This window comes from Cryptomeria japonica, chromosome 7, assembly GCF_030272615.1.
Source record: "Cryptomeria japonica chromosome 7, Sugi_1.0, whole genome shotgun sequence".
In the NCBI taxonomy this organism is placed as follows: Eukaryota; Viridiplantae; Streptophyta; class Pinopsida; order Cupressales; family Cupressaceae; genus Cryptomeria; species Cryptomeria japonica.
In genome coordinates this window covers 491439297-491727654 of record NC_081411.1, presented here as the reverse complement: position 1 = coordinate 491727654, position 288358 = coordinate 491439297, and the positions used below count along the sequence as shown (strand labels likewise).

General features: G+C 37.0%; 1 protein-coding gene across 1 annotated transcript; it reads right to left on the bottom strand.

Moving 5' to 3' along the window:
* Positions 1 to 147795: 147795 nt before the first annotated feature.
* Positions 147796 to 257360, bottom strand: LOC131065769 (cysteine desulfurase 1, chloroplastic). Its single transcript, XM_058000417.2, has 10 exons — positions 257025 to 257360; positions 250102 to 250235; positions 219440 to 219599; positions 191591 to 191777; positions 184912 to 185057; positions 184652 to 184724; positions 183695 to 183758; positions 169797 to 169896; positions 148397 to 148555; positions 147796 to 148266 (listed from the first exon to the last, which is right to left on the bottom strand). Exons 1-10 carry the CDS (start codon positions 257259 to 257261, stop codon positions 148096 to 148098), a joined length of 1431 nt encoding a protein of 476 aa, XP_057856400.1. The 5' UTR covers positions 257262 to 257360; the 3' UTR covers positions 147796 to 148095.
* Positions 257361 to 288358: the final 30998 nt, after the last annotated feature.

Sequence of the window (288358 nt, the reverse complement as noted above, 5' to 3'; positions counted from 1 at the left end):
ATCATCACTAAAGAGGAAACTTTCTGGAAGCAGAGATCAAGATGCATTTGGCTTAAGGAAGGAGATAGCAACACTAGATTCTTTCACATGTCCATGATCAAGCACAAAGCAGCTAATAGGATAACCAAACTTAAGGTGAACAATGGGGAGTTGGTTGAGGAGGAAGGAATTAGGATCGAAGCTTTAAAAGGGATCACAGTCTGGATGCTGAAGCTCAATCCTCTTTTCTTCATAACATCCCTTGTCTCATTGATGATCAAATGAATGTCTCCCTCTCTTCCATCCCCTCGACCTTGGAAATAAAAAATGTTATTTTCTCTTTTGATGGTAATAAAGCGCCTGGCCCAGATGGTTTCCCCATATTCTTCTTTCAAGCTTTCTGGGATATTGTCGGGAAAGATGTCTCCAACAGAGTCAAGGAGTTACTTGGGGCCAAAAAACTTTTGAAAGAAATCAATGGCACTTTCATTTCTCTCATCCCCAAAACCCAAGGTGCTGACTCTATGGACAAATTTAGACCCATCAGTTTATGCAATTCTTTTTATAAGATCATCTCCAAGGTTCTTACTACTAGGCTTCTGTCTATCCTTCCTGCTTTGATTAATCACCAGCAAAATGGTTTTGTCCCTAGAAGACAAATTCTTGACTCTATTATAATTGTCCATGAGAATATCCACTCTCTTGTTAGAGCAAAGAAGCAAGGTCTCATCCTCAAGCTTGATCTCTCCAAAGCTTATGATAGGGTTGACTGACCTTTTTTAGTAAAGGTTCTTATGGCTTTTGGCTTCTCCACTAGAGTTATTGATCTCTTCAGCCAACTTATCACCTCTGCCTCTTTTGTTGTTCTTGTCAATGGTTCACCTTCCCCCTTTTTCCAAGCTTCTAGAGGATTAAGGCAAGTGGATCCCATATCCCCCATCCTCTTCATCATCATGGCAGAATATTTTGGAAGGTCAATGGAAAATATGGTTTTGCAAGGCTCCTTTAAGGGACTCCAACCTTCCTCTGCTAACCTCATTTGCTCCCACCAATAGTTTGTCGATGATACTATCATCATGGGTGATTCGAGCATCTCTAAAGCTAAAATATTGAAGAGTACTCTTTGTAACTTTGCCTCAGCTTCTGGTCAGCTTATTAATTGGGTCAAAAGTGAAGTTTTCTTCATTAATACTCCTGAGAGAAGACAATAGAGAATCAGTAGAATCCTGGATTATAGGACTGCTGATCTTCCAGCGACCTATCTTGGCCTCCCCATGGGCATCGCACCTTCTGATCTTTTTTGGAGCTCTCTAGTGGATAAGTTTCATAAAAAACTAGCTAGTTGGAAAGGAGCCCTTTTAAGTCAAGCTAGAAAGCTCCAACTTCTTAAAGCTTCTCTTCAAAGTATTCTGATCTATGCACTAAGTCTCTTTAGAATTCCAGTAAAGTATGTTGATGCTATCGAGAAAATTCAAAGAAAATTCCTATGGTCTGGGATTGAGGACAAAAAAAGAATGTCTTTGGTGGCTTGGGATCAGGTTTGTAGACCAAAAAGCAGAGGTGGTCTGGGCCTGAGGAAAATCCGAACCTTAAATGAAGCTCTTCTGTCAAAATAGGTTTGAAGAATGTTCCATGCAGATACTGAATGGTGCAAAATATGGCGAAGTAAGTACTCTCTTTTGTCCTCTTCTCTTTCTTGTTTTATAAAGTTGGATCTCAATATTAATGGTTCCCATATATGGAACCATGCCTCTAAGTGTAAAGAAAGCATTGCTAAAGGAGTAATCTCAAAAGTAGGAAATGGCAGGAAAGTCAAATTCTGGGAGGATCCTTGGCTTTTTGATAAACCCTTGACTGAATTCAATGAATGGGCCCCCCTTTCTCCCTCCTATATTAAAACTTTCAGCTCCTCAGTTGTTGATTAATGGACTGGTAACAAATGACAAAACATTGAAAGAATCTATTCTAGCCTTTCTAAGCTCAAGATTCATTTGTCTTCGGTCTGGCTGAATAAAGAGGAAGACTCTCTTATTTGGAAATATGATCCCAAAGGTTCTCTAATTGTTTCTTCTATGTACTGTGTCCTTTCCTCCATCCCTCATGGTAATCCTTATTGGTCTAAATCCTGGATTAAGGGTCTTACTCCCAAAATCAATTTATTTTACTGGACCATCCTTCAAAATAAGATATTGACCCTAGACAACCTTAAGAGCAGAGGTTTTGCCTTCCCTAATAGATGTGCTCTGTGTCACCAAGAGGAAGAGTCTGTGGACCACCTACCATTCCTTGTTCCTATTCTGCCTCTGTCTGGGAAAGATTTCTAAAGAGTTTTAGCATTGACTGGGTGTTTCCTAACACAATCAGTGACCTGTTTTCCTCCTGGAATTTTCATTGGACTAACTCCTTCTTGAGATCTTTGTGGCAGCTATCTCTCCCTCACATCCTATGGGGATTATGGAAAGAAAGAAACAATCGTATCTTTAGAAACCTATCCCTCAATCAAGATATTGTGTTCCAAAAAATTCAATGGGCGATTGTGGAAAATATTGGGATCATGGAGGGCCCTTGTTTCTCGAACAACCCTTTGGAATCTATCATCCTAAGCTCATGGAATTTGATGGTATTTGATAGCCCTGACCCCAAACACAATAAAAGACTTGAAGCTAGATGGAAAACCCCTCCTCATGGTTGGTTCAAAGTTAACTTTGATGGTGTTGCAAAAGGAAACCCGGGCCCAGCTGGTTGTGGAGCTATTTTTAGAGATGACAAGGGAAATTGCAAGGAAATGGTTATTGTCCCTATTGGAAGCCAAACAAATCATAAAGATGAAGCCATGGCAGCTCTCCAAGGCTTAATCCTAGCTAAAAAATGGAACTACCCTTACTTATGGCTTGAAGGGTACTCAAACAATATTATTAAATGTCTAAAGGGGACCTCAAAGCCCTCATGGTCAATCAACAATATTATTGAAGCCGTTAAAGATCTCATCAACACTTTCAAAAAATGCCACATATCCCACATCTACTGAGAGGCCAACGGCTCTACTGACTGGGCAGCTAATGCGGCAGTTAACAAGGATGAAATGACTACATGGATGAGAGAACAAGCACTCCTTGAAAATGTCAAACAAATCATCTTCAAGGACCAATACACAAGCACTCCTAAGATTTTTGATGTACCTAATAATAATTAAAAGGTCTAATCGGAGTACTTCAAGTTATTATAATAATGAGAGCCTCATTTATCATAATAAATTGTCCATCAATTCCCATGCTTTCTGGGTTAATTTGATAGTTCCGAAAAGCTTTCTAGCTAATCCATTCTGCAAGTTTCAAAATCCGGCCCTTAACAAAGAAAAAATGGGTGGTAACAGGAGGCAATATGAGCCAAGTAGCTGCAAAGAATGGAAACAGAAGGAGGAGGTCTGGAGTATTCTACAAAAGGGTGGTCTTTCAAAATTCATGGAAAAACTCCACAGACGGGATGGCATAATTACCAGTTTTTTCTGCAAAAATTGGAGAAAGGGTATGCTAAAAATGGGGGACCAGACTGTAGAAATTGACAAAGACCTCATCGCCCAAGCCACGGGCCTCAGAAGGGAAGGGTGCAACTTCTACAGAGATACGAAAGTCAGTAAGGAGGCCATCAAAAGATACCCGGAAACCGAGAAGGAGAAAAAATGACTGGTTAAGTTAAGTAAAACTTACTACCCACCCAGAGCTTTTGTTAAACCTTGGTGAGATGTCCTCTTTGTTTTAATGCACTACATTACTTTAGATGGTAGGTTTACAAAAGTTTATGGGTACCATTTCATCTTGCTAAATCACTTTAGGCATGACGAGAAGGTTAATTTTCCTTATTTTCTACTATGTTCGATGAATGCAACCATAAAGGCCTATAAAGAAAACCCTATGGGGGATACTGCTGTGCACCAAGGTTTGATGGTCCTCATTTATGACCATCTCAAGGCCAATCAAATTGGCCGCATGCAGCCCTCTATAGAGTCTAAGGAGGATGGGTTTGATTCTGCCTTTTCAGTGGATGAGGAGACTGACACTGACCCATCGAGCGATTCTTAAGAGAGTATGAATGTTTTAGAATATGAAATTGGTAAGAAGAGGAAACACATTAAAACAAGACCTTCTTCCTCCAAAGGAAAAAAACCTAAAGGCAGAATCCAGATTAGCCTTTCCTTGGAGGAGGAGGTCTCTGAAGACTCAGAGAAGGAGAATCCTCAAGGGTCGCTGAAAAATAAATCCAAAGTAGACACCCAGACTAGAAACAAGAAAAAGAGGAAGGAGGAGAATGTCAAGGAGCTGGAGGTTTATAAGTAGGAAAGGACCTTAGAAGCTTAACAAAACTCGGAGAAGGTCACCATGGGAGAGGCTCTTAGGGTCAAAGACACAACTACTATTCAGGACACCCCTAAAAAGGAACAGGAAACCCCTGGTAAGGTTGATCCTCCCCATATCCCTCCTATAGAGGGTATGCAAGGTTTCATGGACACTATGGAATGGCTTATAACTGGTTAAAAGAAAGTTGTGGATGACAACAAAAAACTCAATAACAGAATTCAGATATTGGAAACCATCAACGTCGGGGAAGGGAAGACCATGGCAGATTACATAGAGGACCTAAAAAATACCATTGCAAAGGTTGAAAACATAAGAGACTCCTTCAACCCCAGGTTTGAAAAAATAGAGAAAGATATGTTGGAAAGGAAAAACCTTGCTGACGCTAATGAGAAAACTATCTCAGACACTGCTAATAAAGTCAGTAAAATTGAGGAGTGTCTGAAGAGTATTGCCGAATAGAGCTTAAGTATCCTGAAGATTTTTGCTAACAATACAAACACCCTCATCAGTAAACTGGATGAAGAGAAGGAGATCCTGGATATTGAACCGAACACAGAAGGTATAGGGGAAGCTCAAGGACCTAGAACCCGGACTAGAGGAAAAAAGAAAGAAAAGAAACCCAACAAGGACCTGGATGACCTCAAAGTTGTTGGGGCCACCTATGACTAGTTGGTGAAGGCGGAGAATCTGTTGAAGACTATAGCTGTGTAGCGCTTTCTTTGTTTCCTTGCTATTTTTTTCTTAGCTGTCTTTTTGGTTTGTTGGCCTTTTTGCCAGTCGTTCTGTTAGTGGTTCTTATGCTCTGGACTCTTAATGTTTGATATTACTCTCTTTTGTTAAAGGTTTCGGGTCCTTAAAACCTATTTTTCTCAATTAATCAGAACAATAAATAAATAAATTATTAAATAATAAATAATACAAATCAGTTAAATATTAAATCAAATAAGTCAAATAAATTAAACTCAATTAAATTAATCAAGCCAACTATAAAACCTCAATAATAAATAATCCAAATAATTAAATATCCATACTATATGATAAATTAATTTAAACATTGATAAATTACATTAGTCAAATTAATAATTAAATAATAAGCACACACTCACACCACCTCAAGCAACCCGAAAAAAGGGTCAACATCGACACAAGATTCTAACCACCACTTATGCCACAACACAATTGACAAGGTGAACAACTAAGCCTAGAGTATGAGAGAGAAACAAATGCCATCTCCAACAACTTACCATTGGGATAAAGACACACTCAGACCTTTGAGACCAGGTGGAGTTGATGTCTGGTGCATGCAATCCTACAACCACCAATAACCACGAAGCAACATATACCATAATATATATCATAAATGATCAGGCAAGTGAGAGAGAATCGCAATGTCATATCATGCTCGTAGTGAGTGGTATGCCATCGTCTCTATCATGAATACAGTAGTAAGATAGTTGTAATCAACAAAGCATCATCTTGTCCATTACAATCATAAAGTGGGGTTAGCAATAATAATATGTCATCATATCCTCATAAGTAATATAATCTTGTAGCATCCTAAAATTGCGACACTTGCAATTTTGACTGCATTTGGGTCTTCATGATGGCGACGCAACACTGAACCTGAATGGAGACCCCGAAACTTGTCCACAACATCAAAAACTGCATTTTTCCAGCACCCTGGCCTGATCCTCCTTGCACCCTGCTGTCCCGGGAGGTGGGACCAGAGCGCCCAGCGCCCTGGTCCTTCAGGACCAGGGCACCCAGCACCCTGGTCCCCCAGGACCATGGCGCCCAGCGTCCTAGTCCCTGGCCCTATTTTGGGCCCGGTCTCCTATGGGACTTCGGGCCTTTTTGTTTGCAATTTGGAAAATAACATTTCCTAGTCGGCCTAAGGTCGGGAAAATCAGTCTTTTAACCCTAATTGGCAAGTATATAAACTACTTTTCCTCTCCCATTTTGATGAGGATGGAAAAAGGTGGAAACGATATTCAAACATTCAAGCATTCAAGCATTCAAGCATTCAAACATTCCTTCAAGCAATTGATCATTCTAAGTCTCCATTCAAGGCTAAGTGTTGCATTCAAGACAAGGATTCAACCATTGAAGAGGAGATCACATACTACAATATACAACATACAAAAAACAACAACATCTATACCTTCGCATATAAGGATACAAACATCCTTACAACAAGGTATTAGTACTTGTTTTACATTACATTTACAGCATTTCTCATTTCTTGGTTAATTCCAAAACCGGGGTTTGACCTAAGGGCAAACCCCTAATCCCTAACCCCCCAATCATCTTCGCTTTTCTGTGTGTAGGTTGCAGGTACGCGGCTGAAATTGAAGATCTGGAATCCTTGTGCAGAGACGAACAGATCCCCCTTCGTTTCGCGGATTTTTCGGAGGACCGTGTGCATGCCGGGCGCCATCGTCCCATCAACTTTTGCTCAAATTTGTAGGACAGTGCCATCTCGACATTTTACTGCTAATTCCAGGTCCGCAGCTTCATATCATATCCCTATTTCTATTTATAAGTAAATCTTTCTTGCTTCTACATGCATTCCTAGTTCAATCTTTCTATTTACATTCTTTACAAAAGAGGGTATCCTTGCTATCACAAACCTTGAAACTCATATAGAATCCAATCTTTCATTGCGTGGGATTGGATCTTGTGGGTTTCAACCCCTCTTTTGAATGTAAAGTCCCTCCTAAGTGAAAACCATCAACCCTAGTGACTCTCCCTTCTCTCTCCTCGGAGTTGGGGAGGGGAGAACGACTAGGGTTCGATTTTTCCGCTTTACAAATCTATACATGAATAATGATTGCATCTAGATCACTACACATAAGTCTGATCATCATATTAGTCTGGGACATAATTTCATCCACATAAATCATAATGAATTAACTAATGTCAAAGAGACAATCGGTATAAGAATGAGACAAAGATAATAGAACACACACAAACTTAAAAGTGTTTATCACACCCTCTCAAAAGGATGAGTCAGGGAGGGGAACTACATCCTTGATCATTGAATTTATTTCTCTTGAGCCCTTGCTCAACTTCAGTCATGTTCGAATTAATGCATTTGATATGAACCATTTGAAATTGGTAGTTGTGTTGAAGTTTAAATCTTGACCATAGATCTTGCCACGCATGTGCATTAAACAACCTCAACAATTAACACTGTGTCTATCTCACCTCATCTCTTGATACTCTCTGCACCTATATGGATGCATTTTCCTTTATTCATTACCACTTGTGAAGTTGTGGGTTACATTCATCACTTTGTATTTCTTATTGCTTGTTTCTTGCACCTCCACAAGTCTTCATTTGAACGTTATTTTCTACCTATGGATATGTGGGGTAACACTATTTTCTACAAAACTTGCTTTCCTCCACCCCCACACTTCTACAAGTGCTAAAATATGCTTTAAATTTTACTAGTGGAGGTATGGGGTGTTCCTTGTGTATTACACCCTTCACATCTCCCCACCCCACTTTTGTTGGCATATGTGCAGAGCTTGATGACATGATGATATTGTATGTTGTCATTGATGTCAATATGTTTAAGTATAAACCGATATATTGAAGTAAGCACACTGGCAAGAGAACCGGTATGATATTGTGAACCAGCATATGTGAAAAAGTGAAGCGGTATGTTGGAATGAGAATCAGTATATGGTAATTTTTGTAATAGGGTTTCATTTGACATGACTACCAGTTGGTAGTCTCAGCTTCAAGGTTTCTGGTTGATGCATTCCAAGCCTATATGATTCAACTGATGACATCTTGTGATGAGTTAGCATTGTAATGAAGATTAGATCATGTTGCCACGACAAGCTTGTGCGCGTGAAGGGTTTCCTTGAGGATCTTACATGAAGAAGTTTGATCCTATCTACCTCAGGAATGAGCAAAGTCTCTGTAAATGATGGAGAGTGCGTGATGGGTTATCAACTTCCTGAAGCAGCAAAGAATGAACGGTGGAGAACATCTTGAGATCTATTCAAGACTGATGTATTTAATGCAGTATGATTAACAGTCAGGATTGAACCGACTGAATCGTTAAACCTAAATGTTTAGGGTTTAGGGTTTATGCTACCGACCTGTCTATTTCCTATAAGGTCGATGATGTTTTTCATTTTGAAGTTGTTGGAAAATGTTTCATGTGTATCCAAGTGAAGAGATACTTGATTCTTGTCTGACCAGAGAAGTGTGTTGATACCTACAGAGTGTGATTGCAGAAGAAAAGGAGCTAAAGAGGATCTGCCTTGGCATTGTGTGTTGTTATCAGATCAGTGTATTACCTGTTGACTTCTAACTATTTTAGTAGTTGGAAAATCCCTTAACCGGGTAGCTTTAACAGGCTTTTGTGTAAATCCTTTAACAGGGTGACTCAATTCAATGAGTTCTTCAAATCCTCTTGCGAGGTAACCTTTAATCGGGTGATCCCTAGAAGGATCAGTTCCTAGCAGAACCTATTGTAAAAGTCTTTAACCGGACTAGGCTCCTAACAAAGCAGATTTCAGAAGAGTTCAAAGAACAACTTGTGGATATTCATCCCCACCGTGGTTTTTCCCAAGTTGGGTTTCCACGTGAAAAAACAGTGTGTCATGTGTGATTCTTTTCATGTGATGATTTAATATTTTTTGTCAAGTGGTAAAGCATGTTGAAACAATGGTCATTATATTTCTGATGATATATTACTTGTTTATGCATACAGGTGAAGTGGAAATGAGATATTAGATTGTGTGGAGATCTAAGTGTTACCAGTTTATGTCTTTCACATTCTCACTGTGTTTTACCGATAGTGCCCTGATTTAGATAGGTGATATTGTTTACCAGTTAAGTGCAATCTTTGCAGTCAAACTAGTTCAAGGAAAGTTTTTTTGTCTGTACTAATTCACCCCCCCCCTCTCAGTACCGGTTTGGTACTAACTGTTCATAATTATTCATCAATTGGTATTAGAGCATCCTCTAGGTCCTCTGTGTTGTAAGCTTAACCGCTTGAGGAAAAGATCCTACTCTAATGATGAAGAGGGAAGGTCCAAAGTTCAATAGAGATAACTTTAAGATATGGAAGGACATAATGAAGATCTACATTAGAAGCATGGGTGATCAACACTGGAGCTATGTCGAGAATGCTTATGTTATCCCTACCGGTACTCTCACTGATGATCAAATAAGAGAGATTTGGGAGAATGGGCAAGTCGTGGAAGCCCTAATCAGCAGTCTATCTGACATTGAGTTTATTGATGTTCAGGATAAAGACAATCCCAAAGAAGTATGGGATTCTCTAGAGAATATCTATGGCGGTGATGAGCATGTGAAACAAGCTAAGGAAGAGAGCCTTGGGGAAAAGTTTGAAGACATGTAGATGGTTGCAGGAGAGACCATTCAACAATATGGAATAAGAATCAAAACTGTTGTTGGAGACATCAAGAGTGCAGGAGGTAAAATAGATGATTCCACTGTTGTTAGCAAAGTTTTGAGAATCTTATTACCAGTCTATGCAATAAGGGTTGCCGCTATTCAGGAGTTGAGATTTATTGACAAGACAAAGGTGTCCCTTGATTCTACCATTGCTAAGTTGACCGCTTATGAGCTAAACAGTTATGATGGTAGTGTTCAGAAGGTTGATTTAGCTTTTAAAGCATCTACTACACTATCTAGAAAGGGAAAAGAAGTAAGTACCAGTTGTGAACCTAGACAAAGTAGAGAAATGGATGATGATGAGATCCTGAAGGAATTTGAAGCTCTTCTTGCCAAGAGACTTCCTAAGGGAACTGGTAAATACAGAGGTAAGCTCCCTTTGAAATGCTTTTTTTGCAATAGGATAGGACACATTGCTGTAAACTGTCCCAATGGTGAAAATAAGGACAAACTGGAGAAGTTCAAGAAGTTCAAAGGAGAAAATAAGAGAAACTATTTTGTAGCAGTTGATGAAGGTGTCATCGATGAATAAAGTGAAGACATTGTGTTTGTAGCAATTAAGGAAGATGTGTCAGACAAGAAGGCTCTTGTCTCCCGCTTTGATAATTCCAATGAGTGGATTATTGACAGTGGTTGTTCTCTCCACATGACTAGTGACCGGAGTAAGTTTCTATCTCTGGAAGAGTATGATGGTGGTGTGGTCCGATTTGGTAATGATGCACCATGTATAGTAAAAGGAAGAGGGTCCATCTCTCTAAACGGAAAAAGTAGCACTGATAATGTGTATTGGGTAGAAGGTCTCAAGCACAACCTTTTGAGTGTTGCCCAGCTAAATGATAATGGACTCACTCTAGAATTCAAAGATGGAGTGTGCAAAATAAAAGGAAAGAGTGGTGAACTGATGGCCACCGGTATACAGACCAAAGGTAACTTATTTCAGCTGAATGCAAATATCAGTACATGTCTAATGACTAAGTTTGATGATAGTTGGATATGGTATAGGAGACTCTGCCATGTAAACTTTGATAATATTGTGAAGGCCAGTAAGATCAAGGAAGTTAGAGGATTGCCTGTGCTGAGAAAAGTGGAGAATCCTTTGTGCAGAGAGTGTCAATTGGGGAAAATGTCTTCCTCAACCTTCAAAGGTAAATCTTTCACTGCAAACAATTTACTTGATCTTGTGCATACTGATTTGTGTGGTCCTATGAAAACTAGGAGTGTGCAGGGAGATAGGTACTTTATGATTCTCACTGATAACTTGTCAAGAATGATGTGGGTCACATTCTTGAAAGACAAGTCTGAAGCTTTTGGAAATTTCAAAGCCTTTAGAGCACTAGTTGAAAAAGAAAGTGGTAAGAGAATCAAATGCCTTAGAACTTACCAAGGAGGTGAGTTCACTTCTAGTGAGTTTGATAAGTACTGTGAATAAAATGGTATCAAGAGGCAACTGTCTACCCCTCGGACTCCACAATAGAATGGCCTAGTAGAAAGGAACAATCGGACTATAGTTGAAGCAGCCAAAACCATGCTGATTCAAGGAAAAGTTGCTCACACTTTTTGGAGAGAAGCGGTGAGCACTGCAATCTACATTATGAACCGGGTACTCATCAAGAAAGGTAAGGATAAAACACCTTATGAGTATTGGACTAGTAAGACTCCTGTAGTAAGCTACTTTAGAGTGTTTGGTAGCAAGTTTTATATCAAGAGGAGTGAACACCAGAGCAAGTTTGATGCAAAATGTGATGAGGGAATATTCCTAGGATATTTCACCAAGAGCAAAGCTCTCAAGTGTTTCAACAATAAGACTCAGAGAATTGTTGAAAGTATTAATGTCAGAGTTGATGAAACCTCTAAGAAACCTAAGGAAACCGACAGTGAGCAAGTGGTAGATGAACCGGTTGTAACCTTCTGGGAACCGGTTGCAAAACAGCCTAGTACTAGTAACAATGCTCCTATACCGGTAGATGCTGATGCTGATGAAGATGAGGATGAAGAAGAAAAACAAGAGGAAACAACTAAGATCATTCCTAGGTATGTAAAGCTGAATCATGATCCAAAGCAGATCATGGGAGACAAGGATGCAGGAATTCTTACAATAAAAAAGGTCAAAGAAAACTCTTGCATGATCTCTGGATTTGAGCCTAAAACTTTCAAAGAGGCACATAAAGATGAAGACTGGATCAAGGCAATGGAAGAGGAACTTGACCAAATAGAAAAGAATGGCACATGGTCTTTGGTACCCAGACCTGAGCATAAAAATGTCATTGGCACCAAATGGGTTTTTCAAAAATAAGTTGAATTAAAATGGCACAGTGGTAAGAAACAAAGCCAAACTGGTGTGTAAGGGATATGCTCAAGAAGAAGGAGAAGACTATGGAGAAACCTTTTCTCTAGTAGCTAGATTGGAAGGAGTTTGTATGCTTCTTTCATATGCAGCCTTCAAGGGATTCAAAGTACATCAAATGAATGCAAAATCTGCATTCCTGAATGGAATACTTGAAGAGGAGGTGTATATAGAGCAACCAGATGGGTTTGCCCTATCAGAAGATAGTGAGTTGGTGTGTAGGCTACATAAAGCCTTGTATGGATTGAAGCAGACACCTAGAGCATGGTATGAACGCTTACACTCCCATCCTGTGAAGATTGGATTTGAAAGAACAAGTGAAGATAGCATTATCTATTTGAAGTCAGAAGGAGATTAGATTCTGATATGTGAAGCATTTGTTGATGACATAATTTTTGGTGGAGATGACAAGATGAGTCATGATTTTGCAGATGAGATGAAGAAGGAATTTGAGATGTCACTTATAGGGGAGATTAAGTTCTTCATTGGACTATAGACTCAACAAATGAAAGATGGTATCTTTATCACTCAGTCCAAGTATGTCAAAGAAGTGTTGAAGACCTTTGGCATGGAAGACAACAAACCGGTTGGTACACCGATGGTGACCGGTTGTAAATTGTCAAAAGAGGATGACTTAGTGTTGGTGAATGAGAAGGAATATCGATCAATGAATGTTAAGTTGCACTATGTAGTACAAAGCAGACCGGACATTGTACATGTAGTGGGCATTACTACATGGTTCCAGAAAACTCCAAGAGAATCCCACTTGGTAGCAGTCAAGCGGATTCTTAGATATCTGAAGGGAACTATTGACTATGGATTATGGTATCCATACAATAATGATTTCAACCTCAAAGTGTTTACAGATGTTGATTGGGCCGGTAATGTGGATGATTGGAAGAGCACAACCGGTGGTGCATTATTTCTTGGTGGTAGACTAGTCTCATGGATGAGTAAGAAGCAGAATATGTTGCAGCATTTATGAACTGCACTCAGACAATTTGGATGAAGCATGTATTAAGTGGTTTCAAAGTTTCTTATCTGAACCGGTGAGTATATTCTATGACAACACAAGTGCAATTAATAGTTCCAAGAATCCGGTTTTGCATGCTAGAACCAAGCACTTCGAGCTCAAGTATCATTTCTTGAGGAAGAAGGTTCATAACAAAGAAGTTATATTGGAACATGTTTCCAGTAAGGAGCAATTAGTAGACATATTCACCAAGCCTCTACCGAAGGCTACATTTACCTATTTAAGAGGTGAATTAGGGGTGTTGCCCCTTCAAGAGGTGAACTAAAGGTGTGTGCTCCACATCAGTCAGGTATTGCATTGATAAATCTTTTTCAAGATTGGTGTGTTGAAGGATGCTACTCCTTAGGGGGAGCAGCATAGTGGAACATAGTTGTTTGTGCCTCCACTTTGGCATTGTTGTCAAAGACGGAGAAGATGTGAAGTGGAGAAGATATTTGCAGTATTGGGGAGAAGATGTGAAGCAGAGAGATATCTTTGTATATTGCCATCAATGCCAAAGGGGGAGATTGTTGGCATATGTGCAGAGCTTGATGACATGATGATATTGTATGTTTTCATTGATGTCAATATGCTGAAGTATGAACCAGTATATTGAAGTAAGCAAACTGGTAAGAGAAATAGTATGATATTGTGAACCGGTATATGTGAAAAAGTGAAGCGGTATGTTGGAATGAGAACCGGTATATGGGAAGTTTTGTATCGGGGTTTCATTTGACATGACTATCGGTTGGTAGTCTCAGCTTCAAGGTTTTCGATTGATGCATTCCAAGCCTGTGTGATTCAATCGATGACATCTTGTGATGAGTTAGCATTGTAATGAAGATTAGATCATGTTGACACAACAACCTTGTGCACGTGAAGGGTTTCCTTGAGGATCTTGCATGAAGAAGTTTGATCCTATCTACCTCAGGAATGAGCAAAGTCTCTATAAATGATGGAGAGTGCGTGATGGGTTATCAACTTCCTGAAGCAGCAAAGAATGAACGGTGGAGAACATTTTGAGATCTATTCAAGACTGATGTATTTAATGCAGTATGATTAACAGTCAGGATTGAACCGACTGAATCGTTAAACCTAAATGTTTAGGGTTTAGGGTTTATGCTACCGACCTGTCTATTTCCTATAAGGTCAATGATGTTTTTCATTTTGAAGTTGTTGGAAAATATTTCATGTGTATCCAAGTGAAGAGATACTTGATTCTTGCCAGACCGGAGAAGTGTGTTGATACCTGCAGAGTGTGATTGCAGAAGCAAAGGAGCTAAAGAGGATCTGCCTTGGCATTGTGTGTTATTATCATATCAGTGTATTACCTGTTGACTTCTAACCATTTTAGTAGTTGGAAAATCCCTTAACCGGGTAGCTTTAATAGGATTTTGTGTAAATCCTTTTAACAGGGTGACTCAATTCAATGAGTTCTTCAAATCCTCTTGCGAGGTAACCTTTAACAGGGTTTTAACCTTTAACTGGGTATTTAGCCATCCCTTAACCGGGTGGTCTCTAGCAGAATTGGTTCCTATCAGAACCTATTGTAAAAGTCTTTAACCGGACTAGGCTCCTAACAAAGTGGACTTCAGAAGAGTTCAAAGAACAGCTTGTGGGTATTCATCCCCACCGTGGTTTTTCCCAGTTGGATTTCCACATGAAAAATCAGTGTGTCATGTGTGATGCTTTAATATTTTCTTTCAAGTGGTAAAGCATGTTGAAACAACAATCATTATATTTCTGATGATATATTACTTGTTTATGCATACGGGTGAAGTGGAAATGAGATATTAGATTGTGTGGATATCTAAGTGTTACCGGTTTATGTCTTTCACATTCTCATTGTGTTTTACCAATAGTGCCCTGATTTAGACCTGTGATACTATTTATCAGTTAAGTGCAGTATTTGTAGTCAAACTGGTTCAGGGAAAGTTTTTTTGCCTGTACTAATTCACCCCCCCCTCTCAGTACCGGTTTGGTACTAATTGTTCATCATTATTCATCAACTTTACAAGGTGCATTTTCCTTTACCAATTACTACTTGCGGAGTTGTGGGGTTACATTTGCATCAAACCTTCCCATTCTAAACTTTCACAAGTGCACAAAAACCAACCAACATACAACTACAGGGTCTACGTAACAAGGATCACTTAAGTGACCAAAATTTGTGTTGAGTTGTTGAGGTTGTTGGGAGATTGTTGTAGTTTGTTGGATTTGGTTTTTGGACATGGATATGTTGTTGTCTTTGATGTCAACATATTCTTGTGAGTTTTTCCAATGAGCTTGTAAATATTTCCTGATCTGGTTTGTTGTTCTTTGGTTACTGGTTCCTGGTGTTCTTGTTCGTGTTCCGGTTGATATTCCCTCCGGTATATTCTGAAATGATCAGATCTTATGCTGAGACTTTAGGATGTTGTTTGGGATGATCTTTTTGTTAGGTCTCAGAGACAACTGAGAGAGTGGGGGGGGGGGGGGGGGGGGTGAATCAGTTTTCAAGCAAATTCAAACCAATAAACAATTAAACCAACTTAATGCTTAATACTGGTAAACCAGTCTAATATGTTGGTATACAATTTTAACAGTTAATTGCAATATCGGTAAGGATTAATGCATGAAACAAAAAGACAAAGTCATCCACAACACATAACACCAATATTTGTACATGGAAACCCTATAAGGGGAAAAACCACGGTGGGAAACCTTACCCACAATCAGATGATATGATTGTAGATAGTAAGTGTATACAAATGGGGTCTGCACATGCAGAAAGGCCAAGCACCTAGAGCTCGCTGCTCAATCACCAAATAGGAGTCACATTGACTACAATTGGATGGTTAAATCCAATAAGAATGTACTGCTCAAAATAGCATCTTCATATGCTGGATTCAGTACCGGTGTAGTTCTGATTGTCTTCACAAAAACCCTCCTTCAATCTTCAAATTATTTGTGCATGTATGGCTCTTCTTATTCTCGTATATACCTTCACACAATCCTTTTTCCCATTCCACATTCAATCTTACAAATAAGATCTTACATTTATACCATACCCTAAGACCAATTTTAGTAGGTCAGCTCTAAAGGATAATACAATTAAATTAATTTAGAAATTAATTAATACCTGATGCAATAACCGATTCAACATGTCGGCTTAATGCATTTACAATAATAATAAGTCACCTTCATAGTGTGCCATGCTGATCTGAAAAAGATAAACCTGCCAATGTAACCTGGACCTATTTGTCAGTAACAGCAAATATGCAAATACGAATATACCAATAAACAAAACTCCAAGACAAGGTGTCCACATGATGTCTTCGACATAACCAAGTTTTTTCCATATCATTCCAAGTGTCGGTGATCATTATATCCTACCGGTGTACCAGATACCGGTGAATGTTGTTGATACTCCAAAGTGCCAGAGTTGATAAGTGTTTAGTAGGTGTTGACATCAATGGCAAAACCATACCAAAATACCAACAATCTCCCCCTTTGGCATTGATGGCAACACAAGATGGAAAAACCATCAAAGTGCCAAAACAAAAATGTCAAATATCAAAAACCAACAATCTCCCAAAAAGAGACCATAACCAGAAATCAAAATAAATATAAAGAGAGTAATAGTCTCTCCCAAATAACAATCTCTCCCCCTGGGAGCAACATGTGTTTTCCTTGTGTTTTTCCATACCAATCTCTCCCTGTTTGACATCAAATGCCAAAGTTATTACCAAGCCAAGTTCATATACAAAATACCAATCAATTTAGTATACCAACTACTCCCCCTGAGAAGTAGCTTCCTCATCAAAGCCGGAGTAAAATATTTCTCTGTTAATTTTGTCGGTTGATGACAAACATCAACTTCCTAAGTCTCTACTGGTGGGGGTATGACCCCAAGCTGGTCTCTGAGATATTCAAAAGTCTCCTTAGGCAGAGGTTTAGTAAAGATATCTATAATCTTCTCTTTAGTATTCACATAAACTAGTTTTATTTCCTTTGCTTCAACATTTTCCCTTAGAAAATTCAATTTGATAGAAACATGTTTGGTTTTAAAATGTAATACCGGATTCTTAGATATATCAATTGCTACAGTGTTATCACAATAGATAGTAATAAGTTCCTTGCATTTTACCTTTATGTCTTTCAACATTTTCTTAAGCCATAGTACCTGTGTATAGTTAGTTGCTGCTGCAACATATTCTGATTCTGCTGTTGATAAAGATGTACAACTTTGTTTCTTACTCAACCAAGAAACTAGTTTGCTTCCAAGAAAGAATGCTCTGTCGGTGGTGCTTTTTCTATCATCCACATCTCCTGCCCAATTTGCATCTGTGTATGCACATAATTCAAAGTTTTCATCTCTAGGAAACCATAATCCAATATTTATAGTGCCTTGTAAGTATCGGAAAATCCTTTTTACTGCTGATTCATGATTTTCTCTAAGATTACTCTGAAATCTTGAAACAATACATACTGCATTCATAATATCAGGTCTAGTTTGTGTCAAATACAATAAACCTCCTATCATAGATTTGTATCTAGTTGGATTAACAGGTGTAGATTCATCCCTTAGTGATAGTTTGTCATTTGTAGTCATAAGTGTGCTTACCGGTTTAGAGTTCTTCATCCCAAATTTCTTTAGTAACTCTTTTAAGTACTTGGATTGACTCAAGAATATACCTTTATCAGTCTATGAAATCTACAATCCTAAAAAGAATTTTATTTCTCCAATCATAGACATTTCAAATTCTTGCTGCATTTTAATAGAAAATTCTTTACATAATCCATCTTCTCCTCCAAAGATTATATCATCAACAAAAACTTCTATAACCAAGATGTCATCATTAGTCACTTTATAATATAAATTGCTATCTGCATTACCTTTAGAAAAACCAATCTTCAAAAGATACTTATCCAATCTTGCATACCAAGCTCTTGGAGCTTGCTTCAATCCATACAAAGTTTTTCTTAACTTGCAAACCATATCTTTGTTATCTGTCAAAGAAAATTTATCAGCTTGTTCAATGTAAACTTCTTCTTCAAGATATCCATTCAAAAATGCACATTTAATATCCATTTGATATACTTTGTAGTTCTTATGTGTTGCAAAAGCCAAAAATAATCTGACTGCCTCAATTCTATCTACCGGTGCAAAGGTTTCATTGCAATCAATTCCTTCTTTCTAAGAATATCCCTTACACACTAGTCTTGCTTTATTTTTGATAACCTTACCATCTTCATTAAGTTTGTTTCTGAATACCCATTTGGTTCCAATTACATTTTTATCTTTAGGCCGTGGAACTAATATCCAAGTGTTATTCTTCTCAATTTGTTCTAATTCTTCTTCCATTGCTTTAATCCAATATTTATCTTCACATGCCTCATTAACTGATGATGATTCAATTTGAGAAATAAGACATACCTCTTCATTTGTCAATCTTCCTCTTGTCATAACTCCTTTGTACTTGTTTCCAATTATTTGATCTTCAGAATGATTCAATCTTACATATCGGGGTGTCTTTGTTTGCTATTGTCCTCAGTTACTGTGGAATTTTTAGATGATACCGAGGTAACTAGATCTTCATTCTGTACCGGTGGATTCAGTGTAGGTTCATTTGTCAAAATTTATGTTGCCGGTTCAGAGTCTATATACCTTGAAGTTCCTATGAATTGTTCATCAATCTTTACATTTGTACTTTCAACAATTTTCTGCAATCATTTATTAAAACATCTATATGTCTTGCTCTTAGATGAATAAATATTCCTTCATCATTTCTAGGATCAAATTTTCCAATATACTCATCTCTTCTGATATAACATTTACTTCCAAAAATTCTGAAATATTTAAGAGTAGGAGTAATACCAAACCATAGTTCATGAGGGATCTTACCGGTTTCACCTTTGATGTGAACTTTGTTGAATGTATAGACCGTTGTACTGACTGCCTCTCTCCAATATACATGTGGTAGGTTTTCTTCTGATAACATACTTCTTACTGCATCCAAGATAGTTTTGTTTTTCCTTTCAACAACTCCATTCTGTTGTGGTGTCTGAGGTGCTGATAGTTGTCTTCTGATTCCATTTACTTCACAGAATGTATTAAATTCCTTAGATGTAAATTCTCCTCCTTGATCTGAGCTTAGACATTTGATTTTCTTACTGGTTTCATTTTCTACCATTGCTTTGAACAATTTGAGCTTTCCAAGTGCTTCTGATTTTTCTCTAAGAAAAGTAACCCAACACATTCTAGAATAGTCATCAATGATTAGCATGAAATATCTATCACCTTGTAAGCTTTTAGTTCTAGCTGGACCACATAAATCAATATGAATTAAATCAAGAGCATTATTGGATTTTTCTGGAATACTTTTGAAACTAGCTCTAACTTGTTTTCCAAATTGACATTCCTTACATACTGTATTGTGAGGTTTGACAATTTTAGGTAAATCTCTAATTGCCTTAATAGTACTGATTTTCACCATGCAATCAAAGTTTACATGACAGAGTCTCTTATGCCATAGCCAACTTTCTTCAATATGTGCAATTAAGCATGTCTTTTCACTATTATTCAAATGAAAGATATTACCTCTAGTCTGATTGCCGGTTGCAATTTCCAAACCAGTTCTATTCATGATTTTGCATTTTCCATTTTTGAATTGTAACTGAAATCCTTTCTCAACTAATTGACCAACACTCAAAAGATTATGCTTTAATCCTTCAACATAGTAAACATTGTCAGTGTTATGCTTACCATCAAGAGATATTGTACCCTTACCTTTGATCAAACAAGCTTTATCATCTCCAAATATTACTAAGCCTCCATTGTATTCTTGAAAGTTCAAGAATTTACCTTTATCTCATGTCATATGATGTGAGAATCCTGAATCAATGATCCACTCATCCTTTACTTCAACTTTAGCTGCCAAGGCCTATTCTATCAGTTGAGCAGTAGGTGCCAATTGATCTTCTGTTATAGAAACAAAAACCCATCCATTGTCTGTTGTATCCTCATCAAAATCATTAGTCACTCCTTCATCAGCAATGTAACAAGATTTGTCTTTATTCTTCTTAAATCTGTATCTTTGATATTCAGGGTTAGGCTTGTAAAGTATAAATTTTATTATTTTACCTAAGAAATTTCTAAGTTTTTCATAAATATTGTGCAAAAGCGTTGTCTTATTGTGCAAAATCAATGTCCTGTATTGCATTTGTGTTGCTCTGTGCAACAGAAGTGTTGTCCTTTTAGCAAAAGTGTTGTCCTTTTCGACAGAAGCGCTCTCCTTTTTGGCAAAAGCGTTGTCCTTTTGGCAGAAGAACTGTCCTTTTCGACAGAAGTGCTATCCTTTTTGGCAGAAGCGTTGTCCTTTTTGGCAGAAGCGTTGTCCTTTTCGATAGAAGCATTGTCCTACTGGGCAAAAGTGCTAACCTGCCTGTGTGTTGTATTTTGTGAGTTTTTGGTCATTTCTGAGGTATTTTCCCAAATGGATTTTGTACCAGAGGTTGTTTTTTAGGTCTGTTAATATTTTCCAGATTTGGCTTTTATCAGTCTTGATGTATTTTGATGTTTTATGTATATTTACTTCTCTATACCATTATGGATATTTTAGACTCTCTTCCATGTGGATAGGCCATGGATGATTGAGATGATTTTTATGTCGTTTTGGACCAGCAAGTGAGTAGGCCTTGCTATGATGTTATTCTTTATTTGATGGCAACATTTGATGGCTTGTTATGCCTTTGTTTATTGCTAGCCAAGAGGCTCATTTTGCTATATGGATGTTGTTGTAACCTTTCATATGTTGTGAGAGTATGTGTGGAATTTTTTGGCTACTTTAAGTATTATTTTCATATATTTTTGTGGTAGAGCCTCTTGTGATTTATTGTTGGGCCATGTTAGGAGGAGTTGGCTTCCTTGTGATGACCGGGGTCACGAGAGATAGGCTTGCATGAGGTTCCTTGTAAGGATGCATGAAGTCTAGACCACCAAGGCACATTAGAGTTTTCCATGACTTGTAAATAAGTGATAACCTAATAATTGATGGGTTGGGTAGTTAGATTAATTAATAAGATGATAAATTGATTTTTGCCTCATGACTTAGTCCTAGAGAGGATATTTTAGGATAAGCATGAGAAGGCCATGAAGATGGTAAGCTAATCTCCCTTAGTCTCTCATTGGTTGAGATGGCTCCACATGTCCATCAGGCCTAGTGCCTTGTGTTATTATGTTATTATGTTATGAGGATGGCATGTGATGACACTCCACTCCTACATGTGTTTCCCCTTATTGATTTATGATTATTCTTATTAGATGCATTTGTGTCTTAATGAGTTTTACACCTCTGGGAGTTCATTCTTGTTGTTTGTGTGAGTTCTTGCTTGAGAGTCCTTATGTGGTTAGTCTCTTTGGTTAGAGTGTCAGCTTAGGTTTAGAGTGTGTGTTGGGACCTTGTGTCATCTCCTAGCATGAGGGGTGGTTCCTTTGGTTCCACATGGTTGGGAGGTTGGTGCTTTTTAGCCATTGGGATGTTCTCTTGTATTCTTCTTGCGTGGATGTGGATTCTTCTTCATGATGTACTATGGATGTACCTTGTAGTAGATTTATGTAATGGATAAGATGGAATGCATGTAACGTAATATATTTGTATATAGTAGATGGAATCTTTTAGTAGAAAGAGATATGCTCATGATGTATTTAATGTATTTATATTTGTAAGACGGATTGTAGTTGGAAATTGGAATTTAGGGCATATTGTATTTGTACTATTGTAGAGATCTGATTTTATGAACCATGGAAATAAAGTGGATTATAGTTGAAATAGAATGGAATTGCTTTATGGATTAGTTGTATTTTTTCGTGGAATGTTTAGAGGCTAGTTAGAATGTTAAATAATCTTGAAGGAGGAATATTTGTAGATTAATAAGTGAATATGTTAGAAGATGTTAATTGGATCTAGTAAAAAGGAAAATATGCATATCATAAGGATTAAATAATGTTGTAGGTTGCATATCTTATGGTTAAAGGATTAGAATATGAAGCATTAATGAAGGTGAAATATACCTATCATGTGTGTAGTATGTTATTTTGGAATGAATTAAGTAATGATGTTAAAGTACCCTAGAGAAAGATTATTGATGTTGTGTTATTTCCGCTTGCGTTATTTGATAAAATGAGCAATGATGTATGTTCATATTGATTAATTGGTTAATGAATGTAAATAGATGGAGATGTTATATGTTGCATTAGTTGTTATTAGATGTTAATTAAAAAAAAATTATCTCCAATTGTATATTATTGTTTAGTTTCTTTAGGGTATTTTGGCGGGCATTACAATTTTGCCTTTCCTGCTTTCTGGTCAAAAGCATAACCCAAAAACCTTAAAATTATATCATAAGAGGGAGTTGTACCTCTAAAATTTAGAGGAAATTTGTAGAGATAATTGCAACTTATCCAACTATTGATTGATAGTTTTTTCTCTTGTGTGGGAAAAGAGTGATATTGTTATATTTTTTAAGAGAACAAAATCTGTTAAACAGTAGATTTTTGGCGACTCTACTGGGGAGATAGAAGAAAGGGACAATGCCTTTCCTTAGACTTGTAATAGTGTCCCCCTCAAAGGAAGGTTGGCAACTCTATTTGTTAGAAAAGACCTTACAAGGATGATTCGAGGCCAGACCCAGCCTAGAAATTAATTCAAAAGAGGATTTGTATCAATAATTGAAGAAATAATTGTTGAAGATGATCAAGAACTTCAATTCCTTTAGAATTCTTTCAAGGAAAGTATTTATGAAGCTGAGAAAGAAAATTTGGACCCATTCGAAGATCGCAAATATCCTTTGTTGTCAAAAAATGTGCATCATAGATATTACCAACTCAAGAATGTCAAGCAAGGGGCTTATCAGTCACATGTTGTAGTAAAAAGAGTACAAGAGAAATCAAAAGATAAAGGGTTGATATCTTATAATTTTTCTATTTTCGAAGAATGGAACATGCCAACATTAGTGGAGAAAATGACCCCTTGGAACCAAAATCAGCAACAAGAAAGAAGTCTTCATTGTGTTTTAGATAAGAAACCTGAATCTCTTCTAACATTCATGCATAATAGATTGAGTGAACTGTGTGAAAAATAGATTCAACATGAGGAACACAAGACTTCTTTTATCCCAAATTAGTCTTTAAAAGGCTCAAACAATGACTTTCTATGTGGCATGGTAGGTGAAGATGGTTGTGTTACTGAAATTGATGCAAACACATTTGTTCATAAGTTGGGAGATATTAAAAAGGGTATGAATTTGTCCTTGCTAGAACAATTTGTGAATGTTGAGGAAAATGAACCTTCAGGAAAAGAAATAGATGAATGTATGAACAAGCCTTACTCTCAACCCAGGTCTTCTTGTCATTAGTATTTTGTTTGTACTAAAGAAGAAGTAGTAGTTCCTATTAAATTTGACCCCATGTTTTTAGAATACAACATCCAGAATCCGCAATTTGTTCCAGATGATACGTTAAAGTAAAAACCCTTGATTGTTGATGCTCTTCTTGAAAGACTCGAGAATAAGAATATTTGTGAAAATACTACTTCTCTATATTCACCAACCAAAAATGTAAAGATTTAAGAGTTGGAGACAATTCCCTCTTTGAATTATATGATTTTGAATCAACAAACGATAAAGATGATCTAGAGAGGTGTGTTTGGGGAAGCAACTCTGCAAGCAATGGCATAATTATGCATGAACAAAAAAGGAAATGTCAAATCTTTCCCACTGGTTATCTATTTAAGAATGAAGTTTTTGAAGATGAAGACATGGAGCTAATGCTTAAAGGTGATAAACTGGTTGTATTAGTTATTGGAAGACACAGGAGTATTTCTTTAGTAAGTAACAACCCTATAATCAACCATGTTGATCATTGTCAAGGGGAGACTGATTTAAACCATGAAATACAACTAGTCTTCTTTCAAGTGGATGGTCCCCAGTCATCTGAAATAGATTATGAATGCATGGCTAGTTATGTCCAAGAGGTGTATCTTGAAGAATGGCTGTTTGGGCATGAATGCATATACAATAAACTTTCAGATTCTATTGATCTGAAATTTGGAGCTATCGCAAGGTGGCAGTCATTTTTCATCACATCATATGACAACAATCCTTTTTTCCACATAGGTATCTACTTCTCCCAACCTGTTAATGGCTTTGTATAATTCATTTGGAGTTTTCTTAAGGAAAAAGGGGCATCTTGCCTTTGTATATGTTTTGCAGATAAAATTTTGATGTGTTGTAGGCCTTGGTCAGTTTTTGGCTTCCTGGTTTTGTTATGCCCGTTTTAGTTTTCCCCAATTTCTCCTCTTCTTCTTGTACTCTTTTTCTTTCTAAATCTATTACCCAATGAACACAACACTGGTTTTTTAGAGTTATAGATTCTCTTCATCCTTGAGGTCCTCATCCCCAATCAAATCCAGTTGTTAACCCCAGTTATTTTTCAAACATACTTGCCCCTTTTTAAATGGTCATCCTTATCGGTCTTTGCTTATCGTTTAAAACCTATTCGATCAAACCCTAACATATTGGAACTATGTTTAAAGTCCCCAAGTTCTTCTTTCATCGGATATCGCGATCTCAAGGGGAAGTCAATGTTTGTCGAGTGGTAACCAATAGACCTCGCAATTTCCACTTCTTATCTATTCCTGATACCCAATGCTCCCTCATGGATCGATATCTGAGTATCAAAAATTCCCAAGCTTTCTTTATGTCAGTTTCTAGGTCAGCATATAGCCATGCATAATTTCCAAGAAATGGATCAAAAGGAGATTTGCTAGTACCATCATTAATGACATATTAAATGGCTAAAAGAACGTAAAGGTGGCGGCATGAGTTGCATATTTGATGTTATCTCCTTTTGCAGGCAAAATTTAGTAGACCACCCTTAAGAGCTGGTCAGAATAATGCATGCCATTATGAGTTTTCTTTTTCTAGATGGTTCTTCCTCATGATGCTCAGCTACCATTTGATAATCCAAATCTAAACTAGCCAGCAACCAAGCAAGGGAATATTATCCTAGAATTGCGATCTCTTGCATGGGAACAGAAAAATGACTTTGTCAGATATAGAAGGTTTATCATTCTATTGGAGAAGATTACATAACAAGGAAGAAACCACGAACAATGTCTGGAAGAATAAATTGTTGCAAGAAGAGGTCCTGATAATTAGTTTCCCAAACATGGTTCTTAAAGGGAAGGGACCCATGATTTATCTAGATATGGAGCGCATGCAGGATGATATCCTATTCGACCTGACTGACCTTATAGAGAACTTATAGAAGATGAAGATGAATTTTCAGCAATCCTCTGGGTACTTATAGAAGAGGAAACAAAAGAAGAGATGATCGATAATCAAAATGTTGGACAAAATCTAGTGCTTGAGGAAGAAGAAGTATGAAGTTGATAGTTGTTTATAGTGCTAATTATGAAACCTTTTGGTAATTTTTATTTTTATCTAGAATCATGTTTAAAATGGTCATTTTCAAGACTGTTACTCTAAAAGGAACTATTTCTTGAAAATGGAAAAGGGGGTTTAGGGTATAAATAGATAGGAGATAGAAGGAAATGGGGGGAGAATTTTGGAAAGACAGACTTGGTGTTGTTTTCTAAAAAATAAATATGATGTGGTTTATATTTTGGTTTTACTGAACAATTCATCCAATAGATCAGACTTTGTGCTACTTTAGATAAATTGTATTTCTCTTATGTGAATTATTCATGTTCAGTTTCCATGTTTCAAAGTATTAAATGTGTTCTTCCTCTACCGTTCATTGTGGTATAAGGTTTATCTTTGAATGATATTATGCAATATGAACTAAGTTAATGTTTGAATGGGCAAATGCTTTTTCATTTGTGCATTTTTTTTCTTGTTCCTTAAAGATTTAGGATAAGAAATTTTCCTTTCCTGCTTTCTAATCAAAAGCATACCCCAAAAAACTTAAAATTATATCATAAGAGGGAGTTGTACCTCTAAAATTCAGAGGAAAATTGTAGAGATTATTGCAATTTATCCAATTGTTGATTGATAGTTTGTTCTCTTGTGTGGGAAAAGAGTCATAATCACGCTCTATGGGCTAATAGAACTTCATATAAATGAGTTATAAGAATGTCCCCTTTTTAGTTGGTTTATGGGACAGAAAGTGAATTGTCACTCCCATTGGAAATATCAGCATCAAGACTTCAATAAACAACTGAGGATGGATATTTTTAATCATCCTTAGAAAAGAGGAAAATGTACCTGAACAAGCTAGAAGAAAAAAGGTATGTTGCAGTTGACAAGATAGCGAGGCATCAAGATGGTGAAAAAAGTATTTGATAAAAAAGAAAAAAGGATGGAATTTGTGGTAGGAGATTCTATTTTGCTTTGGGATCATCAAAGAGAACCTAAAGGTGCACATATGAAATTTGATTCTCTATGGATTGGTCCGTTTGTGATTAGGAAAGTAGTTGGAGATAACTCTTTCTATTTAGCATATTCAGATGGAACACAGTTACCCCTTGCCTATAATGGGCAAGACCTGAAACTCTAGTAATTGACTCTTGAAATTTCTTACTCTTGTACTATATTTTTTGTAGTTTTGTTAGTTTAATCTAAATTTTGGTGTGACTCTATATCCCTTTGGAATAAGGCTTTATGTCATGTTAGTCTAGGTTCTCTACATCCCCTTAGTCCTTGTCCCTAGTCAGAGCCAGTTGTCACCTGTCTTAGCAACCAAGCCATTGATAATGCCTAAGATCGTGAACTCCATCTTCATCACCCAAATCCTTTATCTTCCATAGTTCTTGAAACCTCCAATTGGTTGATAAATCCTTAGGGTGTCAAGTCATGTTTGTGTTCAAAATGGACCCCACCATACCTTATCGGTCTGTCACCTCTCGGTGGAAGTTATCCTTTTGTTATTTGGCATTGTCACCTAGTCTCATTTCACTCAATACTCTGACTCTCGATAATACAATGATAATGGGTCTCTCAGGAGTTACATATCAGTCGATCTCACAATAAGGTTCTTGTCACAAACACTTTCTTTTCCATTCTATTTTTATTGAAGGATGTGATCACTCGATGCTTTGATATTGATGGCTCTAAGATCTGTGATATGCATGATGACATCAGCTGAATGCTTTTTCGTAATGGGTAATAAATGGAACAATTAATAAAAAGGTTCATTTCATATCCCAAGATGGTACAACAACCATCAAATTCAAGTGAATAATTACTCGAGGTTTCCATATATCTGTCAACCTTGCTCATGTATTTGGCATTCAAAAAAATTCAAAGAATTAAAGAGCATTCTGGCAAAAGCACGAAACCAGGTTTGGAAATTGAAGCTCTTTGTGTTTAAAATTGTTGAAATTTCTAGTTTTCTTATTGATATCATAAGCAAAGAACGACAACTCAGCATTCATGAGAACCTTCTTTAGTCATGGTTATTTCTTGTTTTATTTCAATTCAAGCTTTCACCCACTTTTAGAAACCCTAGCACTTTTGCACTCAATTTCTATGGCACCCAAAACCCCTCAGCCTATAGAGAATAGATTAGATTCTATCAAAGATATATAGGTTGTCCCATTTGCAATGCATGAAATCAGTAAGAGGCTGCAAAATTCAGAAAAGCCCCTCATTACTCGGAAGGTCATTGAGTTTGCACTATCTTAGGCTGGCGGTTACCCCTTTGCTATTGCATGTCCTAAATTGGTCTTTTCATGTGTACAAAATTATCATCCTAATTCCTAGGAAATATAGGGTGCAAATCAAAAAGTGATAGCTAAGATAGACATAAACAACATTTCCCTTGCTTTGTGAATTCCAGAGAGATAAGGGCAATTGGATTTGTCATTTCAATTAGGATAAGAGCATTTTCACAAATAGGTAGATTGGTGTTTGGATACAATTTCTAGAGGGTGGTTGAAAGCTATTCAACCTAGAAATTCTAAGTTACCATCCTGAATTAAAATAGAACTTTTCAGAGATGATATTTCCAATATCATTGTGTTGTTGTGCCGAGTGGTCGGTCTGCTCAGAGTGGAATTTTTTGAAGAATGGATGTGCCACTTTATCCTTGTTATTTGTGATGATGAAAATCAAATTAATTGGGAAAGTTTAATATGTGATTCTCTTCATGAGCAGTTGGTTAAGTTCAATAATAGTAGGCAATTTCATTTGTGCATCGTGCTTTGTTCTTCTATATGTAATAGCCACTGGAAGAGTCTCTTGGCCAAGTTTGAGACAAGCTGGTAATATTTTAGATGGTGCCTCTATTTATAATTGTTTTCCTTGGTTGTAAAATGGAGAGGGTATGAGAAATTTCTCTCATGTACATGATGCCTTTCTCATCATAGTCATCAGAGAAATTGAAGGAAACCCTGAAAAGAGAATGTCGGAGGAGGCTATGGTCGTAATTCAAATGTATAAAAGTTTCTACATACAATTCAAGAGTTTTTCATACTTAAGAGTTGGAGGTTATGAAAAATCTCCGTCGAAGCTCCCCGAGTATGCCTTAGACTACCTTGTATTTTTGGAGTTGTGCCGCCAAATAGCTTTTGTCAATATCAAGTATGGTCAAATGAGGAAGAAGGGTTATTCTTTACCCCTCATCTTGTCTCACTTTTCTTGTAAAAATAATGAATCTGAAAGGTTCTCTGATAAACTTATAGTTGACCTCAGTCTTCATTCTCTACCCATGAGGACTCACTTTGACAGTAAGGGTTACGTTAGGAATAATTTCTATGGATCTGTTCATTATTCCCATGTCCCTAAGTTGGAAGATTTTTGGGAAGATTGTGTCGATGAGAACAAAGTTTTCATAAGAGGTTTCATGCGGCTCACTTTGAACAAGATGTTGAATTTTAATATCATTTTTGTTGTTCCTAAGGATGTAATAGAGGATAATTCAAACTTGATAGGTATTTCATATCAGAATGCCACTCTACCCTCTTTTCAATGGCCTAAAAATAAAGAAGAGATGAGTATCCAAGACAAAACTTCTCAAGTTGTAGACAGGTCATGTGTTTGACTGAATTGTACAATCAAAAGTAGCTCTAGTTCTTCTTCACAAAAAGGAATGCCTAAGGAAACCAATACCACCTCACAACCTTCTCCTAAGGTGATGGGAAAGGTGACAATTGAAAAAAGTGTATCTTTGGCAGACTCACAGTCTGGTGGAATAATTACCCACCCGAGAAGAACCAGAAGCTGAAGTTTGTTTGTGAAGAAGACACCATAACATCGCCCAAGAAGAAAAGGACAACTCTGTAGATGAGCTCTAGTGAATAGGACACTCAATATCTTCATCAATTTGGAGAACAAAATCCATTAGTTTCCTTGACTGATGATGAAATCTCCCAGAATCCTCTTCCTGATGCCTCTATATAATTGGGAGAACAAAATTCATTAGTTTCCTTAACTGATGATGAAATCTCCTAGAATCCTCTTCTTGATGCCTCTATAATGACACTTGATAACACTACCAATACATTATCTATGAAAAGTCCAGTGAATACCTCATCTACCCCATGGCTTAAGAAGACAATCAAAAAGTAGAAGAAGTAATATTTGCCTGCCACTTAAATCAGGATTGATACAGTAATGTGTCTACTATGAGAGATACCAAAACCTAAAAAGGCAATATGAATGGTTAGGATGATTGTAGACGCCCAGACTGACCACCATGTCTCGGAGATTGCGGACCCTAATGTTGATAAAAATGTACATGAGAATATAGAGGGGGATTTTAATGTAAGGAGGATTGACATGGGAGTTTCAACGATGAAAGGAGACATATATCATGCTAAACATTCTATCACAATTTTGTCTAGAAGAACCAAGGCCGCAGAAAAGAGAAATCAAGAGATGGCATAGTATGTTGATGTTCTTACTTCTTTCATCTGATTTGCCTATCCAACTGAAAGTCTTGCTACTAGTTCATCTTTAGGGTTGTCAATTATAGAACTTATCAACTCAGATAAGTTGGAAATTGTTAAACACTCATAGACCATCACCAGAGCAGTTGACAACTGGGCTAGTCAAGTAATTGCTAAAGGATTGTCATTCATTGAGCATGGTTTGATTAATTACGACACTCTGAATCAAATCATAGATGCCCATTAGGTTGAACTGCAGAGGGTACAGAAAGAAACTCACAGCCTATCCGCATTCTTCCTGGAAATGTGAGAGGTTAGCAAGTTGCCACAAGTTGTTTTGATTTCTGAGCATTTTATTGGAAACTCAGATGCAAGAGACATTGCTACTTGGATGGAAATGTTGGAATAGAAACACCATGTTACAAGTGAGATCCAATCATAACTCACTACTTCAGTAGTCCAAAATACAAATCTTCATCAAGACTCAAATGGTGTCTTTGATACAATTGGTATCATCATACTTGGTAGTGATGGGAAGAGGTTGTTGGAAAAAGAAATAGTGAAGAAGACATTTCGCCAAAAAGTGAAGGATAGTTTCTCTGGAACCAATGCAAGCCCTAAGTCACTAGAATTCTTGAAGGATGCAACGATGGTATTGAATTCCTTTTAAGAGGAAATTCATGATGTCACTGGTAAAGTTGCAAAAGAAAATCAAAAGGTCACTTAGTGGAAAGTTAGAGTCAAAGCTACAACAAATCATGCGATAGAAAGTATATCTCTTGTTCTATCCAGCTATAAATCTTATAGGAAGAAGGTGAATCCACAGGTGGCGTAACAATTACAAGGTATGCAACAAACACAATAGTAGCAGGTCAAGAGGAAAATGATGATGATTAAGAGTTGGAAAATGAAGAGGTGGGTGGGGGCGTTGCTGTTTAATTTCTTCTTTAGTTAGTTGTCTTTTTCTGATCTGGCTCTTGAACTATTGGTCCTGGTGAACCGTTTATTTGATTGTTAAGTTTAAACATTCTTTAATCGGTTGTCTTCAAGAACCCGTTATTTTTTATTAGTTAAGTTAAGCTACTTATAGATGGCAAGAACCACAATTAAGGGTTTGTAATTTTGGAGAAAAGGGGATACATTGAAATAACAGTAATTTTGCATGTTTTAAAAAGAAAAAGGAATTTCTATTTGAAAAAGACTTGGTGTTGTTTCAATTAGAGTTCTAATTTTATTGGATGCTATCATCTTGTCTATATCTCAATGATTAATTGAATGGGTTTCCTATTTCAAACTTTGTGCTATGATGAAGAGTCATTTTATACATTGCTATGTGATGCACTGCAAAAAGGAATGTTAGGAACACAAGATTCAAGTGTTAATGTTGTTAGTATCAATTAAAAATGAAATAGAAATGAAACTACAATCCTAAGCATGCATATCAACAAAGATATTAAACAGATTATAGAAAGCACACAAAAACTAAGGAAAGACACTAAACGCCCCCAAATGCTCTCCAACATGCTCATAGTTTCTCCTCCCTTGTTCCTCTCCTCTCCAAGTTCCACATGAGTGTAGCCCTCAACTTTTTGCACTACTATGGATGTCTTATGGAGATTCAAGATTATGAAAAATGACTAATTATGCAAATGCAAGCTAAATATGAGAAATTATCTAATTAATCTATGTTAATTTTATCCAAAATAACAAAGAAAAGTGCTCCTAGATGCTCTCTCAAATTTGGTATAAGTTTGATGCATACAAGATTTTGGGATTCTTTTGAAGAAGGAATGGGCTCTATTTATAGGAAAAACATGGCAATGGATGGTTGAGATTGAGTAATCTCAACAAGGGTCAGGATTGATGGATTTATGATCCATGTGAGGACTTTCAACCCAATCCCAGGATGACAAATGTCAACATGAGATGTCTTGGGAGGAGAGGGAAAGCATTAAATACTTGAGATGACATGAAGGTTATCTTAGGAGGTAAGGTTAGGCTTGATTTGAATGAATAAATCCTTTATCCAATGAATAATGCTTTTATCCAACAGACAAACTCTTGTGCAAGAGTTAGTGGGGATAACCATGGTCAAAGCAATAAATGCTTGAAGAAACCCATGAGTTAAATGGGGGTTTATTTAGAGGGAAAGCCTATAACCCTGTGGGTGAGTTGAGTTAACCATTAATGGTTATGTAAGAGCCATAAACGGTTATGTAAGAACCATTAATGGTTTGGAAGACTTTAGGGGTTAACTTGTTGAAGGCATAAAGCTTTTAATGCTTTTCAAAGACTTTGAGGCTTTGAGAAGTGACTCCATGTTGACTAGGAATGTGACCATAATTAGGTGATAGGATTAGGCTAATTAAAAATGGTTTAGAAGAATCTAGAATGGGTTAGAAGAGTCTAGTGGGTTTGTTGGGTGAGAGAAAATAGGATTTTAATTAAAATAAAATTCATTTATTTCAACCAAATAGGTGCAACTTGCATTTGAAGGAGAATGCAAGTGGGGGGGTAGTTTAGAGATTAAATAAACATTTTATTTATTTATTTAAATGAGGAAAGGGGGTTAAATTAAATAAATGTGTTTTATTCATTCAATTGATTGTTACAGTGTGGTTTAATGAATTAATTTAAATAAATTGGATAATTTATTTAGTTAATAGAAGAAGAGGTTGAGGATTAAATTAATTAAATATTAATTTAATTAACTGATTATTGATGGTTAAATAATCAAATAAATAGTAGAAATTCTTTTAATTAAGTGGACAGATTAATGTGTCTACATTTGCCCCTCTTTGAGACAATGTGGTTTATCGCGTCGTTCCAAAGAAAGAAAGATAGGTGTGAAGAAATATGCCCCATAAATGTTAATTTAGTGGGTGGTATGCCCCCTCGAGAGATGGGCCAAAAAATTTCAAAAAATTGGGCGATCAATCGAAAAAGAGAAAGAAGTTGGGGGGGGGAAGGTAGAATAGAAGAATTTTAGAAATAATGGTGAAAGAATGGGAGAAAATGGGGTGAATAAGGAGAAACGGCAAGCCAGTGAGTACCCTTACATCAGGCAAGAGATATAGTGCGAATGTAGTGTGTGCTTTTGATTGATACTGTACAATTGATCAAAATTGGTTGGACAATCTGGTGCAATCGGTTTAATTGCCCCGGTTGAGTCAAAGCATGACAATTGATGTTAGTTGTTCGTTGGGACAAGATAAAGTCTGAGTAAGTGAATCAAAGTGACCTGTTGTGACTTAGACAATTGATGTAATTGCCCGATGAAGTCAAGGTATCTGAAGCAAAATACTCATTGAGACTTAGACAATTGATGTAATTATTTGTGTTGATTGTGTTTGATGGGTTTGATCAATTGATAGTGTTTGTGTTGCAGGTTGGTTGTGATGAATCATAACAACCCTGTTGAGACTAGGTCATTGTAATAAATGTCTGTTGTAGTCTAAGTTTTCCATAATCGATTACCTGTTGAGACCCGAAGATACTTGATCAAAAAGTATTTGTTGGTAGTCTAGTGTGTGTGAGTCGATGTACCAGTGTAAAAAAAGTAACTTGATTTTCTTATAAGATGATTGGGGATGGGAAACGCAGCCCCTCCTGTTAGAGATGGACGGTGATGAACGTGACTTGATTGGTTTGATAGGGCTTGATGCAGGGTATGTAGTTATGATGATGACTAAGATAGGGAGGGTGAGGAGGGGATTCGATGTTAGATAGAAGGTATGGAGGACCTAGGACTCATTCCTGTGGAAGAGGAGAAAAATAGAGTATGCATTGTTATGACTATGTATGAATGATATGCAGCTATATGGATTTATGGATGTCTGGAAATGGAACAAAATGCAATATATACAAATGAGATGAAATGATGATTCATAGATTATTCATAGTGCTTAATTTTCATCATCAAGCATGGTAGTATCGTTCTTGGCCGAGGTAGCAGGAACCAAGTTTGAGCATTTTCACCTATAAGCAAGCATTGCAAAGAAGGAAAAGTTACCCTCCATTCGGGTTCATGCTCAAATGGTCGAGGTATATGCTATAGTTAGTAAGCCATAGTGATCCATGACTGTATTTTTGCATATGATCATGTAGCTTAGTGAACTTCCCACGTAGACACCATTAGTACATGCCCAAAAACTTCATTGGAACAATCCGCAGACAACAAACAAAAAGATATTAGGAACCATCCCAGCTACTCTAATCACTTGTGGATATTCTGGAGTAGCATAGGAACCTGATATGAATAAATAAACAAATAACCGACCAAGTGCTTATTAGCTTAAATAGAATTTTCTTGTCAAAGAAAATGTTATCATGTCTTTGTTTCGTGAGGAAGGATGCACCCTTGTGAAGATAGTTGTGTGTAGATGTTTTCATGGGTTGGTTGATTTGATAAGTGGTCTTTGTTTGAGTAGCTTAATATGTTTGTTTGGTTTCTTTGGCGAGGTGTATGTACAAAGAATATTATATGTGTTTGCAATGTTTTTTATTTTTGATGTTTTTGGATTTTGTGAGTGTTTTTGAATGTTTTTGGTATTTTATGAGCTTTTACGAATGTTTTTGGTATTATTTCCAGCCAAATTTTGAATAAGGAACTCAATGAATCACAAGTAATTTAGAGTCCACTTCCATCAATAGGTTAAGAGCATTGCCCCCAGTTTACACATCACTATGAAAGCGGGATGCAGGACACATGAAGTACTAACCCTAATTGCAGATCAATGGAAAGCCATGGTTTGAATAACGGATGAATGGATGCAATGGATGTGATTGCAACAAGTTTGAAAGACAATGGAGCCATAGCCTTTACAAGTGGCACTTGTTTGCCAGGTTTTCACCATCGCACTTACCCAAGGTGCCACTGAAGTGGTTTTCACCGTTTGGATGCATGATTTTTCTTTACTATTTTCTTGATTTTTTTTGTATTTTCTTCAGGACATTTTTTTTAATGTTTTTGATATTTTCTGATATATTGGAGGAGCCTAAGGCTCTGCACAGCTTATGTATGAAACCATTTGAGGTGCATGTTGTTGATCAGATTTGCTAGTGGTTTTCCTTCTGAAGTTGCCAACTGATATGCCCCAAACCCAAATACAGTAGTGATAACATATGGACCCAGCTAGTTGGATTCAAACTTGCCCTAATGTTCTTTTTTTGGTTGCTTAAAAGGATTCTCCCTAAGGACAAGATCACCTACCTAAAATGTAGGAGGTTTAACCCAATGATTGTAGCTTTTTCTCATGCATTGTTGATAGGATTTCAGGTGGTTGTATACATCTTGTCGTTGTTCATCAAGCAGTTCCAAGTCCTAAAGATGGGAGACTCGGTATGATTCATCATCAATTAGATTATGCAAAGAGACCCGTAGAGATGGTATTCCAACCTCAATAGGCAGGATGGCTTCTACTCCATAAACTAGTGAGTAGGGAGTTGTGCATGTGGGAGTTTGAATGCTAGTTCAATACGCCCATAGTGCTGGATTTAATCGAATGTACCAATCATGGCTAGCATCATTGATTGTCTTTTAAGGATCCTCAATATATTCTTATTTGATGCTTCGGCTTGACCATTGCCTTGAGGGTAATATGGAGTGGAAAAATGGTGATGGATGTGAAACTTCTCACAGAGTTCATGAACATCTTGCTTTTTGAAAGGAAGCCTATTATCTGTGATGATGGACATGGGTACACCATACCGGCAGATTATGTAATTAAGGATGAATGAGGTGATCTGCTTGCCGGTGACTTGGGTAAGTGGAATGACTTCGATCCACTTTGTGAAGTATTCAGTGGCGGTAATGATAAATTTAAGGTCGTTGGATGAAGATGGGTGTATTTTACCCATAAGGTCAAGTCCCCATTGAAAAAAGGGCCATGGTGTTGTGATTGGTTGCAATTCCTGTGTTGGTGCATGTATCAGGGCTCCGTGAACTTGGCACTTGCATTTTATGACAAAATAGGAGCCTTTTTCCATGGTGGGCGAAAAGTATCTAGTGTGCATGATTTTATTTGCGAGTGAAGGACCGCTTGAGTGAGCCCCACAAATTCCTTCATGTACCTCTTCCAAGGCCTTTGTTATCTCATCTTGTTCCAAACATTGAAGGAGAGTACCATCAAGACTTCACCTGTATAGGGTGTCAGCAATGATGGTGTATCGAGCGGTTTGGCGGATGAAGGTTTTTCGTTGGTTATTTGATTGGTTGGGAGGAAGTGTGTGATCATGGAGGTAAGTGAAGAACTCATCGTACCATGGGGATTTGAAACCGACAAGGCAACATATCATTTCAGTTTCGGGGATCCAAAGTTGTTTTACCAAGAACTCATAGTGTGTTGAATTTTGTGGAAGATCTAGGAGAGATGAAATTGTAGCCATTGTGTCGGCAACTCGATTCTTATCTCTGGGCACTTGCTCAAATGTGAGTTGTAAATGATTCTTTGTAACTATCCACCATCCTTTTATATGGCATGAGCTTATCATCCTTAGTTTGGTACTCATCAGTGACTTGTCGGATGACTAGCTGAGAATCTCCATATACCTATGGCTCTTTGAGATGCCATTGTATAGCCAGTCTGAGCCTTGTGACCAAGGCCTCATATTCTGCTATATTATTGGTGCATGGGAAACTAAGCTTGTATGATTTCGGGATGTTGTCACCTTGAGGTGTCATAAAAAGAATACCTGCCCCCGAGCCATGTCTAGCGTATGAGCCATCAAAATATAGCTTCCAAGGTTGTGTAGTTGTGATCATGAAGATCTCTTCGTCTGGAAAGTTGGAAACAAGAGGATGGTCACCTATCAGGGGTGCCTCAGCTAACTGATCTGCAATAACTTTCCCCTTGATAGCCTTGCATTCTACATACTCTATATCAAACTCACTCAAGATCATAACCCATTTGGCCATGTTAATGCTACCTTGATGAGTAGGTACTTGAGTGGATTTATTTTGGCAATGAGTTGTACCTTGTGCGTTAACATGTAGTGCCTCAATTTGGTGGTTGCCAAGACAACTGCTAGGCAATCTCGCTCAATAGGTGTGTAATTGAGTTCATAGCCTACCAATGAGAGAGAGATATAGTATAAATCACATTCTTTTCCTTCTGTATTGTGTTGTGCCAAATAATACTCCTAATGCCGTATTTGTAGCTGAAATATATAGCAATAGAGATCTGATTGGATCTGGTGGGATCAGCAACAGTGTATTCATCAGGTAGTCCTTAAGCATTTGGAATGCTTCTTGGAACTTTGTATCCCATTGAAAGCAGATATTCTTGTGTAGAAGATGCGTGAAGGGATGACACTTATTATCCAATTGTGCAATTAATCTTTGAATTGATTGTAGCCGCCCTTGTAGTGTACTTAACTCACTGATGTTCTTTGGAGGTGGCATGTCCATGATTGCTTTGACTTTCATCGGATATACTTCAATGCCTTTGCTTGAGACAATGTATCCTAGGAGCTTCCCTGAGGTTACTCCAAAGACACATTTCTTTGTATTAAGACGGACATGATATTTCTCTAATCTATCAAAGATTTGACCCAATATTGCCAGATGACCCTCTCTTGTTAATGATTTAGCTAGTAAATCATCGACATAATCTTCCATTATGGTGTGCATCGTATCATGAAAGATGGTAGTCATAGCTCTTTGATAGGTTTCCCCTGCATCCTCCAGAACAAATGGCATCACATTCCAACAGTAAGTTCCCCATGAGCATGTGAAAGCAGTTTTATGTTGATCCTCTGGAGCAATATTGATCTAGTTGTACCCTGAAAAGCCATCCATAAGAGAAATAATTGCATGACCCGCTATTAGATCGACAATCATGTCGATGTTTGGTAAGGGGAAGTCATCTTTAGGGCATGCCTTGTTCAAATCTCTGAAGTTTGTACAGATACAGATGCCCCCATTAGGTTTACCAATAAGTACAATATTGGAGATCCAATTTTCATAATCGATTGCTCTGATGAAACCAACATCCAAGAGATTTTTGAGTTCCTCTTTGACAAGAACAATAATATGTGGGTGCATCTTTCTGAGCTTTTGTTTAACAAGTTTAACTCCTTCTACCATAGTTAGGTGATGCATGACTAAATCAAAATCTAAGCCAGGCATGTCTACATAAGACCATGTGAAGTTGATTTGATGCTTCTGAAAGAATTACACAAATTTTGGTTGTTCCTCTAGAGTTAATAGAGATGCCAAATGTATGTGGTGAGGAGTCTCAGGGGTCCCCACATTGAATTCTTTTGTTTCTTTGATTAGGATTGTCAATCTCTCATGATTTGTACTAGAGGGGAGGATGTCAAACCTTTCATCCGCAGGTGCCTTCGAGAGGTTTTCACCTTTGGATAGGCTCTTTATTTTTACTTTTTGGGGATCAACAACTTCCACTGTGTGGTTTTCACTATAAGATCAATGTTTTATTGTGATGTTTTTGCAGCCGAAAGGTTTGGCATCTATCCCAAAGTATGTTGCGCTGTTAATTTTGATGGCAACCCCAGCTTTATGATTCCCTCTTGGTATGTTACCCCGTATTTCTAAAAATTCGATGAGCGCCTCATCGTTTTGGAAATGATCAAGACATGGGGGATTTGGCTGGTTCTAGTCGATGAGTTTGGGGTGGATGATGGGCATGACCTCATTGATTAAGTTGAGTTCAGAGGAGGCGTCAGTGAGGGTTAGTAGACATGAGTGAAGTTCATCAATGGTACTCTCCTTGTCAAATTCTGGTGTAGGATTTGACGTAGGGCTTGTGGAAGTTGCTTCTTGCTCACGAACCCAAAAGGTTTTAGTCCATGCCTCTCCATAAACTGGGATATCTTTACGAGGTGGTGGAGGTGTGTCTTCCTCATCTGAAGGATTTAGATTCATTGAATCCCATTCCCACTCATTCAAATCAGTCTTTGAATCACTCTCTAACAACCGATTACTGTACCATGTTGTGATGTCTTTTGAATTGAAGAGTGTATTGGTCACGAGTTTGTGCATTTTTGGAGGTGGGATTGTTGGTGTTGTTGATGGGGTTATCGGTGTTGTTGATGATATTGTTGGGAGTATCGGTGTTGTTCATATAGTTGGTGCTATAGAAGCTACTGATGGGATTATCAGTTTTGTTGATGATGCTAATAGCTTTGATGCTAGTGATGGGATTATTGGTTTTGTGGGTGCAGTTGGTGTTGTTGATGGCTTTGATGCTACTAATGGGATTATTAATTTTGTGGGTGCAGTTCATGTTGCTAATGGCTTTGATGCTACTGATGGGATTATCAGTTTTGTGGGTGTGATTGGTGCTGTTGATGCCTTTGATGCTATTGATGGGATTATCAGTTTTGTGGGTGTGGTTGGTGTTTTTCGTGCTACATATATAATCAAGGATGGTCTCTTTGGAGTAACTGGCTGATACATAGGCTTGTTGGGTTTCCTTTGAATCTAAGCTTAGGAAGATATTCCTTTTGAAAACCTACTCCAATTTTATCTTTGGATTTCAACTCCAATTATAAGGGCTCGTGTCGTCCTTGTTTGCAATGTCCCAAAGCACTCTGGCCATCATAGCCCATTCTTTCCATGATAGTGAGGCCTTTGCCATATTTATCAATGGGAAGCTTAGCCTTTGGGATTTTTGTTTTGATAGGGCCTTTGTAGATCCATTCTGCTAGGTCCCCATCCATGGTTTTCTCTTCCTGACTTTTACTAGGGATGAATTAAGCCAAAGTGCATGCTTGCTTGGCCAGTGGTGGTTGAAGCAACTTTTGAGGTTTTCCATGAGTTCTAGGGGAGGTGAGTAATTGCCTAGCACAGAAGATTTGGCTAAGATTATATTCCCCGGGACCTTCCTCAGCCATTTTCATTTTCAATTTCTCTTGCTTTGGTATAGGGGTGATTGAGCTGGAAAGAGAGGCCAGATTAACATATGATGTGGAAGGGATAGCTTCTTTGTTGTTAGGTACGTTGATCTCTGGCTGATGGTTGATTTTTTTGCAATACACAAACGGATTTGCATCGCCAAGGATTTTAATTTCTACACTGTTGTGGGGAAACTTGATACACTGATGATAGGTGGATGGGACAGGTTGCATGGCATGTATCCAAGGTCTTCCTAAAAAGACATTTTATGGCAAAGGAAGGTCTAAAACTTGGCAGACAATATGCTTCACCACTGGCCCCACTCTAATAGGTAATACAACAACTCCTTTGTAAGAACGCTCTACATCATCATAGGCCTTAATGGTTATCTTTTTGTTGGGATCCACTTATTCTACCGCATACCCCAATGTTGTGACCAACTGCAAGGTGCATATATTCAAGCTAGCTCCATTGTCAATCAAGACTCGCTTGATTCTGTGTTGGTTTACAAATCCTTGAATGTGAAAGGATGCATTATGTGGTTGTTGGAATGAAGCATTGTCACTTTCAGAAAAAGTGAGGCATGATGATGACTTGAAACTGCCAACCATGGCTTGAAATTGATCTATGTTGAAGTTGGTGGGGACTGACGCTTCTTGGAGAGCTTGATCCAAGATTTTTTTGTGTGAAGGGGATAAGCGCAAAAGCTCTAATATGGATATGAGTGTGGGTGTTTTATCCAATTGTTCCACGAGATTATATTGCTTGGGCAGGGGTGTCGTTCCTTGTGGTGTCGCTCGAATGGTAATCTTGCTACGATGCGTAACAACGTTGCATGCAAGATTTGGATCTTTGATGGTGAGAGTTGCAACTTATTCATCAATGTCATAGAGGTGACTCACAGTATAATTATATGCAGCTTGTGTATAATTATTTGTAGTATCTGTGTTTCGCCCTGAGGTGGAAGGACCCCTTTGATCATGCGATGGAAGTGGATTCTTGAGCATTAGATGATCATCATTGGATGTTTTAGGGTCATGTCCTTCGATTTAAATTTCTCCTCTGTCAATGAGATCTTGAACAAGATCTTTTAGTCGAGGGCAATTGCTTGTTTTATGCCCTTTTCCTTGCTGAAATTCACAATGTTCATTATCGCGCCACCATGGAGGTTTGACTTGAGGTTCATAGTTAGAGGTTTTCAGTAAGGTCACCATATTGGAAGAGACCAATTGACGCAATATTGTTTCGATGGGTTCCCCTAAGGGTGTGTACATTCTTTTTTGCTTGTAGTTTTGTTGCCTTTGTTTTGGTTCCTCTTGTGGCGCATTGCGACCTTGATTTTGTGGATGAGTGATGATGTTGTGTTTAGGAGGGGGATTTTGTCCTGCAAACCTAACCATAGGTTGTACAATTTGTACTGCTCATGCATCCACTATCCCATCATTGACAACGTTCTTGTTCTTGTTCTAGAAATTTAGTTTATCACTATTATAATGTGGACGAGGGCCATCTTTGGGTTCATTGTAGATTTTAATAAGTCCCTTTTTGAGAAGGGCTCATTCACATTTTAGTGCTTGAGTGATCATCTCTTCAAACAACTTTGTACCATTCATGTCTAAATGGAATTCCATCTCATCATTTAAGTTGGAAATGAATATTTCCACTAGTTCTTATTCAAACAAATGAAGAGGAACGTCTGCTAGATAGTTGCCTCCACCATTGCAAGAAAGCTGAGAACAACTCCCCTTGTTTTTGTTTGGTGTTGCATAAATCTACCATGGTAACATCTCATTCTATGTTATGTGCATAATGAGCGATGAATTTTTGAACTAGTTCCTCAAATGTTCTAATGCCACCTGGTAATCGGGAAAACCATTGTGTGGTTGTTCCTCCCAAACTCTGAGGAAAAAGGCGCATTAGATAGGTTTCCTCATAGGCCACCTCTAAACAAGCTGAGTGAAATCCACGTACATGATCTCTAGGGTCTCCTTTGCCCCTATACTTTTCAAACTTGTGTGTTTCAATCCCTCACGAAAAAGGTGGCATAAGCATGTTCCTATAAAAAGGATAGGGAGAAATATCGTTAAGTGAAAATCGAGTAGTCTTCACACTACTATTGAGTTGTTGAGCGAGATTTTCTACTTGTTATCTCAACATGTCTATTTCTGAAGGAGGAGGAGGTGGAGGATTCCCTTGATGATTAATGTCATAGCGGAAGTAATCTCTACCTCTTCCACCATCATTACGGCTATGCTACTTAGATGTTTGTTGTATCTGTGCGGTATGAAAGTTAGAGGGTAGTTTAGCACCCTCTTGAGCAAGTCTCAGAAAATGATCATCTGCTTTGTTTCTAAGGATTTCCTCAAAGAGTCTATTGAACTTGGTGTTGTGCTCTTTCTATATCTTTGGGAGTTGGAGTGCTAGGATCTTCATCATTAGTGCCTCCTCCAATAGCCTCTTGAAAATCGTTGAGGTTTTCTTCCTCCTCGTCTTTGATCTCTAGTTGTCGGTTTCTCATTTATCTTGTTTGAGCCATGTTGTTGAAAGTTTTGAGGTTGGTGAAAGTGATTATGAGGTGGTGATGAAATTTTTCAAAGATGGATCTCTAACACTGAAGGTTGGATGTTACCAAAGTTCTTTGTGAATTGCTCTTGTGTTTTCAACAATTTTGATGTGGTAAGGTATAGAAAGGTTTGAGATGTGTTACAAACCAAGCTACCTAGCAATAAGAGGATGCACTCATAAACTAGGATGATTGATCCTAGATGTAGAGACACTCTAAAAGTGATTTGTTGGTTTGATTTAAGAAATATCTAAAAGAACTTAGGACAAGACCTTTTTGTGTTTTGAGAGTTGAATGGTTTTGTGATGTGTGAAAGTGAAAGGATAGAATATGGACCTCAATAAAAACTTTCAGTCACAAAGGGGGTTTCTACTTCTTCCTCTCTCTTAGGGGTTGGTGGTTCCCCTCGAGCTTCGTTGTATGTGATATAGATTTTTGGAAAGAAAGAAGGGTTGATCTTTCCCCCTTTGTTTTTGTGATAATCCAAGGCTCTATATTGAGTAAAAGCTCTATTTTTCAAAGGCTCCTTGTCAAATTCATTGGATTTGCCTTGAAGATACAAGTGCATATGGCACAAGAAGGCTCTATGTGAGAGAAAAAAATTTCTATTGATATAGAAAAACTTCCTTCTTTTGATAAGAGATTTTGAACTCAATTGTCTCTTTTTCAATGTAGTCTTTTGATGAAGACTCCCTTTTCTCAAAATGTGAGTGATGGTCATACAATTTGATACTTTGTTTCACTTGTTGATGTTTGTTTTGTTTATCAAAGTTGGATGTAAATTTGTTGGATGAATACTTGGTTTAAAATTGTTTTGAATTTCTTTGACAAGAAAACACAACAAGCATACAAGCACAATAACATTGCCTCTTTTCAAAAAATAGGTGTGGATCTAAACCAACCCAATCATGAACTTTTTGACCCTTTTTACAAATGTATTTTATGTTTCCCAAAGCCTGAAGTTGGCCCAAATTGTTACTATTCTGACACAAAATGAAGACAACTCAAACACTTTTTATCCCTAAGGTCATTGGCCAGTTGCAATATTTTCAGCCCACATCTTGATATTTCTTCAACTTTGGTACTACATACCTTATGAATCCTGCCATGGCAGGTAAGGATGTGATATACTAAGTATTGCCTGAACATAACAGATAGATGATCCCTATGATGGGGGAGTCACCACTTTCATCAAGCTACAAGTAGCCTTTCAAAAAGCCCTGTTTTTACTCAAAGAAATATGTATGGTGAGTATCTTGGGAGCAAAACCATCTATTCTCTTGCACTGAACTTTTTAGAAATATCCTCAATCAATAGAATGGATGGGATTCTATAATAAAAGGTGTCTAGTAATGTTTGATGTTTTTCGGACGTAAGTTCTTTCTGCAGTGACTCACTTAAGAGCCTTGTAACTTGTGGTGGGGCTCATATGTCCTTTCGGAAAGTTACACTGTAGGAACAGCTACACCCAGGGCTACAGCTTTCGCTCTCATCTAATTTATATAACGGCTCAAAGGATTTACCACGCAAGGTCATTCCTAAGAGTTGTGTGTCTCTTGGTAGACCTCTCTTAAAAATATAAAATTTCAAGCATTACTAACACTTTTGTCTTGCACCTAGGACCATGAGAGCCAAGGGAGAGGATAGTGTGTGTTAGAAATGGGACCACTCTACAGATTTTTGCACAAGTGTGTCAAACACTGAAACACTTGTTCTTTTTAACTGGTTTATTGCAATGTGATCTATATGCTATTTGGATATTTTGCTCCAAAAATCATGGTGTTCTTTTTAACTTCACCAGGCAATTTGTTTTCTAACTAGGAAATTGAAAATCCTAGTCAACAAAATTGAAAGCATGTTGCTCAAAGTAAAAGTGATTTTGTAAACAAAATGGACAAGTTTCTTGTTCTTTTTAACTTGCAAAATAAAAAGTTGATTGTGAATTTTTATCATTTGCAAGAAATGAAAGTCGTTTTGTTTGCTTTAAACCCAAAATGAAAAGTTTGTACCTAATATTGCAAGAAAACAAAATTGTTTGTTTGATTTTGTGGTTCTTTTTAATTTTGCAAAATGAAATTCTTTTTAAGCCCCAAACTAAAAATTTTGTTGATTTTTAATCCAAAATGAAAGATGAAGTTATTTTTAAACCAAAAGGGAAAGTGAATTATTTTTAAATCTAATTTTAAAAGCAAAGCTTAGAAAGAAATAAAATAAGAAAATAAACTTCCTAACTCCTCGAATCATGCAAAACAAGAAGTTAGAAAACCTGCACAAGAAAAACAAATAGTTAGTGAAAAAGAAGGTTTTTGGTGGGCTTCTACAAGCCTAAAATTTTGATTTATCGGTTACACAATATATTTTTTTCAACTCTTTTTTACAAAAGCGCTACTCTATGTAAACACAGAAGCACTACTTTAATACAAACATGCTAAAAGACTAACAAAGGTGCTAAAAGAACAACAACAACGCTACAAGATGGACAAAAGCGCTAATTAAAACTATCAAACATAATGAAAATTATGTCAGACAGAGAGCGCAAACACTCTAAAAGAGTGACAATAACGCTATTTAACCAACAATAGTGCTATAAGAAGGACAAAGGCACTAATTCTGAACCAAACGTGCTAGAACTCAGACAAAGGCGCTAAATCCTTAGTTGTTGAAGGCACTAAAACACATATCAATAGCGTTAAAGTGCAACCTATGTGTGGCAATTTTGGCAATTTTCACAAAAAAAAGTTAGTACTTTCAATCAGAAGGTTGCATGTTCGATTCACGTCAGATTCACTAAATGATGCACTGCAAAAAGGAATGTTAGGAACACAAGATTCAAATGTTAATGTTGTTAGTATCAATAAAAAATGAAATAGAAATGAAACTAAAATCCTAAGCATGCATATCAAGAGAGATATTAAACAGATTATAGAAAGCACACAAAAACGGAGGAAAGACACTAAACCCTCCCTAATGCTCTCCAACATGCTCATAGTTGCCCCTCCCTTGTTCCTCTCCTCTCCAAGTTCCACATGAGTGTAACCCTCAACTTTTTGCACTACTATGGATGTCTTATGGAGATTCAAGATTATGAAAAATGACTAATTATGCAAATGCAAGCTAAATATGAGAAATTGTCTAATTAATCTATGTTAATTTTATCCAAAATAACAAAGAAAAGTGCTCCTAGATGCTCTCTCAAATTTGGTATAAGTTTGATGTATAAAAGATTTTTGGATCCTTTTGAAGAAGGAATGGGCTTTATTTATATGAAAAACATGGCAATGGATGGTTGAGATTAAGTAATCTCAACAAGGGTCAGGATTGATGGATTTATGATCCATGTGAGGACTTTCAACCCAATCCCAGGATGATAAATGTCAACATGAGATGGCTTGAGAGGAGATGGAAGAAGAATTAAATGCTTGAGATGACATGAAGGTTCCTTAGTAGGTAAGGTTAGGCTTGAGTTGAATGAATAAATCCTTTATCCAATGAATAATGCCTTTATCCAATGGACAAACTCTTGTGCAAGAGTTAGTGGGGATAACCATGGTCAAAGCAATAAATGCTTGAAGAGACCCATGAGTTAAATGGGGGTTGAGTTAGAGGGAAATCCTCTAACCATGTGGGTGAGTTGAGTTAACCATTAATGGTTATGTAAGAGCCATAAATGGTTATGTAAGAACCATTAATGATTTGGAAGACTTTAGGGGTTAACTTGTTGAAGACATAAAGCTTTTAATGCTTTTCAAAGACTTTGAGGCTTTGAGAAGTGAATCTAAGTTGCTTAAGAATGTGACCATAATTAGGGGATAGGATTAGGCTAATTAGAAATGGTTTAGAAGAATCTAGAATGGGTTAGAAGAGTCTAGAATGGGTTCAAAGAGTCTAGTGGGTTTGGTGGGTGAGAGAAAATAGGATTTTAATTAAAATTAAATTCATTTATTTCAACCAAATAGGTGCAACTTGCATTTGTAGGAGAATGCAAGTGGGGGGGTAGTTTAGGGATTAAATAAACATTTTATTTATTTATTTAAATGAGGAAAGGGGGTTAAATTAAATAAATGTGCTTTATTCATTTAATTGATTGTTAGAGTGTGGTTTAATGAATTAATTTAAATAAATTGGATAATTTATTTAGTTAATAGAAGAAGAGGTTGAGGATGAAATTAATTAAATATTAATTTAATTAACTGATTATTGATGGTTAAATAATCAAATAAATAGTAAATATTCATTTAATTAAGTGGACAGACTTATGTGTCTACACTATGAATCCAGATTCGGATATTCTATGAGTTGTTAATGATCTTAATATATAGTGATCATTACTTAGTAGAGATTTTTGTATGAATATTGATGAATGGTTTGAGTTTGAGATATATGGTGATTGATCTTTATAGGTTGTTATGGAGGTAATGAATGTTTAGTTATATACTAATCTTATTTCATTTTATGAAGTTTTCCTTTCCTTCTTTTTGGTCAAAAGCAAACCCCAAAAACCTTAAAATTATATCATAAGAGGGAGTTATACCTCTAAAATTCAGAGGAAAGTTGTAGAGATAATTTCAACTTATCCAACTATTGATTGATAGTTTGTTCTCTTGTGTGGGAAAAGGGTCATTGTTATATTTTTGAAGGGAAAAAAATCTATTAATCAATAACCAGTAAATATGTAAAGTCCTAACACAAAAGGGGCCAGTCAATTAGAGATGTGATAGACTCAAAGATATGACTTAAGGGCTTGAGAAACTAGTGCAATAGGTCAACACAAAATTATAACAAAACCCTTTGATACTTAGGTTTAAACTCCATAACCCTAGCACATGCATAAAGGGAAACTTGAAGTAGATATTTGACTCAAATTTTGCAAAATTTTAACAACCCTAATAGATATAACAATAATCCCTTCGATATTCAATGGTTAACATGTGTCTAGGTCTCCAACTTTAAACCAAGCCAAGTTAGATAGAAACTCTAGTTAATTTAGAACCCATCAATTAATATTAGCACCTTCCACCAAATCTAGAGTTTTGCTTAAAACCCAGCCAAATATTTATCATAACATAAGATAGAAATATAAAGGGGTATGAAAAATATTGTTATCATAACATAACAATATTTGGTGAAAATAGGGGGTTTAAAATTTGAGTTGTGTATTGGGAGGGGGTGATAAGAAAGGAGTTTAGGGAAATTAGTTTTTGAAAATATGAGGATTTTTTAGAATGTCATGAATGCATGTGATATAACCCAGGTTCACTAAGTGAAGCCCTTGTGTGCTTGGATTATAAGGATGATAAGGTCCTACCTTGAAATTTATTCTTTGACCTTGGGATAGGTTGATAAGGAGGCCTATTGGGTTGATATGGTATAGGATTTTGGTCTTGATGTTTCTTAATATTCTCTAATTCATTGCCAAAAGTTTTCAATATACCTTTTATCTCTTAAAGCTCCTAATATTGGGTTAGAAAAACCTCTACTAGGGATGAAACTTGGTAGTTTAATGTCAGAACATGAGGTATAGAAGCTAGAGTAGGTATATGCAATGGTCTAGGTTGCTATACCTGAGGGAAAAATTGGCATTAGGTGATGCAGTCACCAGTTAGGAGGGATCTCAAAGAAATCAATCTAGATCGGGTAGCAAGACTAAACACAACGGAAACAAGAGGATATGATGAAGGCAATGCAAAACTGAATGAATTAGATCATGAAAACTAATTACAAATAACCAATAGCATCTGACATATAAGATTCGGCTCAATACATGCTCAATTATAAAATCGATCAACTCCAAACATCTAAATCCTAAGATATATCTTCTATATTTTCTAGAATGAATTATAATTCTCAATTATAATTATTTAAATGTTTCAGGGAGATCTGGTGGGCCCAAGAGGGAAAAAATGCCAAAGAACAACATCAAACGTGTAAAACACCAGGTTGGCCTTCGCCAAAGAGAACCCTTTGAAATATACAAAGGAAGAAGTGCGGATCTAAGGGAAGGTCAGCCACACACCAAGAAACATTAGAATCAATGAACTGGGGCTCTGTAAGCTATGGAAAGGATCTGCAAGATTCACCAACAACAAATAGGTCCAAGCAATTCTGGTGTTCTAAGCCAGAAAATTGTCTCGGAATCTAGAAACGATAACTTGTTGGAAAAAGATCCAAACGTCCCGTGGATTTGGGAAAAGGAAGATGATCATGTCCACAAGCAAATTCCAGCTCTATAATATCTGGTGAGGAAATGCATTAAAATGCATAAAGAAATGTTGAAACTACAAAACATGAAACAAACTGAAAAGAAATTTTTTTGGTTGATGCAAGATTGCCAAGAACAGGGGATGCTCCTGCATCAGACATCTAGGGTTGTTGAAAAAGTGAGTCCCTCACTTTGTTGGGTTCAAAGGAAAACCAAAGGTGGTCCACCTCTGCCTGAGAAATCCAAGATGATTCTTCAACTGGTATGTTCTTTCATTTCAAAAGATACTCCTTGTACTAACTACTTCGGGTACTACGCCCAATTCTACTGTCCAAAACGTCTTCAATTTGTTCTTGTTCCTTCCAGGGTAACTGTTTCTCAAAGTCTGCAATATCGTCTTCACTAAATTTTGATTCATGATACTGATGTAGGTCTGCAATGTTTAATATGGGTGAAATACTCAAACTATCAGGTAGCTCCACTCCATATGCATTTCTTGAACTAAATTTCCTCAAGATCTTGCAAGGTCCAAAATTCTTCATCTACAACTTGTTATATGTTCCAACTAGAAATCTTTCTTTTCTTAGATACACCATTACTTCATCGCCAACTTCAAATTATTTATGTCTTCTCTTCTCATCTACTTTCTCCTTATAGTTGTTGTTCATATCCTCCAATTGTTGTTTAACCTAAATATGTAAGGCCTTCATGTGATCTGCAAATTATTATGCTTCTGCACTCTGCTTGTCTTCATTACTGATATCTCTCAATTCTGATATGCCTCTAGGGTGTGCTCCCGTAACAATCTCAAAAGGTGTTCTTTCGGTACTCTTGTTTACTAAATTATTGTAGGCAAACTCTGCTTGTGTAGGAATCAAATCCCAACTTTTGGTTTTCTCTCCAACTAAGCATCTCAACAAATTTCTCAAGCTCCTGGTCACTACCTCATTTTTTCCATCAGTCTGTGGGTGAAAAGTAGAACTAAAGTTCAAATCTATTTTCATTTTCTTCCAAAGTGTTCTCCAAAAATAACCAACAAACTTAGTGTCTCTGTCTGAAACTATTCTCTTAGGTAATCCATCTAATCTTACTACCTCTTTGAAAAATAAGTCAGCTATATGCACTCCATCTGATGTCTTCTTACAAGGTATGAAATGAGACATCTTCGAGAATCTATCTACCACCACAAATATAGAATCATTCCCTCTTTGTGTCTTAGGTAATCCAAGTATGGAATCCATTCTTATGTACTCCCAAGGTCTCTCTGGTACTGTCAAAGGTTTGTGCAATCCCACATTCTAACTACTATCCTTTGCAACCTGACAAACTCTACAACTCTATACAAATTTCCTAACATCCTTATGAATCTAGGGCCAAAAGTAATGTTCACTGATCAATGCCACTATTTTGTCAACACCAAAGTGTTTGGCTAATCCTCCACTATGCTTCTCATTTATTAGATTCTCCCTCATAGAACTCTTAGGTATACAAAACTGAACTCCTCTTAACAACATCCCATCCTGAATGAAATAATCCAATCAATGACTTATATCTACCATAACCGGTGCTCTACATGCTTTCCAAGGTTCTGCAAAATCTGGGTCATCATAATACAAGGTCTTAAACTCTTCAAAGCCTAATACTGCTACTCTCATCTCTGTCAGCAAATTCTTCCTTCTTCTTAGTGCATCAACAACTTTGTTTGACTTCCCACTCCTATGTTTCAACATAAAGTGTATCTCTACAAAAACTCTACCCATCTCATATGTCTCTGATTCAACTTACTTTGACTGTTCAAATACTGTAAGGCTTGATGATCAGTATACAAAACAAACTCCTTAGGCAACACGTAATGTCTCCACTTCTTTAATCCTTTAACTATGGCATAAAAGTTTTGATCATACACTAAATATCTCCTTCTTGCATCATTCAACTTCTCATTGAAATAAGCTACTACTCTCCCTTCTGGACTTAACATGGCTCCAATTGCATTCCCACTTGCATCATAGTCCACTTGAAATACTTTGTTGAAATCTGGTAAAGCTAACACATAGTGTTCAGTTACTTTTTGTTTCAATAATTAAAAAATTTTGTTTGCTATGTTTGTCCATTTGAATTCTTTCTTATCTCCTCTCATTGTCTCAATCATAGGGCTACAAACTGAACTGAAATTTTTGATAAACTTCTGGTAGAAACTAGCTAACCCATGAAATGATCTTACCTCTCCAATGCTTTCCAGTGTGGGCCATTCAACGATTGCTCTTACCTTCTAAGGGTCCATCTTCAGTCCATCCGTAGATATCACAAATCCCAAATAGACGAAATCTTCCTTCATTAAAGTACACTTCTGAAGATTTATCAGCAACTTCTCTTCTCTCAACCACTTCAAAACTTGTCTTAAATGCAATAGATGCTCCTTTTTTGTCTTACTGAAAATTAGAATGTCATCCAAATATACAATAACAAACTTACCCAATAATTTCTTCAATACCTCATTCATTAACCTCATGAAAGTACTTGGTGCATTAGTCAATCCAAAAGGCATTACCAACCATTCATACAATCCTTCATTTGTCTTGAATGTTGTCTTCCACTCATCTCCTTCTCTAATTTTGATCTGATGATATCCACTCTTCAAGTCTATCTTTGTGTAGTATTTCTCTCCACTCAAACAATCCATTGTGTCATCCATCCTAGGCAAAGGAAACTGGTACTTCGCTATGATCTTGTTTATTGCTCTGGAACAGGTGTGCATTCTCAATTCTTCTTAGGTTCTAACACTGCTGGTACTGCGCAAGGACTCAAACTTTCTCTGATCAAACCTTTCTTCAACAATTCCTGCACTTGTCTATTCAACTCTGTTGGCATTTCAATAAGTCTGTTGGTATAAGGATATTGAGAAGGTTTTTGATATAACTGATAAAGGATAATTACTATCTTAATAATATTATTTTGTCATTGATGTCAAGAAATTGATTTTATGATTCAATATGATGTTGCCATATCTTAATAAGTATGTTTTGATGAGTATAAAGATGTCGGTAAGTGACACAGAATGAATGTGAAAATGAAAGGGAAAAATATGTTATTCAAATGGGCAACTATTACCGAGTTAGACAATGATGAGATTATGTCGTTTTGATTGTTTTGATATCCTATATATGTGTATTTATTGACTGAACAAGAAGGAGAAAAGATTTCATGAGTAAAGTTTTGATACTATTCTATGTTACCGAGCAAGGAGCTAGTCTGTAAACCCCAAGGTTATTGATATCGGTTAATGAAGGCAGAATGTCTACCGAGTGAAGTTCAGTATTAACCGAGTAACAACCGAGCAGTAACAGAACGCATTGGATGAATAAAAGCATTATTAAATGAAGGATGCCAATGAGCTGGAGATGTATAGATGATTGGTATGTCGTGCAAGAATTTTGTTGAGGATCTTTGACAATGAAAATACAAGAGTCAGATCTACAACGCAGATTAAACGGTCATAACCTAGCACAAGTACCAAGGAAGGAATACAAGTTCCAAGGCGAGATAAAACATTTTTCAGATCGAAGGATTCAATGAACCTAGTCAAGTGTGATGATCTGATGGCTAATATTGATCATGGAAAATGTGATCAAGGAGATTAAGCGGTTAGGAATTGTTTATAAATAAGGAATTGTTGATGAACAATGTATGTGGGCAAATAGAAGAATAGTGATGTTGTTGTAGTGATCATCGAGCACAAAAGATTGAAGATCTGATTGAAGGACAAATTGAGAAGCCCAGCAAGAAGCAAGATAAGTCTTATGACAAGATTATCTTGAGTACATTGAGCACATAGAATCTGTTTTAGCATTTCAGATGTGAAGTTGCAGATATATTTTATTACTGTTATTTATTCTGTAAGTGACAGGAAATCTCTTAACCGAGTGGACCTAACAGTCTTATTTGTAAATCCTCTAGCAAGGTAACATTCTGAATGAGTGCTTGAAATCCTTGGACAAGGTCACTTCTAACAAAGTGCAAGATTCTAACAGATCTGAGGGAAATCCCTTAACCGGGTCACATCTAGCAATGTGTTTTTGTAATCTATAACAGGATTGGCTTTTAAACGAGCATACTCTAGAAGGGTATATTTATTAGTGGGTCTGAAATCCCACAATGGTTTTTCCCTATTTGGGTTTCCACGTTAAATTTGGTGTTAAATGTGTTGTGATGTTTTAAGTTTGTCAGTTTATGAGTTTGAATGATTTACAGTTTAGGTTGCATATTAAAGTAAAGGCTATCAAGGTTGAATATATTGAATGGTGAGTTTAAATGATTCACCCCCCCCCCCTCTCATCTTTCATTTGCACAAGAGATGGAGCTTTCTTTTTGGAGAAAGACTAGTGAGTTGGCTTAGCAAGAAACAAGGATGCATTTCATAGTCAACAGCTCAAGCTGAATATGTCGTTGCAACATTGAATTGCACCAATATAGCATGGATCAAACAACTGTTGGAAGGTATGAATGAGAAAGTTACCGAGCTAGTAACTATATTCTGTGATAATACTAGTGCTATTAATATTTCAAAGAATCTGGTAATGCACTCTAAGACAAAGCATATCTCTATAAAGTATCATTATCTCAGAGAAGAAGTTCAAGAAAAGAGAGTTGTGCTGGAATATATTAGTTCAAAGGAATAAATAGAAAACATCTTCACAAAGCCATTGCCAAGGGACACTTTTGAGTATCTCAGAAGCAAGTTAGGGGTCCTACCCCTATCCTCTACTCACTGACAGAGTTCGGTGAAAGCATCAATTCTATTACTCTACAGAATACTATTTATGAGTTGATGCTAATTTACACACTTTAGGAGGTCGCCTAAAGTTGTGCAGGAAATAGTGATTGAAGACAAGATGCTCTGACCGAGACTGAAATGATACATTTGTATATGTTTTAACTGCAAGGAAATTACTTCACAGGGAAAGTATTCATGCATTAGTTTTCCTTTTTGGCATTGTTGTCAAAGGGGGAGATGACTAATGATAGGGGAGAAATTTTGCAGGAGATGTTTACAGCTCAAGGATTAACAGCAGATAGCTTTACAGCAATCTGAATCCGAATCAATTGAAATAAATCAAGTTGGTATTTCCATCAATGCCAAAGGGGGAGATTGTTGTCATTTCAATAAGTCTATTGGTATAAGGATATTGAGAAGGTTGTTGATATAACTGATAAAGGATAATTACTGTCTTAATAATATTGTTTTGTCATTGATGTCAAGAAATTGATTTTCTGATTCAGTATGATGTTGCCATATCTTAAGAAGTATGTTTTGATGAGTATAAAGATGTTGGTAAGTGACACAGAATGAATGTGAAAATGAAAGGGAAAAATATGTTATTCAAATGGGCAACTATTACCGAGCTAGACAGTGATGAGATTATGTCATTTTGATTGTTTTGATATCCTATATATGTGTATTCATTGACTGAACAAGAAGGAGAAAAGATTTCATGAGTAAAGGTTTGATACTGTTCTATGTTACCAAGCAAGGAGCTAGTCGGTAAACCCCAAGGTTATCGATATCGGTTAATGAAGGTAGAATGTCTACCGAGTGAAGTTCAATATTAACTGAGTAACAACCGAGTAGTAACAGAATTGGATGAATAAAAGCATTATTAAATGAAGGATGCCAATGAGCTAGAGATGTATAGATGATTGGTATGTCGTGCAAGAAGTTTGTTGAGGATCTATGACAATGAAAATACAAGAGTCAGATCTACAGTGCAGATTAAATGGTCATAACCTAGCACAAGTACCAAGGAAGGAATACAAGTTCCAAGGAGAGATAAAATGTTTTTCAGATCGAAGGATTCAATGAACCTAGTCAAGTGTGATGATCTGATGGCTAAGATTGATCATGGGAAATTTGATCAAGGAGATTAAGTGATTAGGAATTGTTTATAAATAAGGAATTGTTGATGAACAATGTATGCGGGCAAATAGAAGAACAGTGATGTTGTTGTAGTGATCACCGAGCACAGAAGATTGAAGATCCGATTGAAGGACAAATTGAGAAGCCCAGCAAGAAGCAAGATAATTCTTATGACAAGATTATCTTGAGTACATTGAGCACATAGAATCTATTTTAGCATTTCAGATGTGAAGTTGCAGATATATTTTATTACTGTTATTTATTCTGTAAGTGACAGGAAATCTCTTAACCGAGTGGACCTAACAGTCTTATTTGTAAATCCTCTAGCAAGGTAACATTCTGAATGAGTGTTTGAAATCCTTTGACAAGGTCACTTCTAACAAAGTGCAAGATTCTAACAGATCTGAGGGAAATCCCTTAACCAGGTCACATCTAGCAATGTGTTTTTATAATCTATAACAGGATTGGCTTTTAACCGACCATACTGTAGAAGGGTATATTTCTTAGTGGGTCCGAAATCCCATAGTGGTTTTTCCCTATTTGGGTTTCCATGTTAAATCTGGTGTTAAATGTGTTGTGATGTTTTAAGTTTGTCAGTTTATGAGTTTGAATGATTTGCAGTCTAGGTTGCATATTAAAGTAAAGGCTACCGAGGTTGAATATATTGAATGGTGAGTTTATATGATTCAGCCCCCCCCCCTCTCATCTTACTAACAAACTCTTCATTCTCTATCGGTGTCATCCGGTGTGCAGCTTTGTTAGGAAAACTAGCTCTAGGAATCAGGTCCATGCAATGGTTGATAATCCTCATGGGTGGTAATCCATTAGGCACATTATTTGAAATGATGTCTTCATACTCTGACAACAATTCTTTTACCTCTTTCAGTTGTTCTTCATTCTCCAAGTTCCCAGTCTTCTTAGGAACTAAGGCAAAACACACATTCTCATATCTCATTCCATCCACCAAACAGATTTTGGAATCCGTACAAACTTCACTCTTCAGGGGCTCCTCCATGGGTAACAAGGTTTCCTTCATCCCATTTTCTACAATAGTGTATATGTTCTTTCTTCCATCATGTATTGACTATCTATCAAACTGCCAAGGTCTACCCAACAAAAGGTGACAAATATCCATAGGCATAATATCACACAAAACTTCATCATGATAATTTCCAATTTTCAATTTTACCAAGCATTGCTCACTCACTAAAAACTTATTATCATCCTAAATACATGCTATCTAATAAGGCTTAGTGTGTTTCAATCTTTCCAACTTCAATTTATTCACCATTTCTTCTAAAACAAGATTATCTGAATTACCACTATCAATAACTACTTTACAACACTTACCGGATACCTTACATCTAGTCTTGAACAAATATCTCCTCTGCAAGGGCTCTTCATCTTCTCCGGTATGACACAAAGCTCTCCTCATCATCAACAGTTCTCCATCTTCTGGTTTGTTAGCTAATCCAGTAGGGCTTTCTTCTACTAATGTTGTTCTCCCATTATTCTTTGTCTTCTTACACTCAAAGGCACAATGTCCTTCTCCTCCACACTTAAAGAAATTTCCTCTAAACACTCTCTTATCTTGTCTTCTGTCATTTTTTACAAAAATTTCATTCCAGTAACCATTAGGTTCTCTTCTCTGATAGAAATTTATGTCATACTTCTGATATGAACTACCATCTTTGCTTACTTCCTTGTCCTTGTTCTGATCTATATAGGTTCCTGTTCCTCCTTGAAATCTTCCTCTAGAAAACCTTCCACCTCTACCTCTTTGTCTCTACTCGTGTCTTTTTTTCAACTTCTCTTTTGCTTTCAAGGCATATTGGTAGGCTTCTTCAACACTTTGCAACTTGATCAAACTGAGTTCATCTTGTATAGACATTTGAAATCCATTCAACTATCTCACAACTTGTTCAGCCTCATCATCTACATGCCTAGATCTGATATTCAACTTGTAGAATGCTTCGATATACTCCTTCACACTACATTATTTCTGCTTCAAGTTTTGTAACTTCTGGAACATATTTGCTTGGTAATCAACTAGAATAAACTTCTATTTTAACTTGGCAACCATTTGCTCCCATGACTTGATCTTCGCTTTACCTCTTCTCTATCTATCAACCTGCAAATGTTCCCACCAAAGAGATGCATGACCTTTCAACTGATTATAGGCATATTTCACCTTTCTTTCTTCTATTGTGGTCTCAAAATCAAAATACTTCTCCATCTTTGAGATCCAATCCATTAATTCATCTGAATCCAACTTACCATCATACTCTAGTTGGGTAAAATGTGGTTTAGTGTTTGCCCTACTCAAAACCCTCAAGAACCTCTCTTCATCTGGATCGATCATCAGTGGGTTTGCTACATGTTTTGTCAGTGCTTCTTCTTCTTCTTCTTCACTCACATCTTCAATATGTCAGCCTCTTCTCTGGGATGTCTCAATGGCTTCTAATCGGGTTGCAATTCCTCTCAACATTTCCATCATAGCAGGGTCTGCATTGCGACGCACTCCACCATTCATATTTCCTCTTCATGTCATCTTCATGCCAGTCCTTTGTAGCTATAGGTCAGATCCATAGTCTGCCACCCTATGACAAAATCTTCAGGACGACACAATCTCTAGAACAAAATATCATTTTGATACCACTTGATGCAGTCACCGGTTAGGAGGGATCTCAAAGATATCAATTCGGACCAGGCAGCAAGAGTAAACACAATGGAAACAAGAGGATATTATGGAGGCAATGAAGAACCAAATGAATTAGATCATGAAAACTAATTACAAATAACCGGTAAAGTCTAGGTTACAAGATTTGGCTCACTGACTTGCTACATACATGCTCAATTACAGATTCGGTCAACTCCAGACCTCTAAATCCTTAGATATATCTTCTATATTTTTTGGAATAAATTCTAATGCTCAATTACAATGATTTATATGATTCATGGAGATCCGATCGGCCCAAGAGGGGGAAAATGTCAAATAACAAGATCAAATAAGTAAAAGACCAGGTCAGCCTCTGCCAAAGAGGATCCTCTAGAAAATCCAAAGGAAGAAGTGTGGATCAAAGGGAAGGTCAGCCACACACCAAGGAATATTGGAATCAATGAATTGTGGCTTCGTAATCTATGGAAAGGATCCACAAGAATCACCAATAGCAAATAGGTCCAAGCGGTTCTGGTGTTCTAATCCAGAATACTATCTCAGAATTCGGAAGCGATAACTTGTTGGAAAAAGATCTAAACATCCCGTAGATTTGGGAAAAGGAAGACGATCATGTCCACAAGAAAAATCCATCTTCGCAAGATTCGGTGAACAAATGCAAGAAAATGCAGAAAGAAATGTTGAAACTACAAAACAAGAAATAAACTGAAAATAAATGTTTTTGGTTAATGCAAGATTGCCAAGAACCAGGGATGCTCCTACATCATTAGGGGTCTTGGTACTAATATTCCATCCTATATAAGGCTATTTTCTACTCTTATGGAAATTTCAAAGGCATTTGGTATTGTTCTACCACGAATAGACTGAATCATCATCATGCATAATCAATCTCATCTAGCTTGCATATTATTATCATTTCAAATCCTCCATCTAGGTGTAGTCAAGTCACTGGGATTTCTTATCAAGATCTGAGAGCAATTTATCAATCAATGTCTGGGGCATCCTATCGAACTAATATCATCATTAAAAGGAGATTATTCTTTGAACGGACGCGTCATCACACCTCACTTCAAAGAGGGGCAAAATGTATACACCTAAGAATGGTTTGGAGATAATTAATTAAATAAGTAATTATTTAATTAATCCCCCTCCCTAATTTAATTGAATTCATTAGCAATTTGATTAAATTCTCCCTTTCATCTACTTATTAATAAATCTAAGGATTTATTTAATAGGTTCATTTCAATCAATTCTTCTAATCCCCTAATTAATTAAAACAAATCAATTTATGAGTTGTTAAAAATTAATTAGTCTTTTCCTATTATTTAAATTTTTTAATTCAAATTACCCACATGCCTCCTAACTTCTAACTACCTAACCTAACCCATTCCATCTAACCTTGGGTTTGCCTAACCCTATCCTATCTTGCACATCCTAACCTCCTTATCCTAACCTCCTATGGTGTGGATATTCTTCCCTTGAGACACATGGCATTTTGGCCACATGTCTCCTCTCTTGGACACTTTCTCTCTTATGAGAAAGGCTCCTTGACACTTGTCACCACAGAGATGACAATTTTCCCTTCTTCCAACCTCCTCCAATTTCACCCTTGATATCTTCAGACTCAATCTTGACTATTGATTCCTGCCACCTCACCCCTGGCCTTGGAAATCCTATAAATATCCCCCATTTTGGAGCACAAAATATCCCATCTCATTATCAATCTAGGCATTGTTACTATAGGCATATCCATTCTAGCATATCCTTTGAGCATTGTTATTATAGGCAATTGCATCTTAGATTTAGCTTAATTTGATCATTTTCTAGCATAATTGTTGAATCATGTAGCTTAATCAATCTCTTTTCTAGCTTAATTGTATCATCATCATAGCTTAATCATGCATATCATTAGCTTAATTAGACTCTTGGATCAATCTATCATAATCAATCTCATCTAGCTTGCATATCATTATCATTTCAAATCCTCTATCTAGGTGTAGTCAAGTCACTGGGATTGCTTATCCAGATCTAAGAGCAAATCCACACTCGCATCTCTTAGGAGGTGATAGGTCGCTTTGTCATGGTTCACCTTTCATTTTCATTTAATTTTCTAACCATGCTTGTAATGATCTATTGAGTGTTTGTGTTGTAGCTGCAGGTATCACACTTCACAGGCTCGACAGAAATATCACTATTAAGAGCCTTAAGATAATATAAAAATACATGATCAACATAAGGCCTTACCATAGCTAGTATTTATAATGGTCTAAAAACTAGGAATTGGGTTTTAAGAGAATAAAACCACTAAATTAACTAAATTAACCCCAATACATTTAAAGAGGAGTGAACCGAATAGATCTAACCACAATCCAAATAAGGAATGGGCTAAAATTTTGATTAGATTCATCGGTTGTTGATGATTATCCTCTTTCTTAGATGAAAATTGGATGATAGCTATGAAATTAGGATAGAAGTATGAATAATTAAAGTAAACTATCAAAAATAGACTGCTACAGAAATCCCACAGAGCCACAAATTGAGATCTAGGCAAAGAATATGTTTAGAACTTGTTGCTTGAAGTTCGGCCTGATTTTTCGGGACCAGGTAGTATAGATTTTCCCTAGTCCTTTGACTTTCCTCCATCGAAAGTTGAACCTATTCATTGTTGTTGACTCTACCAAAATTCCCAAGTAAAACTCCTACACACTTGTTTCCTGCACAGAGGAAGAAAAAAAAAAGATATTGGGGATAGGGGTTTGCCTTAGGTCAAACCCTGATTTTGAAATTAAACTTCAAATTAAGATATGAATTGAAATGAAAATTGTTGCAAAGTACTTTCCTTTTGAGGGAAAGGCCAGATCTGAAACAAAAGTTTTGATAATTAAAATATACCTTGATGAAGTTATGTTTGATCCTCATGCAAGGGATTTCTTATAAAATGCCTTCAAAAATATTGATCATGGATGTCATCTTGAATGCATAGATTTGAGATTACTTCTACTCCAATGCTTGATTAATGACTGATTGCTTGCTTACTGGGATTTTGCTAGATCTTGATTGTGGTTACATTCATTAGGATTAGGTTTTCAAATGAGAGAGGTAGACCTCCTTTTATACTTGACTACCTAAAAATTAGTTGAATTTGTAGAGTAGGATGACATGGGATCAAATTTCCCACTCACTTGAAGTGACCATTATGGGGACTCGAAATGGGTCTTGTTTTGGAGGAGCAAGGTGTACCACACCCTAGTCCTAAGCTAGGACTAGGGCACCCAATGCCTTGGTCTTGACAATCTGGACTCCAAAATGAGGGAGGGATAGTGAAGGTGATAAAAATGGAAGGCTAACATGTGGTGTGAGCAAAATTGGGACATATACCAGACATCAGATGTCAAAGCACTAAAGTGAGGTCTAGGTGAGGGAAAAATTGTATATGGGTACAATTTAGGATGCTACATTTAGCCCCCACTTTAGTGGGAGTATGAGAATAAGTATACTCATGGTAAAGTACAAATTTGCATCGAAAAATTTTTGCCAAGATATCCAAGATACAAGATACACCAAGCCTCCAAGGACTTTATGATCTCACAACTCAAATATCAAGATAAAAGGGACACCACATGAAAGGAAAGAAAAGAGAGAGCATGATTGCACTAGCCTAGTAAGATTTTCTTTTATGAGTCATGAAAAATAAATTTACCTAATTACAAAGAAAAAGGCTCAATTTTCAAAGTAACTTGAGTATCAAAAACATGTTGTGGTGTGTGAAAAAAGTGTAACATTGAGAAGACTATATGCCCCCACATTAAAGCAATTGCAAACGCCTTATTGGGAGAAATTGATTTAAGGTAGCATATATCCAAAAAGACAATCGTGTTACCACAATTAAATGCCAACAAGAAAGGAAAAATCAAAGGATAATGGTCACAAAACACATAGGAAAATATACATAAGGGATCCACTAACTCTGGGGTCAGTATGAATTTATGATAAATAATGTATATCAAGAATACTTGTCTTAAATTTACCTCATCCCACAAAGGTAGTGGAACTAGAAAAAAAAGGAAAAAGAGCACTACTGTCTTTTTAAGTCAACATGGAAGAGACCAAAAAGAGATCTCGACTCTTTGCGTCATCCTCAAGTAGACAACACAAGGCACAACATATAGAAGAATTGAGATACAAATAGAATAATGTCACAAAAGATTTAGTCTCTTTATTACCTTGTACTAATGGAGAAACAAGGGTCATCCAAAGAGAACCTAACATAATACAAAAATATATCAAGCAACACATCATGGGGGAAGCACATTACAAACAAGAAAAAACACAAAAGAGGATCCATGACATGAATGAAGCTAGTCAAGAAAATCATCCAACTCCCAATCTTGCAGAAAATAATTTAGGGATGGTGGACAAGATGCAAGAGGAACCACTTCAATAACGGTAGATGGAACTATTACAAGTTCCAAACAAGGATCGTACTCTAATGATGAGTCACTTTGTTTCTCGCTAGGACCTAGGATTAATTCTTTAAAAAAATATGAAAATAAATTAATGATTAATCTCAACAAGTTCATACATATCATCAGAATTATTAGATTCAACATTCTTATTATGAACAACATTATCATCATCCATATCATCATCTAGATTAACAAAAATAGGATCTCTAATACAAAAAGAAGTTGAACCATTATTTTTCTTAAGCATTTTAAATTTATGTGATTTGATGTGAACTTCTTCCCTAGGATTAGGCAAAGGTTGGATAAATGGGAACAATTCAACATTTGGTGTCTTCAAGGAGGAAATGGTTTGGGAAGCAAGATCACAAGCCTTAGCATTACATCTTTGTCAGTGTTAGCTCGCACAATAATTCCTTTTAGTTTTAATTGAAACTTGCAAAGGTGTAGGATCAATGAGCATAGGCTTCGAATCTTCCCTTGTAAGAGGAGGAACAAAAGAAACTCCAATAGGTTGAGGGAGACTAGATGCCAAGGACTTCCCTTTATAGGAAGGAGGATGCGAGACTGAGGTATATATAGGTGGAATATAATGAGTAGGAATAATACCAGGTCCATTATGAGGAGGAAGCATATTCATGGGTGTAGGGTCTCTAGGTTTACTCAAGGACATGATCATCTCATTTTTCCATTTTTCATAGGATAAGAAAAGGATGTCATTCTGAGGCTTAATAGGTGTAGTGCCCTCCCTGATTCATCCTTGAGAGAGGATGTGATAAATACTTATGGATTTGTTCATTCTCTTGATGTCTCTTGTTTCATTCTTTGTATTGATATTGGCTTTGACATTAGTGGATTCATTATGATTATTATAGCGATGTTGATTCTATGTTTTGGTTTGACTATTCAAGTTAGGACTATGTTGAGCTTTAGGATCATTACACTATTTAGGACACGTGGTTCATGTTTATTTCTTATGATGATTTATCTTGTGTAAGAAAATTATTACAGACAAATGATACATTATAATTTTATGTGGGTGATGATGTACTTTCAACTATTATGATGATTGGACATGCTTAGATATTTAGGAGCACCCATTATATGTGAGGTAGTTTATATTTACTTATGATGTCATCATGTTATGTGTTATCTCTACTTCATGCTTATATTGATTATGTCGAAGTTATTGATGATGTCGTGACTATTGTGATTGTTTTACTACTGCATTCGTGATAATGATGCAGCAATAACCGGTAAAACCCTCAAAAGAGAATTAACCGGCTTATGCAGCAAGAGTAACACAATGAAAACAACAAGAAAATATAGAAGGATTACAAAAATAGATCATTTTATTGCCTTAGAACTTCTGGTAACCAATCGGTTATCATCATACAATCATCTTAGAACATTCGGTAGTTAACCAATTACATGCAGGCTACAAGCCAAATACAATCCAACCAGGATTCTTAGAATCAACCGGATCACTAATAACCAATCTCAATCCTTATTCAGATTTCTACTTCCTATATCCTACAAATGATTACATAGTGCCATATATATACCCTCCGGAACATATCTGGGTCAGCCACAAAAGATTACATTTACCAAAGCAGGAAAATGAAACATGCAACTAGGTCGGCCTAAGAATGAAAGAAATCCTTCCGAAAAATAACAACCAAGAATATTGGATCAGTAGGAAGGTCGGCCACACACCCAATAACATCAGACAAGACCCCAAAAATATCTACATGCCAAGAACCACTTCGGTAATGAAGGAAAGTTAATAGGTAAGCACAAAAACTATCCCAGAACCTAGAAACAGTCAAACCGGGAGCAACAACTAGCAGGAAAAGAATCCAAATGGACTAAAAATATAGAATTATGTACATGAACCAGCCTGGAAATTGAAAATAGGATCTTCAATGAAAAGAAAACAACTACCGGTAGGAACACAAAAAACTGCACACTAAACTGAAAGGAAATATTTTTGGTTGATGCAAGATTGCTCATAGACCGGGGATGCTCTTGCATCAGACACCCCAGGTAGAAAGAGATGTTCCATGAGAGGCAACTCATGAACATCTAAAAGGATCTGGGATAAAGACCCCATGCTCATTTCTGATCCAAACATCTTCCTTATCTACCAATCTCTTTTTTAGCTCCTTTAGGATCTCAACCGGCTTCTCTAACCCCTGACTCTCTTTGTTTCTCTTCCTTTGCTTCAGATCTACACATTGTCTCTATTTACTTCTCCCTTTCTTCTGCAACTCAGGTTTGTTTCTTCCACAAGACTTCATCTAGTTTGTCTCCATAAGCTTTATGTCATTTAGTTATATATGTCCATCAGACTTATTTATCAAGTCATTATGTAAACTCATGCCATCTTCCGGTATAACCTCTGCAACTGGTTTCTTGGTACTTCAACTTTTCTCAAGACTCAGATTCTTCACCTGCTTCTCTTTCTCCTTCAAAGAAGTCAATGTGAAATTTTTCCCATCTTTCTCAATAGTGATTAGGTTTCTTCTACAGTCATAAATAGCTCCTTTATCAAACTGCCAAGGTCTTCCCAACAAGACATGACAAGCACTCATAGATACAACATCACACAAAACCTCATCCCTAAAAGGCCCAATATTGAAATTCACCAAACACTTCTCCTTTAATTCTATCTTTTGATCCTCTTGTAACCAACCTACCTTGTAAGGACAAGGATGCTCAAGCCTCTTCAACCCAAGCTTCACTACCATCTCTTCAGATACCAAATTATCAGTACTTCCACTATCCACAATAATCTTGCAACACTTACCCCCTGATTTGCACACAATCTGGAATAGACACTCTCTCTGAGTAGATCTAATATCCTCATTACTCTTCTCCGTCATGACTCTTCTGAACATAAGGGATTCTCTTTGCTTTGGTGTACAGTCAGTTCCGGTAACTTCACCTTTTGGTTCCTCATTTTCCACATAAATTATTACCATTCCTTTCTTACATTCATAAAATCTATGTCTGGATTCTCCACACTTGAAACATTTGCCAACAAATTCTCTACTAGTACTGCCACTGCCTTTCCTCTGTGTTTTATGTTTCATTTCTTTATTCCACTTAGGTTTTGATTCTTCTTCAACATTCTACTTTGTTGTACTCATATATCCCTTGAATCTCTCCTTCCCTCTAGGGTTATTCGAATGTCTTCTTCTCACCTTCTCCTCAACCTTCAAAGCATACTGGTAAGCTTATTCAACTGTGGAAACCCTCAAAATACTCATCTCATCTTGAATGTTAAATGCAAGTCCATTAATGTACCTCACCACCTTTTCTCTATCCATCTCTCTATGTCCAGGTCTAATCATCAACTTGTAGAATTCCTCAGTATACTCTTTCACAATCATGTTTCTCTATTTCAGGTTCTGCAACTTCTTGAACAATTCCAACTCATAGTTCCCGGTATGAACTTGGCCTTCAATCTTGCAACCATTTGTCTCCACTAGGTGATCTTTATTTCACCATTCTCCACTTTGTCTTTCTGCAATTCTTTCCACCATAAGGCAGCATTCCCTTTCAACTTAGTATGTACCAACCAGACTCTCTATGGGTCCTTGACATCCTCAAACTCAAATTATTCCTCCATCTCTCTAATCCAATCAATCAGATCCTCTAGGTTCAACATTCCAGAAAATTTTGAAACTTCCACTTTATGAACTTTATGAACTTTAATTGCTTGCGCCACTGCTCTCAGGAAGCTTTCCTCTCTTCCATCTTCTGGTCCTTCAGTCTCTTCCTCTTCAAGCTCTTCATTGGCTTCTTCATACTCATCCTCAGATTCAGGGTTCCTCTGCAAACCAGCCAATGTGTTCTAGATTTCCTTCCTCACTTCATTCTTGAAGTCCTCCATCATCTACTCTACCCTCCGGGGGTTTGTCCTTCTAGGCAGCATCTCCTATTTCACTCCGATGAACTGCCTCAACTTAGTGATCTGACTACTGGTTTCAATTTCCTCTCCTCGTCAATGTATTGAACAAACATGTAGCCTGCCTCCAATCAACAATCTGTCCACCCAAAAGAATGCCTCAAGGTTTGCAAATAACTCTTCCACTAACCAGTTCATAACCAGCTCTGATACCAATTGATGCAACCATAACCGGTAAAACCCTCAAAAGTAAATTAAATGGCTAATGCAGCAAGAGTAACACAACGAAAGCAACAAGAAAATATAGCAGGATTATAGAAATAGATCATGTTATTGCCTTAGAACTTACAGCAACCAACCAGTTATCATCATACAATCATCTTAGAACATCTGGTAGTTAACCGGTTACATGTCGGCTACAAGCCAGATACAATCCAAACGGGACTCCCAAAAGCAACCAAATCACTAATAACCAATCTCAATCCTTATTTTGATTTCTACTTCCTTAGTCCTACAAATGATTACATAGTGTCATATATATACCCTCCGGAACATATCTGAGTAGGATCTTCAATGAAAAGCAAACAACTACCAGTACCTATCGATAGGAACATTGAAAACTGCACACTAAACTGAACAAGAACAAAACTGAAAGGAAATATTTTTGGTTGATGCAAGATTGCTCATAGATTGGGGATTCTCCTGCATCGGATAGGGATGATGTCATAGCACTCATTACAAGAATGATATGACGTTGTGATTCTCTTTCACTTGTCTGATTATTTTATGATATATACAATTATATATGTTATTTTGTGTACATTGGTGGTCACAACTTTTGTAGGTACTAGACATTGACTCCACCTGGTTCCACAGGTTTGAGCATGTGTTTATCCCAATGGCAAGTTGATCGGAGATGACATGAGATCATATTCTACACTCTAGGTTTAGTTGGTATCCTATTAGTTTTGGTATCTTGGCTAGAGTTGCTTTGTTTAGCATCATGTGGTATTTCATACTAATCCTATGTTGGGTTGCCTTGAGAATTTGTGGTTATTAATTAAATTATTAATTAGTTAATTGGTTTATATAGTTTATTAATATTAAATTAAATTAATGGATGAGATTGATATTTAAATATAATTGTGTATTTCATTATTATTGAGGGTTGTTATTATTTATTGATGTTATTATGTGGATCATATTATTTGGCATTTATAATTATGTATGTGGGAGATATTATGGTATTGAGTTTAAATTATATTGGTTGGAGCATTTATATTTATTTGTGCATTTAATCGATTTAGCTATTTAAGTATTTATTTATTGTTAGGTTATTTATTGTTTTGATTATTTATTTATTTATTTTCTTTATTGTTTATTTAATTATTTATTGGTTATTTATTTATTGATTGATGATTTATTTATTTGTTATTATTTATTTACTTAGCCCTTGTTATGATTGGCTTCTTTGGAGTTGTGTTTGTGAGATAATATTATTTAATTATTTATTTATTTTACTTATGTTGGAGCTCAAAATTACTAGTTTGATGAACCCTAAGAATATGCCACTTTCTATGATCAAAATCAACAACTGATTTTGACCAACTAACAGAATAACCAATTTGGTTTCAATTCCCTACTCTTATAGATCTACCAAACCAAGGTGGGTATACCTTATTATCAAGTATTTTTTTTCCTTTTGTGATCAATTAATAATAGTTAGGCAGATTATGATTGTAAATTGTATTCCTTTAATCAATTTTAAACTAGCATAAGGTTTAAATTGTTTTGATTCTCTACTCCTACTCCTATCTCTACAATTGAAAATAAAATACACAATTTGTTTGAATTCTGGAAATAAAAGTTGATATGTGCCTTATTCTTCCACAGGGTATAGAGTCAAGTGAAGTCCTTCTCTAATGTTTTCCTTATCAGACAATTTTTATTTCCACACCTAATGTGAAGTTGTCAACTGTTTATTTATTCATATGGGATGATTTATTCTTATTATAATAATTATGTTGCATGCATTTAATCTTTCCTTGAAAGAAGGAAACATGATAACTATTCAAGAATAGGAGATTTCCTTAATCAATCCACACAACCCTTGATATAGAAGATTGAAATGATAGAATAACCACAACACACAAGAAATATTCGAACAATCTTTGATTACTATAATCAAAATAATAACGTACACCTGAGAGAAATCCATAATATTCTTTGCACGGTATAAAAGAAATAAGGCCAAATGTTTGTTAGCAACAACCAATAAGGAAAATTGAGGGGGGGGGGGGGGTGTGGGGTGAATCATTTTTCATCGGATTAAATAATTTAAGCACAATCTCATATCTTAACAACAATAGTAACAATAAAGATAAGAACAATAAAACCACAACACGTAACACCAAGATTTTGACATGGAAAACTTGGTTAAGGAAAAAACCACGGTGGGAACCTACCCACAATAAGATGATACTCTACAATAGTACGTGTAAATATTACAATGGGGAATGTACATACAATCAGGCACACTACCTAGAGCTCACTGCTCAAAATAAGATGACCCAGAAGGCTACAACCCTCAAGGAAGGTTCACTACCTTACAATAAGATTTAGATTATAATTTGGATTACATGAACTGCAAATATAGCATCTCCTTATGCCTGATGACAGTTTTGATTAAGCACATTTATCTTCTCTGCAACAATCTCTTCTCAACACACCACACAAAATGATAAATTCGCTTATGCACCACATATACCTCTCTCTGATAATACAGACACAACATGGATACCCAAATTACATGAATATACCACCTATTTATACAAATCATCAACCTTGACTACAAGGTCAGCTAAACCCTCAACTCTTAATAACAAAATTTCATCGCACGATACATATGTGAACCACTAGACCAATATAATTATATACATGACATAAAATGGACCTAAATCAAATCTCCAAATATGCATCACCACCAAAAATCTCGCCAAGATCAACCGCAACACGCTACACCACCAAGAATACCGCATAACACGAAGAATATCATCAAATCAGAAAAATCACCAAGAACGCGAACAAGAATCCATGCGTACCACCAAGACAAATAGGACATGATCAGGAAATGCCAACAAGAATATTAGAACCATCTACAATAGCTGTACCAACACTACTTGCAAATCTTCATCGATCAACACGTTGACTCATAGGATCGCTCAATAGCAGCAATTTGGATTAGAAAGATAATTTGTGCAGAACCAAATCATTAACCATCTGAACTGAAGATACACATGAACATAAAAAACATTCTCCCAAATCCGCAACCAAAGATATGATCAAACTGGAGCTCACCAGAGCAAATACCAAACTTTGCCAACCACTACACGGAAAGACTAAACTATAAACCGGATCAAATAATATGATCAAGCAATCTCCCAGATCACTGAAACCAATAAAAAATAAAGTATTCCATCATCTCAAATAGATAAATCAACTATATCAATGCAATGCAATCATCGGAATAGAAAACCGCTCACAGCAACACGGGAATATGTTGACATTAATGACAACATATCCGAGCAGCAATGATATCCAACACTATTCGTATTGCTTTCTGGTATCAAAGTTTTTCATCCTTCTCCATAAAACAAATGATCTTTCTTTAATAAGGAAAAGACCACCGGAACTCAAAACAACATGTCTCCTAATGAAGGAACATAACCTAGTTACATGACTTAATTAACTATACAAGTCTTTTATTTTTTTAATAAAAATAGATTAACAGCCCCTAAGTGATCTATGTAATCCTACTCCTTATAAGTCAATGTTTGAGATAAAGTGTCTCATGATGTACTCTTTCCTATACAAATGATTCATCATGATCTTCATATTTTCCAACATATGCTCTTCATCATTGATGTCCTCTAATACTTTGGGGATCTCCTTTGCCAATATCTCCTTCCATTGCTAGCTTGGAATGAGTGAACCATCATCTCCATTCAAGGTGGCATGGAGGCTTTATGTATCCTCTTTGTCTAATCAGTCCATATCTTCTACAAGCTCTTCTTGATATTCTTGATGCTTGGCCAGCAACCTCTTAGTTTTTTTTAGTCGATAGAAGTAGGATCCTTCAATTTGAGTTCATCAATTTTCTCTTGTATCCTCCCTACAAGTTTGAGGTGTTTCTTGTGAGCAATGAAAGTACCTGTGTAAGTATTCCAATAATCATTGACATAGGACATCATTTCATGGAACCGATGAGTGACTAATCCTACCATCATGTTATACACATTTTCACTCTCCTACTTCTCCCTCTATTTAATTTTCTTTTCAAATTTCTCGGCTCTATATTTCCAATAATTTGTGTCTTAAATTGCCTCCACCACACGTTTTTCATACTCAAATGAGAATTCTTCCTTGCTAGTGATCGATTTCATTTTTTCTTCAAGTTGTAATCTAAGCTCTTCTAATCTCTTATACTTTTCTTTATATGTGTCCCTTTCCCTGACCACGTGCCTCATTGTGCTTTCTTAAATTGTGCCACATTCACATTCAAATCGGTTGTATCCATGGGGTCTATTTCCCCAGCTCTTTGAAACATAATATGACCAAAGACTTTATCAGTCTCTACAAGTGTGGGAATTTTATTCCTTGGGTATAAGGCCCATTGTAACAATGTCTTCTTATCAGGATCAAAACTAGAACTAGAGTATATCCTGTCAACATCCTTGGGCAACATATTCTTTTTGGTGTCAAAATCTCTTATGAAGATATCAAACAATATAGCAGAACTCATGTCCCATCCTAACACAATGATGACACCAAAATCCTGTAGAAGTTGTCTTCCTTCGGCAAGGGTCATGGTATTCATCTCAGTATCCACATCACCTTGAAGCTTTTCTAACAAATCACCCTCAATTTTGGATGTGATTTCATTAACTTGTTGCCTAAGAAACCTTCCTCTATATTTGTATAAGAATGTCCTAAACTCTTGGAAGCAAACAAATTCATCATTTGAAACAAACCTTACACAGGCCAATTGCCTTATATCATCATTTTCATCAGAGGGCTCCGTCACAATCATTCTTCCTTCTAGAATAGAAGCATGACCATATTCATAAGTCTCATCTGTATCACTTTGCATTGTAGGGGTGGATTGTGGTGATAGATACATGAGGGGAGTTAGAACCTGTATACTTCTTCCCAAAGTCATATGAAGGGACTCCTTCAATGATCTTATCTATGTGAACAATCTTCTCATTCATTCAAGCAATAGGATCTTCAATTCTTGAAAAAGCATCAAAACCTCATAGATTATAACTCTTCTTCCATTCTTTAGCTCTAGTTATCCTATCACATACTTCCAATTTCTTAATAGCATGTAATTCATCCAAATTTCATATGATATCATACTGTTCTAGTGGCATATTCTCATAAGAGCGTAGTTTTTGTGATTGCTTGGCCCAATAAATAAATCCTTTAGGATCAAAACATGTTCGAGGCTCACCTTTTGATAAGCCATAATAAGCCAACTTAGATCCAATAAGGTTATACCCTTTAGTAGAAAGCACAGTAAATTCTCCAAAACACAAACATCCTAGCATGAGAGATTGTTTTCCATGTACTCATAAATGTGTAAATCTTGATGAGGATAGTTGCCTTACAGTCTCCAAATATGCAATCATGTTTGGTACTATTTTGGGGAGCAGGAGAGGGGAACCTTCAAATCTGTAGACCCTTATTTTAGTGTATTCCTTAAAGGCATACCAATCTCCCCAATTATGATTGATTATTTGCCTTTCATCATACTCTTTTGGCCTAAGGAATCTCTAAATCTCTAGTGTAAGTGTGTAATTACATGGGTGGCCCAAAAGATGACATAGAGGTTTAACAAAATGTTCCTCAAAATACAAATATTAAGACCATGGGCACTTTTTGTCCCATATAGGAGTCCACATCTATATAGTTTTTCTCAAACCTTGCCTATCATGTTCCATAACCTTGAGGTTATCAACCCATAAATCCATGCCTTGCCCAACATATAAAAGCATATGCATTAACACGGAGTAGTGTTTTAAATGAATCTCATCAAGGTTGTTTTTTATCCTCTCTAAGCCATGATTTATGTGATCCACTATCTGTGAAATATAGTCAAATGATCGGGCATCATGTGTTTGAACGTCTGTGGCTAATATCATGGTCACCACATTCATGAGTGGACTTGCCTCCATACCTAAAATTTGACAGACAGAGTAGTAAGTATATCTAAAATATTCCTCAAACAACTCCACATCAAACGGTGGTTTCTCATTTTCATCAAATACTCTAAGATTACTTTCATCTCTAGTCCTATGGGTCGGCAACCTCCACCTTTTGTATACTTCTTTGATCCTAGCATATTCATTGGCTAGGAGGGATGCATCAATTAGTTCATCAAGAGTGAGATCTAAATAAAATACCCTAGAAATATAGTCCCTGGTTATGGGTAACAATGACTCCCCAACAACATCATAAATAGCCTTACTTTGTGGTTTATAATTTTTGGCTAATAGTACCATCAGATCAACATTCACAAAAAAATTAGGAACTACCAATTTCCCTATGTTATATATCCATGGATTATATATCGGCTCTGCTTTGTTTCTCTTCTTGTAATGATATAAGAAAAATTCATACCCTCTCATAGGTGTCCATATATCTCCTAGGTCTTTGAACCTATCACCTAATTTCTCCATATCAGGTTTTAACTGGGCTAACCTTTTGGATTTTGGACCGGATTCTAGGATTTGGTCTATCAAATCTTGATTCAAATGCCTTCCCTCCTTTTTATGTTTTGGTTTTTCTTCCTGTGGGGTTTCTACTTCTATTTCCTTTTCCTTTTGTTTTCCTACCCTAGGTTTTTTCAAAGGCCCCTCCATCATTCTTTAGAAGAAAGAAAATAATCAAATCTACACAGTGTTTTTCTGAATTTGGTACTTAGAATTTTGATATTAATTTTTAATCATTGTCTTCGTTTGGTTCTCAACTATCCTCACTTTTACCTTGGTAGCCTTCAAAATTTACTACAGTGATTACTCATCTACAGAATTGTATTTTAAATATGAATCAGAGAGTTTGTGTCATTTTAAAATAGTTACAAAACGGTCATTTATTACTTGAATTCAGAAACTCGTGCAGATATGATATCAAGTTGGTGCAACATTAATATTTTGCATCAGGGAAACCTTACAAATTCCCCTACCAACATTTGTGTTTTCGGTGTAAGATATTTTTTCGGTAAAACCTTTTTATTTCTGGTCAAAATTCACAGTTACATCGAAATCCAATTCTTCAGTGTGAGATTAACAAGTTTTTACGATATCTAAGCTTTCGATGAGACTTCTTATTTTGGTAAGACCTTCTGTGGTTGTGGTAGACTCTCGGTGTCTTACTGATACTCATATTTCAATGTAGCTTTTACATGTCTCCCCGACGGTTACCGATTTTGATATGACACTAGTTGTCAATAAGAATCCTTTTGTCTTTACTAGATCCTCACTATTATACCGAAACTCTATTTCTGTTAGACAAATAATATATCTCACCGACGATTATCCTTTCGGAATGATAATTTATGTTCTTCTTTGATGACCACTTGGAATGTGTCTCTGTGGGGCCCACTTCAGGCCTTTTGGTGTAACATCTCATTTCGCAGAGACCCCTTTTCTCTTTAGTAGACCATTAATATCTCCCCAATATTAATATTTCGGTGAGAGGTAAGACATGTCTCCCTGACACCATTTCTTTCGACAAGACTTTTCTTATCGACATGACCCTTTTTCATTTTTGCAGGATTTTGGTGTTACAACGAAGTCCATGTTTCACAAAAATGTGCATTATATTTTGTCGACAGTATTTTCGATATGACTTCCTCTTTTGACAAGACCTCTCGAGGCTATGGTAGATTTTCAATGTCTCATTGATGCTTACATTTTGGTGAGACATATAAAGTGTCTTACTAACTGGTGAATTTTCGCTATGATAGTCCTCTTTAGTGAGACATGATTCATATCTTTGTTGGAATCCAATAACACTGAGAGAGGGGAGTGAATCAGTGTTATACCACAATGATCAGTTTTAGCCTTATTAAAACATGCATACACCAACCGGTATACTGGTACATACAGAATTGAAAGAAGTAAAGCAACCAATAAGCCAATCACATAAATGAGAACCATAACACATAGAATTATACGTGGAAAACCTCAAAGAGGAAAAAGCACAATGGGATTTGTGACCCATAATATCAATCCACTAGTCATATGAAGAGATATTACAAAATATGAGGGGCTTGCACTTGCAGGAAATCTTACAGCCTAGATCACACTGCTCGATTACAAAAGGAGCTTCACTGACTACATAAAAATCCAGACTACAATCCAGAGAAGTGTTGAACTGCTAAGATAGCATCTTCTATGTCAGAATATAGTTTTGATCTAAGCTCTATCTGTTCCAGTTTGAAACCCTAAACCCTTTACTGGAATAACCCTTACATGAATTTCCTCACATACATAATCTCTCTGATATATTTTGTATCTGTAGACACCCAAAATTGTCCAGTCTAATTAAATAAATATTTTATTTATTTAATTATTTAAGCCTAATTCTTCTATTAATTAAATAAATCTTTATTTATTTAATTAATTCATTTATCCTCTTCTAGCCTTATTTCTCATTTAAATAAATACATTTATTTATTTAAATTATCCTTTTCCTAAATTAAATAAATATTTTATTTATTTAATTGATCCCACTTCCTCTATTAATTAAATAAATCTTTATTTATTTAATTAATTCGTTAACCTTTTCTACCCATGACACATGTCATTCATCTCTTAATTCATACACTACCTACCCCTTTCATTATTTTATTATTTCTTTTACCTACCCTCTAATCATAGCCGACCTCCTTTTACACCTCTCAATCTTATCACTCCATTTCATATTGTGTCTTCTATATAAGGAGATGATTCCTTCATTATCAAATCCTAATCAAGGATTCTAATCATTCATCTTGAGGATTTAACTACACTACGATCCTACTTGCAACCACATTCCATTCTTTGTTGAGCTCTTGTGCACATAAAATCTAAGAGCAAATATATTAAACAAGATCAATGGAGATAGGAAGAATGGAGATCCAAACCCTATTGGACATGTGATGGTATAATCTTTGTGATTTCATTCGATTTGCATTGTCTTAGGTAATCTTCATATGTTATGGTGGATCTTTGTTGTTGTTAGGCTAGGGTTTTGTGGTTGAATTCATTTAGCCTTTCAATATCGTTATTATTGTTATCCATTTTCACCATATACATTTTGGCATGCCCAGTGGGACTCTTGTCCCTTTTTGCATTTAACATCTTTGTGGCAGATTTTGTGTTTTTGAAGTTGCAGATCTGACATTTTCGACAGCATTTTGATATTTTCGCGTCTGCGTACCTTCGGATCGCGTTTCTAATTTTTTGGCGCGTTTACGACATCTGGAACCGTGTCTATGTTATCGATAGTATTTTATTTTGTAGGTTCCACAAATCGCGTTTGTGTTCCTCAATCGCGTCTGCGGTGTTTTTGGACGCGTCTGTGTCCAGAAGTTGCATCTGGGTTCTGAAGCCGTGTCTGTGTCTCACAGAACCGCGTCTTCTTCACGAAGCCGCGTCTGTGTCGAAGGTAATCGCGTCTGTGTGCACCGATTTCAAATTTTGAGTTGTTGATTTGGTTTTGAGTTTTGCATTTAATGTTTTAGATCTGGTTTATTTTGAGCTAACATTTTCAGATCTAGCTAACGAAATTGGTGCAGCTTGTCTTGAAAGCAAAATCATTTGGTTGAAGGCCCCTATTTTCACAAAGTCTTTTGGATTTAAAATTTACCTAACTTGTGTGCTTGCAGGAAGGGGTGATTATTTCAAACAATCCAAACTACTAACAACTCTTTGTTGTAGGTCCTTGGCAAGGGTTTTTGGATTTTTATTGTGTGCCTTGTTTTCATAGACTAGCAAACACTTCAATTGGTGCACTAAAATTGAATCATTGTCTTTTGTGTCTTGAGCAATAGGCTCTTTTTGTTTAATCTTTAGAGGGCCTGTCTTCCCATGTGGTCATTAGGACTACAAGTGAGAAGAGAACGACCCAAATGGTAGCGAGGAAAACCCACCTCTTCCGAACCACTATAAACAACTGTATTCATGGTGAAAACTATGGATAACATGTGTTGATTAGTTCATACCGACACTATGTCTCCCCATAAACCCATTTGATCAAATTTATTTGATCAGTTGTAGGGTGTAACCCCTACCGGCTAGGAGCCTTCTGTATTTACAGAGCTGAAAGTGCCGCATGTATGGCCACATGAGTGGATGCCCTTACTAGCACCTTTTTGTTTTAGAAGCCAAAATCCTTCTAGTTGTTGAGGCAGGAGGTCGGACCTCTGGTAGCGGCCCACACACATACGGTTCTTAGTAGAGATACAAAGTTCACCACAGGGGAGTTTTCGTGGGGACTAATGCTTGGTTGACCCGAGAAGTGAGTGCCGAGGGTGGAGCCAATGAAGTCAAGCATCTAAGTATCCGCTCTGAATAGCGTAGCCTTAGGGGTAAAACCCTATGTGGGATCAACAACTATTGTCTTGGCCAGCCATAAGAATTGTGCTTGACTTATTTTAAACATTCAAAACATTCAAGACCAAACAGAAAACATTGTGTCTTTTGTGTCTTCAAGTGTATGCAAAACAATTTTACATCAAACAACACACTTTTCTTGGAGTCATTTTGAGTCTAGACACTTGCAAACATTGGGTCTTCATCAACACTGTGTCCTCTTGTCACGAAAAATAGTCAAACAATCAGATTTGGTCACAACAAAATAACTTCACAGATTGGAAAAAATTGCACAAATTTTGCAGAAACGCGTCTGTGTCTGACATAATAGTGTCTGTGTTGTATAACCGCATCTGTGAAGGGCAGAAACGCGTCTGTGTTTCCAAAATCAACAGTGAATTTTGCAAAAATCTTAGAAACACGTCTGTGTTAAATAGAACCACGTCTGTGTCAAGAAATCACGTCTGTGAAGTATACAGGTGCGTCTGTGTTTAGAATTGAAAAACTGTTACAGTCTAGCAAATAAACACAGTCAGTTTCGGCATTCTTGAGCTTCCTAGGTCATTTCTCCATGGTTTCATTTAGCATTCAACCTATCTTTGGGTCTTACAAATTCCATCATTACTTTACACCCTACATTACATTCACATTTGTCTAAACTTGAGTCAAAAGGTCACTTGCTTGTCCTCACTATACTTTGTCAACACACTACATACAACAACATTTTACTAAGTGGTCCCTCATCAAGGTCTATCACCTTTGGGTCTCATTTGGTTTTACTTAGAGTCAAGGTCAACTTACCTCATCAAGAGAAACTATCCTCTCTTTGGAAGTCACACCTACTCTACTACATACATACTTGGTCTTACACTTTGGACATTGCAAGTACACTTCAGATTCATTTACATCCCATCCAACTCTTGGTCTTCCATACTTTTTCCATTTTCATCTAGTCTCACACATCTCGATCAATACCTAGTTCATGGTTGAAACCCGTCCTCAAAAATCTAGGAGAGAAGCTAAAGAGGCTCAAGAGTCCGCAAACATGAGTTCTTATGAGTATGACAATGATATCTTTTTCAATTCTGATCATACTACATTACCTGACATGGATGCCTATAGAAACATTCCAAATGTTGAGAGCATGGACACTACAAATAACAATGATACACACAATGATGATATGGACAACTTTTCCATACATTCAGCAGATGTGGAAGAATCCATTATGGACCCCCACTTCAATCGACTGATTCAGGAAATAATGAGGAGAGATAGACAATACTTCTTACAAATGATGGCACAAAGTGGAGCCAAGATACCTCATGATTTTGACATGTCTCAAATAATGGAAAATTGACCTTTGCAACAAACTCACTCCAACATGGATCAAAGGAGGCCTAATAGTGGAGGAAATAGAGGACCACATATGGTACTTGAATCACCATCATCTTTGTTTCAAAAACCAGAGGTCCCACATACACATGGTCAAGCATATGATACTCACCTTCGCAAACCATTATGGAAGTCTTATGCAGAGAAATATGCTCAATCACATATCAACGCTAAGGATCAACCACCAAAGCAATTGGATATTCAAAGGTATGCTCAAAATTTGGACACAAGGAAACCCTGTGTCAAATTTGGGGGTAACACACTAGAACATGACATCCCTGTAGAGTATGGTATACATGGACAAAATAGATATTTCATTCCTCAACATGAATCTATACCAAGTGGTCCATATATGAAGCATCATTATAGACCTCCTCCATATGAACATGTGTATGATCAATATCATCCATATATGCAACATGCTCCTCCTGCAAATGGTGCCTCAAGCATGGGGTATGCTCCAAGAAGTAGATCTCCACCTAAGAGCAATTTGGAACACCAAATCAGGGACTTACAAAAGAAAATGGAGGACATAAATACACCAAAGCCAACATACACAATGAGAGACATATGTCCCTATCCATTTGACAAGAGCATTCCAATGCCTCCATTTCCTACACACTTTGTGACGCCTAAGTTTGATAAGTATAGAGGAAAAGGGGATCCTAAGGCACACATAGACAATTTTTCACAGCTTGCATTGAGGTAGCAGCAGAAGAGACATATTTGATGAGATTATTCTCACAAAGCCTAGGTGATCAGGCTATGGAATGGTTCTCCCAACTCCCACCTGGTATTAAGTCATGGGGTGACCTAGCAGAGGTATTTATCCAACATTTCTCCTACAACATAGAGACAGACATATCAGTCACTACTTTGTGCAACACCAAGCAAAAAGAGGGAGAATCTTTTGCATCATTTTTACAAAGATGGAGGAATCTAGCCAGCAGATGCTCTTGTGAAATTCCACAAAAAGAAATGGTAGAAATGTTCACCCAAAATGTTAACAAAGACATTGGTTATGATCTAAGGAAAGCTTGTTTGTCCACCTTCAAGGATGTCATTGAAAAAGGCTTAGCGACAGAAAAGGTCCTAATTGAACAAGGAGTCATTAAGATATTCAAGGAAAACAAAGATGACTTTAAAGGAAAAGATAAGACAATATTTTGGAATAAAAACAAGAACACAGTCAATGATGGTGTGGTTGATGCCAACACAGTGCGACCCAAATTCATCTTTTCAGGATCAAGTTCTACAAACAATCAAGTGAATACTCAAACAACTTCCAGATCTCGAAGGAAGTACACCCCATTAGGAGAACCACTTGAGTCAATTTTCAAGAAGCTAGTGGCAAACAAGGTAATCACTATTCCAGATTTTCCTCCATATGAGCCAAAGGTTAAACCAAATTGGTGGAATGATGATGAGTATTGTGAATTTCATAAGAGCAAGGGTCATAAGATAGGAAATTGTCATCGACTGAAGAACATCATACAAGATCTCATTGATAGAGGTGACATTGAGATTGAGGGACACTCATCCAATCAAGAACATGAGATGTTTAAGGAACCATTCCCAAAGCATGACAAGGGAAAAGCTAAAGCCACAGATGACCAAACCAATTATACCAGAGCAACCTATAACTATGATTCAACTATTAATCACATTTCGATGGACAATCACATCTCTACCATTATCATCAAGGACAAAAACCCTGAGAATTCTACCCGGAGACCCAAGATTGTCCTAAAAGGTGTTGGATCTTCTTCCGAACCTACCTCTGAATGTAATGTCACAACCCACCAAGGTAAATTCACTTTGCAAGGTGCTCTAGCTAAAAACACCACTTCCTCATCAACCAAACCTGAGTATGACCTTGTAGAATAGTTAGGGAAGACACCCGCGCTCATCTCCATCCTGGAGCTATTACGCATATCCCCCGCACATAAAGCTATTCTTGACAAAACCTTGAGAGACACTGTCATTCCTACTGATCTGAATGTGGACCAGTTTCAAGCCATGGTGGGATACCTTTCCATTCCACACTCTCTTACATTCACAGAAGCTGATGACGCCTCCGTAAGTCAGCCACATAATGCACCACTACATATTGAGGCCTTCATACACAAACATCAAATAAAACGAGTCCTGATAGATGGAGGAGCTGGTCTAAACATTTGTACATTGAGCACAATTAAACAATTGGGATATTTTGATAAAGTTGTGAATTCTACAAATCAAATCACCATCAAGGCATATGATGATGAAGAGCGTTTGTCCAAGGGCACAGTCACCTTACCTTTCAGAGTTGGGCCAGTTACAAAGGATGTGGTTTGTCAAGTCCTAGATCTAGATCTCACTTATAACATATTGCTAGGACGTCCTTGGATTCATGAAATGAGGGCAGTCCCATCTACATATCACCAATGCATTAAGTTTCCTCACAATGGAGTAGAGGTAATAGTTAACGGTGATCCTAATCCATTCATATACTGCAATAATCTGAGATCAAAAACTGAGACCATCATTCCCAGTAATCGTGAAGGTGTTCCTTCCTCGGCATACATTGATCCTGAGTCATTAAAACCTTCGACATCAAAACAAGGTGAGCTTAAAGGCAAGTTTCAAGACAAGGGCATGGGGGAATACACTTTAAATCAGACCATGTACTTACGACAAGTCATGAGTTTCCCAAAAGAATATTGAAGACCGCATCCTAACAAGCAAGTATCCATCATGGTACTCAAATGGGACCCTACTACCTTTCAAAGATGGGGCGAACTAGAAGAGGAAGACTTATACAAAATGCTTTACAAAGACATTGAAGATGACACACAAGATCACATCAGTCTACCATGTGAGAAATATGGCAAAGGCTTCAAGATTCTACAAAAATTTGGGTATGATGGAAAAATCCCTCTGGGGTTACGAAAGGAAGGCATCATTGAACCTTTACAACCTAAATTGACTTTCAAAAAGGAATGCTTGAAAGGACTTGGTTTCTTGACTTCTAAGGTCCACACTCAAAGGACAGAAGAAGCCTTACAAATCAAAGCTGCCAAAATTCAACAAGAGGGTCGCTATTCCACAGATTCCAACGAATGGGAATAGGGTTCAGACAAATCCTCTACTGACTACGAGCTCACCGAGATATTCAGAGAGCCAGATGCACCCACAGAAGAAGAGGAATTTTATAAAAAGTTCAAAGTTGGTCAAGAAACAACCCATGAGGATTCCACACAGTCCTTGTCTCAAGGTCCTAGGTTGAAATCACATAGGATGAGAACACCTGTACCAGAATGCGCTACTAGTGATGATAATTTGGATTCATTCACGATCAAGACTGATGAGGAGAGTGCCATTGATGACCTCGATAATTACCTTGACATACCCGAATATAACTGCATCTTCACTCTTAGCCCTGCTAACTTCGAAGACATTAACGGCCTTCCCCTTGTTCACCACCAACTCATTGACTGGGATCATGAAGGACCTGCACAGTTTGACACATTCCAAAATGATGAAGCTTTTATTGACTATCTTGGCATACGAGATGATCTTCCCCCTGGGGATCATAAAGCGGGATACACTATAGAACTCAATAGCGTGGCATATTTTGGTGAGGGTGTCGGACCTTCTAGTCGTAAAAATGTGAAAATAAGAACAAACCAATGGTCTTATGGCAAAAACCACACTGTGGCGCTGTCTGACCCCAAAAAAGTAAAAAGAAAGGACGTATATGAGGGTGAAAACCTCTCTAAGGCACCCGAAGATGGAAGGCTCGACATTCTCCCAGCATCGTATGAGGAAAAGTCATCCATGTTGGTAGAGGAGACTATCAGAACAAACATTGGTACAAAAGAGGTTCCACACAACATATTCCTGGCTCAATCGTTGACAGAGTCAGAAAGGTCAAAATTCATAAGTTTCTTCAAAGAACGACAAATCAACTTTGCATGGTCATATGTTGATATGCCTAGATTAGATCCAGATTTGGTAATGCATCATTTGACAGTTAAACCGGGGGCAAAACCAGTGAAACAGAAATTAAGAAAGATGCATCCACAAGTCGCATTACTAGTCAAAGCAGAACTTGAGAAATTATTGGATGTTGGATTCATATGCCCAATTGATTATCCTGAATGGATCTCTAACTTAGTGCCTGTCAGTAAACCAGATCGCAGCATCAGAATATGTACAGATTTCAGAGACATTAACAAAGCTTGTCCAAAGGATGACTTCCCATTACCAAATATTGACTTGATTGTCGATCTCACAGTAGGTCATGAAATGTTATCGTTGATGGATGGATTCTCTGGTTATAATCAAATAAGGATCGCGCCCAAGGATCAACACAAAACATCATTCACTTGTCCTTGGGGAACTTTTTGCTGGAATGTCATGCCCTTCGGGCTAAAAAATGCAGGTGCTACATATCAAAGAGCCATGACTACTATCTTTCATGATCTCATGCACGTAACCGTGGAAGATTATGTCGACGACCTCTTGGGCAAATCAATAGACAGAAATACACATTTGGACATACTTTCAGTTGTCTTTGATTAGTTGGAAAAATACAAAGTAAGATTAAACCCCAAGAAATGTGTTTTTGGAGTAACCTCCGGGAAGCTCCTAGGATTCATTATATCCAAAAGAGGAATCAAAGATGATCCAACAAAAGTCAAGGCCATCTTGGAGATGCAAGCACCAAGAAATATCAGTCAACTTCGGTCTTTACAAGGCAGACTCCAGTCCATATGAAGATTCATAGCGCAACTTGCAGATAAGTGTAATCCTTTTCAACACTTGCTACATAAAAACATCAAATTCAAATGGGATGATAACTGTCAACAGGATTTCCAGACACTCAAAGATTATCTTCTGAATCCGCCAGTTTTGATGCCGCTAGTTCCTGATCAGCCTCTATTACTATACATATCAGCTACTCCAACAGCACTGGGGGCACTCTTAGCACAACAAATTGCTGAGGGCAAAGAAAAAGTAGTATACTATATCAGTCACACATTGGTGGGATATGAGCTAAACTACACACCAATTGAGCGTGCATGTCTCATCGTGGTCTTTGCTTCGCAAAAATTATGACATCACATGCTCACTCATAAGACTAAGTTGGTTGCAAGAATTGATCCATTGAAATACCTTCTCAATAAAGCAACACTTACTGGGCGACTAGCCAAATGGGTAATGATCCTGAGTGAATTCGACATCGAGTATGTGGACAGAAAAGCAATAAAAGGACAAGCCATTGCAGATCAATTAGCAGATGCTCCCATGATAGATGATGTTCCTCTAAGTTTAGAATTTCCAAATGAATCTATTTTAACAATGTCACATGCGAAGCCATGGCAACTATACTTCGACGGCTCATACACATAGCATGGGGCAGGAGCTGGCATCCTCTTTATAACTCCTCAAGGTGATTCTATACCAAAGTCATACCGCTTATCATTTCCTTGCACTAACAATATAGTGGAATATGAGGCATTAACAACTGGATTACGGATTGCAGTTCAGTGGAAGATCCAGGAACTTCATGTTTTTGGGGACTCTCAACTTGTAATCCGTCAAGCAACTGATGATTACCAAACAAAAGATGAAAAATTAATGCCTTACAAACAAATGGTGGATGACCTGAAATAACACTTCACAAAGATAGATTTTGAGCAGATACCAAGAGAGCAGAATCGAGCCGCAGATGCCATGGCTACAATTGCTTCACTGATCGATCTACCTCCAAATGAGACCCGCTATGAGTTCTTGGTGGATAACCTTTTGGTTCCTTCATACAAAATCATTCCTACTGAGATGATATGTGTTGTCGGTCCTGAGTCCCAGTTATATGGTTCCATTTTCACATACCTTTGTGACAATACCCTACCTCCTGATTTATCCAATAACCAACGTCGCACTTTCATTCGCCAATCTTCTCGATACGTCATTTTAGCTGATATCCTATATCGGTGAGGTCTAGATGGCACTCTTCTTAGATGTTTAGAAAGCGACGAAGCTCAGATTGTGTTATGTGAAGTACATGAAGGGATATGTGGTCCACATGCTAGTGGTCCTACCTTAGCCAAGAAACTCATCAGGACTAGATATTACTGGCCCAATATGGAAAAAGACTCATATTAGTTTGTCAAGAAATGTAAGAAATGTCAAATTCATGGAGACCTCATACATGCACCAGTGCAAGAACTTCAACCAATTGTGTCTCCTTGGCCCATTTATCAGTGGGGACTCGACCTCATAGGCAAGATTCACCCTCCTTCTTCCAATGGTCATAAATTCATTATCACTGCCACAGAGTATTTCACAAAATGGATTGAAGCCGTGCCTCTCACACAAGTCACTGGAAAATAGATTGCTACGTTCATCCTCAATTATATCATTTGTTGATACAGTATTCCTGTTTCCATTATCACTGATAACGGGCGTCCCTTCAAAAATCAGGATGTTCATGAACTTTGTGACCGCTTCCATATTTCCCATCATTTCTCCACGTCATATTACCCCCAAGGTAACGGTCAAGCTGAGGCGTCTAATAAGACAATCTTTAAAATCCTAAAAAAGACAGTCGACGACGCTGGCTGTAATTGGCATATCCAACTTAATCCTGCACTTTGGGCCTACCGCACAAGTGTCCGCACACCTACAGGAGCTACACCCTATTCACTTGTCTATGGCGCTGAAGCCATCTTGCCTACTGAGGTCGAGCTACCCTCTTTACGAGTCTCTTTGCAAAACATTATCAGTGATGAAGACTATAGGGTCTCTCGCTTACAAGAACTAGAACTACTGGATGAATGAAGACAAACTGCTTTTAATCATCTCAAGGCTTATCAACAACGAATGAGTTGCAACTACAATCACAAGGTCAAGCCTCGGACATTTGAGGTAGGTGATTTGGTTCTCAGAGAAAACCCCAAAAATCAACAAGACAGAGAGAAGAAGGGCAAGTTTGAACCAAACTGGCTTGGTCCTTACATCATTACAGCAGCATATGGATCTAGGGCATATTAGCTCTCAACTATAGAAGGTGAACCTTTGGAGGATCCTACCAACAGCATACACCTTCGCAGGTTCTACACATAGCTCTTTGGAATATCCTAATTCAAAAAAAAAAAAAAAAAAAAAACATTGAAAAATCGAAAAAAGTAAAGAGAAATAATTTCATCCAATGGTGAAAACCACTTTGCTGGCACCCTGGGCAAGTACCATGGTGAAAATTGGATCACCAGCACCATGCGTAGAGACATTGCTCCTCCCTCCTTTAGGATTCACTTTCATCCTTTCACTTTGCACACACTCACAACCTATTCGTTCATAATAAACTTACACATTCCCATCATGGCTTGTTATTGATCTACCCAAGATTGGTTCGCCATTCATACTAAACCTCCTTTTTCACTCCTTTCCATCCATAATAAATCAAATCCTATCTGTGGCTAAGGCAAATCCTGCGTCTAGTGATGGTGTGGAACTGAGAACATCACATGTTTTCGAGGAGTATAGTTTCTTCCAGCTTCCTTCAGTCTATCCACGCACAATCCACAATAAAGCAACATCTGCATCGCCAGTCCACAATAAAGTTTCATCTTCTCCGTAATAAAGTATCAGTTTCATGGATTCAATTAGTTTCAAATGAGACACAGCAGCAACAATGGGCTTCAAAAAATCAAATCTTTCAACAGACTCAGACAACATATGGTTTAGTGCTATCTATCCTCTTTGTGAAAGTAAACATTGTGACCATAATCAAATAAGACTTATACAAGTGACAAGAGACACTAAACTTGAGGGTTATAGTGGATGTTGGTGTCGAGTCTTGGTTTTCTTTTGATTTCATTTTTTTTTTTGGTGACATGTCTTTTAGCTTTTCCGGGATGTCTCTGACTAGAAATTCTATCTCCGGGATGTCTTTGACTAGAAAGGCGAGGATGGAGTATCATCACCTATTTGTATTTTCTTTCTGTGGATTGTCTCTTAGTAATTCTATGACTTGTCCAAGGATATGAGGACACTGAGAGTCTAGTGTGAACGGGGCATTCCTTGTTTGTGACTGTCTTATCTCCATGCAAACAGGTACAATGACTTTCTGGGTCGAACATATGCCTCGATTGTCATAACCTACTTGCCATAATAAAGCTCAATGATGTTAATGCACAAGAAGCTCTTTCACTTTCATATCTTCTATCTTCCATCCCCCTTTCTTGATTGACCTCCATAGTCCTTCTTGAGTCCGCGTAGCCTGCTATCACATGACTGAGTATAATGACATACCAAAAACATTTGCATTTCATATAGTTGCACCTGCATTACCACATATAACCATTTCATACATACATATAGATATCACAACTGCATCACATCCTGCACACAACACCTATTAGCACAATTTACATTTGCATTATCATATTCATCTGCATTACATACATATACACATTTGCATCATGCATACACATATAAAACATAAAAGAACAAAAATATTGCATTTCCTCATGTACATATTTGTGTCCATATCATAAGCATCACATAGAAACATCTCATCACATAGGTACACATGCATATAGCTAACGCAAAGATGAATCATCTCATATATATATATAAAGTGTCATGATACAATGATGTCAAAATCATATGGCTACAATCACCCGCAAGTGTCTACACCATCATACAAAAATGATACAATACTGATACATAGGGAGCCCTCTACAGCTATGATAAACTCCCTCCCTCGGAGCCGCCTGGCCTCAATGGAATCTGAGCCCCCGAAGGACCCGCCCCAGGATCATCCCTCCTGTCCCCTCTATCTGGTAGTGGTGGAGGACCCATAACCCCACCACTAGATGCCTGTCTCCTCCAGCTCCCTCCCATAGCTGTTGCTATCCGCGATGGTCTATGGAAGCTTCTCGCCTGCTGATTAGCTAGCACCGCACCATAATAGAGATCCCGCCAGTAACCGATCTCCTCCCCTACCCGCAAAACATAGGCATATCCAGCCCATGTATCCTTTGTCGCCTACCTCCCAGCCCTCAGTGCTGTCTCAGCCTTTGTGTAGAGCTGAATGGCTTGATCCCTCTCCCACTCAGTATCTTTGAGCCACCTCCTAAGCCTATCCCTCTCCCTCTCCAACTCCTGGATCTCATCTACCTTTCCCTGGCAGGTCTCCCTCAACTCTGTCAGCTCATCCTCCTCTGCCTCAGCCCCCTGTGGCTCTGCTTGTGGCTCCCCCTGTATGGGTGCCTGCCCCTATGCCTGTGCCTATACTGGTGCCTGTACTGGTGCCTATCCCTATATCTGTCCCTGTACCTACACCTGTCTGGGACCCTGTGCTGCTGGCACCTGTAGCGGTAATCCACCGTGACCCCTCACTACCCAAGCCTGCCTGTCCTCTCCACCCTCCCTCTGTGGCGCCACCCTCCTCTCTCCAACTGCTCCCCTCCTCCTCCGTCGGCCTCTGCCCCCATCATCACCATCCCCACCACCATCTCCATCTAGTAGCTCCCCTGGATCCGTCAGGCGTGGGAATGGATGCTCGGCCCAGTATGTTGTGTACTCGGCATCCATGTCGGCATCCTCGATCTCTGGCCACATGTCCCAGGGTAGGGGCATCATCTCTACAAGCTATGTAACAACTTGATCATATGATAATAAAGACCCAAACTGCACCTGATCTCTAACAGTTCGTGCATACATGTCTGAACCCCGGGGCATCCGCTGGATCCTGCCGAACTGCCTACCCACCCTGTCCACTAGCTGCCTCTCCAGCACATAGGGTGTCTTCCCAATCAGATACCTGCTCTAGAAGGTGTAAGGTAGCTCTACCGCATCGTCCTCCCACTGCTCACATCCAAGGTATTGCCTCCATATGACCATATCAATGTCATCAATCACCCGCCGCCAGTGCTCTAACCTGCCAATACGTGGCTGCAAAGTGATCATGTCGTACAAGTGTACGAAACTGCGTCCATGACCTTTGCCCCTAAAATGTATCGATCTCATCACTGGCAGATGCTCATAGGCCCACACCTATAACAATGTGACCCCACAACCCAATCCCACTGACCCATGGTACAAAAACTGATGCAACTCATAATACAGGTGTGCTAGCACACACGGTCCCCAGGCATATCTAGTGTGTTGTGTCACCAGTGTCTCGAATGCACCTCCCCAGCCCATAGCCAACCCTCATGTCGCTCTATCAGGACATAGGAACCCACTGATCGCTCCTCCTATCACTGTTGGTAGTGCTAATCCTGTAGCTGTCATGGTGTCCCAAGCCACATGCCCTACCCTCATCTCTAGTCCTGGGTCCTGGAACACTCATCTCAGGGCCTCCCTGTCCCCATCCTGATCATAAGGAATCAACTCCCCATTGATTGGTATCCTCAGGATCCTGTATACATCCTCGAGGGTGACTGTCATCTCCCCCATCGGCAAATGAAATGTACAAGTCTTGGAGTGCCACCTCTCCGCCAGTGCAGTCGGCAGTCCCATGTTCACCCAAAACTCAAGCACATATAGAATATGTCTCAGACCCATAGCCTCAATCATAGCTCTGTCTTCAAATGTCATCTTAGGTCGCAACCTCTGCGTCAATGGGAATCTCTCCCGTGACTCCAACATAGGCAAATACTCCTGCAGTCAAGCAAATCAATCATGTCAGTCATTGTGGCATTCAATGTTCATCACAAAATGCTACTTTTTATCTAAGTGCATATGGTACTCTATCTTAGTAACACTCATTGTTCATCACAAAGTGTTGCTATCTATCCTAGTGACACTCACTGTTCATCACAAAGTGTTGCTGATTATCCTAGTGGTACTCCCTGTTCATCACAAAGTACTACGTGTTTTGCACTCCCTGTTCATCACAAAGTGCTGCTCACATTTGCACTCACTATTCATCACAAAGTGCTGCTCATATTTTAGTACTCCTATTCATCACAAAGTACTATATCTTGGTACTCACTGTTCATCACAAAGTGCCTTGATCTATCCTATCCTAGGGCCTCTGCTGGAGTGAATCCTCTTGAGTAGTTTCCTAATTGGCAACGTATGTTCTATCACAGAATTGTCAATCCTAGCCCTATTTGCTATCCTAGTCTTCCCTAGAGGACCTGCTTGAGTGTATCCTCTCAGCAGCTTATCCAATCGACAGCGTATGTTCATCACAGAACTATCGATTTGACCTAGAAGACACAAATTCACATTTTTGGACACAAACGTGCTTTCCTGACATAAACGCGCTTGAAGACTGCATAAATGCACCTGTTTTACACAGACGCGCCTGGACGACACAGACATGCCTTCTTGGCATAAACGTGCCTGCACATCACAAACGCGGCCGCATTTGGCACAGACGCGTTTTCCATCATAGACGCGCCTGGCACAAACACAGACGCACCTCACGAGCATAGACGCGCCTGGACGTTTTTTGACATTTTTGGACCCTAACCTAAAACGCATTTATTACCCTATATAGCATGCATTAATGACAACAATAAATGAATCAAAGTACGAGGAGGTTTTGTGGTACTTACCGGCTCTCCTGCCTCTGCTGGCCTCTGGAATCGACGAACGCGATCGAATTTGTGAACAAAGGCCATCGCTGCTGACTGCTACTACTCTATTTTTTCTCTACACTTTGCTCTCGTGGATGTGTAGATGACAATGAGGATGTATTTTCCCCTGTGGTCTATCCTATAGACTACCCTAGCCCTAGCCCTCGTCTCCCGAGTCAGTCTTCTTTATCTCGTAACTTTGTCACTTTATCCGGTCAGTCCATTCTAACCTTTCTTTCTTATCGAGAGATTGTCTGTGATCTTTGCAAACATTTTCATCCAATCTCTCGAGGGGGCATATCATTCCCATCTTGGGGCAACTCTGTATCAATTCATCTTATCTTCTTTGAAACAACGCGACAAGCCGCATTGTCTCAAAGAGGGGCAAAATGTAGACACCCAAAATTGTCCAGTCTAATTAAATAAATATTTTATTTATTTAATTATTTAAGCCTAATTCTATTAATTAAATAAATCTTTATTTATTTAATTAATTCATTTATTCTCTTCTAGCCTTATTTCTCATTTAAATAAATACATTTATTTATTTAAATTATCCTTTTCCTAAATTAAATAAATATTTTATTTATTTAATTGATCCCACTTCCTCTATTAATTAAATAAATCTTTATTTATTTAATTAATTCATTAACCTTTTCTACCCATGACACATGTCATTCATCTCTTAATTCATACACTACCTACCCCTTTCATTATTTTATTATTTCTTTTACCTACCCTCTAATCATAGCCGACCTCCTTTTACACCTCTCAATCTTATCCCTCCATTTCATATTGTGTCTTCTATATAAGGATATGCTTCCTTCATTATCAAACCCTAATCAAGGATTCTAATCATTCATCTTGAGGATTTAACTACACTACGATCCTACTTGCAACCACATTCCATTCTTTGTTGAGCTCTTGTGCACATAAAATCTGAGAGCAAATATATTAAACAAGATCAATGGAGATAGGAAGAATGGAGATCCAAACCCTATTGGACATGTGATGGTATAATCTTTGTGATTTCATTCGATTTACATTGTCTTAGGTAATCTTCATATGTTATGGTGGATCTTTGTTGTTGTTAGGCTAAGGTTTTGTGGTTGAACTCATTTAGCCTTTCAATGTCGTTATTATTGTTATCCATTTTCACCATATACAGTATCATATTACATTCACATATCCATAATCTCCTATATCATGAATATCTTAAATTGATCTAATCCAACTAGCCTATATAACCTATACAATTTATCATGCCTTATGTCAGCTTACAAAGATATATACAATATCAATTACATGTCGGCCAGATAACATAAATGCATAAATATTAAAACTAATTGTCAATGCCGGATCCAAGAGATGTCGGCCTCCAATATTGATAACCTTTTACTAAACCATATCGGTCTGCATTGCCGATAACCAAAGAAGTCCTTTTGTCCTGTCGGTGTCGGTGTCGGTGTCGGTGTAGTGTCTGTGAAGTGTCTGTCGGTACACAACTGAACCAAAATATGAAGCCGAAACACAATACCAAGTTGCCATCAATGACAACATAGTGAAACCAACCAATCAAGTGTCAATTGCCAACAATCTTGCCAGTGTTAATTATCATGCCAATATGATCTTTCCTTTTTGTTAAGACTTACATGGATTTTTGGCAAAAAAAAGGACCTTTTCATTTCACAGTGTTATTAGTAATTCTTGATGTTCCTATCAGCTACAAAACACATTGAATTATGATATTTATCTCAAGGCAAAAGTCATACTATAGGTAATTACTTGATAGACAATAGAGGGAAGATAATTTTAATAATCAATGATGGGGACAACAGAGTATAATGAGATAATGGTGGGAAAATTTGGATAGTAGTGGAAAAATTACTAAGGTTCAAAACTTTATGGAGGAAAACCATCTAATTTTTGTAAGGTGCTAACAACTTACTCCATTTTATTAATGGCCTTGGGGAGTGGTACTTGGAGATTAATATTATTTATTTGTTTATTTATTGTTTAATATTTTATTTATTTAATTATTTTATTTACCTACCCTCTTTTACTATTGGCTGTGAGATTTGGAGATTTAAATAATATTACTTTATATGATCATTGTATTGATTTTTGATATGGTTGGTAAGAAATATTATATTTTTTATTGGATGGGAGATTGTATATTTTTTGGATTAATATTTTATAAATATGGTTTTCTGAATATTTTTGGGGATTCTTTGGCTAGAGAAATTTGTGCATTGTCTGGAGATTTTGGTTTTCAATCGCTCGGCGATTGGCTTGAATTTCATTAGATTGTGGTTGCGCTTCTTCAAATTCCTTTGTCCATAACTTCAGTTTACCAGGTTGGAGATTTTACCTTCTTTGTATTTTTTCTTTTGAAAAGCTTATCTGTAAAAGATTGTCTATGAGAATGGGAAACTGAGATTAGTTGTATAATTTAATTATACATTTATATACACAAATATGAACATTGGGTTTATTGTATTTTAATATCTTGATTTTGATTAGGAGTTGGACTTTATTTCTATGCATTGTCATCAAATGGTTTGTAACTATTTGGGAGTCTCTGGTACCATTGTTGCTATATCTTTGGGTGAATTTATGATTAAGATTGTTTATTTTGCTTGAGAGGCTTGTTGCCTTTTTTATGCTCAGTTGAGGAGTTTGTATTTTTATGATCGCTAGAAGATTTTCTTGTGTTGTGATGAGAGTTATATGAGCTGTTTGACTTGTGATTTTATAGTTTGAATTATTCTTTTGGTTTCTGGAAGTATTGTGCCCATTTGAGTGAACCTTAGTGTCGCTTTTATGTACTCATGTATTCTCAGACTTAATCATGAATTTCTATATATGTTTCTGTATATTTTTCCTCTTTGTCGTGAATGTGCTACTTTATGGATTAAATGCGCTAAAGTGCCTTGCATATGCACTACTTTATTTGCAATAAGCGCTACGTTGATTGGCATATGTGCTAAATTGTGTTGCATAAGCATTGATTTAGAGTATGTATGTGTTATTTCCCTGTGTATATGCACTGCAGAAATATGTGGATGTGTTGCAGGATTGTCTATATGTGCTAATGTTTTGTGTAAATACATTGTACTAGTGTATATATGCACTATCTCATTTTGTAAATGCATTTTACTGATTTTTTTAAAGTGCCAGAGTATGTTGCAGATGTGCTAGTCTGTTATCTTTTCATTTCTGAGTTGATTTTAGTTTTTTGTGCTGACTTTTCTGGATCTGTCCTTTGTACCAAAGGTTGTATTTCATTTCCTTTTGATTTTTTGAGATATTTTATGTGTTTTGAGATGGATATTCAAGTACTTTTATGGTTCTGACAAGATGGTTTTGCCTTGTTGAGGATGTTTATATTATTTTATGGCTAAGCAAGAGGGATCATTGCTTGCTCATGATTATTATTTACATATGAGGCTCTTCATTACTTGTTGTTGCAATTTGGCATTATGGCATTTTTGTTATTGATTCATATTTGAATAGTTGTATGTGCAGGTTATTATGTGGATTTGAATGAGCCTCATTGTTGTTGTTGTCATATTGTTGTTTACCCTAAGGTCTTAGAACATGGTTAGGGGGAATGGCTTTCATGAGTTGGTTGGGTTCACATGAGAATAGGCCACCAAGAGGTTCCTCGTAAGGATGCTTGTGGGTCTAAACTTCCAGGATCTCGTTGATTTTTTTCTTGTTGATCAAGTGATAACCTTAATAAATAACTAGTTGGGTTGGGTATTTAGGATTCATCTAAATAAGATAATAAATTGTTTTTTTGGTGCCCCATCTCATAGCCCTTGAGTAGAGACTCAGGATGAGTTTGGTAAGGCCATGGAGATGGAAAACCGAACTCCCTTGATTCTCACATAGGTGGAGATGGTTATGCATGTCTACCAAGGGTGTGGATATCTCTTCTTTGTGAGGGTAGAATGCGATGACACTCTTCCCTACATGTGTCCTTGTTATTTATGCCATATTTTTTTGGATAGCCTCTAGGATTTTTATGCTTTTGATCTATCCTTGTGATGTGATTTGGATTATTATTTTTTGGCATGTGGTTGTCTTCCAATTGTGGTGGTTGTATTGTTGAGCTCCTTTGGTTGTTAGGTGCCAGCCTAGGTTTAGAGAGTGTGTGTGGGGCCTTGTATCATTCTCCGGAGCACGGTGGATGGTTCCTTATTGGTTCCACATGGTTTGGTGGTTTGATGTCTTCTTCCATTGGGATGTTCTCTTCATTTAATGTTCGTATGTGTGGATGTAGATTCTTTATCTCTTCAGTTTGTGATTGGATTCTTGGAGCAGATTATCATCTCATGAGATTGTTAGACATTAATGTATCATATATTATGAGATAGTCATACTTGTAGTTTCGAAACTATGTATCTTGATGTAAGAAAATATTGTATTCATTTGTAATTGAGAATAGATTAGTAGGTTGTGATTATTATTCTTGTATTTGAAGATGTGGTTGTAATCCTTGTTGGACATACATTGTATCTTGGATGTTTATTATTCATGTGGTTGGAATTTAATTTCATAATGGAGTATATGATACTATTAGGATTAGTAATGTATGTATCTTATGAATTAAAAATGGAATAATGGATTAGTTTCATATGGATTAATTATATAAATATTATGCTTTAGAAATGTTATTGTTTAACCATTGGATAGCTATTACCTAGTTGGGATTAAGTGTTAGGAACATTTGGATTTGGTGTACTTAAAATGAACCTATAGTTAGGATTAAATGGGATTTAATTGTATATGCTTTAAAGAAAATGTAAATGGATGTGTATCTATGATCTTAGATGATATGATTGCAGGATTATTGTAGGAAGGATATGATTGAGCTGTATGATGTTGTTACATTCTTATGTTAAATAATGGCGTTGAGATACCCTAGGGAATGATAATCTATGTGATGTTAACTATTTATGCTTGTGTACATGCATTCTTATGTTCTTGTGATCATGTTAGATTTGTTTATGTGTATATTTTAATGATGATAGAAAAATGTTATGTGTTTATTTGAGTAGCTTATGTGATGCATTAGAGTATAAAAAATTTATCTCTATTAGCATGTTAGATGGTTATATTTCTCTAGGGTATTTTGGCTGGAATTACAAGAGGCTCAAGTTGTTTAGGCCAAAAGTAATCGAGTAAAATTTTCACACTTCGTTGTGGGTTGGTAGAGGCTACGATTAATTGTTATGATAGTTCCATTATGAGGGAATTTTAAACATGTATGGATTGTAGAAGGGACATTCTTCATGGAAGAGATCCAAGGATGTACCAACTTCACATGAAATCGATCTAATGTAGGAATAACAAAAAATCTTACATCTAAGCACTTAGTACCAACCACAATGGGAAGAGTAATAGAAGCAATAGTAGGACAAGATAAACTATCATACACCTTGACCATAACACCAAATTTATCATATGTAACCTGATGCAATTGTAATCCATATAAAGATATTCTTCAGTAATCACATTCACCATACACAGTAGATCAATGAGCACTCTCATGAGTACCCCTCACGAGAGTCTTTATTTGATCTTAGAAGTGATATACAATAGGCCATCAGGTGCAAAAATAGTCTCACTGGGATGAAAAGTAATGCCTAAATCTTTTGGAGGTATAGGTTTGTCAACAAGGTTCACAACATTATTAGACTCTAGACCAAAGTCATTAGGAGAAAAATCAAGAGATTATAACTCAACAACATTGGTAGAATGAGAAGGCAATGGATTGGTAAAGATTTGAAGGTTTTTATTAGGAGGAGCTATGGATTTATTCCCTTTTTCATTGATGCCAACTATAGATATAGTATTGTTATCAATGAATTTTTGGATCTTATTTCTCAACTTGTAACACTTCTCAGTATCATGGCTAGGTTGATAGTGATATTGACAAAAAGCTTTGGTATCATAGTAAGATAGAAATAATTTTGAAGTGTCATTTTTCTTGATGGGAAGAAGTTGCAACACATTAGCATTCATTAATTTTAGAATTATACTATGCAAAGACATAGAAAGGGGAGAGAATTATTTTCTAAAGTGTTCGGATAAAGGGGCCACACCTAATGTTGTGGTTGCCACTTGAGTGTCGATGTTGTCACTGATCTTGATGAAACCTTTTTTGGGTTTGAACTTCACAAATGATTGTTGAGCACTTTCATTCTTATCAACTGGAGCCACTGAAGAGGATGATTCAAATTGACTCACTTGAAGCTTATAATAAGAAGCACTACAAATAATTGCATAAAGGATGTAAACTCAAAAAATAGAAGCTTATCTCCAATGTCTTTTTGTAAATTAGCAATAAAATATTTTTGATCATGATTAGGCACTTGATAAGCAACTTGAGAATGCAAATGCTTATATCTACCAATAAAATCAATCACCTTTTCTTTAACCCCTTGCTTACAAAGAATCAAACCAGTCAAAGTAATCTTAGGACTAATTTTACTTTGAAATTTTTGAATGAAAGAATTAGCCAATTATTGAAATGAAGTAATAGAATAAGGAGACAAAGAACAACACAATTATAAATCTTTATCTCTAAAGATTCTAGTGAACAATAAAGCCATAAGTCTTTGGCCATGAGAAAAATCACTACACAAAGTTTGAAATGTCTTGGCATGAGTCAAGGGATCACCTTTTCTATTATATAACTCCAATTGAGGGACTTCCATATGTTTAGGAGTAACTGTGCGAAAAATGGCATTGGATAGTGGGCTCGCTACATTAAATGTGGGAACATTAAACCTAGATTGAGTAATGGAAGCCAATTGATGTTTTAGGGATGTAACAGTTTGTGGTAGGTTATTGATGGTTGCTTTGGTTGATGGATTGATGGTTGCTTTGGTTGATTGTGATGGAGGAGTAATATTGTTGTATGTAAGTGGAAGTTGAGAATAAGGAGGTTGAACATTGTGGTATGTTGGTATGGGAGATGGTTGTGAAACAAATGGAAGACTCACAGAAAGAGGTATGTAAGAATATTGATTAATAGGATTTCCCCCATGACTAACATGTGTAGGATTAACATTTTTTCTGGAAGTAGTCATGGTAGAAGATGTAAATGTAGGCACAATAGGAAAGGATGTAGGCATTGGAATGGAATGGTTCACTTGACTAGTGGGTTGAGAGTAACCAAGGACTTTGACACAACTTTTGATTGGCATGATTTTAGTGTTAATAATATGATCAAATCCACAACAAATCCACACCTATCTTATCACTTTGCACCATTCGTTTTAATCCTTCAATCAAGGGGATTGCCTCACATTTTGGGTATTGTTGACTCATCCATTATCGAATATTTTTAAATTTATTGTCAATCTTTTCCAATTGGTCAATGGTAACCCTAGTTATTGATTCATACACATAATGAGAATTATGAGGAGAATGGGGATAAATGATGCAATTTGTTGGATTAGAGGAAGCACCAACATTCTCATGGAACAAGTTATCCAATTGAGGCTCAATATCCTTAGTGCTTAAACCTTGGGAAACCATTCTCACTGGAATATTGTATGTAGGACTAGTGGTAACAAAACTCATGCACAAAGGAGGGAAAATTGAATGTAAAAATTGAAAACTAAGATTAAGCAATGCAATTCATTGTAAAAATGATTGATTAACCAATTAATTAAAAAATTTGAATTGTGATTTTGAATATTATATGCCTCTAAATGTAAACATAACATGTCATAATAATCAGATTTGAAAACACAATAAAAAAATTATGCAACCTACATGTACATTTTATAATAATAAATTAAGGTTTTTGTGAATTCGACCACTAAATTTATGTAATTCAATTGCAAATAAGATCTATGAGTGCAAAACTTAATGTTAAAGTGCATACAAATCATATCTGAGAGAATAAATCAGAAATTAGCATGAAAGATGTGATGGACTTGAAAAGCACTGAGAGGGGGGGTGAATCAGTGACACCAAAAATACAACTACTTCAAACACTAACCGGTAGATGAACTTAACAAAACTTTTAAACACAATGCATGCGATCCAAAATGATATAACAACATCCACAAAAAGTAAAACTTCCACCATAACACAAGTGTTTGTATGTGGAAAACCCAAATAGGTAAAAACCATGGTGAGATGGAACTCACAAGTTAACTATCTGCAATAATAAATAACTTACCGGTTAAGGTCTACAAAGTGCTCTACTAGGAGCGAATCTTGTTAGATATCCCAAAGCTTGATTAGAAGCTTATACCCTATTAAAGGTAGTACCCTGTTACGAGTAACCTCAGTGGAGGATTTTTGAATCCCAACTAATGGATCACCCTGTTAGACGATTTACACATTGAAGCTTGTTAGAGCTTACCTAGTTAAGGGGATTTTATTCTGCTATAATTGTTAGAAAACAATAGGATTGTTTTGATATGTCTGAGTAGCACAATACTTGCTTGATCAGATCCTTCTAAACATATTCAACATTGTTGTTTTGCATACTCTGCAACTTAACTCTTTTTACTTTCGCACACAACATAACACTTTCACTTATATCAAATAATTCATTGTGATGTCAATATATAGACATTATGATTTCATGTCGGCCTTAAGAAGTCATAACACAATTTCCTAGGTGTAGTGTATCTGGACAAGTGATCATAACTAATCACAAAAATACCACCAAGCAGTCAGTGGTAGTAACTCATCACAAAATCAACAAATATCGGTTGGAACAACTAATACCGGTTGGGGTTAAATATATGAACCGTTGTCCTTGAATCTCCTGACTATAATCTCCTCTTGATCTTCATCTTCATGCCGACTAATGGTATTCATTGGTTGTCTTTTGTGCATATATCGGTTGACACAAAGTACCGGTTAGAGATAAACCTCTTAGTATAACCTCTAGCATATCGGTTGCAATATAAACAACTTGAAGTTATACCGGTAGACAATATAAACATGTGTGTGTATGTGTTTCATCAATGACAACATATAATGAATATATTACAATCATCATCAAGCCAACAATCTCCCCCTTTGGCATTGATGGCAACACTTAGAAAAATTTTATAGTAATACCGCTAAGTGTGCATTCAACAAAAAAAAAATTACACATATACACATGCTCCCCCTTAATACATGCATTATACAAAATTTTCAAAAACACACATGCATATTTCTACTCCCCCTTTGACAACAATGCCAAATTGAAAAAGAAATATATATATATATATATATATATATATACAAAGAGAAAATGTGTATCAAAGTGTTCAGCATATACAACAATAACTTTTAAAAAAATTGTATCAAAATTTATGCATTCGCCAGTCTCATGAAAATATCATTAAAATTTTGCTTCAACTGTGATATGGCATTCATCCATGTCGCTAGCACAGTCTCAGTGTACTCCTTTGTAGATAGAATTTGTGAATGGAATTCTTCCATTGAGTCTAGTGTATAGGTTTCTAGAGTTTCTAAGATATCTTCTGCATTTGAGTAGGCGCTCTGTAGTATGTCCACTTGAGATGTGAGTAGACTCTTGAGTTCCTTGAGAGACCGGAGTCTCTTTGCCTTTTCATGATCATAATTTTCCAACCTGTGGTGTAAATCATCTATAGATTTGCTAAAAGAAAATATAGACTCTTGAAGTGGAACATATGCCTTGCATATCCTTTCCAACTCTTGCTTTGTTTTTGTTTGTCTTTTGGTGATATCAAAATAACAGAATGAAACATTAGAGGTAGAAGCAAGATACTTTCCTCCTATTTCAAGAGCTTTGCCTAACAAATCTTTGTTTTGTGATAGAGCCATTTTTCCAATATTAATGTCCTTTGCAAGTTTCTCTCCATACTTCTTCTTGTGATTTTTCTCAGCATAGGTCTCAGCAGCTTCTTCAAGTGACTTGATTTGATCAGATGCATCTGCAACTAACTGACCAAGTTTTCTAGTAGGGGATGTCAGATGTGATGTAGAAGTGTTCGGTAGCAGACCAGATAAAATATCTCCTGCATTCTGAATTGTTTCAGCTTCAACCCTTTGCTCTTTCAGTCTCTTCTTATGCACTCTAGATTGCATTACACTTGCAATCTTCATCATTTTAGATGTGCTCATGTTGTCAACATTAATAGGCCCTGAAATGCCTAATGAATCATTATCATCCTCATCAATCTACGGAGTGACCAATGGCTCTGCCGATTCAGAGGATGTAACCTTAATGATTTCTTTCTCTTGATTCTTCTTTGTTTCCTTTTCAGAAGTTTGTGTGACAACAATTTCCGTAGACTCATTCTAAGTATCTTCTAAGACTAGTGGAGATTGGGGTTTTTTCTGGTTGTTCTGTTTCTATTCGATTGACCACTTTTAGTTGAGTTGTCGGTTGCTCAAATAAGGTAACCTGTATATCAGTAATTTCAGGAGGCTCCATATCTGGTGTAGTGTTTTCTCTAGATAGATCAACTGAATCTTGAACTTCATCAACAACATGAATAATGGTGGCATCCTTCTTCTTGACAAGATAGACTTCATCGGCTTGAACAATCTCTTCTTCATCCATTTCTAGTCGATTAACAACATCTTCCTCATTCTTAGAGGATTGGATGAGCTCTTCCATTCGTCTGATGTCATAGGCAATTTGATGGGTCTTGGTTTCAATAATTGCCCTCTTTCCACTGAGTAACTTCAGTCTCCTTCTTCTAAAAGAAAATTGAATTTTGTATCTATCAACCAAAGCACTAATTTCATCCGAAGAAAAATTGGGAAAATATTGTACAAATATCTCATCAATGATTTCTTTTTCCAATTTTATAGATTCCTCCCATTTATCCAAAAGAATGTTGTACAAAGAAATTGAGATATCCTTTTCCAAATCATGTGGAAATATGTTGTAATGACACAAATGCGTGATTACGTGTTGAATGACTTGCTTCTTCTCATCTTTAGTGAAGGAATCAAAGTTCTCTTTTACATTTTCAAACCTATTCCTCCCTAGTGTCTTCATTGCTCTTTCAAAATGGGTTTCAGGCTTGTAAGATGCTATATCAATAGGCACAGTTGCCTTTGGCAATTCCTTAATTGTTTTTGCTACTCTATTGGTAGCCTTCATCTTCTTAGGTTCTTCTTTAGTATATGTACCCTTAGATTCTGGTTGGAGAATAATTTTTCAATTCCTCTTATTCGGTGCATTCTCCTTCTTTGTATAGACTTTAGGTGTCGGCTCCTTTTTGGTTTGGATACTCCAAGTCACCCTTGTAATCTTTATCACTGGAGGTGAATCAGTTTTCTTTTTCTTTCCTTTCCCACTTGTGGTAGGAGCAATATTGGTTTTGTCTTGTCCATCCTGGAATACCACAATATCCAGTTTTACCTTCTTTTTATCTTTAGGAGATGCTAATAGGGTATTAGCATAACCAACCAGTAAGTCATGGTTCACCTCATAACTCATATCTTCCATTTCTTTTCTCTTTGCTCAATTGCTTGCATCAAACAAAAATCAGTGGTAACTATAAAAACAATGTCTTTTGCAAAATGACTTACCACATCTTCAAGCAATCTCATTCTCATGCTCATCTTCTTTTGAAACTAATTGAAATACTTATTCATAGCAGCAGGAAAATTATTCTTTACAGCCTTGATGTTGTTCTTGATTTGTGTTGATACTGGTAGGTCCTTTGACCATTCAATATCATCTATTCCCGGTAGCAAATTTTGAAAATATAATAATAACCCAACCAATAGCTGACCATACTTGAATTTTAGACTATTGTCCTTTTTGATAGATTGCAAATTTAGAAACAATTATCTTCTAATTGCCTCGCAAAGATCATAATCTGCATTTTCAGCTATCATCTTGTAAGTTGTGTGTATTGTTGCTGATGGAACACTATTTAGTCTACTAGAGTAAAATACTTGGTAGCGTATCACCATTGCTGCCAGTTTGACAGCAGGGTCTCTGATATTGTTAACAGAAAAAGAACGCTTGTCAGATGTTGAAGCGGTTAGTGAGAATATCATCTCTTTTGAAATTCATCTTAACTCAGGGACTACATTGGTTGAGAAATAACCAGTTACAACCTGAATGGCTTCCTTGGTAATTGTGTGAGTTCTCTTTAAGTACATGTTCTCACCATGAACCCGAATCAAAATAATTCTGATATGCTCTTCCTCAAAATCTTCTAGAAAATAAGCGGAGTTATGAAAACCCTTCTCGAAAACCCTAGCATACTGTGATTGAATCTTTCCATTCTCATCAGAGAGGGATTTTAGCTGAGTGTAAATGTAAAGTGACCCTAGATCCTCTATCTTACAATCAATATAACTTGACAAATCGCCTTTAACCAAAACTCCACTCAGAACTTATGATAATGCATTATACGACACAATTTGTTCTGCCACTACAACTTCCATTGGCTTCATCTAAAGAACTATTATCAGATATCTCTAGAAATTGTTCAGTTAGCTCTCTCCTTTTGACTTGTGAAGCTTTCAGTTTGACCATAGGGGTTTCAAGCTCATTTCTGCTAGCTTCTAGCTCTCTAGCCATCTTGAAGTAGCTCATGTCCCCCATGATGGTTTCAAGGCTCCCTTCTAAGCTATTAGGCTTCAAAGAAGTTAGGTTCTGATACCAATTGATGGACTTGAAAAGCACTGAGAGGGGGGTGAATCAGTGACACCAAAAATACAACTACTTCAAACACTAACCGGTAGATGAACTTAACAAAACTTTTAAACACAATGCATGTGATCCAAAATGATATAACAACATCCACAAAAAGTAAAACTTCCACCATAACATAAGTGTTTGTACGTGGAAAACCCAAAAAGGTAAAAACCACGGTGAGATGGAACTCACAAGTTAACTATCTGCAATAATAGATAACTGATCGTTTAAGGTCTACAAAGTGCTCTGCTAGGAGCGAATCTTGTTAGAGATCCCAAAGCTTGATTAGAAGCTTATACCCTGTTAAAGCTTGTACCCTGTTAGGAGTAACCTCGGTGGAGGATTTCTGAATCCAAACTAATGGATCGTCCTGTTAGAGGATTTATACATTGAATCTTGTTAGAGCTTACCTGGTTAGGGGATTTGATTCTGCTGTAATTGTTAGAAAACAACAGAATTATTTTGATCTATCTGAGTAGCACAATACTTTCTTGATCAGATCCTTCTAAACATATTCAACACTACTGTTCTGCATACTCTGCAACTTAAATCTTTTTACTTTCGCACACAACATAACACTTTCACTTATATCAAATAATTCATTGTGATGTCAATATATAGACATTATGATTTCATGTCGGCCTTAAGAAATCATAACACAATTTCCTAGGTGCAGTGTATCTAGACAAGTGATCATAACTCATCACAAAAATACCGCCAAGCAGTCGGTGGTAGTAACTCATCACAAAATCAACAAATACCGGTTGGAACAATTAATATCGGTTGGGGTTAAATATATGAACCATTGTCCTTGAATCTCCTAACTATAATCTCCTCTTGATCTTCATCTTGATGCTGACTAATGGTATTCACTGTTTGTCTTTTGTGTATGTACCAGTTGACACAAAGTACCAGTTAGAGATAAACCTCTTAGTATAACCTCTAGCATACTGGTTGTAGTATAAACAACTTGAAGTTATACCGGTAGACAATATAAACATGTGTGTGTGTGTGTGTTGCATCAATGACAACATATGATGAATATATTACAGTCATCATCAATCCAACAAGATGTTAGGTTCACCAAAATGTAATGGTGTAAAAATTAGGAATTAGGGTTTAAGATAATAAAACCAATAAATTAACCAAATTAACCCCAAAACATTGAAAGAGGAGTAAACCCAATATATCTAGCCACAATCCAAATAAGGAAAGGGATAAAATTCCAATTGGATTCACTGGTTGTTGATAATTTTCCTCTTTCTTAGTTGAAAATTGGATGATAATTATGAAATTAGGGTAAAAGTATGAATAATTAAAGTCAATTGTCAAAAATATACTGCTATAGAAATCCCACAAAGCCACAAACTAAGGTCTAGGAAAAAGAATATAATTAGAACCTATTCCTAGAAGTTCAACTTGTTTTATAAGAACCAGGTAGAACAGATTCACCCTAGTTCTTCAAAATTTTACTTTGTCCAATGCTGAACCTATTCGTCATTGTCAACTCAGCCAGAATTCATGAGTACAACTCTTGCATCTTTTTTTATACAAAGAAAGAGAGGGAAAGATGTTGGGGATAGGCATTTGCCTTAGGTCAAACCTCGATTTTGGAATTAACCTTGAAATTGAAATATGAATTGAAATGGAAATTGCTACAAAGTGCTTTTCTTTTGAGGGAAATGCTAGATTTGAAATAAAAGTATTGATAATTGAAATATACCCTGATGAAGTTGTGTTTGATCCTCATGTAGGGGAATTAGGATGTCTTGTAAAATTCCTTCAAAGAGGATTGATTATGGATGTCATCTTGAATGCATAAAATTGATTTTACTTCTACTCCAATGCTTGTTGAATGACTGATTGTTTGCTCATTGGGATTTTACTAGACCTTGATTTTGGGTAGATTCGTTAAGATTAGGTTTTTAAATGAGAGAGGTAGACCTACTTTTAAACTTGACCACCTGAAAAATTAGTTGAATTTCCAGAGTAGGCTGACATGGGATTAAATTTCATGCTCACTTGAAGTGACTAATATGGGGACCCAAAACGGGTCTTAATTAGGAGGACCAGGGTGTACCATGCCTTGGTCCTAAGCTAGGACCAGGGTACCCAATCCCCTAATCCTAAGAATCAAAACTCTCAAATGAGCGAGAGACAGTGAAGGTGATGAAAATGTGAGTTTGACAAGTGATGTGAGCAAAATCAAGACGGATACTAGGCATTGGACACCGAAGCACCAAAGTGAGGTCTAGGTGAGGACAAAATTGTATGCAGATACAATTTACGATGCTACAGTATTCTATTCCAAGTCTTTTGAAAACTACAATTCAAATCCGCTATATTCTCTTATGGATCTCTCTTTATAGTGGTGAGTTGTTCTACTAGTGATAAATGACATGTCTTTTCTTCAAAATGCCTGCATAGTACATCACCCAGTTGGTCCCATTGTAGCTATAGAGTTCAATGGGAAGCTTCTAAACCATTGTAGTGCCTTCCCTTTAAAGGATGTTGTAAGCAACCTGACTACAACACATTAAATTTCAATCTTTGACATTGTTTAAATGTGTGTAAGACAAAAAATCTGACTATGTGGTTTTTAGTCAAAGTTATCATCTCTAAAACCATCTCTTCATGTATTGGTCAAAGTGCTCAAAGCGGTTAAAATGTAAAAATATTAAAATGTCGACAAATATGGAACATCAAGGTGAACCATATTATAGGGATACTTTTAATATTATTTTGAACCATACTACCAGCTTTCACACTGACTCAATTTACCATCTAAGATATTTTAATGCTTACATTTTTGCAAGTCTATTTTTAGAAATTTTTAAAATCTTATTTTTAGTGTCTCGTCTTGACTATATATTCATGGGTTATGGTCTCCTTCCTCCTTCAAATGTTTGGTTAAAATTTCAAATCTTACCTCCACCCCAGTCAAAAGTTATGATGAAATATTTAATGAAGGGGGGGAGGAAGAAGAAGTCAATATATTTAATAAAATTAAAATTAAAATTAAATAAATAATAAATTCACTTCTTGAAATTAATTGCACAACTTGAGATAGAAGGATTGTGGGTCATAATTTTGTTGAACAATACCAGATGCTGAGAGGGGGGGTGAATCAACATATACAAAAACTCAAACTGAATTAACCTATTTACTTATCATTGAATTATATACTTTATACATGAAAGTGAACAAGTGAAACCACACAAAATCCACACAATAACACTAATATTTTTACATGGAAAACCCTAATAGGGAAAAACCATAACTAGAACTTCCTCACTATATGAATAACTGAGTTATAATGTTTAGGCAAAGGGATAAGGATCTCACTGCCCCTAAGATGACTTACAAAGTTAAGGTGCACAACCTTAGGGAAAGATACAAAAGACTTGCAATCACTGAAGATCACTTATTTAGGACAAGATACAATACTCTAACTACAATTACATCAGTAAGGTTGAACTATAAGGAACCACATCCACTATAATGATAATCATAGTTCACAATTCAAAATAAATTTGAAACTGTATTTATCTATGATCTTCAACACTTCCAGACCACTATACTGCTTCACATATGCTTTTCACAACTCTTACAGCTCCTATATTATTCTCCATAATGATTACATCCATTATATATTAACCACAACCTCAATAACACCAATTAGGTCATCCTAATTAGCTGTAATGTGTGAATATACAACTGTCAACCAGAAACAAGCTCCAATGCAAATCTAGAAGGAAAAAGAGATGTGTGAGGATACACATCAAGTTAGCACACCTTCCAATCCATACTAGATCACTTCCTATAGATTCAGACACAACCACGTGGACTGAAATATTATAGGTGATGTGCAGGGAAAAAAAAAAAAAAAAAAGGATAACATTATCAAAGCACACAAATTTACACAATCTTCAATGTGGACCATTAATAATATTTGCAAATGCCCAAGATACCATCAATAAATGTTACTAACACTGAATAAATAAACCACATCATCAAAATACTGACAAGTATAGGAATGCAACACAAATAGATTCTATACATCTGCATGACCATACTGAAATCCCACTATAACTGTATTGAACCAGACCACATCCAGACCATAGACTATAACCAAAATCTCATCTAGATTAACAAGTTTGACATCAATGACAAAACAAGAACACACTTTTGTAACAATATTCCCCTTTGTCATTCATGGCAACACGTGTGCCAACACAAAAAACACTCACCCTTTGACATCAACAACAAAGGGTGTCATCATACAACAAATTGATCAATTCACATACAACTCCCCTTATCTACAACACTTCCTCAAAAACCAAAGACCACGTCCGCATATGTACAAGATTAATAATGTGTTACTGAAATCAATCATCCACCTTACTGGATAGGTTGGCCAAGTTTCTTAGTCGGGGGTATGATATTTTGATGAACAAATTTCAACTGAGCCCAAGAAGTTTTCTAATAAGCTCCCATAGAGACCAAAAAATTTTGTTAACTCTCCAACTTCAGTAGAAGATACTCTGCCTCTTTACCACTTCTCAATACCTTGATTATTTTTCTCAACTCTTGTGAGTCCTTAAGTATCTTCACCATAGTGGTGAGGTACATATTTTATCATATCCCTTAACTAGTAGAATCCTTTTTTAATCTGTTCTTTCTTACTTATTAGTAAGTTGAGCTTTATATACAATCTCTCTAACTAAACTCTTCCTTTACCATCATCATCTTCCTTAAATTTTATTTCCTTGGATGTTTCCACAATCCAATTCTAAAAAACACTTATATGATCCTAAACCTCTTGAGTAGACTCAGGCCACTTATGACAAAATTGGTATACCTCTACCACACTATCTACACTCTTCTCAAAATTGGCAAATCTCGACTGTAGCCAAATGTGTGCATCTGTACACTTATTCACAAGATCATTTAGCTTCTTTTTTGCTATCTTCTCTAAATTTTCTTCCAAGATAGAAGCATAGTCCTTAAGCACACTCAACATAGCTTGTAACTATTCCTCTTCGCTTAGAGACTCATCGACCTTTACTTCCAAAATTTTCTCAAGGAGAAACTTCACTAGGATATTTATTAACTCTATACAATCTACATTAGAAACAATGTACTTCTTCCTAGCTATATGTTAGAGAACATAAACCAAATGAAGCATACGAATAAGTGATAGATTGTCCAGATCTAACTTACCATATATTACTGGAACCTACAAAACCACTAGTGTAATGATAGGTCCAAACTTCATTTGTAGTTGCAATAGTTCAGTTTGAGAATCTTCGGATAGTCCAAAATATTCTCCAACTGACATTCTTCTAATCATCTTCTCTTTCACCAAAAGTACCTTCTCCGAATTGAATTTCTTCTCTTCTTTCTTCTTCTCTATTTTTTCTTCAATCTACTCTCCTTCAAGCTTCTCTCTCTTTATTTATTTTGTCCTTTTTTCTCCAGATCCACTTTGTCCTTTTCTTCTCCTTAAACATCTATAATCTCTTCCACAATCCCCATCACATTCTATTCTCTATACAATTGATCATCTAGAACAGTATCTAGACCAAAATTCTCCTTTCTCTTCTCTCCTTCTTTGTCTTCTAAAATGAACATACTACTTGATTATCTTCTTTCAATTTTTTCCTTCTATGAGGTAGAAGAAAAAGTAACCTTTAGTATTTTTATGGCTTTTGTTTCTTCATCCTCTATTTTCCTTGTTGTTCTCTTAATGTCTTTTGGATCACCTCCCATGATTAGATTGACTCTCTCCTTTGTCTTGAACCTTGTGTTCAAAACTTGATTCATCCTTGCTCTCTCTTCTATTGAAAATGGACTGATAACCATATCAAGTGCTTGTGTCCTTATGTTTGTCTCCTTCATTATTGTGTCCTTTCTCTTCTTTATTAATCCTCTTGATATCTCCAGAGGTAACTTGTCCTGAATATCATCAATAGTTTGTTATAAACAATCAAATATTTGAGTATTGCTTTCTCAATAGTCTCCTTATCTGTAAAAGGTTCACTAGGATACATCTCAATACTGGTTTCCAAAGAATTATATTCACATATTGCATGTATTAAACTATTTAGATGCAAAGGTTGATAGTTTGGATCATCCTCAATGTTTTACTCCTTCTTCCCCTTGGGATTCTTCTTGATTTCTTTTCTTTTCTTTGAAGGGGTTACTCCCAGAGTGACCAATGATCTCTTCCTTCTGACCAGAGGCACAATGTCCTCTTATTTTTCTTCTTCTACTTGTTTAACCTTAATTCCTTTTGACCTTGTCCAAATATAGAACTACTCTTTATGCACATCTTTGTCTGAGTTACTGCTCTCAAATTCCTCTACTTCAAGCTCCAAATCATCATTCTTTCTTGTATCCTTCTATTTTCTCCTTAATGCCTTCTTCTCACATGTAAAAGACTCAACTGGGGTTTTCGAGGAACCTATCTCTACATTAGGAGAGTAAAACACATATTTAGTCATCGTCTATCCTTGACTAGCTAACCCCACAACATGAGTCATACCAAACTCTTCTACTACCAGAGGTATTAGAAATACATGTTTGGTTGTCATTGATGTCAAACCCAATGATCCAGATTGTTATGGATATATAGTAAGTTAGTGTATGTGTGAAGTTGTTGTAGAGCAGTGATATGTATATATGAAGATGTTGCAAAACTATGGAAGATATGTATGTATGTATGAAGATGAAAAACCTTGGGGTGAACTCACAATACTGGTTCCCACTTTTTGTTCAACTTTGACACTTAGATGAACATTTTGAAAAAAAACTTCACTTTCCGACACCTATAACTTTTAAACTGTTAATAATTTGAAGATGATGTAAACTAGTGATTTGTAACATCTTGTCTACAAATTCTAAATATATTTTTCTCAAATTTTTTTGAAGAAAATTGTATTGAATTTTTCATCTCCTTCAAAAAGTAGTTTTTTATAGCAAACAACATTTTTAAGAGTGGTGTGCATCATGAAACACATAACTTTTTTTCTATAAGTGATAAAAACTCAATTCTTTCAAATTTTGGTTTGTAACATCAATACCTAGTGCATGCAATTGGTTTGATAGTGATATGTTGAATATTTTTCATTTTATTAAGTTTTGAAGTCAGACTAATTATAATTTAGATATAGGTGTACGTTTGAACACATAATTTGTTCCATATATATCGAAATTAATTTTTATTTTTTTTGTTAGAAAGAAGACACCAATACTTAGTGCATAGATATTTTTAGAATTTTTGTGAATTAGTTTACTTTTTTTTCCAATGCGTTGAACAGAGAAGTTCATGTTCGGTAAAAAACCTATGTTTGGTAAAATTTAAAAAACAAGATCATAATAAACTCAATATGTAATAAAATTATAGTCATCAGAAAGATTGCTTCAAGGACTACCATCCTAAATTTTGGGTTGTCAAGATTGCTCCATTTGAGCCTTCAACCAAAGGTTTGAAGACCGAAATTTTGCAAAAAGTTGAAGAGTTTGGGGGAGAGAAGCATAGAAAGGGGGTTTGAATGAACAATCCTTCGAATGAAGGGGGTTCGAATGAACCCCCTTAGGTTCATTTTTAAATGGTTAAAAAATGGTTACAAAGGGGTTCTCTCAAAGGGGGAAGTTTTAGCGAACCCCATAAAATATTAATAAAAATGGGGTTCGAGCGAACCCCGGTGATGTCACATGTACGATCGAAGTAGGGGATTTTCTCGAACCCCAAAGGGTAGTTCGCTCGAGCACCCATAGTATGAATGAACACCCTCGAAAATTTTTTCCCTCATCCGCATTTTTTCTTCATGGGTGAAAGTGGGAACCATTATTGTGAGATGACCCTTTGTTGTTATGTCAGGAAGCTAGTGTTACAGTTATAGTTGGTGCAAATATGTTTTCTGGAAGGATGTTGCTCAGGAAATGTATGTTGACAGTATGTGGATGTGTTTCCATGTTGACTAAGTTTTGGTTTCAGTTGTGGCAATTGTTTTTGGTGCTCTGGAAGTTTATTCAGTGTTTATGCTGTTCGATAGTGTTTGCAGTGCTCTGCAATCCTCCGCATTTTGGATTCTGCTGATGATCTTTTAGCAATACATTGTTAATGACCTTAATTTATTTATGTCAAGATGGATCATGTTTTTGTGCTTTGGAAATGTGCTTGCGGAACTTCAAGGATATGATCATTCTGGGTTTTGCCGACCTTGAATGTTTTTGTTTTTTTTTGCTCTGATGAATATAACATGTGATTTGACCCTTAGAATATTCTTTAAAGAATCATGTAGGAGACTGATGGAGAAGTATTCTTGGGGAAAGTGTTCTTAATGTTGACTTGGTGCATATACATATCGGTATATATATGTGTGTTATGGTTTGCTTAGTAGAAGGTATGAGTATGAGTATGAGTATAAGTATGAGTATGAGTATGAGTGAGTAAGAGTGTTGGTGTATTCTGGTTGTTGAGTTTGTTATGTGCATGTGAAGAATAAAGGAAGAATTGATGCAACAATGGATTGGTGTAAGTGGATTGTAAAAGAGTTGCAGAGATTCTTGATTGGATCTAATACAAGCAGTTGTTTAGATATTTGAGCTTATCTGGAACTGAATGTATGCATATATAGATGCAATTTTCTCAGTTCATTTTTTGTTCCTATCTCTTGGAAGTGGGACTTCCAACAGTGAGTCGTTGTAATTCAGGCAGTGAACCTTGTAATCTCAAATAACTAGTTATATTATCTTGAGAGTTAACCCTCTCCATGGTTTTTCCCATTTGGGTTTCCCACGTATAAAAATTTGGTGTCTCTCTTATGGTTGTGTATCTCTTGCATTTCAATTATGTTGCATGTATTTATTTTGATCTGAGGTTAATTGATAATAAGCTTAGTTTCAGAAGTTCAATTTTTAATTGTATAAGGGAATACTCATTAACCCCCCATCTCAGTATTACAGACTGTTCAACTATCGATATCAAAACTTGGTCCCTCGTTGCTAGCTTAACCTCTTGAGGGAGATCTTTGTCATTTGAACAGATGGCACCTATGGATATGGCAGGAGAATAGTACTTGGATGAAGAGTTGAAGACAACTGTTGAAAATTTGGAGAATATGGAATCTGAAAATGAGGAATTGAAATAAAATATCAAGGAAGTGAATGAATGTGTCAATAATTTGAGAGATCATATCTATAAGTTCAAAGAAAGGCATCGAGAAGTTAACAAAGAGTTTAAAAAAGAAAATGAGATTGTTGTAAGTTTGAAGCTGCAAATTGAAGAGAGCAAGAAAGTGGAAGAAATTCTAAAGGATACAATCAATCAAAAGAAAGAATAATGTAAAAAGTTGGAACAAGAAGACATGAAGTTGAAGTCAAAGGCAAAAGTCATTGAAAGCAGTGCATTATTTGGTAAACTATTGACCATGTAGAAATATCATAAAGACAAAGAAGAATAAGGTTTTCAATTTGGCGAATGTTCAAATAAAAATGACAAAGGCAAAGGTAAAGTGATGTAGAGCATCATGGACCCTCCCACAATGACATTGCAACTCATCATTATTTCTTCTTGAAAACTCAACTCTTCTTGTTTCACCTTCCTTCACTAGGCTTCACCAAGATGCCCAAATAGAACTCTCAACCTCACCAACTTGTTCCAACACTTCCTAGGGTCTCAACATACCCTATTCCACTTTATCCAATATTCTTCACTCACCCTATCAACTGGTTATCTCACAAACCTTTACCCGGGTCCCTAAATAGGCCAATTCCCTAGTAGCCCTGTTCAACGGGTAATCTAACCTTTACTCAAAATAATCCCAAAACACTTGAAAAAATAATTATATATCTGGATACCCTTTTGAAATTTACATGACATACATTAAAATAAACTATGGGTCTTTTGGACGAAATACTCAGACCAGCACCCTGCTACACACCAACTAGGTCCAATTAGCCCTCTTTTCCAAAGCAAGTACCAACAAATGGTATGACCACAACTCCAAACAAAACAAAAAAGTTGACAAATGATCAAAAACCATATATTTTCCAAGTTTCAAGACAATACACAATCATTTGATAGGTTAGATACTAAACCCCCCTTTTTAGGCCTAAAAAAACTAGGGCCTCCTTTTTCAAACCCCAAAACCCACTTCTAGATCTTGAAACTTGGTATTCACCGTTCATTTACCATCCCCTAGCACTTTTTCACATAAAAACACTACCTCCTTAAGGTAGATCTTCTGCTGCTATACTCATGCCTCCATTTTCATGCTTTTCCTCACTCAATCTCTTACCCTAGGGTATCAACACTTCATCTCCACATTATTCCCTGCACATTTAAGGTTATAGATACATATAATGCAATATTCCTGACCCATTACACAAGAAACAGCAACCACATAAAGTGGAATGGGTCACATTTGCATTGTGACTCTCAAAACTTCCAAAAAACAATCACCTACAATAGATTTTAGGACAACAAACAGAAGTGTATCAGATTTGAATGTAAAACCTTCAATGACAGTATCAAATGATATTACAAACACTCCTCTACATTTCCAAATCCATTTCCAATAAAAAATAAAGCAAAGAAGAAGAGTTTCAGACCAATAAAGTGCAGATTTTAGACCAAAATTGCAAGAAAAACCTTGTATTTTTATTGCCAAACCACAAATTCTTACAATGCCAAGAAAATACGACCCTCTACCTCTTCATTTTGGATCATAAAAAACATATTTAAACCTCTTCCCTTCATGGAAACTGAAAACCAACTCTTAACCACCCATACAACCACTTTTGGGTGTTCACAATTTTAATTTATTGTCAAATTGACACTTTTAGTTGTCAATTGACAAGTTTTTAATCTTTTTTGCATCTTGACACTTTCTAATCAACTTTATTACATTAATATGGTCACACAAGACCTTATGAAACTTAAAATGCTCATTAAAAACCTATTCTACCTATTGAACCCCATTACATTACTCATTTTGACATTATTTGCCCAACATGGCAATTTTGACAACTTGTTACAAAATGACTCATTACATGAGTTTGATGACTTAAAATGGAATTATTATCCATGTTTAAAATATCAAATTGTCATTTTAACCTTATAGACTTAATATATCATAAATATTCATTATGGCCTAATGGTGGCCAATCTTGTCTTGGGTGCTCCTGCACCATAAAGAAGAGAAGGTGGAAGATGAAAAGAAATTGGAAGATAAAAAAAAGGTCTAGAATCAAGTACCTACTACAAGTAGACCTCTGGTCTGTCAACCAAATTCTCAAAGGTAACCATTATTTAATGGTTATTGTTTTCATTGTAAAAGTTTTGGACATAAGGCTATAGAATGTAGGCATAAAGTAAATCACAATACTCAATGCTTTAATTGTAAGAGTTTTGGACATGAGGCTAATATCTACGGTAATCAAGTTATGAATAGAATCTATAGACCGTTTGTGAATGGAGTGAACATGATGAATAAGCCCTTTCAAGGTTATTGTCACACATGCTATGGTTTTGGTCATAAAGCTAATCAGTGCAGATCTAGAACAACTTCAATGAATTTAAGACAAAGGAATATCAAGTGTTACAATTGCAACAAGTTTGGACATTTTTCTAATAGATGCAGGAATCTGATTGCTCTGTAAAAATCAAATGAATCTAAGAAGAAGAATGTCATGGTATGGAGAAAGAAAGAAGAGAATATGTCTTCTATACATGAGTTCGGTACAGATGCTTCATCCTTTGGAAATTGATCTAGTAGCTTTGATTAGGGGGAGCCTAAAGAAAATCTATTTGTCCCCCCTCATGAAGAGTTACATGCTACGACATTGGCACATTGCCATATTGGTGTTGATAATATGTTTAGTGTGCTCTAGTAGATTGTGTATGCATAGTAAAAGTGATGGCGTCATTGTGATAAGACAGGTTTTAGTGGAAGAACCCTAGGTGTATCAAAAAAGTTAAATATCCAATTTTGTGATCATTTTGGCATTTTGTGTTGGAGATACTAAAGAGAAAGACCAGTTGAAGCACATAAGAAGAATCAAAGCAGGGTTAGCACAAAAGAAGTATTTTCTTTCATCATTTCCTATGGAATCCAAGATGATAGTGATGGGAGAATATAGTTGTGGAGATATTTGTAAGTTGGCAAAGGTACAATTAGATGAATTTGATCATAAGAAAATTAGGAATCTTGAAAATTCTTTCACAGATGAAGAATCTCAGAGAGAGAATTGGGGCCTAAAGGTTTGGATATTTGGGGTGATTTTTCGCAATTCACCGATGAGGATTCAATCAAGTTAATTTTAAGTTGTGTTCAGGATGGTTTCATGATGTTGGACAAACCCTATCAGATTACAAAGGAAGCTATATCAACGATTTATGGTCTTTGTGGTGTTGGAATTGTTTTGATAAAGAAATCAGTCAAAAACAAAGAAGTCAAAACCCTAACTGGCGTTACCGGAGATCAAAGGGCATTGCTAATTGATACAATCATTGACCCGATGGTGAGGTATGTTGCTTATGGTGTTTCTTACAAAATTTATTTTCAAAATAAAGAAGGGTCTACTTCTGCTATAGTTGTGTATGTTGCACATCAAATGGTAAAATAAGGCAAAGATTTTGATTTTTGTGAATTATTATTGATGCAATTAACAGAGAATATCACTATGACAAAAGGTGATGGATATCATTTCTATTTTGGTTCCTTAATCATGTGCTTGATGATTAATTTCTTGATATCTTTACCATTGAAGGAAAATGTTGTATGGAAGTCAGTTCATGTTGGAAAGAAAATTTAAAGGTATCTAAGTTATTTAGCAGACAAAGATAAGGCATGTAAATATCATTTCATAGATCCTCAGAAGATGTGGTGTTCTGGTCTGGTTCATGGTGTTGTCAACTCTTCTTAGGATAATCCCCCCTTCGACAGAAGAAGAAGATTGAAAAGATCAGTTGCAGTTTCCTCTTCGGAATCGAAGAAGATGAAGAAAAGTGAAGAGAAGAAAGAAATTATTAATCTTAATGATCTAGATCGTCCTAGAGAAGCTAAAGAGAATATGGCTAAAATTAAAAAAACAAGAAGATAGTATGGATGAAGATGACCCTTGCAGGACAATGAATATTTTAAGTGTGCTTGAAGAAGAAGTTGGTATGAAGAAAATTGGTGATATGTGGCTTTCATATCCATCCTATGATCGGGATAAAATTGAAGACAACCTAATTGATTATCTGCTCCAAAATTAAATTGCTTTGAATAGTATGGTAGATATTTTACTTGATGTTTTGTTTGAGCAACTCGAAGATCATTTGAAGTAGTCACCTAAAGAAATTGTTGGAAAAGATGAAGTACACGAAGCTATGGAGAAAAGGTGTATCAATGCTCAAAAGAGATTATCAAAAAACATAAAGGAAATGAGAGAATTTTTTGAAGATGTGACCAAAGTGTATAAGTACTATCTCGATAGTGGCCTGCTATTATTAAAAATTTAGAGATAAAAATGACTCCATTGAGTCCAAGCTGAACTCTCTTGGTAAAACATTTGATATTTTCAGTGATAATGATGGTGCATAGAGAAAAAGGATAAATTATTTGCAATCTAATCTTATATGTATTCAAAGGTAGAGAGAAGATGTAGTGATTCATACTTTCTAGAAATTAAAAGAGATAGTTCAAGCTAAATTAGAATATTTTTTCGGTCTCCTTGTTGAAGTAGAAAAGTGTGTGTAGAATCCTTCCATGCTAGATTCCCTATCTGATGCTATTGACTTGCTGGTGGAAAATAACAATGGCTGTGAACTCTTGGAAGACCTTTCTTGCGTAACTTAAAGAGGTATAAGAGATTTTTTTCGTGTGAAGCACAATTGAAACATTTTTCTTTTGGGGAGATATAGTTTTGTGGTGACTTTTTTGTTCTTACCATTTGTCCTTCATGTCAAAGGGGGAGAAATGTAGACATTTTCTAAGGGGGAGAGATATGGAAGAAATGCACAGATATATAGATAAAGCAGAAAATAAAGAATATGTTTATAAGGGGGAGAAAAGTGGTTATATATGTTTTGTCATCAATGACAAAGGGGGACATTGTTATAAATACATGCTTGGTTGTAATAAATGTCAAACTTGGTGATTTGAATTGGTCCGGATAGAGTAAGTCAGTGTATGTGTGAAGGTGTTGCAAAGAAGTGATATGTATGTATGAAGATGTTGCAGAACAATGGAAGATAGGTATGTATGTATGAAGATGAATAACCTTGTATGTATGAACATGAATAACCTTGTTATGTCAAGAAGCTAGTGTTACAGTTAAAGTTGGTGTAGATGTGTTTATGGAAGGATGTTTCTCCGGAAATGTATGTTGACAATATGTGGATGTGTTTTCATGTTGAGTATTTTTTGGATTTCGTTGTGCCAATTGTTTTTGGTGCTCCGAAAGTGTATTTAGCATTGATGGTTTTCGACAATGTTTGAAGTGCTTCGCATTCCACTGCATTTTGGTTTCTAATGATGATCTTTTAGTAATATGTTGTCCATGACCTTAATTTATTTATGTCAAGATGGATTTTGTTTTGTGCTTTGGAAACATGCTTGCAAAAGTTCAAGGATATGATAATTCTGGGTCTAGCCGACCTTAAATGTTTTTCTTGTTTTTTTTTGCTCAAATGAATATAATGTGTGATTTGACGGTTGGAAGATTTCTAAAAGAAATCATGTAGAAGACCGGTGGAGAATTATTCTTAGGGAAAGTGTTCTTAAGGTCACCTTGGTGCATATACCTACCGGTATGTGTGTGTGTGTTATGGTTTTCCCGGTAGAAGGTATGAGTATGAGTATGAGTGTGAGTGAGTGAGTAAGAGTGTTGGTATATTGTGGTTTTTCAGTGTGTTATGTGCGTGTGAATAATAAAGGAAGAATTGATACAATAATGGATTGGTGCGAGCGGATTGTAATAGAGTTGCAAAGATTCTTGACCAGATCTACTCTAAGCAGTTGTCTAGATATCTACGCTTATCTGGAACTGAACATATGTATATGTAGATGCATTTTTATCAGTTTATTTTTGTTCCTATCTCTTGGAAGTGACCCTTCTGACAGTAATCTATTGTAATTAGGGAATTTGCCCTCTAGCAGTGAGCCTTGTAATCCCATATAACTAATTATATTATCTTGAGAGTTAACCCTCCCCATGGTTTTTCCCATTTGGGTTTTCCATGTATAAAAATATGGTGTCTCTTATGGTTGTGTATCTCTTGCATTTTAGTTATGTTGCATGAATTTATTTTGAGCTGAGGTTAATTAATAACAAGCTTAGTTTTAAAAGATCAGTTTTTAATTGTATAAGGGAATACTGATTCACCTCCCCCTCTTAGTATTCTAGACTGTTGAACAATTACTACAAATAATAGCTTTCTCCTCAACTATAAAACTCTCTCTCCCCCTTTTGGGTAAAACTTTGATAATGACAACACTCTCTCTAAGAGGGATAGCCACAACCCTTATTGCTCCCTTTGAGAGAAACTACCACATCAATCTAGGAGACAAAACTTTAATTCTCCCCCTCGAAAAATGTACCACTTTTATGCATCTAGATTGAAGGAGGGGCGGTAACCCTTAACTTTTGTTTGAGATACTCAAATTTATCCTTCGCCAGTGCCTTGGTAAATATGTATGCAATCTAATCCTTTGTAGGCACATACTCCAATCGGACTTCCTTCTCTGCAACATTCTCTCTTAAGAAATTATACTGAATATAAATGTGTTTAGTCCTTGAATGCATTACTAAATTCTTTGAAATGTTAATTTCACTTATATTGTCACCCATAATAGGAATTTCCTCATTATACATCACCTTGATATCTCTAAGAGTTTTCTTCATCCACATGACTTGAGTACAACAAAATGTTGTTGCAATATATTTTTCCTCTACAGTAGATAAAGACACTAATACCTACTTTTCTCTCAAACCAAGAGACTAATATGTCTCCCAAGCAAAATTCACCACCACTTTTCCTTCTTCTATCATCCACACATCTAGCCCAATCAACATCTATGTAATCCTTCAAAGTGAAATTGGCATTTGTATTGTACCAAAAACCATAATCTAGAGTCCCTTTCAAATATTTGAATGTCCTTTTCATTGTTTGATCATTAGATTGCTTTGGATTAGCCTGATATTTGGCAACCAAATAAACAACATGCATAATATCTGGTCTTGAAGCAGTCAAATACAACAATCCTCTAACTATAGACCTATATTATATTTTTATCAACTTCTAGAGTTCCATCATTCTTGAGTACTCATCTTGCAACCATTAGTCATAAGAGTTCCAACTAGTTTACAATAATCCATACCAAAATTATTCAACATCTCCATGATATACTTGCCCAACAAATATTTGCCCAACCTTGCATACCAAGCTCTAGGAGCTTGCTTGAGTCCTTAAAGTTCCTTCTTGAGTCTACAGACTATATTCGGACCTTCGAAGAACTTAAACCCATCTAGTTGTTTAATATACACCTCTTCTTCAAGTTCTCCATACAAGAATGTTGATTTGACATTCATTTTATATACCTTAAAGTTCTTATATGCATCAAATGCAAGAAACTTCCTTATAGCTCCCATCCTAGCTACTAAGGCAGAAGTCTCCTCAAAGTCTATACCTTCAACTTGTGAATAACCTTTACAAACTAGTCTTGTCTTGTTCCTTGTGACTTTTCCATCCTCATTCAACTTATTTTGAAATAGTCACTTTGTTCCCATCACATTCTTCTCCACCAGTCTAGGTACCAATTCCCAAGTATGGTTCTTTTCAATCTAACTCAGCTCCCCTTCAAGAGATTTTATCCAACCTTCATCCTTGTCAGCTTCTGCAAAAACAAATTGGCTCTCCTTGAGATAGGTAATAGAACTTTGCTTTCTCACTAGTCTCAACAAGTCTTCCTCTTATTTGAACACCGTTTTCTCTATCTCCAATGATTTGATCTTCTGAATGGTTCTTCCACACATACTTTGCAAGTGTCTTAGGTGCTTGGTTAGGCTCCTTTTCTTCTATATTTTTCTCTTCTTTATCTTCCAGAACTTCCTTCTCTTCCATAGCAATAGGAGCATCCTCTATTTCAATCATAGATTCAAGTGAAACATGATTCCATTCTTCACTCACTTTCACATTCATACATTCTACAATCTTCTTTAGCCTCTTGTTGTAACATTAGTAAGCCTTGCTCTTTGTAGTGTATCCCAAGAATATTCCTTCATCTAATCTTGCATCAAACTTTCCCAAGTCTTCTTCATCACTTCTTATGTAGCACTTACTTCCAAATATTTTGAAATACTTGGCAGTAGGTGATCTTCCATTCCATATTTCGTAAAGTGTATTTGTATGATTCACTCTCACTTGTACCCTATTAAGATTATACAGAGTAGTTTTCACAACTTCTTTCCAATACACATTAGGTAGGTTGGCATCTTTCCATATAGTTCTAGAAATGTCAACAACAGTCATATTCTTTCTCTCAACAACTCCATTCTACTAAGAATTTCTTGGTGTAGATAATTGTCTTCTAATACCAGGTTCTACTTAAAATCTATCAAATTCATTTGATGCAAACTCTCCTCCTCTATTATACCTTAAACACTTGATTTTAGCATCTATTTGATTCTCAACCATAGATTTGAATATCTTAAATCTATCAACTCCTTCAAACTTCTCTTTTAACAAAGCAACCCATGTCATTCTAGAATAATCATCAATAAGCAGCATAAAACACCTTTCACCATTCGGTCCTCTTGTCCTTTTAGGTCCATATAGGTATGTGTGAATCAAATCCAACGGTCTTGTAGTATAACATTTCGTGTTATTAAATCTGTCCTTGCACATCGTATCAATGGGTTTGATAATCTTTGGTAAATCTCTCACAGCATGAGTTGAACTGATCTTCACCATGTTGTCAAAGTTAACATGTTGTAATCTTTTGTTCCATAACCAAAATTCATTGCTTTGCACCAACAAACAAGTGCTTCCTCTATTTTCCTTCACATAGTAGACATTCTCATTTGTTCTTATACCTTCTTCAACCAATCTTTTAAAACTTCCTTTTTTGATCTCACATTTGGACCTATGAAATATGAACTTGTAGCCTTCACTACACATTTGATTCACACTCAAAAGATTATGTCTCAAACCTTTAACATAATAAACATAATATGTCTTATGCTTACCATCAATAATTATGCTTCCCTTACCACAAATTGGTGGCACAACCTCCTCACTAGCAAACTTTACTAGTCCACCATCATACTTTTCAAAGTCTTTAAACTTCTTTCTATCACCTACCATATGATTTGAGCACCCAAAATCATTATCCAAGCTTTAAGTTCCACTTTTGCATATAGTGTAGTCTTCTCAGTCATTAAACTTTTTTCTATTATTCTCATCATGCGAAGTACCAGAACTTCCACTATCCTTTTCTTCTTTGGCTAAAAATAATGATTCTTCATTTGAGTCATTACCATCTTCATCTTTAGAGGAGTAGGTATCCATTGAACAATAATTCTTTTTAGACTTATCTCTATTATCTACTCTTTTGTTTCTATCATCTCTCCTATAATTCTTTTCTGTTGTTATCATCATTTGACCTCTTATAGTTATCATACTTGAAAGTACATCTAAAAGCATAATAACCAATTAATCCATAATTAAAACATTTAAAGGGAAGCCTACCTTTGTATTTCTTGGAGCCTTTCTTCAATCTTTTCAAAACATTTGCTTCCACATCATCCATCTCATTGGCATTGCTTGATCCAGGTTCATCTTCAATCTTCTTGGTAACATTGAATGTTTCTTCCTTCTTCTCATTGTGTTTCTCACTAATCTCTACAATATCAAAGGCAGAGAGCAGTCCATAGAGCTAATCCAAGGTATATTTATCCAAATCTTGAATTTCTTCAATGGAAAACTTCTTAGGCTTATAACTTTTAGACAGTATTCTCATTACTTTTCCTACAACTTCTCCCTATTTCATTGTTCCACCAATACCTCTGATTGTATTGACAACTTATTCACTCATTTCATGTAAATTTTGATGTTTTCATCTTTAGACATCCTTAGTGTCTCAAATTTGTGCTTTAGATTCTACAATTTGACTTTCTTGGTCTTCCCATCTCCTTCATAAATGCTACTCAATTTCTCCCAAATTTGCTTTCCACTTGTACATACATTGATCTTAAAAAAAATTGACTCACTCAAACTACTAAAATATATTTTACTTGGCATTATTTTCATGATTCTTGACCTCGTTTGGAGTAGTAGGACCACCTTTTGGAACAGTATAACCAGTCTTGATAATGTCTCATATTCAAAGCAGCTAAGAGATCAAATGATATTTCATCCACAAATTCCAAGCATATTAATTTGTCCCATCAAACCTAGATGCCTTCAAATAGACTTCATGTACCATCTTGGACCTTCCTCAAGCAATTAAGCTTATCTCAGAGGAACTTTTCTCTAATGCCAATTGTTGAACACACCACATGACTGAAAGGTGGGGTGAATCAGCCCAGACTTCAAATCAGCTTATAATCCTTTAAACTTCAAACCACAATTAACTTATCACTACATACATGAAACATGAAACCACAAAGTACAACACACACAAGACCACTAGATTTATGTGGAAAACCCTTGAGAATCTGAGATGGGAAAAACCATGGTGAGAATCACACTCACAATATGAATAATTGATTACAATGTGTTAGGATCAAGGGAAAGGAAATTAGTACACCTGATTGGACTTGCAAAACTAAGTTGCACAACCTTAGGGCAAGATACAAAGGACTTGCAATACTATGATGCACAACCTCAGGGCAAGATACAAAGTACTACACAAGCTAGCAAAAGAGTCACCATCTTCCGATAGTTATAGGGAATAATGAATTGTAATGAACAAGATCTCTTGATCATGAGATTGTCCCTGAACCATTGTGTCAAGCAAAAAATATCATGGCAAACATCTCCGACTTCATTCACTGTCTCAACGCACTGTCGCCCTAAAGATATGATCATCAAAGCTCATCACAAATTGAAATTCGCACTTCTGCTACTTGTATATAATTTACATCTGATTCACAAAAATCAACACACAAAATCACACATCCACACTTCCATTTATGCAAGTTCATACATTGAAACCCTCAACTACGTCGGCCACTTATAGAATATACATGAATTACGTAAGGTCAACTACCTAGACCAAAAATACATAATGTGGTCCACTCTAGGAGATAAAGAGGACTTAAATACATCACAACACATCTTCTAAAGTATATTCTAACAAACCGCATAAGCTATAACATCCACCAAATTATGCATCAACCGTAACACATGGAACAACAATGAAACACGTTAACCAGTTGGCCCTAAAACATCATCCAATGCAAAATACTCAATATAGATCTACACATGCCACTGTGAGACCCATATCAACATTCTAACTCGACCTCCAAAGCATAACTAGACCAAAGGGTATGATCCAAATAAGATAGACCACCTAAGTCAGCTAGAGACCAACACAACTGACAGCATAGAACACATAATAGCATAACTTTACTTGCCTATCAAACCACTATAAATCTAAATTGGAACACTACATGAACCATATAAACCTATCTACCAAGTTGCAACACTTGAATTAACATAGTGAAGCAACGCAGAGCATTATCCAAACTAGTCCTGACAGACAACCTCACTGTCAGTAAACTGCCACAACCAACTTCATCATTGGAGCAATTGAGGACCTAAAAACATGATAGTGCAACATCCACATAACACAGACGTTATAACCAGAACCCTAGGCCATGAACATCAAGAACCCGATGAATGCAAGTCATTCTTCTATGAAGATATTTAAATACTCTTTCCTGCATATTGAAACTTCCACTACACCATCCTTCCGAAAGCACCCCATACTAAACATCACCACCAAAAAACACAGCAACATTTGAATACTCATTTATAGACCATCTACAACATCCACACTACATATAGTGACCTCAATGACAACACTAGACAAGTTGACATCATGACAACATAAGCAACACAACTCAATTTTCGAACATATATATATATATATATTGACAAGTATTATCATATTGATAGAAAGATTTATTCTTGACAAATTAGCATGTAGATATGTTTGTGTGTATGCGTGCACTAACATATTAACATGTATACATACACACATGTTATTTTATATAGATTCACAAAATACCTAATTAACAAATCAAATGATTTAACAATTTAACATAAAGACATATATATTGACATATAAATATTAACAAATAAAAAAAATATTAGTTTGCATCTATAAAAATATCTAAATTAACATCTATAATAACATATAGATATTATTTTTTGTGTTAATACATAAATAAATTTGTTATGTCATTGTAGAGATTAATATTTTTATGTTAATTTATATATATATATTTGTGTGTGTGTGTGTGTGTTCAATTATCAATTCATTTGATTTGTTAATTAGGTATTTTGTCAATATGCACACAAGCATATTTGTGTGTGTGTGTGTGTGTGTGTGTGTGTGTGTGTGTGTGTGTGTGTGTGTGTGTGTGTGTGTGTGTGTGTGTGTGTGTGTGTGTGTGTGTGTGTGTGTGAGAGAGAGAGAGAGAGAGAGAGAGAGTGCATCTGTCTATCAATATGGAAATACTTGTCAATATTTATGTATAGATGTTAACTGTTAATAAATTCATTTGAATATTTTAATTCTCTTCTCTTATTTATCTATCCTTTTTTGCCATGTTTATTTTTCCTCCATTCATTCCATGTCATTATTTTTTATATTTTACTAGTTTCTTTCTCCCATCTAATCTCCCCTCCCTCTTTTTAAGGCTAGTTCTACATTCCAATACCACATTTTCCTCCTCCTAATCATGGATCACTAAGTGTGATCCAAATCATTGAGAAATAAGGCATATATAGCTTAAACAAAAATTGTGCACATATCTACCTAATAGACTATGAAAAACTCATACAAACTATTGTCTCTAGTTAATTAGTCTGAAACCATATAAAATATTTTTCAAAATTGGATGAATAGGGTAGTAATGGACATATTAAGAGGATTCCTAGAAAGGAAAAACTCGAGTATTGGAGTAATTAGGATATCACCTTAGTAATTAATTAATCAATCATTAATTGCACGGGTCTCTTATTACTTGATTACACTTGGGCTAAATTGAGTGATAGTCTAATATTAGATTGGGTTAATTTAGGTGAATTTGTCTCAATTATTATGATTAAGACACTTCTCATGCTCTATTTTAATCATCTTCTAGTCTTCATCTAGGGTTTTATCTTTATACTTCTATAAGAATTCATTGCATTCATTTTAATCTATCCAATTCATTTGCAGGTTAATTTCAATATCAGATTCCTCTTTGATCATTCTCTCTCAAGGTTGCATAGCATCAATCATGGCTTCTTCTCTTCAAATCTGATAGGTGTTTTGGTTGTAGGTGATTTTTGGTAGCTATGAGGTTAGCTATCAACTCCAACATGGTATCAAAGCACCAAATTTGTGACTTCTCATCTATTTTCTTAGAGATCCAATCTTGAAGAGAAAAATCATCTTATCCTGAAGATAAATTATTTTTGGGTTTTGTTCATAGCTAGGAAAACCATCTAGGTAGCTATCAATTTGCCAAAATTGTGAAAAATAAAAAGCAAAAGAAAATAAAATTCAACCATAACTTTTTCTTAGTGAATTTTGGAGAATAAATATTTTTTATGTTTTGTTCACATCTAGGAAAAATCATCTAAGTAGCTATTAGTTTTTGCATGCAATGAGAAATTTTTTGAGAAATCAATTACAAGGGTCATGTCTATTGGCTATCGACTGGCTCAATTTTCCCTATTTTTCAAAAATCATAACTAGATCATAAGGAGATAAAGTTGGGCAACCAAGATATAGTTGAAACACTGGTTCTGAGCACTTTCCATTTATGTAGGTTTCATCATCTAGTTTTGTTGTTGGTTCTTGTTATTCTCATTCAAAATTAGATCTTCATTTTCTACTTCTAAGATAATATATTTTCGTCAATTTCTTGTAGTGTTGGAAAGGTGATTTAGAGCTCTTAACATCCACTCATGCACTTTTTTCCATAATTTAGCCCATGTGCATTTTATTCTTCTTTTGTGTTTTCACATATTGGTCAATTACTTGGACATTTTGGCACCTATAAAGTATCTATTTGAATGAGATGTCATCATTATATCTAATGTACATGTAATGAGTTTACTTGGGTCTGATTTTTTAAGTTTGAGGAGTTATCACGAGTTTTTATGTTCATCATGTTGTCATCTTGATAAAGGAAAATTGAGTCTTGGAAAAATAGCATATTGACACATCTCATGTGGCTATATCTTTTGCTTCATTTGTATGGACGTGTACCTAAACCATCCACATGAGGGTTAGATCAACTTGGGTTATTATCATAAAACATTTTGTAGGATTGATTTGATCTAGTGTAGATCTTGACACTATGTGTGCTATATTGGACATTTATTGTCCTTACACACTTTGGACTAGGATTTGGGAGATCCATGGAGACCATCATATCTCTCCATTCGCAAAGGATCTTGCACTAGATTGTCTTGTTCCCCTTGCACACATAGATTGCATACCCTTTGATAATGATACTTTAGAGGAGCTTGATTATATCGTAGGTCTTGCACGTTCTGATGGATCAAATGCTTGTCTTCCAGTCCCTACTCCTCAAATCAAGATCCCACCTTCATCTTTTGTTGTTTTTTATCATATTAGTATTGCCACATGCATGATCCCCATAGATTCAATGCAGCAAGACATCCATCATCTTCTAGACATAGCTACTTGTGATTCATATCTTGCAAACATATCATCTTTGTTTGTGGAGTCTCAAATTGTAGATTTGGAGGATTATCTCAATGACATTCATCTCCTCTCTTTTATGTCCACATTAGTGTTGTCCTTCCATCTTCATCGCCAATGGATCTTGTTCTACATCAATCTTCACAAGTCACAGGATTGACATTATATCATTCTAAAATGAGGACATTTTAGCATATTAAAAAGGCACACATCACTTGAATTTGGAATCTTGATTCTTCTAGTTTATGGGAATGACTTCTCCAATCACCAGTGGATTTATTTCTTCCTAATAGGATAAATGTTATTCAAAGACAATGAAGCTTGATCTATCTTCAAGCTTTCATTGTTGGCACATGAGATACTTCTTTATGGGGGAATTCATTTCCTCATATCCTCTCTCTTATGAGGAGATTATATATCGTACTTGTGTGATAGAAGCAATCCTTGGGGGGTCACATCAAGTCCCCCTTTCTTTCTTTCACTGGTGCAATTATTTCATTTCTCTCTTGTGGAAAGGAGTTGTTTTCCCTTGTGGTTTTCTCCTTTTCTCTGGTTTTGCAAAATTGAATTTTTTTGTACATGGGTACCTCATCAAGCCTTGTAGCTAAGACCCATTTATGCTTCCATTCATGCATCCATATTTGAATTCATCATTAGGTTTTAAGCTTCTCCCTAAGTTGATCTTAAGGGCAGATGTTGGAGTAATTAGGATATCACCTTAGTAATTAATTAATAATCAATAATTACTTAGGTCCCTTATTACTTTATTAAACTTAAGGTAAACTTAGGATTTTTTTCTAATATTAGACTTAGCTAATTCTAGGTCAAGTTATCTCAAGTCATATGATTAAGACACTTTTCATGCTCAAATTTAATCCTCTTTTGGTTTTCATCAAGGGTTTTATATTTATGATTTTATAAGCATTCATTGAATTCATTCTAATCTATTTTGGATTCATTTACAAGTTAATCTCAATATCATATTTCTCTTTGGATCAATTCTCTCTCAAGGTTGCATAACATCTATCATAGCTTCTTCTCTTCATATGTGATAGTTGTTTTTCGTTGCAAGTGATTTATGGGAGCTGTGGGGTTAGCTATCAGCTCCAACAACTATCATAACACACAAAGATAGTGGCATAGAGAGAAATGCCAAGACAACTAGATAAGAGTAAAGAGGTGACCCTTATTACAAGATATGCAACTACTAGTGTTGAAGATCAAAAAAGAAAGATGCAAGCTTTAAGTGAAGATAAGAGAACTTTGAGGCCTAAAAAGTTGAATCTAGTTACTAAGAAGAAGGTGACGTGTCCTTCACTCATTTACATAAGAAATTGGTTAATTCCAAAAAAAAAAATAGCTACTCTTCTAACTTCAATTTCTTTTTAGAGATAATTCCTAAAATTCTCAAATCTCCTATTCATATATCTCTAACACCAATTATTCAATTTAGAAAAATAAATTACAATTATAAAGGTAGACATGTCAAGGCCAAGTACGAGTAATGCTAAATTGATCCAATAAAATTTGAAAAAGAGAAGAGTAGCGGTTGCACAATCTCTTGAGTGCAATTTTTATTTCTAGCCTAATCACTCAGGGAAAAATCAAGAAGATAAAAAAAAAAAAAAAGATTTAAAAAGAATGGAGAATGAAACATTATTATTGAAATTGTCATTTCTCCCACATCATGTACAAGTGGTTGATTTTTAGTTCTCATAGGCCACCTTAAGACTATTATATAGATGAAGGAATATTGGCTTTTGCAGTTTGCTATTAAAAATCACAAAAAATTTACAAAATTATGATAAAGTGAAAGCAAATTTGAAGACAAAAAAAGAAATGAGAGATACATCACTATTCTTGTATATCCAATATTAGAATTGGGTGCAAGTTAACCATCAATACTAGATGGTGGACTCCAAAAACAACTTAATGAATTAATGTCACACAGAAGGATGATTTAGAAATGTTTAAAAGATGGTTTGAAAACAATTCATGATTTATTCATTTTGCTAAGGAAGATGTAAGATACAAATCCATTGAGTTGAACTAGTCCATGATTCCTAGTATTTCTAGAGAATTCCAAATATTATCATTGTGTATGGTGAAAATGGATAACAATAATAACAATATTGAAAGGCTAAATGAATTCAACCACCAAACCCTAGCCTAACAACAACAAAGATCCACCATAACATATGAAGATTACCTAAGACAATGCAAATCAAATGAAATCACAAAGATTATACCATCACATGTCCAATAGGGTTTTGGTCTCCATTCTTCCTATCTCCATTGATCTTGCTTGATATATTTGCTCTCAGATTTTAATATGCACAAGAGCTCAACAAAGAACGGAATGTGGTTGCAAGTAGGATCGTAGTGTAGTCGAGTCCTCCAAATTGTCGATTAGCGTAAGTGATTAGGGTCAGTCATTAGGGTTTGACAATGAAGAAAGCATCTTCTTAAATAGAAGACACAATATGAAATGGAGGGTTAAGATTGAGAGGTGTAAAAAGGAGGTCGGCTAGGATTAGACGGTAGGTAGAAGAAATAATAAAATAATGAGAGGGGTAGGTAGTGTATGAATTAAGAGATGAATGACATGTGTCATGGGTAGAAAAGGCTAATGAATTAATTAAATAAATAAAGATTTATTTAATTAATAGAGGAAGTAGGATAATTAAATAAATAAAAATATTTATTTAATTTAGGAAAAAGATAATTTAAATAAATAAATGTATTTATTTAAATGAGAAATAAGGCTAGAAGAGGATAAATGAATTAATTAAATAAATAAAAATTTATTTAATTAATAGAAGAAATAGGCTTAGATAATTAAATAAATAAAATAGTTATTTAATTAGACATGACAATTTTGAGTGTCTACATTTTGCCCCTCTTTGAGACAATGCGGCTTGTCGCGTTGTTTCAAAGAAGATAAGATGAACTGATACAGAGTTGCCCCAGGATGGGAATAATATGCCCCCTCGAGAGATTTGATGAAAATGTCTGAAAAGATTGCAGAAAATCTCTCGATAAGAAAGAAAGGCTAGAATAGATAGACCGGATGAAGTGACAAAGTCACAGGATGAAGAATACTAACCCGGGAAAATGAATGCAAGGGCCAGGGTAGGCTATAAGATAGACCACGGGGAAAAGACATCCTCATTGTCATCTACACCCTCACGAGATCACAATGCAGAGCGAGAAAAGAGCAGGAGCAGTCAGCAGCGATGGCTTTGGTTCACAGATTCGACCGCGTTCGCCGATTTCAGAGGCCAGCAGAGGCAGGAGAGCCGGTAAGTACCACCAAACCTCCTCGTACTTTGACGCACTTCAATTTTGTCATTAATGCATGGTAGGTTAGCAATAAATGCGCTTAGGAATAGGGCACAAAAAATTGCAAAAACGTGCAACCGCGTCTGTGTCGGTGCCAGCCGCGTCTGTGTCCGCCAGGCGCGTCTGTGTCGATGCCAGGCGCGTCTGCGTCTGGAACCGCGTTTGTGCTTGATGCGGGCGCGTTTATGTCCTGTAGGGGCATTTATGTTCCAAAGTCGCGTCTGTGAGTAATTTAGGCACGTTTATGTCAAACAGGCGCGTCTGCGTTGTACAGGCGCGTCTATGCAGTCTTCAGGCCCGTTTGTGAGGCAGAAACGCGTCTGTGAGTTAAAAGCGGGTATATGTCAAAAAATACACGGTTTTAGTCTTCTAGGTCAAATCGGCAGTTCTGTGATGAACATACGCTGTCGATTAGATAAGCTATTGAGAGGATACACTCAAGCAGGTCCTCTAGGAAGACTAGGATAGATCAAGGCACTTTGTGATGAACAGGGAGCACCAAGATAGAGTACTTTGTGATGAACAGGGAGTACCCAAAGGATGAGCAGCACTTTGTGATGAACAGGGAGTGCAAATGTGAGTAACACTTTGTGATGAACAGGGAATGTCACACACGTAGTACTTTGTGATGAACAGGGAGCACTACTAGGATAGAAGCAACACTTTGTGATGAACAGTGAGTGTCACTAGGATAGATAACCATATGCATTTAGATAGCAAGTAGCATTTTGTGATGAACAGTGAATGCCACCATGACTGACATGATTGATTTGTTTGACTGCAGGAGTATCTGCCTATGCTAGAGTCACGGGAGAGATTCCCGTCCACACAGAGGTTGCGACCTGAGTTGTCGTTTCAAGATAGAGCTTCCATTGAGGAGATGGGATTGAGACACGTATTGTATGTGCCTGAGTTTCGGGCAAACATGGGTTTGCTGACTGCGCTGGCGGAGAGATGGCACTCCGAGACATGCACATTTCATTTGCCGATGGGGGAGATGACAGTGACCCTCGAGGATGTTTACAGGATATTGCATATACCGATCGATGGAGAGTTGATCCCATACGATCGAGATGGAGACAGAGAGGCGCTGAGACGGGTGTTCCAAGATCCCGGGCTAGAGATGAGAGCAGGGCATGTGGCATGGGATACCATGCCTGCGACAGGGTTAGCTTTGCCAGCTGTGATTGGAGGAGTTATCAGTGGTTTCCTGTGTCTGGACAGGGCTACACGGGGGTTGGCAGTGGGCTGGGGAGGAGCACTGGAGACATTGGTTACACATCACACCAGATATGCATGGGGTCCATGTGTTTTGGCCCACCTATATTATGAGCTTCACCAGTTCGTCTACCATGGATCAATGGGACTGGGTTGCGGAGTGACACTGCTACAGGTGTGGGCATATGAGCATCTGCCTATCACACGGCCGATACACTTCAGAGGCAGGGGTCACGGACGGAGTTTTGTTCATTTATACGATATGATCACTTCACAGCCTCGGATTGGCAGGTTAGAGCACTGGAGGCGTGTGATAGATGACATTGATGTGGTCATCTGGAGGCCGTACCTGGGGTGCGAGGAGTGGGAGGATGACGCAGTGGAGCTGTCGTATACATTCAGGAGCAGATATCTGATTGGGTGGACGCCTTACATACTAGAGAGACAGCTTGTGGACAGGGTAGGCAGACAGTTTGGCAGGATCCAGAGGATGCCACGAGGCTCGGGTATGTATGCACGTACAGTCAGGGATCAGGCGCAATTCGGACCGCTGTTGTCATATGATCAGGCAGTTACACAGCTGGCAGAGATGATACCCCTACCCTGGGATATGTGGCCAGAGATTGAGGATGCAGGTATGGATGCAGAGTATACAGCTTACTAGGCAGAGCATCCATTCCCACGGTTGACAGATCCAGGAGAGCTACTGGATGGAAATGGAGGAGGAGATGATGATGATGATGATGGTGGGGGTGATGGGGGTAGAGGCCAACGGCAGCGGAGGGGAGTAGTTGGGGAGAGGAGGGTGGACAGGAGGGACAGGCTCAGGTGGTGAGGGGTCGCGGTGGAGTGCCCCTGCAGGTACCAGCAGCACAAGGTCCTAGAGCACAGGGACCGAGACAGGGACAGGTGCCAGTACAGGCACAGGGACAGAGACAGGTGCAGGTACCCAGGCATGCACAGAGACAGGTACCTGTTCAGGCACCGAGACAGGTACAGGGGCAGATATAGGGGCAGGCACCCACAGAGGGAGAGCCACAGGCAGAGGCTGAGGGTGGGGATCCAGAGGAGGATGAGCTGCTGGAGCTGAGGGAGATCTGCCAGGGCCAGGCAAACGAGATCCAGGAGTTGGAGAGGGAGAGGGATCGGCTCAGGATCAGGCTCAGAGATACTGAGCGGGAGAGAGACCAGGCTATCCAGCGTTATACGGAGGCCGAGACAGCTCTGAGGGCGGGGAGACAGGCGGCAGAGGACGCAGGGGCAGGCTACGCATATGTCTTGCGAGCCGGAGAGGAGATAGGCTACTGGAGGGACCTGTACTATGGTGCAGTGCCAACAGATCAGCGGGCGAGGAGCTTCCATAGACCATCGCGCACAGCGACGGCTACGGGAGGGAGTCGGAGGAGGCAGGCATCTAGTGGTGGGGTCATGGGTCCTCCACCACCACCAGACAGGCAGGGTGATCCTGGAGCGGGTCCGTCTAGAGCTCAGATTCCGTCGAGACCAGGCGGCTCCGAGGGAGGGAGTTCATCATAGCCATAGAGGGCTCCCTTGTATTAGTATTTGTACCATTTTTTGTATTGTAGACACCTGCGGGTGATTGTAGCCATATGATTCTTTTGACATCATTGTATCATGACACATTTGATTATATATGAGAGATGATTCATTTTTGCGGCAGCTATATGCATGTGTACCTATGTGATGAGATGTTCTTATGTGATGCTTATGATATGGATGCAAATATGTATATGATGCAATGCACTATTTTATTTTATTTTTGTTTGTTTATGTTGTATATGTGATGCATGACGCAAATGTGAATGTATGTAATGCAGATGAATATGATAATGCAAACGTAAATTGTGCTAACAAGTGTTGTGTGCAGGATGTGATGCAGTTGTGATATCTATATGTATGTATGTATGAAATGCTTATATGTGGTAATGTAGGTGCAGCTACATGAAATGCAAATGTTTTTGGTGTGTCATTATACTCAGTCATGTGATAGCGGGCTACGCGGACTCAAGAAGGACGGTGGAAGTCAATCAAGAAAGGGGGGATGGAAGACAGAAGATATGAAAGTGAAAGAGCTTCTTGTGCGTTATCATCATTGAGCTTTATTATGGCAAGTAGGTTATGACAATCGAGGCATATGTTTGATCCAGAAAGTCATTGTACCCGTTTGCATGGAGATAAGACAGTCACAAACAAGGAATGCCCCAGTTCATACTAGACTCACAGTGTCCTCATATCCTTGGACAAGTCATAGCAGTACTAAAAGACAATCCATAGATAGCAAATAAAATAGGTGACGATACCCCATCCTCGCCTTTCTAGTCAAAGACATCCTGGAGATAGAATCTCTAGTCAGAGACATCCTGGAAAAGCTAAAAGTCATGTCACCAAAAAGATAAAATCAAAAGAAAGCCAAGACTCGACACCAACCATCCACTGTAGTCCTCAAGTTTAGTGTCTCTTGTCACTTGTATAAGTCATGTTTGATTGTGGTCACAATGTTCACTTTCACAAAAGGGATAGATTAACACTGAACCATATGTTGTCTGAGTCTGTTGAAAGATTTGATTTTGTTGAGGCCCATTGTTGCCACTATGTCTCATCTGAAACTGACTGAATCCATGAAACTGATACTTTATTGCGGAGAAGATGAAACTTTATTGCGGATCTTCGATGCAAATGTTGCTTTATTGCGGATTGTGCGCGAATAGACTGAAGAAAGCTGGAAGAAACTGTACTCCTCGAAACATGTGATGTTCTTAGTTCCACACCCATTACTAGACGTAGGATTTTGCCTTAGCCACAGATAGGATCTAATTTATTATGGATGGAAAGGGAGGTTTTATTATGAATGGCTAACCAATCTTGGGTAGATCAATAACAAGCCATGATGGGACTGGGTAAGTTTATTATGGATGAATAGGTTGTGAGTGTGTGCAAAGTGAAAGGATGAAAGTGAATCCTGAAGGAGGGAGGAGCAAAGTCTCTACGCATGGCGCTGGTGACCCAGTTTTCACCATGGTACTTGCCCAGGGCGCCACCGAAGTGGTTTTCACCGTTGGACGAAATTATTTCTCTTTACTTTTTTTCGATTTTTCAATGTTTTTTTTTTTTTGTTTTTTTTTTTTTGTATTTTTGAAATTTTTTATTTTTTTTTGTATTTTTGAATTAGGATATTCCAGAGAATTATGTGTAGAACCTGCGAAGATGCATGCTGTTGATAGGATCCTCCAAAGGTTCACCTTCTGTAGTTGAGAGCTGATATGCCCTAGATCCATAAGCTGCTGTAACGATATAAGGACCAAGCCAGTTTGGTTCGAACTTGCCCTTCTTATCTCTGTCTTGCTGATTCTTGGGGTTTTCTCTGAGGACTAAGTCACCTACCTCAAATGTGCGAGGCTTGACTTTGTGATTATAGTTGCGACTCATTCGCTGTTGGTAAGCCTTAAGATGATTAAAAGCAGTTTGTCTCCGTTCATCCAACAGTTCTAGTTCTTGTAAGCGGGAGACCCTGTAATCTTCATCGTTGATGATGTTTCGCAAAGAGACCCGTAAAGAAAGTAACTCGACCTCAATAGGCAAGATGGCTTCAGCGCCGTAGACAAGTGAGTAGGGTGTAGCTCCTGTAGGTGTGTGGACACTTGTGCGGTAGGCCCAAAGTGCAGGATTGAGTTGGATATGCCAGTTACGACCAGCGTCGTCGACTGTCTTTTTGAGGATTTTAAGAATTGTTTTATTAGACGCCTCAGCTTGGCCATTACCTTGGGGGTAATATGGTGTGGAGAAACGATGGGAGATATGGAAGTGCTCACAGAGTTCACGAACATCCTGATTTTTGAAGGGACGCCTGTTATCAGTAATAATGGACTCAGGAATACCATATCGGCAAATGATGTAGTTCAAGATGAAGGTAGCAATTTGTTTCCCAATGACTTGTGTGAGAGGCACGGCTTCAATCCACTTTGTGAAATACTCTGTGGCTGTGATAATGAATTTATGACCATTAGAAGAAGGAGGGTGAATCTTGCCTATGAGATCGAGTCCCCACTGACAAAAGGGCCAAGGAGACGCAAGTGGTTGTAGTTCTTGTGCTGGTGCATGTATGAGGTCTCCATGAATTTGACATTGCTTACATTTCTTGACAAACTGATATGAGTCTTTTTCCATATTGGGCTAGTAATATCCAGTCCTAATGAGTTTCTTGGCCAAGCTAGGACCACTAGCATGTGGACCACATATCCCTTCATGCACTTCACGTAACGCAATCTGAGCTTCGTCGCTTTCTAGACATCTAAGAAGAGTGCCATCTAGACCTCGTCGGTATAGGATATCAGCTAAAATAACATATCGAGAGGATTGGCGAATGAAAGTGCGGCGTTGGTTGTTTGATAGATCAGGAGGTAAGATATTGTCGCGAAGGTATGTGAAGATGGAACCATATAACTGGGATTCGAGACCAACAACGCATATCATTTCAGTAGGAGTGATCTCATATGAAGGAACCAACAGGTTGTCCACTAAGAACTCATAGCAAGTTTCATTTTGAGGCAGGTCAATTAGTGAAGCGATTGTAGCCATGGCATCTGCAGCACGATTCTGCTCTCTTGGTATCTGCTCAAAATCTATCTTTGTGAAATGTTGTTTCAAATCATCCACCATTTGTTTGTAAGGCAGTAATTTTTCATCTTTTATTTGGTAATCATCAGTTGCTTGACGGATAACAAGTTGGGAGTCTCCAAAAACACGAAGTTCCTGGATCTTCCATTGAACTGCAATTCGTAATCCTGTTGTTAATGCCTCATATTCCGCTATATTGTTAGTGCAAGGAAATGATAAGCGGTATGATTTTGGTATAGAATCGCCTTGAGGAGTTATAAAGAGAATACCAGCTCCTGCCCCATGCTGTGTGTATGAGCCATCAAAGTATAATTGCCATAGCCTTTCGTGTGATATTGTTAAAATGGATTCATCTGGAAATTCTGAATTTAGAGGAGCATCATCTATCATGGGAGCATCTGCTAATTGATCTGCGATGGCTTGTCCTTTTATTGCTTTTCTATCCACATACTTGATGTCGAATTCACTCAATATCATTACCCATTTGGCCAGTCGCCCAGTAAGTGTTGCTTTATTGAGAAGGTACTTTAATGGATCAATTCTTGCAATCAACTTAGTCTTATGAGTGAGCATATAATGGCGTAATTTCTGCGAAGCAAAGACCACAGCGAGACATGCACGCTCGATCGGTGTGTAGTTTAGCTCATATCCCACCAATGTGCGACTGATATAGTATACTGCTTTTTCCTTGCCGTCAGCTATTTGTTGTGCTAGGAGTGCCCCTAGTGCTGTTGGAGTAGCTGATATGTATAGTAACAAAGGCTGATCTGGAACTGGTGGCATCAAAACTGGCGGATTTAAAAGATAATCTTTGAGCGTCTGAAAAGCTTGTTGACAGTTATCATCCCATTTGAACTTGATGTTTTTATGTAGCAGGTGCTGGAAAGGATTACACTTATCTGCAAGTTGTGCTATGAATCTTCGTATAGACTGGAGTCTCCCTTGTAAGGATCGAAGTTGACTGATATTTCTGGGTGGCGGCATGTCCAAGATAGCCTTGACTTTTGTTGGATCGGCTTTGATTCCTCTTTTGGACACAATGAATCCTAGGAGCTTCCCGGAGGTTACTCCAAAGACACATTTCTTGGGGTTTAATCTTACCTTGTATTTTTCCAACCGATCAAAGACGACTGAAAGTATGTCCAAATGTGTATCTCTATCTATTGATTTACCCAAGAGATCATCAACATAATCTTCCACGGTTATGTGCATGAGATCATGAAAGATAGTGGTCATTGTTCTTTGATATGTAGCACCTGCATTTTTTAGCCCAAAGGGCATGACATTCCAACAGAAAGTTCCCCATGGACAAGTGAATGATGTTTTGTGTTGATCTTCGGGTGCAATCCTGATTTGATTATAACCAGAAAACCCATCCATTAAAGATAACATTTCATGACCTGCTGTGAGATCAACGATCAAGTCGATATTTGGTAATGGGAAGTCATCCTTTGGACAAGCTTTGTTGATGTCTCTGAAATCTGTACATATTCTGATGCTGCGATCTGGTTTGCTGACAGGTACTAAATTAGAGATCCATTCGGGATAATCAATTGGGCGTATGAATCGGACATCCAATAATTTCTCCAGCTCTGCTTTGACTAGTAATGCCACTTGTGGATGCATTTTTCTTAATTTCTGTCTTACTGGTTTTGCCCCAGGTTTGACAGTCAAATGATGCATTACCAAATCCGGATCCAGTCCAGGCATATCAGCGTATGACCATGCAAAGTTGATTTGTCGTTCTTTGAAGAAGCTTATGAATTTTCCCCTTTCGGACTCTGTCAAGGATTGAGCCAGGAATATGTTGTGTGGAATCTCTTCTGTACCAATGTTTGTCTTGATAGTCTCCTCTACCAACATGGATGATTTTTCCTCATATGATGCTGGGAGAATGTCGAGCCTTCCATCTTCGGGTGCCTCAGAGAGGTTTTCGCCCTCAGATACGTCCTTTCTTTTTACTTTTTTGGGGTCAGATAGCGCCACAGTGTGGTTTTCACCATAAGACCCTTGATTTGTTCTTATTTTCACATTTTTGAGACTGGAAGGTCCGACACCCTCACCAAAATATGCCATGTTGTTGAGTTCTATGGTGTATCCTGCTTTGTGGTCCCTAGGGGGAAGATCATCGCGTATGCCAAGATAGTCAATAATAGCTTCGTCATTTTGAAATGTGTCAAATTGTGCTGGTCCTTCATAATCCCAGTCAATGAGTTGGTGGTGAACAAGGGGAAGGCCTTTAATGTTTTCAGAGTTTGCAGGGCTAAGAGTGAAGATGTGGTTATATTCGAGTATATCGAGGCAATCGTCGAGGTCATCGATGGCACTCTCCTCATCAGTTTCAATCGCAAGCGAATCCAAATTGTCATCACTAGTAGCGCTTTCCGGGACAGGTGTCCTCATCCTATGTGATTTCGACCTAAGACCTTGAAACGAAGACTGTGGGAAATCCCTATGAGTTGTTTCTTGACCAACTCTGAATTTTTTGTAAAATTCCTCTTCTTCTGTGGGTTCATCTGGCTCTCTGAATGTCTCGGTGAGCTCATAGTCACTGGAGGATTTGTCTAAACCCCATTCCCATTCGTTGGAATCTGTGGAATAGTAATCTTCTTGTTGAACTTTGGCAACTTTGCTTTACGATGCCTCTTCTATCCTTTTAGTGTGTATTTTGGAAGTCAGAAAACCAAGTCCCTTTGAGCGTTCCCTTCTTACAGTCAATTTAGGTTGTAAGGGTTCCATGACGCCTTCTTTGCGTAACCCAAGAGGGCTTTTTCCATCATACCCGAATCTTTGTAGAATCTTGAAGCCTTTGCCATAGTTCTCACAAGGTATATTGATCTAATCATGTGTGTCCTCTTCAATGTCTTTGTAAAGCATTTTGTATAAATTTTCCTCTTCCAGTTCGCCCCATCTTTGAAAGGTAGTAGGATCCCATTTGAATGCCATGATGGAGATTTGTTTGTTAGGATGTGGCCTTCCATATTCTTTTGGAGAGCTCACGACTTGTCGTAAATACATTGTCTGATTTAGAGTGTATTCTCCCATGCCTTTGTCTTGAAATTTGCCTTTTAGTTCACCTTGTTTTGATGTCGAAGGTTTCAATGACTCAAGGTCGATGTATGCCGAAGAAGGAACAGCTTCACGATTACTGGGAATGATGGTCTCAGTATGTGATCTCAGGTTATTGCAATATATGAACGGATTTGGATCACCGTTGACTGTTACCTCGACTCCATTATGAGGAAACTTAATGCATTGATGATATGTTGATGGGACTGCCCTCATTTCATGAATCCAAGGACGTCCTAGCAATATGTTGTATGTGAGATCTAGATCTAGGACTTGACAAACCACATCCTTTGTGACTGGCCCAATTCTTAGAGGTAGGGTGACTGTGCCCTTGGATGAACGCTCTTCATCATCATAGGCCTTGATGGTGATTTGATTTGTAGAATTCACAGCTTTGTCAGAATATCCCAATTGTTTAATGGTGCTCAATGTACAAATGTTTAGACCAGCTCCTCCATCTATCAGGACTCGCTTTATTCGATGTTTGTGTATGAAGGCTTCAATATGTAATGGTGCATTATGTGGCTGACTTACGAAGGCGTCATCGGCTTCTGTGAACGTAAGGGAATGTGGAATGGAAAGGTATCCCACCATGGCTTGAAACTGGTCCACGTTTAGATCAGTAGGGACGACAGTGTCTCTCAAAATTTTGTCAAGAATAGCCTTATGAGCAGGGGATATGCGTAAGAGCTCAAGGATGGAGATGAGCGCGGGTGTCCTCCCTAACTGTTCTACAAGGTCATACTCAGGTTTGGTAGATGAAAAAGTAGTGTTTTAAGTTGAAGCACCTGGCAAAGTAATTTTACCTCGACGAGTTGTAACATGACATTCAGAGGTAGGCTCGGAAGAAGATCCAACACCTCTTAGGACAATCTTGGGTCTCTGAGGAGGATTCTCAGGATTTTTGTTCTTGATGGTAATAGTAGAGATATGATTATCCATTGAGATGTGATTGATAGTTGAGTCATAGTTGTAAGGTGCTCTAGTATAGTTGGCCTGATCATCTGTGACTTGGGCTTTTCCTTTGTCATGCTTTGGGAATGGTTCCTTAAACATCTCATGTTCTTGATTAGACGAATGTCCCTCAATCTCAATGTCACCTCTATCAATGAGATCTTGCACGATATTCTTCAGTCGATGGCAATTTCTTGTCTTATGACCCTTGCTCTTATGAAACTCACAATACTCATCATCATTCAACCAATTTGGTTTGACCTTTGGTTCATATGGAGGAAAATCTGGAACTGTGATCACTTTGTTTGCCACCAGCTTTTTGAAAACTGACTCAAGTGGTTCTCCCAATGGAGTGTACTTCCTTCGTGGTCTAGAAGTTGTTTGAGTATTCACTTGATTGTTTGTAGAACTCAATCCAGAAAAGATGAATTTGGGTCTCACTGTGTTGGCATCAACAACACCATCATTGACTGTGTTCTTGTTTTTATTCCAAAATCTTGGCTTGTCTTTTCCTTTAAAGTCCTCTTTGTTTTCTTTGAATATCTTAATGACTCCTTGTTCAATTAAGACCTTTTCTGTTGCTAGGCCCTTTTCAATAACATCCTTGAATGTGGACAAACAAGCTTTCCTGAGATCATAGCCAATATCCTTGTTAACGTTTTGAGTGAACATTTCTACCATTTGTTTCTGTGGGATTTCACAAGAGCATCTACTAGCTAGATTTCTCCATCTTTGTAAAAATGACGCAAAAGATTCTCCTTCCTTTTGCTTAGTATTGCATAGAGTAGTGACTGAAATATCTGTTTCTATATTGTAGGAGAAATGCTGAATGAATGCCTCTGCTAAGTCGCCCCATGACTTAATACCGAGAGGTAATTGAGAAAACCATTCCATAGCTTGATCTCCTAAGCTCTGCGGGAACAACCTCATCAAATATGTTTCTTCTGCCGCTACCTCAATGCAAGCTGTGAAAAATTGTCTTATGTGTGCCTTGGGGTCTCCTTTTCCTCTATACTTATCAAATTTTGGTGTCACAAAGTGTGCAGGAAATGGAGGCATTGGGATGCTCTTATCAAATGGATAAGGACATATATCTCTCATAGTGTATGTTGGTTTTGGTGTACTCATGTCCTCCATTTTCTTTTGTAAATCTCTTATTTGTTGCTCCAAATTGCTCTTGGGAGGAGATCTATTTCTTGTAACATACCCCGTGTTTGAAACACCCATTTGAGGAGGAGCTTGTTGCATGTATGATGATACTGATCATAGACATGTCCATATGGAGGTCTATATTGATGCGGCATATAGGGAGCACTTGGCATAGCTTCATGTTGAGGAACCCCATATCTATTTTGTGCATATATACCATATTCAATGGGCATTTCATTTTCCATTGTGTTGCCCCCAAATTTGACATGAGGTTTCCTTATGTCCAAATTTTGAGGATGCCTTTGAGTATCCACTTGTTTTGATTGATCCATAGCTGGAGCATGTGATTGAGCATATCTATCTGCATAAGGCTTCCATAATGGTCTTCGAAGGTAAGTATCATATGTTTGAGCTTGTGTATGTGGGATTTCTGGTTTTTGAAGCAAAACTGATGGTGACTCAGGCATCATATTCGGTCCTCTATTTCCCCCACTATTGGGTCTCCTTTGATCCATGTTGGATTGAGTTTGTTGCGAGGGTCGATTTTCCATAAGTTGAGACATGTCAAAGTCATGAGGTATTTTAGCTCCACTTTGTGCCATCATGTGTAAGAAGTATTGTCGATCTCTCCTCATTATCTCTTCAACCAATCTATTGAAATGAGGATTCATTATGGATTCTTCTATGTCTGCTGATTGTATTGAAAGGTTGTCCACATTGTCATTGTGTGTAGCATTGTTGTTTGTAGTGTCTGCGTTTTCCACATTTGGATTGTTTCTATAAACCTCCATGTCAGGTAATGTAATGTGCTCAGGATTGAAAAATAAATCATTGTCATACTCATAAGAACTCATGTTTGCGGATTCTTGAGCTTCTTTAGCTATTCTCCTAGATTTTTGAAGGCGGGTTTCAACCATGAACTAGGTGTTTGACCAAGATGTGAGAGACTAGATGGAAAATGAAAAGAGTATGGAAGACCAAGAGTTGTATGGAGTGCAAATGAATCTTGAGGTGTACTTGCAATGTCCCAAGTGTAAGACCAAGTATGTATGTAGTAGAGTAGGTGTGACTTCCAAAGAGATGATTGTTTCTCTTGATGAGGTAAGCTGACCTTGACTCTAAGTAAGACCAAATGAGACCCAAAGGTAAGAAACCTTGATGAGGGACCACTTAGCAAAGTGTAGTTGTATGTAGTGTGTTGACAAAGTATGATGAGGACAAGCAAGTGACCTTTTGACTCAAGTTTAGACGATTGTGGATGTAAAATGAGATGTAAAGCAATGATGGACTGTATAAGACCCAAGGATAGATTGAATGCTAGATGAAACCTGAAGAAACAACCTAGGAAGCTCAAGTATTCCGAAACTGATTTCTTTTGTTTGCTGGACTGTAAAAATTTTCAATTCTGGACACAGACGCCTCTGTATACTTCACAGGCGCGATTCCCAGACACAAACGTGTCTCTGTTCGACACAGACGCTTCTAAAAACACAGACGCTATTCTGCCCTTCACAGACGCGCTTAGATGACACAGACGCGGTTAAAACAAACACAGACGCGTTTCTGTAAATTTCATGCAATTTTTCCAATCTGTGAAGTTGTTTTTGTTGTGACCAAATCCGACTGTTTGACTGTTTTTCGTGACAAGAGGACACAATGTTAATGAGGACTCAATGTTTGCAAGTGTTTTAGACTCCAAAAGTGTGTTGTTTGATGTAAAGTTGTTTTGCATACACTTGAAGGCACAAAAGACACAATGTTTTGTTGTTTGGTCTTGATTGTTTTGAATGTTTAACATAAGACAAGCACAATTCTTATGGCTGGCCAAGACAATAGTTGTTGATCCCACATAGGGTTTTACCCCCGAGGCTACGCTATTCAGAGCGGATACTTAGATGCTTGACCTCACTGGCTCCACCCTCGGCACTCACTTCTCGGGTCAGCCAAGCATCAGTCCCCATGAAAACTCCCCATGGCGAACTTTGTATCTCTACTAAGAACCGTATGTGTGTGGGCCGCTACCAGAGGTCCGACCTCCTGCCCCAACAACTAGAAGGATTTGGGCCTCTAAAACAAAATGGTGCTAGTAAGGGCATCCACTCGTGTGGCCATACATGCGGCACTTTCAGCTCTGTAAATACAGAAGACTCCCAGCCGGTAGGGGTTACGCCCTACAAATGATCAAATAAATTTGATCAAACGGGTTTATGGGGAGACATAGTGTCGGTATGAACTAATCAGCACACGTTATTCATAGTTTTCACCATGAATACATTTGATTATAGTGGTTCGGATGAGGTGGGTTTTCCTCGCTACCACTTGGGTCGTTCTCTTCTCACTAGTAGTCCTAATGACCACACGGGAAGACAGGCCCTCTAAAGATTAAACAAAAAGAGCCTATTGCTCAAGACACAAAAGACAATGATTCAATTTTAGTGCACCAATGGAAGTGTTTGCTAGTCTATGAAAACAAGGCACACAACAAAATTATAAAACCCTAGCCAAGGCCCTGCAACAAAATTTGTTAGTAGTTTGGGTTGTTTCAAATGATCACCCCTTCCTGCAAGCACACAAGTTAGGTAAATTTTTAAAACCCAAAAGACTTTGTGAAAATAGGGGCCTTCAACCAAACGATTTTGCTTCCAAGACAAGTTGTACAAACTTGGTTAGCTAGATCTGCAAGGGTTAGTCCAAAAATAAACCAGATCTGAAACCCTAAGTACGAAATCCGAAAATTGAACTAAAGAAAAATTTAAAATTCCGAAACAATAAAACACAGACGCTGTTATACCAGACACAGACGCGTCTGTGATGCACAGACGCCTCCCTCGGACACAGACGCGGGCAGAAATAGCTCAGACGCAGTTCGGAAACACAGACGCCCCTTTCAGAAACCTGCAAAATAAAATTTGGCAGAAACACAGACGCGATTCCAGACACCGCAGACGCTTCTGAAAATCAGAGACGCGATCCGAACGCTTGCAGACGCGGAAAAACCTAAAATGTCGTCGAAAAATGTCCGATCTGCAACTTCAAAAATGCAAAATCTGCAACAAAAAGGTTAAATGCAAAGGGACAAGAGTCCCACCGGGCGTGCCAAAATGTGTATGGTGAAAATGGATAACAATAATAACAATATTGAAAGGCTAAATGAATTCAACCACCAAACCCTAGCCTAACAACAACAAAGATCCACCATAACATATGAAGATTACCTAAGACAATGCAAATCAAATGAAATCACAAAGATTATACCATCACATGTCCAATAGGGTTTTGATCTCCATTCTTCCTATCTCCATTGATCTTGCTTGATATATTTGCTCTCAGATTTTAATATGCACAAGAGCTCAACAAAGAACGGAATGTGGTTGCAAGTAGGATCGTAGTGTAGTCGAGTCCTCCAAATTGTCGATTAGCGTAAGTGATTAGGGTCAGTCATTAGGGTTTGACAATGAAGAAAGCATCTTCTTAAATAGAAGACACAATATGAAATGGAGGGTTAAAATTGAGAGGTGTAAAAAGGAGGTCGGCTAAGATTAGAGGGTAGGTAGAAGAAATAATAAAATAATGAGAGGGGTAGGTAGTGTATGAATTAAGAGATGAATGACATGTGTCATGGGTAGAAAAGGCTAATGAATTAATTAAATAAATAAAGATTTATTTAATTAATAGAGGAAGTAGGATAATTAAATAAATAAAAATATTTATTTAATTTAGAAAAAATATAATTTAAATAAATAAATGTATTTATTTAAATGAGAAATAAGACTAGAAGAGGATAAATGAATTAATTAAATAAATAAAAATTTATTTAATTAATAGAAGAAATAGGCTTAGATAATTAAATAAATAAAATATTTATTTAATTAGACATGACAATTTTGAGTGTCTACAATCATGTTCCTAACAAATAGCTAGTTGCTATCTGCTATTTAATCCCAATCTAAAAGTTGTCATAGAGAAGTTATAAATTATTGAGCAAGATAATTTATCTTTCGCCACTCTTGCATTCACATTCATAGAAGATAATTAAGATGTAGTGAAAATTATTGTTTAATAGCTAGCTATAACGTAGTTAAGAAGTTTAACCTTCAATATCAACAATATGGAATAATTAATGAGAATGCTAAATACCATATATTTTTGTATGAAGAGCCAAACAATTTGTTCAATACTAGATAAATAAGAGTTAGCATAGAAACAACCAATTGTTAAAATCAAAGATGGATAGAGTTTGGATTACAAGAAGAAAAGATAGGATGTTGTCTCTTGAATTACAAAAATCATTAAATTTCAATTTCACATGTAGAATTTGATGATGATTAAGAATAGACATTTATAGTTATTTTTTCTTTTTTTCTTTTTTTTAACCTTTGTTTAGTTTTTTTCAAAGATGAGAAACTGTTTTATACTAATTTATGAATTGTTTTTTTTAAATAATTTTTTTTTTAAGTAGTTTTACTTCCTCTTACATTTAGATAAGGATAAAGTTGTTTTAAAAATATTGTTTTTATGAGAATATTTTATTATTATTTTATTCCTAAAAAATATTTCTTAAGCACATAAATATGTGCTTTTGGCACAAAATTTATAATAAGAGTTGGTGTCAAACATATGCTACAAGAAAATTGATGAAACTCTAAATTTGAATTGTTGTGCCGCACTATGAAAATTTGTTAATTTAATGATAAAAGGATGTGTTTACTTTTGTGTAGCATTTCTGTTTGTTCTTTCAAGTAGCTTTGTAAGCTTCTAAAAAATTACTTAATTTCAATCTCTCGCTATGCTTCTTACAATTAATTAAATGTAGATATTTCATTTAAATTAATCATTTTGTTCATATGAAATTGTTCTAATCGATAGATAATGTTATCGTTTAGTTACATAATTAGAAAATACTTGTAGTGAGATAAATATGTACAAAAATAATGGATATCTAAATATGTACAACAATAACAGATATCAAAAGTCATTTAACACATCTAATGTGACAATATTTCTACATAATCAGATGCTAAACCTTGAATTTGTCAAACCAACATATAGACATGAAGTGACAATTGAAATAGAATTGCAATATGCAATGGATATGGTTTGTGTCTAGGTAGGTGTTTAGTTTTTGTAGTGACATCTCTTACAACACCTAGGGAAACCCCCTTGATTTAGCAAAGACAAAAGTAATGAAGGTTTTCCTCACCTCAATAATTTGTTATTTATTGCCTTACCTAAATTTGACACCCCTAACAATTGGGAGAAGATCAAGATTTAAATATTTGGACCTATAACTCCATTCACCAATAAAAGTACTTAAATTCCATTACATTTTTTAATGTCTGAAGATGGGACTAGAAGGGTATATAGGTGAGAACAAAACCATTCTCATTAATAAATTCAATCAAATTCGTGTATTTTGAAAATTATATTTATGATTTTAGATGCAATTTTGGTATTTTGGATTCGCATTCTCGCATTGACATGAACTTCACTATTCATAGTTTTCTTGTGGTCGAATGTTTGACACATATAGAATTTTGTGTTGTTGGGTTTTTCGCAATTATATGGTTATACTTAAGCTCAAAACTCCTTTAAATCTTTTTTGAAATATTTTGTATATATCTGTCGCAAATTATACCTATATGGCTATACTTTAAATTGATCACAATGGTTTAGAGATCGGCAAGTTCTATGCGTTATCGTTTTCCCCTCTTTATATATTTATACAATGTATTTAATTTTTTATTTCTAGTTACCCAAACTTTTTACTGTCCCGTTCTTGAATTCTTGTTCCCTTTTTAACTACCAAGTAGATTTTTGGGTTTCTAAATAGCGCCCGCCAACATTGACGTTATCTCTAGATCACAAACAATGTACTTCAAATTCGTATATGTTTTTACCCAATTTTTACAACTCTTATGTTACAAATTTTAGAATAAGAAAATATTTTTTCGTAGTTAGATAATAGATAGATCGACGTATGCTAATATCAACTTGCAGAGCCTTTTAAGCCAATACCAAGTGTCGGTTTTGGCTCGAGTACCTTTGTTGGTATTAGAAAAGGCAAAACTCACTGCAAGAGACTAAATAACCAATCTCGCATATAACTAATAAAAGTATAAGTTCAGATAAAGAAAAGAAAATCAATTTCTCAGTGTAGATAGCAACATGGTGGTGGTTTTTCTTTTGTGAAGGTCAAAATCCAGACATCAGCAACAATGATCTCCAAACTATTCCGAGGAGTGTTACAAAACAGATACCAGCATCCAAGTTTGAGAAAATCCCCAAAAATGGTTCTACCAGAATCAAAGCTATGTCTAAGTCTGAGAATTCCTTATGTCTCTGACCTCTAGAATGCATTGGTCTTCTAAGCTTCCTAGTGCTCCCAAAATCGTCCTTCATGATTTTTTTGGTGTTGACTTCCGTTTTTAGAAGTGCTTGAGCTCAAGAATCAAGTCTTCAAATTTAAGTTGAGCGCTTTGCTTTCTTTTGGAAGTTTTGGATCTATACTGTTTTTACAGGATCAGTTGAGGTAAAACCTATTTGATTGGAGTTCTGGTACAAGGAGATTCCCTGATTAACTTGGAGCATTTGTTTCTTTGGACCCAAGCTGGTTTTAATTGGCTCTTGATTACTCGTTTCATTGCTAAATGTCTAAGATACCGATTCTTGGCAAAATGGGCTGGGTCCGGGTCCTGGTTCTCCCCGGGTTCTCCCTGGGTTCCACCCGCGTCCTGCCCAGGTGGCTGGGTTCTCTGTGGGTCCTGAACCCAGCTACCTAGGCAGGACCTGCGTGGAACCCAGGGAGAACCTGGGCAGACCCGGGAGAACCAAGCCCATGGGTTCCCAAAAATGGGGCCCACGGGTCATAAAAACACAAAAAACAATAAAAAAAACACCTTTTAATATTTTTTTAACATCTAAACCCTAATTTTGCCCCTTATGATGCATGAAATGCATCAAAACATATATATAATTTTGATGTTTGAACATATATATATGTGTGTGTGTGTGTGTGTACGGACGTACCCGTACCCGTACCCGAATCGGTAACTTAGCTAAATGTTGATGCCTTCACTTTGTTGTCTTGTGAGGGCAAAGCATTCAAAGAGTATTTCCTTTTGGGTGGTTCCATCTATATGTAGTAGTGTTTCTCTTTGCAAACAAATGACCCTTGATTTTTTACCTCAATCTGCAAAGCTTTGCCTTTGTGATTGGACTAAGTTTATATCAAGATAAAGTGTCAACAGGACAATACATCTTACCACAATTTAAGTGTGGTATCCTTAATAAGGCTACAGATTTCTAACCTCTGATGATACCAAAGAAACGGAATAGATACTGTGATGACATGAAACTGTTTCTTAGTACCTTTAATCAATGTCATCCACATTGTGTAGAACGCATATGGTTGTATAAAAAATAACGATAAATAATAATCAAAAATTATTCAGAAGGCTGAATTTTGCAAAAATATAACAAAGACCAAGATATAGAAGACCTCAAACCAAATATGATAGGGGATGTTTGTACAATGAGCATTTCATGGATAAAATTGAATTTGAAATCATTTCGTAGTTGAGGGAGAACCATGTAAAAGTGCTTTTGAATTCAAATGTGTATATTTTTCTCACTCCATAAATGAAAACTTGCTGTATGAAAAACAACCATTCTCTCCCTCTCCCACATGCTATACATGTATACAGGTTATGGGACTTTGATTATTGATCTTATGAGTCCGATACATAAAATACACACTCTTGTTCAATGTCCTATTTCTAAACGAATAACCTTTCATGAAATAAACAATCTTAATGTACCTGGAAATTTTAGAAAATTTGCATGATTTGAAATGACATGGTTAAGAAATAAAAAGGATTACTGATACGAAGAAAAAAAATTGATTGTTTCTTTAAGCCCCTTTATGAAAGCATCCACTTCATCTTTTGTGTTATAAAAATAAAGGCTTGCTCGACAGCTTGCATTGATTCCCAAGTGGCGATGAAGTGGCTGAGCACAATGGTGTCCAGAGCGAACTGCAACTCCATACTGCAATTTTTTGAATGTCATTCAAGTATCTGCTTTACGCATGATAATCCTATGTAATGCCCAACATAAAAAAAAGCACCCTTATATTATAATAAAATGGTCGCCACAAAACAAATGGCACACACCATACCTGTTGATCAAGAAAGGTAGCAATATCAGTTGGATGTACATTTTCCACAGTAAAAGAACAAAGTGCAGCTCGCCCACTAACTGTGTTTGGTGCAGGCCCATAAATCCGCACATTTTTTATACTTGATAGACTCTGATAAAGATAATTTGCCAGCTCAACCTTGACATAAGAGAGCAACTTAATTAAAGATTTGTAAAAGGCCTATCATTAACCTGAAAAAACAAATTCAAGAATAATTTACTAAAATCTTGAAAAGGACAAGAGACCACTTCGAAACTGAACAGAAACTGTAGAGAATGTACGTGTGGGCTTGCATTAGAAATATATTTAGGTTTGTAAAAGGTCTATCATTAACCTGGAAAAACAAATTCAAGAATAATTTACTAAAATCTTGAGAAGGACAAGAGACTGAAGAGCACAGGGGGGGAGCAGGGAGTGAATCAGTATTGCAGTAATTTAACTTTTTAAAGACTGGAACCATATAAAACACAGAATGAATCATAAAGAGAACAATCAGCAAAACAGAGACACCATATATCTCGTGGAAAACCCTTTCCGATAAAAAACCACGGCATCAAATAGCTTTCGTTAATAAGAAATGGGCACCAACCCAGATTATAAAAGAACTACCAATTTCCTAAGAGCGACAACTCTCTGAAGAACACATCCTGCAAGATGAAACACCCACTCCACCTGAACAAGGCACCAACCTCAAACTCTTCTTCAAATAAAATTAACTCCTTCAATCCCTTCCACAACTCTGCTAAACTTCCTTAAACCATCATTAACCCAAAATACAGCTCGCACACACTCAAAAAATAACTTATTCTCTCTGTTACAGCACAAAAGAACAAATATTTTATATATAGTTCACTCCCATCACTGCCCGGTTATACATCGATAATCACCATTACCCAATCAAATACAACACAGCCCAATATTCCTATTTTCCTCTTCGAACAGCTCCATCACACAATCATAGCACAGAACAGAATTTTTAAAAATAACGCTACCTGCTCCAAAACCCATATCTAAAATGATAAAACATTTTTTGACACCCCTATTGATATATTTCAACACAACACTGTAATCCGTTCCTCTTTTTTTTTTATTACACAGCAGCTCTTCTCTCAAATATATCAATAGCACTCTACACAACTCTTTTTTACATCTACACCTTGTCTACGTGCACATACTTTCTAGTGTATTATTCTGTATGTTTTAAATATGCTTCGCACACACCTTATTCCCATGTACCTGTCCTCCTCTTAAAAAAAATGATTAAATATGCTCTTCCAAAAAAAATCGCAACACAAGTATAACACGACCCCTCCTTATATTCTCCGATGCCATTTGGACAGAATTAAAGAAAATATTTGAAACAGCATTAACCATATATCAGTCGAAAATAATGAAGCTGCTCAGCTATCACATTCAACCCACTTTCTTTAAATAGTGTTCCATCACCATATAATATTTGTTAAACGTATAAACATATGCTCCACCTGTTAACAAAAACACGAGTAGCATAACAATGCCCAAACCTCAATCTGTATTGCTCGATACCAACAAAGAAACTTCGCACACTGTTGATATTACTCGTCTCCACTATCTCCAACGTTTTCACAACGCATTGTATCATTAAATTATGTTTTTTAGCCCTTTTGAATAGCGTCCAATACTTAATAAAACCATCTGACCTCATTATTAATAATCATCCATCGCATACTTGACTGAGAAAAAGATGCCCCGATAATCTTACGAAGATTCAATAAATATAAAAAACGGCCTTTCTATCGTGAGGAAGAAACGACTGTTAAGTATAGGTATGAGTTACAAAAACTTATGCTTTCGCACCATAAATAACCAAGACCATCAAACCTTTTTAAAAATCTGACACCTAGAAATCGTAGAGAAAATATGGAATGAAGGCATATTAAATCAAATGCTAAAAATAGCCACCAACGCACACTTTGGCTAAGCATGACCACACGAATTCAACCTTTGAAAATTCTGAAGATGAGTTGGCATTCAATCTGACACATGGCACAACAAGAAGACAAGCAGCCAGCTGAGGTAGATAGGCACCCAGGTGAAGAAGACACATAGGCCGCTGAAGTAGACACCCACAGAGTTCAAGCAACCAAGCAAGCAGCTGAACCAACCAACCAAGCACTTCAACCAACCAAGCAGGCAGGTCAAGAAGGCAACCAAGCAGCTGAAGCACACAACCAATCAGCTCAAACTCACAAGTAGGCAAGTAGCTCAAGCAACCAGCCAAGTAGCTCAAACACCTCAAGCAGCTCAACTAGATTTTCAGTCCAATTCTTTTTTCTGAAGCCTGAACAATTACCCTTTGACATCAATGACAAAATGTCCGCCAGAGAACACTTCCAAACTGAACAGAAACTGTGGAAAATGTATGGGTAAGCTTGCATTAGAAATACATTTCCAAGCAGAAGAAATAACAAATTTTTAAATAAAAATAATAATAATAAATTAGATAGAGGAGACCCAAATCTTATTATGAAGGATTGGAAGAGATTTATTATCCCTGGCTATTAGGCTGACGCTTTGAATTCGCAACTTAATTCTTCTCCCTTTTGGTAGTACAATCGACAGATAGCTAGATAATTTTGATTTCTCTTTTAATTACGTAATGTAAAACTTTTATCTTGTCAATGAAATCCTCTTCACGCAGATATGCATTAGAAGAAGATCCACCACAAATGTTCTACTTGTCACGAACAGACCAGAGCTCAAAGGACCAATGTGTTGCAGCTGGATCACCTTTATAGTTTTTGGGTTACTTCGGAGTTTTCAATTGTAGGCTTAAGAGGCATATATCTACTGGTTCCACGAAGTGTACGCAACTTGTGATGTAGATTTTGTTTTTTTATATATAATCCATCCTGCTATTAAATGGATTTCCTTTATGCTTGTGTATTATTATAATGGGCTTCATTTACAAGTTTCAGACAAACAGCAAGTCAAATTAAAGTTTGAGAGAAGTTGTGTAACAGGAGGTACACCTCAAGGCAAATGGGCAAGTAGGAATATATTTGCACTGTGCTATAGGAATAGTTACTGAAATACCATTACACTTATATTCCAAAATTAATCATTGCTACGGTCAAATCTCCACGTACTGGCACTGGATTTAGTGAAGAGATTCCCGTAGCATACCCTTCTTAGAGTTTTTCATACATGTGTTTTCTAACCCTGATTGTGAGAAGAGAACCTTTCAAGTGTTGTGGTCATCTTCTAAGAACCAAAAAGATAGGGCAATGTTTACTTTTAGTTATTTCATTTATGCAAACCCCCTTTGATGATATTGTAAAGTGTGCATAACTATAAATTTTGTTCATAGCTTAACGTTTCGGTAGTGTTTAGTTTTCAACGAGCTTCCCTGGCTAATTGAAGAGAGGTTTGCCCTCGTGTTATTTTGTTTTATGATATTTTGAAAGAGCCAAACTAAAACACTAACAATTATCAATGGGATGCAAAGTGGAAACATCTTCAATTGGCAACTCAAGGAGATTCTCTTGAAAGCTAAGTGTTTGTTATGCATGTTTGAAAAAAATTTATTCTTTCACACTAGCAGAGAAAAAAATAGGGCAGTGGATTGGCTGGCTAATCTTGGCCTTAAGAAGAATTTCCATTTCTTTTCTCATGTAGACGAGGCATTGGAAAAAGAAGAAACTTTCCAGGTTTTCTCCATTATTGCTAAAGACAAAGTTCATTCTAGTCTGTCTTAACTCTGTTTTCCCTTCATTGTCGTATCCTGCAAACTTTTGGCCTTGTTCTGTTTTAGGAAGAGGTGTCTTTCAAATTTCCTACTCTTTTCTCTTTCTTGTTTTTGGGGTTTTTTCTCTTTGTACACTTGTGTTCCTCCTTGCATTGCTTTTTCCTGGGCTTTTTTTAAGTCAACTTGGATATTTTGTACTCTAATTTTCCTAAAGCCATTTTGCTTCCTTCCTCTTATCCCACTTGCTTTCTTCTTTTGTTTGCAACTTTTTTCATCTATGTTCCCTCTTCTTTCTTGGTTCCTTGTTTAGCAGGTTAGCCTTTTTTCGATTGTCCTTTAAGTTTTTTTTAGCTGCGCTTCCTTTAAAGACCACCTGTTTATTGTATTATGTTACTCGTCCCCTTGTTTTACTCCTGGTCCATGTGTAAATCTCATCAATTATGCTGCCTCCTTTCTGTTATTTTATCCTGTGCTTCTCTATACTGCAGACGGTGGCCTCTTGGTGCTTAGTGTATGTTTGATGCTTCACCATGTGGTCTATGCCTCCACAACTTTACATTAGGATGGCATACAATATGAGACTCACTTCAAATGCTCTTTTGTCTACTTTCAATAGTATCTAGGATGACATCAATTTGCATTTTTTGGCAACTCCCAATGTGGTTCTCCTCATAACAAAATTGGCCCTTTTCCAGCAAATGAGGATCCTTCTACTAGTGGCACACACTCTCATTGCAAGAGCATTGAGATTCTCCCCTCATCCTCCCGTTAGGTTGAACATGGTATGAGTTCTCCTTCTCAGATTATATCCATCTGGAAGCACAAAGCTTCTTTTCTAGATGATTCTCCTTGTAAGAAACCCCATGCCATTCCGGATGACTCCTATTCTTGAGGAAACTAATTCTAGTATTTCACAGCCATCAACAAGTAATCACCAAACAAATGCCATATCTATGCACTAAATATAACTCATTAACTTAGAAATAATTGGATAAATTATTAAATACCCAAGAAAACTTTATTCATCTATCCAAGATCTTATTGATAATAAAAACCATTTGTTCTAATCCAAATTAATACAAATTGCAGAAGACACATTTTGGAAGTGTTGAACACTATATTTGAAATATAAAAAAAAAAAATATTTCCATAAGCGTGAAGACTAAAAGATTTTCGGCCAAGAAATTGTATCGAGCATTTCAAAAGGAGTTTCATCGTAAGAGTGCTTTCATCGAAATAGAGCATGACGTGTAAAGCACTATGCAAAAGGTCTTCGGCGGAATATCACTTTCGGTAAATAAAGGAAGCCACTCATCGATGCCCAAGTTTCATCGAAAAGTGAAAAGCAACACGCAAAAAGTGGTTTCGAGGAGAAACAACTGTCGAAGAAACTCATAAAGCAATTCATCGAAATGCAGATCTCATCGACAGCATTATATCGAACAAAAATTGAAGTGTTTCATCGATAAAGGGAATATCGAAGGAAAGAGACTTTCGAAGAGCTTGCACAAGCTTTCACCGAAGAACGAAACTCATCGAAATATGATTTCGATGAAACTTGCGAATAACTTATCGAAAGAAAGTTTATCGATGAAAAGATGATTTCGATGAATCTTGAAGATGGCTTCTCGACATGGGCTACTCACCGAAAAGATAATATCGAGGAGAATGGGCTTTCGATAAAAGATCAAAGCGCTCGGCCGAAGACAAGGGTTTCATCAAAAACTTGAATTACGATCATTTTGGTCGAACTGTACTTCCCGCGGGAGAGTTAAAGGCCCAAGTGAAGAATGTCACATCTGCAATTGAGTTTAAACACTTGAGTAGCCGTTGTAGACGCAGAGACATTAACTATGCACAAGTTGCCCATACGATTACAGCTGAACTGATCGAATTTTCATAGGAGCCAGATTGACGCCAAGAGACTGAAAATTGCGAAGAACTTGCGAAAATTCATGAACGACAATCAGAAGAGCTAGACATTTCTCCAAGTAAGTGTTGTCTCTCGTATTTGCTGAAATCATGGAACCTTCTTCTTCTTCTTCTAAAAAGAGTAGGAAAGGAAAAGAACTAAACCCTGAAGAGAAGCCCAAAAGACAGAAGAAGGAAGGGAGAGCTTTGACTCAGGATTTGCTAGACCAATGTCCCACATCTAGCGTAAGGTCTAAAAAGATCAAAAGTGAGGAAGAAGGATTGGAGGATAGATTTGAAAATCTGGGAGACATCTGGACTGAAATCAGGGGACATGAATTGTTCCTATTTAGCTACAAAAGAAGGGATGCTCCTGAGCCCATAAGTAATCTATGGAAGAAGAACTTAGGGAAATTGGTAGTCCCAAACGTGTTTGTGGATGTTGAACTAATGAAAGCTCTGGCAGATTGTTATAATCCAAGAACCAAAACCATATGCGATTACCGAGGGAATCCCTTAGTGGTGATTAACAAACAAACTATTGATATGGTATTTGATCTTGAATGGGAAGTAGAGGATAGAATCGATATGCAGAAACTGTCACAAGAATTCTTTAGCATGGAAAACATCTACAGGACATGGAGACTACCTATTCACCGGCCGAAAGTGGGTGGGTCCTTTGTTCCGTTCAGCAAAAATGACAAGGTGCCGTTTGATGTCAACCACTTCCATCCATATTTTAAGTATACATATTATGCTGCAGCCCAAGTATTAGGCTTAGAGGCTCATCCTCTCATGGATATTGGGGTCATGGTTCTGTGTGCTGACTTACAATCAAAAGACCCTAGGTCATTTGATTATGCCACTTATGTTGCAGATGCCTTAAATCACGGGTTGGAGAAGTTAAAAGGTGACCTTGTGAATGTCCATTTTTCATTGTACTCTTTGTTAATGCATATTATTCTTTATTGTGGACAAGAAATCAATTTCTGGTCAGATGATTTCTGCATCAGAGCTTATGATAAGAATGGTTTGAAGAAACCAGTCCAGTTGTGGGTTTCTGCATGGGATCAGAGATTCATGAACAACCAATACTGGCACTTTCAGGAATATTTTGTGAAACCCCTTAGTGCGGCCTTTGGGCAACATAGGGATTATACTCTGTCCCCTGAAATTAAAAGATTCCTCAGGCCAAAAGACTTCTCTCCGGAGTCCCAGATTGAGCACAATTGGGGTGATTGGTATTGCTACGATAATCATACAGAAATCAGGATATTTGGGTATGAAGGAAAGCCACACATGCTTCCAATTACAGTACCAAACAGGGTGGCTAGCCTGGAGATTGTAAGACAATTATCTACTGTCAGTGCCAAACACCTTACAGATTTCGGTAAACAGTCCATCGTTCCAGGTTTATTGGTTTTTTCCGATTTCATTGTTAAAAGTTCAAAAAGTTACCATTTACTTCAAAATAAATTAGACTACTATGGCATGACCCTGGGTGAACCTAGAGAGAACTTTGATCCTGAGGGATATATAAGAGCTGCCAGAGCGTCACAAAAACTAAAAGTTGGAATCCATGTGGCCAAAATGCCAGAGGACTTGATCAAGAACCTTGAAAGAGAGGAGGCCAGGGTTTTGAGAGAAAGGAGTGAGATAACTTGGGAGGCCTTCAAATGGAAAAGGGCAAGGGGGATGATAGATGGAGATCTACTTGGAAACCTCCAAGATCCTCTGGAAATAGCCAAAAAGCTACTTCAACATGAAGTAGAAATCATGCATAGAGTGCCCCCACAATTCCTTCATTTTATCAACACTGAGAAGGATAGTCAACCATTGGCTCACATGTCACCAAAATCAACTGCTAGTAGTATCCCTGCTGATTCCTCTAGAGAAGATTATCCTCCTGGTTTTGAAGCAGAGATGAATGTGGACACTGGCGAGATTAACATTAAAGATGTAGTCGATATCAGGATGACAGAGCATGAAGATTTTGTTGCTGATGACGGATTTGCCTCTTCAAGGGAATTCCTTTCATTTTTATACCAGTATAAAGGGGCACATGTGAAACGAAGCATGGCTGGAAGGCCAGAAGAAGAACAGATGAAGAGACTGCAGGATGAAATCGATATCCTCATGAAAGATATGACCCCTGAGAAAGGGAGAAAATTATTAAAAGAGGCCGGTGTAATCATCTTTTCTAGTTGGGATATAAATTCAGCACTTCTGTTTGACGGATTCTTGAAAAAGCAAGACTTGAATCAACAGGTGTTGCCTCAGGAAATAGACAAATTATTCCTAGGCTCCGGATATGATCCTGAGCCGAAGGCTCTCCTACAGTGGGCGTTATATCCAAAGGGAAAGAGGCCTATTATTGTAGATATTGAAGAAACCTTTGGACATCTCATGGTTCATCAGGTTGGAAAGACTGACCCTAGGGTCACTGCCAAATTAAACTTGGATGTTGCCAGATTAAATTTGGACCAAACAGAATTTTTGGTCAGAGAGAACATCACCTATAAGGGGTTGTACGAAAAATCTAAAGAGGAGAATCAAAAGTTGCAAGCAAAAATATTGCAACTTGAGACAGGGACTCCCATAAGCGAATACACCTCATACCCCACAGGACGTAGCTTGGATGATGTTTCTGATGCCCTGTACTGGAAGTATCAAGCAGATAAGGCTACCAAACGAGCAAATAGTATCCAGCAAAAGATGGATAAATTGGTCAATGATATCATAGGACATCGATTCAACACCATGCTTTCGCATGTTGAACCATATTGGAAGGTGTACAATGGAACTATAAAGGCATTAACAGAGCATGAGAGATTAAAAGCACGATTGCACGAAGTACTAAATAGTGCTGATACATTGACGCCAGAGGAGAAGACTGAAGGGATAGCGTACATGGAGAATCATGTTAAACTCGAAGATACGTTGAGAAAAGATCTTAAGGAATTGGATGATGGGAGACCTATTGGAATGCCCTCGGTCTATAAAGAAGGAGAAGTTATATCCCTGGAGGATTTGCGGAATGAGCTTATCAGCGTCAAAGATTGGGCTTTATCAGAAATGGATCGAAGTAAAGACATGGCCCCTACCGTCAACCAGATGATATTCAAATATCTGTCGCAAGGAGAAGAATTGAAGAAACAGAGTGCTAAAATCAAAACCTTTAAAGATGATGATTATATTCATCATTTAGGCATTCTTAATCTCTTTTTGCATAAGTTTGTTAGAAACGTTCAAACTAACAATTAGCATTTCGAAAAGACGTGTCTTTTCATGAATAGCTTTCGTTCCCATATATATATGAGGATGGTTTTTGTAATATGTAATAAGACGGAAATAGATAAGAGCAAGATAGCCATGTATGACAGCCTGTAAGTCTCCTGTTATACAAACCATAATGGAATACATATTATGATCAATTGTTTTTCTTTGCGTATGTGTTGTGGATTATTTCACTTTGTTTTGGCAATCGTCTGTGATATTATCTAAGAGATAAGGTTGTTCATATTCTTGAAATTAAAGTTATGCTTTATGTTATAATGTTGAAATGAAAGTTTTGCTCGCGAATTGTAATTGTTCCTCGCAAAACTCAATTGATTGGTCCCTTAAAGTTAGGGTTAAATTCATTCAATCAACATACAATATAAGCATTTGACTGGTTTCAAAAGAAATAATAATTGACAGGTCCATAAAGGGATGGATTAAAAAACTGTCTCACAGGCTCGCACCATAAGTCCTAAAGAAAGTACAATGACTCTGTAACCCAAACAGCAAAGAAGGCACTGGTCAATTACAGATTACACTCATCATTATATTTCATCATTTGTTATTTTAAAGCAACAGAAGTAATTAGAAAACATAGATCGAATAGCTTCTACAACAACAATCTTGAACTCATCTGCTATATCTCCATTCTAGGAACTTATGCCATTCTGAGACTAGGAGATATCAGATTAAGACACTAAATCTGCTATAAAAAGCATTAGTTGAAGGAACAACTAGTGAGTAGGTATACCCGCCTAGGTCCTGCGGAGCCTAAAGTGAGAGAGTTAGAAACCAAATAGGTTCACTCTATAAGTTGGCCAAGTCAATTGGAGGGTTTGATCATAGGAGTTGGCATTTCCTTAGAACCTATCCAATCTGTTGATTTGAGACCCAACAGGAAGATCAAGTGGACATGTTAAACACTATTAACACAACATTGGTGACATTGAAAATGCCCGTGAAAGTCTCTATATCCTGGTATAGGAGGTACAGGGACTAACCTGTCAAATTAACCACTGGGTTTTCCAAGGGGGCAGTGTTGTGACCATTTCACACATCGCCCCATTAGAATGGGGACCCCCTCTTTTTCGCTTTTGTTTTGCCTGTTCTTCTCTCTGCTTTTAGGGTTTTGAGCAGTGTTCCACGGATGTTGGGGACGGGGAGACGGGGGGACGCAGGGACGGGCTTCGGGGACGGGGGGACAAAGGGAAAAAGTTTCGGGGACGGGGGGACTTGGGCCTGGGAGGGGGAAACGTGTTTCCGTGGAACACTGGTTTTGAGTGAGTGGTATGTCCGGGCAAGGGCTAAACCTTCGGGGTTTCTTTTGGATGTTATTCAAGCTGAGTCCGGTCAAATTTTGAGAGTTGTTAAGCGTCCTCCCGAGGATTGAGATTGAAACGATAGGGTAAGCCTGTCAGGAAAGTCAGATAGGTCTCAGGTTAGGTCTAGTCAGGGTTTTTGAGGTAAAATCCAAATTTTGTCTAAGTGTTAGCATTTTGAAGGTGGAATTGTGTGTTCTTGCCTAGGTAAATTTTGATCAAATTTTGGAGGTAAGATGATGCCTGAAACAGAGAAATCGCTCTTGTCCCTTGCTGAGGGCCCAAGGCGAAATTCATTCTAAGTGCAATTTCTTGTTTTAAGAAGGCTTGCTAACCGGTTCCTGGCCTTAAAGATGACCTAACTCTGCCTTGTGAAGTAATTGGGGACTTAAATTTTGGATGGATTAGCCAGAAAGGATGAAATCGCTCCTGTCCCTTGCTCGGGATCCAGGGCGAAAATGTTGTTTAATGCATATTTGTCACTGACTTTTCTATTTTGTTTAGCACAGGGTCTCAGGGGAGATGATTGGACGAGTCTTGATGCTTCTGAAGATTTTGAAGGCATGGAAATGAAGAATTTTGAAGGTTAAGGGGAAAAATCGCTCCTGTCCCTCACCAAGGGCCCAGGGCGAAATTTTGAATTCCCTCATCTGGCAGTGAAAAAGGACCAAGTGTTGAATATGATTGGAAAACAAGTGACTTTCTCCACCCGCCTGACGGAGTTTTAGCTTGGAATGATGAAGGATTTTGTTGGAATCATCAAAATCGCTCCTGTCCTTCACTGGAGGTCCAGGGCGAAAAAGCTTATTTGAGTCATTCCTGACCTTGTTTGGTCAAATTGAAACATCAAAGGCATGGTGGAGGACGAAATGAACGTGATAGAGCATCCAGACTTGGTTAAAGACAATGAAATGATGGAGTTTTGCCTAGAGGGGTAAATTTGCTCTTGTCCCTCTCCAAGGGTCCAGGGCGAAATTCTTTATATACACATTTTTAGACCTTCTTTGGACTGGAACTCTTATTCATGGCGTGTAATAAGATGAAATTTTCCCTAGCAAAGACATTTCATGATGAAAGACGAAGCATTTTGGCCTAGAAGACAAAGTTCACTCATGTCCCTCACTAAAGGTCCAGAGCTTGATTTTCAAATTTGCACTATTCTTGTAGGATCAAAGTGATTTTATGATTTGAAGAGATCAAGGAAAGCATGATCTATCCGTTGAATATAATTTGAGTGGTCCACAAAGGAGAAAATCAACCCAAATGACTAAAGGCGCTCCTGTCCCTCACTGAAGGACCATGACGTTTTTTCAAGATTCTCCTCTTTGTTTGAGATTTTGAGGCAAAACCTGACTTGGATAGGAGGGAGAAATGATGTTTTATACCTCAAATGCGATTGGGGGGTTTTCAGAACAAGGAAATATACCTAGAAGGCAAAAGGCTCTCCTGTCCCTCTCCAAGGGTCCAGAGCGATTTTCTAAAAGTGCAAATTTCTTGCAAAGACAAGGCAAGTTTTGTGATTGAAATGAATGGAAGAAGGCATGTTTAGCCCGTTGAAGATAATTTGGAAGGCTAGCGAAGGGCGGATAAGCTTGAAAGTGAAGAATCGCTCCTGTCCCTCTCTGAGGAACCAGGGCGAAAAACCTAATGTCTAGCCTTTCTCTCCAAGTTTGGATAAATCTAAGCCAAGGCGCAAGTTTGAAAGGATGTTTAAAATGCCTTGAGGTGGAATTGAGATGCAAGATTTACAAATTTTGATGACAATTTACAAGTTCGCTCTTGTCCCTCTCCAAGGGTCTAGGGCGAAATTTCCAAATATGCCCATTTACCTTGCATTTCGAGATAACCTTTTTGTTTACAACACTCAAAAGGGGGTGGAGAATGGTGTTCTACGCCTTAGAGTAATTTGAAGATTGAAGCAATCAAGAGTTTGTACAAAGGACTCAAAAGCGCTCTTGTCCCTTACTGAAGGACCAAGGCGATTTTTTACAAAATCAACAACTTCCCTCCAAGACTACGCTTAGGCAAGGTTGTGCAAGATGGGAAAGGTCTTCTAAAGCATGGTGAACAAAGATTTGACTTCAAAATTTGATAATCCTAGCCTAAAATGCAAAAAGCGCTCCTGTCCTTCACTGGAGGACCAGGGTGAAAATCTTTAACAACACCTATTTTGCCTTGCGAAAGCAAATTGAGCATGCATAGAACAGATGAAGGGGATCATTGCTTACCCCACAACGAAAGTTGGCAATTAAAGGATGAAGGATTAAGACCAAAAGTGAAAAATCGCTCCTGTCCCTCTCCAAGGGTCCAGGGCGAAAAGTCCTAAATGCACTTCCCTTCTAGAGTTCAAGTGAAATTAAACTCAAAACTCCAATTAAAAATGCCATTTTAGATGCCTAGATGAAGTTTTGGCAATTAAAAATGAAGAATGCAAGGCTTAAATTGCAAGTTCGCTCCTGTCCCTCTCCAAGGGTCCAGGGCGAAGTTATTGGCATTCTTTATTTTTACCTTATTTCAACGTTAATATCCTCTAAAAATGCATTAGATGCCAAATTGCTAACTTCGAAATATTTGGAAAAATTAAATTAAATTGGCATTTAATAAAAGACACATTGACATTTAATAAATTAATTTTGAGCCTCAAAAAATCGAATTTTTTATTATAAGGACATTTAAAATTAATTTTTTATTAAATTAAAATTAAAAATGGAGCGCTTGGGGGCTTATTTTCATTTATTTTATCAATTTGGCCTCTCCCTTTTGCAATTTTATTTATTTTTTAGGCCTATTTTGCCAAGTCGGCCTAGGGGGAGCAAAATGGTGAGCGCCCTATATAATGGGGGTGTTTTGATCAAGTTTAATCAATCATTCACTCATTACTTCAAGTGCGAATTTGGAGAGCAAGAAGGAAGTGCGAAATCTGGTCTATTTGGAGCGAATTTATCTCAAGTGTTGGAGGCTAGAAGGTGGTGGAGTTGATTCTTGTGAAGACTAAAGGAGGCGCATTTTGCTCAAGGGAGAACTTCGATCTACATTTCGCCTAGCGAATTCTCCTATTTTTGCATCATTTCTTAGAGTTAATTCTCAAGAGGAGGTATGGCGAAATCACCTTGACACCATTATTGAAGATTTGAATTTTGAGCTTTGTTTTGAAAATTCTAAGTTTGATGTAGTTAATTAGGAAATGATAACTCAAGATTTATCATGAAGTTTCCTAAATAAAATCTTAAATCTTCCTTTCTACTTTATATTTCTACGCTTTAAGGTATATTACTCATTATGAAATGTTGTGTAGGTGTCAAGATGGCGACTCCAAAGGCAGGAACATCTACTAGTCGTCCGGCTCTCATGAAGGAAGATCAGAGGAATGAAAAATTGGAGACCAGGATCGTGTCCAAGTGGAGCAATATTGGAGATACCAACTTGGGAAACTTCAGTGTGAAGAAGTTTCGAGAGGTTCCTTACATTGGCAAGCCATCACCTGTTGCAAAGAGAATAATTGAAAGTGGCATCATCAAGGCGGCCGGTTTCCCTCTAGCAGTCCAGTGTCATGAGCTGATGATTGAGTGTGCCCCCCATTATGACTCACAATCAAGATCGATCGTATCCAAGGAAGGGAACACTTTGGCTTACCTTTCAGAGGAGGCTATAAGTGAGGCTCTCCATCTTCCAGAGCATAAAGATATGATTTACAAAAGCCTAGAAGGAGCCAGGTCAATGTATGAAGATGATCCAGACACTTGCTTGAGCATCATCAATAAGAATTGGTTACTCAAAAGTCGTCCTCGCCTGAGCAAGATTCCCAACACACCACATAGGATCGACTTCCAAGAGGAGTACAGAGATTTGATAACTTTGCTCAATCGAGTTACAGGGGCTCCTCAAGCCTTCTACTTTGAGAAGTGGATGTTCTACTTCATCCAAGTGATAGTTCAAGGGAAAGGAACGATTCATTGGGCTAGAATTATTAGCCATTGCCTGGATGTGCAGTTAAGAAGACTAAAGCCTACCAAGTCATTCCACATGAGCTCATACGTCATATATGGCTTGATCAGGAGTTTCAAATATGCAGGACTACCTCACAGAGGAGTGATCGGAAGAGGACCCGGAGAGGTGAGAGTTTGTGACTCTTATGTTCATTTGCATCATCCACCAGGAAGTGACTACAAGTTAGTCAATGATACCTTCACGATGAACATCACTAGGATATTGCAAGGCGGGATTCACAATCGACTATCTCTGGATGCACAAGAGCTTGTAAAGAGGTATGGTGCTTGGTTCATCCAATTTCAAAAGTTTACATATATCAGAGTTCATGGGTGTCCTTCACCTCCCTACATGTTGCCGAGGTATCCGATAGACAGGATAGTGCTACTTGAGGTGACTAGGCAGTTGGCAGCTTATGCGAAGACATTCAGACACAGGCATGGAAGTGGAATTCCCGTGCCCATCATATTGGGGAATTCAGTTGAGGTATGTCCTAATGCTCAAGCCTTGGATGATGCAGAGAGGGAATTGGCTTTATATTAATTCACGTTCTTTGCCTTGAGGGAGAATTTTGATCCTTATGCGTATATGGAAGAGACAGCTGGTAGGAAGTACAAGCACGAATTTCAGGTAGAGGACTTTTGGATGAATCTCTCAAATGATTTAGAAGTGAAAAGAAAGATGCATTCCAGATTACCTTTAGATTTCATCAGGAAGTGCAAAGTTTACAGAGTGGCCGATCAAGCTCAGGACAGTGGCAGACATCTCCAGTCATCCTATGACAGAGAAGACAAAACAGTGAAGATAGATTGGAACGAGCCTGAGATTTCAGACTTGAGAGCTTTGATGGCCCCAGTTTTGTCATGTACTCGCAGATGGGTGGATGTACAACATCAAAAGTTAAGAGAACAGAACATACCAATGACTTTTACTTTGGAGGAAAAACCAGAAGGAAGAGGAGCAAGCGCAAGTGAAGGCAATTCTCATCCTAGAGGCGCAAAGAGGAAAGAAAGACCTGAGAAAAGAGAGCCCTCCAAGAAGAAGCAAGAAGCCAATCAAGATCGCTCATCAGGCACGTCTTCTCGACATGAAAAAAGGACAAGTCAGGTTGAAGGACAAGAGAAGACGGTGCCTGAGGTTGATGAGTCTATGGAGTCGATGGTACAAAATGATAAACCTGAAAAGGGGCATGCACCTCAGCTTTCATCAAGTCAATCTCCCCAAGTTGATGAGCTACATGAAGAGAAGAATGATGATGAAGTGACATCTCCTCTCCGAGAAGACGAACCATTGCCTAAAGAAATACAAGTTAGAGAGACGAGATCCGCCATTCCAGATTGGTTGAAGGAGAGACTGACGAGGGTGATTGTGATTGAGGATGAGGATGATGTAATTGACTTAGAGAGCCTTATAGGAAATTCTCAAGAAGTAACGGAGAAGAAGAAGGCCACCAAGATGTCCAAGGTGATCAGAGATGTTACAAGGTCTAGGAAATTGCAGATTGCTACACGAGTAGTGGACAAGTATGAAGGTGAAATTCTTGCAGAAGAATATGATGTAGAAACATTTGAGCTTGGTCCACTTACTGCTGAACAGGCACTGGATGAGGCAACCGATTCATTTGAAGCACTTAAAGACAAGCTTAAGGAAGAAATGGAAAAGAATAGAAAGCTTGAGAGAGAGGTCGGCGCTTGGAGAGGCTACTTTAGTCATCTCAATCAGCCCTTGGGACGTCAGGATCCAGCAGTGTCTCCTATGCAAGCACTTCCCCTTGAATCAGTTGGCGAGGCAGAAAGAGTCAAGAGCTTGGTTCAGCTTATGAGCTCTTGGATTGACAAATCCCACACAGTAGCCGTTGAATTTACAACAAGAATGAAGCAGACAATCCACCGAGCTATCCAGGTCCTTGAGATCGTCCACAACCTAATGATAACGGTAGCTGCTTTCGCTCACACTAGAGATGTTATCATTCCGATTTTGCAAGTGATCAGGCAAACACCAAGGAAGATCCTAGCACAAGAAAAGATAATGGATGGAGGAGCTCATAATTTACTTCAGTGGTCAACTCTACTCCAGATGAAGGAGGTTCTTTTCGAGGACATCAACACCAAATGCAATCAAGTTGAGGGCGTCATCCATCCAATTTAGGATAAGGTGTATGAAGTGTTGTGTACCATTCTCGGCAGGAGGATCGAAGTTGAGACAGATGTGGACCTTCAAGAGTTGGAAGAAAGAGTCAAGGTCATCTTTTGCAAAGATGAAAATGTTATCACGAATGAGCAACGGGATCTAATGTTCACTACTATGCTCCTGATTGAGAAGATCAAAGAACTCGAACCTGGATGGGAAGCTGCTCTTCTCAAGGCCTTTGATCAGGTTATCCACTTGGAGGAGCGAATGAGGAATCTTCCCGAGATTCCTATTGCTGAGATTGAAGGAATTGTGTCCAAATTCGTTGCATATGCTAAGAAAGAACATTGGAAGGGGAATAAGGTTCTAGAAGAGAGGTTGTTATAAACGATGTGGCATCTTAATTATCATTGGTCTATGTTCCCTCGATTTTTGTGCCAATTAAATATTTGGCTATGCATTTAATAATGTTCAACTAAAAAGGGAACTTTTGTAACAAACCCTAATTAGGGTTTACGTGTCAAAATCTCAGCCGTTGATCTTCTTTTGATCTGGGCCGTTCATTGTAATTGAGGATGCTATATATACCCTCACTCATTTTCATTTTGTCATTAGCAGTTAGAAATTAGAAGTTTAGAGCTTTTGGAGAGAAGAAAGTTATTTTGTAGCGAGATTGAGTATTGAAGAAGGAATTTCAAACAATTGTTGTCTATTTTGGCTTTGAGATCAATAAAATATTGAAGTTATGGTGTTTTATTGCAATTCTTGTGGCTATCTTCATGGTTGTTTGCTTTCTTGAATCATTCTCAGTCGAAGTAGTATTTAAAGTTTGAAGGACTAAGTGTTAGGCTTGATCTTTGGTGAGATTCACGTTCCAAACCACTAGCTTCTTACTGACCGTAAGGACGCCTTGTGTGGTCAACTGGAGATATTTGGATTGCTTGAACCTTCAATCATTATTGAACTATTGATATGTATCTTTATGGTAGTGTCTATAATTCTTGATGATTTGAAAAATCACTAATCACCTTAGAAGATCGCATCAATTCCAGTAAAGTTGTAATCCCTTGGCAATACTGAAATTGGTAGAATCTCACCAAGTCTAGCCTACATCGAGTCATTCTTAGGATTAGATTAGAATTCATCTCTTGCATACCCTATCTTTTGATCTTTTTGAGAACCTGTTAGCTTTAGGAAAATCCTGTTCCTGCAACTCGAAAACGTAAGGCCCCTTGAAGAAACAGCATTCACAACGACCATTGGTGCTTATCCACACGTAGAGATCCTACAGCAAAGAACCTTGAAGTCACCCTGATTGATCCTTTTCGCGATATCTTCAGCATTCAAAGGCTTTATTCAAGAGAGGATAAGGTACCTTTAGGTATTTTATTTTGTGTTTGATTGTGTACAAAATACACGTCAACAGGTAGTTGCATCAAAGACAATGCAAGTCCCCTTGTTGCAAAATCTAGTGATAGATCTAAGACAAACAATTGACTTGTAATCTCCTCTGCATTCTGCTCTTTTGTCTTGTTGACTTCTGGCTCTTTGTAACTTTGACTTCATGCCCCTTGATTAGTTAAAATAAAAAATTTACTACTCGAAAAAAAAAAAAAATTAAACTCATTAGCTCAGCAAAAGTCACCAAGACACGTCAAAAATACAGTATAACACACCAAAAACTGAGTTAAGTGAGTTAATAGGTGATTTACTCGAGTGTGAGATATCTCCCGAGTTAGGCAATTACTCAATGAATTCTCGATCTATGCATATGAGTATTTATAGTATCAATCTAAGTTACCGGGTTCGCCTCTGGGCCCCCCTAGTACAGGTCCTGGTTCGACCGGGTCCGTGGTACGGGTCCGGTTCGAACTGGGTTCGACCAGGGTTCGAAAAACCCAAAGGTGGTTCGACCCTGGTCGAACCCGGGCGGACCTAGGTCGAACCCAGCAGTGTTTATCTTGACAGCTATATGTGTGTGGTCTGGAGCAGTCAATTCCTTGTGTTTATTCTTGAGCTTCGTTTCTTTTTGGCAGCCATTGTATTTGGCACATATTAAATGGCACATATTCCAAGTAATATGCGTTATTCTTTTGTGGCTGTGAGTTTGTTCGATGATTTTTTTGTCAGAAATGTTCTTTCCAGCGCCAATTTCTGCTTTATGCGTTTCTTTTTGAAACAATTTTGGGCTGCAGTTTCTTTTGTCTGTCAGAGCTAATGCGTCATTTGTTGGAAAATGATTTCTCTTTTCTACAAAAAAACCCGTATATGCCAAGGTAGGGGTGTCGTGTTGCTTTTGGAAAAGAAAGTCACTTTTGGATGATCCATTTGATGATTAAACTTTAAGTTTATATTGTTGAAAGTTGAAACAATGATACTTGAATATTTTGTCATTTTGATATTAAACTTGATGTATATGATGCTATTATGGTATGATCATGATGCTATGATTACAAGTTTATGTTTGTTTTGTTGTTTATATGATGCTATGTGACATGCAAATTTTAATTCATGCTTATAGGCTTCACAAATATCAATATATATATATATATATATATATATATATATATATAAAATTTACATGTTTTTGTACTAATGAACCCAAACGAACCCAAACCCCTTTTCAAAATTTTGCCGTACCGGCGTACCGGGTTCTTCGAACCCGAACCGGTGCCCGAACCCGAACCGGTAACTTAGGTATCAATGATTAGGCTAAAAAAGTGAAGACGAGTTGGATGGAGTCTTAAATTGGTAATGCCAATTTTCAATAATGTTCCAAACAATACCAGTTACCTTTCCTACGTATATTCAATTTTGGTTACTAATGGTGTGTGGTTTGCAGTAAGTACTATTTTAGTCTAGTGTTGCTTTGTAGATTTTGATGTGTATGGTGCAGTCATGACCAGGGGGTCCTTCTCAAACTGCCCAGTCGTGCAACCAACACAACACTTTTCACACAACCATCGCATTTATACTACACAAAATGAGCGCAACAATTTTTTTTATTTTCATTAAATTAAAAATCTACAAATCAGAAAATACAGTCAACAAAACTTGCTATATCAAACTTACATGTGTGACCTTTGTTGGCCTTGTATTTGGCTTTCTCTCTACGCCTCTTCTCTCTCCTTTGCAACTTTTAACCTCTACATGATTTCATGCCCGATCTCCCCTCTTTTTTCCACACTACTAATTCCCTCATTTAACACCCTCTATTCTCTGTCTTCAATCTGCTACCTATGTTCTCTTTATTCCTTGTTGTAACAGCCTGTTGGAGGCATTTAACTTCGTCTCATAACCTCCTTTTGAAACAACATTGTCCTCCCAAAAAAATAACTTTCTGTCCAGCAACATAATCATGTAGAAATCAAGCAATTATTTTCTTTCTTTAATCTACATTATTTCTTCCTTCCTAAGGCGTCTTTTTTTTCCCAGCTCTATATCAATAAAATCTGTCATATAAATCTGCTAAACATTTACCAAACTGGGTGCAGGGATTGGTTTCTTCCCATCCAAAACAAGACACTTCATTTTTCCAGCTATGGTGCCTCTTTCCCTCTACAGATGATGATTAGATTTGCCTATCTATCTGTCATAAGAATATCAAAACTGGGTGCTACCTTAAAGCATCATTTTCTTGCATCGTAGGTGTTTCATTATTACCCAGCATAGGCATTAAACTCCTCTTTTAAACTGCATTTTTTCACCATTGTTTTGGGCATCACTTCTCACACATATAGCAAGTATCATTTTAATCTGCATTATTCAAATAGAAAAAAAAATCAATATTAATTATTATAACATGCTTTTATGGATATCCAAGTCACACCTTCAAAGTTCATATTCTGATGTAAGCAAGGGAAAAACTCAAACTGGATTTGTCAGATCACCGTAACTAAAAAAGCATGAAAAGTAACTTTGAGCATAATTATTGACTAGAGGCATATCTTTATCTGAAAACTGAACACATTGCGCAAAATGACCCCCTAAAGCTGCCAGTCAAACCATTTCACTCCAGCAATCATGGAACTCCAGAAGTAATGTTTTTTGTAAATTTGCTGACGAGAAAAAAGAGAATTGAATTCTCCTAATCAGTGAAGAATCTGACCCCAAAATCGAAATACATCTATGAATATGCCTATAAAAGGATTTGTCACCGAACCTCATATATTTCCCAAAACAATTGTTTTTTGCAAAATTACTTGTGGAGTATTTTAACTATGTTGAGGCGAAAACTCCATTTTTCCAATTCTAATCAAATTAGAGGTTTCCAGATGTTGAAAGATACCTGAAATTACCAACACAAACCAAAACAACCAAAACACACACCAAAACTGAAAATGAAACTAAAGATGATTTTGGGCGATGCAAGATCACCTGTGAATCCGGATGCTCTTGCATCAATGTAGGTATCTTGGTAAATTCTATATGAAAAGAAGATTTTGTATGTAAAGATACAATTACAATGATCGCAAATAAAAGGAAAAATATTCAGAATTTAAGGAACTATCATGTTCACTCATATTTATGATGTATAATAATTATTAATTTTCATAATTGGAAGGCATTTACAATTTGTTGATTGAAATTTATAGAGCCTCTGCTCCTAGAATTTGTCTAGGACATAGAATTGTGAATCAAGCTTACAAATTGTTGTAGTTTCTTTTAACGACAGATTTGAAATCAGGTCAAAAGACAATCCTATTTATACCTTGTAAATGCACATGTGCATTTTCAGTTCGCAATAAGAAAACTTCTAAGCATTGTATCATATTTCAAAACAAGTTATATTTGTCTACTTTTGCCATGTCGGATTCACAAACAAAAAAGTCATTTCAATAATTGGTACAGAATATTCTATATGAAAATTCACAAGAAAAAAACTTGATTCATTATATGCCAGATTGGACCTCCCACTGAAATTTCCCATGGTTAACAAATTTGGCAATTACCTGAGTATTACACACATTCATGCAAAGAGCGTGTGTTCCATTTTCCACAGATACAAACAAAATATACAACTTACCTCATACTCATGAATCCTCTGCATTCCAATGCCTGACAAATAGTCTATTGCCATCCCAAATCCTATAGCCTCACCAATCGCAGGAGTGCCAGCCTCAAACCTATAGCAACAAAACAAGAAGCCAACTTATGTATTGCCGGTTTTCAAGGACCAAAATTCAATACAGCCGCTGTCACCACCATGTATTATAACAAGAATGTACAAATATTTATGTGATTAACATCATACTTCGAATTCTGATCTTCAAATTATAAGAACTAAATTCCCAGAAAGAATGCCTGTGGAAGTTAGATCCAATCACTGATGAACTATACAACAATGAAATATGAATGCGCAAACGATAAGTTTTATGATGGAAGTGTTTGTTTTATAGACATTCAATTACAATATAATTTTACAGTATCTGACATGGTCCTTTGAAGTGTACTTATTACCATCAAAGAACATAGAATTAAGAATCAATTGATAGAAATCAGAAATTTGAAATTAATATAGTTGTCCAAGTGTTGTGACCTTTTCACACATCGCCCCATTGCAAGCGGGGACCCCCTCTTTCTCGCTTTCCGCATTGGTTAGTTTAGGGTTTTGGCAGCATAGTGTGCAATTTTGAGTTCCCGTGCTTGAGTCTCGGAATTTTGATCATGCCTAATTGTCATTAGGGTTTTGAAGTTATAGGATCAAGTTTGCAAAGTTGAGAGTTTAAACAATCCTAATTTTGTCTAAGTGTAAACCTTTTGAGCGTTAAAGTGTTTTTGAATGTCCTCATCAGTGATATCTAAGAGCCTAGGTGTTTTGGGACCTTTAGAAGTTGTTTTCTCGCTCTTGTTAGGTTATTTAAGTTGATTATGCACTTTATCCCGATAGGTTTCCCTTTGTTTCGCTCAAATTTTGGTAAATTTGTCCAAGTCCCGATGCGTTTTATTGAAAATTTTAAGTGTTTAGTTGATTTTGAGTGGTTAAATTGTTAAATTCCTGATGAAAATCCATGTTCTAAGGGTCAAAATGTCAAAATTCCTGATGAGAGGTGCTTGTGCATTCCTGAAGAAGGCACTGGTCAGAATCATATACTTATAATCTCAAAAAATTAGTTAATTATATTTCATTTTCAGTTTTATGCAAATAGGAGATAGGAGTAGGGTTAGAAGTTAAATTAATCTAGTCCAGAAGTTCATGCCATTCTGAGATAGAGATAGAAGATAGACTAAAGGAAGATTGAATCTGCTTAATTGGAAGGTGCACCCGCCTAGGTTTAGCAGAGCCTGAAGAGTAGGGAATCACAATCACATTGATTTATTCCGTCAGTTGGCCAGAGTTGAATGTTGAACCTGAATATAAGGCTTGGCATACCTTTAGGGCTTTGCAAACTGCAATTTTGAGCTCCAACACCCCCCACATTTTCGATGACCCATAATTTTCCCCCACTCAAAATCCTAATGGGAGGTGAATTTCCCTTGGATTCCTGATGGACCTAGTATTTCCCCCATTCATATTCTTGATGCATGGTGATTTTCCACTAGGGAGGTGAAATTTTGACTAAGTGTTGGGAAATCCTCTTGATGACCCACGAATTTCCCCTGGGAATGCGGATGACTTTGATGATGACTAGACTGATTATTCCTGATGCCAATCGATTTTCCACTAGAACTTTTCATGACTAGAATTTAAGGATTTTTATGCAGATAGTGATTCCAAACATGAGGCGAATTTCCACCAGTGCAAGATTGATGATTTTGAGTCCGGATAACTATCCAGATAGGGGTCGATTTTGTTAACTTTTAGTGATCAGATTAGATAGAGATAGCTCAAGCACAAATGCACAAAATTTACCCTAGGAAAACCTTCCTCTTGAAGGTGAAAAACACAGCAGTTAATCTCTTGTAATGTATTAGCAAAATGTCTTTACAAATGCTTCACACTTAAATCTATACAATGAGAAGATTCACTCTAGAATCAATCACTACAATATAGGTTTGATATGAAGATCACAGCTCGTTGAATAAGAAACTCAATATGTTGAATACAATACACAATTCGCTAGAGGTATGTATTCTTCAATATGCTGAAGATGATTATCAACGAACTGCTGAAGATGGTCTTGCTGGAGATATACATGGTCTGCTAGAATATGAATCGCTGAAGGAGAAAATATGAATCTACTGAAGGTAATGATAATTCAATCTGCAGAGATGAATGATTCGATGCTTATGATGAGAGATGAACCCTATCTTTATACCCATGCATAGATGTCACCAACCAACATGTCTCCTTCAAAAAGTCGGCTTTACATTGACCAACACACCTCTTCATAAGGAGCGGTTATATTCTAACCAACATGTCTATAGTTAGACAATGATTACATCATTATTACTTATAATTAACACGTCTTATAGACCAAGGGTGGCGGGTTTAGATATAAGTGCAAATATGAATTACAAAATCGATAATCATTAGAATTAAATCGCACATATTAAATGTGTAAGGCCGATAGGCCATTCACACATTTGCATTTGCTATGTCGGCCAGAAGGATCCGACCATAGCTATCACATTAACACTCCATCTTAGCTAGGGAGGAATCCTTCTCGATAACTGAGTCACATAGTGACATCCACCATGGCTACTCCCAGAGGGTGGGTCCATCATGGCTACTCCCATGTATGGAAATGCAAATGAACACAAGTGCTCATCACGGAGTCACTCAATGTGATGACGTTCACCATGGCTACTCTCAGAGGGTGAATAAACACAAGTGTTGAGTCATGGAGTCTCTCACATGACATCCACCATGGCTACTTCCAGAGGGTGGATCCACCATACCTACTCGCAAAGGGTGGAACGAGGGCTTTCACCTCAAACTTCTCTCTCACAGAGAAGAATGCATTAAGAAGGGCTTGCACCTCAAAATTCTCTCACGGAGAAGAATGCATTAACAAGGGCTTGCACCTCAAACTTCTCACAGAGAAGAATGCATTAAAATACATCTCAAGAAATCACTGATGCTGAGACTCCCTCTCAGCAAGGGCTTCATTCTCCACAACTCCAAGCTTGTCTCGAAAAATGCACAAACTTTACTTCGGCGAGAGGCTTGGTGAGAATGTCAGCAATCTATTCCTCAGTACAAATGTATCTCAACTGAACAGCATTCCTCTATAACATATCTCTGATGTAGTGGTACTAGATCTCAACATGCTTTGTTCTGTCATGGAACACTGGATTGACCGAAAGCTTCACACAGCTTTGGCTATCACAATGAATAGTAGTAGGCTCCAACGATTGTCTGAACAATCCTGCAAGGAGCTTCCAAAGCCACACTATTTCTCGAGTTGCCACACATGTTGCAATGTATTCTGCCTCTGCAGTGCTCAGTGCCACTAAAGACTGCTTCCTGTTACTCCAGGAAATCATAGCAGATCCCAAACTGAAGCAACAACCAGAGGTGCTCATCCGATCAGTAACACTCCCTGCCCAATCAAGTTCAGAATAGCCTTCTAAATTCAGGTCCACACTGGAAGAATATTTCAAGCCATATCCAACTGTTTCACGCAAGTATCTCAAGATATGCTTGGCTGCAACTAGATGTATCTGTCTTGGTTCACACATGAACTGACAAGTGCACTCACTAGATAATAAATATCTTGTCTAGTTCTGACTAGATACATCAAGGATCCAATCAACTGCCTGTACATGGTAGGATCCACAAGATTTGAACTAGTTGCAGCTTCCCTCAATTTCTTCAAGTTAGTTTCCATCGGTGTAGACATAGACTTGCAATCTAACATTCCAAATCTCTTCAAGATGTCAATGGCGTATTTTCCTTGACTTAGGATGATCTCATTAGGCTTCTGCCATACTTCCAAACCTAGAAAGAAATGCATGAGTCCTAGGTCCTTCATCTCAAATTCTAAATTCAACTCCTTGCATCTAAAGATGAGATGATCTTCCCCGGTAACAAATAGGTCATCAACATATAGTACCAAGATCAACATTTCACCATTGAATACCTTGAAGTAAAGATTCGGATCAGCATCATTCTTGCAGAAACCCAAACCCACTAAGTATCTGTCAATTCTTTCATACCATGCACGAGGAGCCTGCTTAAGGCCATATAAAGCTTTCTTCAATTTGCATACATGAGACTCTTTCCCATGAACCACCAAACCCTCAGGTTGCTCAATGTAGACCTCTTCCTCGATCACACCATTGAGAAAAGTTGTCTTCACATCTATCTGATGTAACTTCCAACCCTTACATGTTGCAATGGCAATGATGATCCTAATGGAAGTATAGCGAGCAACAAGAGCAAAAGTTTCTTCATAGTCTATTCCCTCTTTATGAGAGAAACCACGAGCCACAAATCTAGCCTTGTACTTCTCAATGCTTCCATCAGTTGCATGCTTAATCTTGTACAGCCACTTGGAAGATACAATGGACTTCCCCTCAAGTTTAGGAATAATATTCCACATATCATTCTTGATAATGGATTGATACTCTTCATCCATTGCATCTTTCCATACTTGTTGTTTTGAGGCTTCCTCAACACTGGAAGGTTCAGTCTCAATAAGATTACACATCAATGCAACATAGCTAGAGAATCTCTGAGGTCTTTTACTTTCTATGAATGTGCCTCTAGGAGCTGCAAACTGTTTTGCCTCCTACATAGTGTTTCTTGCCCAAAGAGGTCTCTTTCGGCTCACAATAATTAATAATATCTCTAGGCCCATCAGTAGAATCCAAAGGTTCAATTGGATCATCATTTGCTACAAGTTCAGTGGACTCCCTCTGAATCTCAGGAGTATGATCAATGTCCATGTCTTGAGGAGTCTCATGATTTTCATCATCTATCTCCATGCAAGACCCCTTTGATTTTCTGAAAGCAACATCTTCCTCAAATGTGACATCTCTGCTCACTTCTATTTGCTTATGACCAGGAATGTAAATTCGGTAGGCTTTGGAGGTTTCACTGTAGCCCACAAATATTCCTCTCTTGCTCGAAGGTTCCAATTTGGTCCTCTTGTCCTTGGGAATATGGGCATACACTGAACAACCAAAGATTCTCAGGTGGCTTACATTAGGCTTAATCCCTGAAAAGGCTTCTTTTGGAGTCATATTCTGCAATATCCGGTGAGGACATTTGTTTTAAACATACACTGTTGTTCTAGAAGCTTCTGCCCTCAAAAAAGTTTGAAGGTCTTGGTCATCAATCATGGCTTTTGCAGCTTCAACAATGGATCTGTTCTTTCTTTCTGCAACCCCATTTTGTTGAGGGTTGTAAGGAACACAGAACTCCCTCTTGATCCCTACCTCAATACAGAAATCACGAAAACTACCCGAGGTGTATTCACCTCCATTATCAGACCTTAAAACTTTAATCTTCTTTCCAGATAAATTTTCTATTAGAGCCTTAAACTCTTTAAATCTACCTAGGACTTCATCAGACTCTTTAGACCTTAAGAAATAAATCCAAGTCTTCCTAGAGTAGTCATCTATGAAAGTTACATAATACAAAAATCCACTTAGGGATGGAATTGACATTGGACCACATAAATCTAAATGTACAAGATTTAGAATTTCTTTAGACCTACTTTCACTACTATGAAATGGACTCTTAGTGTTTTTACCCATAGCACAACCTTTACAAGTACCATCATGTACATGATTAAGTTTAGGAATACCTTTGACCATCTTCTCCAGTGATGGAAGAGCCCTGAAATGTAGATGCCCAAGGCTTCTATGCCATAGTTCGCTGGAACTGGAAGAGTCATGAAGAAGAGCTTGAACTGGAAGAGTGATGAGCTTAAACAAACTCTCATGTCAATTCTTGATCACACGAGCAATCTTGATGCTGGAGTTCTTTGGCCATGCAAGAACTCTCCCTTATGAAAATGCAATTTGATAGCCCTTATCCTCCAAGGCTGAAATAGACACAAGATTTCTCTTGATTCCCGGCACGAATAAAACATCACTTGGATGAAGAGAGACTCCAGATTCTAGGTTGAGTGATATAGCACCAAACCCTCTCACTGAATAGCGTGCATCATCTCCAATGACCACTTGGAGATTAGACTCCTTCTCCACCAAATCTGAAAGATGCTCCCAATAGCCGGTGATGTGTCTAGAGGCTCGACTATCAATTAGCTAGGTATCACTATCCGTAGGAACATTGCTTGATAATGCTGATATGAAGAGGAATCCATTGGAGTTATCTTCAGCTTCATTCTGAGTTGAGACTTTATTAATGTTTGCCCCTTATTGCTTAGGCCTCGTCAAACAATCCCTTGCATGGTGACAAATTTTGTCACACCTAAAGCACTGAATGTGAGAGAGATCTTTCTTCTTCTTTGAATTAGGTGCGGAATCTGATGTCTGATCTCTGTTCCTTTTGAAGTTGCCCTTCTTCCAATTCCTTCCTTTCTTAGTAGATTGGGTGGCAAGAACATGAGTGTCTTCATTTTGAGAACTTTTGACAATTCCCCTAGCTGCCAATCTTGATTCTTCTTGAATGCAATCTACTCGAAGTTGATCAAACTTAGGCAGTTTGGATCTTCCACTTATACTCTGAATAAATGGCTCCCATGAATGAGGAAGGCCATTTAATGCCAACATAAAAAGGTCTTTATCAATCACTTGGTCTCCAATAGCTGTCAGTTGATCCCTTAGTTCTGAAATCTTCATGAAGAATGACATAACAAATTCTCCTTTCGCCATTTTTACTTGATGAAGTTGTTGCCTCAATGCAAGAGCCCTACTTGTGTTGTTAATCTCATATAGACCTTCCAAGGTCTTGAACATGTCTCTCGCAGTTGTCAACTTGGAGATGAGAGGCACTAAGTGATCCCTCACGGAGTCGATTAATATCTTCTTCGCTTTTATCGCATTCTTCTTGAATTGAAGCTTCTCCTCTTGATCTTCTAGCTCGGTTAAATCCTTTTCCTCCACAAACTGAAGAAAATCATTTTTTTAAAGTGCAATAAGCACTCTAAACTTCCATGAGGTGAAGTTTGATACGCTTTCAAGCCTATCCTCGACTTTAAGGTCGTTCACCTTTTTCAAGGCTTTCAAGTTTCTTCTTGAAAGTGAGAGAGGAGAGAAACTTCGCAGTTGTAGGGAAATATGATCACGATCTTTCTTTATCATGGCTCTGAAACCATGTTAAATTTTAGTAATCAGATTAGATAGAGATAGCTCAAGCACAAATGCATAGAAATTACCCTGGGAAAACCTTCCTCTTGAAGGTGAAAAACCAAACAATTAATCTCTTGTAATGTTATTAGCAAAATGTATTTCCAAATGCTTCACACTTGAAGCTATACAATGAGAAGATTCACTCTAGAATCAATCACTACAATATAGGTTTGATATGAAGATCATAACTTGTTGAATAAGAGACTCAATATGCTGAATACAATACACAATTAGCTGGAGTATGTATTCTTCAATATGCTGTAGATAATTATCAACGAACTGTTGAAGATGGTCTTGTTGGAGATATACACGATCTGCTAGAATATGAATTGCTGAAGGAGAAAATATGAATCTATTGAAGGTAATGATAATTCGATCTGCAAAGATGAATGATTCGATGCTTATGATGAGAGATGAACCTGATCTTTATACCCATGCATAGATGTCACCAACCAACACGTCTCCTTCAACAAGTCAGCTTTACATTGACCAACACACCTCTTCATAAGGAGCGGTTATATTCTACCAACACGTCTATAGTTAGATAATGATTACAACATTATTACAAAATCTATAATCGCACATATTAAATGTATAAGGCCGATAGGCCATTCACACATTTGCATTTGCTATGTCGGCCAGAAGGATCCGACCATAGCTATCACATTAACAGATTTTCACCTAGCGTGATTTTTTGAGCTTAAATGGCGAAGTAAGTTGGATTTTTTACTCCAAACATGGATCGATTTTCCCCTAGAGGCTTTTTCATGCAAATGTGATGAAATTTTGTTTGGGATTTTTATCCCAATGGGGATCGATTTCCCCCCCAAGTGCACAATTTTAAGTATTTTAGCTATTTTTATTTGGATTTTTAATCCAACTATGGGGCGAATTTCCCCAGAGGTCAATTTTGATCCAAATTTTAAAATCTTTTAAATAAATTGACCCAAATTTAATTGTTTTTACAAGTCTTAATGATTATTTAAAAATAAAAAACAATTATTTAATGACTTGCAATTTTAAAAAATTAAAAATAAAATATTCTGAAGCAAGTAGATTTTCCAACACTAGTGTAAAAGTACAAATGTTTTAACCCACATTGCTTGTGTGGTGAAAACTCAAGGCAAAATCATGTTTAAAAAGAGGGGAAACCAGCATTAAAATATATTATATTTGCCAGGTGTGATTGCTAAGTTACTGACTTAGGCGATTTTCTCCAGCTGGGCGAAGGCAAAATCATGTTTAAAAAGAGGGGAAACCAGCATTAAAATATATTATATTTGCCAGGTGTGATTGCTAAGTTACTGACTTAGGCGATTTTCTCCAGCTGGGCGATTTTGGTGAAGTGTCTACTTGACACATTTGGAGCTGAAAGTTAGTTTTGTTGTTCATTTTCCGCATATTCCCACCTGGGCGATATTTCTTGACAGCCATTGGAGCAAGTTTTTGAGGGTAATTTTTAGATATGGGAGGTGGCGCCACTTTCTCCAAGTGGGGCGATTTTATTTAAGAGATCATTCTTCCCCATTTTTGGTGCATTTCCTCCATAGTTGTGGGCTGCCATTGTTGCTCCTTGCTGTTATAATTTTCAGACCTGAGTTTTCCTCCATTGCTGAAGATTATTTGGACTCCATTGTTGGCTGGAAACACATTTTCAAACTTAAAATTTCATTCCTAGCTCATTCCTACCTTAAGTGATTTTGTTGAAGACCATTTTGCAGGACATTTTGATGCATTTTCAAAGGTTTCTATCACTGTTGCAGGTCTGAGACACCATTGCTAGGGGCTGTCCCCAGAAAATTCTTCATTTCCAGCCACTTGCCAACATGGACGATTTCACTTGGAAGTCATTTTTGTATCATTTTGTGGCCATTTTCTGAGTTTGCCACCATTGTTAGAGGCACTGGTAAGTCTGAAACCTTCATTTTCAGACTTGTCTTCAAACTGAAAATTCATTTCCAGCCCTATATTTGTGCTCAGATTTACCCATTTTTACCTTGGGAAAAAAAAAATTATTCCACATTTGCATTTCGCGCGATTGCAACATGATTTAAGTGACTAATTTGTAGAGTTGTAGGTTGTCTTCAGGCTTACTGGCAGCCATTGTTGACCTAGGAAACGTGTCTTCAAACACTTTTTGAGTGAAAATCCTACTTTTCACACCTTTCCTAAGTCATTTCCCAATCCAGTATACTCCTTTGTACTCTAATTTTGATGAAATTTCTAAGTATAAGGAGGTGTCTGCAGACTTTGTTAAGTCTGAAATTGATGATTTTAATGAGGGTTTCATACCCTAATCTTGTCATATTTTTGTTCTATTTTCTGAATTCGCTTAAAATATGGATAAAAAACCTGATTTCCATACTTAAAAGTGTATCAATTGTAAGAAATCAGAACTTATTTAATTCTGAAAATAGCTATCAGGATAAATTTTCCAAAGTTTCTAACTTTAAGCTTTGTACAAGTGCAATGACAAAATCTGGAATTAGCATTCGGAAGGAACAACAGAAGATAGTTGAGAGTGGATTCTATCCAAAATCCAAGATGTCATCCAGATGGAAGGAGACTACTGACACGAACATGCATTTCCTGAACATGGACCAGATGCGGCAGCGAATGTTCGGAACAAGAGACCAGATTCCTTCTCCTACTTATGCAAGCATCATGAGGAGTGGTATCTACCAGGCCGTTGGATTTCCGCAGTCCATACAGTGCAACGAGCTAGTCCTGGAGTGTGCACGATGTTATGATCCTCACTCCCGATTGATCAAGACTCCTAAGGGTGTCACCATTGCTTTCCTAGCTGAGGATGTGATTGCTGAGGTGTTCGGAATTCCACATGGAGCAGACATGAAAGATAGGACAAAGAATGAATATGAAGAAAAATGCAAGAAGAAGATGGATGCATGCAAAACCATAGTGAACAAGGAGTGAATGATCGAACCTAGGGCTCAACATTCCAAGGCTCCCAAGATACTCTTGTGCATAGATTTGAAAGAGGAATATGGCGACTTGGTATTCCTACTTAATCAAGTGATGGGAATGTCACAAGGTGCATTATATCATGGATGGATGTTCTATTTTATCCAGGATTGTCTAAGGGGAACATTGATCAATTGGTCAAAAATCATAAGTGACAATCTAGATTTTCAGCTAAGGAATGTGGAGAGATCTAAATCATTTGCCATGACTTCCTACCTTGTGTATATACTTGCACGATTTGTTACTTACAAAGGATTGATATGCAAAGGTGAAGTCAGGAATGGACAAGGGCAATACAGAAGTTATGAATGCTATCCACAATTGAACATGTATAGAATTGAAGATTATAAGAGAGTGAATGATGCATTCACTATGTATATTACAAGGATGTTGCAGGGCAGAATCCACAAGAGGCTGTCCAAGGAGGCAACAGAGTTGATTGAGCAATACGAATCGTGGTATATCCAGTTTCCCACTGTCACGTACCTTAGGATTCATAAATTTCAATCCGAACCTTACAGGCTTCCTAGGTATCCTACTAACAGAATGATCTTGTTGGAGGTGGTGAGACAGCTTCTGGAATATGATTCCATCCAGAAGGAGAAACATAGAACGGGGATGACATTTCCTATTTTGGTAGGAAAAACATTGGAGGTTTGCCATTCCACCACTGCAACTAACACTGTGATTGAAGAACTTGCATTTTATCACCTTGCGACATACAAGAGAAGAGAAAAATTTGATCTGCATAACAAAGTTGGAAGGATTAGGGGAAATAAGTTTGTACACAAGGTGGACATAGAAGATTATTGGGCCAACCTAATGGATGAGCAAGCAGTGAAAAGAAGAATGTGGTTCAGAATGTCTGTGGACTTCATGAGGAAGCGTGAACTTTTCCTTATTCCTGATCAAATATTGGATGACAAGGATCATACACATCCACAATATGAGAATGAAATGAAGAAGGCAATTCTATTGCCTAATTGGTCGGAACAAGAAGTGACAGATTTGAATGTATTGATGAAAAAAGTCTCGAGTTTCTCCAGAGGATGGGTAGACAGTCAGATGAACAAGTTAGTTGACATGGGTGTTATCTTCACATATGAAAAGATGAAATAGGAGGAATCCTCTTCCGAAGATGATCAAAGGACTATTAGCGACATAAGGATTCATGCGAATGAGGAAAGTCAAGCCCCCAAGCGAAGGAAGAACACACCAGGAGAAGTCAAGGCTAGAGGGAAGAAGATTGAGGAAGTTAAGAAGAAGAGCCAAAAGTTTATCATTCTTTCACCTATCATTCCTTCACCTCCCTTCAGTGTCTCATCAATCAAGGAGATTGAAGTACCAGAACGGAACAAGGAGTTTGAACAATGTTCCAACACGATGATATTACTAGAGAGTGTTCAAGACCTATATGCCACAGCTACATCTACTCCACCTAATGAAGATAATGATCAGTTGGGATCTCCTACTGTCCTTTTGGAGGTTAGTTTGGGGAAGAACGTATATGATTTGACTAAAGATAATCTTGATGATGATGATGATGATGATGTTATCTCGGCATTGAGGGAACTTGATCGAGAGATGTGGTATGGAGATGGCCGTTATTCCTAATTGGCTAATGAAGAGTATGGAGAAAAGTAAGAAGATGGTAGAGGCGCAGCCAATTGACGATATTGATGACAATTTAGCTAGGAACAACAGGGAAAAAGAACCAAAGAAGGCTGGGATATTGTCACGTATAACTAGAGATGAGACAGAAATGCGGATTGCACAGGTGGTTGTTCCTATTGGAGATGTGACGAAAGATGATGCTACTCCCATGGATTTCCAGATTACTTCAGTTGCCTTTGGTCATACTAAAAAGGAGTAGGAATTTCAAGAAGTTGGTGATACTCTCAAGGCAATCAATGCGAGGTTAGATAGGGAGATAAAGAAGAAAGAGAAATATAAGGAAGAAAATATCAGACTTAGAGAGTACATTGCAGGGATAAGGCGTGAGAATCCACCCTTATTTCCCCTATTGAAGTTCATCGTGGACTACATACAGATTACGAGGCAACGAAAGATACACTCTCACAATTGGAGAAATGGATTGAAGATACAAAAAGATAGGCGGATGATTTCCTTACTTTGTCCAGGCTTTGACAGAACAACAGCACTCACATTTAGGATACAGTATTTGGAGGGAGTTTGGGATGAATTCCAACCTATTCAGGAGAAGACTATTCCACGCCTCAGAGTATTGAAGAGAATTCCTATGTCCACATTGATCAGGGAGAATATTGTGCATGATGGAGACAGATACGATTTCCATGGTTGGTATTGTTCATTAGCCATGAAGAAATCTGCTTATGAGCACGCACAAAAGGATTGTGCAGAGGTGGGAGTGGATGTCAACGAAGCCAGTGGTTTACACTTAGCAGAATTGAGAGACAAGATGAAGTTCATGTACTTCACTCAGTTGGACTCTTTGAAGAAGAGTTAGATGGATGATTTAGTTTCTTTGTTGATTTATGTCCACAATTCGCAGAAGCTAATGCCAGATTGGGAAAACACCTTGGATGCTTGCTCGGATGTGTTGGACGTGACTGATCTACAAAAAGATGCCTTACACAACATTTCCATGGAGGAATTAGATTCTATATTAGCTAGATTCTTGGATTATGTTGTGAGAGAAAGAGATGCAGGACGGAATCTTCTAGAAGATTCTTTATTTGATGACTAGGTGTCTTTCTATTGGGCCATATGTTCGTGGCTCCATTTTTTATGTAAACCCTAATTAAAGCAGCTCTAGGGCTTTGTTGGCATGATCTTGGCCCTTGATTTTGATTGAATCTTGGGCATCCATTTTGTTTGAGACTCTAAATAAACCCCATTGCCTCTCATTTGTAAGAGAGATTTTTGAAAATTGTTGGTAGATGCTGCAAATTTGAATATAAATCATTGTTAGAATTGGTGGTGATTTTTGTTTAAGTGTTGTCTTGCATTCAAGGTTCTCAATTCCTCCAAGTTAGATTAGAATTTGCTTTCAAGTGTTGTTAGATTGAATGAAAGAATTTGTTGAATGTATTTGTGTGGAATCCATTTATCCATACCACTAGCCTCTTCCTGATTGTAAGTGTGCCTTACGTGGTCGACTGGAAGTTTATGTGAGATTAACTTCAATTATTATACATCCATTGTTATGCATTAACTTGAATGGTATCAATGTTTGATGGTAGTAACTTGAATATCTTTGAAATACACCTTAGATGATTGCACTAAGTTTGCATCAAGCTGTTCGACTTGATGGTGAGACCTTGCCTATTTTGATTCCACTGAATTTGTTCATCACTTCTTGCATTCTAGGCTTTAAAATAGAATTTTTTAACCCTATTCCCTTTTGCCTTTTTTTTAGAAAATCCTTGTTAGAATAGTTTCAAGAGCTTCATTGTCAAATCCTAAGTTTCCTACACACCTATTCCACATTCATGATAAGCAAAGTTGATATGAACAATTGTGTAAGTCCCCAAGTGAAAACAGCAATTCACATCGACCATTGAATTACCCACTCGTCAAGACCTGACTATAGAAACCTTGGAATCATTTTAATTGATTTTACCCTTAGCATCTGAGGTGATTTTGTTCAAGAGAGGGTAATACTTTGGTATTTTATTCTGATGCTTGCATGTGCACAAAACACACATCAACACCAAGCAGTATTCATTTCATGGAAAGAACCAATGGTCTCACCTGGAAGGAGGTTCTGCATATGTAGAATGATCCATGTATACATCTGCAATCATTTCTCCTCCACCTGCAACAGGAAAGCTACAGAAAATAAACAGCCATCCAATAAACACGATTAGAATAATATTAATAGAAACATTTTGAAAAATATTTCCTATTCAATCCTCCATTGCGGTGACATCTCAAATACAAAGTTTAATATAGAAATTTATGTCGTATTTAGAGCTAACACAAATAAAATAGGTTTGAAAGAAAATGCATATAAAATGCTATGTGTTCAATAAATTTTGAAAGAAAGAAGAAAGATTCAAGAACATCTATGTATTAGTTTCCAATGCCTCCACCATTTTTTGTTGAATGAAAATACAGCAGTACATTTCTGTCCTTGCCAGTTTTATTTGGAATGAACAAATAATCTATTTCTATTAGTTCATATCATTGGAGATGCATGGCATCTTGTAATAGACACCATCATCTATATACAAGGCAAGCTTTACTCAAAGATAGCCTGACAATGCATTTCTTGTGTACAGGATAGTCAGAATTTAGTCTGTGGGTCTTCATCATATCAAAAAACATGTAAGAATTCTCATTTTCTTCCCAAAGAAGAAATTGCTAATATGCATTAATGGGTTTTCTTTAATATCTCAGTAGAGGAGACAAGCCACCTGAAACTTTGTCTGTTATGTTTGCATGAACGTAGATTCTGAAATAATATATTCAAAAGATAATCCTAAAACAACTCAAAACTATGAAAATGATGCCTGCGTGCATAACAACCTTATGCCTTGAACAAAATGATTGTATGTGCACCTCTAATAAAAGTAGGTGTGCATGTGTCAAAAGTGAAATCGGGAACTGATTATTAGAGTCACTAACTAATTTAAATTTTCTCCTTCTCCACATAAGTAAAAAATATAGATACAAGCCACACTCAATTTAGCAAAGAAATAAGCGCACCTAAAAATGGAGGCATCGATGCCAAGAGCTTGCTTTTCGCATACAAAAAGCCAATGCCTGTAGGCCCACACATCTGAAACATGTCTTCTTTTTAGTTGAAGAGAAGCAAAAATTAACAAGACAAATAATCTTCTTGTTTAAAAAAACTGTCACTTGTACCTATTACTGTTTTAACTCAATGTCTCCAGATTGCAGTCAAGACTACATCACAAAAACAAGACCCTAATGTCAAAAGATCCATTTTGAAGGTTATTGCTAACCTTATGTGAAGATGCAACAAGGAAGTCTACTCCTAGATTTTGTACATCAACTGACATGTGTGGGACACTCTGGCAAGCATCAACAAGCACCTTTGCGTCACAGTTCTGTGTCCATTGAACAATTTCTCTAATAGGATTAATACATCCTGCACATGAAAGAGATGGCATCCAGCTGAGTATGACAATTTTATCATATAACGTGTCACTTCTGTAAAAAAATTCATAACCAAAATCAACAATAAGAAGTGTCATTACACTAAGAAAGAATAGAAACTATATAGCCCTTCATCAACATCTATAACTTCCAACCTCAATCAATTTTGATGTTTTACTGATCAAAATGAATGACACACATCATTAGAGGTAATATTAATTTCCATAAATGAACTAAGCTACAATACATCAAACCACTTCCTAAAATATGAAGATAATCCACCCAGCAAATATGTAGATCACAAACACTATGGTCCAAAGGTACAAGAAATGTTAGAATAGAAATTAAAAACAACTTTCTTTTATTATTTCTAATCATATAGTTTCTCATTTTCCATACATGTGCATTAAAATGAAAAAGGGAATACGTTTACTCTTACTTATCAACATGAAGATGATTTTGCATGACTTGAAATTATATTTGATGAAGTAATCCTCTTTTCTCTAGACAACCCATTACTAGCACCTTCAAGATATGGATGACATACTCAAAACAGAATCCAGGGAAGGCGTGCAAAGTCAAGACACAGAAGAGAAAGATGATATTGCTATGACATAACCTAATCATCCATAGCATTATATGATGATTTCATGACATATACTTCCGCCAATTTTCACAATAACTAAATTAACGACACTTTCGAGTCAAAATTAGTCAAATTGGCTCAAAGTCATTTGCCTTGCCTGGCTGACCTGCATTAAATTTTCCCTTGTTAAAGTTATTTATGACTAGGTTGATTTGCATGACATCAATCAAAATCAACATCATTAAATCTTGTATTTATAAATCAACAAGTGCATTAGTTGACCATTATTCACTACAATGGAATATTTCCAAATCCCCAGAGCACTTCCTAAGGCAGTGCACAAAAACTTGCCAAACCCAGCTCACCAGTGTCAAAAACAATATTGATGGAATCTGTAGTGACATTCTCCTTGTGTCAGTTTTGTTGGCACAGAAATTTGTCAACAGGCAAATGACACAGTGACAGTAAGTAGAACCTAAATCATTTTCCCATTTTGAGGGGAGTATTCCTTTATTAACTATTTATGAATTTACAAAAAAGTGTAACTGAAAAGGCATACAATAAGTACAATTTACAAACATGTTGGATGAAAAAAAATTGCATCATAGAGTTTTTCTGTTTAGGTAAAAATGATAAACTAAGAAAGAACTAAAAGTAATCTTTCACAAAGTAGATGACTAAGCTTCACAAGAGATGCAAATAAAACAAGAAGGGATTGAAGGTATTTAAATCAGAATAAAGATAGCTGAACAACCAAGAAGATAAGCTGCCAAGTATAAAAGAATTAATCACATGCAAAGCAGTTGCATATGCAAGTACGTCAATAATAAATGAGAACTTGTGACTAAACCGACTGTAGAGAGGAAATCTCTAAATAAGGTTATATATACTAGTCAGGTGTGGGTGTGGGTGTGTGTGTACACACATATGACATGACATAACATAATAGGAGAACACTACGCTGAAGAGAACTGCATCATGTTAAGACAAATCTAAGTACATCACATTATATTGTATGATCACAACAACACTCTATATGGATGTTGGATGATTATCACTTAGAGAAATGTATTTCATATAGCCTTGAAGAGGAATGAGGGGAAAGATATGTAATTTAAAACTACCACCTATGAACCCGAAAATTAAAATAAATCCTCTTAACCTAAATTTGCATTGCCTATAACAACGCACAACAAATTACAGCTTTAACCAATTCATTTATTACACTTCAATAACTAATTACAACATGAGGTTATACATCTAACCCCCTGAGAAAACAACATCCATGTCATTAGCGACACGATTGATTGTGCTGCCAATATTCTAGTTTTCGCTATAGATGTTGGCTTTTCTTTTTGAGTATCTTGATCAGGACTTATAAGAAGTTATTCTAAATAAATAATAAAAGTTGAAATAATCACCTTTTAAAGATTTAATATTTCTACAATCCATAGTAGTGTAAGCCCATACTTCTAGCTTAAACTGTTTAGTGATTTTCAAGAATGTTTCAGATCACACTATGATCCAGCATCAAGAAGAGGATAATAATGAGAATAAATTGCAGATAATGGTCCTTATAAAGAGAGACGTAAAGTGATGATACAAACACAAAGAGCTAGTTAGAGGAAAGATAGAAACATAAAGGGGCTAACAGATAATAAGAAATTAAATACATGTAAATTACAAAAAGATAAATCGATATGATAAAAAGTTTATGAAGAATAAAAAGGAAAGATGCGAGTGAAAAACAAACCAAATAACTAAAAAATTAATAAACAAAGAGAAATAACAATGGAGATCAAAAAAGACCAAAAAAAAAAACAAAGAATCAATGAGTAAAAGACTATCTTGCCTCTCTCTTCTCTCTCTTGTTGGTTCTCCCCCACACTTCCTTGCCAACCTAGAGTATCTTGTTTCACCCGTCCTATTTTCACTTCATCCCTTTTCTCAGCCCATCTTTAGCGTCTCTGCCATCTCATTTTGCTTGTTTGTTCTTCTGTGATAGTCCTTTAATAATATGTCTTGGTTGTGTACACACCTTAAATGTTCTTTCTTGATATATCTATATTTTCTTCATCTTCTCTTCCTTGTTTCATAACTTCTTGGTCTTTTACTCACTTTTTTGTTTTGGTTTGGTCTTTTTCTATCTCCATTGTTGTGTCTCTTTGTTTTTTTTCCTTGCTTATTATTTTTTTATTTGTTAGTTTCATTTTTCACTTCTATTTTTTTATCCTTTATAAACTTTTTACTATATTTATTTATCTTCTATAATTTACATGTATTTAGTTTCATCTTATCTATTAGCCCTTTCACATTTCTATCTTTCCTCTAGCTAGCTTCTAGTGCCTATGTCATCACTTCAGCTCTCTTTATAAGGACCAATCTCTATAATCAATTCTCATTGTTATCCTCTTCCTAAGAATGGATCATGGAGTGTGATCCGAAACATTGATGAAAAAATGGCATCTTTGTTTAAAGTGTAGAATGAGCATAGTTCCCAATTGATTGAGTAAAAGCAGCATCTCATCTAGTCAATGAAGTGAGTGGTGATCTTGAGTCATTGCGAGGCTGAGAAGAAGAGTGTGAAGCACCATCTTCCTCAAGCTTCTTCAACAGCTTCTATAATTTCACATTTTCACAAACTGTGCTTTTTGCTTTCTCATTCTAAATATTATAATTTTTCTTTCCATTCGCAATCCCTTTCTTTCAATCCCTTTTCCTATTCCAATTCCTAGTTTTTGTGGGTCATGATCATGTGCTATTTTACATGCCTTGACACATCGGCCAAAACTTAACAAGTATAGTCGAGTGGTGGGTAATCTTCATTAGATTGGCTCATATACTACCACCAGTCAACCTTGTAAATAAATGTACACATCCCACCACAAGAAGGTGTACTCATAGTGATAAGTTATCTCATACTTTGGTGCTCTAAATTTTATATACTACATCCAAACTAGAGGTCTTCAACTCATTCAAAAGCCTTGTGGGAAATTTCACCAAACTCTCCATCATCCCTAGTGAAAGAATCTACATGATACAATTTGATGTGGGTACTTTTCGATCTCCACCTATGTCCCCTCTATATGTCACTCCAACTCATGAACCCTCTTCTCTTTCTTCATTTTGGCTTCTTGTTCATGACTTGAATCCTCCACATGCCCCCCATCCTCATCATGAACATGCTCCCCTATAGTCCAAATTTGTAGGTTATCAATGAAGGGCTGGATCTCACATCCATTTTGGCTTTCATTATGTGCGATCTTTGTTGATATTCTCACTAAGAGCCATAACTGCCATGAAATCTACATGCTCCTAAATCATTTGCTAGATGCTCCAAGCTGCATAACATTTGTCCCTCTCTTCTCTCATCTTTCTTTCTAAGCTCCAATTGTGATGTCATGATTGAAACCCCCTTGTATAAATTCTGGCCTAGCCCTGATGTGAATATCTTTTGACTCTTTAATGAAAAAAAGTGCTTTTTACTTTGTTCCTCAAAATCTTGTCCAGAGAGGTGTCCACTAACATGCAAACTTATGTTTTCAATTCTCTTCTTTTGGTCATCGAACTGTTATTGTTGTTAATGCATTGTTGTATGTGTTTAGTGGTTATAAAAGTGAGCTGAATCAATTTAGGCTACAGTTTACATTAAAATTTTAATGGAAAGTTGAACAGTGAACACCACAGGAGAGTTACTTTGTCATTGATCACTTGGTGCATCAACCACTTGCTCCTAAATCATTTGCTAGATGCTCCAAGCTGCATAACATTTGTCCCTCTCTTCTCTCATCTTTCTTTCTAAGCTCCAATTGTGATGTCATGATTGAAACCCCCTTGTATAAATTCTGGCCTAGCCCTGATGTGAATATCTTTTGACTCTTTAATGAAAAAAAGTGCTTTTTACTTTGTTCCTCAAAATCTTGTCCAGAGAGGTGTCCACTAACATGCAAACTTATGTTTTCAATTCTCTTCTTTTGGTCATCGAACTGTTATTGTTGTTAATGCATTGTTGTATGTGTTTAGTGGTTATAAAAGTGAGCTGAATCAATTTAGGCTACAGTTTACATTAAAATTTTAATGGAAAGTTGAACACCACAGGAGAGTTACTTTGTCATTGATCACTTGGTGCATCAACCACTTTTTTTTTATTCCCTTAGTAAAGTTTTAAAAGAGGATGATACAGATATCATTAATGTTGTAAACAGTTGTATAGGAGAGCAGCTAGCTACAGAGATCCTCTGATTGCTAGACTTCTTAGAAGTGTGGTCAACCATTGATAAGTTCTCTAGCAGTGAACGCGGGATGAATTCTCATGTGTAGGTGATCATGTGCAGCAAGACACAAATAGCAGTATGCAGACCTAAAAGCATGCATAGGCATACAATTCTGTTTTAGTTCATGTGATGTTCTTTCTCCATATGTTCACACTAAGGAGGGGTGTTAGGAATTCATGTTAGTGTTCACATGAATTAGAATGTGTGAATGAGTGAGGTAAAGTGAGTTGTAACAACTCAAATTTATTATAAATGTTAGAAATATTACATCATTATTAGGTTTGTTAGTACGTTTATTATGCTTTATTAGAATATAATGTGTAGGTTAATATAAGAGTGTTTATAGGGATTTGAGTTGTTAGTTAGAACAACTCATCTATGTAATGTGTAGGTTATGGAATTCATGTTAGTGTTCACATGAATTAGAATGTGTGAATGAGTGAGGTAAAGTGAGTTGTAACAACTCAAATTTATTATAAATGTTAGAAATATTACATCATTATTAGGTTTGTTAGTACGTTTATTATGCTTTATTAGAATATAATGTGTAGGTTAATATAAGAGTGTTTATAGGGATTTGAGTTGTTAGTTAGAACAACTCATCTATGTAAAGGGATTTGTTATAGCCTATAGGAGGTTTCCTATAACATAGAATATGCAAATCCTATATAATGTAATATGCATTGAACAAAATGAATTAAAGGATAGTATTATTTGCATGTAAAATTTGCACCTTGAATTCATATACCTAAAGGCCTTGTGAAGGCGGTGAAATTGTAATATTCCAAGGAGATAATGGAAAGATAAGGCAATCTGTCCTCTCTTCTGGCCTTTTCTCTCATGCTGGATTCTGTAGGGTAACTTCTGGTGTGAAGCTCTCCTTTCATAGTATTTTACTTCATTTTATTATAATTCATGCATGTTGATATAGTAATCTCTTCGATTTACTGCACCTGAACAACTCATTTCTATTCACAAATTTATTGTTTCATAAGCAAAGTCATAAGTAAAAACATCCACACAGTCAACTTGGTATTTCCAAGGAACAAAATAAGAATTTGGGTTGGTGAAATAGCAATGGAATATATATTCTAATTACAGATCATCTTAGGTAGACCGGAGGCAGACCCTGAAAAGAAGTCCATTTTTTGTGAGTTGGTAAACTAGTAAATATAACAGCATCTTGTGAAATTGCATAAATACCATAGGTTGTTGATAAGGAGTCATAAGTTGTATGTTTAAACTTTATAGTTTTTACATTTTATATCAAAAATATTGTACACGTTTTGTTGAACCCTGTGTTTTTATGTTTTAAGTGTTACCAATAACATGCTATAATCATGGGACACAATAAAAGGAATCAGCCAATATCTCCCATTAATAAACATAGTCCACAATACACCTCTATGTCAGAGATTGCATGTTCTTGCAATGTCTCCACCAACAAAGATTTAACTTTGCAAGTAACTGTTTGTAAGAAGATTTAGATATTTTCAAAAAAAAAAAAAAATTTACTAATGTCTCCAAATTGTCAACATAATATGTGTTAAGAAACAAGTTTTAATTCTATCAGATAGAAATACAAAGAAATTCTGGAAGAGTAATTTATAGAGGCAAGCTGATTCTTCTTTCTGAATAAAAATCTTGTTATTACGTAATGCTTACCAAGAGTATTAGAAACTTGATGTATGACCACAAGTTTTGTCTTCTTGCATATAAGTTGCTTTAATTGTTCTAGATCTGGGACTTCCTCTTGACTTAAATTCACAAATTTTAAAACAGCTCCTGTCTTCTCAGCAACAAATTGCCAAGGAACTATTGCACTGTGATGTTCAGCAATTGACATCAAAATCTGCAGAGCGATGCTTGCAGGAAAGATTTAATGAAAAATGCCTTTCCATTATTGTCATACAAAAATATCAAAACACAACAATACATTTATGCCTGAAAAAAGGACTGTGAATAATAAATTCAATTGATATTTCATGAAAGCCTTAATATAATAAATCCACTGTTAAAAACATTAGATTAAGAGAGACAGAAAAAGCTAATACTTGCCTACCCAGCAGAAAAAGAAGATGGAGTGCTAGTTACTACTATTAAAAATTCAAAAGCACCATTATATCTGAAAGATTGCAACTTGCCCACCCAATTTTCAGTCTAGTTATGTCCATGTAGAAGCAGCAGATCATTTAAACACAAAGTACACCAAAAAGAAAAAAGTTGTAGTCTGGCAAGTAGACCTTAGCATTTTGACCTAATATATATCTAAGGTTGAGAGCTTATCTTTAGGAATGGTAATAGATTCCACAGCTCCTTTCAAATTCTTAGGATGAGTGCCCAAGACAAATGCTCTTATATCTATAATTTGACTTACAAAAAACTTTTGTGAATTTAAAGAAAAACACTGGATCTAAGAAAGTTCTATTATCAAAAGGGAACCCACTATAAATAAGAAAACTTCAAAACTGTATTCCAAACTACCAATGAAAATCACAGTTCTAAATGATTGTAGGATGAAAATATCAAATAGCTATAGGACTTCTGAACCCACTATAAATGAGAAAACTCTATTCTAAGAATCTAAACTACCAATGAAATCCATATTTCTAAATGATTGTTGAATGAAAATATCAGGTGAAAAAAGGAATTGCACTCAAGCAAAACATTTACAATAATGTAAAAAAAAGTTCATACTAATTACAAGAGAAGAAAATCGTTTTACATGAACCAAAATGGATAATGATAGCACAAGCAATTGACCAGAAACAGAAGACGTTCAAAGGATCACGTTCTTTATTTTCTCCACAATTGACTATTAATGTGTTTGTGTGCTCTAAAAGGCACTCTCTATATTATGGTGATCTTGTGTTGAACTATTGCTTGTATGGATTTTTTATCATAGGACTTTGCACTTGATTCTCACATGGTACGGGAGCCAATGCTTAAGACCCCGCATGTTTGAGTCTGTTTTGACTACTTGATGAGTGAAAGCGTGAGAGTAGCACAAGATGTTTGGTCTCACTTTGGCATTTTGTAGGAATCACTTTTCTCAACACGAAAGAATTGACAAGTTAGTGGAGAAAAGGAAAATGTTCAGTGGGAGATCTAGGATTTGTGCAATTTTTTGTGAGGTGTGCACATTTGACCACAAGGCAAATGTAAGGTTTGATCTTCCCAAAGGCAAACCATTGGATACAAACTCCATTTGATCTCCTATGTGAAGCATCAAAAAGATCTTTTTGTTTTATCATGTTAAGTTCAATGACATCTAACTTGGTCTTGATTTAGCCGCGGTATAAGGTTGATTCTAAGTGTGATTGTGATGATGAAACAGAATTGAGAAACTTGAAGTCAGCATTGAAGATGAATTTGGTGGTGAAAGGATGTTGATTTGAACAAAGATATTTCCTATCCATTTTTCCCTTTTGTAGTGTGAACAAGGCACATTATCAAACTAGTCATTAGTTAGGTCCTATTCACACATGTTCGCATGTTCAGTTTACTTAGGGAGTAGGTTATCTTTCTAGAAGTCTCTAGTAGACTTGTGATCTTATCACCTAGTTGTCACATGACATAGGATTAAGACATTTGTCATCATCATATGTACATTTTGAAATGGGCTGAATCTTTAATCAATAGATCTAATTCATTTTGCACCATAACAAGCAATATCTCTTGTGGAAGGTAATCTTTGGTGTTGTAGGTGATCCAGGGAGCTTGAGTCTATTGGTGACTCTAACATGGTATCAAAGCTTCAAATCTGCAAGCCCCCTCTCAAATTTAGGAGATGATCAAATAGGATCATTTGCTGGGTGCACTTTAGGACAAAGTGGACATAGCCATTGAATCTAGAAGGCCCAAAAGCCCCTATTTTCATATATGAAACTCTATATTTTGGAGTCGAAAAAAAATTTTGCCGTTTTTGGCAAGAATTTGAAATCTGCAAAAAACTAAATTCTATACATTTGTATGGAATCCATACATCAGTACAAATCCGTATCAAAGGACACCGGTCTTACCATCAATAGACTGAACGGTCAGGTTGCAGTCGGGCGCAAGGCGCATTTGGTAGAACATTATTTTGGTTGTCGTAGTGTCTGCATCACTAGTCAAGTATGACTTTCGATGATTTTGAATTTGATAAATTGGTTTTTTATTCCAGAGGCTATTTTGGCACATTTTTAGCACGAGTTCCCATGGATTTCAACAGGAGGTTATTTTCAGCCTACAAGAGCTAAAACCCAGTAAGCAACGCAATCACTGTCGCACGCTCTAGTGCCACCAAGAGAGTGCTCCACAATCAGATCTTGTCAAATAGCAGTCGGAGCCCAATTCTCCATAATCAAGCAATATTTTCATTTTTCTCTTGCTGTTTTCTTATAGAAGGTAACATTTGGTCTTGCAAGTGACCTTGGCAGCTTGAGTCCATTAGTGACTCTAACAAAATAATTGTAGCATTTCCTAAGAGAAATGAAACCATTCCTATAGCCATAAAGAAGAGGAATACATACGACAAGAAGGAAGATCAGACAAAGGCAACTATCATGGAATGTCTTGCAACCAAGCTTCATTTCCTTATCAAAGGAAGAACACCACAAAGGAAATATGGGTTCATCTAGTGTATAGCGAGGTAGACAAGTCATAGTTTATCAAATTGGATTGGGAATTATCTTTGTATAACGATTAAACTTTTATTGTAGTATGGAATTTCTAGCCCAAAGGAAGCATGTTCTACATGAACATAATACAATGAGGAGTTAAAGAAGGGCAATCAAGTGGTGGAGATCATTCTAGAAAACCTAGAGTCGACATATTATGTGATTCTTGCCACTTTCTTTTCCACTACAGCTATGATCAAAGATAGCAACTTTATTACTTTTAAAAGGTTGTTAAATATTGACTGCAAGATAGCAGTTAGTGAAGTTGGGTCACCTTGGTTTGAATTAATACTCATATGACTAAGGCAAAAGCAAGCATTATTTATTTTGGGTTAATTATGTTAGCTATTAGTGTTAAAATACTTGTCATTGATGTCAAATGATTACAGGCTACACAAAGAATTTTCTCAAGGTTTTATATTCTAAGAAATATTTTTAGAACAATCGTATTTCTGCAGTATACAGTGAATCTGAAAATTTCTTTACCTTCAGGATTCCACGTTTTCTATCTATGCACTTGAATCTGGTCTGAATGTATGTGACTGCACAGCAAATGTGAAATGATTGTGATTGCCTCAGCATCAAATATTTGTAATCTGATTAAAATATTTCTGTGTATATCTTAGATTCTTATCTCATTTGGCTATGTCTGTAGACTTCTTGTATCGAATGCACAGAAAATCAGTTTCAGAAAATAATGAGTTTCAGACCTTAAAGAAGGAGAGAAGACCGTTGCTCTTAGTCTTTTATTTGTTTGTATCTTCTTGATTTGAAATAATTAAGCACTATCATTTTTGTTTGAAGAAGGTGCGATGCTTTTATACGATAGTAGATTGTTGATAAATAGGCCACGATGAAAAGAAGGTTGAGTGGCAGTTGGCAGTTGTAGATTGGTTATAACTGCTTGTAACTTCTTAAACTATATACTGTTAGCCAACCACTTGAAGCATTTTATATATATTATTTTTCATTCGAATGGAGTGTGAGGTGTGTGTAATGTATGCTGATGTACTTATCAATAAAAAGGGTGTTGTTGTGATAAATACGATTTTCATATTGCTGTGAGAAAGAATGCCTACTTTGTAAAGAGAAGAATCATAATGCTATCATGGAATAGATGAATAGAAGATATCGTGTTGCTGTGAAACATTTCATTGGTGTCCAAGTGCTATAAAAAAGTTTTGAAAAGAGTTTTATACTTCATCAGTGGTTCAAATTAAAGAATTCTGCATTACTAAAGGCTATTGACAGAGACAAGTGCCATTAACATCTGGGTATTGTTGATTATATTTTATTTCAGATATTCACATACCACAAGACAATAACAGTTCTTTTTATAGACTTGTTTTTTCTTATCAATATCGTCAGAATATTTTGCAAAGGGTCATATTCATCTCTGATATTATTACAGTGACAGTTGTTTTTCTGAGTTAACTTTCAGATCATAGCATGTGACAAACAGCAGTGCTAAGAGAGGTTATTTGTAGAGCTTTATTTGTTTTCAGATATACAGAAGCACACTAATTTTCAGTATTGGCTTCAGTGCATTATCTTGCAGTTATACAGAGACTATTGACATTAAGACTTGTTATATTTAGTACATTTTTCTGTCTTAATGTTTCAGATTGGTGGAATTGATTGGTATAATTGATCTGAAAATAAACATATCTTGTAACAGAGTTATTTCAGGAGTTGGTGCTCTAAGTTTCTTGAGTCGATGCTTAAATTATTGTATTGTGTATTTGGAGGGTTGGTGCTCTCATAAGAACTTTGATTGAGTTGGTGCTCATATAGATAGGGGTTTGGTGACTCCTTAGGGTTGGTGCCCTTAAACATTGTAATTGAAGTTTCAATCGTGACGCTATATTAGGACAGTAGATCCTAGCAGCATTCTCACCGTGGTTTTCCCATCTTGGGTTTCCACGTAAATCTTGTGCATTGTCTTTATTGTGCATCTCTTTTCATTCCTTTCAGTTTTCAGATTGAAGCATATTATAAGTTTAAGTTATTTAAGAATTAATTTGATAAGGGTTCCCCTCCCCCCACCTCTTAGTAGTAAACTTGTGTTCTACAATAAGCATCAAAGGAAAAATTGGCAAGGTAGCCATGACAAAAACAAGATGGAATCTCAAGGAGATAATGACAAGAATAAGGAACAAAAGGATGTAAAGAAAGCATTTTACTATTGCAGCAAGGCAGGACATTGTTTGGACCCAAACAAATTTTTGTATGATAACAAATTTCAATTTAAAAACCCATGAAATTTTGTTAAAGCCATGAGTCATGTTTCAAAAATTCATCCCATTGGTCTATGTTGTTTGTCTCATCTTTGTCTTTATCCAAGGAAAATGAAAATCAATTTCAAATGCTTTCCAGAAGGCAAAGAATGAAGATCAATCCATAAAGAGATGATGGAAAGTTCACCAAGGCAAAGAATAGAGATTAAGTGAAGACAAAGTGAATTTCAAATTCAAAATGCAAACCCAATGTTGAATGTAAACCTAATCAAGGAGGTGCACCTTGCCAAAGAAAGATAAGTTTTTGTCAACAGAAAATGGCTAAGCCAGAAGATCAAGTGCACACCTACGTGAAGTAAACAGTTTCAATTAACAAGGTTAAAATCCCTTTGTCAATGGCACACCTCTGTGAAGGAAGTGGAATTGTAAAACTTTGAGTCCAAACCCCCACTATTAGGTGCACACCTAATAAGAAGAATTAGGTTGATTTTCCATAAGGATCGATTCCCGCTAACAAATGTGCAACTATATAAGGAGAAATGACTTTGATTTTTCAAAAGGGAAAATTGCATTGTTAGGTGTGTTGATTGTTTTTGTCATTGATGTCAACAGTCTGCTACTGAGTTTCCGAATTTGTATTTGAGCTGCCTGGTTGTTTTCTTGCTCAAGGTACTTGGTTGGTTGTGTGTATGCTCTTTTGTCTCCTTAATGGATCGGAGGTGTTCCTTAATCGCCAAGTGTATATTTTGGCATAGCTTATACCTGTTTCTCCACGTATGACTGAAGTTAGTTTGTATCGTATTCACTTATAATCTGATTGATGTGTGTTTTCTTTCAGACGTGTATATGATGAATTATGTGATTCAGAGATGTTGTCAGCCGTCAAAGATATGGAATTTTTCTTGTAAAAAACGTATGTTTGTAAAAAAGAATGAGTGCTCGATCATGAATGTTGAAAGTGCAGGGAGTCGTGGTTGTTCACAACGTGTTTTGATGATAATCAAGTGTATGCATTGGTTTTGGATAATATGGAGTTTGTCAACTTTCGTATGGTGAGACATTACGCTGAATTATATACATGTCTCTTGCTTGTTAATAAAAAGTTTTTTACACAGAATTGTGTGTGTGATGAGCCGTTTTTCAAAAGAAATATTCTGGGCATTGTGTTCCCAAAAGGATGTATGTCAACTTCTTACATGAACAGAGCCGGGTTTTTTTTTTTTTGCCAACGAATTACATTATGCCAAAAAGAGTAGTCGCTACGTTGGTGATTATTTTTCAGAAGGATATCGAGCTCTTTGGAAAATGTATGTGATAGGTGTTCGATGTATTAAGTTTTGGTTAATCGATGTTGGCCGTTTTTTTCCTTGTAAATTGATTCAGCTTGAATATACAATCTCTATTGGCAGCTTGAAGATACAATGATTGATGGATAGAGTGTGCAAGTTTTTAAGATGTGTTTCAACAGTTTTGCTCAGAGCCGATTTTTTTTACTGTACATGATTCTTTCTCAGAAGCTTGCGTTAAAAATTGACTCGTTGTAGTGTCAGGGTGTATTGTAAAAATCGTGTTTTTACTTGAAGTATTTGTGAGCCGTTTTGATGTAGTAACAGATTATTCTTCTTCATTCTCTGCGGAAAAGGATTGGCAGGGTTGTTCTTTCTCTGTGAAAATCTGGGGAGGACAATTTGAAAAAATGAATGTCATTTTAATGCTTGGTTTTTGTATTGTTAATAATGTACAGAGGAGGTTATGTTGAGCTTTGTGTTCTGAAAAAATAATCTTAGTGTTTTATATATATATCGATCATTTTAGTGTGAGCTGTGTAGAAGATGAAGATGTACAAATCTATTGGGGATAATATTTGGGGGTATTTTGTGTGATGTTGTTCAACCTGCGTATAGTGCTCTAGTTTAAGCATGGTTCATATGTGTGTTGAGACTAAACTGGTAGAGTGAATCTATAGAAGTTGAGTGAAACATAAGATGAGATAGGTGCAGGTTTTTTTTTTTTGCTATCAGAATCAAAGTGTAATTGAGTTGTTGCTCGGTTTGAGGTTGGAGCCTCTGTGAATCGAAGTTGTTGCTTCATAAAGAGTCGGTGCTCTGTGTGTGAGTTGGTGCTCACTTCTGTAACCCTAGGTTGGTGCCCATTTTTCATTAATGGAAGCTATTTGTGCCGTGGTTTTTTACCCGAGAGGGTTTTCCACGAGAAAAATCTTGTCTCTGGGAAGGTTCTAATTATCACTTTTGCATAGTTTTAAATGTTAAATTCCTTTAAATACTGATTCACCCCCCTCCCCCCACTCCCCCTCTCAGTATTTCTAAGTTGTCTTTCAAGGTGAACACATAACAAAGGGAAAATGACCACTCAAAGTTTAAAAAAGAATTGCATTGTCAAGTGCACACATAACAATGGAAAAAGAACACTCAAGGTTACTTTAGGGTTTCCATATAAGTGTGCACCTTTATGACGGAAATAGGTTTTAAAAATCAGACTCTCAAATTACTTTGTGAAGTGTGCATCTCAATAAGGGAATTTAATTTCCAACTTCAATGTTAGGAATTTAGTGATGATCCAAGTGTGGAATATGTCCCCAAGCTACAACTTTTGTATGGGGGATATATTTGATAGGTCTATTTGTGTTCCAGACAAAGGTAATTGCAATAGCTCCAGCGCAGCTCTTGTTTTTATTTGTTTTTGCTGAGCCAAGGAATCTTTTGTGTTGCATAGGTGAGTTGGAGATTGCTATTGTAGCCCTATCCAGTGATGTGGATAATTCTTGCTGCGGCTCTTGAACCTCTTCTTGTTGTTCTTCTTCATTAAGATTTTTGAATTCTTTATCTTTTTTTTCTTGGGCTTTTTTCTCTTCCTTTATTAGTACCACATGAGGCTTGTTTTGTAAGCATAATGGTTTCTTGTTGAATTTTAGCTTTAGCTTCTTGGCTTTGCATCATCAGTATATCTACCCTTTGTTTGGATCTGAGCTCCTTTATCTGCAACTGTGCCGACCTCTGTTTTTGTTCAGGAGACAAAGTTTATTTCTTCCATTGTTGTCTCCTCATTGTTGGTTTTTGTAGCTAGGTTGGATCCCTTCTGGGGGTCGACCTACTACACAAATATCAAGTGGCCTGTCGGCCTTGATATTTAAATATCTCAGCGGCTATATCCAATATAGGGCAAGCCCTATTTGGTCATATAATCTAAATGTAACTTGTAACTTGCTATGAGGCAAGACCTAATTCAAATGTAATTTGTTAATTGAACTTGTATCTTGGCGCCAATTATGTATTAGGCCGACCGAGAAAATAAAGGGTATGTTTCATATAAGGACAAGGTGACTTGTAGTCACAATTAATTCAATAATCAATCATCTCTCTGCCTTATGCGATCTGCACTAATCATGACATCTACAGCAGCGAATCTGATCACACCTAGAAGCAAACCTGATCACTTCATCATTGAGTGAATTTAGCCTACTTGGAGAACCGAAGTTATTCTATCTTGAGCGAGCTTACTCTAGGCAAGGTGAATCATCTCCTAAGTCTATGATGCCTATTGAATCTGCTATCCTCAGCCAGCGAACATCATCCAAGATCAGCGTATGACATTCTGGGAATTTCGTTCATATTCAGATCTGATCAGAGTTCCAGATAAGTGTGTACTTTGGTGATCATTTGTTGTGCCCCAGCTGGGATAATTTGTAGTTTGGTTGTGCCCTTAATATATATTGGATCTGAGATATTCTTGCTGGGTTTTTCACCTCCAAGAGGGAGGTTTTCCCAGGGTATCACTGTGTTATGTGTGCATTTCATGTTTTTTGTTTCTTACTGTCAATCTGATTGCTAAAATCAACATAGTATCAAAGCTTGGTTCGAATTAGGAGTAATCAGATTGATTGTAGTTGTTCCTCCTCTTCGTATTTGCTCTTATCACTTCATTCGAAATGTTGAACAGTCTCAGGGTTGAAGATAGATTGGATGGTGCATCCAACTTCACGTCATGGAGATTCTGAATCATGCTTGCATTGAATGGAAGTGATCTTGCAGACTTTGTGGAGAGATTATCCATTGAACCTGAGGCAGAAGAGGAAAAGACTTCATGGAGGAAGAGATTTTCAAGCTCAGAGAATGCTGGTTGACTCCGTGAAGGATCATATTGTACCTATCATCTCCAAGCTGAAGACTGCGAGCGAAATGTTCAAGACATTGGAAGAGATGTACGAAATCAACAACACCAGTCGTGCCCTAGCTTTGAAGCAGCAGCTTCATCACATCAAGATGATGAAAGGTGAATCCGTCATAGCATACTTCATGAGGATTTCTGATTTGACAGATCAGCTCTCATCCATTGGGAAGGTTGTTGATGACAGTGACTTGACCATGCTTGCTCTCAATGGTCTTCCGGCATCTTGGGAGTCTTACATTCAAGGAATTAGTACAAGATCAGAACTTCCCAAGTTCGATCGTTTGAGAACTACATACAAGAAGAGTCACAATTGATAGCAAGAGGAATTGAGCGTGATCATTATGATGTAGAAAATCAAGTCCTTGCTTCGCATATGGATAAAGGCAAAGGAAGAAAGTGGGATAGAGACAGATTCAGATCCTGCCCCTAAATCAAAAAGGAAGGAGGACTTATCTCACATCCAGTGCTTTAAGTGTGACAAGTATGATCATTTTGCTCAAGATTGCAAATTCAGGTCTACCCCTCATGCTTCTTCTGTAGAAGTTGGCATAGGTACATCTCAGGAGGAGCAAAGGTCAAATGAAGACTTCATTTTCTAAAAGGAGGAAATGTCAGAGGGAGCTTGACATCTTTAGCTTCAGAGGGAGCTTGTCAGGCTCAGAGGGAGCCAGTTTCTTTCAGCTTCAGAGGAAGCCACATCTTTTGGTTAATGCATTCTTCTCTAGGAGAAGTTAGAGGTGAAACCCCTCGTTCCACCCTCTGCGAGTAGGTATGGTGGATCCACCCTCTGCGAGTAGGCATGGTGGTGATGCATTCTTCTCTGGGAGAAGTCTGAGGTTAAAGCCCTCGTTCCACCCTCTGCGAGTAGGCATGGTGGTGATGCATTCTTCTCTGGGAGAAGTCTGAGGTTAGAGCCCTCGTTTCACCCTCTGCGAGTAGGCATGGTGGTAATGCACTCTTCTCTGGGAGAAGTTTGAGGTGAAAGCCCTCTTCCACCCTCTGCGAGTGTTGATGTTTGTAGCTAGGTTGGATTCCTTCTAGGGCCGACCTAGCCTATGGGTGACTAATTGGCCTATCGGCCTTAGTCACATTGATATACAAAATTAAAGTGTAACTTGTAAATTGAGCTGGCCCCATAATGGGCGATGAAACTTGTGAATAGGAACTACCCTATAACATGCAAATGTAACTTGTAAATGTGAATAGGGCTGACCCTATATCAAGCGATGTAGCTTGTAATGTAATTGGTTCGACCATATATTTGTGCGCCAAAATAAGATCATGTTATTGTTATTTGTGAAGCTAACCTAAGGTGTTTAAGGCGGCTACGTTACATATATACTCAGAGTTCATGCAAGCATCAAACACAATTTGATGACACACATTCAGTCAAGCGAATTATCTCTGCCTAAGATCAGCGAAGTTTGAAAAATAACTGAATTAATGATTCAATGATCAGATAATTGCATTGAACGATATACACACGTATATATAGAGGTTACAAGACGATGTTCTATAAATAGAACTAATCGTTAAAGTGAAATCAAATAAGCTAAAAAGCTTAAAAGGCTAAATATAGCTTAAAAGGCTAAAATAATAAAAAGCTAACTTAGCAAGCTAAATAAGTCGACTAAAAAGCTAAATAGCTAAATAAGTTGACAACTAAGATGACTACTAAAAATAGAAGATGACCATTATAGAAGATATTAATATTATTTTAACACCCTCCCTAATGATCATCGTACTCAATACCCTACAAAAGTTGATCACAAATGCAAAGAACACTCTGCTGCTATAGAGACCCTCCCAGGATCTGCAAAATGTAAATGACCAAGAGTACCAAAAGCCATCCAAGCTAATGTAGCCATCCTACTTAGTACCCTACAGAAGACAGTGCAGGTGTTTGATCACAAATGCAAAGAACACTCAGTTGCTACAGAGACCCTCGTAGGATCTCCAGAATGTAAATGACCAAGAGTGCCAAAAGCCATCCAAGCTAATGTAGCCTTCACACGCGAATTAGAGATTTGGCACACACGAATTACTAAAGCCTAAAACCATGATTTTGAGGAAAAAATCAGCAAACCCTTTTGCAGAAGAGTACCAACTCCAAAACTGACTGCAAGATACCACGGTTGCAGATGTTCGCCCTGACAGGTGTGACCCAAACTGACTGCAACAAAGCTCGATTTTTTAGGAGAAAAACCAATCAAAACCAGCAAACAATTTTTGAAGAAAAAATTATGAAAACCTAGAAATCCCACGCAAGCTTTCTGGATGACAAATAATAGTTTTTAAGGAAAAAAATTTGAAACCATGCAAACAATTTTTGAGGAAAAAAAATGTGAAAACCAACCAAACAAGAAATTTGCTTATCACAAAGCATAGAAGGCTGACTCCTTCTCTCCAGAATGCTCTGCAACATGAGCCTGCTCCTGTTCCTGAGACCCTCCCAACCTTAGATTGCACAGATGCAAACAATTTCCTGCAATCTTTCTTCACATGGCCAAACTGGCGACAATAGTTACATTGTACACTTGTCTTCTTTGAAGACTACGAATATTGACCTTGCCCCTTCTGCTGGAAAGACTGACCTTTACCCTTGTTCTTATCCAAAACTGTAGCTGTGAAGGCCTGTTCAGCAGAAGAACTAGCGTTGCTTCCAAACTGCTGCTTCCATTGATCCTGTTGTAGAAGCTTGTTGCAGAGATCAGGAAACTTTAGATCAACACTAGTAGAAGAGATATTGAGAGTATCAATGAAATGCTCGTACGATCTGGGAAGGCTTTTCAGTGTGATACCTACCATATCCTCTTCTACCATGGTTCGGCCTATAGCTTGCAACTAGTCACAGATCTCCTCGATCTTCGTGAGATGTGCTTGGATAGAAGACTTCATCCATCATGATAGAAAACAACATATTCTTCAGAAAGAAAGCTAGACTCTTGTCGGACGTTTCATGAAGATCCTTCAAAAGATCCCAAATCTCTTTAGCTGTTTTACCTGAAGGCACCTGAGGGAGTTGATCATTTGTGACTGGGAGTTTGATAAGCATGACAGCCTCTCAATTCTTCGTATCATGTTTGTCTTGATCTTCACCTACTGCTGTAGGACGAGGAACCTTGCCAAGAACAATCTAATCAAGGCAACGATATTCAAATATCGATAACATGCGTTGTTTCTAGGTGTTGTAGTTGAGGCCACTGAACTTCTGACTGTGTTCCAACATGATGTTGGTCAAAGACGCCATCACGGAAACCGAGGTTGAGCGAGGTCAACCTTGTGAAGGTAGGAGACAAAAGAATCTGATTAATAAATTAAAATAGAATCAATTGTACAAAGAAAACTGAAATCTTGCAACAGAATTTGAGGCACGAATCCCAATGCCCAAATTTCTAGGTTTGCTGAAAACCCAAAAAATCAAAATTTCCTGCAAACCCTACGTCACAGAAAAATAATCAGAAAAAAATGGGCACAGATCCGGAGGAATGTCTGCTGGCACGAAACCCAAGGCGTAAATTCTGGAAAACCCAAAAGATTTTCTGACAAACCCAGATAACCAAATTTCCTGAAAAACCTGAAATGTCAATTTTTTTTTTGAAAAATAACCAAAAAAATAGGAATCTACAAAAAAATTAAAAATAACTGATTTTTTTTATATATAAAAATAATCAGCAAAACCCTAGGTCGGATGTACAGCATAAACAGTGCCCAAAAGACACCAAAATTCCCGACATCCACAAAATTAGCAGAAATCGCAGACTGTTTTTAAATTCCAAGGCAAATTCGCTTGCACAAAATTCGAGACACGAAAACGAGGCACCCAAAAAAATCTGAGACCAACCCAAAAAAGCTCTTGAAAAATCCACCAAGAATCTAAAATCAAAATGCAGATCTGAAGGCCCAAAAATTTGAGGCACGAAAAACGATGCACCCAAAAAAATCTGACGACAACCTAGTTGAGATCTCGAAAAACCCATCAAGAATCTGCAACTAGAAAAAAATTCCGACTTGAATTGAAGGGTCAAAACCCTAGTCGAAAATTGCAGAAACCCTAGGAAAATTTTCAACCTGCAAAAAAAAAAATCTGCCCAGGAAGAGAAAAAGAACATACTCATTTTTTTTTTAAAAAAGCGGTTTCAAAAAAATCTCTTCAATAAAAACCTCGAAAAATTTTAATAACAAACTTTTGAAATTTTTAATTTCCATGCTCTGATACCATGAAAAATAATTGAATGAATGATTCAATAATCGGATAATTACATAGAACGATATACACACGTATATATAGAGGTTACAAGATGATGTTCTATAAATAGAACTAGTCGTTAAAGTGAAATCAAATAAGCTAAAAAGCTTAAAAAGCTAAATATAGCTTAAACGGCTAAATAATAAAAAGCTAACTTAACAAGCTAAATAAGTCGACTAAAAAGCTAAAAAGCTAAATAAGTCCACAACTAAGATGACTATTAAAAATAGAAGATGACCATTATAGAAGATATTAATATTATTTTAACAAAGTTCTCCAACAGGGTCTTAGCGAATCATCCTTCCAAGAGCAGCGAACTATCTTCTTGAGGCAGCGATTCATTCCTAGGAACAGCAAATTGTCTCAAGGGCAGCGAATCACATTCACAATCAGCGAATTCACTCCTATGCTCTACAAATGATCTGCATGACAGCAAATAGAAAATCTTGATATTGCAGATAAGTTTATCAAGCTATTCCTTGTGCCCTAGTTTGGAATCTTCATTCTGTTGTTTTGATTTATGTGTTGCTTCAAGTGTTGAAGCAAAGTTGTAAAGAGACACACTGATATTGTCTAATATAAACTGAGATCTTGTTGTTGGGTTGGAGGTTTTCCCAAGGTACTATTGTGTTATGAGTGTTTATTGTGTTGATTTTTTGTTATTGCTATCAATCTGATTTAAAAATTAACATGGTATCAGAGCGGGTTTGACTCAATTGTGATCAGATTGTGTGATAGCAGCACTCCTACTTCACCCTCTTCACGCCATTTCCTGCATTCAAGATGGTGTATAGTCTGAAAGTTGAATATGGACTTGAAGGAGCTTTGAATTTCACTTCATGGAAATTCAAAATTCTTGTTACTCTTGAAGAAAATGATCTTCTTGAGTTTGTGCAAAGAAAAGAAAAGTATGAACCTGAAGATCAAGAAGAGAAACTTCAGTTCAAGAAGAATGCAGTCAAAGCCAAGAAGATTCTGATCGACTCCGTGAAAGATCATCTTGTTCCTATCATCTCCAAGACGTCTTCAGCCAAAGATATGTTCAAGACATTGGAAGGGATGTATGAGATCAACAACACAAGTAGAGCACTTGCATTGAGACAGCAACTTCATCAAGTCAAGATGGCAAAGGGTGAATCAATCATATCCTTCTTCATGAAGATTTCAGAATTGAGAGATCAGCTAAGCGCCATCGGAGATGAAGTTGTGGACAAGGACCTTGTCATGCTAGCGTTGAATGGCCTTCCTCACTCTTGGGAGTCATTTATCCAAGGCATAAGTGGGAGATCCAAATTTCCCAAGTTTGACCGCCTTCGTGCTAATTGCATCCAAGAGGAATCAAGATTGGCTAAAAGAGGAGTCATCAAAAGCTCCCATGGTGAAGACACTCATGTTCTTGCCTCAGTCCGTCAAGAAGAAAGGAGGAAATCAGAAGGCAACTTCAAGAGGCATAGAGATCAAAGATCAAAATCTGCTCCTGATTAAAACAAGAAGAAGAAGAAAGATCTCTCCCACATTCAGTGCTTTAGATGTGACAAGTTTGGTCACTTCGCAAGATATTGTTTGTCAAGGCCGAAGCAACAAGGGGCGAACATTAATGAAACTTCAAATCAGAAGGAAGCGGAAGACAACTCCAATGAATTCCTCTTCATTTCAGCCTTGTCAAGCAATGTCCCCACGGATAGTGATACCTTGTTGATTGACAGAGTAGCTTCTAGACACATCACCGGCTATCGGGAGCATCTTTCAGATTTGGTGGAGAGGGAGTCTAATCTCCAAGTGATCATTGGAGATGATGCACGCTATTCTATGAGAGGGTTCGGTGCTACTTCTCTCAACCTTGATTCTGGAATCTCTCTTCATCTCAGCGATGTCTTGTTTGTGCCGAGAATCAAGAGGAATCTTATCTCCATTTCAGCTTTGGAGGATAAAGGTTATCAAGTAGCATTTTCAGAAGGAAGAGTTCTTGCATGGCCAAAGAAATCCAGCATCAAATCTTCTCGTGTGATTGGGAATCGGTATAAAAGCTTGTACAAGCTTTCCATTCGTCCAGTTCAAGCGAGCTATGGCATCGAAGACTTGGACATCTACACTTCCGGACTCTTCCAACATTAGAGAAGATGGTTAAAGGTATGCCTAAACTTAGTCATGTTCATGATGATACATGTAAAGGTTGTGCTATGGGTAAAAATACTAAGAGTCCATTTCATAGTAGTGAAAGTAGGTCTAAAGAATTATTAGACCTCGTACATTCTGATTTATGTGGACCTATGTCTATTGCATCCCCAAGTGGACTTTTGTATTATGTAACCTTCATAGATGACTACTCTAGGAAGACTTGGATTTATTTCTTAAGGTCTAAAGAGTCTGATGAAGTCTTGGGTAGATTCAAAGAGTCTAAAGCCTTAGTAGAAAACTTATCTGGGAACAAAATCAAAGTGTTAAGGTCTAATAATGGAGGTGAATACACCTCGGGTAGCTTTCATGATTTCTATATTGAGGCAGGGATCAAGAGGGAGTTTTGTGTCCCTTCCAACCTGCAGCAAAATGGGGTTGCAGAAAGAAAGAACAGATCTATTGTTGAAGCTGCAAAAGCTATGATTCATGATAAAGACCTTCAAACTTTTCTATGGGCAGAAGCTTCTAGAACAGAAGTGTATATCCAGAATAGATGTCCTCATCAGCTTCTGCAGAATATGACTCCAGAAGAAGACTTTTCAGGGATCAAGCATGATATCAATCACCTAAGGATCTTTGGGTGTCTAGTATACGTTCATGTGCCTAAAGATAAGAGGACCAAGTTGGAACCTTTTGGCAAGAGAGGAATATTTGTGGGCTACAGTGAAACCTCTAAAGCCTACAGAATCTACATTCCAGGTTAGAGGTATATAGAGGTTAGCAGAGATGTTACATTTGAGGAAGATGTTGCATTCAGAAATCCAAAGGTTCATGCATGGAGATAGATGATCAAGTTCATGAAAATCCTCAAGTCATGGACATTGATCATGCTCCTGAGAGTCAGAGGGAGTCTATGGAGCCTATACCAGAAGATGATCCAATTGAACCTTTGGATCCTACTGATGGGCCTAGAGATATTGTTGAGAATCGAAAGAGACCTCTTTGGGCAAGGAACACTATGCAGGAGGCAAAACAGTTCACGGCTCCTAGAGGCACATTCAGAGAAAGTAAAAGAACTCAGAAATTCTCTAGCTATGTTGCATTGATGTGTAACATTATTGAGTCTAAACCTTCGAGTGTTGAGGAAGCTTCCAATTAGCAAGTATGGAAAGATGCTATGGATGAAGAATATCAATCCTGTTAATTCTTGTAGCGTCGGTCGTACAATTTCATAATTCCGATGCATGATAAATTGATTACATGAAATCTGAATGTTAACATATATAATAATAGATAAACTATTAGTATATACGTTAACATTAAATGATAAATAAAATCAAATACGAGTTATGGCATTTGTCGCCAATCGCACCATTTCATATTAACGAAGGTTGCGATTAAGCGATTCATGGTAAATCGCATTCCTTACGATCAGTCAAGCAAGCAATGATCTTAGTGTTTGTTAAGTGTTGTTAATAAGTGGTATGTAGGGAAGAGATATGTCTTCAACGAAGGTTGCGATTAAGCGATTCATGGTAAATCGCATTCCTTACGATCAGTCAAGCAAGCAATGATCTTAGTGTTTGTTAAGTGTTGTTAATAAGTGGTATGTAGGGAAGAGATGTGTCTTCCCACGTGGGAAGACATATCTCTTCACTATGTACCCTCTTATTCACATACATAACATTCATACGGTGAGCAGGAAAACAATACAGCAATCGATAAGTGTTGTGCATCCTTCCCTTCACACTACAGCAGTTTAAATTTAATTTCAGATTATATCTTCATCTCTTCTATCCTCTTGATCTGCATAAGAAATACCTGAAACAATAATCATTAGAATTAGATTGTCGGAGTTAGAACTCTGAATTTTGATTGAAACTATATTGATCAAAGAATTTGACTAAACTTAACATGGTATCAAAGCTAAGTTAAGGAAGATCAAATTAAATTTTGTAACGATCATATAGATTTTCACCCGACTCTTAGAAGATCACATTCCTATAATCCTAATGGCAACCGGAGTTAGGTTTGAAGATCGACTAAATGGAGCATCCAATTTTGTATCTTGGAAATTCAGGATCATGCTTGTTTTGAAAGAAAATAAAATTGACTCCTATGTCAAAAGTGAAATTCCTGAACCCTCTGATGATACGGAGAAAATTCAGTGGAGCAAGGACAGTGAGAAGGCTCTTAAGATAATTGTGGATTCGGTGAGAGATCACATTGTGCCAGTTATTTCTAAATATGAGACGGCTTTTCAGATGTTCAAAGCCCTAGCTGACATTTATGAAATCAACAACACTAGCAGGGCTCTCACCTTGAAGAGCCAACTACACCATATAAAGATGAATAAAGGAGAGACAGTTACATCCTATTTCTTGAGGACCACTAAGCTTAGGGATCAACTATCCACTATTGGACATCTAGTAGACAACAAAGAACTCGCTATGATGGCCCTAAATGGACTTCCTACCTCATGGGAATCGTTCATTCAAGGAATCAATGCTCGTTCTTAATTTCCTAAGTTTGATAGATTGAAAACCAATTGCATTCAAGAGGAATCTCGGCTTGTCACAAGAGGAGTAAAACAAAACAATGGTAATGAGGACATTCAAGTTCTAAACTCTAATTCCCACAAGAAAGGAAAGAAGAACTTTAAGAGAAAGAGGGACAAAGGCTCAAATGGAAAGGGGTCTTCAAAGAAGAAGAGAGACATTTCTGAAGTACAATGTTTCAGATGTGACCAATATGGGCACTATGCAATGAAGTGTCTAGACAGGATCAAGCAACATGCTTCAATGGTAGAAGTTAAGAAAGGGAGTGATTCTGAGAAACTAGTCTTCTACTCAGCCCTCTCTAGTCAAGTCACCTCCAATTCCAACACATGGGTGATTGACAGCGGAGCATCTCGACACATCACTGGATTTCGTGAGCACCTAGATACACTTGTGGAAAATTCAAATGAAGAAGTGACAATTGGTGATGACTCAAATTATCTAGTTATGGGAATAGGAACCTGCAATATCAACCTAAAGTCAGGCATATCCCTACAGCTGACTGGAGTTCTATTTGTACCTGGTATAAAGAGAAACCTTGTTTCAATTTCTGCACTTGAAGATAAGGGTTACAGATTAATCTTTATGGAAGGAAAGGTACTTGCTTGGCCAAAGAACTCCACCATCAAGAAAGCCCACACCATTGGAGTAAGACACGGGAGCCTCTATAGACTTTGCACCACTCAAGCCTTGATTCATGAGACTCCAGATTCGAATGAACTTTGGCACAGAAGATTAGGGCACCTTCATTTCCATGCCCTACCTAAGATAGAGAAGATGGCGATTGGCTTACCCAAGCTAAGTCACAGTTCTAAAAGAGCCTGCAAGGGGTGTGCCTTGGGAAAGAATACTAAAGGGTCTTTCAATTCTAGCAACAGTAAATCCAAAAATGTATTAGAATTAGTTCATTCTGATTTACGTGGACCGATGTCATTCTGATTTACGTGGACCAATGTTTGTACCCTCCTTAGGGGGATTTTTATATTATGTAATATTTGTAGATGATTATTCTAGGAAAACTTGGATATATTTTTTGAGGTACAAAGAGTCTGAAGAAATCCTTTCTAAATTTAAGGAATTCAAAGCTCTAGCAAAAAACATGACAGGTAAGGAAATCATAACCTTAAGAACAAACAATGGGGGGGAAAACACTTCTTATATGTTTAAATATTATTGTATAAATGTTGGGATTAAGAGGGAGTTAATTGTACCTTATAACCCACAACAAAATGGGGTAGCTGAAAGAAAGAATAGGACTATAGTAGAAGCTGCTAGGGCTATGTTGTTTGACCAAAATATAGAAACCTCATTTTGGGCTGAAGCATCTAGGACAGTTGTGTACATTCAAAATAGATGTCCTCATTCTCTTCTTGATAATAAAACCCCTGAAGAAGCCTTTACTTGTAACAAACCTGACATAAGTCATCTCCGGATCTTTGGGTGTCCAATCTATATTCATGTTCCCAAAGAAAAGAGATCAAAGTTAGAACCTTCTCGAAAGAAAGGGGTATTCGTTGGGTACAGTGAAACCTCTAAGGCTTACAGAGTATACATACCTGGACAAAGGCAAATTGAACTAAGCAGAGATGTCATCTTTGAAGAAGACATAGCATTCAGGAGGTCCAAAAGCTCTAATGAATTAGAACACCAAGATCCTCCTACAAGCATGGATGAGGATCCCACCACTAAGATTCAGAGGGAGACCCCTGAAAACGTTGAGCATGAAGTTCAAGACTTACCTTTAGAAGAAACTTATCCCAAAACTAGGAAGAGACCACTTTGGGCTAGAAAGATGCTTCAAGAAGCTCAAAATTATGCTGCTCCAAAGAAGACCTTCAAAGAAAGTAAGAGACCTAACACATTTTCCAGTTATGTTGCCTTGATGAGTGAGACCATTGATGCAAAACCTTCCTGTGTTGGAGATGCTCTCAAGCATCAAGTTTGGAAAGATGCTATGTCAGAAGAGTATCAGTCAATTCTGAAAAATGATGTCTGGGATATTGTGCCTAGGCCTAAAGGCAAATTTGTGGTATCTTCTAAATGGCTCTTCAAAATCAAACATGCAGCAAATGGCAGCATTGAGAAGCACAAAGCAAGGTTTGTTGCCAGAGGTTTCTCACAGAAAGAAGGTATTGACTATGAAGAGACATTTGCTCCTGTTGCCAGATACACTTCTGTCCGAGCAGTTTTGGCTATTGCAGCATCTAAAAGATGGAAAGTCTATCAAATGGATGTTAAGACTTCTTTTCTGAATGGTAAGATTGAAGAAGAAGTTTATTTGGAGCAACCTGAAGGTTTTGTGATTCATAAGGCTGAATCACATGTCTGCAGATTAAAGAAAGCCCTATATGGACTGAAACAGGCCCCCAGAGCATGATATGAAAGAATTGATCACTATCTCTTGGAATTAGGGTTTTCCAAGAATGAAGTAGATCCAAATCTCTACTACAAGGTAATCAATGGTGAATTATTAATTCTTATTCTTTATGTTGATGATCTACTAATCTCAGGAAGGATAATCGTATTTCTCGGTGTAAGAAAGAATTAGCCTCTGAGTTTGATATGAAGGATTTAGGAATTATTCACTACTTCCTTGGATAGGAAGTTTGGCAGCAGGCAGATGGTATAATCCTTAATCAAGGAAAATACACAATTGATATACTCAAGAGGTTTGGAATGATGGATTGTACATCCATGACCACACCTATGGAGACAAATCTGCACAAGCTAAAGGAAGCAGTTGCAGAATCAGAGTTTGCAAATCCTACCTTCTACAGACAGATTATTGGATCTCTGATGTATTTGGTAAACACAAGACCTGATATATGTTATGTTGTTAATACACTAAGTCAGTTCATGTGTGAACCTAGGGAAATACATCTTGTTGCTGCAAAGCATATTCTGAGATATCTCCGAGGAACTATTGGTTTTGGTCTGAAATATAAACATGTAGACCTTGACCTACATGGATTCACTGATTCTGATTGGGCTGGAAGCGTAGTTGACAGGAAAAGCACATCAGGATGTTGCTTCAGTTTAGGATCAGCAATGATCTCATGGATATGCAGAAAACAATCTTCAATTGCTCAGAGTTCTACAGAAGCTGAATACATTGCAGCCACCATGGGAGCAAGAGAAGCAGTATGGCTCCGGAAATTGCTTGCAGGACTGTTTGGTCAGCCCTTAAATCCTACTGTCATCTATTGCGACAATCAGAGTTGCATCAAGCTTTCAATGAATCCAGTATTTCATGACAGGTCTAAACACATTGAGATTCCTTATCACTATGTTTGAGATATGGTGGAAAGGAATGTGATCCGACTGGATTATATTAGTACAAGTGATCAGATTGCAGACATTCTTACCAAGCCTCTCTCAAGGATCAAGATCGAACACTTTAGAGATAAACTTGGTATGGTTGAAAATGTAATTTAATTTTGAGATAGAGTCTCATTTATTCTGATATACTAATATATTTAAGATGTTTAATGTGTAAACTCTTTTATTTGTCATGTGTGTGACTCCATGACTTCATGGGTCCCCTGTGAACATTATTGAAGGGTGACGACTTTTCAATAATGAACACTTGTTTCAAATTGATATTGTAAGGTGACGATTTTACAATTATCAATTTATCTATCTTGATGGATATCATGTGGACATGTCATGATAATATATATCTCTGAGACATTATGGTAGATATCAGTTGGTTGATATCATTAAATAAACCATAATTATGATAGAGATCTTCATGGTGAATATTATGGACATAATATTCGTGGACATGCCATGAATCGTTATCAGTATGGTAGGCATCATGTGACTTGATGCCAGTGCACATACCTTATTTGATAACTATGAGTTCTGGTGAGTATCATGAGACTTGATATTCATTGTTGAACCATATCTCTGAATATCACTATGGTGTGATATCTCTTCCCTTCACAATCAATGGATGAATTGTGATGTTTTCTCTAACATGAAATGTGTCCTCCCTAACTAAGAGGGAGTGTTAATTCTTGTAGCGTCGGTCGTACAATTTCATAACTCCAATGCATTATAAATTGATTACATGAAATCTGAATGTTAACATATATAATAATAGATAAACTATTAGTATATATGTTAACATTAAATGATAAATAAAATAAAATACGAGTTATGGCATTTGCCACCGATCGCACCATTTCATGTTAACGAAGGTTGTGATTAAGCGATTCATGGTAAATCGCATTCCTTACGATCAGTCAAGCAAGCGATGATCTTAGTGTTTGTTAAGTGTTGTTAATAAGTGGTACGTAGGGAAGAGATGTGTCTTCCCACATGGGAAGACATATCTCTTCACTACGTACCCTCTTATTCACATATATAACATTCATACGATGAGGATGAAAACAATACAGCAATTGATAAGTGTTGTGCATCCTTCCCTTCACACTACAGCAGTTTAAATTTAATTTCAGATTATATCTTCATCTCTTCTATCCTCTTGATCTACATAAGAAATACCTGAAACAATAATCATTAGAATTAGATTGTCGTTGTTAGAACTCTGAATTTTGATTGAAACTATATTGATCACAGAATTTGACTAAACTTAACAAATCCATCCTTAAGAATGATGTTTGGGACATTGTGCCTAGACCTAAGGGAAAGTCAGTTGTATCCTCCAAGTGGATATTCAAGATTAAGCATGCAGTTGATGGAAGCATTGAGAAATAGAAGGCTAGATTTGTGGCTCATAGTTTCTCTCAGAAAGAAGGGATAGATTATGAAGAAACATTTGCTCCAGTTGCTCGATATACTTCCATCAAAACCATGATTGCCATTGCAGCAGCTAAGGGATGGAAGCTACATCAGATGGATGTAAAGACAGCATTTCTCAATGGTGTGATTGAGGAAGAAGTTTACATTGAGCAACCTGAGGGTTCCGTGATTCATGGGAAAGAGTCTCATGTATGCAAATTGAAGAAAGTTTTATATGGTATTAAGTAGGCTCCTCGTGCATGGTATGAAAGAATTGACAGATACTTAGTAGGTTTGGGTTTCTGCAAGAATGATGCTGATCCGAATCTCTACTTCAAGGTACTCAATGGTGAAATGTTAATTTTGGTACTATATGTTGATGACCTATTTGTTACTGGGGAAGATCATCTCATTCTTAGATGCAAGAAGGAGCTGACTTCTGAATTTGAGATGGACCTAGGACTCGTGCATTTCTTTCTAGGTTTGGAAGTATGGCAAAGGCCAAAGGAAATTATTCTGAGCCAAGGGAAATATACCATTGATATCTTGAAGAGGTTTGGAATGTTAGATTGCAAGTCTATGCCTACACCTATGGAAACTAACTTGAAGAAGTTAAGTGAATCTGCAGCTAGTTCAAATCTTGTGGATCCCACTATGTACAGACAGTTGATCGGATCCTTGATGTATCTAGTTAACGCTAGACCAAATATTTGCTATGCAGTGAGTGCACTTAGTCAATTCATGAGTGAACCAAGGCAGATACATCTAGTTGCAGACAATCACATCTTGAGATACTTGTGTGGCACAGTTGGATATGGCTTAAAATATGCTTCCAGTGTGGACCTAAATCTAGAAGGCTATTCTGATTCTGATTGGGCAGGGAGTGTTACTGATCAGAAGAGCACCTCTGGTTGTTGTTTCAGTTTGGGATCTGCTATGATTTCGTGGTGTAGCGGGAAGCAGTCTTCAGTGGCACTGAGCACAGCAGAGGCAGAAGACATTGCAGCATGTGTGGCAACTCGCGAAGTAGTGTGGCTTCGGAAGCTCCTTGCAAGATTGTTTGGACAATCATTGGAGCCTACAGTTATTCATTGTGATAACCAAAGTTGTGTGAAGCTTTCTATCAATCCAGTGTTTCATGACAGATCAAAGCATTTGGAGATCAAATATCACTATGTTAGAGATAATGGTGCAACGGAATGCGATTCAGTTGAGGTACATCAGCATTGATGATCAGACGGTCAATATTCTCACCAAGCCTCTTGCCCGAGTGAAGTTTGTGTACTTTCGAGACAAGCTTGGAGTTGTGGAGAATGAAGCCCTAGCTCAGAGGGAGCCTCAGCATCAGTGATTTCTTGAGATGCAATTTAATGCATTCTTCTTTGCAAGAGAAGTTTGAGGTGCAAACCCTTGTTAATGCATTCTTCTCTACGAGAGAAGTTTGTTGTTCCACCCTCTACGTGTAGGTATGGTGGATCCACCCTCTGGGAGTAGCCATGGTGGATGTCATGGGAGAAATTCCATGACCTAGCACTTGTGTTTATTCACCCTCTGGGAGAAGCTATGGTGCACGTCATGTTGAGATGATGACAACACGATTCCGTGATGGGCACTTGAGTTTATTTGTTTTTTCTTCCATGGGAGTAGCCATGATGGACCCACCCTCTGGGAGTAGCCATGGTGGTTGTCACTAGGTGACTCAGATATTGAGGACTCCTCCCTAGCTAAGAGGGAGTGTTGATGTTTGAAGCTAGGTCGAATTCCTTCTAGGGCCGACCTAGCCTATGGGTGACTAATTGGCCTATCGGCCTTAGTCACATTGATATACAAAATTAAAGTGTAACTTGTAAATTGAGCTGGCCCCATAATGGGCGAAGAAACTTGTGAATAGGGCCTACCCTATAATATGCAAATGTAACTTGTAAATGTGAATAGGGCTGACCCTATATCAAGCGATGTAACTTGTAATGTAATTGGTCCAACCCTATATTTGGGCGCCAAAATAAGATCATGTTATTGTTATTTGTGAAGCTGACCTAAGGTGTTTAAGGCAGCTAAGTTACATTTATAATCAGAGTTCATGCAAGCATCAAACTATTTGATTACACACATTCAGTCAAGCGAATTATCTCTGCCTAAGATCGGCGAAGTTCTCCAGTAGACTATTAGCGAATCATCCTTCCAAGAGCAGCGAACTATCTTCTTGAGGCAGCCATTCATTCCTAGGAACAGCGAATTGTCTCAGGGGCAGCGAATCACATTCGCAGTCAGCGAATTCACTCCTATGCTCTGCAAATGATCTGCATGACAGCAATTAGCAAATCTTGATATTGCAGATAAGTTTATCAAGCTATTCCTTGTGCCCTAATTTGGATTCTTCATTCTGCTGTTCTGATCTATATGTTGCTTCAAGTGTTGAAGCAAAGTTGTAAAGAGACACACCGATTTTGTCTAATATAAACTGAGATCTTGCTACTGGGTTTTTCACCTCCAAGAGGGAGGTTTTCCCAGGGTACTATTGTGTTCTGAGTGTTTTATTGTGTTGATTTTCTGTTATTGCTATCAGTCTGATTTAAAAATTAACATAAATGAAGCATTGAAGTTTCATTATTCAAAAAATCACGATTGATGTAGCTCCTATTGGAAATGTAGATTGATGCTTTTTCCAAACTCTCAAAAATTAAAGTCACCTTCAGCGTTTAAACAAGTAACACATATGTGTGGAGTGTGGACAGTGGAATCGTGGACTATCCCAATAACAAAATTCTAAGCAAACCAATCATTTTTTACTCCTGTCACATCCGCGAGCTGGCTGTAGACGAGTCACGAAATGCAGACCAGTCGTTTTTTACTACCATCCGCGTGCCTTTTCTCCCACACAAAAACAACTGGGTTATAATCGCAGGTCAAAACAATGTATAAGCAACTAAAAATTTAGGGTTTTCGGTTGAAAAACGAAGTTGAGTTGATTACTGCCAATTTTTGCAAGATTCACTCGCAATTTTTTTTGGTAAAATTGTGCCAATTTTTTACAAATAATTGCCACTGATTTATTGTGTGATTTAATCGGGGACATCTTTGACTCGTGATAAATCGCAAGTCAAACAAGTTTTTGACGATTTTTTCATCTTTGGTTTATTGCATCTCTGCTTGCTTTTCTTTCTTCCTTCTCTTCTTTGCACTAAGCTGCATACCTGCTTCAGTGGCTTCCTACATTGTGGGTTCCTATTGTGCACATCCTCAGGCGAGGTTATTGGCAACTTCCTTTTTGTTTTCTCCACGACCCCTTGTTCTTCATGTTGATTAGAGTCTCTTATTTGGAATCCTAGGGATCCCACATTCAACCTTTCTGATATTCTGATTTGCAACATTGAAGTGCCCTCTTGTTGTGGTGAAGATTTTGGAATGCCCCTTGTGCTATTTTCCCTTTGTTTCTCCAAGTACCCTTCTGCCTTCTTACTCAAGTTGTCCATGAATTCTCTGCATGTTGTAAACTTTTGTGTGGTGGGGTCCTTGGGTAACTTCAGGAATGTGGTAGCATATGAATCTATTAAGTCATTGCTGACCCAATATTTATTGCCACTGAAAGTGATTAATTTCCAATTATTTTGCACTACCATTTAACATAGTAATCAGATCTGCTATATATGATTGAATGTATGAGGGTTTTAGAATCGTTACAGCCCATAGATAAGTCAGATTTGCTGTAATAGTTGATTACTTTACATTTGAGGGCTTTTAAAGTTTCTATAAGCCTGTGTGGGGTATCCATTGTTTGGAGTTGAGTATTTTGATTGACCAGGATTTGCAAATTGTACTATTGCTGATCAGCATTTAAATTCAGTAGAGTTTGGCACCTACATTTGACATTGATTGATTATTTCGGCTTGCACGTGTTTGAAAATTCATCTGTTTCCAAAGGTTGTCTGATTGGAGACACTACAAGGACCTACCTTCTTGGCTGTCTACAATCATTATCCAAGCCAAAAACACACTTGATAGTCAATAAGCATTTGTGAAGGCACCTTGAGTAGGGAATGAAAATAGTAATAAGTTTTCGACTGAGTCAGGAAGTTTGTTTAAATTCAATAAAAGGATTGACTTAATAAAAATTTGCACAATATTGATGTTGAAATGAACATTTTAAAAGCTTTCTTAATGTGCTAGAATGTCAACCCTACTAGTACTCCATTCAATATAAGCTAGCAGGCTTCCAATCCTCAGTTTAAAAATACATTTTCAAGCTATAAAATACATTAACATGTCTTCATGAAAACATAGAACTCCATCATCATTATGCTTAGCAACTCCTACACATTCCAGGATAATCTTGCAACATAAAATTCCTTTATTTGCAAGTTATTTATTATTATTTGCAATCTTATTTTGTGGTATTGCTTTTCTTTTCTTTTTAAAATCAATCTTATCCGTTTTGCCCAAATTTGTTGCATTCTATCTCCCATGTTATTTGATTCTTTGAAGATCACAGCCATTTTTTTTACATTATATATCAACATCCAAAGCTCACTTCTGTTATCTCTACTTACCACTAAATTCTAAATCATAGTTGTTTAAGACATCAAACCAGTTTTAGACAATTTCCTTTAGGAAAATGCTCAAATTCTTTCTAAAGAAACAAATGAACTGAAATCGTTTTAACTCGTTTCAACTGAAATATTATCTCTAGATTCTCTACTATCAGATAATTAAACAGGAAGCTCCATAAGTACAAGATAGTTTTGAGGAAGAAAGCAAACCTCGTCTCCTTCCTTCATATTTGTAAGACCCCATGAATATGCAACCAAATTGATTGCCTCTGTCGCATTACGAGTAAATACAATTTCCTCAGAGCTGGATGCATTGATGAAGTTTGCCACCTTTCTTCGAGCTAGCTCATATTCACTTGTTGCCTTTTCACTATGGGATGAATTGAAATAATTAGCAAAATATTAGAAGAATTAAAGAATAGTAGGGATTTGGAATTTAAAATTCTACCAAAGAAGTATAAAAAACATATGGAATCTAATACACTTGTTATAATTTAACACCTGCATTTGGCAACACGTGAGAAACATCAGGAGACAGATCTCTCAAGCGTAATAAAGTGAATGCAACAAACTTATTATGATTTATCAAAGACTCTTTATGCAGTTTTCATCCAGAAACTCTTCTTTCAACAAATATGGTCTGCAGAAACTTGGAATCTTTAATATAACTATTATTGTGTTCTTATACAATAAGACATTGTAAACAAAGAAAGTATGGCCAATTTTATTAGATATCATATAAAGATATAAAACTATTTACACAGGCATTTATTGCTTATGATAATGATGTACTAGCACACATCAGTCATGTCTAAAAGGTAACTTAAACAATGTAAGTTACAACCACCAATGTAACTTCCCCGTAAATTAAATACCACACACACACACATTGGACTGTGTGCCATAAAATTCTATCAAACTCGTCTAACAATTGGTATCAAAGAGAGGAAGCCCTAGAAGAGGGACTGAAGGGGACTACAAACTATTATAGTTTGTCTGACTGCCATAACTGTCAAAAGGGCCAACTGTTATGTCAAAGCATATTTTGAGCACCAATTGACAGCCAAATAAGAGCACAAATGTAATGTTATCAAACTGAAATTTTTAACCAATTAAAAATAATAAATAAAATTCAGTACCTTTTGATCATCAAGATTCCGGATTGGTCAGTACGAGAGCATATGGTGAATCAGTTAGCAATAATATTAAATCAAAGGTACTTGCTGGCAGCAGGCCACACAGCATACAATCACAAAATCTGAATTGATGATATGCCTTGCAGCAATCCCTCCAGGTTTTAATGTCAATATCAAGAATTAATATCAAACTCCTTTTGCAAATGATGAATGTTAGCCAAACTGAAAAACTATGAATGCTGGATAGTGTTGGTGTCTGTTTTATCATCTACCAAACATTAGAATAAGATACCCGAAGGTATTCTATCCTCTCCTGAAAAATCACTACTGATTCCAAGGTCTATATGTGCGAACAAGCGACTTTAGTGAAATAGCTTCTTGGGTAGTGTATGCTGAAAATCTCAAGGGGGACTTACGTTTAACAACTGCCTTGAACTGCTGGACTTAGATGGATTTAGCAATTTTAGGCTCTTCTTTTTTTTTTGATTTTCGGGGTTTAGACTTTCAAAAAGGAGAAAAGAGATAGGGTTCAGGAAAGCTAATCTAATCCTACGAACTCTGAAGACGGTATCACTTGGGTGCTCTCGGGAAACCAAACTTTGCTTCGCCACACTAGGGACAACTACACAAAGCCGGTGCAATCTTCAATGGATTGTGCTTGTGATTAAGATGTTGGGATGCACAGAGGATGGGCTCAGACTAACTTTGCACGGTGAAAGGGAAATCATCCATTCACCCAAAGTATGAGCGGAGGTACACCATCAATTGACACTTATCAAATCCTTCATTCAAATTAAAAACAATGAAAGCAAATCTAAATTAATTTTAACTAAGTGTTGAGGAAATTGAAACCATGCAAATCATTCAAACAATAGGGATTACAAAGCCTTAAGAGAAAGCGCACATGCAATATATTATCTGGAAATGACCTTACGCAACAATACATCAAAAACCTCACCCTCTCCAAATGAGAGGAGGTAGCCTTATATAGTTTTTCAAAAATAAATGAACGGCCGAGATCAAACAGTGATCAAGGGCCAAGATTAAAAGCTATAAACCCTAATTAGGGTTTCCCAAAATACTATTAGCTTGAATGAATAAGAAAGTGACATGTGGCACAGCTGCTAATCTCACTGAGGTGAGCGTCCACTTTCCTCTTTCGCAGATTCGATGTACCTGGACACAATAAGCCTGACCTCCTCCATAGTGACACTTGGCAAACTGCTAATCTGGAAGTCGATGATGTCCACATCATCGGTACATGTGGTGAGGATGCTTTCCCACTCAACCGCTTGGGCAAGAAAGTTTTCATCGATGAAGAGAAAGTTTACAATCTTTGAAAGATCGCCCTTGTCAATCATCCCTGAATCCTTGAAGAAGCTTGACTGGATCCTGGCTCTCAGGTTCTCTGCCTGCAAATGCTTCTCCCTTATACTCTCTTTCTTCCAGATCTCAGACGCTACATGAAACACCTTTCTCAAAATCTCCCTAGCACTCTCCTCTGTCTCAAAGCACTTGGTCTCGGATTTCTTCAAAACTTCAATCCGGGTGACCAAGGCATAGTACCAGGTGTTGAAGTCATACCTATCTCCATCCTGTATGACACCTGCATCCACTAGACTTCTCTTCGACAAGCCTCGGATAAATTTAGATGCGGAAGTATCTCATCTTGAATTTCCTCCACGTCCTCCCAATTGGTAGCTAGATGCTGAATACGGCTGACCAACGAAGAGGCCGACTCATGTGCTAAAACTAAATTTTCCACCAGTATATCAACACGTGCTGAAGCATCTGAAATCCACTCCTTGGCCTGTGTGCACGTGCCCTTCATATCCTCATAATCCTTCATCGATTCTTGCTGAAGAGGCTGTGGAGGGGTAACCGGGATCTCATGGTTAAGTGGTCTGGTAAGATGGAGAACATACTTCCTCCATTGCTGATTTTCTTCTTCAACCTTCTTTCTCTTCTCTCTCTCCTGAGCTAAACTTGCCTTCAGGGCGTTACAAGAGTCATCGAAATACTAGACCTCTTGGTCTTGGGTGGGCTTACCCAGCTCTATAGTGATGATCTTGTAATCATCTGCGACGACATTGTCCCTAGTTTTTCCTTCTTTAGGCACCGCTATCTAGATTGTCCTGAATCCTACACTGTCTCTCTGAATCAGAGAAAACTTTCTGGCGGGCTTGGGTGGTTTAGCTATAGTTGGCTCATTCACCTTCTCCAGAAATGTTGTTGTGATTTCTTCAGAACAAGCCTCCTTGGGGACCTTAGCCTTTATTCTTTCCCTTAGCCAATCAGGGATAGTTGATTGCTCTACAGTATTCTAGTCAAATCCATCATCTGTCCCTCCTGGGTTTGCAGCTATGCCATCTAAGAAGACTATGGGAGACGTAGGCATTTCAATTTGCTCTCTGTCCGGACTTTGGACAACTCCCTTCATTACTTCCTCAATCGAAGGAGAAGGCACTCTTACTTCATCATTAACCATGCATATGTCCATCTCCTGCTCCTCAACTGCATTCTGATCAGGTACGATAGAAGCGGCACTTAGGATGGACTGGCCTTTGCTGGACTCCCTTCTTTCCCCTACAATCTTCTTTCATGTGACCTTTACGGAGCTTCCAACTAACTCCTTCCTCTTCTAAGACCCAACACTTTCCTGGATTTCAGGCATTACCTGCAGAGGTACAAGGATTGGAGGACAAAGAGTCATCCACTCCCATCAATTCATAGGTCAAGGCCACACCTATGGACTTTAATTGCCTTGTCCTTTCAGATGTCCACCACCTAGAATACTCAACCACCGTCCTCATGAGGTCGGCTAGATTTGATTTCTCTCCCTCTGCCCAATCTATCAAAACTAGGGGTTCATTCTTCATGTTTTGAAAGCCGGCTGTTGAAGCTCAAGGCTATCCTCTACTTGGTCAGCAACTCTGAATACCTCTATTGCTCTTACCATGCTCAATGGAATCCTCGACCAAAATCTCTTCCTCATCTCGAAACTATCGGCTGTGTTAGCCCAATAATCTTCTAGATCAGCCCTGTGTTCAAATGTCATTCCTTCGAACCTCTTTATTCTATGGAATGGATCGAAATTCCTTCTTGCCTTGTACTGATAAAGGGGATACTAGGCCAGCTCCTTCTCAGCAGTCGCAGCAACTTGTGACGATGGACATGTTTCCAGGCCATTACCAATTGTAAGAGAGGAAGTTCCTGCCTTCTTCTGTTTATCCCTTTGAATCACCGTATACCCCTCCAATTGCCTCACAACCTCGAGTAACACAACTCGGTTGGTAGGGTAAGCTGGAAGCTTATAGGGAGACCCAGAGAATCTCTGAATTCTAAGGTAAGTGAACTTTGGATATTGGATATACCAATACTCGAATCGACTGATGAAGTCCATAGACTCTTGAGAGAGTCTCTGGTGCAGTCCACCTTGCAACGTCCACGTGATGTGCATGAGGAAGGTATCATTCACTCTTTTAAAGTGGAACTTTTCATCCATGTGGAGCTGGGCATAGCAATCATAGACTGGAAACTGGTTCTCTTTGTTCCCTATTTCTCCTCTGCAAGTGAGACCTCTGTATCTGTAGGTTCTGGCCAAGGAATAAAACAGGTACGAACTCATAAAGAAGGTCCTATTCGCTTCTAGGTTCCTTAGCTGGTTGTCTAGGTTGTCGCTAATCATCCGGGCCCAGTCTATCATCTTTACTCCATTCATTATTTCATTAATGAAATAATACATCCAGAGCTCGAATGGAGCACCTTGAGGATTTCCCATTATCCTGTTCAGCAGAATGATCATGTCTCCAATGTCTTCCTTGAAGTATGCTCTCACTAAGCTCTTCCTTTGAAGTTTGGAGGCGCCTTTCCTTGGCTTGTCCAGCCAAGAATGGTTGATGATGGCGTCATACTCCTCCAAGTGGTCCTGATACATGCTATCCGCTTCGTCCTTTGTCACAATGGCCTCATCACTGATGTTTGCCAGCACTCTTCCATCAGGTGCAACAATGTCTTTACTGGTGGGGTTGTAATGCTTAGCACATTCAACTACTAGTTCAGTGCACTGCATGGCGGGGAGAAAACCAGCAACATGCATGATGCCACTCTTCATCATCTTTCGTGCGGTCATGGTAGGCACAACGTTGTCCAGACCAAACATTTGCTTCTTCAATTCCCTCAAATTGATGTGTTTGAGACTCCGAGGTTGGCGTCGCTAACATTTTTCCACTTCAAAGTCATCCTTGACTCAAGAGGAGCGTCTTTATCCACTTGAAATTTCATAGTGCCTAAAATCTACAAGTAAACAATGAAGCTTAAGTTAGAAATTAATTCGTGAATTGAAGAAAATATGGGCTAAGAGTGGTAAGTGTTTGAAAATTTCATTTTATTCTCATACTTAGCCATAAAAACTGGATTTTCATCTGCCAATTCTTCAATCCTAAGGATGATTGTGATCATAAATCAACAACAAGTGTTATAACTTCAAAAACTTTCTTTTACTTAGTCAAAAAAATGATTTTCCTCCAATAGAAATTCGAATAAATCCACTAAAAATCATTTTCCATAACTCTGAAAAATACTCAGAAAATACACAAATCTGCATCATAAATTCAACTTCACCTTCGAATAGATTGAAGTAAGGCTGGAAAATTCTTTAGAACACTCAGAAAGGATTAGCTATTCTTTCTTATACCAGCTCGCTTCACTCAAAAATCTGTGAATCCTTCGTAACGAAGTTCGCCCAACTACAAGCAATATCGAAATTTTCTCCAAATGAACTCCAATCTGCCAACACTTTACTATGCTCTCCTCAAAACTTCGAACTTCTTGGTGTGTAAAAATGAAGTTACAAATGAAGTATTTGTAAATAAAGTTGAATTCACAATTAGAAACACGCAAAATCTTCCAACTCATATTTCTAAATCTAACTCGCATTTTGGGAAAGTGTTGTCATCTTCTTTAGTTCGAAAATCCTTCAATTATGCAAGTTTCTAATTTGTTTTCAGTTGGTTAATTCACACTAGGCTCATAAAAGAGTATCTTCCAAAGTTTCTAATTTAGAACTCAGTTAGAAAATCCTCTTGATTTTGCAAAATATCTACTTTCCAGTTTTAATTTTGACTTTCCAATTTAATAATCTTTGAAATCTCTTTTTTTTTCCAACTTTCTAATTTAATTAGGAGTTTGATTTTCTTGGAAGATTTGATGACATCACTCAAAATTTTATTGACTTTGTTTGACTTTCATGTTTGGGCGGACTTTTGGAGGCTCTCTTCATGAGCGGCCTTTCTTCTTCTTACCATGCATGGCGGACTTTTATGGCTCCACCATCTTCTTATCAAACCTGGGCGGACTTTCATTACCTCTTCAAGGCATAGGGCGGAGTTTTAAGAGGGTCTTCAATCATAATTAACACCTTGGGCGGACTTTTGATGCATCTCTTAAGGCGGACTTTGACACTTCTCCATCAACACGGACTTTCCAACTCCCTCTCCAAGGTGGACTTTAGGAACATCTCTACATGGCGGACTTTGGAAGGCCTTCAACGTTGCATCTATTTCCTTGGGCGGAGTTTAGGAGGGTCATCAATGAGGGCGGAGTTTAGGAGACATGGCTAACAAGGTGGACTCCTCAAGCATTTCCTAGGGCGGAGTTTTCAAACATCTCCACCAAGCATGGCGGACTTTGGAAGGCCTTCATCCCATCCTCTTCAAGGCGGACTTTGGAGGTTTCTCAAGGCATGGCGGAGTTTAGAGCTCCCTCTTTGTGGCCTCTTTAACATGGCGGACTTTTGATCACCCCCATCATAGAACGGAGTTTGAAGCCTTTCAAACATGGCAGACTTTTTTAAGGTGACCCCACCTAAGGCATAGGGCGGAATTTTCAAACATCTCTACAAGGCGGACCTTGAGCTTTCCCCATGATAGGGCGGACTTTTGAATGACCTCTCCTTGGGCGGACTTTTGCTTTCCCTTCATCATGGTGGACTTTGATGGCTTCCAATCATGGCAAACCTTGATCATCTCCCCAATATGGCGGACCTTTGCTTGGGCGGACTTTTTAAACACCTGTCATGACACTGGGCCTTATCCATTAGCCATACTTAGAAAAAATTTGGAAAATTTCAAAATTTCACAGTTTAACCAAATTTAACCAGATTATCTTGAAATTTGAAATCCATACTCAAGAAAACCATCTGAAGCAATATGACCCCTAAAATGTAGGGAAATGGCTTTTTAGGTCAAAACTTGAAAATTTTGGGTCTTGATCGCGGCAGGTGAGTGGCATCAGTGCAAACCCTAGATTCCCATTCTGAAAAAGCAAAAAGCAGACATCCCTAAAAAATAGGAAAAACTTTCTAAAAATAGCCATATCGAGGATCGGGCTAAAAGCACCAAAAACGAAACTTCCTTAAAAATAGGAAAAAGCAAAAAAGCAAACTTTCTAAAAATAGAAAGTTGTCCAAATTCGTCCAAATCAATTGCGATCTTCGTCCTTTGGCCTTTCTAAGCGCTTTGGCGGTGTTCATACTCTAGAATCACATGGTTTGCAAAAAATTAACTTTCAATCCTTAGGACCTGAACTGCTCAAAACTGGACAAGGCTTGGTAAAATTGAAGCGGAAGGCCACGGGATACTAACAAAAACCCTAGAAAGCAGGAAAAGAGAGGGTCCCCATTTGTAATGGGGCGATGTGTGAAAAAGGTCACAACAGATAGCAGCATTAAAAACCCATAAGTAAACTTTGAAACCCTTAATTCCACCTTCTAGATAATAAAAAAATCAAGTACAGCCAATGGCAATCAAAACCCAAATGATACAACTGAATACACAGCACCCCAAATTCACACAAAATGCCTGAATAATGCTATGACAAATGAGTTTACAAACACATTTACAACCTTGCAGACTATATAGCAGATCTGGATGTGCAGCATCCAGGAAAAGCTACGGCAGCATTCGTAATTAAGAAACCTTTGGAAAGTGTTGTGACTCCTATCTAATATGAAACAGCAGCTTCAAGACTTGTACATCCCTTTAGTATGTGTTGCAGACCACTGTACGGCAGCCTCAGAATATTCTGCAAACTTTGTTTGGAATGTTGCAATTGGTGCTTCCAATGTTACAGCAGACTCTTGGAAAAAAATGTACTTAAAGCTAACAATTAGTAAGAACCTTCCTAGCGGATATGAAATGGTACACTCCACCTAATATAGGGTGCATCTGGATACTACAGCAGTCAAGGTGTTACAGCAGCCACATATATGCCTGAAGGCTAGAAATTAACTAGCCAAAACTTAATGTCTGAAGTCACGTAAAGTTCACCATTGCTGAGTACAGGAATTTTAATAAAATAATCCTCAAAAGGGAAATCAGACCAACTTCAATTTCACTAATTTTGATAATAAGATCAAGGAAGCCTTATTATTGTTGAACTATCTATCTCTGATGGTTAGATTCCTAAAGTTCAAAATTCCATGTCTACTGTCGACCTTTGTGAGAGATTGAAAACAAGTATCTAATCTCTAAAAAATACTTAATTTGAAAAATTAGTTGTTTTCCACAAAGTTGGGTAAGATAGGTCACTTTCCAATGATCTTCTTAGGATGAAAGACCTAATGGATCAGCACTCCACTATCAAGAAAAACATGAATTCATATGGTATAGTTGCTCTTGAATTTATAGGTTTCCACTTTTGTTTAAAACTTTTTGGAGTCCCTCTAGCTGTTCGTAGAGTGAAACTCTTACTTTTGAAAAAATATTCGTATCTATCACAAAAATAAAAAAACTGGAGACAAATACAAATGAAAGGGTCTAATTCAGCAATTTGAAAGTAAAGTAGTTGCACAATATAAAGGCAACTGAAAGAAAGTCTTTAGTTTTGATACCACCCAAACATGAAGTTAAATATTATTATTCTGATATACTTGGGCATTTAAAAAAAAAATGTCAAAAACATCAATATGACCTTTTCCATGAGAAGCCATGGGCCCTAGCTAATGTGCCACCGATTGAAGCAAAGCAAAACATGGAGAAAATGAGTATACATTTACGGCATCTTTTTGAGACAACAACACAACTAGTTAGTTCTTTAATTCTAGTGCATAGCATCCTTTCACTTGCCATAAAAACTAGTGTATCAAATTTATTGTTGATTCTAATTCTATAAATTATGTTTCACTAGGCGATAGTAGATCACATAAAATAGAAGGGATAGTAGATGTAAGGATTGTGTTGAGTGATTCCACAAAATTCATTGGTCCGTATGTTAAAGTTTTTTTCCAAACATGAACAAAAATTTGTTATTTATCAATTAGCTTACAAACAATATTAATGTTGTTGTGAATTTTTGTGGTAAGTAATTGCGATAGATGTTAAGTAGGGGAGAATGGCTTCCCTAAGAATTTAGCAAGGTGGACTACAAGCTAGTTGATCATGTCATAGTTAATTTAAATGCATTAGCCATGGAGGACAATGATAGCATTTTATGGCATGAGAGATAAGGATATCGCAACCTTAGTATTTAGCCAGACTAAGTAGATCCAATACGGTCCACAAATTGCCACATATCACGGGAAGAGTAATATCTATGCAAGATGTTTGGTTAGTAAGAAAAAAACAAAAGCTAATCCCTACTATTGCAACATGGCATACAAACAAGGACTTCAGATCACATCATAAAAGATCTATGCAAACCATCCTGGAAATAATCAACTATGCTTGGTGCAAGGTATTTTCTTTTGCTAGTTAATGATTTCAAAAAAAAAAATGTGGGTCTATTTTTATAAAAAAAAAATTGATTAATTTGGTTGCTTTGTCAAATTCAAAGCTTCAGTTGAGAATCACAAAGAAAGACAAATCAAAACTTTACAATCCAATAATGGGATAACTTACAAGAAATTCCAAAACTTTACTGATATGGAAAATATTCAAATAGTTGACTGCTCTGTACACCTCTCAGCAAAATCGGGTGGTTAGGAGAAGAAACATGAAAATATGGAGATGGCCTTTATATGATGCACATCAAAGGAATGTCGTATAAGTATTGGGGTGAAGATGTAAACATGGTGGTGCATCTCCTAAATAGAAATCTATTTGAAGCCTTGAAGGGGGTAATTCCTAATGATTCTTGGTTTGGACTAAAACCTAAGCTAACACATTTTCATGTTTTTTGTTCTACATCTGTTAGTTCCTAGCATTAAAGGGAGTAAGCTAGATTCTATAAACTTCAAATATTTCTTTGTTGGATATAATGAACAATCTAAGAGGCGTTGACTCATTGACATTTTCACTAAGAAAGTCTTAATTAGTCAATGTGTTGATGCAATAGGAAAAAAAACTTACTTTGACCATATACCTAAACATTAAGTCAATGATCAATCAAGAACTAGTATTGGGGTTCCTTTGAAAGATGAGGGCTCTTCTTTTTATACTCCATCACAATCACTGGTGCATTAGTCTTCAACTAATAATTTTTTTACTTCACTACAATATCAACAGAAAAGATTAGAGCTGTCTTCGTCCCAACATTTGGTTCCTTCACCTCAAGAATCCCAGGTCTCCTAGTAGCAAAAACCAAATCGATACTATTCCACCATTCATGATGTGCCAAAGGATGGCATTCATACATTTGATGCTCGATCTTAGCAAGGAAGGAAATAGGTTGCAAGTTTAGATGAGGATGTTCATTTTGCTATTTCTTTTGACCTTTTCAAGGTGGCTAAAGCGCAATAATATTCAAGAGTAAAGGGCAAACTTAAATGGGAAGCTCTTGTGCAAATTGACTTAGATGCCTACAATGCCTTGATGAAGAATCATACCTAAGGTTTGGCAAAATTGCCTCTAGATAAAACACACATAAGCTGCAAATGGATGTACACAAATCAAATGTAAAGCTTATGGTACTTTTGACAATTAAAAAAATCAGCTTGATGCAAAATTTTCTAACCAACAAGAGGGGATAGACTATGAAGACTTTTTCTCCTAAAGCAAAGATGGTCACATTTTAGTTGCATCTCTCAATAGCAGCCCGATTTGGTTTGAAGGTGTATCAAATGCATGTGAAGAGCACCTTCTTGAATGGGGATCTGGATGAGCTCTATACAATGCAACTTAAAGGATTCTAGGTAACTAGTAGTGATCATATGATCTACAACCTTCTTAAGTTTGTGTGTACTTAAATAAACTCCACGAACCTAGTACATAAAAACTGATCACCATCTTCAAAATTTTGAAAACCAAAGTCTGTCTAACCCAAATCTCTATATCAGAAGATTACATTATGAGTTGATGATTACAATGTGATTCTTATTGTTTGTGTTGATCTTGCTAGCACAAGTAATGGGGCCACTACATTGTAATGAGCGGAGCCTAACCTATGTTGTACTTTTGACATGACTAACCTAGCCCTCCTATAACATTGCGTAAGTGTGGAATTCTAGCAAAATGACCATCTCATTTTCAAGGCTCAATTTCAAAATGTTACAAATCTCTCAAAATGGTTTTGTATGATATTTTGTAATCCTTCCACAACACCCATGGAGATCAGGGTAAAGTTGTCAACCTATAATGATTCATCACTAATTGATGAGCCACACTACAAACAATTGGTGAGCATTCTAATGACATCTTACATCCACACAATTAAATATTTGATTTATCGTTTACTATCTTTCTCAATTTTCTGCACAACTGAAAGTAATTCATTGGCAAGGAGCGGAACATGTTGTCAAAGGTACTCTTGACTTCAACATTCCCTATCAAAGGACAAAACATGGCTGGTAGGCTATATAGACTCTCATTCGACCGGCCCATTTGATACTTGGATATCTACTTGGAGATCAACTATTAACTACATTTTCTCTTTGGACTCAAGAGTTGTTTCATGGCAGAGTAAGCTTTAGCACACTATAGCTAATATTTAGCATATAATGGTCATTTATGTACTTTACTTAGTTTTAGTAACTTTCCTTTATTGTTTTCAATCACAATCATTTATGTTTTAGAAACATCATTTGTAATTGCTTATTTAAGGAGTTTCCTCTCCTTTGTAAATCAATTAATTACCATTTCAAGGTATCAGAGTAGAGGTCTTTTTTGGCAAATTTTTGGATAATAAAATTCGTGCTCTATTCCTAAAAATTTTGTTTGATTTTTTTATTAAAATCGTGGTCTTTTTATCTAAAAAAAAAATTGTGTGGGTTTCTAGTTTAAAAAATCGTGATTTCTTGCTTCAAAAAGTTGAAGAGTTTACTTAGAATTGTGGACTAGTATTTTCTACAAATCGTGGTCCTTTCCAGAGAAAAGTCATAGATTCTTTTGTCCTTAAAAATGTGGATCTGCCCTTGTAATCGCGTTTATTTTTGCACAATTTTTTGAAAGATCGTGGGTAAATCTCTAGTGTTTTTTCCTGCACCCAACAAAGAATGTTTTTTAATCTGCAGAAGCCATGTGCCATTTATTCTTTGTATTTGACGATTTTTTTACAAAATTGTGGCATTATCAAGTGCTTTTTGCACGTGACGGGTTGTTCTACTACTCCAAGGTCGTGGGAAGGTTCTCTGTCTTGCACGATTGGTTTCTTTCATCCCACTCATGCATGAAACGGGATTTTCTGATCATGCTGAACCTATGGCTAGGGTTTTGCTAAAACCAACTTTCACAAAGCTTTTTTAGATATTTTTTTTAAATGCCTAGGATTTTTTAAAAAATAATAAACAAAAAAATCGTGGGTTTCAGAAGCTGTAACTAGGGTTTCTGATTTTTTTACAATTTTGGTGAAAAAATCGTGTGAGCGCCTTTTTGATTGATTTTTGACAAATCAGGTATTTTCTTTTTCTTAGCAGCGCCTAGGGATTTGTGCCACAGGGTTTGACTGTTTTTTTGACTGAAAAATTAGATTGAAAAAGTTTGTTGGAGTTGACTTTCACCTCATTTTCATGCCTTTGGAAAATGGGAGAGATGGCGTTGTTGAAAAAAATCATGTTGCACGGTAATTGGCACTTCAACAACAAGAATTATAATTTATAATACCTAAATACAGCGCATGCTCACCATTTTCAAGTACCGGTGCCTTGACCAGATTGTCCTTGGTACATACACACGTCCCACTATTGCAGGCAAAGGCAAAGACAAGTTTGATGAGTGAAATCCTGAAGCGATTATGCAGCTTAAGTTATCTGTCACTGATGAGATGCTTCCAGAAATACTGTCTTGCAAGATTGCTACACAAATTTGGACACATTTGAAAGATCTGTACCAAACATCAAACAAGGGCAGAGCATTCTTCCTTAAGAATATGTTGTTCTCAATTATGATGCACAACAAGATGTATTTGCAGGTGTAATGTCCACACTTTGACATTAAATTTAATGATAAATAATAACAATAATATAATAAGATAAATAAATAAATAAGTAATAATAAAATATAATATTTATTAAGACAATTAAAAGGAAGGAGACTTATAAACAAAAGAAAGTGATTGGAACCATTATAACTATTGATTACAAGGATTGAGCCAAGAAGATTCAAAATGACTAACGACTCATCGAGAGACACACATCATGGGCGTTATAATAATCCCAGTCTTAGTCCGCATATACTAATAAGATAACAGCGATTTGGTTATATCAAACAAACATACGATCAAGGTAACATCGACCATGAAAGAATAGTTGAGACAAGACAAACAAATGTTAATCGGATACTGAGGGGGCAAACCCATTAAGATGAAGGGTTCTTTATGTGTCACCATTCATCATGGTATGTGTTGCGAGGTATTCACACATCACCCCATTGCAAATGGGGACCCCCACTTTTTCCTTCTTTCTAGGATGGTGTTAGAGTACTTAGCTGTTAGCCTTTGCATTAGAGGAGTATAGATGGTGAAGAAGCCAGGAGTCGGGTGGATAGCCTTGGGTGAGAGGTGAAGTGAGTGAGTTTGTTAACCTTTAGTAACGTCTAGATATCGTGAGAGTCAAGTCTATCATGAGTTCAACCGAAGAGTGTGAAAGACTGCTAGTTAGGGATACTTCAAGTGCTCGAGGTTGAGGGCGAAAGCTTCAAGTGCTCCTTTGTGATATCCCCACCGCATCACATGATGTAATAATGTTAACACACTATTGAGGAAATAATACTAATAAATCATTAGAAGAGAATTGATTAATTATATTGATATTCAATTAATTTAATATAATTAATATGTTTGAAGTGTATTGATATTTAATAATAGTCAAAGTGATTATTAAATATATTTGCATTAAAATAGGATTAGTTCATTTTAATAAATTAATAAGGTAGGTATTTGTTTTTGACAGGAAGCCGCAGCCCAAGCTGCGCCTACCGTCATATCCCTTCCTTCGGAAGGGAAGTAGTGTGACGGTAGCCGCAGCTTAGCCTGCGGGCCGTCACATCCCTTCCCACGGGAGGGTGCCCGTGGAGGGACACGACCACTCCCTTCCATGGGTATTAAACCCAATCAACCGCTGGGGTCAAGGGAGCAGAGGAGACGGAAAGAAAAAGAAAGGAGGGAGGCGTTGCAGACCAGACTGCGGACAGACAGGTAAGAAGTCTGTGGTATAGGTAGGAAAATAGATATTAATATATGTATATTAATGAATGTAGGAAGGGATTAATATATATATATTAATAAATATAAATGTATAAAAATAAACAATTATATTTAATATCTATATATTAATGAGCATAGGAACATATATATATTAATAAATATAAATGTATAAAATAAATAATGGTATTTAATATGCATATATTAATGAATATAGGAATAGTTAATATATATATATATATATATATATATATATATATATATATATATATATATATATATATATATATATATATATATATATATATATTAATAAATATAAATGAGAACTTGCTGCATGCATATGTAATGAAGGACTCTTAAATGTTAAGGAATGCTTATAAACATAAATATGAATACATCAGGATAGTAGGAATGTATGAATAATGGTTAATGAACATTTTATGAATATATATAATGAATACAAGACTATGTACATGTGGATTATGGAATAGGGAAATAGTAAATAAAAATGCAAAGGAATGTATTATAAATGGAATCACATGAGGGAGGCTATAGGGAGGAAACTCTCTTGGCCTAAGGGAGGGATTATGATAATCCCTAGGGCAGTATATACTGAACATTGATATGCATATGTATGGCTTGGTTGATTAAGTTCAACCAAGAAGAGACGGATCTGGCCGGTCCCCTCTGAGGACTTGGATGATGGGATGCATCACCCAAGGCAAGGAATGACATAGCGTCTTCCTTGGATGGCTTAGATGTAAGAGGTTACACCCAAGACAGGAATCGAATTAACCTTCGATTTCCTGAAGGGCTTGGATGTAAGAAATTACATTCAAGACAGGAGTAGAAATTCACCTTCGACTTCCTGGAGGGCTTGGAACCAAGATGGGTTCCAAGAAGGTGAGCTTCATGGCCGCCTAAGAACATATCGCCGTATGGCTTCCGTATCCTTTTTATTAGATAAAAATTATGATCATGTTTAAGTAAGTATTTTTAAGTTAGATTGCAATTTAGATTACTTCTATATATATATATGTCTATTATATTCTAACAAACTATTTTGCAGGCCAAAGATCCCAAACTAGTAGGGACATTACATCCTTATGAGGAGCGAAATTTGTTTTGAACGCCCTTAGTTGAGAGCGAAGTTGTTTCATAAGCCTTGTTCTGACAAGTTTGAATGGATGAAGTGAAGCGAGGTAAGCAAACAAAAAACTAAGTGTTGAATTTCAATCCACTTCATGTGCACCCATTTTGGAGCGAACTTCATATGTACCTCTTGTGGAGCGAGATTTTTCCTAGCACTTCATAGTGAGCATGGCATCACACATCAAAGTTGAGAGAGTGAGTGAAAGTGAGCAAAGGTGAGTCAGAGTTCCAATTTGAAATTCACTTCATGTGCTTAGCCTCAAGAGCGAACTTCATGACCATCACTTTTGGAGCGAAGATCCCCTAGGAGCCTTGTTTGAGTGTGAATTAGAGCGTATGAATGAGGATAGTGAGTATGATTTCGATTTGAGATCACCTCAAGTACTCCTTCTTTAGAGCAAAGTTTACTTCATATATTCTTTGATAGGAGCGAAATTTTGCATTTTAGGCCTTCATAGGGAAAATTTGACATGTTTTTGTAGATGAAGACTTGAAAAATCTAAGGATTGAGTTGATGAAACAATGAAGTGATTGAAGAAAAGTTTGTTTGAAATTCACTTCATGTGCTTGCCTTGAAGAGCAAACTTCATGTGTTGAGGAAGGAGAGCGAACTTCATGTGCTTGCCTAATGGAGCGAACTTCATGAGAAAGGGTAATGGAGCGAATTTTACTTCATGTACTCCTAAACAAGAGCGAATTTCCTTCATTTGCTCGAAAGATGATGTGAGAATATTTACCTTGAGCCGATTTGATCTTTAGAAAGAGTGAACTTGAGTTGAAAGTAACTTCATCTGCAAGCCAAGGGGAGCGAACTTCATGTACAAGACAAGGGGAGCGAACTTCATGTGCAAGCCAAGGGGAGCGAACTTCATGTGGAAGCTAAGTGCAAGTGATCAAGAGCGAATTTGCAAGATTGTTTATGAGAACACTGCTTTGAACCGATTTAATGCTTGGAAGGAGTGATTTTGAGTTAAGAAGATGAACAGGCAAGATAGAAGGTTACTTCATATGCTCCTATAGTGGAGCGAACTTCTTGAGCAAGGTGATTGGAGTGAACTTCATGTGCATAAGCCTTGGAGCGAATTTGTCTCATTTGCCCAAAATAAGATGCAAAACTACTAGTAGATCATTTCCTTGAGCTAATTTGATGTCTTAACATACTTAGGAGAGAATAATTTTAAATTTGAGATGATAAAGGACAAGTTTAAGGGTAACTTCATGAGCATCAGGGCTGGAGCGAACTTCAAGTGCTCCTTCATGAGAGCGGATTTTCTCTAAATCCTCTTATCAGACCAGCAACACATAAAAAATCAGAAATTGTATTAAGGTGTGTAAAAGCTATATGTCATAAATGTTTGATGCTATACTCGTTTTGTTTTGCAGATATGAAAGGAAGATGATGCAAATTGCAAATCAGCACCTTGAAGAAATGAGAGAGGGAAGATTGCAAGACTCCGCCAACATGCAAGTTCAAGAAGAAAACTTCATCAGCAAGCACAAGGGTATCAAGGAAGGAAGAATCTCAACTCTCACCGCACCATGGAGACATGAAGAGATCAAAGGAGTGCAATGGAAAAGTCATACAATCACCCTAAGGCAAGCAACCGAGGATGAAGGAAGGACTTAGCTACCTCAATGTTTCCCATCACCACTACTTTGAGCGAGCTGGAAAGGTTGAATATCAAGGGATATTTCTCAACATCCCTTCATGGTGATTAACCAAGTTTACAAGTGCAAGTTGAAATGGCTTCCTAGTCATCATCCCAGTCACTACCTCCACCAATCAAAGAAGTTTCACATCAGCACGTCTAGATGCAATGAACTTGACTCATACATGAAGGCACAAACTTCAAGGCACCTACCCTAATTGTCTATTGGTCATGCCAAAGTGTTGTAATTATTTCATTGGCCAAAATTGAGTTTGTTGTAACAAACCCTAATTAGGGTTTTCATTGTAAAATCTCGGCCATTGATCTGAGCCATTGAATTGTATTGAGAACATTATAAAAGGCTCAAGCTCTTCATTTGTAAAGGTTAATAGATAGTTTTTGAACAATAGAATAGTGAATAGCAATTAGAGTAGAAGTTAGATTAGGAAAAGGCAAAGATTGTTGCTAAAACTTGTTGTAAAGAACAATTGATTTCATTGAAGTTATGGTGAATTTGATTTGTTACTTCAACAACTTGCATAATCTTTACTTCTCCATTTACTTTCATGTTGATTAGATTGAATGGAGGAACTTGTTGAATGCATTTGTGTGGAATCCGTTTAGTTCATACCACTAGCCTCTTGCTGATTGTAAGTGTGCCTTGTGTGGTCAACTGGAATGATATGAGCTTAAATTCAAATTGTTATGCGTCCATTGTTTATGCATTAACTCGAATGGTGATCAATGTTTCATGGTAATGATTTGAACATCTTTGAATCATCCCTTAGAAAATTGCACTGAGCTTCTGTCAAATTGTTCAAGTTGATGGTGAGACCTTGCCCAGTAGGATTCCATCTAATCATTCACCTATCTTCTTACATTCTAGGTCTTAGAATAGACTCTCTCAACCCTTTCTTTTTGCCCTTTTTTCAACTCGAGCTAGCTTAGGATAAAAAGCATCACAAGATTGCAAAATCAGATGATCAAGTTCCAGCGATTCAAGCATTCAACAATTTAACGTAAGTCCCCACGTGATTCCAGCATAATCACATCAAACCACAAGCTTATCCACACATCGTGACCCAACATACCAGAACCTTGGAGTTATCTCAAGTGATCCTTAAGCTAATCTCCAGTATTTGAGAAACTTTGTTCAAGAGAGGATAAGATACTTTTGGGTATTTTATTTTGTGTTCGCATGTGCCTAAAAAACACATCAATGGTATGGTCTGATAAAAGGGAAAGAATGATTAGTGGTCAATTAATCATCACTAGAAATCAAACATGAGGAAATGCAATTAACGAAAAGGATATTAAGTAAATTTATTAATAATATTTAGTGGAGGACGTGGTTGTTAGAGAAAACCATTCCATTGAAAAGACATAACTCTTGGCACTGGAACTGTTCAATATGTATTTATAGGAGGACGTATGGAATTGGAATAAAAATGGGGATTTTATTTGGAGTTTATTACAGACTAGAAGCGATTAGCAAGACCCTCTGTCACAGCCAAGCAAGGGTAGAGATATTCACCATTTTACAAGGCATAGACACATATATAGGAAAAGATAATATCAGGAATTCTTATAAAGTGAGCAGATCAGATTCAGACCCAAACCGTTAAAACTAAGAGCACTAGTTATTGGTCGACCCCTCTTTGTACTATGAAATATACAATGAAATGCTATATAAATCCTAAGCCAGACAACCCTATCAATCCCTAGACTAAAGCATATAAATATAATCGCAAATATTAAGGAAAATATAAGATAAATAGGACAGGCTGTGATTTAATTAAGCATAAAGCAACGGTTAACTGCAAGGGACACCACCAATTAAAGAGGTGTGACCATGGGAAAAGGCATGAACCTCCACAACAGAATAGGAGTATTTAATGTTGATCGATAGTCAAAAGGGAAGGAGACCAGGAGTTCCATAATAGAAATCAGACCAGTGATAAGATCAGATAAAAACTATTATTTAGTTACAGGCTGTATCATCCTAATTCTGTCGTTTCCAAAACAGACTTATCTTATTCTTGGGTGAGAATTATATCTCTAACTATATTATGTTCCCTATTTTATTTGGATCTGTGAATCTAGGGCAAAATATAAGGTAAACCAAAAAGGGCACATTAATCAGCGCATGTTCCTAACAGCCTGAGGGAACAAAGAACAGATTTGCTTGATTCTTGCAGCGAAGAAGATAAGCAGTGATTACTTCATTAAGTCCAGTAGACTTTCTCAGTATATACACAACAATTATCAAGCACAAAGGAAAGAACAGGCAGTGATCAGTTTATGAGAAAATAAAGAATAACAAGGGCAGTGATTTTTTTAAAGACGTTTAAGGCAATCAGCATAAAGCATCGTTTGGGATTTATTAGAAGACAACACATTTGTTAGTGATAAACAATAAAACAGTGACAATTACCTTTTAAAAGATGGCAAGTTCTTTTATAATAAATAGAAAGGTAGCAGCGCTGGATTACAAGAGAAGATCAAATTGAATGAAGACATCAGGTTTATTAAGATAATGAGAGTAGTGATTAGTAAAGGGTGTGGTCTGTTCTTAATAAAGAAAATTATGATTATCTTAAAAGACATAACCTTTGAAAGGTTGTATCTTCATCAAGTTGCCTCTTTTGCCGAGTCTATAAAAAGGATTGTGAATTGTAATGGAGGAAAGGGTGTGAAGAATAAAACAATATATCAAAACACCAGCAAGAAAAGAGAGAATTATAGTTATCTTATGCAGATTTGTATAAAGAGATTGATTACTTATCTTGTGGAAAAAGTGAATTGGCCCAAGAGATAGTTCTAGTCCTAGTAGGACACTCCTGCCTCTTGTGGATAAAGTGAATTGGCCCAAGAGATGGTTCTAGTCCTAGTTGGACGCACCTGCCTCTTGTTGATGAAGTGAATTGGCCCAAGAGATAGTTTTGGTCATAATTGGATGCTCCTGCCTCTTGTGGATAAAGTGAATTGGCCCAAGAGACGGTTCTGGTCCTGGTTGGACATTCCTACCTCTTGTGGATTAGTTACTCCGAGAGATGGTTTTACCCTGGTTGGGCACTCCTACCTCTCATGGGTAAAATGATAGATTTATTGGCTTAAGGGATGGATCTAGTCCTGGTTGGACATTCCTGCTTCCTGTCGACTAAGTAAACTATATCTACATGTGTCTACTTCATGTTTTCATGTGTATACTCTGTGTTTTATGTATACTCTGTGTTGGGCATATTTACTACATGAATAGTTATGATTACTGATTTCTATCATTGTGAATTCTATTTTTTGTTGACCTAGAAAGATGAGTATATTTGGGAAAGAATATTGCAATTAAGGTCTTACATGTGTGTCATGCTCCTAATCCTCTTCTCAATGAATGAGGATTTCACCTTTGTTTGTCTCAAGGAAACAACCAAACACAAATTACAATTGATGAGAGAGAACTTGTCTTAAGATTACAAATCTTCAAGCGTTAGTTAGGAATCCTTGCATAGGGAAACTTTAGTTAAATTGATCATTGCTTGAGGACAAGCAATCTTGAGTGGGGCGAGCAATCTAATGATAAATAATAATAATAAAATTAAAATAATAATAATAATAAATAAATAAGTAATAATAAAATATAATATTCATTAAGGCAATTAAAATCAAGGAGACTGATAAATAAAACATAGCGATTGGAACCATAATAACTATCAATTACAAGAATTGAGCCAAGAAGATTCAGAACGACTACCGATTCATAGAGAGACACACATCATGGGTGTTATAATAAACCAGGTCTTTGTCCGCATATACTAATAAGATAAGAGCAATTTGGTTATACCAAACAAACAAGCGATCAAGGTAACATCAACCATGAAAGAATAGTTGAGACAAGACAAACAAATGTTATTCAGATGCTGAGGGACAAACCTGTTAAGATGAAGGGTCCATTATGTGTCACCATTCATCATGGTATGGTGCGAGAAAAGGGAAAGAATGATTAGTGATCAATTAATCATCACTGGAAATCAAACATGAAGAAATGCAATTAACGAAAAGGATATTAAGTAAATTTATTAATAATATTTAGTGGAGGACGTGGCCGTTAGAGAAAACCATTCCATTGAAAAGACATAACTCTTGGCACTGGAACTGTTCAATACGTATTTATAGGAGGACGTATGGAATTGGAACAAAAATGGGGATTTTATTTGGAGTTTATTACAGACTAGAAGCGATTAGCAAGACCCTCTGTCACAGCCAAGCAAGGGTAGAGATATTCACCATTTTACAAGGCATAGACACATATATAGGAAAAGATAATACCAAGAGTTCTTATAAAGTGAGCAGATCAGATTCAAACCCAAACCATTAAAACTAAGAGCACTAGTTATTGGTCGACCCCTCTTTGTACTATGAAACATACAATGAATTACTAAATAAATCCTAAGCCAGACAACCCTATCAATCCCTAGACTAAAGCACATAGATACACTAATCGCAAATATTAAGGAAAATATAAGATAAATAGGACAGGCTGTGATTTAATTAAGCATAAAGCAACAGTTAACTGCAAGGCACCAATTAAAGAGGTGTGACCATGGGAAAAGGCATGAACATCCACAACAGAATAAAGAGTATTTAATGTTGATCGATAGTCAAAAGGGAAGGAGACCAGGAGTTCCATAATAGAAATCAGACCAGCGATAAGATCAGATCAGAACTATTATTTAGTTACAGTCTGTATCATCCTAATTCTGTGGTTTCCAAAACAAACTTATCTTATTTTGGGTGAGAATTATATCTCTAACTATATTATGTTACTTGTTTCATTTGGATTTGTGAATTTAGGGCAAAATATAAGGTAAACCAGAAAAGGGACATTACAGCAGGATCATCTCATGAAGATCAAAGATATTCACAATCAACTGGAGATCATTGGTCGCGAGATGGAAGAAGAGGATATGGTGGTGATCACGCTAAAAAGCTTAGCACAATCCTATGAGCACTTCATCAAAACTCTCAAGTCTCAACATTACTTTCACCAACATTGATCTAAAGTTTGATAAAATGTGCAACAAGCTCGTGTAGTAGGACAAGTGGAAGAAGCAATTTGGGAGCAGCAGCAAGACAACCAATATGGAACAAGCTTTTATTGCTAAAGACAAAAGCAAAGGCAAGTGCTCTCAACAGAAAGGACAAGGCAAATCTGAGAAGAGTTCCAAGAAGAATATCACATGTCATTGATATGGTAAGCTTAGTCACATGAAAAAACACTACAAGTGATTGACTAATCAGAAATCCAACCAAGGAGGGTCTTTACAAAAGGCCCATGTTACAAGGCATATTGAGTAGGAGGAGTCTACCTTTTATGCATTTATGGCCAAAAGACCAGCAAATCATGTCAAATCTTCTATGTGGTACATTGATTTGGAGCTTCTCGTCATTTTACACATAGGAGAGATTGGTTCATGGAGTACAAGGCTTGCTCTGGTTCAGTGACCTTTGGTGGTGGTGAAGAGTATATAGTTGTCGGCAAGGGCAACGTTTAGATTACATTTGGTGGAGAAATCTCCTATTTTTCAATGTATACTATGTTCTAGGCATGGAGCTCAATTTGCACTCTATGAGACAAATTATGCGACACTATCTGAAGTCGGATGTCTTCTTCAATGCACAAAAGTGCCAAATTGTTGACTAGGAGTCCAAGAAGATAATTGCAGTTGGGCTCGAAGATCATGGATTTATAGACTAGTTGATATTGGAGAGTCTCGGGAGTGTGCAATGGCTGCGAAGAGTTCATCCATCAATTATATTTGGCATCAACGGTATGGGCATCTCAACCTATCATACCTCTCTCAGTTGGCTCGGGAGAATTTGGTAGAAGGCTTACCTGTGATTCAGCAACAGACACACAATGTATGCAAAGCTTGCCAAGCAGGGAAGCAGCGTCGAACTCCATTCTCAGATGGACAAGCTTGGAGAGCATCCAAGGTCTTGCAGCTAGTTCATGTGGATGTTTGTGGACCAATGAATACTGCATCGATCACCGGTGCCAAGTATTTTCTTTTGTTTGTTGATGATTTCAATAGGAAAATGTGGGTGTTTTTCCTAAAAGCAAAAGCAAATGTGTTCAATGAATTTCAGAAATTTAAAGCATTAGTTGAAAAAGAGTCAAGATATCAAATCATAACTTTTAGGTTAGATAATGGGGGTGAATTTTGTTCCAACGAATTCACCAACTTTTGTGCTAAACATGGTATTAACCGGTTCCAAGTTTTGAGCTAAGGCAGTGTATACTTCAATGTACCTTCTTAACCAGTCTCCCACACAAGCCGTCAAAAAGATGACTCCAAAAGAAACATGGTCTAGGAGGAAACCAAAAATCAGCCATCTCAAAGTTTTTGGTTCGACAACATATGTTTGGATTCCAAATGCAAAGAGAAACAAACTAGATTCCAAAAGTCAAAAGTTGATGCTTACACGCTACAGTGACAATCATAAAACATATCGGTTGATTGATGTGGACACTAAATGTCTCACATTTAGTAGAGATGTTGTTTTTGATGAGGGTGGGCCCTTTCAGCTCTTTTCTTCAAGAGTCCTGAAGATCAGCCTTTAGCTGCACTTGAAGAGAGGGATTCTGATGATTCCAAACTTGTGGAATCTCCTAGGCATGATCCTATACCAACAAATACCCCTCAGGACAACCTAGATCAGCATGCAGATGATTTCATTCCAAGCAGCCTAAGTCATGATGAGTGTCCTGATTTGGAAGATGCTTCTACTCTCTAACCTAAGTGGTGGAAAAAGCTCATCGGTGATGTTCAAGATAATGAGCTTGTTGAGGGTAGATCATCTAGAGACAAGAGCAAGCAGAGTTCAGTTAACTCTGCTCTTATGGCCACCATTCAAAATGTTTATGAGCCGCAAGATTATTCAGAGGTGAAAGGTAAACCTGAATGGGAAAAGGCTATGGAATCTGAACATCATAATCTTTTGAAGAATCACACTTGCGTTCTATCAGATCTTCCACCAGGGAAGAAACACATTGGCTACAAATGGGTCTACAAAGTGAAATACAAAGCTAATGGAACTCTTAACAAACACAAAGCTCAGTTGGTGGCTAACGGGTTCTTGCAAAGAGAAGGCATCGACTATGAGGAGACCTTTGCTCCTACAGCAAAGATGAGCACCATCCTGCTTGTTCTAGCCATTGCAGCATAGTGTGGCTAAAAAGTCCATCAAATGGACATGAAGAGTGCCTTCCTCAATGGAGATTTGGAGGAAGAGGTCTACATGACTCAGCCTCAAGGTTTCCAAGTATGCAGATTGGTGAAGGCTCTTTATGGTCTAAAGCAAGCCCCCAAAGTGTGGTACATCAAGATTGACAAGTATTTGGATGCAGAGGGCTTTTAGAGAAGCCTGCAAATTTCAACTTGTATGTCAAGTGCGTTGGTAGTGACATCATTCTTCTTGTCATCTATGTGGATGGTATTATCATTACTAGTAGTGGGGATCATTTGTTTGAGCAAATCAAACTAAATTTGTGTCAAGCTTGTGAGGCTTGTGATATGACCAATTGGGTCTTCTACATTATTGTTTGTATAGAGGTTTGGCAGACAAGTGGCGGTATTTTCATTTCTCAATCGAAGTATGCCAGAACTTTGTTGGACAAATTCAAGATGACAAATTGTAAAGTCTCATCTACACCTATTAAGAAAAGGCTGAAAAATCAAATTCACGAGAGGTTAATAAGTTCGCATTCAGGCAACTAGTTGGCAGTCTCATCTATCTTACAGCCACTAGACCTGATCCAAGTTATGTTGTGAGTTACATGTGATGTCCCCATCAAATTTCTAATATAAAACAAGATTTCGTTAGATATTGTGTAGCTAACTTAGGAAACTCCTTGTATTATCTTTATAGAACTAAGAATATCAATAGCCAATACAACATAAGACAGCAGCAACTATGCCACACTTGATTAGTCACGGCTGTAGTTCACCATGGACGAGAGAGATCAGTATATAAATATTTAGATACTGCATTCATGGGATATAAAGGAAACTGAAGAAAGTGTTCATATTCAAGGGAGCTGTTGAAACAAATATTATATGTCAAAATAACATAGAAGATAGCTACTATATTGACACTAGAGTTATTGTTAAATAGCAAATAAAGATTGGAGGATTTCAGCTTTACATTCCTGTAGCGATACAATTTCTACTACAGCTAATCATGATAATTCATGTTGAGGAAGACCAAGTATCCAGTCGACCAAACCAATATCAATAACCGCTGCCAATGGGATGAATGTAATCAGCAGACTAAATAATCAATTGATTAGTTATTCAATGTATGGTTAGAACAACGATTGTAATTAGTAATACACAAACAGCATATCGAATTAAGAAATACTTATATCAATATCTTCTTAAAGGCATTCGATTAGGTCAAATATGATATCGTAACAAATAGCTGAGGATGGTCCGCATAAACAAAGGGGGTTTAGTTATACTTATATGTGACAATGGACACTACTTATTCTTATCGAAAATGATCATTAGCTTATTACGATCCATTTCCGTACAAGAAGAAGTTAATAAGTTAATCATACAATTAACATCGTAAGCCATAAACTTATAAAGGGTGTGATTACCATGATACACCCCAAAGGGATGCATTACTATACTTTCTCAAGGCTACCAATGGTTCATAACTTTTAATTAGTTTCCAAAGAGGAGCGAATACTAGGGAGGAGAAGATATGACTTATTTGAAAGGTTGTGACCATTTGGAAGGAGATATTCACCAACGCAGATATTTATAGAAAGATTATAACAGATTAGAAAAACGAGGAGAGGATATATCGGCCAATGGTCAGATAGATGGGAAATAATTATATAGTCTGTGCTAATAAGAGGAGGACAGGCAATAGCATTTTGTTCTGGGGTATGCATAGGGGATGTGCTTGATACGTATGCCTAATATATAAAACCCGATACAATGTCTATATGTAGAATTCAATAGTAATATTATTATAGACTGCAATACGTATGGGTTACATTTCAATTTATATACATATTGGCAGACCATGTCAGATCTGGCTGTCTTTACCAACCATTAGAAATATTATTAATAATTAATATTTTAGAGCAGTAGTAGTATTACTATTAATAATCTATAGAATAAGTAATTAGCAAATACATAAATTATTGGTATAATTAATTCATTTATTTATTTATATATATACTCAAATCTGAATAAGAATTAAGGAAGGGTTATAAATATGGATATTGATACAATAATAGATATTAATATAATAATTATAATTAATACAGTATCTTTAGAAACTACTCTACAGTAAAACCATAGAGTGTAATATTATCTGAACTTAAATATATATACTAAGTTACCGGTTCCGGTTCGGATTCAGGTTCGGATTCGGGTACGGATTCGCGGATTCGGCCAAAAAAAAAAATTTGGGTACGGGTACGGGTTCGTCCGTACATATATATATATATATATTTTAATTTTTTTTAATATATATATATATATGTTCAAACTTCAAACATCAAAATTATATATGTAAAAATAAGATTAAAAAAATTGTTTTTTTATTGTTTTTAATTGCTTTCTAACCCGTGGGCCCCATTTTTGGGAACCCACGGGCTTGGGTTCACCCGGGTCCTCTTGGGTTCACCCGGGTCCTCCTGGGTTCACCCTGGGTCCCACCCGGGTCCTGCCCAGGCGGCTGGGTTCCCTGTGGGTCCTGCATTCACCCGGGTCCTCCTGGGTTCGCCCTGGGTCCCACCCGGGTCCTGCCCAAGCGGCTGGGTTCCCTGTGGGTCCTGCATGGCAGGACCCACAGGGAACCCAGCCGCCTGGGCAGGACCCGGGTGGGACCCAGAGCGAACCAGGCTGGGACCAGGACCGGGCATGGACCAGGACCAGGACCCAGCCAAAATAGGCAAGAACCGGTATCAGAGTATATATATATATATATATATATAGAAACAGTAATTTGAATGAACAAATAAATGTGAGATTATAAATTTGATTGAATTATCAATTCAATATCAGGAAGAAGATTGTGTTATCACTGATTGAATTCCGGTTAGGATGGTTTTGTCTCCTAGTCAATGTAGTTTAAGTCATAAGTATGTTGAGATGGATTAATTCTGGTTAAAAAAGGCTTAAATCTAGTAGGGGACATTACATTACATCTCTCGCTTCATGACAACCCCTAAGGTAGAACATTGGATAGTAGCAAAGCGTGTACTAAGGTATGTAAAAGGGACACCTAGCTTTGGCATTCTGTATAACAAAAGCAAAGATCGTCGACTAATTGGTTTTACAAACTCAAATTGGGTAAGTTCTTTTGATGACAGGAAGTCTACTTCTAGGTATGTCTTCAGTCTTGGCACGGGTGAAGTCACATGGACCAATAAGAAGCAGAGCAGTAGCTCTATCCTCAACCGAAGCAGAGTATCAAGGGACTGTTAAAGCAGCATGTGAGGTAGTATGGCTTCAAATGATGTTTTTTGACATGAAAAAGTCTCAAGCAGGGCCTTCACCCTTGTTTTATGACAACCAAGGGAAGCTAAAGCTTGCCAAGAATTCAATATTTCACGAGCGAACAAAGCATATAGAGCTTCATTGACATTTCATACGAAAGCTTGTTGAAGATGGATCTATGATGTTGCCAATGTTCCAACTGAATATCAGGCTGCAAACATTCTAACCAAGTCTCTAAGCTCGAACAAGTTTGTAAAATTTAGGTGGCAACTTGGTGTAGTTAGTAGAATGACCATTAAGGGAGGGTATTAAAGTAATATTGTTAATATTTAGCATATAATGGTAATTTATGTACTTTACTTAGTTTTAGTAACTTTCCCTTATTGTTTTCGTTCACGATTGTTTTCGTTTTAGAAACATCATTTGTAATTTGCTTATTTAAGGAGTTTCCTCTCATTTGTTAATCAAATCAATTACCATTTCAATTATAAAGTAATTAAGTTGTATCAAGTTTTGTATGATATTCTTCCTCAAACTACAGCCACTTGGCCTTTTTGTGATAATGAAGTGTTCTTAAGTTGGTCTAGAATCCAATTTAACAAGTCCATACCAAGCATATTGAGGTTCATTGTTACCACATTCGACAAGTGGTTGAGCTTGGAGACATTTCTCTCTTCTACTACACATCTCAGGAGCAATCTTCTGATCTAATACTGGTTCTATTCTCTATATCAAATTTTGACACAAAATGGGAGTTCGTCTCCAATTTAATCATTAGTGGGGGTATAAGATACATAATAATGTCAAAAGACTACGTACAAAGGCTTTTATTGCTTATGGTAATGATGTAATCACACACATTGGTTATATCTAAAAAGGTAACTTACACAATGTAAGTTACAACTATTGAAAATGTGAAGTTGATGGTGTGTCAGTATGGTTGTCATTGATGTCAACATACTGATTTTGTGTTTCAGTGATTGGTTTGTGCTCCGCATTTCTGATATGTTGCAGTTGTAATCATGAGGTTTTGATATGTTGTTCGAAGTTGCTTTGGGATGTCATGCTTACGCTTTGGTGCTCTAGAAGTTGTGCTCTGGAAGTGCATTCAGTGATGTTGGTGATAATATTTTGGATTTATGTTGTTCATATCTTTATCTTTGATATTCTGATTTGGGACGTGATGATGTGCTCCGGAATCGTGGTTGCTGATATGTTCATTATGAGTCTAGTTGACCTTGAATGTTCTTGATTTTGCACTGATGATTGTGGCGTATGGATAATAAGTTGATTCAACCGATGTAGTGCATTGTGGTGTGATCCACTTCTCCTTCCTTTCCACTGCGGGAATGTTTAATGTAGACCTATTTCAAATTGCATTCCGGTGAATTGTTTTTGGCCGACTTGGGAGATTCCCAATTCAAGAGATCAATATAAATAAGGATGATCATAATGAAGAATACAGAGAAGCAAGTGGATTGAAAAAGAGAAATTTGTTGGTGCGAATTTGTGCGAGGTTACGTGAAGTTGTAGTTGAGAAGTGTGATAGTGTGTTGTTGTTGTTTGGTACCAAAGGCAGTGAGCCAAAGGTTTCTTCCGACATTTCAGCGTTGTGGCAATTGTGCTTTAGTGGTGGATTCTTTCTTTTTCTTTCTTCTTCCTTCGGGCAGTGAGCCCTTCTTTTTCTAGCGGTTTTAACCGGGCAGTGAGCCCAAACATTCTGACAGTGAGCATCCCTTTGTAAAAATCACCTTAACCGGTGTCATCCTAACAGGTGTTTCATAATTGAGAATTAGCATTCGCCGTGGTTTTTCCCTTCTTGGGTTTTCCACATAAAATCTAGTGTTTCTTGTGCATGTTTCATGTGTGTGCTCTTTCATGCTTATATATGTTTATGGTTAAGTTATTGGAAAATTGTTTACTAAATCTGTTTATGTGGAATAAGTGAAAGATTTTAATTGACAACTGATTCACCCCCACTCTTAGTTGTCTAGAATATTCAACAACAACCACTAATGTAACTTCCCCATATATTAAAACGCTATGTTACCCCAAGTTTTCAGGACGGGGACAGCAAGGGATGAGGGTACGTGTTTCTAGGAGAGTGATTATTTTTGCCAATTTTGGGGACGGTAAGGGGACGGCAAAGGGGATGGCTATATAAAAATAGGGAAAATCAAAATATATAGGGAAATTCAAAATATTCATATGAAAACATGGATAGAGCATGCACATATACATTATAGAACCTTAACATATAAGAACTAGCAAAGTTATTAAGCCAAATTTGTGTTAAATTGAGAGTCAAAGTCAAATTGCTTATAGAATTCATTGTCAATATGCAGAATTTATGGGGACGTCCCCTAGGAGTCCCTATCCCCAGGACATGAACGGCTGAAAAAAAACCGGGGATTCGTCCCCCGGTAACATAGTTAAAACATCATACACACACTGAAGTGGGTGCCATGCAAAATCTGAACTTAGATACCCTCCCAACTATGGATGCTAGTACAAAGATATAAACGAAATTACTTATAAACATTTAGAACAACAAAACAAATGTATTCATGCAACTATACTGCAATCGGATTCATAGCCAGCCAAGATACATTTTCCTCTTCCCCTCACTCAAAAAGCTCTATACTCTTTTTCTCTTGACCTCACTCAAAATATTAATTCTCTAAGGCAATAGATGATAAATGATATATCCTTTATAACTATAACACCACATTATTATCTTATTATCTACGAATTACCAGCATCGAAGCTGAAAATATATTCAACATTTATTTAGCTCTAAGTCAAGCATCTAAGCCAATAACAAATTCAAGATTTTATTTCACCTTAGAAAATGGATGCCTCGGTGAACATTTGCATTGTAGACCTCATAGTATTTACGTACTGCATCTATGACGAAATGTGGTTTCTGTGACGTTGCAGCATTATCTAAATAGACCAACCTTGACCCATTGACTTCCTGCAAGACCATATATTCTTTGACAAATTCATCATGTATTCTTAAAAAATAACCCAATTTAACATAAAAGACAGACTTTCATCCACCAACTGATTTACCAAGAGATGCAAAGTCAAGCATAATGATTAACCTCTAAACAAACATTAACGTAGTTCTAACTGCATAATTTAGCATAAGATTGACACAGAGAAGGGAAATGAATATATTACAAGATATATATGCCATAATCAGGATAATACTCAATACACATGTATTCAAACTGGTAAATAAAATGCCCAGTTAAAAAGTATGTTTGAACAAAGTGCTACCTTCATTCTTATAAGTTTCGCAAAGAATCTATTTGCTCTGATTCTGCATATAAAATGCATTACAGTTTGGCGTGATCCTTTTGCTATCCAAAACATAGTGAACACTACCAAATCAACATGTTTTAGGAATTGCGACTATCACAATTCTGAAAAAAGCACCTAACAGTCTTCTTTCAAATTGTCCATATTTGGGTAGTTATTAACCTGCTTGACTTTAAGCTTCCAAAACAAGGAAGCCAAGTGGCTAAGCATCAAAAAACAAAAAATTGTAATAAATGCATATATATGTGCATCTCCCTATTATACATATGCGTACATCTATGTATATAATGCATGCATGAATATATATATATATATATATATGAAACAAAATATACAAAGTATGTGTTTTTCCAAGAAATTCTGCATACACATGCCTTCTTGGGAGATCAATTCATATCTACAGACTTGATCTAGGGCCTAGATGTATCTGAGGGACCAACCGACCCAAACAAACTCGAATATGTTTTAAATGGAAGCAAATGAAAGAACAATAAATTGTGAATATCAAATCAAAGTACTTTAAGCAAAGAGAATCCAAGAGCAATGTGGCACCATACTAGAACTATAAATTGCAAGATTGCTTTATGCAAATGTTTGTACAATGATATAAGGGGTCAAACATTTGTAGCGTGTATGCTCAATATCACATCTTATCTGATTGCTCATTCATACTTGTCAATTTGAAGAATAGCTATGATAATTAATATATAAATGTAAAAGAAAAAGAGGCGATTGAGGAATTGCAGGAAAACAAACCACTTTCCTGCTATTGGTTCTCATCCAAAATGTTGTTTTCTTGAAACTTCAAATTAGGTGCCACTCGTTGAAATTGGCAAAGCGAGTAATTGTGGACATTAATAATCTTCTTAATAAGTTCAAAACCACCACATCTGCAATACTCTCATATGTGCCAATAGAGTGACTGCCCTTCCCAAACAAGCTTTCTTTCTTAAGCCATCTCAAGAGTGGAAAACTAAACCAATTGATATTCCTCACAGTAAGCTTGGGGCAGGCCTTTACTGATTATAGATATTGAAAAGGTGGTTAAACCCTAATGATATTGAACGTTCCTATGGGTGGTCCCCTCCAACCATGGCGATTCACCATACATGACGATACAATCTTGGTTGGCAGATATTTTTAATATATGTGCACCCTCTTTTGGTGCAGGAAATTTCTTCTTTATTCAAATGTAAGCATTAATTACACCTCCACCTTCCTATTCATAATGACAAACAAAATGTAAATGCCTTGTTAAGGAATAAGAGCAGGCCAATTTGTATGTGCAAGGTACCTAAACAATGGGAATTATTAGTGAAGGTGGCATTTCCTTTACTTTCATTATGGTTTCTTCCCCATTTCCTTCGACTCATTCGCATGCACACTTCTCTTGTTTACCTTCACCTCATCTACGTGCTTTGAAATTCCATCCACTCTTACACTTCAAGTTTTTCAACCAGTTGCAACTTTCACTTGGGGATGTGGGTGATAAAACTCAAGCACAAGTGTGGTCGTTGCTCTCATTTTTAATGCAAAACAAAAATAAAGGTTTCCCTTGCTCTAGCTTTTGCTTTCAAGTTGATTCTTTCAATTCCATGCTCTATATCTCTGATTGTTGGAGGTCTCTTGTTGGGTGAGCTTTGCTATTTTCAGCCAATTTTTCTGATCGGTCTCCCTTTAATCTGTCAAATGGTGAAAAATATTCCACAATCTCTTGTAAAGGATCCCAAAAGGCGAATCTAGCCACAATCCCTCCACTAACAAACCCCTAAGTGTCAAGTTTATTTGAGACATAACCTTACTAAGAATCCTTGTCATGTCCCCTCTTTGAGACTAAATACTTAATCCAACCACCCACGGGACTTGCATATTTTACACAAGGGATATGAATTGCATTTCACAAAAAGACACAAATTGCTGGGGTCAGAAAGACTGCTGGCATCAGAGATTGTTCCCCCAGCATTAGACAATGGTAATCTGCCTAAGTTAACAAATAAAAATATCATTTGAGGTAGCATTGTTACCATATAAGCCCATGGAGATGATAATTAAGGAAAAAATGGTGACGCTAGCTCCATACGATTGGGAATAAAATGCATTAAATTAAAATTAAACTATAAGGGCAACGGTTTGGATGAGGGTTTGTGAACCTTCTCTCATAAAGATATAAATAAGAGATAAAAGTCATTTGTGGGGAGAGAAGAAGAATATAGGAAATAAAAAAAAAGGAATTGGAATAAATTAAATAAGAAATCAGAAAATAAGGATCTGATATAGTTTAATACACAAATCCTCAGGCAGCCCATCTGATTACAGTAGTGTGGTATGGACTTTCTGTGCAAAATATTAAGTGCTGTGACAATGTTATATATATGTTTCTGCATATCAATATCTGCATAACTATTTCTGCATCCTTATGATTAAGTACAGACTGTTGATATGATTATTTATATATGTCATAGTAAATGTGTATCAGACCAGTATACGCTGCAGTTACTTCATGCAATATATACATTTCCATATATTTTGAGTGTTTCCATGCTATGATGGAAGGGAGAAGATCTGCATGAGAGGTACGGTGATGAGGTACTCCTCTATGGTACGCCACCTCTATGAGGGGACTTAGATGGTTCCATGAGGCCAAGGGGGTGCAGAGGATACTGCCCTTGGGCCTAGAGGAGATGGTTTTCAGGGCACCCTGTTGCAACATCTTTCTCCTATCATAAGTACAAGGAGACCAATCATAGAGAGAAGGAGAAGGTTGGCAAGATGAGGGGATAACCAAAAGGGGACACCTCACTGGGTAGACCACCTCATATAGATGGCATGGACCACATGAGGCCAAGAGGGATGGTATATCCGCTCTTGGGCCTAGGGTAGAGTGTCTGAGAAACCCCATCGAAGCCATGCTCTCCTATGGTTGAGTTCTCCAAGATATTTAGAATGTTTAATGATTGAATCAATAATTCTGCTACTGAATATTATAATCTGAACATATTAATAATTCTGCTATGAATTCACTAATCTGATTATTGGGATTATTGTTATAAGAAGTTTCTAATCTGCTTGCAGGGTTTAAATCAGGTGAAAGGTATTCTCAAAATCCACTTATTCACTTGGAAATTAAGAAACTAGGGCAAACTTAGGGCATACCCAATTAGGGGACATTACAAATGGTATCAGAGCATGATCCTGCCAGCCTGCAGGGTAAGGATAAATCGATTATGTGTTCTAATCAATCAATGAGAAGGGATATATTAACTCAGTCCAAAAATATGGCAACAATGACAATGGCAAGACAATATGGGAGATTGTTGAACATATGTGTATTTGTGTGTATACTTCATATCTACATATAATCATGTGTATGCTTTGTGTTTTCATGTGTATGCTCCATGTTTTCATGTGTATGCTCCGTGCTTGATTTATACCTGATAAATTTTCAGTGTGTCTACTGAATATCTATGATTATTGTTCCTATCATCATGAGGTTTCTATTTTTGGCTGATCTAGAATATGAGAATAACAAGAGTAAACCAAAAAGATATGAATTTATTTAGAAAAGACCATTGCATTTAAAGGTCATAGATGTGTGTCATGCTTCTGAACCTCAACTTAATAAACGGTCAGTTCTTGTGTTAACTTAAAGAGGTATCCAATATACGTTGAGTGATGGGGAAAGAAAAATGAGAGAAAACTTGTCTTAAATCTCCAACACCTTGGTTAGTTGTTCAAAACTTCAAATCAGCAACTTTTGATAATCAGAGTAGCACAGCGGAAGTGAATTGTGTGGTAGATTTTGTAAAAAAGAAAGTTACAAATCTCAAATCCCAAGGCTGTTCATTATGGGAGTCAGTTCGAACACTTCCCCATGATCATTGCTTGAGGACAAGCAATTTTGGGAAGGGCAGACTATCATGTCCCCTCTTTGAGACTAAATACTTAATCCAACCACCCACGGGACTTGCATATTATACAAGGGATATGAATTGCATTTCACAAAAGGACACAAATTGCTGGTGTCAGAAAGACTGCTGGCGTCAGAGATTGTTCCCCAGCATTAGACAATGGTAATCTGCCTAAGTTAACCGATAAAAAAATCATTTGAGCATATAAGTCTATGGAGATGATAATTAAGGAAAAAAAGGTGATGCTAGCTCCATACTAGCGATTGGGAATAACAAAGCATTAAATTAAAATTAAACTATAAGTTATTAAGGGCAACGGTTTGGATGAGGAGTTGTGACCCTTTCCTCATAAAGATATAAATAAGAGATAAAAGTCATTTGTGGGGACAGAAGAAGAAATCAGAAAATAAGGATCTAATATAGTTTAAGACACACCCGTCTGCTTACAGTAATGTGGCATGGATTTTCTGTTAAAAGTATTAAGTGCTGTGACAATGTTATATATATGTTTCTGCATATCAATATCTGCATAACTATTTCTGCATCTTTATGATTAAGTACAGACTGTTGATATGATTATTTATATATGTCATAGTAAATATGTATCAGACCAGTATACACTGCAGTTACTTCATGTAATATATACATTTCCATATATTTTGAGTGTTTCCATGCTATGATAGAAGGGAGAAGGTCTGCAAGAGGGGTACAGTGATGAGGCACTCCTCTATGGTACACCATCTCTATGAGGGGACTAGATGGTTCCATGAGGCCAAAGGGGTGCAGAGGGTACTGCCCTTGGGCCTAGAGGAGATGGTTTTCAGGGCACCCTGTTGCAACATCTTTCTCCTATCATAAGTACAAGAGACCAATCATAGAGAGAAGGAGAAGATTGGCAAGATGAGGAGATAACGGAAATGGGACACCTCACTGGGTAGACCACCTCATATGGATGGCATGGGCCACACAAGGCAAAGAGGGATGGTATATCCACTCTTGGGCCTAGGGTAGAAGGTCTGAGACACCCCATCGAAGCCAAGCTCACCCATGCTCTCCTAGGGTTGAGCTCTCCAAGATATTTAGAATGTTTAATGATTGAAACAATAATTCTGCTGCTGAATATTCAATATTATAATCTGAATATATTAATAATTCTGCTATACTGTTCTGCTGAATTCACTAATCTGATTACTGGGATTATTGTTATAAGAAGTTTCTAATTTGCTTGCAGGGTTTAAATCAGGCGAAAGGTATTCTCTAAATCCACTTATTCACTTGAAAATTAAGAAACTAGGGCAAACTTAGGGCATACCCAATTAGGGGACATTACAATCCTCACACCGAATCACCAAATGGATGGCAAAAACCTATGATTCTCTCCTGACTACCATGAGAAAGGTTCTGACGATTGTTAAAATTCTTGACTTGGAAAAGAATTCCAAATTTCAAGTCACCTTAAAAATACATTATTCCTATTATTATTCTTACTAATCCTCGACAGACTCGTTCAGGTGACTCGCTGGGGAAAAACACAGGCTGTCATATCATTGAATCGGGCACGGAAAACTAGCTGTCTTGGGGCCAACTTCCTAAATGTTCACGTACCAACAAGAAATGAAATTAAACAATTTGTTGAGGATTTAACCACCATTAAAGATCACCCCACCTCTTCTATGTTCAAGCAGCCATCTTCAACCATGAAAATCCTAACACATGTGACCCTTGAGTTTATCGGTTTTAACAAGAGGTGAAAGAGCTCAAACTGGTGGATATGCAGCAACAAGGCATGCTACCTGATGTTAGAAAACCAACAAAGGAAAAGGATAAGATTGTTTCTCAAGGATCCACTCGCTGAAAGAGACTCGGAAATTTGAAGTTTAAATTACTACAGTTGAATAACTTTTTGGGAGTTTGTTATTACTGTTCATGCTTGGGAGACCCTATAATCTGCGCCTCAGATTGGACATTAACCCTTTTATAAAAGCTTGAGTGCAGTAACAAGGCTGTTGGCTTGGGGCTGGTCTCGGCCAAAAATATCTAGCTGAAGTTAAGCAACAGGGTGGAAATTAAAGCTTTAGAGCAGACCCTGCGGATTTATATTTTTATTAATTTCTTGTTTATGTGAAAGATCGTTAGTTGTGGAAGACGAGAAACCTTGAAACCAGTGTATTCCCTAGGTAGAAATTGGGAATGTCTTTGTTTTCAATTATGTTTTCTATCATGCAGCTGCAGTGATGGGGCTGCTAAAACTTGAGTTGATACCACTATTTTTAAAGCTTTTTTATTGCTGGATTATCCTTCAGACAAGTAGTGTCCCGTTAAGGGCTACCTGGGTTCTTCCAAGAGCTCTCTATTTATACAAGGTTAAAAGTTGGACATCTGTTGGTCGGGGCTGCTACAGCAGCAATGGAAATTGATTAAAAAAAGGCAGTTTAAATTTGACTGTTAAAAACATTTTGCCTTTTACTCACCAAAAAAGAAGATGAAGACAGTGTCACAAGAAATTTAGTAAAATAGTCATGCCAAGTTACCTGATTAAGGATGGGAAAATCAAGCCTCATCAAATCGCCGAGCGAGGGAGAAGCCGAGGCAGAGGCAGAGGCAGAGGTAGATAATGAAGCTAATGTTGATACTTGGCCCCTCCCCCTTCTTCTTCTTGACCGTAAACGTAAAGGTAAAATGAGGTTTCTCTTAAAAGAATGCCCCTCCAAGGCGCCGGTCTTGTGATTGGAGAGACTGAGTAGCCCATCCAGTAATCGCAGCGACATAGTGTCCGCCTTCTTATCGCTTCGAATCGTAGCAACTCACACCAGAATATATAAGAACCGGAAGATTCCTTTGAACTGAAAAATCCAAAACCAATTCCGCACCAATATTTTAACTCCATATTGCATATTTGAAAAGGGAAATGTATATCCAAATAAAACAGTCAAAGGACACTAAAATAGTCAAAGGACATTTGGTTTAATGGCAAAGTTTATGGTGTAAGCATTTAAAGTTCATGTTTAGGCATTTAGATGGCATGTAGATTGTATTGATATTTTTCAATTAATTTAGATAAAAGAGTTGGGATTTATAGTTTAATTTTCTAAATCAATTATAGAAATTATGTAAATTAGGTATGATATTTGATGCAAAATTGTCAAATTATATATGTTGTAATGGATATTAGAAGTTGATTTGTTTTTTATTAATAAAGCAAGGAAGGGTCTTGAACCCATTCGCCATAATCAAAGCAAAGAAATAGAAATGCTAACGGTAAAAGTTGGCCACTAAGCTAGACCTAACTTAGAAACAACACTAAAATAGCAACAGAGAAGAACACAACAAAAATAAACCAACAAAGATAATTCCAATCATAAGACAGCGAGCTAAATGTCTCCTCCCAACAAGCTTCTCCTAGCAACCTCTTTTTCTTCTCCTACTTCTACTTATTATCCAAATGATTTTACTCTTGTGCTTCTACTTATTATCCTATTGATCTTCATCTTGAGTCAAAATCTTTTTCTTCTTCTTTAGACTTGACGTAACAATAACCACACAGATCATCGACTTCTTCATAATGTCATCAGGAAGTTGATTTGTTAATGTATTAAAATTTTAGGACTATCTAAGAGAGGATCTTCAATTATGTAAACTATTTGTTTTCTACAAAGGTTCACTTACAAGAGTGCAAACCTGATCCATCTTCAAGTAAGAATCTAAATTACTACATGGACCTTTACTAGAAACTAATGAATATAAATTGGCAGGATGTGGATTGATTTAATTTACTTGTCTTGATATATAACGACTAATTATGCATAAGGGTTAATGATGTTTACAAATACTTTGGGGAATGTATCAAATTATGAGGGTCATGTTCTCCTCGATAAGATCCTTGGTTGGATTGATTCAGTGGTAATGAACAAAGATCGAGGACAACAAATAGACATACAATGAACCTACGATTATGTAATGATGGTTGCGATGCTAAATATGTGGTTAAATGAAATGAGCATACACATAGATGAGACAATAAAACATAAGTAGGAAGCAAATACAAGATCTAAATTAAAGATGCAAACCCATAGCCTCCTTTCAAATGTCTCATCTTCCTCTATTCTTGAGGACCTTGAAGGTTGTAGAATTGTTGGTTCTCAGTGGAGCAATGACCTCCAAAGTGGCAACTCAAGAGTTGAGTAGCTACTTCATGATTGATTGTGTAAATTGTATGAAATGCATGATGATTGATGAATGATTTAGCTAGAATGATCTATTCAAGCTACATGATTGATAAAATGAAACTAGATTAATATAAAATGAACTATGATTAATCTAATTAACAATTAATGCTAGATGATATGATGTAAAATGCCTATAATAACAATGCAAAAACTAAGATTGCAAGGGATCCTTATTGCTCCAAAATGAGGGGTATTTATAGGAATTTCAAGGCCAAAGCTGAGGTAGCAAGAATCGATGTTCCAGAATTGATCTGAAGATATCAAGGGTCAAGATTGAGGAAGTTGGAGAAGAGGTTGGAGGAAGGGACACTTGTCATCTCTGTGGTGACAAGTTTCAAGGAGCCTTGCTCATAAGAGAGCAAGTGTCCAAGGGAGGAGACATGTGGCAAAAGTGCCATGTGTCTCAAGGGGAGAATATCCAACCCGTAAGAGGTTAGGATAAAAGAGGTTAGGATGTGCAAGAGGATAGGGTTAGTTAGACCCTAGGATTAGATAGAATGGGTTATGTTAGGGGATGGTTAGGTTAGGTGGTTAGAAGTTAGGAGCCATGTGCTCATTTGAATTTAGAAATTCAAATATTTGAAAAAGATAATTAATCTCAATAAATCATGATTTGATTTGTTTCAACTAATTATGAGATTAGAAGAATGAATTTAAATGGGGGGCTTAATTAATTTAGATTAATTAATCAAAGGGGATTATAAAATGAACTATATAAATCAATCATGTAGATTTATTTACTGGTAGATGAATAGAGAAATTAATCAAATTGCTTGTGAATTCAATTAATTGGGAAGGGGGATTAATTAAATAACTACGTATTTAATTAACTATCTTCAGACCGTTTTTAGGTGAATACATTTTGCCCCTCTTTGAAGCAATATGTGATGATGCGTTGGTTCAAAGAAAACTCGATTGACGATGCTGCAGATATTGGTCTCAATAGGACGTGGATTCGATCTTGATTTTGATGCGGATTCAATTTTGATATGATATTGATTCAATTTGAGATGATAAATCTTGATATGATGCCCTCGACATTGATTTACAAATTATGATGTGAGGATGCCCTCTCGGGAGATGAATTGGATAATTTTTCAATGTTTTTGAAGTTTTTGCGATTTTTTAATTTTTTTGATATTTTTGAAATTTTTACGATTTTTAGATTTTTAGTGATTTTCCGATTTTTAGATATTTTTAGAGCTGATTCGATTCATTTTCCGATAAAATTTTTGAAAATGCTACCCTACCAGGTTGATTAGTTGATTAGATGATCGGAAATAAGTGGAATAAAAATCCCACCAAAATGCCCCACTTTGAGTTTAAAATGGTGAATTCATTTTACCACTCTTCATTTGTGCACTTGAGTTGCCTGAAAAATTTGCTCTGGAGGACGGAATGGTGATCCCGTACCACCAGCACAGGTTCGAGCGAGTTCGGCGACACGAGCGTCCTCTGACCTATGGTCCACCAGTACGTACTCCGAGAAAACCCAGCTTTGTTAAAAATTTTTACTTGATTTTTGCAAAATTTAGTTAGTTTTAGAAAAAATCATTTTTTATCATTTTCACCATGTGGGTTTTAAAAATGTTTACGTTTTTTAGATGGGTTTTTCGATCTTTAAAATGGGTTTTTGAGAAAAAAAAATTTAAAAATTGAATTTTTACATTTTTTAAATAAATTATTTAAATTTTTTTGCATTTTTTTTTTTGTTTTTTTTTGGGGGGGAGTGCCCCGGCAACGCCAACATAGGCGCTGCAGGCACCACGGGCACACGTCATGGGCACCACGGTCTGCGTCGTTGACGCCACCGTGGCTGGCCTGGGCGTCGCGGTTGGTGCCGCCACCGCCGCCTACGTAATGTTGCCAAAAAAAAAAATTAGTTTTGCATGATTTTCGCGAGATTTTGTCCAATTTTTGACATGATTTTTCGATTTTGAGGTGTTGGATTTTTCAATTATTGAATTTGATGACTTTTTTATTTTGGATTTTTTTTTACGACTCGATTTTCCGATTATTAATTTGATTTTTTATTTTTGCGATGATTGATTTTTCGATTATTGACTTGAGACTTTCGATTCCAACTTTTGATGACTTTGATTATTTGAGTTTTTTATTGCGATTGGATTTTTTATGAATTTGGATGATCTGATTTAATTTTTGGATGATTGATTTTGATGATTTCGATAAAAAAATTGTTGCTCCTCTGACCCCCAAACATCACGATTTTCGATAAAGATGCTCGAATTCTGTCAATTTGATTTGATTTTTTATTTTGATAGGGTAAGATAGATTTGATTAGCTATCTAATTGATAAAATTAGATACTCCTAATTGATGAAATTTGATGATCGGTTCTAATTATCTCGATTCACGTGTGAGATGAGATAGGATTGATAATGACCTCATGATAGATGAGCGTCATTGATAGGGGCTTAATGAGAATTGATAGAAATCTCAAGTGAGCAAAATAGACTGATAGATAGATTGATCTGATAGATAGATAAATCGAGATACTGATATGATGAGATGATTTGATTGCAGGAGCACTTTAGTGTCCTCCAATCTCGGAGTGCTTCCCGAAGACATGGATGTTGATACCCCACCTTAGCTAGGCAAAGAGAGACCACATTGATAGGTGTGGTTTATCTTCCCTTCTTGACATGCCCTGACCTTTTATTAACCGAGGATTATTGACAGCCTTAGTAGAGCGTTGGCATAGTGAGCACAATACTTTTTGTGTCAACTTGAATTTCATCATTAGAATACTACCTGCAACATGTTAGTTTCACAAAATACAAAGGAAATGCTACAGGAAATCCAAACTCAACCAATGAAACTACATGAAATTGATATTAAAATAAAAACACTATTATTACCTTCATGATTTATGTCTCATTGTGTCCTAACTCCACTGTTCCTGGTTGCAGATGGTGTGCTCTCAGACAAGCATTGATAGCTTCCAAGACGACATATGAAGAATGGATTGATAAATGATAGTTAACTGATACTATGATATGCAATGCTAAATGACTATGCTAAATGATTATGCTATTTGCTTCAAGATTAAAACTCATGGTTGCATAAGTTTTCACAAATGATTAGCTTTGAAAAACTCACTTGAAGACTAACTCTTTCTCAACAAACTCATGATTTTATAGACTTTGAGAGAATAAGATGATGTGGCCCAGATCAACGATCATGATCAGATCTGCAGATTTGGATGGTTGTGAGCAAAGGTGAAGGTTGAGAGAAAGGGGGATGGAGAAGACAAGTGTCACTCATCTCACCTTGACTGGTTTGTTGACTGAGAGAATCTAAGGATGGTTGGAGAAGATTTAGGCATGAGAGGACAAGTGGACTCAAGTCCTTCCTAAGATGTAGGGATGTTGGAGAGAATATAGAAGAAGGTTATGAAATATGTGTACATACATAATATTTCATTAAATTTGGAGGTTGAAGATAAGTGGTTGTATACACCTAAAAATGGTCTAAAGATAATTAATTAAATAAGCAATTATTTAATTAATTCCTCCTCCCCAATTTAATTGAATTCACTAAGCGATTTGATTAAATTTCCCTCATTCATCTACTTATTAATAAATCTAAGGATTTATTAAATAGGTTCATTTCATTTCACCCCTTTAATTAATTAATTCCCTCCACCAAAATCATTTCTTCCAACTCCTAATTAATTAAAACAATTCAAATTCATGAGTTGTTGAAACTAATTAGCCATTTGCCTATTAAATGAATTTCTAAATTCAAAACCTAACCCATTCTACCTACCACCTTGTCCCCTTTCATCCAACATCTTCTAGAACCTTTGTGACACTTGTCACTAAGTGTTCCATTTAATCCAACCCCCTTTGCCAACCTCCTCCAATTTAACCATTGATATCTTCAGATCAATCTCAACCGTTGATTCATGCCAACTCACCCCTAGCCTTGGAAAATCCTATAAATAAACCCTATTTTGGAGAACAAATGGCCAATTCACGAATTCAGCCACTTCACTAATTCATGCTCAATTTTAGCTCATTTGCATTTATTACTATAGGCATCTAGCTTATAGTTTATCAGTTTTAGCAATGTTATCATGCTCATTTCAGCTCAACTCTTAGCTTAATCGTGCTAGGATAATCATGAATTCATATAGCTTAATCATGCTATCATGCTAGATCATGCATCTTAATCATTCAAATCCTCCATCTAAGTGTAGTCAAGTCACTGGAATTTGCATACTAAGATCTGAGAGCAAAATCCACACTCGCATTTACTAGGAGGCAATAAGTCGATTAGCTATGGTTTTTCATGTCTTTGATTTAATCTACTAACCATGCTTATAATGATTTATTGAGTGCATTGTGTTTGCAGGTACAGGTACACTTCACAGAGCACGATAGTGGCTAATAAATGTTTTATTTATTTTATTTTTTGTTGAATTAATTTAGCTACATGATGGATGAGTTGGCAAAGGAAAGATGAAGTGGAGATGGAAGGTGAGTTGGATAAGAGATTAAATAGTTTAGAAATTATTTAATATTTGAGACTATAAGATAGAAGAATAATCATTAAATATTAGATATTCAAATGATTAGAAGAAATAATTAAATATTTAGATATTCAATTAATTGATTAGAAGAATAATTAAATATTAGATATTTAATTAGTTAGAGGAATAGGATAGATGAATTAATTAATAAAATATTTCAATTAAATTAATTAATAGAAAGACACGAAATGAATTAAATAAATTAATCTTTTCAAATTAACTATTTAATAGAAGAATAAACATTAAATAAATATAAAATATTTATTTAATCGCTCATAGCCATTTTTATGTGTATACATTTTGCCCCTCTTTGAAATGATGTCAAGACAACATTGTTTCAAAAATTAAATCAAGTCTCGATAGTGTGCCTGATGGAGATAAAAAAATCCTGATTGTGTGTCCCCTCAGGAGATTGATCGTGAATTTGTTGAATAATTTTGATAAGCGATTGATCTCACGATAATTGAAAAGGTCCATCAATTAAATTTATTGATACAAAATAAATATAATTGCCCCATTGAAAAACATTAATTACCCTTCCAAATAGAAAATATAAAATTAACCAAAGTTAATTTTATTTTCATTTGCATCCTTGTCAGCTTTGTGAAGAAATTGTCTTGGTGGGGTGGCAAAATGGTGGTCCCGTTGGAGAACCATTGATTTGAGCGCGTTCAACGATATCAGCGACCTCCTGAGTATGGGTATCCGGTATGTATCTTATCCCGAACTTTTCGCACCTTGTCGTTTGATTTTTCATATTTGTTTAGCGCGTTTTTGGCTATTTTGAAATTTTTTTGCGATTTTCGACAAGTATGTTTAGCATTTTTGTTTTTTGTTTTAACGCTTTTGCATTTAAAGTTAGCGCATTTGATAAGTTTAGCGCATGTGCTCATTTTGTTAGCGCATGTGTGATGTATGTTAGCGCTTTTGCTCTCAGTTTTTGCACTTTTGATGCTTAAAATAGCGCTTTTGATCGGTTCACGCATATGCTCGAAAGTTTAGCGCTTTTGTTAAAAAGGCTCACGCATATGTATGATTTAGCACATGCGTTCAATAGAATAGTGCTTTTGTTAAAAGGATTAGCGCTTTTGCTTCTGATGAATGTGTTTGATGTATTTCATAATAAAAAATCACTTTGATGATTAGATTTAGGCATTTTGATGCGCAATTGTGATGAATAGGTACTTGATTGTTTGATTTGATAGGATAAACGATTGATCGATTTGATGTGATTGGATAGATTAGCTCTAAGAAACCGATTTAGTTTCTGATGAAGAGCATAATAGAGTTTGATTGAGCTCAGTGATTGATAGAAAACCATGATTGATTGGTTTAAATTGATTTGATAGCCTGATTTGCTTCATGTGAAAAGATTTATCAATTGTTGATGTTAGAGATTAGCGATCTCTTTGATTTGATATATAGATGATTGATGATCGAATTCTCTTGGTAAACAGGAGAAACTTGATGTTCTCCAGTGTCGGGAGAAATTCTCAGTGATGCGACACTTAGTGCCAGAGCTTACACAGGCAGAGGTGAGACATATAGATGCCTACAGATTACGCCACTTATTATACATGCTTGATATTGCCCATAATAGGGGATTGTTGACAACGTTAGCCGAGAGATGGCATAGTGAGCATAACACTTTCCACCTGCCCACAGGTGAGATTAGTGTGACACTTGAGGATGTCTATAGGATTCTCCACATCCCAGTGATCGGTGAGTTAGTTCAGTATGATTTTCAGGATTGTGGAGGGACAGAGGCATGCAGAGCTGTATTTGGTGATGAGAGAATTTTGAGAGGAGAGATTCGATGGGAGGATATGATTATGTATTACAAGACTCTCCCTATGATTCTTGCAGGTTTGATTAGGGGATTCATTTGTCCAGACATGATATCTCGAGGTTTTGTTGTTGGTTGGGGTGAGATTCTTCAAAGCATGATGCAACATCGGACTTGATATGCGTGGGGTGTTTGCATGCTTTCTCATTTGTATCATGATTTTCATCAGGTTGTTTTTGATGATGGTGCTAGTCTGTCGACAAGATGCACACTTTTGCAGATCTGGTGCTGGGAGCACATTGCTATTACTCAGCCTATTCATCATAGAGTTCATGGTGAGAGACAACCATATGTTTATCTATATGTAGGTATCCTTACTCAACATAAGCTGGGTATGATGGAGTATTGGCGTTGGGTTCTTGATTCACTGGATAGTGTTATTTGGAGACCTTATATCGATTGTGAGCCATGGATGGATGATGCACAAACATTACCATTTATTATGCAGAGTAGATATCTCATTGGTCAGACTCCATTCATTATTGAGAGACAGCTGATTAGTCGCATTTTGAGATAGTTTGGTATCATTCAGCCAATGCCTACTGGTGTCACGATATATGCACGACAGTACAGAGATAGGCGAGATTGGGGACCTTCTTTGTCATTTGAGTTAGCACGTGTAGAGTTTCTGGCTACTCCTAGGGTAGCTTATGATATGAGATTGCACATTCTAGATCCTGGGGTTATTGCAAATTATGCTCAGTACATATTGGCACACCCATTTTCTCGTATTACCGATCCAACAGATCCTCCTCCTAGCTCAGGAGATGAGGATGACGATTCAGATGATCCAGTTATCAGGAGACAGAGACGTAGATGAGAGCTTAGAGCTACTCAGAAGGCTGGAGGGGATGGAGATGAGGGAGGAGATGGAGGTGGTTGTAGTAGGAGACCCAGACAAAGAGGAGGTCGATTGAGAGTCCGTGGAGGACCTTTTGGACCAGTTTGTAGGATTGGGAGACCGCTTCCTATGGGTGGGAGAGAGGTTGAATGGATTGGGAGGGATACTGGTAAGACAGGGATGAGATCACCGAGAGGGTTGCCATCGACGGGAGGAGGCAGGATGACTGGATTGGATGGGGGTTGCGGGAGAGGCATTGATTTTGGTCAGATTCAGCCAGACCCTAGGGTTATTGCAGTGCATGGTGGAGAGGATGAGGATCCAGAGGATCATGTTCCACTCATTAGACGATGGGTTCTAAGAGCTATGCAGACTGAGATTCCAGCAGGTGGACAGGGAGGGGAGATGAGGGGATTGGGGTTCATGTGCCACAGCAGGATGTGCCAGAGCAGGAGACCATTGATAGTCTCAGAGCACAGATAGATCAGCTTAGAGCACAGGTACAAACACTCATGACAGAGAGAGACACAGCTGTTAGGAGACAACAGGATACTGAGGGCCTCCTTGATCACATTCAGCAGGTTGGATTAGGCACTCTCTCAGCTGATACTGTTAGAGCACTAGTTCAAGCCGGGAAGGAGACTTCCTGTTGGCGACGACTATATGAGGATTTAGTCGCAGAGAGTTAGAGAGCAGGTAGTTATCATACCATAGTGAGGATGGATACTAGCAGCGGTGGAGTCATGGGACCTCCTCAGAGGAGTGGTGATTGTGGTAGACAGGCATCTGGAGGATCTTCTCGCCCACAGCCACAGAGACAAACAGAGTCAGGTGGTAGTGGTATAGGATAGTTGTGACTTGACTTTGTATTGATGAGGCATTTGTACTTTTTATCTGATATCATTGTATACTTGGACTTTTTATTGTTTTATGATGATCTATATGCAGACATGGACTCTATATGATGATGATCTTTATTATGCATGTTATTCTATATGATGACGATCTATATGCATTGATTATATGGATGATGTTATGATCTTTTCTCTTCATTATGATGATGCAATGATAAATGTTTTTTATTTTTTATTTTGATGACCTTGGATACAACTGAAAATTATTACTAACTTAAATGATATGGCGATCAAATGATCTATATGGGAATACAAATGAATGATTATGCAATATGTTATTCAAATGTTTTTGATATTTACATGTAATGCTTATAATGATTATGAATCTAAGTGCAAAGATGCAACTAAATGATCGTTAATGAAATAATAATGCAAATAATAATGATGATACACTACATGATTAATTAAATGCACTTAATTGAATGCAAAATAATGCAATGATTGAATGCAACTAAATGAAATGGATGATGATTAAAATGATTTTAAAAATTAATGCACCTATAATGATCAAATGCAAATTGTTTTTGTTTGTCCAAGTATACTCAATCTTTTATTCGTGATCGTTGATATGTGAATGAAATGAAATGCTTATAATGCAACTGACATTGAATTCTTATAATGCAAATGAATAATGAGCTAATGAAATGATCTAACTAAAAATGATACTGCCATTCTTCATACGTTATCTTGTAGCAGTGCTTGATTTCATCATTGAGCTTTAAAATGTTGTAAGAAAATACAAGCAACTTGACATAATGATTCAAGACGACCTGAGTATTTCTTACATGGATTTTGATATAGCAAGTTAATACAAGCAACTTGATATAATGAATCAAGTTGACCTGAGTATTTCTTGCAGAATTGACAAGGATTATCTCCTTTCATGCATGACTTTGAATGTCCTCTTTGATCTGTTGCCGATCATATCCTTAGACAAGTACATACCTTAATAAGAGATAAACCACAGACAACAATCAAAGAAAATAATCATGGCCATCCTTGAGTCGCATAGAGTACATGATTAGCAATAAAATCAAGAAATAAACATTGAATCTTGTAGGTCATTCACATGTTCTTATGGTCATTAACTGATATAATCATCTTGATGAATGATCTTGGATAATCTTTTATTACTTGTTGGTCGATTCTTCATTTTCTGAGTTTCACGATTCAGTTGTTATAAGATGCCTTGATCTTCATTGCTTTGTTGCTCATTATCTGTTTCAAAACCCTAGGTGTTTTTGGTTTTTCTAAGTTTTCTAAATGTTTTGGATTTTCAAAGATTCAAAAGATCACCTTAGCAAAAGGAATTAGGATTTTCCCCCAACGGAAACAAAACTTTATTATAGATGTATGAATTGATCAAGTTCTAAACCATGGCGGCAAATGATGATTGATAGATTCTGATAAAATCTAAGACAGTGACTACGACAAGTATGCCAAAGATTGATAACAGTTGGTAAGTTGCATATTTTATGCTAATGGTTTAGAGCAATGGATGCAAAAGATGAAATAGATGGCAGCGATAGATGCGATATGATGAAGTGGATTTGTGTGCAAAGCGATCTCAAAGATGGAAGAACTCACTTTTTAGATAGCTCATGTTTACCAGGTTTTCACCACTTGTTTTTATTGCACGTTTTGATTTGTTTTTTATTTTTTATTTTTTATTTTTTTTGGATATTTCTGATTTTTTTATTTTTTACTGATTTCTTCAGAACTGTATATGCTTTTTATTGATTTTCTTTCAGGACTTTATAACTCAAGCATAAAACTTCTTGAGATGGATGGAATTGATAAGTTCATCAAACCAATCACCTTCAGGGGTAGATAACTTGTATGCTCTTGACCCATATGTTGCTACTATGACAAAAGGTCTTAGTCAATTTGGTTCAAATTTACCCTTCTTTTCTCGGTCTTGCTAATTTCTTGGATTCTCCCTTAGAACTATATCTCCAATCTAAAAAATGTGTGGCTTGACTCTGTGATTATAACTTCTTGCCATTCTTTATTGATATACTTTCAAATGATCTGTTGCATTTTGGCAACGTTCCTGGATCAGTTCAAGTTCTTGGAGTCTAGAGACTCGTTGTTCTTCCTCTGGTACAAGACCTTTCAAGGAAACCCGTAGAGAAGGTATCTCTACTTCTATGGGTAAGATGGATTTTGATCCATAGACTAAGCAATATGGAGTTGCCCCCATTGGTGTGCGGATGCTGGTTCGGTATACCTAAAGAGCAGGATTTAGCTAAATGTGCCAGTCTTTTCCAGCTTCATTGACTGTTTTCTTCAAGATTTTCAAGATAGTTTTGTTTGATGCCTCAGCTTGACCATTTCCTTGTGGATAATACGGAGTAGAAAACCTATGTTGGATATGAAATTTCTCACATAGTTCCTTCACATCTTGATTCTTAAATGGTCTTCCATTATCAGTGATAATGGTCATAGGAACTCCATAGCGACATATTATATAATTCAAGATGAATGATGATATTTGTTTTCCTGTCACTTTTGTCAGAGGTACTGCTTCAATCCATTTAGTGAAATATTCAGTAGCAGTCAGAATGAACATATGTCCATTGGAAGATGAAGGATTTATCTTTCCTACCAAATCAAGGCCCCATTGAGAAAATGGCCATGATCCGGCCATAGGATAGAATTCTTGTGCTAGTGTGTGAATGAGATTCCCATGGATCTGACATTGTTTGCATTTTTTGGCACATGTGAATGAATCTCTCTCCATAGTAAGCCAATAGTAACCCATACAAAGAAGTTTCTTAGCCAGTGTTAAGCCACTTGAGTGTGTGCCACAAATACCCGTGTGAACTTCGTTAAGAACTTTCTCAAATTCTTCTTGTTCAAGACGTCTCAAAAAAGTACCATCTAGACCTCGCCTATAGAAGGTATCAGCAATAATAGTATAGCGGGATGACTGACGGATAAAATTTCTTCTCTGATTGCAGGATAGGTCAGGAGGAAGGATATTCTCTTTTAAGTACTGATAGGTTTGGTCGTATAAGGATTGACTGATCCCTGATATATGACAAATCATGTAGGTATGTTGGGATTGAATGGTAGGGGTTAAGATATATTCCACGAGGAACTCCTAACGTTGTTGATTCTCCCAATTTTGCAAGAGAGATGCTATTGTAGCCATTGCATTTGCTGCTTTATTCTCATTTCTTGGGATTTGAGTAAATGATATTTCTACAAAGTGTTCTTTAAACTCTTCTACCAGTTGTTTGTAGGGCATGAGCTTGTCATCCTTAGTTTGATAATCATCATTTATTTGGTTGATGATAAGTTGTGAATCACCATAAACATATAATTCCTTGATGTTCCATTCAATAGCCATTTTGAGCCCAATAGTCAATGCTTCATATTCTGCAGTATTGTTTGTGCATGGAAACCGCAGTCTATATGATTTTGGAATTGTATGTCCCTGAGGTGTGATGAATAAAATTCCTGCGCCTGATCCATATTGTGTATAAGAACCATCAAAGTACAATTCCCAAAATTTTGTACTTACTGTCAGAATGTCTGCATCAGGAAATTCAATGTGCAATGGTATGTTATTTTGTAAAGGAGCTTCAGCTAATTGATCAGCAATGACCTTTCCTTTGATAGCTTTTCGATCAACATATTTTATATCAAATTCACTCAGTATCATAACCCATTTGGCTAATCTGCCTGTCAAAGTTGACTTGTTCAACAAATACTTTAGTGGATCTATCTTTGTTATTAGCTTCACAAAATGAGTCAGCATATAATATCGCAACTTCTGAGTTGCAAATACAACTACTAGACATGTCTTCTCTATTGATGTATAATTCAGTTCATAGCCGACAAGTGTTCTACTGATGTAATACATTGCTCTTTCTTTTCCTTCTTCATCATGTTGAGCTAGGAGAGCGCCTAATGATACGTTTGTCGTCGAGATATAGAGCAACAATGGTTTCTCTTTGATTGGTGATACCGATACTGGAGGATTCATGAGATATTCTTTGATTTGCATAAAAGCTTCTTCACATTTCTGATCCCATTTGAATGGAACATTCTCATGTAAAAGATGAGTGAATAGATGACATCTATCTGCTAATTGAGAGACAAATCTTTTGATTGATTGCAATCTTCCTTGTAAAGATCGCAATTGACTTATGTTCTTAGGTGACTCCATCTCCATGATGACTTTTACCTTTTCAGGATCTACTTCAATTCCACAGACTGATATAATGTACCCAAGAAGTTTTCCAGAGGTTACTCCAAATGCACATTTCTTTGGATTTAATCTCAAGTGATATCTTTCCAGCCTATCAAAGATCTTGCTTAAGATGTTCAAATGTTGTTGTCTTGTATGAGATTTTGCAAGTATATCATCTACATAATATTTCATAAATGTATGCATCATATCATGGAAAATTGTCGTCATAGCCCTTTGATAAGTCGCTCCTGCAATCTTAAGCCCAAATGGCATAACATTCCAGCAATAAGTACCCCATGCATAGGTGAATGTTATCTTTTCTTGATCTTCAGGGGCGATTCTTATTTGATTGTATCCTGAGAAGCCATCCATTAATGAAAACATCTCATGCTCTGCTAATAAGTCCACAATTATATCAATGTTGGGTAGTGGGAAATCATCTTTGGGACACACTTTGTTCAAATCTTTGAAATCGGTGCAGACTCTTATGCTTTTATCCGGCTTTGACATTGGTACAATGCTTGAAACCCATTTTGGATAGGCAATAGGTCTTATGAAACCCACATATAATAGTTTATTTAGCTTGGCTTTTACAAGAAGAGCAATGTGTGGATGCATCTTCCTTAGCTCTGCTTAATTGGTTTTGCTTTTAAATCCACATTGAGATGATACATTATAAGATCTAGCTTAAGTACTGACATGTCAACATAGGACCAAGCAAAATTTATTTGTCTTTGTATGAAGAATTGTATGTATTCTTTCCTCTCTTTATCTGATAATGAGGCAACAGAATGAAGTATCTTGGGATCCTTTGATGTTCCAATGTTTATTGCTTCTATTGGTTCTATTAGAATAGCAGATCTCTCATGAAAATACGTAGGGAGGATGTCAAACTTTCCATCTTCTGGCGCCTCCAAGAGGTTTTCACTGTCAGATACATCCTTTATTTTCCCTTTTGATTGATCTAGTGTTGCCATGGAATGGTTTTCAATAGTAGGTCTCTTTCCTTGTTTTATTTCAATTTTGTGACTGGAAAGTTTGGCATTCTCCTGACTACAAGAAACATTACTTGATTCCGCAATGGAAGATATCTTAGGTGTTATGGGTTCGACAACATTAAGATACACATCTAAGTCATGATCATTGGAAAAGGTATCTAATTCAGGGTTTTCTAGATTATCCCAATCAATCAATTCAGGATGAAGAAGAAGTAAGTCATAATCATTGTCATCGTTAGGTGCTTCAAAGTTCATGACATAATGGTCATAATTTGGTGTAGAGTAGGTAATGTCATAGATAGAATGATCTTGAAGATTATCTCTCCCAAGTATTCTCCAATTAGTTCTAACAAAATTAGTATTAGCATTTTGTGGTTCACACTCAAATGGATCTTCATCTGACGTTTGTCCCTTAAACGAATGGATTATATCAACACACACATCTTTAGTACTACAAGTTCCTTCTTGATTATTTTCAATAAATTCATTTGCATTTTGAAGTTGACATACTGGTGCACATGATATAGAGAATTCTTTTTCTAGCTTTTGTCTTCTTTCAAACTCGGCTTCTTCTGGACTAACAGTCAATTCTACTTGACTATCTCTTAGTTCTTCTATGGTTCTGCCATACCTTGGTACATCTTGCTCTTTATTTGATAAAAATATGATATTTCCAGATGCTTGATCTATATGTTTTTTTGCTTCTTGTGGCGTTATTTATTTGTCCTTGTCATCCCCTTTCTTTTGTTGTCTTGTATATACCTCTTTTCTCTAGATTTTGAGTTCTTTGTGTCTTCTTTCTAACTCCATCTTTTGTTTTGTAATAAATAAGTCTTCCTTTGTGATAGTTGCTTGCTCTTCATTTCTTTCTTCACTTGATATACTAGATGAGACATCTGGACCCCATTCATATTCACTTGAATCTGTCTCTTAACCATTGTCTAGGACTATACCACTATACCACACAGGGATGTTGTATGGTGCAAAAAGTTCTCTGATTTCTGCTATCTTGATTTTCACTACTTCTGGAATATCTTGTTCAGATTTTGCACTTGCTCATATTCCTTGAACTTGTTGACAAGATTCTTCTTTTCTTTTGATTGCAATCTCTTCTTCTCGTTTCTCATGTTCTTCTTGTTTATGCTTAGTGGCTACTATTTCCGTTGCTTGATGTAGCTTTTCTTGCCATTGTTCTTCTTTAGAGATTGCTTTCTTTCTCCACTTTGGTTGTTGATGATTATGTTGCTTTTGATTTGATTTTAGATATCCAAGTCCTGATTTATCTTCTTTAGATTGCAAGTGGGGACAAATAGGTTCTGAAATACCTTGATGTCGCTTACCAATTGGTCCTTTTCCTTCATATCCCATTTTTTGCATGATTTTATAACCATTGACATATTGTTCTATGGGAATATTGACTTCTGCAGCTGTTGCTATAGTTTCATTTTCATCTTTGTACAACCAACCAAGAATATCCTTATCTTCGGTTTCTTCTTCAAGGGTTCCATCTCTAACAAATGCTCCATTAAACATATCTTTTGATTTCTCCGAGGTCTTTGATTGGATATTTGTAGGCTTTCCATATGACTTAGGTGAAAGTGGAAAATTATGCAAAGAATATTTTCCCATTCCTTCATCATTCAATTTGATCTTTTTCTCAAAGGTTTCCCACAACTTTTCTTGAATTTCTTTGGTAGGATATACCGATTCTCTGTTATGTGGAACTCTTGTATCTTGTATTGGCTTCAGATTATTGCAATATTGGCTAGAGTCTGCAATTATAGTGACCTGTTGTCCTTCATGAGGTAATTTTACACATTGATGATATGTAGAAGGAACTGCTTGCATGGTGTGAATCCACGGTCTTCCCAAAATAATGTTGTAAGAGAGGTTCAAATCTAAAACCTGACATAATGTATTCTTTTCCATAGGTCCTATTTTGATTGGCAACACCACAGTTCCTTTAGAAGAACGCCTTGCTTCATCATAAGCCTTAATAGTTATTTTCTTCTTTGGATCTACTGCATTTTTTGAATATCCCAAATCTTTTATTGAACTTAATGCATAAATGTTTAAGCCCACTCCACCATCTATGAGTATGCATTTGACACAAGTTTTATTAATGGTGACTTCAACATGTAAAGGAGCATTGTGAGGATGTTGCAAGGATGTGTCATCATTTTCAGAAAAATGATAAGCGATGAGGGGCTATAAGGTGTCCCACCATGTTTTGGAACTGATCTACATCCAAGTCTTTTGGAACTGTTGTTTCCACTAAAGCTTTTTCCAAAATTTCCTTATGCATAGGTGAAACTTTAAGAAGTTCCAAAATTGATATTTGAGTGGGCATTCTTTATAATTTCTCTACTGAATTGTATTGTTGTGAAGTGGATGTTGAGTCTTTTATTATACCCAGAAAGGTGGCCTTTGCTTTGCTTCTCGTAATGACATTGATTGGCTCTGAAGGTGGATTATCTTTAACAATGATGACATTTACCACATCATCATATGTATAAGTGTAGTTCACTTTGGCTTTTCCTTTGTCATCTTTTAATTGGGATGGTTCACCTTTGTCATAATTCGGGAGTGGAGTTTTGAAAGCTAGGTGTGATTCGCTTGTCTTATGGCTATCCACTATGATAGTTCCATTATCGATTAGATCATGGATAAGGTGTTTCAATCTCTGACAATAATTTGTTTGGTGTCCTTTATTCCGATGGTAATTACAAAAAATGATTGTCATTCCACCAATTAGGCTTGACTGGTGGTTCATAACTTCTTGCTTCTAGTAAAACAATCAGTTTGTTTGCAAGAAGAGTTTTTAAAGCTGATTCTAATGGTTCTCCAATGTTTGTGAATTTCCTGCGAGGATTGGAGAAGAAAGACTTGGCTTTATTGTTTTCTTGATTGTTATTGTTTGGGATTTGACTTGATAGATTAAAAATCGGTTGTTGTTTCGTAGCACTATTGTCGTCATTTCCTCCATTGATGACATTCCTATTCTTTGACCAGAATTTGGGTTTTTCATTGTTGTTGTTGTAAGAATTATTGTAAAGTTTTAGCTCTCCTTTCTTTACCATCGCATCTTCTATTTTTCAGACCATTCTCAATCATCTTGGTGAAGGAGGGAGGACATTGTATTTTTAGTCGATAACTCATTTCACTGATAAGATTATCAATGAATATGTCCATCTTTTCTTGATCAGGTACATCTCTTGGATACCTATTAAACATCCGTTTCCATCATTGCAAGAAGATCATAAAAGATTCACCATTCTTTTGCTTAACATTGCATAAATCCAGCATTGTTATCTCATTCCTTACATTGTAGGAATACTGTGAAATAAATCTATTCACGAGTTCTTCAAAAGATTTGATTCCAGATGGTAATCTTGAAAACCATTTCATTGATTGCCCATTTAAACTCCTAGGGAAAAGACGCATCAGGTAAGTTTGGTCATGCACAAATTCCATACTCATAGTACAAAACTCCTTAATGTGATCCTGAGGATCAGATTTTACATCGTATTTGTCATATTTAGGGATCTCGCAATGCTGTGGAAATGGTGCCATATTCAAATTTTTATCAAAAGGATATGGGCATATATCTTCTAATGAATAATTCTTGGAGCTTGTTCCATTTTGCATATCTTGTATCTGTTGTTGTAGAGTTTGCATTTGTTGAGTGAGGTTTAACAACGGATTATCCATATAGTTTCTCCTTATTTCTTCGTAAGTTCTTTTATCACTACGCTCTTTTCTTGTGTCATCCCGTTCTTTTCTTGTCTCTTCATGACTTTCTTTGTTTACATCTTCGTTATTTGGATCATCTTCATTTTGGGTGTTACTTGTCTCCGCATCTTGTTTCAAACTTTCTATGTTAAAGTCTTGTGGCAATTTAGCTCCTGATTTTGCCAACATCAAAAGATATTTCTCTTTTTGTTTTGCCAATAATTTTTCCATTAGTCTATCAAATTTGAAATCTTTCTCAAGGTCTCTAATGGTGCTATTGATTGCTTCTTCATCAACAACGGTATACCCAAAAGTTTGGAATATCGGATTATCTTCTTCCTCCATTTGTTTTTGTTGTTTTCTAAGTTGTTCGTATTGAGCTCTAGTCCCAACTGGCATGTGATTGTTTCAAAAAATTTGAAGTTTTCAAAGGACAACTCAATAAGTGATTATTGGTTTAGGAAGATATGCTTTGTTGATTTTACCACTATTGTTTGTTCATTGTTATAAAGTGTCTCTTTGTTGAAAAGCACGTCCTTGTAAAATTTCTCCATCAAACTTTGTCCCACAACCACGTAAATAGTGACAAAAATGGTGTAGGAATGTCCTATGTTTTAATAAGATCTTGCAATTGATATACAAGAATCTTATTCTTTTCTGGGTAGCTTTATAACTGGGTTTTCTTTTCTTAAGGCGGTACTTAAAAGTCATATAAGCATCTGATAGTTTACAAGTTTGTTTGATTCCAATGTTGGTGCAATTTTGATTTTGATATGACCTAGGTTCAAAATAGGAAAGATATATTCAAGATAATGAACACAAGATGAATTGATCAAGCTTCGTGATAGAGGATTTGATATATCCTGATGAGAGACTTGACAATGATGTTGATTTTTTTTTTGCACGTAAAATGTTTGAATCAATAGCTTGTTGAATGTTTATGCTTATGGAAACCTTTCGCAAATAGCTTTTTGGATTAGTGACCCAGTTGCTGAACTAGTTTGAAAATGTGTGATAGTTTAGAGACAAATCTACTCCAGAAGTGTTTTGATACTGATGTTGAAATTTTGGTTTGATATGCTTTTTATATGTGAAAAAGTTTTTGTGCTAACTCTTGTGGCAAAGAGTGTTAACTTATGGGATAAAAGCACTGTTTTGTTGTTTGAAAGCGCTATTATGATTATGTTTCAAGGATTCTTCTCAAATCCTTCAGCAAGTTGTTGGATTTTTGCTCATTTTTTAGATGATAATTTTCTCAAATTTTTGACCATTTTGAACATGTCATAGACATAGAAGACACAATGTTTTTGAAAAAACAAAATGCACAAGCAAGTACAAATCCTATGGAAGTTTGAGACAATAATTGTTGAATCTCACATGGGCTTTCCCCCGAGGCTACTCTATTCAAAGCAAATATTTAGATGCTTGACCCCATTGGCTCCACATTCGGCACTCACTTCTCTGGGGCAACCAAGCACCAGTTTCCATGAAAAATCCCCATGGCAAATTTTATATCTCTACTAAGAGCCATATGTGTGTGACCCGCTTCAGAGGTCCGACCTCCTGCACCAATAACTAGAAGGATTTTGGCAACTAGTACAAGTGGTTTTTAGTAAAGGCTTCCGGTCATGTGGCCATACATGCAACACATTAAGCTTTGTAAATACAGAAGGTTCCCAACCTATAGAGGTTACACTCCATAGGGTTTATGGGGAAACATAGTGTTGGTATGAACTTATCAACACATGTTGCTTGTGACTTTCGTCACAAACACAATTTATTTAGAGTGAATTGGAAGGACTCGGTATTATCCCATTTCCACTTTAGGTCATTCCCCTCTCACTGGCCCCCTCAAGGCAGCTCGAGAAGGCAAGCCCTCTAAAGGTTATACATAAAAGAAAGTAGGTCTAGTTTTCTGATCACTGTATGATGGTGAGAGCATAATTACCTACTACTTCATCAAGCATGGAAAACACAAGTCAATTTTAGCTTTTGTAAATCTATGTGCAACTATTTTAAAGAAGTCACTCAAAAATGCAAGTTGCATGCTGTTAATTTATCCCCCTTAGTTAAGCTAAATGAGCATGACATGATGTGTTACTTTCCAAAATAGAACTCTTAAATAACTATGCTAGGGAATGCATGAAATTTGTTTTAAAAATAACCCTGCACATGCATGTCAATAGTTTGAAAAATATAAGTTCTTGGACATTTGGACCTGCAAGAAAATTCTATCAGTTGCAAATAAAAGTGCTATCCTAACAAATGCGTTATCTTTCACCTCAAAAGCGCTAACCTAAAGGACAAAAGTGCTAACCTGAAACACAAAAATGTTGCTCTGCAGACTAAAAAGCGATAATTCTCTAACAAAAGCGTTAATAAAACTAACAAATGTGCGAACCTGAAGGACAAAAGTGTTGTTCTAAAGATTAAATGCATTGATTTACAGACAAAAGCGCTAATCTAAATGACAAATGCACTAACCTGAAGGACAAAAGCGCTAACCTATCAAATAAAAGCATTGTCAGAACTCACATAGGCACGAATCTGTATTACAAATGCATTAAATTTGCTTTTTGCAAGAATTAGATAGAATATTAGAAAGAATATGCGAGGCTCTGAGCCCCACGGTGGGCACCAAAATGTGTCGACTTGAATTTCATCATCAAAATACTACCCGCAACATGTTAGTTTCACAAAATACAAAGGAAATGCTACAGGAAATCTAAACTCAACCAACAAAACTACATGAAATTGATATTAAAATAAAAACACTATTATTACCTTCATGATTTATGTCTCATTGTGTCCTAACTCCACTGTTCCTAGTTGCAGATGGTGTGCTCTCAGACAAGCACTAATAGCTTCCAAGATGGCATATGAAGAATGGACTGATAACTGATAGTTAACTGATACTATGATATGCAATGCTAAATGACTATGCTAAATGATTATGCTATTTGCTTCAAGATTAAAACTCACGGATGCATAAGTTTTCACAAATGATTATCTTTGAAAACTCACTTGAAGACTAACTCTTTCTCAACTCAAACTCGTGATTTTATAGACTTTGAGAGGATAAGATGATGTGGCCCAAATCAACGGTCATGATCAGATCTGCAAATTTGGATGGTTGTGAGCAAAGGTGAAGGTTGAGAGAAAGGGGGAAGGAGAAGACAAGTGTCACTCATCTCACCTTGACTGGTTTGTTGACTGAGAGAATCTAGGGATGGTTGGAGAAGTTTTAGGCATGAGAGGACAAGTGGACTCAAGTCCTTCCTAAGATGTAGGGATGTTGGAGAGAATATAGAAGAAGGTTATGAAATATGTGTACGTACACAATATTTCATTAAATTTGGAGGTTGAAGATAAGTGGCTAATAAATGTTTTATTTATTTTATTTTTGTTGAATTAATTTAGCCACATGATGGATGAGTTGGCAAAGGAAAGATGAAGTGGAGATGGAAGGTGAGTTGGATAAGAGATTAAATAATTTAGAAATTATTTAATATTTGAGACTATAGGATAGAAGAATAATCATTAAATATTAGATATTCAAATGATTGGAAGAAATAATTAAATATTTAGATATTCAATTAATTGATTAGAAGAATAATTAAGTATTAGATATTTAATTTATTAGAGGAATAGGATAGATAAATTAATTAATAAAATATTTAAATTAAATTAATTAATAAAAAGACACGAAATGAATTAAATAAATTAAGCTTTTCAAATTAACTATTTAATAGAAGAATAAACATTAAATAAATATAAAATATTTATTTAATCACTCATAGCCATTTTTATGTGTATACACTTTTCACTTACCGACTGGCGAGATGACAGTGACACCTGAGGATGTATACTGGATACTACGCATCCCTATGACGGGCGAGCTAGTGTATTGTGATCTTAGTGAGCAGGGTGGGAGAGATGCACTTTGCAGAGTTTTTGATGATGATGAGATTGGTTGATATGACATTGTGTGGCAAGAGATGCTAGAGCTAAATTATGCCACATTACCCATTGTTCTTGTCGGATTCATTGGGGGTTTCCTTTGTCCTGATCATAGGTCAAAGGGATTATCTATTTGATGGGGTCACCTTCTTGAGCAGTTGGTGACATAGGGGACCCAATTTGCATGGGGGTCATGCATGCTGGCTCACTTGTATTATGACTTGCATCGAGTAGTGTGCCAGGGATCAGCTGGATTATCGACAGGGGTGACAGTTCTCTAGATATGGGCCTGGGTGCACCTACCTATCACACGATCATTGGCTGATAGAGATAGACCTGTAGGCAGGCCCTATGCTAACGGGTACCCAGGCACCATTGTTCAGCAAAAGCTGGGCAAATTGGAGTATTGGCGACATACACTAAATGATTTGGATATTGTGATATGGAGACCGTACAAAGATTGTGAGATCTAACCTAAGGATTCACTGGGGATGTTAAATGTATTTTCAACTTGATACCTGATCAGATCGACACCCTATGTTATCAAGTGATTCCTTTGCATGAGGGTGCTGAGACAATATGGCAGGATACAGAGGATACCACAGGGTACAACTCACTATGCTCGCAGGAGACTGGATGTGGCTACTTGGGGCCCTCTATTTCATATGAGCAGGCGTCCGTAAAGTACCTATCATTGGGGCCACTAGATTGGTATTATTTATCAGGTATGATAGATAGCGAGATGACAGTTGAGTACACCGTATATTTTACTGCACATAGGTTTCCTAGGTTGACATGTTTTGATGAGCCAAAGCCATTTCTAGATGAGGATGATGAGAGGCCATGATAGAGAGCTCCTAAGCGACTGAGGGATGGTGGGGGGAGAGGAGGTGGGGGTGGAGATGATGGCAGAGATGAAGGGGATGATAATGGGGGATATGGAGGAGATGCGGGAGATTATGGAATTGGAGATGGCGATGGAGGAGATGATGATGGGGGAGATGTTTGAGCAGTGGCAGTGGTAGGCACACCAGGAGCTAGCAGTTCTAGATATGCTAGAGATGTATATACAGATTGGATGACTCGGGTGGTCAGACAAAGGAGATTAGGTCCAGTGGATCAGGGGCACTAGGTCCCAGAGTAGGAGGTTCCCCAGGTTGAGCCGGTACCTACTGGAGTATCACAGGTTGAGCAGCCATAGGCAGAGGCACCTCGACGAATCCTCATTAGGATGTCGTCTCATCAGCAATAGGCTTAGATTACTGACTTGCAGGGTTAGATTCAGCAGCTAGAGAGTCGACTAGTAGAGAGGGACTCTAAGATAGCCCAGTTAGAGGTCCAGACGACACATTTACAAGTATAGGCACAAGCACAAATGTCCCAGGTACAGACACAGGAACAAGCCCAGATTGTCCAGGTAGAGGCCCGGATGGCCTCTCTCATGGCCGAGAGAGATGCATCTAGGGATAGGTGTCATCAGGTTGAGACACAGGTACAAATGTCAGGAGAGTCTAGTTCAGGAAGGTTGCCCTGAAGATGATGCATCAGGCGATCTAGGAGGTTGAGTATTACAGGACCTTATACTATATTGTTGTGCTTGTTGATCAGAGGGCTCCAGGATTTTCACAGTTGAGCAAGAGATCGAGACAGAGCCAGTCTGAGATTCGAGGAGTGACAGGGCCACTTCAGAGAGATCCCCCAGGTGGAGACCCAGGTATAGGGGCATCAGCTGGTATTACTAGACCTGTTGCATCAGGACAGAGTTTCACTCTGCGTCCTAGTGGTCACAGTGATATGGGACATTGATCCATTCATGTACACACTTTTTGTGATGAGATATTGATGATTCCCATGATGTATATTTATGATGTATCTCATATATTTTTTTGATATCATTGTACCTTGGACATTGATCTTGTTGATGACATGATATGTAGTCGATTCTATTCGCTCTACATGACCTATGAGATTATGGATGCATTCTATGTGTTATATGATTATGTTGTGCAGTTACTTTTATGGTGTATGCTTTATTTTTTATATTCTTACAAATTCTAGATGATGGATGTATGCTTCTTACATGATGATGCAGTATTGACATGATGTTATGCAAATGTGAATATGTATGGTGATGCTTATAAGTAATATGTGATGTATGTGCAATGCAATGCTTTCTATTTTCATGATGTTTTTATGATTTTTTCATGCATGTTAATATGAGATGGATGCAATGCAATGCAATGATGCTACTTTATATGATTGATAGGAGATGGATGCAATGCAATGATCTAACTAGATGAATGAATTATTGGATGTTTCATATGAATGATATCTTAGTATGCAATGGTTTATATGAGATGAACTAACTTATCATGCAAGATGAATGAATTGATTATTTTTGTTAATGTCCAATGTACTCAATCACTTAATAAGAGAGATAACACCATGTTGAATCCTTTAGCCTTGGAAAATATGAGTGTTGTGATCCCATGCAAAATGAAATTCAAATCTACTTTAAAAATGCAAATGCAAAATGAAATGCAATGCTGCGATTGGATCGGTCATGTGGTCATTGATTTGTTTCATCATTGAGCCTTTAAAATGTGGGAAGTAAGTGCAAACATCGATGGTATAATTGAACCATGATGACTTGAGAACTACTTTCCTGAGTTTTGATATTACAAGTTAGCACAAACATCAAGGTATAATTGAACCAAGATAACCTGAGTGTTGCTTGCATAAAATCGGCAGTATTAACCATTTCTATATGCAAATCCGAAATGTCTTCGATGATACGCCAATGATCATGTCCTGAGAACACTTTACAAATATTAACGATTAATTAACAGACAGTAGACAAGAAAATATCATGTTCCTTCTTTGTTCCTCTAGTCAACGACATCCTAGAATCACTCAAAAATCATGATAGTGAAAATCAAGATAAAATAGTTAAACCATTATTGTCAAAGTGTTAAATTCATTAGTCAAAAGCTATCATCCATTGATAAGTGTTTGTCATGTTTCGACTGATAGTTGATAGTTGATGGTTGACAATTTGATCTTGTGTTAAATGTTGGATGTGTCTCAGTTTTCGCTTGACAAGTGTTGCCTAACTATTGTTCTACCTATTTGATTAAGCTCAAAATGATGAAAATTTTTACTCCCAACTAGGTTCAAGATTTTGCCCCAGTCTAGAAACACACTTTATTATGATAAATACGATGATCCAAACCATGGTGAGAAATCACCCGCGATGCCTACGTATGTACAAAGGCTTTATTATGGATATGAATATCACTGATGGAAATGAATGCAAGCAGAAGGATGCATGAACCAATAAATGGATGAGCTAGCTGACAGATAGCACCTGTTGAAAAGTTTTCACCATCTATTATTATTGTACTTTTTCTCATATTTGATTTTTTATTTATTTTTCACTATTTTTCGTTGTTTTTGTATTTTCTGTTTTTCAACTTTTTTTTTGGATTTTTCATCTTTTTGCACTTTTTTTTTTTTTTTTTTTTCTGCTTTTCCACTGTTTTTGGATTTTATGCTTTTTTAGACATAAAACTTCTTCATATGCATGTTATTTATGGGTTCCTTGATCTGATCCCTATCCTATATTGATAGTTGATATGCTCCTGACCCAAATACTGTTATGACCACAAACGGACCTAACCAGTTTGGTTCAAACTTCCCTTTCTTTTCTCGATCTGACTGGTTTCGTGGATTTTCCTTTAGTACTAGTTCTCCAACTTGAAAGGCTCGTGGTTTGACCTTGTGATTATAACTTCGACACATTCTTTGTTGATAGACCTTTAAATGATCAAAGGCATTTTGTCTTCATTCATGGATCAATTCTAACTCTTGCAATCTAGATACTCGTTGTTCTTCATCTAGGATAAGGCCTTTTAATGATACTAGTAGAGAAGGTATCTCTACTTCTATTAGTAGTATTGCTTCTGATCCATAGACAAGAGAGAAAGGTGTGGCGTCTGTTGGTGTGCGGATACTAGTACGGTAGGCCCATGGAGCAGAGTTCAATTGAATATGCTAATCTCTGCCAGCATCATTCACTATCCTTTTGAGGATTTTTAGAATAGTTTTGTTTTATGCTTCTGCTTGTCCATTCCCTTGTGGATAGTAGGGTGTGGAGAATCTATGTTGGACCTGAAATTTCTCACTAAGCTCTTATACATCTTGGTTCTTGAATGGTCACCCATTATCAGTGATAATGGTCATGGGTATGCCATAGCGACATAAGATGTAGTTCAAGATAAATGCAACAATTTGTTTTCCTATGATATTTGTGAGAGGTACTACCTCAATCCATTTTGTAAAATATTTTGTAGCTACAAGGATGAATTTGTGACCATTAGATGAAGGAGGATTTATCTTTCCTACTAGATCAAGACCCCATTGGCAGAATGACCAAGATGTTGCCAAAGCATGAAGTTATTGTAATGGTGCATGAATTAAATTTCCATGGACTTGACATTGTTTGCATGTTTTAGCTATTTGAAAAGAATCTCGTTCCATAGTTGGCCAATAATAACCCAAGCGTATGAGTTTTTTCAAAAGGGTAAGACCACTTGAATGAGTGCCATAAATGTCGTTATGGACTTCATTTAAGGCCTTCTCAGATTCTTATTGCTCGAGACATCTTAAAAGAGTACCGTCCAGACCTCGTTTATAAAGGGTATCCGTGACAATAGTATAATGGGAAGATTGGCGAATGAAATTTCTCTTTTGATTTTTTGACAAGTCAGGAGGGAGGATATTATCTTTCAGGTATGTATAAGTTTGGCCATAGCGGGAGGATTCATGTCCAACAAGGTGATAGATAGTTTGAGAATCAAGACAATTATGAGCAGGGTAAAACAACTCTTCCACCAGGAATTCGTAACACTCTTGATTTTTTTGTGTCTGAAGTAGAGAAGCAAGTGTTGCCATGACATCTGCTACTTTGTTGTCATTCCTCATAATCTGTTCAAAAGTGATTTCTACAAAGTATTTATTAACATCATCAACCATCTTCTTATAAGGCATTAGCTTTTCATCTTTTGTTTGATAATCGTCATTAATTTGATTGATGATGAGCTGAGAGTCTCCAAAGACTTGAAGTTGTGTAATGTTTCATTGTATGGCCATCTTTATTCCTGTGACCAAAGCTTCATATTCTATTGTATTATTGGTGCATGGAAAGCTTAATTTGTACGCCTTTGGAATTGTATGACCTTGTGGCGCGATGAATAGAATGTCTGCTCCTGATCTATACTATGTAAATGAACCATCAAAGTACAATTGCCATGTTTTGTGGTGATCATTAGGATATCAACATCAAAAAATTCAATGTGTAAAGAACGATCATCTTGAAGCGATGCCTTTGCTAGTTGGTCTATAATGACTTGCCCCTTGATAGCTTTTCTGTCCTCATATGCAATATCAAACTTGCTCGGGATCATGATCCATTTTGCTAATCTTCCTGTTAATGTCACCTTGCTGAGCAAATACTTCAATGGATTGATTTTAGCAATCAACTTGATAGAGTGAGATAGGAGATAGTGTCTCAATTTTTGAGAAGCAAACACTATCACCAAGAATTCTTTTTCTATTGGTGACTAGTTGAGTTTGTATCCCACTAATGTTCTACTAATGTAGTAGATAGCTCATTCTTTTCCTTCATTATCCTGTTGTGCGAGCAGAACTCGTAATGATACTTTTGTGGTTGATACTTATAGTAACTACAACTTTCCTTGAATTGGTGACATTAGGACTGGTGGTTGCATGAGATATTCTTTGATTTTTTTGAATGCTTCTTCACATTGATTATCCCATTTGAAATGGACATTCTTGTGCAAAAGATGAGTAAATGGTTGACATTTATCTGCTAGTTGAGCAACAAATCTTCTGATTGAGTGCAGTCTTCCTTGGAGTGATCTGAGTTAACTGATATTCCTGGGAGATTCCATTTCCATGTTTGCTTTGACCTTGGTTGGATCTACTTCGATACCCCTAGTTGAAACAATGTATCCCAATAGCTTGCCTGAAGTGACACCAAAGGAAAATTTCTTGGGATTGAGTCGTAGATTGTATTGTTCTAACTAGTCAAAGATCTTTTCCAGTATTCCTATATGTTCTTCTCTGTTGTATGATTTTGCCAATATGTCATCCACATAATCTTCCATGAATGTATGCATCATGTCATGGAATATCCTTGTCATAGCTCAACACTTGTGTTCTTTACTCCAAATGGCATGACGTTCCAACAGAAAGTACCCCATGGACATGTGAAAGCTGTCTTTTCTTGATCTTTAGGTGCTATTTTAATCTAATTATATCCGGAGAAACCATCCATTAGAGAAAACATGGAATGTCCAGCGATTAAATCCACAATGATGTCAATATTAAGCAAAGGAAAGTAATCCTTTGGACATGCATTATTGAGATCTCCGACGTTTTTGCATACTCTGATACTTTTATCTGGTTTAGAAACAAGAACAATGTTTGATACCCATTGAGGATATGATACAAGTCTGATGAATCCTACATCCAGTAATTTCTTTAGTTCTACTTTGACAAGAAGAGCGATATGAGGATGCATCTTCCTTAATTTCCATTTAACTGGTTTGGCTCCTAGACTAACATTTAAGTGATGCATAATAAGATCTAGATCCAACCATGGCATGTATGCATATGACTAGGCGAAATTGATTTGTTGTTGTTTGAAGAATTCCATATATTGCTACATTTCTTGTTCTGATAGAGAAGTTGTTGGATGTAGAATCTTTGGTTGCTTTGTTGTCCCAATGTTAACTGCCTTTGTTGGTTCAATCAATATGGATGACCTTTCTTGATAGTATTCAGGTAAGGTGTCAAATCTCCCATCTTCCGGTGCCTCAAGGAGGTTTCACCGTTAGATGCGTCCTTTCTTTTTACTTTTTCCTCATCTAATGTTGCCAATAAATGGTTTTCAGCATTAGAACTGATATTGTTTTCTTTATTTTCCTTTTTGCGACTAGGAGATTTGGCACCCACTTGGTTGGAAGATGCGTTGTTGAAATTCTTGGTGAAAGTTGTTGCGGGTTCAATTGCATTAAGATATAAGGATATGGCATGGTCATTAGGAAAGCTATCAATGGCAGTATGTCTTTAATTTTCCCAGTCAATAAGTTCGAGATGAATTAGAGATAAGGGGTCCTTAGGTTGAGATGCTTCGAAGGTATTAAGGGTCATGGTAGAGATGTCAAAGTTTTCAATATGTATTTCAATGTCTAGAATGATACTCTTGTTAGAATGATCTCTCGCAAGTAGCTCCTGATCATCCTCGATTAAGTCCAAGTCAACCGAATGGGATTCTAATTCAAGTGGGCTAGTTCCTAACATTTGCCCCACATACGCATGAACTACATCGACACCTACATCTTCTTCAAAGAAAGTTTCTTCAACTAATTGTTCAGAATGATAGGAATCCCATTCCCATTCATTAGAATCTGTCTCACTTGCAACTTGCAATCTGCAGATTTGTTCATATAGCGTTTGATTTGTTTCTTCTATTTTTATTGCTATATCTTTTCTTCTCTCATATTCAACTTCCTCTGGGCTGATATTGAGTTCTATCAACCTTGCTATCAGCTCTCCTTGATTTGTACCCGCTTCTTGTCTGTTTTGATTTAGATTTAACTCTACTTGGGAAGTTCCTTTAGTTTGTTTTTCCCGTTGATTAGAATATTTCTTCTTTTTCCATTTCATGTTTGTTTGTTCTTGTTGTTTGGCAGATGTTTCTTCCCTTTCAATTGCAAGTTTCTCTTGTCTGTTATCATGTTCATCTTGTTGTTGCCTAGAAGAGGTGTCCTCTTGTAGAGTAACTTGTCCATACCCTAAGCTTGATTTGTCTGTAGCTTGTTGAGTATGAGGTTGTATAGGTCTGAGATACCTTCTTTTCTTTTTCCTACAGGGCCCATTCCAATGTATCCAATTTTTTGAAGGATGTTAAATCCTTTTCCATATTTTTCTGTAGGTATTCTGACATTATTGATCTTTTATTGGACTTATTCATCCTTGTATAGCCATTGTAGCACATCTTTGTCCTATGTTTCCTCTGATAAGGTCCCTTCACTAACAAATTCTCCATCAAATATTGGAAGATGTTTAACAATTGGTTATTGTTTCCATAGGATTTAGGAGAAAGTGGTAACTATGACAGTGAATATTCTTCATTCCCTCGATCTCTTAGCTGCATTTGTTTTTCCATACTTGACAAAATTGAAGCAAATGAGTTTTCCTTGGACTGTGTGTTTGAAGACAATGCCTCCCTATTATGAGGAACAATGACCTCTTGAGATGGTTTTAGATTAGTACAGTACTGAAATGGATTTGAATCTGTCGAGATTGTGATTTCCCACCCATTGTAGGGAAATTTCAGGCACTGATGATATGTTGATGGAATAGCTTGTATGTCATGTATCCAAGGTCTTCCCAAGAGTATGTTGTATGGTAGATCCAAGTCTAGAACTTGACATGTTGTGTCTTTCTGCAAAGGTCCCACTCTAATAGGTAATATCACAATTCCTTTAGAGGAACACTCTTCTTC

Coding starts and splice junctions, on each gene's coding strand:
- LOC131065769 (XM_058000417.2), bottom strand. CDS start 257,261: ATGTCGCTGCGATTACTGGATGGGCTACTCAGTCTCTCCAATCACAAG. Junction 219,600..250,101: donor CGAGGCATCCATTTTCTAAG/GTGAAATAAAAT, acceptor TTCATCCCATAG/TGAAAAGGCAACAAGTGAAT. Junction 185,058..191,590: donor TCAAGTTTCTAATACTCTTG/GTAAGCATTACG, acceptor TTTCATGTGCAG/GATGTATTAATCCTATTAGA.